General features: G+C 39.6%; 7 protein-coding genes and 2 long non-coding RNA genes across 22 annotated transcripts; 7 read left to right on the top strand and 2 right to left on the bottom strand.

Moving 5' to 3' along the window:
- Nucleotides 1–15,264: 15,264 nt before the first annotated feature.
- Nucleotides 15,265–51,889, bottom strand: LOC138109598 (uncharacterized). Of its 9 annotated transcripts, none has more exons than XR_011150631.1 (7): nt 51,808–51,889; nt 51,095–51,134; nt 28,672–28,754; nt 24,729–24,784; nt 22,407–22,577; nt 20,689–20,722; nt 15,265–17,604 (listed from the first exon to the last, which is right to left on the bottom strand). It is a non-coding gene; the product is annotated as an uncharacterized lncRNA (long non-coding RNA). The 9 variants fall into 9 exon arrangements; XR_011150632.1 differs by lacking the exon at nt 51,808–51,889 and adding an exon at nt 51,638–51,652; XR_011150629.1 differs by lacking the exon at nt 28,672–28,754.
- A 184-nt stretch (nt 51,890–52,073) lies between these two features.
- On the top strand, nt 52,074–59,296 carry LOC138108996 (radial spoke head protein 6 homolog A-like). Its single transcript, XM_069012099.1, has 6 exons — nt 52,074–52,749; nt 53,221–53,452; nt 55,085–55,840; nt 57,025–57,181; nt 57,999–58,116; nt 58,729–59,296. Exons 1-6 carry the CDS (start codon nt 52,532–52,534, stop codon nt 58,949–58,951), a joined length of 1,704 nt encoding a protein of 567 aa, XP_068868200.1. The 5' UTR covers nt 52,074–52,531; the 3' UTR covers nt 58,952–59,296.
- Nucleotides 59,297–60,109: 813 nt separating this feature from the next.
- On the top strand, nt 60,110–99,279 carry CENPE (centromere protein E). Its single transcript, XM_069013269.1, has 45 exons — nt 60,110–60,221; nt 60,394–60,485; nt 61,342–61,431; nt 61,510–61,628; nt 62,691–62,810; nt 63,725–63,806; nt 63,995–64,062; nt 64,144–64,215; nt 65,718–65,769; nt 66,589–66,676; nt 66,860–66,986; nt 67,637–67,756; nt 68,794–68,952; nt 69,279–69,423; nt 71,225–71,319; nt 71,633–71,689; nt 71,771–71,938; nt 73,936–74,010; nt 74,260–74,382; nt 74,740–74,874; nt 75,458–75,635; nt 76,089–76,243; nt 77,264–77,578; nt 78,391–78,702; nt 78,899–79,057; nt 79,883–80,092; nt 80,635–80,925; nt 81,032–81,190; nt 81,970–82,212; nt 82,739–82,948; nt 83,870–84,160; nt 84,267–84,425; nt 85,205–85,447; nt 86,317–86,517; nt 86,600–86,746; nt 88,942–89,154; nt 90,396–90,605; nt 91,140–91,349; nt 92,447–92,668; nt 93,317–93,520; nt 94,119–94,231; nt 94,754–94,851; nt 95,408–95,567; nt 95,972–96,234; nt 97,061–99,279. The coding sequence occupies exons 1-45, from the start codon at nt 60,166–60,168 to the stop codon at nt 97,156–97,158; spliced, it is 7,107 nt and encodes a 2,368-aa protein (XP_068869370.1). The 5' UTR covers nt 60,110–60,165; the 3' UTR covers nt 97,159–99,279.
- A 508-nt stretch (nt 99,280–99,787) lies between these two features.
- On the top strand, nt 99,788–113,781 carry BDH2 (3-hydroxybutyrate dehydrogenase 2). Of its 2 annotated transcripts, none has more exons than XM_069013274.1 (10): nt 99,788–99,925; nt 101,397–101,477; nt 102,994–103,072; nt 105,032–105,128; nt 105,662–105,770; nt 106,931–106,991; nt 107,633–107,746; nt 108,243–108,301; nt 109,524–109,616; nt 113,646–113,781. In XM_069013274.1, exons 2-10 carry the CDS (start codon nt 101,406–101,408, stop codon nt 113,676–113,678), a joined length of 717 nt encoding a protein of 238 aa, XP_068869375.1. In that variant the 5' UTR covers nt 99,788–99,925; nt 101,397–101,405; the 3' UTR covers nt 113,679–113,781. The 2 variants fall into 2 exon arrangements, with proteins under 2 accessions (XP_068869375.1, XP_068869374.1); XM_069013273.1 differs by lacking the exon at nt 113,646–113,781 and adding an exon at nt 110,866–112,973 and having other exon boundaries at nt 99,812–99,925.
- A 203-nt stretch (nt 113,782–113,984) lies between these two features.
- LOC138109592 (sodium/hydrogen exchanger 9B2-like) lies at nt 113,985–132,010 on the top strand. 3 transcript variants are annotated; one of them, XM_069013272.1, is made up of 12 exons: nt 113,985–114,072; nt 116,608–116,707; nt 117,907–118,087; nt 119,363–119,533; nt 122,213–122,355; nt 124,089–124,216; nt 125,119–125,294; nt 125,826–125,932; nt 127,006–127,155; nt 129,757–129,865; nt 130,023–130,159; nt 131,128–132,010. In XM_069013272.1, exons 2-12 carry the CDS (start codon nt 116,618–116,620, stop codon nt 131,365–131,367), a joined length of 1,632 nt encoding a protein of 543 aa, XP_068869373.1. In that variant the 5' UTR covers nt 113,985–114,072; nt 116,608–116,617; the 3' UTR covers nt 131,368–132,010. The 3 variants fall into 3 exon arrangements, with proteins under 3 accessions (XP_068869373.1, XP_068869371.1, XP_068869372.1); XM_069013270.1 differs by having other exon boundaries at nt 117,904–118,087; XM_069013271.1 differs by lacking the exon at nt 113,985–114,072 and adding an exon at nt 114,080–115,111 and having other exon boundaries at nt 117,904–118,087.
- Nucleotides 132,011–132,081: 71 nt separating this feature from the next.
- On the top strand, nt 132,082–135,359 carry LOC138109595 (uncharacterized). Its single transcript, XR_011150627.1, has 2 exons — nt 132,082–132,300; nt 134,657–135,359. It is a non-coding gene; the product is annotated as an uncharacterized lncRNA (long non-coding RNA).
- Nucleotides 135,360–137,626: 2,267 nt separating this feature from the next.
- CISD2 (CDGSH iron sulfur domain 2) lies at nt 137,627–145,180 on the bottom strand. The gene is made up of 3 exons (XM_069013275.1): nt 145,014–145,180; nt 139,016–139,227; nt 137,627–137,982 (listed from the first exon to the last, which is right to left on the bottom strand). The coding sequence occupies exons 1-3, from the start codon at nt 145,114–145,116 to the stop codon at nt 137,893–137,895; spliced, it is 405 nt and encodes a 134-aa protein (XP_068869376.1). The 5' UTR covers nt 145,117–145,180; the 3' UTR covers nt 137,627–137,892.
- A 14,390-nt stretch (nt 145,181–159,570) lies between these two features.
- UBE2D3 (ubiquitin conjugating enzyme E2 D3) lies at nt 159,571–182,604 on the top strand (the record flags this gene model as incomplete). Its single annotated transcript, XM_069014866.1, has 7 exons — nt 159,571–160,326; nt 174,339–174,402; nt 174,488–174,519; nt 177,013–177,090; nt 177,940–178,045; nt 179,396–179,489; nt 181,103–182,604. Coding segments are annotated over 7 exons (1,176 nt in total), but the record flags the coding sequence as incomplete, so codon positions are not given.
- Nucleotides 182,605–186,534: 3,930 nt separating this feature from the next.
- Nucleotides 186,535–248,178, top strand: MANBA (mannosidase beta). Of its 3 annotated transcripts, none has more exons than XM_069013266.1 (17): nt 186,535–186,752; nt 204,885–204,979; nt 205,493–205,598; nt 207,547–207,717; nt 210,337–210,460; nt 212,877–213,052; nt 215,645–215,755; nt 220,862–221,013; nt 222,116–222,233; nt 224,336–224,422; nt 224,920–225,087; nt 227,073–227,291; nt 228,567–228,731; nt 230,493–230,637; nt 241,181–241,323; nt 243,089–243,346; nt 247,751–248,178. In XM_069013266.1, the coding sequence occupies exons 1-17, from the start codon at nt 186,672–186,674 to the stop codon at nt 247,973–247,975; spliced, it is 2,544 nt and encodes an 847-aa protein (XP_068869367.1). In that variant the 5' UTR covers nt 186,535–186,671; the 3' UTR covers nt 247,976–248,178. The 3 variants fall into 3 exon arrangements, with proteins under 3 accessions (XP_068869367.1, XP_068869368.1, XP_068869366.1); XM_069013267.1 differs by lacking the exons at nt 186,535–186,752; nt 247,751–248,178 and adding exons at nt 195,152–195,401; nt 240,706–240,746 and having other exon boundaries at nt 243,089–243,175; XM_069013265.1 differs by lacking the exon at nt 186,535–186,752 and adding an exon at nt 195,155–195,401.
- The last annotated feature ends 6,024 nt before the right edge of the window (nt 248,179–254,202 follow it).

The following is a 254,202-nucleotide window of genomic DNA, read 5'->3' as shown; positions in this document are numbered from 1 at the left end:
AAATCAGACAATATCCACTGTTGCAGAGAAAGCTGAATGTAATAAAAAAGGGACCAGAGAGCAGCTTTTGTTTTAGTTAAATGACTACTTTATTTCTAGTTAAATGATTACTAAATAACTACTTTAGTTAAATGACATGTCAGTTGCATGGATAGACTGGTTACATGAATGTTTGTTGTCAAACAGTTAAAACATAAGCAAAAGAGTGTGAATGTCTTCCTGAGTTAGCTAAACCAGCACACGGCAGTGTTTATCTGGCTGAACCCAACACGGCACCAAAGCTGAGCAATAGATAAAGAGAAGTTTGAAGAAAGGCTTGAGCTGGCTTTAGTCCACATTCCTTCCCAGCAACTGGGGATAATGAGCATTGTGACAGTGAGCATATCATACAAGAACAGTAAAATAAGAAACATGTTTGTATTGTGATTCAAGTATATAGTCAATCGTTATGTTCTGCTAAGTGTAACTTGTATAGTGATTACAGTGCACTGTGGTATCACTTACGAAATCAAAATCCTGCATCAGGTAAAATATCCTCAAATACATAAACCTAGTACATTAAACTCTCTATGTATGGAATAATTAAAGAACCTGCTCATAGAGTATTGTACTCTTATAAAAATGTATCACAATTCCAGACTTACACTTTTCCCATCTATGGCCTGATCTTAAATCCACTGAAGCAAAGAGCTCCGTTCATTAATGGCTTCCCTTCTAAATGTCAGTCCATGCTTTTCAACAGTCTGTTTCTCTAAAGAAAAAACCAGCTATTTTCCATCATGTCATTGTAGTACTCTCACTTGTCCTTGTTTGGGTTTTGTTGGTTTTTTTTTTTGAAGTGTGTAGTAATCCAGCAAATGTCATGCAATGCCTATAAAATACTTTTACATTTTTTTCCCCTGAAATACTGTTTTAAGAACTTTAAAATCTTCACAGGTTTTTAACAACTCTGTTGAGAAGATCCAGGACAGCCAGCCACACGCAAATGAAAAAATGACCCTAAGTATATTAACTTGATGGTGATGTATTACGAACATATGCTGTGAAGTTCTCTGTCTGCTCATGTACAACTTCTGAGAAACATACATAGAGAAAATGTATACTTGTTAAATAAACTGTCTTTTCTAACTATGGCTATTACAAAATCAGTGTTGATAAATTTATTGGTTTTAAATGTAGAGGATAAATTTGAAAAAGCTGTATGTAAAAATACAGCATCATGCATGTATAAAACATCATCTTCATGTAACTTTTATGATTCTTCATTGACAAGTATCAAGAAAGCAATGGTGGCTTCCTCAAACTTGTACCTCTAGTGAAACAATTTCACTTTAAGTGTTTTATGATGCAACCTCCTGGACAACCAGCCCGTTGATAATCTCGCTATATTTTGGTAGGCTAGAGGTATAAAAAACGCCATCACGATTCCTGTAGTTCTCCTCTGAAGTTACAGGATATTCCTGTATAACAAATGAAGAAATCTGTGCGTGTAATCACAGCACTGCTTTAACAAAACATTACAGTGATATATAGTGCAAATCAATCTCTGTGTCTCAGCCCCCAACAATATGCAGGCTTACACAGTTAAACAAGCAGCACAGCAAAAGCTGTGACTGATAGCAGTTTCCATATGAATTACTATTTCTGAACAAGTATTTTCAGCAAGTGGCCTGGTCACTATAAAATTCCTTGTAGGCCTCCTGACACTCCTTACTGAGTGCAGAGGAAAGCAGGTCATCCCCAGTTTCTGTCAATAAGACTGCTCAAAGTAGTAGCCTACATGCAGAGTACATGCTCCTGTGTGATTGCTGGTGCAGCACTGTGGCTGTCTCATGTCTGCAACCTTCAATACACATTCTTCAATTTTGCTACGAGTGAGTTAAGGAAAACAGACACAGAGCTAGCTTCTTACTGAGAAGGGCACAATAATATTCCAAAACAGCTACAATAAACGGCATCTGGAAAGGTCTTCTGATCTTGAAAATCTTCTGAAACATATTAGTCCTTCTCAGTATAAGAGTTTATAGTACTTCAGCCCAAACTCCTACTGGACTCTGCCTCTAAAACATGTATGTGATGAAGAGATTTCATTGCTCCCTGAACAGCCATTTTGCAGGGAGACTCCCTTGGTAGAGGAGAGGTTTACCTTTCACAGAACGTTCAGCATCAGTTTATTCTGTCATTCCCTTGGCATTGGCTAAACTTGAGGAAAAAAAAAAAGAAAACACAACCAAACCAACCACCCAACAAAAGCTAAACATAACTATTTAAACAATAACCCCCACACACTCATTTCTTGTCTCAAGTCTCGATGGTGGAGCATTCTCCTCCCCACAGCTCTTCCTTGGAACCACTCAATGACCTCAGGAAGCCCCACTGGGCCTCAGCCTTTGTGTGACGAGTTGGGTTGTCAAGCTTGCCTGGACCATATAGGAACTCTTGCATGGTTAAGCTGGGAACATCCCTTAGATGAAGGGCAAGAGCACAATCAGTCCCCCACTTACAACCTTGTGATTTTCCCTACCTGAACCATAGCCCATGGGGAATGATACCATTGTGGCTGGAGTTTTGAAAACAATCTGAAATTGTATTTGAAACAATTTATAATGTTTTGGAAACTCCAGTGGTTACTGGTCTGAGGATGGAAATTTTACAGTTTACATCTTGCTACCCTATAAGTAGGGGTCCTAAGTGAGGCCCTTTGAGCTTTCCTGGACTTCAGTGGGATGTGCCAGAATATCCCTTTGAGTGGGATGGCTCTTGGAGCTTGCAAACTCTCATGTTTGTGAGGGCACTGGCTGATAAAGTCTCACTCTTTGAGCATCAAGCCACCTCAGCTGAGAAAAGTCAAGGCACTCAACACAGGTATTTGACTGAAATCAGAGGGAATTTTTCACAGGTACCTTCATACACACTTGTTTGTGTGCATGCATATGTGTGAACGGATTTAAATAACCTATAGCAAGTATAGCATAAATATTGATACCTCAATTATAATTAACTGTTACAATTGTAGCCAATTTTATTGAATTACTTTATAAATGCTGGTTTACTCAATTTAGTAAGTGCTACTTAAAACCTTTAAACATAAAACAATCACATCCAAGGTTAAGTTTGGCGATGGGGTCCACTCTGAACCTTGTGACTCTATGGGAGGGTCTTCCTTACCCTTTACACCCTTATCAGTTGCATCCCTCGTCTCCACACAAATCATTCTAAAGTGATTTTAAGCCAATTTTCCTTTGCATGCTTCATTTACATAGCAAATAATAGAGCGAATGTTGCCATTGAACTTTGCTGCCCTTCCAGAAATTTATATTAAAACTTACTTTCATCAATACCTTTGAGAGTGATTTTTTTAAGCTGCCTAAACCACTCAATTGTGACAAATTGGCATAGTCAGCAGAATACTAAATCAGGATTCACAACAGTCTTCCACATAAAAGCATGATTTTGAGAGGAAAAATGGACTCCAAGCAAGCTCACGGTACTCAGACAAGATGCATTCAGTAGATTGCAGCCTGTATCTCTTTGACAGGAATCCCTTAACAGCCTTCCTTCCAGTTCACTTATGGCACATTGCCAAGGTTGGCAGGCACTGGCAGACCTGTACAGCATGAGCTATTTGCAGCATGTTTGCATCTGGTAACTAAATGCACCACTGAGGAAGGTCACTGACCAATACCAATACATATTTTCAAAAATAACATACAAAAGGAACTAATAATAAAAAAGAGAGCAAAACAGGTTTTAGAAGTTGGTGCTTTTTTATATAAATAAAAACATTCAGGTGTTTTGGATGTGGATGTTTCTACTTTAGTACTGGGGAACAGCTTTCACACCAGTGAAGAACCTATTTCACTGATACAAATTTCACAACCTTTCAGGCTGTGCCCACCAGGAATTTAGAGAAACTCTTGCTCCTGTTGCATTTATTTCAAGGCTTTTGAAGTGCCTATTTCAAGTAGAAATTTACATGTGCCAAACTTCTTCCTCTTATTTAAGATGAGTGTAAATTTATAGTGCCAAATACTATGGGCTGTTTGTTAAGGAATACCTCCACAGATTACTACAAAAAAGGCAGGAGATGCTGCTAGGGATATACCACTGTTTACAAATGTCTTGTGAGTTCCCTGTATATTAAATATTGCATTCCATTCAATCTGTCTTCCTGCTCATGAGCAGATTCAAGTAGTTCTATGTTCATAATTCAAAATGATCTGTCAAAACCAGTCAAAGATAAAGAATTATCAGCCCATGAGCAGTTGCTGTGGGTATTTAAATAAAAATTGTGTTTAGATGGGTTCATATATCACATGGGATATAGTTACTGACTAATTGAATTGCCTCTCTCCCATGTATAAAACTGAAACATGCATATTGTATTACAACTGGAATCAAGTTTCCCAAAGCAAAGGTTAAGCTCACAAACACCAAACTTGCCTGTTACGAGTACTCTGTAACATAGCCTCTGGAATCACCATTCCTAAGTTTCAAAACTATGAGTTTTTCACTGCAATATTTGTGTTGCAAAGAGAAAAAGGGACACTAGGAACAGTCACATGAATAGTGTTTCCCAAGTACACTTACTACGGAAATTCATGCTGCCCAGCTTGCTTGGATTTACATGCTTTAGATTAAAAAAAAAAAAAAAAAAAAAAAAAAAAAAAAAAAAAAAAAAAACCACCAACCAACTAATAATTTAATCAGTAGATATTCACCAATTAAAGCCTATAAATCTGCCAACACTTGAAATATTCAGCAGCACTACAACACTGCCCACAAATTCATATGCAAATGAGAGTAACAATAAATCAAGTCTGTAGATACTATACACACCTAGACTTCAGGCAAGCTCCTTCTTAAATGCAAGGGAAAACTTCCCAGACAGCATCTCCAAATTTGCAGAGATTCCGCCACACGAGGTCTGACCAAGTACAGGGAAATGTTCCAGCATTAAAGGACTTCACAGAGCAGTCCAGCCAGCAGCTCTTTCCTGTTTGCAATACTGAACTCTGTATCCTGTATGAGAACTGAAAAATTTAAGGCAGCCAGCAACACCTCCATGATCAAAGGTACAGCTTTGCCTTGACCTGAAGCTCTATTCAGCAGGACCTTACACTAGACAAAGTAAGCTTTTATTCAGAAGTGTATTCTAATGTATTCACTGCCTTTTTTTGTTTAGTTGAGTTTGGAATCTTAAACACATACAGACAAATGTATCACCAGGAAGGCATGGGCCAGGTGTGGTGGCCCACCTGAAACAGTTCTCCTGAGGACCGGCAACTTCAACAAGGCAGAAAGGAAGCAATAATAGAAGCATTATGATCTTCACTTCTCATCCTGTGTATGCCCTGCACTGCAGCACCCTCATGGCTACTAAGTCATGCCACTGCTGTCACCTAGCCAGGCTAATGTGTATGGGGTAGCAGGACCAGTACTAACAGAGGAGGGAGAAAGCAGCCAAACAAGTTTTTTCTGGGCCCAAAACTACTTTTCATAGCTTGTTAGACATGTAACCACCATAAAACTAATAGGATGTAGAGACACTTCAGAGCTGGCAGCAGATAAGCTTAGGTACAAAAAATAGCACAAGACTTACCGACACAGAGCTCTGTGAGGGCTAAGATTTACCTTGAGTTACCAAACTACCACAGGTAAACTTGCCCATGCTGGCATTTGGCTGGACCATTTCTATTATCCCTAATCACATACATCCCACTCATAATACATGTAGCTACCTCCACATTCCAAAGCAATTATTATCCTAGTGTATACCAACGGAAAAAAAAAAAAGAAAATCAGTCTAACCATCTGCCAAGCTCTCAAAAAAGGAAAGAGTAGAACTCTTCACACACCCTACACACCTCCCACCTTACTGCCATAACAAAACCATTGGCAAGCCCTCCTTGTTTCAACCCAAAAGAAGCCTGACCCTAAGGCCATGAGGGAGCTGTGGGACAGCCTCACAGATTTCCCAGCGTGGCTGCACTGCTGCAAGCTCTGACACTGAGAGTTCCACACCTTGTCTCAACATAGACCTAAATACCGGAAAGAGCCAGGAGTGATAATCTTAACCATTTTCTACCAAACAATTCCATTTGCCTTGCCTGCCACCTTGAAATACCAGTGTGGGTGTTCCACAGAAATTCTTTGAAATAGAACAAATAATACACACATACACAAGTTCCAGGAAAGGAAAAAGATCCTGAATGAAATCCACAAGTTTCATCCACAGAAAAGAACTATGAAACTTCCCAGTGTACCTTGGACGCTTCACAGTGGTTCTGGGGCCCATTCACAGAGCTCAGATCCTTGCAAGAATTTTTAAGTAATATAATAAACACCCAACAGGAATTTAGAAATGAGACATTGGGACAACCCAATAGTTGAAGGCTAATAATCTCCCTACCTTCTTCCACTAGCAGGTGAGTATTTCAATAGAAACCCACATGGATGTGTCAGAGGTTGATATAACTTTGATATACAGCTATGAGGGGATCTGGGTCACCATTTGCCTAATCAATGTAATGTGATCTTCAGCCCAAAATGCATATTCCTGTCTTACTGAAAAAATTTTGCCTGGGAGATAATAACTGCATAAGGGTCTGAATTCTTTTGAGGCCTCTGTGGAGGTGATAAAGGAACTTTGAGTTTGGGTACCAAAATACTCACAAGCCTTTGGATTTAGGGGTAATTGAAAACAGAAAAAAAATTAAATTCCTCTTACACAAGGCGCCATATGTTTCTGAATATATTAGAATAGGTCTTCATGTTTTAATTGACAAAGCCCTGCTAATATTATTCTGTCTTTCCAATCACTGAGAAAGCCCTTAAAAATTAAGGTCAAATACTAAATTAACTTTGCTAAGGAGGTAGAGTACATATCAGAGCTGTTAACTCTGCAAGGCCCTCAGTTCCTGACTAAACCCTAAGGGTAGAGAAAAATTGAACAGAATAGACTAGAATAAGAAGCTATCTTTTGTCTGACAGACGTGAATTTGAAATTCATAAAAGCATTGTCTCTGGAGAGATGTTCACTGGTGTTGGGGAACACCAGAGGCAGCAATTCTAACACATAACTCAGGCCACAGAAGAAGAAGCCTGCACATTGATGTTCAGCAGAGCACTAAATCATGAGGAAAAGAGCCATGAACCTCACCTGGAGCTACTTGTGCCTACCCTGGCACAGACTCAACAAGCACCCTACTCTAGTTGTACTAGTGCTGCTGATTCGCAAACCCTTCTGGTTTGTACAGTGCCTTTTCTCTTTTTTTTTTTTTAATGTGATAAAGTTTTTCCTCAAACTAAGAAGTAACTTCATCTGCTCTCTTTTCATGGGGCATATTTAATCAGACTGAAGAGGAAGGCACAGAATTCTGTTGTCTATGCTGGGATTATACATCAGTCAACCTCCAAAGAAGTGGCATAACTATCCTGAGAGCAGCTGACACTTGTAACAACTGAGCATCAACTGGATGCTTTTAGAAACCCAGGACTGTGAACACAAATTAAATTAGCATATGTAAGTAACTTGTTATCACAAGTTATTGATGCACAGGGTCAGACTTGACTATGATACTATTAATCAAAAGCAGATTTTGCTCTCTTCTTCCACAGCTTGGATGAATGCTGCACAAAATCACACTACTGCAGTGTAAGACACTGATGAAATTCAATCCATTGACAATATTTGGAGTTTCTGTCTTTCTCCAGTAGATTAAGTAGAGTTATCAGTTTCATCATCAGCTTCTGCCCATATTCATAAATTCCACTTCTTTTCTCCTGCTCCTCTAGCTGACTATTATGCATAGCCTGTACTTATAAGGCAGCCTGGAAATAGTCCTATCGAATTATTACAACCTCCACAAGAAAAGCGTGTTAGAGTTAGGCCATTAAAGCTGAGAAACATTAGTCTCCAGATCTTCCTCCTCTTTTAGAAGGCTTGTCCCAAATCCTGTAAATGGAAAGGGGATAACTCAGGTTTGTTCACAGTCTTAAAGATGAGAATTGCAGAAAATTATTTAGTACTCAAGAAAAAAGCATTATTGTTTAACACAGATTCAAAGCATCAAATGTCAGATCATGATTATAGTTATGTACTGTGTCCTTAAATAATCAATAGAAAGGCTTTTAAATAACACTCTTAGAAATAGCTGATTATTCATTTTATTTCAAAGAATTTCAGAGGGGAAAAAAGAGTAAGCGATAAAGGGAAAAGAAAAAAGAATAGGAAAAAAAAAACATATATTAATATGTATATATAAAATATATATTAATCTGAGGGAAAGCAGTCAGTCTCTAAGCTATAGAAATCATTAAATGTGTATTTTTAAAGCTCAGCACTTTCCTCAATGAGCACACCAGAAAAGCTTTTACTGGAAATAGAGGGGGAGGTGGCAGGAAGGCAAAGGTAATTCCTTTCAACTCACTTTCCCACAAATGTTAAGAGAGCTTTTTGAAAACTTTTTTATTTCCCACCACCAGATAATCTATGGCTTTTTACTATCAAAGTACAAATATGTCTGTACCATTCTAATATGAAAAAGCAATAGGTCTTTTTACATATCAAACTGTGTACCCGAGGAGATACTGGGTAAGCATGGCACTGAAAACTGTGACAGGGCATGGATATGTCTCATCTTATAGATATTAGTATGATAAAATAAATTATTATCATTTCATAATCCTAACATATAAGCACTGTACTTATTTCTCTCACATTAGTAATATAATACTGACAAAGTTCTTGCCATGGAGTAAGCCACACTGTGTTGTGTATCTCATGCAACAGAAAACAAAACTGCTGCTTCAATGTGCTTCAAATTAAAATGTAACACAAAGAACTAGCAGATGAAAATAGGTTTGCTAATAATATTAGTCAACTTAATCAGAAAAGGCTCTCAAAACATCTCCCAGTTCTCCCAGCAGAAAAGTACGGTGCCTCTCTTTCCTGGCAAGGTAAACATTGAATTCAACAGATGGCCTGAGAGAGAATATTTGGGACCAAATACTATATTCTTTTCAACTGTATGCAACAAAGTTAATTAAATCACACAGTGTTCACTCTGATACAACTGAGAAAAACTGACCCAGCTATTTTCATTGTAATGTTTTGTTTGTATTCATTCCAATAGAAAGAAGAAATTATTTTTCTTAGCTTTGCACCTCACACATCCATTTACACAGAAATTGAGAACTTGTTAAAATTATAAAGCTATAAATGACAAATTTTGTTGAAATCATAGAATATGATGAGTTGCAAGAGACCCACTGGGTTCATCAAAGTCCAGCTCTTGGTCATGCACAGGACAGCCCCCAGAATCATGCCATGTGCCCAAGAGCATTATCCAAACACTTCTTGAACTCTGTCAGGCTTGGTGCTGTGACCAGTGCCCTGGAGAGCCCAGTGCCCAGCCACTATCTGGTGAAAAACCTTTTACTAATATCTTATCTTTTGGCTTTCTGAGCTGGAAGTGCACATTGCTGGGTCACATCCAGACTCTCATCCACCAGCACCCTCAAGTCCTTCTCGGCAGGGCTGCTCTTGAACTGTCCATTCCCCAGCCCGTGTTGGTACCAGAGCTGTCTGCACACACACACAGCACCTCACACTTGGTCTTGCTAAATTACATGAGATTCCCATTGACCCACTTCTTAAGCTTGTCCAGGTCCCTTTGGATGGCATCCCATCCTTCAGGTGTGGCAACAACACCACTCAGCTTGGTGTCATCTGCAAACTTGCTAAAGCTGCACTCAATCCCTTCATCTATTTCATTAATGAAGATATTTAAATAACACTGGTCCCAATACAGACCTCTGAGGGACACCACTTGTCACTGATGTCCATTTGAACTCTGAGCCATTGGCCACTGTTCTCCGGATGTGACCATCCAACCACTTTTGGATCCACCTAAAAGTCCACTCATAAAATCCACCTCTCTCCAATTTTGAGAGAAGGATGTTGTGGGGAACCATGTCATGTTTATGGAAGTCCAGATAAATGAAATCTGTAGCCTCCCTGTGCCCACTGACATAGACACTCCATCACAGGGGGCCACTGGGTTGGTCAGGCAGGACTTATCCTCAGGGAAGTGAACGAAAAAAGCACTTATAGTATCCAAACATTAAAGAGACCTTGGGTATTTCCACTAAGCTATTCAAATTATTTAATTTACTGAATGTAAGAGGAAAAGCCTTTCCTGCTGTGCAACAGTGGGTGTTTGTAGAGAAATCTTAGAATTATCAGAATTGTAACAGCCAGAGTCTGTTCTCAGAACCCCATGACTTTTGAAAGCAAGATACACCACAATGGTGAAATAAAATCCTTCCCTGTGGACAGGGAGCACATCCAACAGAGGCAGCAAGTTGCACAGCAGTCTTTGGCTTCTACTAAAAGAATTTTGTCTTTCATCTTAAGTCCCTTGGAACTACTAGCTTTTAATGATCTTGTTTACCTTATTGATAAAGAGTTTATGATCTGTCTCAAGTGACTTTTGCTCCACAACTGATATTTATCTTTCATTTCTTAACTAATCAAACATGCATGGAAATCTTGACTGCAAGGCAACAACAGCTACAGTCAATCTTTCAAAAGCACAAATCCTGCTTCCTAACTGCATAAAAGCAAGAACTTGTAATAGTCAAAATCACCTAAAGAGACAAAATAATTTGAAAAGTTGAGAGTATTAAACAGCAAGAGTTGCTTTTCTATATATTCTAAAAGCTATTAATATGGGTTATTCTGCAATTGGTCTACCAAATTCTGAGTTCAGGATGTCACTGATATCATTAAGAAAATACAGACCTTCCCAAAATATCCATGGTACCACACCTGACATGGGAGGGCACTTTAGTGAGTTGAGTGATGTGGACTTACTACATCTGAATTTAAACAGAATTTCCCACTACTACAGTTGGAACTCATTATTCCCTCCTCAATTGAGAAATCAAGGGCTGAAAAAAAGGGTCTAAACCATCACACACTGTTTCTTTTCTGTATTTGAGTCAATTAGTTCACTCCAAGCAAGGTCTTTTCACACTACAGAAGAGCATCTTTCTCTGAAGTCCTGACAAAGTCAAGGGAGATGCTTTTAAAGTATTTCAGCATCTTGCCAAAGGTGCTTGACACTGCACATACTAGATCTCATAATGCTGTAAGTTGTGACACTATGGAGATGAAAGAACATATTTCAGATCAATCTTTTTTGCAAATATGAAGCAAATGCACTGAAAACAAGCTATTACCTCAATGACAGCTATAGACTGGAAAGTCATAACTTAGTTCCTTTAGCCTCTGTGAAACAGGTTTCAGGTACATGTGTCAAAAAATGGAATTCAGGGAACTGGTTGTTCTTTATTCTTATCCACACAATTGCTCCTCTGCAAAAGTATCTAAACAGAAATGGGCCTGACTGAAAGGTTCTTTTTAAATATTAAAGTCTAAGAAGTGGCTTGCCTGAATTACTGTCATAAGTGGAACATTCTGTTCCAGGGGAAGAAAAAACCTCCACAACACATGATAAAACCCCCAGCAATACAGTAAGAAGCAAAGAGAAACAACTAATCTAATGCTACAAATAGATGATATAGATATAGATATATGTGTGTGTGTATTAAATTATGTGGGATGTAAGCATAGTGTAAAGGATATAGAATAAAGGGTGCAGATTGTATTGGGCCTGAATATGAAGGAGTTACTTTTCCCCACAGCTGCCCTCACAGTGCTATGATTTGAAATCATGGCTAGGAAGGTGTTGTTACCAGTGTGTGGGTACAAATTATGGAAACCAGTATATCACATAAGGCAGAAAGCTACCTTAATGTAAATATGAAACTTGTAAGCTGAACAGTGTAATGCACATTCTCTGAGCAACTCAGGTACTGAAAGGGATTAATCACAGGCACAAAGGAAAAAAGCTAACAAAAGTATCACTGAAAATTATTCCTGGGCAGGTATCTTACAAAATGTACACACCCCATCATTACAAGAATGTACAGTAATCGCTCATGTCCCTTGAGTAGCAAGAGCTATTAGTTGACACCTTCATGTCTGGGACATACTTCTCTTTCTAGTAAGCATCACAGAAAGCACATATTTAGCCTCAGCTATTCCCTTGCTATTGCTGGTGTTCACCTTTGAGACCAGGGCATCGTTTCACAACTAAATAAAAGCCAAAGAAGTCAACGTTAGAGAATATTATGTAGCAAAACACCTTAAAACTACAATGCAGCTGAAAGAACATGAAAAAACCACAAGGATCAAATCACAAAACAGCTTAGAGAAGAAAAAAATATCTCCAAGGAATCAGAGACTTAGATTTTGTCATATTTTCAAGAGAGCTTCAACTCAACTACTAGCTTAATGTGTGTGCCTGTGTAGGTATTTGGGCACACAGCTGAGTTCCCTGAGACACAACCAAGTAGCTCAATACCTAACTAGAGTATCATTGTCCTTCTTCCCACTGCAACCAAAAGTTTTTAGTCTTGGTAAATTTGGAACAAAATTTAAGAATAATTTCTAGAAGTCCATCCCTTTCCCCTTAGAAATTAGGGAAACTTACTGAATCTTTAATTAAAATGACCCACCTCAGGCATACGCAAAAGCTGCATAGACCTTCAGCCAGAAACTTCAGTGGCACCCATTAGAAGTTTTGTTTTAGCAAGTAAAGTACTTTCTCATAACATTTGATTAAAGCAGTAGAGGGAACATCAAGCCTCAAAGTTTAAGTGTGCGCTACTTTTATAGACATCTGAAAAGTTTAAGCATGCAAGATGAAAGACCAAAAAAATCTGACACCACAAAGCTTGTAGGTGAGATGAAACGCCATAAACCACTCCTCTCACCAACTTGTTCACTCTCTGCTCTTCATCAATCCCCCCCCTGCAAATTACTCTATGGGAAAAGACTGCATTAGCAGGCTCCATAGGAGCAACAAGTACTGTAGTGTCATCTTCAATGCATTAAAGATGACCACCACTGGTTTTCTACCACAGAAATGTGCCTAAATTTTCCATCTGATAGCTTTCCTAGGGAAAAAAAAAAAAAGTTATTTCTTACAACTTGTGTTACAATATTTTTCCTACCATGCTTTAAAAACTTACAATTAACAGAAAAGAAACAGAAAAGACTGTTATTTGTTCTCTCATATGACACTTCTGAGGAAAGCACAGATCTTCCTTGGCTTTTGCAGTTGGTCTACTTCATTGCACCTCATATTTATATAGATGCTCACAGGGCTTTACAGCAGTAGCCCTTTCTTCAAAAATTGAAATTCAGTTTACAATAAGGTATTATTTTCTCCTTCATTAATGAACAACTTTTTGTTTTCTTGGTTTTTAATTCCACTTTTTTCCTCGCATATTCGTAAAGATTCTTACTCTCTCTAGGTTCTTTGTCTATAGTAATTTACTATGTTTATGTTCACTTGACTGTACCAAGTAAAAGAAAGTAGACAATAATGGAGCAGGAAGTATTCTGTGCACTGATCTTCTGGGGCATGACCTTCTACTAGAGCCCAAGTCATAGCACAGTCTCTAAAACGCACAAGAATGGGTGACAAACACCATTGCAATGACATTGAGCAGTGCTCCTAAGACAGTGAGCCAAACACTGCCCTCATGATGCATTCAGTTTTGCAGTGCTGTCAGTACAAAATCTCATATCCAAGTCTGTTGTTATACAGAGTCTTTTGGGGGAAATGAAGCTAAATGTTAAAGAACTTAGATGTTTAAGAACTTTTGTGGAATATAATGTAAGTTAGAATGTCCTGCAAAGTTATTATACCAATTATTTAATTTTATTTCCAACAAATCTCTAAGTTTAATTTCAATTTCTTCAAAAAATGCACACACATGTAATTGGTTGTTTTCTAAAAGTAAAGAATGATGCTTCTGCAAATTGAGAAATAAACTGTGCCTACAGTGATGAGGGGGTTTTATAATCAAACATGTCACAGATTATTAGATTTGTCATCAAGATGTTCTCATTATTTTGCAACAGGTGAAACAAACAGTAGTTAGATTTGGCAATGGTTTACTCACTGGGATGTCTTTAATTGTTAAAGTGATAGATTTCAAACTCTCATTGATGGCTGCTAAAATATCATTCAGAAATCAGCACTGAACTTGGAAGTGCATTCTGCTGTTCAATTACCACTGCTGGAAAACTTCCCATCTTTAGATACCTACCTTAACATCAGCTCAACACAACTTGCAGCAACAGAAAGCTTTGCTTGAATCCCTAATCTCATTAATTCACAGGTTAAGGCTACAGCAAACACACACTATTGTAAAAAGCAGTAACAAAAATTAGTGTCCAGGACAGTCACTTTATTGTGATAAAGAAACTTAGAATAAACAAACTGTTGGACCACACTGAGCAATGCAGAGGCCCAACTGTATCAAGCAGAGTGTGAAGCAAAAGAGTACTCTATGAGGATTCTAAAAGAAAATGGGAACACCCTTGAGAGTAAGAACTCTAGCTGAACTGTCCTTTTGCCATCAGTATGTATTCCCATTTTTACTAGCAGTATTTCTTTTCACCTAGTCAGTAGAGTGCCTCTCTTCAGAGACTTGACAGATAAAAAGAGACTGAACTTATCTTCACTATAAGCTAGACAGTGAAATAAGACATTTGGTGCCCAAAGGCTTATTCAGAAGATCCCAGAAGGTATCTCATACAGTTCTCATTGATGGTGTGCACTTGCTCACTTCTTTAAAGCACCTTCCATTATCTACATTACTGAAGTCTACCCCATACTCACACCTGAGTGTCATAAAAAGACATTGATGGAAAGTTTACATGGTACTTGAGCTATGTGTAAAGTGGTATCTGTCCAGCAACTTCCATTAAATCCATATAGGAAGAATGCCACTTCTTCCTGCGGGAATTGAAATATTCCAAATGGGGAAAACACAATTAAGGCTTGTTGCCTATTTTTCATACCTAAGTGAGAAAGAGCAGTGTATGCTTTAAGTTTGCTTATCTTCCAGTTTTTCAAGAGGGTTTGTGTGTCACTCATTAAGCCTACCTACACACATGAGAAAAAAATGGTCAGGAAAAGGAAGAATAGTTAAAGATGTTGAAGCTAACAGTCTATGAGAGACAGGAAGGATTAGTGTGTACAGAAGGCAATTGTGTTTCTAAGCCAGATTTCTGAAGGCCATCACTCTGGTGTTTTCCATTAGCACTGTAAGTTGTCCTTATATTAACTTATTTAGGTAATTGCGCTACGATCGTCAAAGAATGAAACTAATACAATGTGAAGGTTCTCTAATGTTTTTGTCATTATCCACTTCTGTTTCATGTGAACCAAAGCATACAAGAAAATTTATTTGAGTACAACAAGAAAATTCTTTCTTTCAAGTGAATTCAAGGTGTGTATATGTGAAGGAGAGCAGGAATTGAGTCCGAGTAGAATGACCAATTAATTACAGACATAACAACATTGTAAAGATTGTAAAGACAGAAGGGCAGGTCCCCGGTAGATACAGGAGCCAATTCTAGCTACTAATTCCACTACTAAGCTGATTCACTGTTGCAAAACAAGTTGCTCACCTCATAGGCAGTAATAAAGATTTCAAGACAGCTTTGGTCAGTTGCGCTATAAAGGGAAAGAAATTGCACAGGTAAGGACTCTTACCCCTACAAGGATCTGTCTGTATTTGCCCCTGTAGTCAAGCTACGAAAACTGTCCTTGTAGAAGCACACAATTCTGCTGAGTCAGGTGTTAAAGCACACTTTAATGTTACTCAATAAGGACATAAAACATAAAGTGTTACGTATCACAGACTGAAACTGTCCTTTATGTCCAGTCTCCAGGCTTTCCCAGGCCAATATTCAGCTTTGTGCTTAGTCATATATGCAACAAATGCACATAGGATCTCTTTCCACATGAAAATCATTGAACAGTTGCATTGGAAAACGGGCAGATATGCATGAACATGAGAAGCACTAGAGAAATCTTAGAAAAATCAGCTACCTGCAGATTCTGAGACTACATTCTAATAACTGAGGAAAGTATCAGAAGCAGTTTTGGAGCAGAAATGAAAGAAGAAAGTCAAAATTTCTGACCTCATGTCAATGTTTTCTATGTATTAACTGGCTGCCTCTCTATAATAGAAATGTAATTCATTTATAAGAAAAAAGAATGCTATTCATGTCTCATAGTTACTGGGGGTCAAAGTGGGGATATAAGTGGTCTTTCCAGCTACTGCAACAAATTCAATGCAGTTTACAGAGGATTTTTAGTATTTTGAAGGTTAATATGAAGATTTTCTGACCTTCTCCTTGCCTGGATGAATACAGAGTCCAGATTGCAAAAGGAGATCAATTTTTTTCCCCAAACAGGTTGTTAACAAGAATCTATTTGCTCTTCCATATGCTTCTATTATCTAGCTTTCAGCTATTAGAACAAATGAAGAATATTTGTCAAATCATTCATTTAAAAACGGCAACATATCATAGTCTCAAAATCATAGAAAAACAAGCATTAGCCAGCCCACAAAAATCTGAACACCAGAAAGTTCTAAACATAGGCAAAACACTAAATTGTTTTGCATTTTTCCTCCCCTGCACTCACTGTTTTTGCTTAAATTTAAAGTGGATCTTGAGCCAGCAAAAATGAAGATGATTCTTTCTTCACTGACTTTCTGTCAAAGCCACTAACCAACTAAAACATATTTTGAAAGTTTAATTTCATAAAGTTTCTTTTGCTATTCCAATCATATCAAGAAGCCCTATATGGCATTACCTGAAAAGTATAAACAGAGCAGCTTAATAGCATAATTTATATGACACATTCAATAGCAACAATAATTCTTTTACAAAACAAATTTATCATATTTCAAGTACTCTCTCTCACACTTTTGGAATTTTACTCTATTTTCCCCCCACATGGCAGAGATTCTATATCACTGCTCTAAAAGATCAAATTTTCTATCAGTTTCAACTTCTTGTTGATCCAAATACATGCCTATTGGCTTCTCTCCTTAGCTCTTTTACAGAGGGCATTGTCTACCTCATTATCAGGAAGTCAGAGTTCATCTCTCCTCGGAAAATGCCTTTCTTTTTTTCCAGTTCAAGAGGGGCCTTATGATTTCTTCCATGTTTCCCTTGTGCATCACAATGCTTTACACACATCTAATGCTCCAAACTGTTCTTAAAATCTTCTTTGAACACCTCCCACTTCTGTTCTGTCACAATGCCTACAAAGGGCAAGCATCTAAATATGTGATTACTTGTTTATACTCAATAATTATATCTGTACTCCTTTCATACCTCACCTGCTCTTCTTTTGTTTTCTTCAAAGTTCTGCAAATTCCTTCAGGTAGAATCTGCAGGGACAAGTGAATGCTCCCAAGCCAGGTTGAATGTACATGGGGTTTTTTTTGCTTAGTTGATATAAGTGCAGAGGGATATTCCACCCTGGCTTTAGGGCAGGACTTTACTAGAAATAGAAAAACACTCAAATTTCATGCAGCCAGGAGTGAGATAACACATTTAGAGCCAAGTCAGCACATCTTCACAAAGCAGTGGGACTGCATTTCGTTGACATATCTTCAGTTGTCTTTTATGCACTTCAGAGAGTGAAGTATTTATCTCTAGAACAAAACAGAGAAATCCATTTTATTATTCTGCAATGCAAGCCTTTCCCAAGGAATCTGGCCTCATTAATCCCCATTCACTACCATCTCATCCCATTTTGTTTACAGACCTTCTCCCGACTATTCTTCATTTATCTTTTCACTTGATTCTGGCTGACTTGCATCAAAAAAGCTTTGCTGGACATTAAGGCAAGTCTGTCATTGCTACCATGTACCACCTTTAAATCTTTCCTATCAACTGTCTTGAATGTGACATCCTGCTACTGGTAAACAGAGTGGTAGAATAATAAGGAATTCAAAGTATCGCTGCGACAGTAGGAAAAGGTGTAAGGCTGATGTGAGAGCAGTACCTTGGCAGTTTTAACTCTGAATGTGGAGCAGATGTATGAAATGGGACCCAGAATAAATAATAACAGCAATCACAACAGAGCAGAAATTCTGTAAAATTGTAACTATGTTGAAGAGGGAGAAAACACCCTGATTTACAAAAAAGGAGGAGCTGAGTCTTACTGAATGCATAGCATCCAAGATAAGAGAGGCTGTGAGGACACAAAGGAATTTCTATTTAATTCCTCAGCAGAGGAGCAATTTCACCATATTTTTGTGGAAAAGTATTTCCCTGTCTCTCCAGAGAATGTGTGTGCGTGTGTCTCATCAAATCTTTACACAGTGGACAGTAATGATTCCCAGTTCCCATTTCCAGACCTGTGATACAGAATACTCTTGTATGCTGATTGAAAATGATCCAAATAAAGAGGATGCAGTGGAATGTATCCTAGAAGATCTAGATAACGTTTTTCAAAGAAATTGAAAGAAAAGTACTGCCACAAAAATACTGCCACAGGAGTCGCAGACAAACCTCTCTAGAAAGTAAATAAAAACACTTGAGAAGAGTTACAAGAAACCTACACAACAGTAGTAGCTACAGGACAGGAAATAAAAATGGTAACTCCCAATCAAGAAATAACTTGTGTCGTTCACACCATATGCTTGGCTTGCATTTAAGCTACCATATTGCCAAAAAAAAGGGGCTTCTGTCTCTAGATACTTTTGTTGCTGGCAGGAAGATTTGTGAAGGTATCTTCCAAAACAGCAGTACTAGAGAACTGATTATAATGGAAAATAACAAAAAAAGTTAAAAAAAAATTAAAAACCCATAATCAATTCAGCAGGATTTATTCTCCAAAGAGAAGATTGAATCATTGTAGAAAGATTAGTTCCATTAATGAGCAGGTGAGGGAATAGAGATAAGAATAAAAGCCATGGAGCAGCAGACACAGGTTTAAGACAGCTTAAGTAGCTCTGCTGTTCAAGGTCAAATTAATAGCTCCCAAGCCACTGTTCTTGTCAACCTGAAATAGCTGCTGTCTGAATCTTCTCATAGTTACGTACTAAGTTCCATTAAATCCCAAGGATTTTCTTTCTCCAGACTTCTCCAAGTAAAAACCACATCTGTCAGATATGAGAGACAGAGAAAGTAACCTTTTATACCTAAACCTGATGTTTGCCATAGTCATTCTATTGAGTACACCTTTCTTTTCTGCTTGGTTATTAAAAAAGTCCCCTCTGTGTATCTCTTGAAGCATCTTTAAACATAGGTTTCTACTTCAGAGGTTACTTTCCTGTTGCTCAGTTTGGCAGGCTTTTATGCACTAACCAGTGAAAAAGACTACAAAGTAGAAAAGAATTCTGATAAGTCATTTAGTTCACTGCATGAGTAGCGACCAGCGCTGTGCCATTCTCGGACTCACTGGCTACATGTTTATTCTTTATAACCTGATTGCTTTTGAAAACCAAAAGCTGGACTATTTTAAAAACCAATTAATGTCTGCTAGAGAACCCTGATGGTGTCAGCCCTGTTCATAACCCTGCATATGCACAGCCCCATCTGCTTTGTTCCTAGATCCCTCAGTTCAGCACGTAGCCTCCATAGGGCTTATACCCCTCAAGAACATAGTATGACAAAAAGATACCAGGTTTAGAGCACAGGCAGAACTACAGCGAGATCATGAACTACCAACCAGGAGCTGGCAGTGCAGAAATGGGTAGAAGAGCTGGGGAAATGGGACTGGAACGGAGATCACTGGTGAATGGTACCACATGAGTGCACAGGCATATCAGAAATAACATCCTGGAAACTGCAGGAGTCAGCAGAGACAGTTGGCAGTAGGTGAGCACTGCCAGGACACACAAGGCAAAAGTTCCTTGAGCTCTTGCTCATCAGTGCAAGATACAATTTGTGTTGCCAAGTACCGAGGCTTTGAAGTGCCTTGAGTTACTGTGGTAATCTGCTTCTGTCACCATGAACCACGCACGGAACACGGGTAGGGTTGCTCCCTTCTGGCATCAAACCAGGCTGGCACTGCAGCCCCCTATCAGCACTGTGCTGATACTGGAGCAGTGGACAAAATGAAAACGGCAACATCACTTTAAAACACACATCCTCACATGCTGCTTGGCTTCACAAATACTGCCCTATTTACATTTCCTTGAAAAACACTTTGTAAGCCGGTGACACTCCTGTCTTCCTTTGAAGAAACCTGTTTTGATACATTTGAGCACTGAACTGGGCCTGTGCCCTTGTCTCAGGGCACTTTTTCTCTACAAAATTCCAGTAACTACTTTACTAGGTCTGTTCCACGTCATAGCACAATCTGCCTACATTTTTCTTGTCTGCTTCAATCTTAGTTTCTGGATTAGACTCCCTAGAGAACTAAACAAAAGTTCTCCTCCCTCCTGTGACCTGATAGAAATATTTACATTGCAGACTTATGTATGCTCAAGGAATCTATATATTATCATTCTGAATGAATACACTTATAGCAGAGACAGATGTTCAGCAACTTGTCCGGAAAAAGATTCTAAGAAAGAAAACCAGTAAAGAAATTACTTTATATATCTTCTGCATAATGCACAGGGAAAAGAATGTTATAAAGCATCTCCATGAAAATAAATAATTTCCATAACTTTTAAGTCACTTTTCAGGAAAAATACATTTTCATTGACAAAAAGAGTATCAAGTTCTGCCTTGCCCTTATTCCAGAAAGCCCCAGCACCAAAAAAATGGAACAAATGCATTACCTTGACAAAAATTACTCCAGGATATGCCATCTTCCTGCAGTAAAAAGGCAGAATTTAGTTGCCATGCTTCTATAATTTAAATGATGAAGAAATCTGAACCTCCACTAGGCTGGTAAAAGAGATAAAGCTTGAAATATTTAGGTCAACATGAAATCAAAAATTAAGCCTGCTTTTAGGCTCATCAGAGCACAAGGGCTGAAGGATTGTCAAAAAATCTGATGAGACACAAACTGCACTAATAAAATTATTTTGTGTTTTCACCAGTTGCAAGTGTTTCAGACAAGGAAGCAGAGGGTAATTGCAAAAGTAAAAATCACAGAAACCTCTTCCTCTCAATGGACTACAGAAAAGATCCTGAATCTGATAAAATTTCACATGGAATAATTGAATATAGGAAAAACAATTTGTTGAAAATAAAGATGCATCTTATGTGAGGTGCCCCATAGTAGTATACTCCAGAGAGTGAGATTAGTTCCTGTCTGCATTCTGCAATATTAAAAAGTCCTTCTGTAAGTGATGCTCATCAGAGTAGAAACCATCTTGAATTAATACAGACTCCTTGTTACTATAAAAATATCATAGCTTCACCCTCAAAAATAACAAAGAAGCAGCTCTGTTTTACAGCTATTTCAGGATTCTGTGACTGTGCAATCTGGCCACAAAGAAAATGCACATGTCTAAAGTTTACAAGATGTTTGGTACAATAACAAACATAGTGCAACTTCTTATTTTTATACTGGATAATAGTGCACTATTCTCCAGCAAATTTCCACTTATAACCAAATCAATACAATGAAAATTCTCTTCTCACACACAGCAATGGATGATCTTAGGGAACTTCATGATCTTAGGGAACTTCTCCAACTTAAATTATTCTACAGTTCTATATCAATTTTTAATCAAAACCTCCTGATATTTCTATTCCATTGATTCTAAAGAGATGAAAAGTGTTCTATTTTACTATTTCCTACAAAATTATGTAATATAGTCTAAAATCAATAGATGCTTTGAAAACAGACATTATCATCTCACTCTGTTATCCCTGGAAGCCAGTTCTGTGTAGACACAGTTTTATGTTAGCATTAAAATGGGCAAGGAAAATTTGACTTAAATATGTCATTGCTAAATAAAGAAGAAAACTACTCTGTCCTCTGGAGTATGAGCTCTTCTCCTTCTCAAGGGAGTTTTTAAGATTCCCACTAAATTAGATCAGTTGCTAACTGAGATACTTGAATTAAGATATTATCATTCTGCCTTCTTCCTGATTAATTCTGGTAAGATTTGAATTACTTTGTTTGAACAGCCATAATTTTCTTTGCACACATTGCCTTTGAAAATCATTCAGTACAGTTACCTATGAACAATTTAATTCTAACCTCCAGTCTACTATTTGAATTTTATGATTTTAAGAAGTCTTACCATTAATCCTTATGATTGATTTACTGTTGAGTTTTATTATTCAAAAATATTTCTAGCTTTGATGAATTAGTGTCTAAAGGCTAAATTGATACATTTATACTCAAAATATAAAAAAGCAGTCCAGAAAAAAACCTTATCCAACAAGAGTAAAACTGTTGCTATTACACTATCCAAAATCTGTAGCCTGTCTCTTAGCTTTATCAAGTTTTTCTCTATTCCCACTTTCTTACTTGCTCAATCTTTCTTAGTTCTTACAGATGCAAATAGAACAAAAAGCTGAAAATAAGAAGTGAACTCACTGCAATTTCTTGTGAAGGACTCCTTGCTGATGTTCATCATAAGGGTCTGCTGAGAAGTTACTGTGTTATCAGTGTACATTTCAACCAGTACACCGTGTTCCCTTGTATGCTGAAGTAACCTGATGACTAAAATTAACAGGGGAGGTGGGGATTAGAGCCAGTACTGCACACCTACAGGGGGAAGAAAAGTCGAAGAAAAGTTTTTTTCTATTAAGCTATTTATTAACAAATAAATATTAATAATTATTAACACACAGTAAAAAAATTCTACTCAATGGATTTGAGATGTGAGCAGGCTCATATTTATTGTAAAAGTCTATAGGCCATGTGCCTTCTGTTAGGACCCACATACAGGCACTAATCCAAACCTCTAGTTATAAAGACAATTTATCTCCTAACCTCTCCTTGTATTTACACTCAGTTAAATGAATTATTTTCACAGATTAAATTTATTGTCAGTGGGAAGCAATGCTGCCTGTCCTACTAACAACTCTCCTGTTGCCCAGTTAGGCAGCAACAATAAATCACATAACATAACCCTATACATAATCACTAAGCTTTACCAGGGAAAGTTCATAGGGTAAAATTTGGTGTTGCTGTTGGTTTCAGCTAAGCCACTGTACTTTCTATCAGTCCAAGATGTGTCCTTACTCAGTGAAAAAACTAGAACAAACAATAGCTCAGGGTGAAATCTGACAAACCAACAAGTAGTCCTTAAGACAAAGCTTTATTTTAAACAGGTATTCATATTTCAGTACTAATGACCAGACTCTTGGCTTCTAAGGATTTGACTAACAGGGATGCAAACAATGGAACAATCATCAGCTTTTGTGTTCCAGCACCTGCTTCTTGTAGACCAGGTAACAAAATAAAAAGGTCTATTCCTTCACAAGTATGTTGGACAAGGGTCAATTAGAAGATGACCCTGGATATCATCACCTGAACTGCCAAACTAAGAATGATTTACAATTGTACATTTGTCTGAACTCAAAAATAGTGGAGTGTTCATAAGTCTCTCATTTAATGACTAACTTGAGCTCTTTTTTCATCATAAAAGGTAGAAATAAGAAATGGGATTCCCCTGGCTTCATCTGGAGTGCTGCAAGAAAGCACTCCTTAGGCATTTTGTATATCTGCAATATGATCAGTCCTGTACTGTCCTATAAGCTAGCAGTAATTAAGCAGTTCTACTGATACTAGAGGCTGACGTGCCACTGAGGCTCTAACTCAGTGCCTGCCATCTTGAAGCTGTTACTTAATAGTTGCAGATTCAGGCAGAGCATCACACCAGTGATTCATATCCTGAAGATTTATGCCTAATCACAAGGATCATACAGTTGTTTAAATAAAGACTACACTCATCACAAAATATCCACTTATGTGCCATAAGATGTAATACTTCATTTAGCAATAATAATTTTGTCCTTTTTCTCCTCTCCCCAGAAAAATTTGCATTCAAGTACTCCATCACATCTTGAGTTGGAATAGACAGTTGTTCCTCATGCACAATAAAACTATGCTATTTTAAATGTATGGCCAACATTTCAGCCCTCTTTCCAGCCTTTATGAAAGAAAAGCACCTCCATAGGCAGGCATGAAATTTTTCCTGAACACTGTCACTCAAACTACCTAAAAGAAAAAAATGTATGCATACAATATCAATAACCATGAGAAGGAAAGAAATTTAACCTTTTTTAAGACAGCAGAAACAAAAAAAAGTTACTTAAGCATCATCCCTCACCCCACTCCCCAAACCCAAGTTCAGGGACTTCTAACCGCAATGACAAAAAAATGCACATTTCCCTTGCTTTCTTCAAAATAGTTCAAGTGCATTCTTTCAAGTTTTAATGCTGGGAGAATATAGTGCCATAGCTTTTTCTTTAGGAGTAAAGACTAAATAATGGACAAAGATTCAGAAAGACAGACCAGCAGAGAACTAGCTGGCTATAATCAATGTCCTTACACATGATGCCATGCTGGGGCATTTAGTTAAGGATTTACATCAAGGCTGTCTTTATGCAGGAACAAAGAAAAAATTCCTACCACAGAATGCTCAGGTGTGAGGAACTGTAGCATTTCTTTCATTTTAATTTTCTATTCTTCTAAATCACCCATTTTTCATAAATGTTCTGCCTTAAACTGTCAGCAGCACATTACAGCAATAATAAAGTGACTTACTGCTGACCTGTTATCTTCGAAGTTCCAGAATGTGAAAAAGGCCTGAAAAATGGATTTTGACATCCATTTCCCTTCTGTGAGAACAGATCAGACTTCTGATTTTTTTTACTCTTTTTCCTACCAACCAATCATCATCTAACTTACCTGTTCATAAATCAGTTCACAGTTGTTTCACATTACTATCCACGCATGAGGAAAGTCTATTAAGAGATAATAAGAAAAATAATTTAAAATGTGTATCACACAAGCCACAAAACTGTTTATCTGAAGTAAAGTAGAAATTGAGTAAGAATAGAATAAATTAAAGAAAAGGAACAAACCAGGACTTAGTTTATATATGCAAAACCCAGAAAAACAGATTTCAACTCCAAATCAAAATGACAAATCTGTGTTATTTCTATGTTGATATAAACTTTAGCTACTGAATCTTAGGTATTTAAGTGGCAGCTCAATACAACATAACTTCAACCATAGCTTGTTGCTGCTGAGATTGAGCAGTTCCCTCTACACAGCAGCATAAGGAACAGCACACAGCTTGAGCTCACAAGGGTTTTTCCAGGTGACTAGTGACAATTTGTTGATCTTTTTGATAAGTAACCCTTTATAGGTTACACGTAGTGCATTTGAGAAGTTAGATTATGTAGGTTCACATAGTTTAAAAACCTAGAGTTATAGAAGCAACAGGTCTAGCCTAAAACAATATTTTTTGTTTCAGTTTTCATATATACATTTATCTGATAAATTTTCCAAATGCTCCTTAAATAGCTCAAAGAAATTCCTCCTGTGCTTACTCTCATAAAGTGCTTCAGGGCTTCAGTTGTGACAACCATTACTTTGCCAGCTTTGCATATAACAGCAAGTTTCCCTGCACGATCATATTTTCCAGGATTTTAGCTGCCTTCTTACCCAGATGGACCTTTTGGATAGTAGAATGTTACAGTTTGCCCAAAGTTTTAATTACTCTGGCACTGTTAATTGAATTATTGAACCCCCAGGCATTCCACAAAGCCAGTCCATTTTCACCACCCTATTCTATCAATCTCTTTAACAATCTCTTCTATCTGGATTACTTTTTCCATTTTGCCATTTCCTCTGTTGTCTTATTTTACCCTCACATTACTGTAATTTTCACCCTATCATCAGTACTGGTAATACTACTGTCATTTATAAACATTATAGGAATAATAACTACTCCTTGGTCTCCCATTGAGGCTGCTGCTTATTTTCCAGGGTTAATCACCTCATGATATTTCAAAAAATCTTATGAAGATGACAGTCCTGATTAGGCCTTACCATATAAACAAGTTGTCTAGAAACTTATCACAACTTAATTTTACACTTTTATAACCCACTGAAATGGATAATTATCTCATCATGCAAGGAAACATGGTCAGCAGTGTTCAAGTGAAGGAAATGCCAAGAAAGCAAACCTCAGCTGTCATCACAAGCCATGAAACCTGACATTACACATTATGCTTTTAACTTTTCCAGTGCAGATTCCTTTTGTATACTGTTGCCCTGTTCCTAAACTAATGAATTTCTGCATTAATTGTCAGATTGCTACATCATGTTTGTATCTGAAAACTAAAGCTCACACAGACACAGGTCTTGAAGGAATGCTAAGTTTGCTGATGACACTAAATTGGGAAGAGCTGTTGACTGCCTTGAGGGAGGAGGGGCCCTACGGAGAGACCCTTGACAAATTAGAGATATGGGCAATCAGCAAGTGTATGAAGTTTAAAATGGGCAAATGCTGCATTCTGCACCTGGAACAGGGCAACCCTGGTGGTGTGTATAGACTGAGGAACGAGGGGCTGGAAAGCAGCACTGTGAAAAGGGACCTGGGAGTCCTGGTCGATGGCAAGGTGAACGTGAGTCAGCAGTGCCCTGGCAGCCAGGAGGGCCGACCATGTCGTGGGGGGCATCAGGCACAGCATTGCCAGCCAGGTAGGGGAGGGGACTGTCCTGCTCTGCTCTGCACTGGGGCAGCCTCATCTCTAGTGCTGGGGGCAGTTTTGAGCTCCAAGATATAATAAAAGATACTAAACTATTAGAGAGCCACCAAGGAAGGGCCACAAAGATGGTGAAGGGTCTGGAGGGGAAGCCTTATGTGGAGCAGCTGAGGTCACTTGGCTCACTCAGCCTGGAGGAGACTGAGGGGAGACGACCTTGTGGTCTTCAGCATCCTCACAAGGGGAAAAACAGAGACAGAAACTGACCTCTTCAGTCTTGTGAGGAGTGACAGGACCTGAGGGAATGGCCTGAAGCTGTGTCAGGGGAGTTTTATCAGGAAAAGGTCCTTCACTTAGAAGGTGGTCGGGAACTGCAATAGGCTCCCCAGGGAAGCAGGCCCAGCACAGCCTGTCCAAGTTTGGATAACACTCTCAGGGTCATGGTATGACTCCTAGGGTGTCCTGTGCAGGACCAGGAGCTGGACTCAATGATCCTCATAGGTCCCTTCCAGTTTTGCATATTCTCTGTTTCTATGGTGATATGCATTGGAGTCATTGTCCACTTTCTTCTCCAGAGCAATGTTCATGCTAATTTTGTATGCAAAAGCTATGTTCTGCCTTTTCTGTTAGAAAAAAAGCAATTGAAGAGAATGGCCTCTCCAGTAAGTAATATGCAATTAGCCCAAACACAGTCAATGTCTCTGCTAAAAGGTTGGAGTAACATATGTCAGATACTGCTTCATTGCATTTCATTAGAACATTGCATTTCATTAAAACATTGCTTCCATCGAGGTATTTACTTATACTCAACATGTAGAAATAAACATAGGCCAAGCTCCTAGAACATATCATTGACAGAATGATTGCTTCAATCATTAGTTTAGTTCACAGACCCCATAGCTTCAGGCTAGAGTTCCTTCTCATTACACCTCTGTATTCATAATAATTCAGAAAACATTAGCTGCTACACTTCCACAGGAAATATTAGTTTACACTGCATAAACAAAATTTGTAGCATGTAAGTTCATTACCATAGACTCCAACTGGAATTAACAAATGGTCTTGCAACATTTCCCACAAAATAATATTCTACAATGCAGAAGAGAAATGCTCTTTGCCTTTAGTTCATGGGATTAAGTTGTTAACTGCTTTTTCTATTGGCCTGTCCATGAAGCATAAACTATACACAGAAAGAATAGACAGAAAAGAAAATATATCTCTTCACTCAAAGTCACACAACATACCTGTCAACATTCACAACACTGCAACACAGTTAGTGTGCAGCAGCAGCCCACCAAGCTTCAGAAGCTTCTCTGGTAACCACTTGAACAATCTTTGAGGTACATAGACATGTTGGCAATCCAGAAATTTATGCATTTGAGCTTTCTCTCTATACACAGCTTTACATGGATTGACATCAATTACCTATTCCAGGAAATGCAGGCTGAGACCACTGCAATGAACCTATCATCTGTCAGGTGTTTTTTCACTCTGGCAAGCAACTGACAATACTTGGTATAAATCCAAGTTTATTATATATAGTGTGTTGGCCATTGAAGAAAAATCTGAACTGTGATTTAAGTTCCTCCTATACTTTCCAGCTGGACTCTTGACTATTCATCTTCAATTGCTGCTTCATATCCTGGCTGGTTTTCAACAGTTTTTCTCCTAGTATTTTTTGAGGCACATCTGGAGAGTTGGCAGCACTAAATGCTGACAAAGCAGCAAACCTACCACTCTAAGGCCAGACTCTGTGCTTTGTCTGTAGGATGATACGTATGATCTTTAGCAAGAGAATTTGAAAAGTGACCATTGGCCTGCTACACAAAGGCAAGGGATAGATAGGGTTTCATTCCAAGAAACAGGGCTTGTGGAAAACAATCTATCCCTTTACCTTTCCAACATATAGCCAAGAAATTAAAGGGAAGTGGCAAAAAAGGATTAATTCTTCTTTTGCTTACTTAATGTCCTTCAGTCTACTGACCAGCCTTTGTATACTGTTCATGAAGAACTTGCATCTACTACAGGTTAAAAGAGACTAAAGACATATGAAGTGAGTACAAATCAGATCATTTCATTCAGAACTAACCAAACCAAGAGAAAAACAAAAAGTTTTAAAAGATTCTGATCATTACCTAAAACACTTGGCTTCAGTTTTCAGTAATTCGGTGGACTCAGTATCAAGGCAGGCTGTGATGTACCCAGAAGCTAATGGGACCTTGAGAAAGAAAAGTGAATCCATTGGCTAGGTGGGACCCAAGTCCAAGCTTTAGACTTCTTCAGACTTCTTTTTTGCCTTTGAGAAAGTCATTTCAGATTTTACCCAGGATTCACTACAATATTTAAAAGCAAAAATTCAAACAGGAACTTGAAATGCTTCAGAGGACTAAAGAAAGCTGAGACTCTTCTCAGCCAGTGTCCAAAATGACAGTGTACTATCTGCCATTTGTGAACAGAGGAGCATTGAATTTGTCTACTGTGCAACTCAAATGTCAACTCAAGGTTTTTCCAGTAGCACACAGGTTGGTGCAATCTGTTTAGAGTACTGTTACTCTTATTTTCTGGTTAGGTATGAGAAATTAATGACTGAGAAGTAAAAGACTCTGAATCTTATTCTGTGTTCCCTAATTGTACAGAAAGAAAGAACCTCATCCATAATTATTATAGGGAATATATATGTCTATATCCCCTGTACATTATTACAAAATAATTTTTTCAAAAAAAAAAGTCCACAAAGTCAGCATTTCAGGGAAAAAGAGAAGTGACAGGTGCTATATAAAAAATCATGACATCCCTTCAAAGGTCTAAAATTCTACATTCATATATATGCAATTTGGGAAATGATAGTATTCAACATAACACATCAATTTAGGAAATGACCTCTTTAAATAAATGTTGCAGAAAAAAGATTGCTGCAGCTATTTGGAGGAATAGCCATCTAAAGACCAAAATGTTCCTTTTGGACTCAGGAGATCTTGTTAGAACTCCCACATAAGTCAGAGACTCTCTGAAAACAGATACATAAAATTATTTAGACAATCAAAATTAATGGAATAAAGATATTTAAAAGAATCTCAGCTTCAGTGTCTCATTTTTTCAGCTCTTTGTCTGTCATCTAAGCATTCTCCTACCTCACCAGTGCTGGGAGGGAATAAATATATCAGGAAGTGAGAAGTATTCCTATCATTGTGAATGCATTATTTTTATATATAATAATAGGCATTACCTATAATTTGGAGTCTTATACATATTCCAATGCAGAGGAAATAGCAATTAGAGCCTTACTAGGAAACACTAAACAGACAAATAACAATACAGCTCTCTATTAAAGAATTCACAGTGCCAGATGCTGATCCTGCTATTATTTATGCACAGCCATAACTCTAAGAACATAAGTAGTCCATTGACTGATTTATAATTCCAAGGAGTGTTTCTGCAATCAAACCCAAACTATTTGATGACAAGCAAAAAGTGCATCACCAGACACAGAAAAATAATTTCTGAATCATTTCTGAGCTGAAGCACATTAATAAAATCCCCTTTAAAACATTTTCATTTTGATTTCCCAAGAGACTACAAAGTATCTATGCACCCAGACTTGGATTTAACAGGTTTCTACTAACTAGCAGTCTCCCAAATGCAATCATGGAATTCTCTAGCATAGAAGCTAATTATCCAAAATACTGCAAATTGTGACTCTTACGCTGTGCTAGTCAAAAAGAGTTCTAATTAATTCGTCTTTCCCTGGAACCTGTCTGCACACAAGCAATGAAGGAAGAAAGATGCCTTATTGCACCAATGAGCATGAAAGGAGAACCACAGCATTCCCAGCTATTCATTCACAGACAAGCTCTACTCTTCAGGACACAATGCCTCATGGAGACTTGTCTGCTAACACTTTGTTGACACCAATATAACCTTTATGCTCCATAACTGATGTTCAGATGTCAAAGCCTATCAAACCTCATAATGAGGAAAGAGGCTAGGAGTTTCATTAATAAGACTCTTTATTGCTCTATTTAGAGTCACCAAAAATTATGCAATCCCTAATTTTCAGATCAAGCTTTTTCAGTAAGACCATTTTAACACTAACATATGTTCACATCATAAAAACTATGGTCAGTCATTTTTCATAACTTCTTAAATGCATAGATGCTTTAGCACTTGTCTCAGGGAGCTGTAGTAGGTATATTGGTTCTGTGTCTGATGATGTTCCAGAGACAAGGCAAGAAATTCTACAACATACAGTTATCCAGCAGCATCCATGTGCAGAGGCTTACTTCAGGTTAGTTTATGTCATCAGGCACAAGGCTTTGAATTTAAGTTAATTCAACTGGTCTCCCCCAGGTTTTCATCATCAACCCCATACTCCTCACTTTCTCTACCTTTTCAAAATGCAGTTTACACAAAGCCCAAACTCAACCTGTCACATTCAAGCATTTCCTTGCTTTCCTTCCTGTCTTTCCAGTCAGCATTTTATCCTAATCCATTCAAAACACAGTCTTTTTTTCTTTTGTTCCAGTGAACACAAAAGAGCTACCCTAAAAATAAGGCTTCCAGACTTCCATCTTCAAGCGTGATACTTTTGAAATACAAGCTCAATCAACTTCTGTTGCAAGATGAAACCAGTTTGTGTATATGATGACCCATTGAAGATTTTTTCGTTTGTATTTTTCATACTGTTGCTGCTTTTCATGTAGACCATTAGGCTGCTGTTTTTATAGAATTTACTTCCCAAATTACCTCTTTTCAATTAAAAAGTTGCTGAAATATATGGAATCAGGGATGGAGAATCATTGTACACCTGAATATACTACTTTAAGAGTGCATTTTTGGAAATAGTAAGAGAATAATTAAATGTAAACAGCTTACTTCAGAGTTGTTAAGTGCCTTGACAACACAAACACACCAGGTCTTCCTTTTCCTATGTTTTCCCTCTCCCTGTTTGGCAATTTTAATCTACAGAACCACATCAGTGTGCAGTGTGGTCACTGCAGTGGCTGCACAGGTCAGTAGAGATGACCCCAGAGCCAGGACTTTAGGACTCTGAGATGATTCAGGGCAAACCTCCCTGACGTTCATTCTCATGGCTTCTGCTGCACCATGATTACAGCTCAGTGAATCCAGTCCATACCTTACTGGGACACAATTCTGTGCTTACACAAACCTTGCTGGGATTGACACGCTTGTTCTCTTGCTCACCTCAGACATAGGGCTGAGATCTTTGAGTGCCTGTGGCTAACAGCCCCCCCAGATTCCTTAGCAGCATGCTTATGTTGAGGAAAACATTGCCATATGCAGAGCACCAAATTTTAGGGCAATCAGCAGAGGACGTCTAGTTAGGAATTGGGTTCTACATCTCTTAAAGAAATTCAGAGTGTGGAAAACTGCAGCTGAGTTAGGATCTGTTGATAAAAGACTAGAAAGTCATGGAGAGACCACTGCTTCTTCAACCTCAAGTTAAAAAAAAAAAAATTCTTTGTGCATTTAAGTAGCAACAACCTATGCTATGTTGCTATGTTTTAATATCTTAAAATAATTACAGCCCAAAGCATCAAAAATATAGTCTCCTGATAAGACAGGAAATTTACCACATCAAAAATATTCACAGTAGTTTTTTTTCCAAAGAATATTCTTGAAAACATTATGAATTAGATGTGTTTACAGATGAAAAGTGTCAGAAAGCAAAACAGAGCAGAAAGGTTATAAAAGACTAGCAAAGTAAAGTTCTACCAAGTACAGCTAATGGAACATCATTATTTATTTCACAATTTTTATCAGATTTTTGAGCTTTCTAGTAGGGAAACAGAAACCACTATCAGATCTGGATGTTTCAGAGAGCTCTTTATTTAGTTCAGAACAGATTTCTACTCCTTGCAATTATTCCATCCAAAAATCTCAGTAACATGTACATTTTCTAGAAATACTAGGTTCTCAATATACCTCCCCCTCTTCCAGGCAGACAGAAAACCATGAGCTGCAGTAATTAGTTATCTGTAATGATCTTGCTGCATTTAAAATTTACTCCTTGCAACTATCCCTACAATACCTTACATTCCAGTAAGATCAAACCATGCTCAGCTCCAGTGTGTTTGCTATCCAACCTCTCCCCTAGTGTGAACATCCAGAAACATTTAAAATTCCATCCTTTCCCACTAACCAAGTGAGAAATAAGTTATACGAGGCCACAAAAACTGTAACTGAAAAGTAATCCGGTACTAACATTGCCAAATAATGACTTACAAAGACCAACACAACTTCCACCTTGGTTTATCCATGGACAAATACAAATAAGCACATCAAATATACAGCATTCTAGCTGCCTGCTGGTACACCACCATCAATAATATACCACTATGCACAACACTCAGTACATACCCTGGAGCAATCAATGCCAAGTTCCACCTGAGTATTTGGCATAATCTGACTGTGTTGATCAAGCTGAATTGAAGCTTAAAAATGTGACAGAAAAGCCTGTTAGTTTTCAAACACTTCACTTTCCTTGCATATTTATTAAAGTCAAGATGTGTTAGGTAGTCACTCAAACGTGGAAATGAAGTATGCAAGAAAACCTGAGCAGCAGAGTAGGTGCACTCTGTTTTGACATGCCAAGAATCAAGCCACTGTCTTAGGAGGCATCTTGCTGAGGAATACAGGTTGCTTTTATTTAGCTCAAAACTTGATAAGTCTGATAAATAGGTGATGCAATTCCCATTTCTCACACAAAGTAAAACTAAACTGGAAAAATCAAAAACCAAATTTGTGTATTAGCTTTATGTTCATGCTTCAAAGCATAAGACAATCTGAAGCTGACAGTGCTTATCTGACATACTTTTAATGTGTCCAGAGGAGCACAGAAAAATACATCATTATATTGATTTTGCAAAATGTGTTCGACACCTGCTCACTCAGAATAACTTGGCTTCATGTGGCATTTTAGCTGCTGGGAAACAGTGTTCTGCTCTCCTCTCCCTTTGTACTGCAGGGAACTTCACAAAGACAACATGAAGGAAAAGGCTACTAACTTTTCATGAGCCTGGATCAAAGTTTATTAAACATTCACAATCTTCTGCTACAAACTCCATAGCAATATCTTTAGTAAGCCAAGAAACAGCAATAAAGCCATTTTCCAAAGTCAGTGTTAGTCAAGTACAACAGCGTTGGAGAAACAAAGAAAACAGTAAATCAGACTCTGTGGCTGAGAAGAAACACCTGAGTTTAACACCACTTTAACACAACTACTGACATCTCTTATTCTTTGCTTTCAGTGGCATGCAACATTTGAAAGAACCAGAACCTGAGCCAGGGATGATGACAAAATGCTGTCATGCCTTGGCAGGAGATTTTCACACCTCTTTTCTTACCAACTTAACCCAAATTCTTGGGACCCTTTCTCACAGGCTCTTTTATATTACACTTTTCAGCTTGCCCACTATTATTATAAGCTATATAATATATAAGCTCCAGTTAAAGGTCTCATTGAGATCTATAGACTTTACACCACCCTTGGACATGAATTAATTAATAGCAGGGATGAGAAAGCAACCAGTATGTAATCACCAGTACTAACTGGTACTCACAATACTTCCCGTGTTCCAAGGCAAGATGACACCACTAATGACTTAGTAACACTTTTACCTTGTGTAGGGTCCAAAACCACACAGCTAGGAGAAAGCAGCAAAGCAATACAACATGTTTTTTTTTCTAAGCTACATGTATAGAGAAGAAAGTACTAACAAATTAAAAAGGCTCTAGTCTACAGACAAAAAAAAAACAAAACCCTGTTGTGTCTGTATGTGTTCTTTTGATAAAAATGCATCTCTAAATTTGAAGATTTGATCAAATATCCTGCCAGCTTTACACAAGATAATTTGGCAAGTACAGAGCTTGAAAGCTGACAGCAGATAAAAACACATCAGCATTATTTCCTATTTTACTGCTCTTCTGAGAAAACTCAGTTTGTATCTTCCTTGCCTGCAAACTACCAAAACCCATGAAATCTCTTCAGGAGACTTTTCCTGGGAAACAAAACATGCTTTTACAGAGTACTAGAGTACTTTGGAGGTGGGGTAGGGAAGAAACTGGGTGGTAGGTGTGTTATTATGAAGTTTTTTTATTCCTACATAAGTTCTAGTCAAAACTAGGTTCCAATTTGCTAGCAATTAGGAAATTGAGGATATCTTTTCATTTCCTTCCTCCTTCCAAGGACACTATGTGGCTAGTTTTCTTCAAGCTTCCAAGTCCCCAGCTAAGTGGCTAGACTATGTCAGGTAAACTGCACACACACATTCTATGCAACTCAAAAGCAGTGAGGTGATTTATCTTCCCTATTCTGTATTAAAAAAATTAAATACAATGTATACTGTATAAAGGATAACAAGTACAATTTCCCCCCCAAGTACAGCCTTTCCATATCAACATGAGAAACAAAAACAATGATCAAGGATTGAGAAAGACTCCTGGTAACATAGGAAATATGGGGCTTTATTTGGATAGGGAGACCAGCAACCAAGTATTGATTACATATTTACCTTCTCTGTCCTTTTGAAGAATAAGCAGTTTCAGCAAAAAGGCTGGATTTTTAAAAAAGGGAAGGAAGGAAGGAGTAAAAGCTACACGAACAAAATGAGGCAGTCACTGAAGAATAACCTTATTGGGTCTAGTGTTCTTTATGACCACACTAGTGAAACCCCCAAACCCAACACTACCTATATTCATGGTGGTGGTACATTATCTGCTCATTGCAGCATACTGCTTCAGTGGAATTATTTTCATGCATAAATTTTAGTGAGGGGATGTCTGACTGATCTCTCACAAGCTGACATCCTACCTGCTCTCTGGACAGTTCTGCTTACATTCAGCCAATTGTGATATGTGCAGCTGTGTGGGTGCAGCTTTCAACCACAGGCTGTGGAAGAGGGTTGTTAGCTCAGGCTCAGAGCCACACTCATTGAAGGATAGTGTTTTGGACAGCTTGAAGAGCACATAGGGTGACATTTTATCTCCAGGCAAATGACACCATGGACAGAGTATTATGTTAGATTAAGACCAGAGATCCAGTAGATCTGAATTCTAGTTTTCATGCGTCTTGGCCCACAGGCAAAACTGTACATACATGTAGAGTTTACAGATGTAAAGCCTTCCTTAAAAGCCTTGGAAAGTTATCTTTCACTCCTAAGACAAAAGTCATGATGGTCTCAACTTTCTTGCTGGAAGTACTAATCATTCATTTGGCTGTAAATTGTGTTTTCTAAATTGCATTATCCATCAATGTTTGTGGATGCTAAAAAGCAGGAGCAGAGGAATTTTCCAGCTGCTGAAGCATTTTGTGAAGTCTTCCTTTCTCATGCTTTAGCTGAGAAACAGTGAAAGATAGTTAATTTACAAAACTATCTTGCACCTGCACAGTCTTGTTTTAGTTTACTGAAGAAAATGTTTTGAAATAGGCGTCGTAGCATTCAGCCAATCACTCTGGGAGGTGTATGGTCAAGCAGCCAATAATGTCATTTCTCTATTGCAAACCAAGTTATATAAATGAGGTGATAATTAAATAATCCCATTTTATCCTGGGCTTGAATTCTGTGTGGTGATTATCGCCATCCCTGGGGACAAGAGCGACAAATGTTCAGTGCTGCCCTGTGCCATCAGAAATTGCTGCCATGCCTATGAGGAGCATTATAACAGAAATAGACAACAGTATGTATCTCATATTCAAGGAGAGCAGCCAGAAGGGTGATAAGCTTATGAGCTGTTTGACTAAACAATCACCATGATCCAACACCACTAAAAAACTGCGTATGTATTTTAGGGCAAATTTGAACTTGGAAGGATCTTTTACATCAATTTCTCTAAATTAAGGAGACAACATAATGCATGCAAGCAAAGATTTGGGCATAAAAAGAAAAAAAAAAACAAAAAACAAAAAGAGGTTTAATTTAGCAAACATTTTGAAATCATACAACAATTCATCTAAATAATTAAGGATCTGAAGGATTGCATTAGTTAAACTTGGGAAAATTTAAGAATTGGTTTCTTTCAGCTGGTATTCTAAGAAATCCAGTGTATTCATAAAGGAAGTCAGGATCCAGAATATCAAAAGAACATATCGAAAAAAAGGGCTCAGAACTAGAACGTGCACAGAAAGAATTTAAACTATAGGTGAAAAAAGTCACAGCAGTCACCTAATGCTGCTAGTGCCATTTCTCAGTGTGATTTTCAGGTTAAGCCCCCATACATGCAGAGAACTGAGCAAAGCAGTTCAAGATGTACCTTATACCAAGCCCAACCAATAACTGTGCTTTTTCTTGCCACTTAAGTCCTCTGTGAGTTCTCATGGGGAAAAGCATGAAAGAAAAAAGAAGATACATTAAATCGGGTTTTTTTAATTATAGGGAGAGGGTGCTTTCTTCTATATTGATCTTCTGCCAGTGTTCTTTTATTCTACACCAATTTAGAATCAGTTCTTAGCCATGCCAGAGCTGACTATAAAGGAGACATATTAAATTCATTGCTGAGATTCATAGGCACAAATGGGGCCTGGCATTTTAAAAGCAAAACAAAAGTCAAGTGCCTTCAAGTGTAAAGGCTTCAGGACAAGCTTAGACTTCAGCCTACATTCCCTCAAACACCCACAAAAGATACAGCAAAACCTCCTCTCCTCCCCGGCAGAGTTAGGGCTCTAAATGATGCTGAGACTATAACCAGCATAGATAAGAACAGAAAATAATCACATCATTCAAACTCAAACCAATTGAAAATGTTAGAAGGCAGATATTACCAAGGACAGCTGTGGACCAAAAAACAGAAGACTAGGATGGAATCATCAAATGAATTTTCACATCATAATGGTACAAATAAATAACGTCTGGCCACCCACATCTCTTAATTTTTGTGGAAGAAAAACATTGAGAAACATTTTCCTTCCCAAGAGACTCCCCAGAAAGAATACTGTTCATATCTCTTTTAATACTTCTTTTATGTTCTGGGACAGTATTCAGTATTTGTACAGACAAACTGAGGATCCTCAATATTGGATTAAGGGATTAAAGGCAGTGGGTTTCACAGCTTTTTTTAATTTTCTTGCTCCTATCATACCAGTATTTACTGAGCTGAAGTGGGCTGGAGGCAAGCTCAACTTCCATCTCTGCTCAGGGGAGTGATTAAATTTAGCTGATGCTGAGAAAGAAATTTTGTGTGATGAACATAGCAAGACTTAATGGTAAGCCTGTGAGACAGGATTAGTACCACAAGCAAAGTAGAGCTACCAAAACACCTGCAGAAAATAGGGGGCCTTACACTTACAAGTAGGGGGGGGAAAGTGGAAGGAAATGAAAATGCCATCTCTCTCTCAAAAAAAAAAAAAAAAAAAAGGCAAAACCTAAAAAATATCAGCCCAGAACTTAAGCACATTAAACTCAATTCTGTATTTCAATACCAAGGAGCATTCTAGTAAAATTTTATTTTCAAGAGAATTCCCCTTAATTTTGAGAGAGTTTGGAACATAGTTTGAGATTTGCATTGTGTGGCTAATATGCATCTTTTAGCAGAACTGAAATGAAAATCTAAGTAAGTTCCACTAGTGTTTGGAGCTGATTCAAATTTTACAGGATTTATTTATTCCTGGCAATAAGACATTAAGTGGCTGCCTCTGTTATGGAGAACTACTCAAACATTTGCTTGGGGAAAACTGGAATAACTTTCCTATAAACTGAAACTTTCCCACCAACTGAAACAGCAGGCATCTCTTCCCTCAAGAAAATTAATCAAAATTAATTATCACACAAAAAGAACAATTTGTACTCATACAGCCAATTGAACACCTTATTTTGGAGTTATGTATTAGTCCAATTCTTTTTTTTGTAATTTAATTAGATTCAACTGAGAGTACCACTTTGTCAAGACTGGCAAAAAAAATGTATTGACCCAGCACAACTGTATTCCAAAATTTTCACTATTTTTACTATTTAGAAAGAGCATGGTGTCACCTCAAGAACATAATGTTATCCCTCTTGTCAGAATGAAGGACTAGAATGTGTTTTCCAAGACTGAATCAAACATATGAAAAGAAGGATTTTTTTTTTTTTACCCTGCTTTTCCTCAAGAAAGAAAACACAAAGGTGTTTTGGGATTCTTTCAGCTTTTTTCTAAGAAAGCAAGCAGATCTTCTAGAATTAAGGCCTGTTAATGAGAGTAAAAGCTAAGGAATAAAACAGGTCCAAAATTATTTAATTCCATTTTCATTAACTGTTGATTTTGAAAGCTTTTCAGTTTTGAATTAGGAAAAAATATAATGACAAAATAATAAATATTATATAATACATAATTATATTTTAATTAAGCTGAACTACTCATAATTATGTCAGATCCAAGCATATCAATATCAACAAAATAACCCTGTTCATCACAAATTGCACAGAACCATTTCTATTTAAAAGCAGCTCAATTTGATAAATTATCATCCACAATACACGTGTGGGTTCATGTGTGCTTTAAAGAATGATCATGTCCACAACTCATTTACCAGTTTCCCAGTTTAAGTAATTTTACCAGTAAAACTATACTATTGCCTGGCCCACCTGCCTAAAGCAGTGTTATGTTCTGTCTTTGCATTTATTCTTTTTTGCAAATTCACTTGGTATGGGAAAAAACAATTAGCAGAGAATAGAGTTCAGTTCAGCTGCCCCTCCCAGATGACTAATGTTAGTATCAGCACATTGATACCATCTCTTCTTCACATAAGACTCAAGAATTAGATTTGAAGATGCTTGAACCATTAAGCATCAACTGATCCTATATAAATTCTTGCTACCATTTTGGGAATCTTCCACTGCCAAGATTAAAGCCATTTCACCTGAAACTAACAGATGAGTGACAGAAATTATGTATATATCATATATAAAGTATCTTCTACAACAGAAGCTCAGTTTATTAGAGTATCAATGAGTCATACTAAAAGTGCTCCTGCCATAATTATACAACCACAATGAAAGAAAATGCCCCTCACTAACACAGATGCCAGTTGCCACAGCAGCTGTTGCAAGAATGAATTCCTACCTTCTACAGGTAAGGTATGGACTGGTGTTCCCATCTATGTGCACATTAGCACCAAAAAATAAAGCAAATACACCTGTAACCGCAAGACAAAACTACTTAATGACAAAAGGATAAGAGCTCCTGGATTTTGCACACAGAGCCATCTGAGAAATAATGTTTGTTCTTGTAGCTCTCCAAAAGCTACAGAGTTTTCCTGACTGCCCTCTACATGAAGTTCAGAAGTACATCTCTAAAGAAATGTTTCTAATTTGTCCAATTCATCTTGTTGGAAAAGAATAAAATATTTAAATAGTGCATTCTTTAATTACAAACAGCACCACCACTCAGATATTTCTCTCCTTATTTTGTTTCCCAGCTGTGTCTCATCAGATGGCATATAGATTATATGCCATAAATACATAAGTCTCAAGTAATACAAGGAAATCTCTTCTACTTTTCCCAGGAGGCTGAGTGAACTGTCCACTGGTGAGGTTTTTATAGCATAAACATTTGTGACATCAAACCAGACAGTGAGTAAATGGTGCCCTGGTGTGCACAAGTTGATGAAGGACAGAAAACATTCATTTAGTTTTAGATTTGCTTTCAAATTACAAAACTCATTCAGTCACAGTAGACTCAGCCCACACTTTTAAATCTAGAACTATAGTTAATCCACTGCGGGGTTCACTCTGTTTAGGGATTCGAATCTCCCATGTAAATAAGGCACAAGATTTGCTAATCCAGCTACTCCTTCACATTAAGCAAATGGGCAATGCCCAATTTTAGAGAAACACAAAACAGTGATTACAATGAAGTCACAAGTGGACTCTAAGGGCAAACATTCTAATTGGCTAAAAATCTAGACTAAATAAAAACAGTATATAAAAACTAAAATAAAGGCTTCACATAAAATCCCTAACCAGTAAACATTCTCACATATAGCTAATCCCTGTTATATTTACTCCTGTGTATATTAAATGAAGATTGAATACTTCCAAGAAGCTGACCTATGGGATTTGAGTTTTGGGAGTCAAATAACTTACTTACTATGCATTTCTTAAAATATTTTCCACTCTTTCCCTAAAAGGTACTAGCAGAAAAGTCTTTCAACATTTTCCTTTCAAGGGCCCTTCTTCATAGATAAGATGTAAAAGCTCCATCAGGACAAGTATTTGATACATAGAAACTAATGAACTATTATTTCACTTCATCCTAAGTGTCAGAAACCTAAAGCAACAATGCTTAATTAAGATGATGTGTGCCTCTAGTCTTCTCCCAGGAAACTGGTGAATCACAGCAGATTCCATTCATTGCCAAAAATATTCACAGAATTATCTGAACACATCTGTTATAAATACACGTAATGGCATGAAGTCTCCTGCTGTTAATTCAGATTGATTACTTGTTAAACACATTTAATTGAGGCAGGAGGGAGCGTAACTGATGTTTACATAAATATTCTTAAAATAATGGAGAAAAAGTAGTTGGGGCATTTAAAGAGATTGAAGGACTGTTTGAACATCAGATCTTGTATGTGTTCAGATGCAACACATAAAATAACCATAAGAAACTAATGTTTCCTTTTTATTTTTTACTCTTGTGTATCTACTGATTTAACATAATTCAAGGTTTGAATAATATAAACCAGAAACAGTAGACTGTTTATTGTTTCTGACAACAAGTAAATTATATTCCTCCTTCATCAAGCAAGCACTGCTTCTAAACCCCATTACTTCACTCTACTGGCTGTTTACAGAAACAAACACATTACTAGACAAAACTCATGCTCCTGAAAGTACATTGCCCCCAACTAGAGAAATGTTTCCTATAAATTTTCATTGTTCATTGTGAACATTGCCCTTCCATTGAATCTCAGAACCAGAAGGGATCTAGCCAGCTGAAACTGAAAGACTGCAAACATTCAGTGAGAGTCAAAGCCAAACCAGGTCTTTTTCAATTTTTGTAAACTCATAAAGATTTTGCCTTGATCTTTCTGGGCTAGATCTTGGGAAACCTACCAGGAAAGTCTCAGCTTCTTCTCTGGTAGTTGTTGGTTATGCAGAAAGCTCTGATTCAAAAATCCATTTTAGGAACACAGCTATTGTCACTGCAACTCCAACCTCTTTCAAAAATGTCACCTCTACAAGTAAAATAACTATTACCCTTATTATCTGTTGAGTTTTAGGCATGGCATTTCAATGTGTTCTGGAATAGTATTAGTCAATTCTGCTTGCCTTTCCTGAGACTTAATCATTAACTTGTTGATAACTAAAAAGGTCCATCAGCTTGACACTTTAATCTTATCCGCTCATCTCAGAACACTCTTGATCCTTCACTATGGAATTAAAACAGATGGAGAAAGTGGGAAGGGAAAAAGATAGCAAGGTACCATTAAGAACACCACAGATACCACAGGAGATTTTCACCTAACAAAGAGATGCAGTTTTATGGATTACAATACAGCTGTTCTGATTCAAACTTGTTTAAAATAGCCTTATAGTTACAATTGTATCCACTTAGAAAGTATTATGACTACTTCTCTTCCTCTCACTATCTTTGTCCAAAATAAAATATAAAAATTAATTTCCATTTCAAATGGGGTTCATTTAATTACAGTATCTTCAAAGAGTGGCACATTTAGTGCTTTTTTGCAAAAAACTGCTCTTCTTTTGTCCCCATAATTCAGGCAGTAACTTCTGTATAATTAAACTAGAATGAAAATGAGTAAGCTCTCAATGATTTCTGTTAACACTGGACCAAAAATCTCAAATCAGGGCAAAAGCTAATTTGTGAACTTACTGCACTTACTGCAAGAGGAGATGAAAGAGAAGAAACTCTGTAACCCAGTAACCGAGTTCTCCCTAGAAGGAAATTAAATAATAAATTTCCATTCCACACCCCAGGTGAATGTGTTAATTCATGCAGAGCTCACAGACCCTAAATTATGAGCTCCCAGAGTCACTCAAGGGCAAGTTCCACAGTCAGGAGGAGGAGATTGAATGGAAAATGGTTGTAGCTAAATGAAATCTGTAGCAGGTGCTTAGAGGAAATGAACAGTGTATCAGCTGCAGATGGAAGATACACCTAGGTCAACAGAGGCAGCTTTCAAAAAAATGCCTAGGACCACAACTGAAAAAGGGAGAAGTAAGGCTTGGCAAAGAAATACAGCTTCTGAAAGAGATCCAGAATTCCACAAATTACACTGTTTCCCAAAAATAAGATACATGGCAAGTTTTGCCATTACTGTGTCTTGATTCTTATATCTGGATTTCTATGTTTCTCAAAATACAGCCAGAAAGCTTGTAAAAATGTTGAGATTTAGAGATGTAGAATTCAAAGTACTAATACTTCTGTTTAGAAGTCTTCCCCCCCCCCCCCTTTTTTTTTGTACTTCAGTGTCAAGCAAATGAAGAGAAAGGCAATATGAAATATATAATTTAAAACTGGACCTGATTTTTTTTTTTGAGAGCACAATGTCAAAATAACCCAGTTTTATTACTGCTTAATTATCAAAGGTTAGCTTTCTGATCACAAAATTATTTAATACAGAGTGAAATGTTGATTAAGAATATGTGGCAAGAATTGCTCGATTAATAATTATACAGAGATCAATACAAAATCTATACCTCATTCAAATAAATTTCAAACTCCAGATTACATACTAAAAGAAGCTTTGAGTCGCTAAGATCTCAGGCTGAAGAAAAGCCTCTTAAAATAGGTAGAGCATTCACAAACCAGGTAACAAAACCAACTTGATGCTATTTTAATCTCCGCAGAAAGAGGAGTATCAATACACTGTGTTTTCGGGTGCTGGGTAAGCAAATTCAGAGTCAAACAGTGCATAATTAAACCTGTTAACTCAGAATTCCCCAGCCATAATATTCTTTTGAATACAAATAACAAACTGTCTCAACCTATTCACAAAGGTTTCGATGCTTGTTTCAAAGCAGCAGGTAAAGCAGTACCTCACACCACTCAGTAGTATTTATTAACAATAATCTCACCCTAAAGCATCAATTATCATGAGTTGTCAAGAAGATGCCTACAACATGCCTACAACACAGGTAGTAGGCATGTTAAGACTACTGAAAGTTTTCCTGTTATGATTTATTCCCATCTGTAAATACATCACCTTGTAAGTAAGAGGCTTGGGTTTTATTCTTTTAAACTCAAACCATTATTCTTATTGCTTGACACTTACTTATATCTCTGCAAAAAGTTGGGGGTTTTTTAATGCATGAGCTTAGTATGTTCTTCTGTGAAGGACCAAAAATGAAAAAAATGTAATGCAGATTCCCTTTCAGATAAGGTTTTGAGACACAACTCACAGTCTCAGTGAGGTAACTAATGAAATCATGGTCACTTCAGGAAGCAAACCACTATAGGACTAAACAGATGGTGCTTGGACCTAAATTCCTTAAAGAGAAGTATCAGCTCTATTGTGAATTAATACCTGGACTTTTTGCTCCCCATATTTTCTCCTTACAAGTATGACTGTATCCTGGAAAACTACTGTCAGCTGTAAAGTATTGGCACTCATTGTTTTCATCTTTTTACTGACTGTACTGCAATCTCCTAAGAAATCACTCACGCCTGTGGTCCAAGGTCATGGTTTTGCTTTATCAAAGATGAAAAGAAAGACTTTGAATATTAAGCTATGAAAAGGATAGCAGAATTTTGTAGTTTACCTAAGTCCCCTCAGACAGATTGTCATGGGGTGACCTTATGATGTGGATCCCATATTGCTGCCCTATGCCCAGAAATTAATTCCTGTGCCTTTCTATGCCTTTAAACTGAGCCTGAGAGGGAGAAGGAAAAATTGAGCAAAACTTTTTCAAAGCAGTTTGCAGCTTGTTCAAGGTCACACAGAGGTAGCGACTTTTTTTCCAGCCAGCTTTTCAGTTTCTTTTTTCCAGAGAGAGACTGAGAGTTGAACTTTTTTTTTCCTTCCCTGGAATTTCAGATTTTTTTCCCTTTTTCTGTGGATTGCTTCAATATCAGAACACATCGGGAGGACTTTCCACCGGGCACAGAGGGCCTGGCCCTGGGGCCAAGCCCCAGCTCCGAGGAGACCAAAGGGAGGACTCTGACACTTTTCCCAGGTTTTTTCTCCACAGTGACAGATTTTATTATTTAGCATTATTTTCCTTTCCCGTGTGTTTGGTAAATAAATAGTTTTATCTCCTTCACTTTCCTTCAAGGAAAATTTATTTTTTCCCGAACCTGGTGGGGGAGGGGTGGTTGTGCCTTCTCTCAGAGGATACATCTCTAAATTTGACCAAACTGGAACACAGATCCAGTTCCCTTATTCAGACAAAAGGAATATAGTTTGAGTCTTAGCCTGAAGGGAGCTAAATTCAGGTCTCTTCCCTAGTAAGATCTACCCAGGCAAGTATAAAGGGTGTGTACTCCAGCAGCTGTTCTTCAGAAAACAAGCCCTACTTATTTCTTTGGACAGCAAAAGGCAGAAAGTTGCCCTCTCCTTCAGTAGAGGCTCAATAAATTTGGAGTCTGAAACAGATAATTGTGACCCCTTTCCATTATAAGAAAGGTGACTAAAGCCTGAAGAGATGCATAATTGTAGCACATGAAGGCAGAATTACCAGATGATTCACTTCAGCAATCCTTGCTCAATGCATGGATTACAATGTCTTTTTAAATTGCAAACATTCTACCCCATGCATATTAACTCTAAGAGTCAGAGTTCTCAATCTCACTCACTTATAGACAGCTATAAGTGAAAAGTTATAGCCCTAAAGTTTTACATACCTAAGGACACCTTTCAAGATGCTCTTACATTTTCTTACATGGAAACAATATTTTTTCACATTTTTACAAAGGAATGTAAAAAATTTACAGTTTAAGATGAATGCTTTGAACACTTATTAACACTGACAGCTAAAGTAGCTATTTTCATCAACAAAGCATAGATGGAAGCAAGTTTCAAATGCAGGTGAGCAAGATACTGTTTAGAATGGTCCTATAAATATTTTTCAAGAAAACCACACAATACTAGAATTTATTGTACTATCTAAATTCATCACGTATTTTCTACAGAAAGCTTATTTATATGTAAAACAGGATGGAAAGTCAAGATATTGCCAAGTTGTTGATATAAAATAAGGAGAAACATATCTCTGAGACACTTCATAGGTACTCCTGTTTACTTCCCCTAAATATAGTATTTTGAACACTGACGCAAATTTTTGCTTTGTTTATCTTGTGCTTTTCATAAAGGAGAAAAAGGACATGACTAAACAACTAACTGAAAATAAAATCTTTAGCCAACATAAAAAGAAGGAAAAGAAAGAAGAAAACAAAATCAGTTTTCAAGTGAGCATGTTTGTTACTAGGGAAAGATTGTTTACAGGAAGTTCTACATGTCTGGAAAAAAGAAAATGGGACAATTGTCTGCAACAACTGGTACTGAACATTGACATCAAATTTACAATGAAAAAGTGTTTGAACTTACAGAAACTATTTCCAGAGAAAATGATTGATCTAATGGCATTTCATGAAATCTCAAGGATAGAGATGGATTTCTCTTTATTGGAAATCAAAGTGAGCTTCATAGGCTTACTTCCCCATTACACTTCGGGTATTATTTCAGATTAAGAACACAGTTCCATTATTAACTCAGTGGATGCAATTTAAACACATTATTTTGAGTAGACTGCTATCCTCAAACATGTCCATTATTACATATTACACAGTCAAAGCACCATAATACAGGACAACTTGATTGGGTATTGTTGAAAAAGAACATGGCCTGAAAAGTTGAATTTTTTTAAAGTCATATTCAGTAGCATGAATTTCCTGACAGGACTGCAATATAAAAAAATAGATTTTTGAGTACAATTTCATATTCATGGTGTCTAACATAGCAGGCTTCTCCTGTACAGAATTAGGTTGAACTTACATGTATGACTAATGCTAGTGAAATACTTAAACCTCTTCTACATATCCTTAAGTTCCAGAAAACCCCCCAGCCAATTCTAGTTTCTAATGGAAACAATTCCATCTACACTTCTGAAGGATTTTGGTTTTAGAATATTTATGATAAATATTTGATAAATAGCAAAGAATATGCTTCTATCCTTCTCCTAGCTACTTAAAAGGGAAAAGTGTAAGAACTGGTTCTCTATTTTCTTATGATTTAGATAGTTTTGGTAAAATACTGCTGAATCATTATACCCTGTTTTTCACCACTGCTGCAGACTAGAGAGCTTACCATAGTAGGGGGAAAATGAAAGAATCCATTCTCTCTACAATGAAAGTGTTAGGACACAGACAGCTAGGGAAAAGCAAAATAAGGACTGAAATTTTTAATCATCTTGCAGTAATTGCACTTGCTCAGCTTTGTGCAAGAATAAAACCTTTTCTAATAAATATAAAAGATCACTCTCAGAAATACAGCAAAAGTTCCAGATCTGCCAAGTAAAAAATGAACCTCTCTGTAATGACAATAAATCATTGCTCCATTTCAACTGTCATTTAATCGACTCTTCACTGAAACAAAATCCCCAAGAACTTCCACAATGAAAAAAACCTCCCCACCCCTCACTCAACCCATCCCCCCTTCCCCACCCCGCCAAAAAAAGAAATTTACATGCACAGCAAGAAGAAAACAAGCCTGGTAAGGTTTCACAGGCCTTCAACCAGCCCAAGCAGAGAAGGGTATTTGAAGCCAATTCCACCACACTGCTGCTGCCTGCTAAAACTGCTGCAGCAAAGATCCTAAACTCCAATAGTCCAGCTTTCCACTGTTGCAACACAACAATCATTGGGATCTATACTGCTCTGAGAAACAAACTGGGTGTCTTCAATGTGAACCACGGGTTCAGCTGACAAAAACAGTACGGAAACACACAACTACACATAGTCAGAACTTTCCGAGAGACGACCCCATCCCACACACCCAGATTTCTCTGCGCTCCAGTCAACAAAAACGCGTAACAGAAGCTGAGCTGGCCCCACGTGGATCCCTACGTGAAAACAGACCCATCTGAACTCTGTATCACATCTGTAATGCGCTAGCAAGAATCACACTGCCTTTCTTCCCACCACACAGCTCCAAAATCTGCAGTTGTGATCTAAGAGATTTGTAGGAAACAGACACTTCCGAGCACCTGCACAAAGTACCTCAGCTGGCACTGGTTAAACCCAGCATCTTTTTAAAAGACGCACCCTCTTTGCCAGAAAATTCAGCTTTCTCCTCATAAGTATCAAAACCTACCACACTCTGATGGTACTGGCAGGTAAGAAATGGTATACCAACATCAGTGAAAATCATTATAAATTAGAGATACAGCACCCGGGAAGCACTAATTGTGCTGTCCAGTGTAATTTTTAGCCAGTGACCAAAGCCAAGGAAATACCATCACCTTCATTAATAGGAATCACGTACACAAAGACATTATATTCCAGAGTCAAAAAAACTATCAGCTTAAGTTTCCTGCACTTCTCCTAAGAAAAATCCTCACCATGTCGCCATAATAACCCAGTTTGAACAAAACCTTAGTTTACAACAAAGCATTAGAACTCAGATTACCAGGTGATAAAAAAAATTTTACCCCCTTGAAACTTTACTGGTCTATGCCAATGCTGCTGCCACTGCACCATTACCTGTAGGTCATGGTGATTTTCTGAACTGAGGGAATGTAAAATACAGAATTCACACATCAGGATGCAAAGTCACACTTGGCCTTAACCACAGAAACTCTCCACCATAAGTCAGAATTCAAATCAGTTTGTCTCCCAGCATATATCCTCGCCTATGTCGAAACATGAAAATGAAATGACAAAGGACCTAATCTCACTTTCACAGAAGTCAGTAGCAAAGCTCCTGCTGACTTCAATATGAGCAAAAGCCAGCACTAGATTTCCAAAAATCATTATTATTTTCTTCAGAGCACCATATGCATTTCCTATCAGCCCCCACAGCAGGATGATGGTCTCTCAGCTTTCCAGTAATATTGCCTCATACAGAAAAGCATCACAGACTACCAATGCTGATCTAATGTCTATGACCATCTGAGGAATACAGCTTGACTTCAGCATATAGCCCAAAGAAGAGGAACGATTCAATCTCCCTATGGGAGAAGAAAGATGCATACCTGCAGTATGACTCAGTAAAAACCTTGGAACCAACAGAAAAACACTGTCATATTTTAAGGAGAACTTGTATGAGTATCTATTTCTCTCTGCACAATAAACAGTTAAAATTCAGGGAATAATATTTACTTTTATACATACAAGAAGTTCCGTAGATATTTAGCAGGAAATAACTATCAAAAGTGACATACAAGGAAGAATTTTGATCAGAAGGAAATCTATATCCTGAAAGTGATACAGAAACACATTTTGATCCTCTTTGGGTTAAAAAAAAAGGAATAAAAGAGGAAACTTTACACAATTAAACACACTTGCTGTACATTTAACCAAGCATAGAAATTGCATGAGGGTTTTTTGGAACTGCAAGAGAAACAAATGTCACTATCTTCTGGACTAAACATATTTATGAAAAAGAGACGGAAAAGTAGTTATGTAGTTAATAGACTTTTAACAAGAATTAACAAAGGTAACAAGATAGAATCTGCACTTTCCAAGTACCTTTCCTCTTGAAGTCATTCAGAAGCAGTCAGGACAAGCATAAATATTTAATCCATAAACATAGTGTAAAGGAAAACCTAAAGATCATCTTCTGACACTCAGGCACTTAAGTCTTGACCACGGCATGCAGTTTGAAACCTATGCCATAGGAAATCCAACAAGAACCTACCAATTATGCCCTCCTCTTAAGTGAGCTGCCAGCACACCTGCAACTACTTGATGGAACGAGCTCCAAGCAGAAAGCAACAGCAGCTGCTTCCTATTGTATAGGCTGGAATTAAGTTGAATTTGCCTTGCCAGCTACACCCAATACACCAGCTTCACCTCAGTAGTTACAGGTGCTACTTATTGGTCCTGAGATTAAGGCTGTCTTCTAGGAAGACACACCTGGGGCCTGAATCTGGGCTTTCCAATTCAATACTTGTTTGCAAAGAAATCAACAGAGCACAAGATTACCAGCTGAAAAGGGAAGCTTTATTCACATTGCCTGTCACTCCCTTCCCAGTGCAAAATTCAAACGTTCAAAATTTACTAATGAAACTCTATAGAAATGCAACGGATGTCCAGTTCTATGTGCAACATTTTGTATCATCTTTGGATCTCCATTTCAAAGTCAATAATAGGCAGGAGTTCAGTTTAAAAAAAAAAGGCTACTGAAAAGCAGAATTGATTCCACAGGACAAGAAACCATGGCTACCTGGGCACAGCAGAGACAATACAAACCATTAACGTACCTCCTTTGGAAGGGGAAAACATTAATACTTAATTTACTGTTCAGCTAATTAACCCATGCTACTGACAATGATCAGAGTATCCGTATGCTGCAATATTGCCCATATCCATTTCCTACTTTTCTGTATCAACAAAAGGCCATCATAGCACCTTGCTGAAACCTCCTCCTGCACTGATGTATTCTTTGTCCTGAGCCCCTGCACATTTTAAGTGTGTCCTAACTTAAACAACTGCAATGTAAGTGCCCTTAGTTTTCTTTCTTTGCTGAATAAAATTGAAAAGATAAAGCACTTGCTCTTTCTTGAGCCGCTGCTTCACTCAACACACAAACAGAAAGATAACTTAGTTCATATAGTTTTAATAGAAGTGAATTACTAAACAAGTTTTCCCTCCAAATATGAGATACGGAAATCAAATAAAAAGGAATCCACACATGATTTGCAAGTACTGTATCGCCCCCTGCAGTCAATGTGTAAGTTCTGCAAAACGAACCTGGGCACGATCCTTGCAAAGATCAATAAAAAACTTCTACAGGTAGACATCCAGCAGAACTAACATTTTTTTATGATAACGTCTTACTTGTTGGAATCATAGGAATACAATGCAGAAACTTTTTTATTCTTTATATAAATGCTCCACCTGTTAAGGATGTGGAAACGTACATTTTGCTGCTCCTTCAGAATGGGTCAGATTCCTCAATAATACTTCTAGGATTAACTCTCTTGGAATTTGACAGAAGTTTGCCATATTTTTTGATAATTTTTTTCTGGCTGCTTCTAATAAATATCCAAAATAAACTTTTTAAAACTTACATTAGCTGATCCATCAATGACAGAGAAGTATGTTTTACAGTTCAGGTATTGCACTATTTTATTTAACAAAGCTTATAACTTTAATAAGGTATTTTGCTGCGATTTATACAGCACTGTACTGGTTTCACCCTGGCTGGATGCCAGGTGCCTCCCAAAGTTATTTTCTATCCCTCCCTCTTTTAAACTGGAGAGGGGAGAAAAAACACAACAGGAAGGTCATTCACCTATTACTGTCACGGGCAAAACAGACTCGACTTGGAGAAATAGAATGAATCCTTTACCAACGGAATCAGGGTAGGATAATGGGAAATAACACCAAATCTTTAAACAATTTAGTGTTTGAGTACTGTTGCAAAGGAAAGTTACTCACATTATGGCCACCTGTCTCCTTAATTCTTCACTTTCTCGACCTGTAGACAGGAATTGAGGAAACAGCATGAAGCTGAGTCAGGGGAGGTTTATGTCAGATATCAAGAAAAGGTTTTTCACCCAGAGGGTGGTCGGGCACTGGAACAGCTCCCCAGGACAGTGGTCACAGCACTGAGCCTGTCTGAGTTCACAAAGCATTTGGACAATGCTCTCAGGCACAGGGTGTGACTCTTGGGGTGCCCTGTGCAGGGCCAGGAGTTGGACTTGATGACCCTCATGGGTCACTTCCAGCTCAGCAGATTCTATAATTCTCTTATAAACACGGACAGCATTGCATGATAAAACTGCTTTCTACTCAAGCACCTTCATTTCAACTTCACTTACATCTGCTTGGGGTTTTTTCCCCTTTCTATTCTGTGAATAGAATATTTTTAAGAAAATTTCATATTGTACCGTATTTTTCTTCTCTTAGAAGAAAAAACTTTGTATTTTATGAACAGCACCACTAAAATCAACATGAAAGCAATGAAGGCAAATTAAAGACCTTATAAAACAAGATTAAACTTTTGAAGACCCACTCTTCTGCTCTCAGAAGATGTCTGAAAGACTCTCACACCACAAACGTTCAAGGCAAAGCATTAACAGCATTTCATGGTTTCACAGAACAGGACTGGTTTGGGTTGAAAGGGACAGTAGACATCATCTACTTCCCACCTGCTGCCATGACCAGGGACGCCCTTCATGGAACCAGGCTGCTCAGGGCGCCGTCCAGTCCGGCCCCAAACACTTTCCTTTCACCGCCACCCCGTGGGTACCGCTGGAAATAGTAAAGAAGGGCTTAAAAGCCCCCCTGGCAAGGGGAGTGGCAGCTGGGGCGGGTCACTGGGGTTGCCGTGCCTCCCTGTCCGCGGCCGCGTTCCCCCGGCGACGCCCCGCCCGCCGCCGCCGTTGCTGCTGAGGGGCCTCGCGCTGTCCCGGGCCGGGCCGCACCCCGGGCACCGAGCGAGCCCCCGCCCCAGGCCGGCCCGCGGGAAGGGCAGGAGCGAGCCCGCCTGTGGGCCGGACACAGGGCCCACGCTCCCCGGCGGGGCCCCGGGCAGCCGCCTTCGGAGACCCTCATCAGCCCCAGCCGTCGGAACCGGGACCGGCTCCCTGGGAATACCAGGAGAGAAGGCGAGGGTCTGAGCACCCACGAGGACTGAGCAAAAGCATCTCTCAGCCTCACCCGGGCCCCCACCAAGCACAGGACCAAAGGGGAAGTGCGGGCCAGACCGACCCGTGCAGCCGGACAAGCACCGTGTCAGGCACAGAGCCAGTTCAACACCGGCCGCCCACGGCGAGCAGCGCAAGCCGCTGACCGGCTGCGGGTGCCGCAACTAAACATCAGCCAGAGACGCGCCGGGACAAGGCTCCCAAAGCACCGGGGCCAAGGCACAGCATGGACCAGTCGCCGGGTTTAGAGCCTTCGCAGGAACCAAAAGATGCCTATGAACATGGGCATGGCCCTTATCAGCCACACGAACCAGGTTATGGTCTTGATCAGCCCGGATACAGCCCATATGAGGATCAGATACCCGATCCCCAAGCCCGGATGCTGGCAATCAAGAATGCAAAAGCCTATTTACTAAAGACCAGCACAAGATCTGGCCTGAACTTGTAAGTCTGAAAAAGGATCACAGTCAAAAAGGGTAGGAAATATGAGTGGAGGGAAAATAAGTTAGTAAAAGGACAAAGGGAAGTATATATAGAATGGGATAATATTATACATGCAATATTTCATCACTAGTGATACTTGCATGTGTCCAACATCTTTCAGAACCAAAATTCCTAATGGAATTTTATAGAGAGTTCCAAAAGAAATTGATTTGATTAAGAGTAAGTTTAAATTCAGTTTCAGCTCATAGATACATGGGGTATATACTACAAATGGAAGATGGGAATGCTCCTAACTATAATCAGACTAGTTTTAGCTCTAATTTCTCTTAACGCTCCATGATCCCCTTTCTTCTAACTATTCCTATGATTTCTCCAAAGATCCAGATGATTAGCCTTTACTTTTGTTACTAAAAGCATAATATTCTAAGACTTTTGTATAGTAAGCCAACAATCTTTACATTTATATGACAGATATGATCATTTTGCTAATGTGCTAACAAAGATCCTGGATGAACAGCCTGCAAATACAGTAGACATAATTGAAGATATCAGCAAGGATGTGAAGTGGGCTCAGTTCCGGAAAAAAATGGACACTCTTCGAGATGAACATCTGATTCTTCCAACATTTGAAGCTGCAGAAAAGTGTAAAGCTTTGTTCGTCAAGGAAGTTGGAGAAGAACATGAAGAACTAGATGAAGAGATAGTGAGTTATTATCGGAGTGAAACAGATACCAGATATACCAGGGAAGGGGTGGACAGATGGTGGGAAGGGAAAGGAGAAAGGGAGGAAGTTGTGGTCTCTTCTGTAGTGCTGCCTCTCTATATTGTTATATAATTATATAAATAATTGCAGTCACAGCACCGTGTACGCTCTTCACAGCTGAGCTGGTCCCATGTCTAGTTCTGAAGAAAAAACCCCATCTGGTTACTTAGTTGAGATTTTTTTCCTGTAGTGAATCTAATATCCTGAGGCTTTATTATCAGGGATGTTCTAGAGATGATGAACAGAAAGTAAGGTTTATAACATCTCCCTTATGACAGTTCAGCACGGAATATTGCATCCAAGTTTCTTTTCTTTATATAAAAGGGACATTTCTTTACCTAAAGTGACCATAGTTCTTGATACCAGTTAGACAATATTGTGCACAGCTGCTACTGTAAAATAGAGAATGCAGAATTGCGTGATTCTTTCTGCTCCAGCTGTGGTTCCAGTCTGTCCTTCTCCAACTGAAACAAAATATGGTTTTAATGAAGAACTAATACAATTGAAAAGCCACTTCTTAAAGAATGGTTTTTCATTATTCAGTTGCTTATATGCAGAAGCATTTGTACCCAAGGAAAAATTAGAATTCTTATAATGAGAATTATAATATAAATGAGAATTATAATAACCAAGGGAAATCAATCAAGATGTTGATTTTCATATGAAGTTACCAGTATATATTCAAATGTTACAATTGCAGACTACAAATACCAACAACAGAAGAGATAATCCTTCATCTTTTCCACAGCCTATTATGCATCTTACAGTAACTGTATAGGATGGTGAAAATGGAAAATAAAGGTAGGGTATTTCAGAAAGGAATTACGAATTTTTCATACTCCTGTCAATCTTGCTTTGATACAAGAAACCTGTCAGATCCAAAGAAATTCCATATTAAACTAGTGCTAATTCTTCCAAATTCCCTACCCTGTCAAGTCCAACTTCTAATAACTCTGTGTTATATGATCACCTACCCCCCATTAAATGAGAGACGGGTGCTAAAACAAAAGGAAATACTTAATTATTGGCCTAGTTCTGCTTCCACTGAAGCCAGATGGGGACTTACAATGGACTTCAGGAAGAGCAGGGGGCAGTATTTTAAAAACTGCAGGGAGCTGTATGCCAAGGTTTTCAAATGAACAGCATCCACCCTAGAGAAATGTTGCTGGTCTGGTGCCTAAGTACATAAAACCTGTATTATCTACAACAAGGCAATACAGTGTCACTGCAGGCATCAAGGCCTCTTAGCTGACATGCTCTAGCACTGAATCCTTTGTAGATCTTGGTAAGAATGCTGACTTTCCTTATTTTGCAATAATTAGGAGTTTGAATTTTGAAATCCTGTGTGCTAAGAGCTGCAGTTCATCTGTGTTCTTTTCTTTACCACTAAAAGACACTTTTAATTTTTCTACACGATAGTAAGAAAACTAGTGAATGAATGTCTGCAAACCACTGAGATAATGAGTGGCACTACAGGAAAGTGAAGTATAATGTTCAGTAGATAACATGTTTAATTTTTAAAATAGATAATTATACTATTCTTTAGCTCTAACTCTGAATCTTCTTTCCTAGGGACAGCCCTCTCTACCAAATGTGATGGAAACAGCCTTTTATTTTGAGCAGGCTGGAATTGGCCTGGACAAAGATGAATCCTATTACATATTCCTTTCCCTTAAAAACCTAATTAATATTCAGCCAATCCAGACCTGTCGCTTCTGGGGCAAAATTTTGGGCCTGGAAATGAACTATATTATAGCTGAAGTACAGTTACATGAAGGGGAAGGGGGAGAAGAGGAGGAAACAGGAGAGGAAGAAGAGGAAACTGTTGCGGAAGAAGAGAAAGAGATGGGTGAGGCTGAAGAAGGAGGTGAGGAGAAAGAAAAGGAAGCTGAACCACCGAAGTCCACCTATAAACCCCCACCTGAGATCCCAAAAGAAGAAAATGGGACTGGGACTAATAAATACATCTACTTTGTCTGTAATGAGCCAGGCAAACCCTGGGTGAAGTTGCCTCCAGTGACACCAGCCCAGATTGTCTGTGCCAGGAAAATCAAGAAGTTCTTCACTGGTCGGCTGGATGCTCCTGTTGTGAGCTTTCCTCCTTTTCCCGGAAATGAGGCCAATTACCTGCGTGCACAGATAGCTCGAATCTCAGCAGGAACCCATGTCTCTCCCACTGGATTTTACCAGTTTGCAAATGAGGATGAAGAAGAAGAAGAAGAAGGAGATGCATATGAAGAAAACCCCGAGTTTGAGCCTCCCCCTGTGATTGAAATGGTGGAGTCCCTCGCCTCGTGGGCACACCATGTAAAGGGCATTCTAAAGCAGGTGTGTGCCAGCATAGCTCACATGGGCCTTGGCCAGCACTCACGCTGCAGTGCTCGTAGGGTTACAGAATGTGAGTGACACTCCTCACCTGCACATGCAAACTGTTCACCAGAAATGGTATTGCATTGGAAGATTTTTATACAGAAAATAAATCATATATAATACCCAAATATCTTACACATAAAACATACATTTTATATGGAATATAATATGTAAATACCTTGCACATATTTACAAATACCATGTATTTTTATGTGTGTGTGTATATATATAAATGTAAGTATATATATGTATGTATGTATTTAGGAACATTCTAGGTTTAGTACTTTTTCCACTGATGTGTTCTTGAGATTGAAACCTATCTTTAAATAACAGTATGGAGTTAGGCCCTGATAGATAACAATCATTTCTTGCAGTCTTCTGTATTAGGTTTTATGCTTTGAGATTCTGACTTGACAAAGGTGTTTATAACTCTCTTTTCGGGTAGGATGCTAAAAAGCAGATAGCTTATGGTTTTATGCTAAATGGATCTTACTTGGTGTTTTCTTCTGGGCAATTCTCTGTTTTACACTTTCTGATATGAAATATGCAAATGAAAAAACTTAAAAACATGTTCTATCAGACTAGTGCTAGAAAGAGGTATTACTAATTTGATTTTCGTTGCTGGATGGTTTGATGGCCAGTCTACCAATTCAAGAATGCTAGTGTAAAATAACAGCAAATGGTAGGAAATTAAACTTACTACCAGCAAAACAATAGTTGTAAAAAATAAAATTTATATGCATTAGAATCTTAAGAACATTCTGTTATGTTCCTCTGACTGGTTAAATAACAAAGCAGATTTTAAAAGGAAGGGGTAAAGTCCATAGTTTGCAGTAACTGGTAATCTAGCAAGGATATAAACCAAACTGGTCAGGAACTGAAGAATACAAAATGACAAAAACTGATGACAGAGGTGTAAGGTTATTCTCAAATAGTAAGCAGGGATGAGGAAGGAATGAGGGGAACGTTCTGCCAAGAGGATACAATATTCTGTTAACAATATACTAGTTATGGAATACGTATTTTTCTTCTCCCCATCCCTTAACTGTGGGTGTGTCTGAGTCAATTGTTTTAACTAGTTTTAAGTTGCATTCTTTCAAGGATTGTTGCATGTATTTATTACTTTTCCACATCAATTATAGGGTCGCTGTGTTTGGATTAATCCTTCTCAAAAATCAGAGGAAAATGAAGAAGAAGAAGAAGAAGAAGTAGAGGAGGAGGAAGAAAAAGAGGAGGAGGGAGAAGAGCAACAGGAAGAAAGAGGACTACCCCTTCTTACTCTAATCTCTGAAGATGAAGGTATTCTTCATGGAATATGAAGTTTTTGATAGAGAGCCACTAGGAATGTTGTCATTTAGCAGTAAATATTTGAAGAACACTTGACACTTCCTGGAGCAATATAGTTGCCTCTGTAGGGTAAACACATTCTTTTACAAAATCATTCAAAAGCAAAATGGTTAACAGTATTGACATTAAAACTGAAATAATCAGGTTTACTAGGTAACCATCTTGTTGACATTAAAAGGAAAAAATAACTTAGACTTCTCAGGTTATTGCAAGTTCAGAACAGCTCACTACATGAAATACATTCAACTATTTTATCTCATCTTTTTAGGAAAAAAGAGAAGTGTGTATGTGTAAATAAATAGAATAATTAATATGTAACACATGCACCGATACACATTGTTTTTATAAGAATTTAGATATTTTAGCATATCACTGCAGAAAATCATGGGAATAAGGGAGCCTAAATATTAGATTACATCAATACTAGATTATTTTCCTGCTCTCCATTCTTTAATCAAGGTGAAATATAGCTATACAATTTATCCATAAATAATAAAAAGTCCTTGAAAAAAGAACCAGGGCTGCTGCTGAATTTTTTCTGTATGTGGGGAGTCTATCAGCATTCCTGTGCTACCTACCCACACATGCAAACCACCTGTTTGAAAACAGTGCCTACACTTACTGTTTCTGACTTCTGGCTCTTCTGTCAAACAACTTAATATAAACCTTGCTTGAATTCTGTGCAACTCTTGTAGCTCAGTCTTAAATATTTTGTAGAGGCTCATTAAATCCATTTATTCATAAATAGTGTGTGTTTGACTATCTCCAGGAATGAAAAACATCCCTGCTTGGACAGCTCAGGCTTCTACAAACCTGATCCCACAATATTCTGTTGCAATCCTGCAGTCTAACCGATGGCCTGGAGCTTATGCTTTTGCATCTGGCAGGTGAGAGTCTACCTGACATGGTTACAACACTGCCTGTATGTGCTACACGCAGGTGCCTCACTAATGCAGGCAGACTTGCTTTATTATTAATTCATTGACTGAATTCTAGCTACTCCAGAGACTGATGGAGAAGGCCACTTGAATGTGCACAGCAACAGTAAATATGTATTTAAGACTGAAAACAAATAATCATTGGAAAGGCTGGCACGAAGTTACTGGGTGTAAACGCCCAGTCAGTGTGTGAGCACGGTCCTTGATTTAAAATACATATTCTCATGTCTGTGGGACTTTTTACAAAACCAGCTACCTTCTGTGGTTCTGATGTTCGGTTTCCATGACACATGGTCATTTCCTCCACATGCTTTTAAAAGGGCACTGGCTGGCACATTGTTACCCTTGTGAAGTTGGAGTTGCATTGCAGTGCAGTGCAGTGCCACTTCATCATTTTAAATAGATGTGTTAATAACCATGAGAGCAGTTAAAAAGCGGTGCTGTCTTTAAAATTCTTCTGCTGTAGGATATCTGCATCACAGTGACTTTTCGTGCAGCAGAGCAAGGATGCCCATATTTTGTCAGGGGATGAATGTGTGATTTTTCACTTCTTGTTCTCAGGAAATTTGACAACATCTACTTTGGCTGGGGTCATAAATACAGTCCAGAAAGCCACACTCCCGCACTGCCCCCGCCAGCGCAAGCAGAGTACCCCAGCGGGCCAGGAATCACTGAGACAGTAGACCCCACTGTGGAAGAGGAAATTGCTTTCAGGGTTGCACAGGAAGAAGCCTTAGCCGGAGAGGAAGAGGAAGAGGAAGAAGAGGAAGTGGAGGATGATTAAAATATGGAAGAAAACAGATTGTTTTAAAAGTTTGAACATGAACGGCATTTTCATAACATAGTCATTTATTTGCTGACCTCAAAAGAAATGCACTTGCAGCATGCCTTTGTTTTTTGATTTCTGAAGCCTTTTCTTTGCAGCTATCTTCGTCTCCTTCCCCACCCCTGAAACCTACCTGCACTGGCATGAAGCCTTTTTCTGTTTGAGTATGCAAACACTGTCTGCTTCCTAAAATGATACTGCTTTGAACTAAGAACTACCAGCCACCAGATGTTCACACTGTTATTCTAGCCCTCACTTCAATACATGCATACATTTTACTTAAATAAATGTTTTTTAAACTCACAGGACAATGTCACTTGTATGTGTGAAAGCGTACTATTCAAATTCAGTCGGCAGCTTATTGAGGTACTGGCTGAGAGCACGGCAGTGATGCTGCCCATCATTGGCACTAGGGGGCTGCACCTCCAATCCTGTGCTGTTTTGGGCCCCTCACTGCAAGAGACATGGAGATGCTGGAGCGCATCCAGGGAAGGACAATGGAGCTGGGGAAGGGTCCGGAGCTCAAGACTTAAGAAGAGCGGCTGAGGGAGCTGGGGGTGTTTAGCCTGGTGAAAAGATGGCTCAGGGGGTCCTTATCGCTGTCTACAACTCCCTGACAGGAGGGTGTAGCCAGGTGGGAATTGGTCTCCCCAGAAGGGGGAACAGCCTCAAGTTGCACCAGGGGAGATTCACATTGGATATTAGGAAAACAAATGTAATGGAAAGGGTTGTCAGCCTTGGAACGGCTGCCCAGGGAAGTGCTGGAGTCACCATCCGAGGGGATGTTTAAAAGACCTGCAGCTGCGGATTTGAGGACATGGTTTAGCGGAGAACAGTGCGATGCCGGGAGAGCGGGCTCAATGCTCCCGGAACTCTCTTCCAGGCGAAGCGGTTCCCTGGCCGGTGCCATCTGGGCGCTGCCGGCAGCCGTGGGGGGGAAAGGTGTCTCAGGAGAGCTCAGGGGCTGCTCAGCCATCCGTTCCTGACCGTGCTTTCCTTGCCCACCTCCCCGCCAGCTCCTGCCGAGTGGTACGCTCCACGCACGGCGTGCGTCCCTCGCGGGCCAATAGGGAGCGGCTCCGCGCGCAGTTTAAACCAGCGGCGGTTGGGGCGAGTGCTCCGCGCTCCCGGCCCCGCTCCCGGTCCCGCTCCCGTTCCTGTCCCAGGGAAGCATGGCGGACGAGGGTGCCGTCACGGTGTGCGTGCGTGTGCGGCCGCTTATCGCCAGGTGAGCCGCCGGGCTGGCGGGAGAGGGAGGCTCCCTCCGCACCCCTGGAGCAGGGAGGCGGACGGAGGGATGCGGAGCGAGTGGCCGGGGAAGAGGGGGTCGCGGTAAGGGGCCCGCGTTTTGGGAGCGGAGTCCTCGCTCAATAAAGGTAACAGAGTGTCTCTTCTTTTAGAGAAAATGCCTCAGGAGATAAAGTCTCCCTGCACTGGAGAAGTGAGAATAATACTGTTTCCGACGTGAATGGTACCAAAATATTTAGTTACGGTAAGAATGTGAAAGCAATTGCTTTATTTTGATACTTATGCGGACCTTCGCTACTGTCCTCTTGAACGTGTCGGCTGTGGTGAATGCCCTGAGCTTCTTGCAATGTCCCCCAACCTTCCCAGTTTCGTAATTCCGAAGGAGTGCCATTGGGGCATACAGGATTTCTGGCTGAGGCAGTGCTGGGATGTGCTTTTGAAGTCAGCTTCCTGATGGACGTTGTTTCTCTGTTCAGATTCATCCTGTAGTGGCTTCGGAATACGTGATCTTTGGAACACATTTTTTTGATATGAAATCCAGTTACAAATGGACTAAACAAGGGCTAGTCCAGAGCATTTAGGGGGAACCCAAACCCCAAAGTGACTAGCATGAATGTTAGATCCTCGTAACTAACTGGCTTCCTTTGAGTCTTTTCCTATTGATCAACTCTACTTGTTAATATGAATGTAGCTACTACAAAGATTTCTCCCAAAATACAGATTCAGTAAAAGCATGCACGAGGCTAGGAGTTTAACAACTAACCTGTCAGACTTACAGTCATTGTAGATAAATTAGCCATAATTTTTTGAGAATAAATGGGATGACTGTTTAACTATGTTCATTATTCTTAGGTTCTTTTTACTTGCTGTCATCACTGTGCATTGTGTCTTTCTTGATTTTGTGTTTAATGCTTATTTTAAAACAAAATTTTAAAGGTTGCATTAGTAGCATTACAATGATATTTATATTTGAACTACCCTACAAACAATGATGCCCATTTATTGGATTTGAAGTCAGCAATACTGAATGACAGCTTGGTTTTGACTTGCAATAGAGTGGATTCACATGCTTTTTTTTTTTTACTTTTTTTTTTTTTAAGATCGTGTTTTTCACTCAAGCGACAACACTCAGCAGTTGTATGATGGTGTAGCTGTTCCAATTATACAGTCAGCAGTGCAAGGCTATAATGGTAAGTTTTAAAACTGTGTTTAAATCCTTTTCAGAATGTATTTCAGAGATAGTTGGTGAAATTTAACCATCTTTCTAGGCACAATTTTTGCTTATGGACAGACTGCTTCAGGGAAGACTTACACAATGATGGGAAATGAAGATTCTGTGGGCATTATCCCTAAGGCAATTCAACATGTGTTCAAAATTATTTGTGAGGTGAGCACTTCTATTAAATTGAAATGACTGAAAGGACTAGTAGTATTTGTGATGGTTACATAAAGGTTAGTTTTAGTATCAAGGGGCTTATGAAGGAAATTCATTTATATTGCACTGTATGTTGCAGCTACTTTGCCAGCCTGGCAAAGATGAGGGTTTAAAATAAAAAGTTAATGGGACTCTATTAGTTGAAATCAAATCAGAACAAAACTGAGGAGGGCTCTTAACCTTCCAAATATGTTAAACATTGATTACAAATATAAATAGGTACTCACTTGTTAGTGTGGTAGATAAGGTAATGTGAAGCTTTGTGTTTATTTTGCTATTTTAAAAGTCTAAAAAATTAACAATTAAAGACTTCTTTTTTAGTGGGAAGAATATGACACTATATTTACTTATTTCAGGCTAACAAAAGAATTGCTAATTGCTCAATATTAATAAAAGTAAGGAGAAAGTGTATGTTAAAGCAGTGATTTCCAAAACATGATTTGCAGAGTGCCTGCTTCTGCCTTGAGGGTTTCGGGTAATTGTTACCAATGAAGTGAAATAATCACTGCTCCTTTAAGGAGGTGCAAAGTACCCATATAGGTTTTATAGCAGTAACTAAAGGCAAGAAAACTTTCCTTGAGTCCATTGTGCAGCCTTTCCTCACCCCAACCTTCTCTACCAAGGAGGCAGGGGAAGAAGCAGCAGCAAAGTAAATCCAAGCAAGCAAAGAGAGAAGACAAGGTATATAAGAGAGGGAAGAACCTAAAGAGGAGGAAATGGGTTATGGAAACAGCATTTAAGTAGGAGAACTATTGTCATGCTTCTGTAGGGCAGTTATCTTAATTTTATAACCTATTAGAAGTGGTATACCATTAATGCAGCTGGAAAGACGTGGGATAGAAGAAAAACCATTCTGTATCGGTAGATGCTAATGTACAGAGAGAGTGAGGGGAAAAAAATCTGTGGAACAGTATCCGAACCTTTATCTCCAGTTTAAGAATACTTGCATTAAAAGATGTCCATGAGTTAGTCTGGTTTTTGTTTGGTTGGTTTTTTTTTTCCTTTCAACACTAGATTCCGGATAGAGAATTCCTGCTAAGGGTTTCTTACATGGAAATCTACAATGAGACAATTACCGATTTGCTTTGCGATAGTAGGAAAAAGAAGCCTCTGGGAATTCGTGAGGATGTTAATGTAAGTGGGTGTTATGTAGTATAAGTATTGTATCAGCTTGGAGTAAAAGAAGTTGAAAAAAAAACCACCTTCAGAAGGATCTAGTGGAAAACTTTTCTGGGACAAACTGTGTAATTGTATCTTCAGCATTAACAGAAGGACACTGGGAGTAGAATAACACTGTGACTTCGGGCTTGCTATTGCTAGTCCATCTTTATAAAAGTAGACTTAATCTTCCAAGTTTTCCAGGATGGTATAGTTTATTTAACTTTGACAGTAAAGACTCAGAGTTGTTTAGCTAATGACACTTGTACAAACATGATGTTAAGCTCCATGTGTTACAAGTTTCTGGTATATACAGTTACTTTAACATCATCTTCGTATCATCTACCAAGTAGATACACTTTTCTTCTACTGTGATTAGAGCATAACCATGAGACTAGAACTATTCAGTAAGATGATCACTATAGAAGAAGAAATCTATATTAACACTATCCTCTGTTTCTCTTTATATTAAGTTTTGTAGCAAATAATAAAAATTGTTGGTTTGGTTTTTGGGATGTTTTTTCCCTTTGGTTGCCTTAAATGATCATGGGTTTGGAACATAGGAGAAAGGGAAATCTACCAGTTGTATAACTATCTCCTTATAAGATTTACTGAGAAATATACTCCTGGATTCCCTTAGAAAATGTCAAGAAGGATATTTCACTCAGCAGTCCTGTTTTTAGGAAACTTTCTAAATCTCTGTTGTTTGATTCTTGTACCCCTAGGCCACAGTTTTGATCAAGCTCTAAACCTTACCCATCCCTTGTGTTTGGAGTAAAAAGACATTCAGCTGTAGAATAAATACCATAATAATTGCCGATAATGTTAACTTTATGTATTGAAGTGGGTTTTGGAGATCAGTAAAATCTATTACTTTGTTCATTCTATAGAGGAATACATATGTAGAAGACCTGATTGAAGAAGTGGTGGTTGCCCCAGAACAAGTTATGGAATGGATCAGGAAAGGAGAAAGTATGTATTTAGACAATATCAGCTGATAGCTTAAAAAAATGTTGGTTAATCAGGTGTATTTAGAATCCTTTTGGGCTTATATTCATAAACCAGAGGTTTTCAGAAGGTTTTAAAATTGTGCTTTTTGTCTGTTTAAGTCCAGTTTATCAGATTATAAGCAGAAGTATTCTAATACTGTTTTTTGACAGGAAATCGCCATTATGGAGAAACAAAAATGAATGAACACAGCAGCCGTTCTCACACCATCTTCAGAATGGTAAAAACTGTTTCACTGCTGGGAGTGGTTTTATTGTTTTCAAAGTGACAAAAACTTTACTGCACTTTTTTGCATTTCTAGATCATTGAAAGTAGAGAACGAAGTGACCCTGCAAATACAAACTGTGATGGAGCAGTCATGGTTTCCCACTTGGTAAATGTCTATTTAATACCTTCTTGGAGTACAGCTTAGGTAGAGAATTTACTGTTACAGCTTGTTTGAGAGAGTAATGGTACTTCATAATGACTTACAAGAACTTTGTTTTTGATTCTGACAGATGTTTCTTAAGTATAGAGGGAGACTCCTGGGGCATTATCTAGAGCAGATCTTCCCACCAAAGGAAATTCTACATGAGAATTATTCATGCTGGGTTGGGGAGTGTTATGCCCTTCCAGGAGCATAAGAAACTATGTCAGAGTGCTCTTGCATTTTGCTAAATATATCTTCCCCTACAAGTGTTTCTGACCACTGACAAGCCCAGTGAAATAACTTGTAAAATGGGTAACCTTAAGACTTTTCTTATCCTCAAATTTAGTTGTTAAAAGAACATATGCAGTGTTCTACATCTGCAATGGCCAAAAGATTCATTTTTTTCAGAAGTAACCCCACTTAGCATCTCTTCAATGGATTACTGGTATATGGAATGCCATAATCTGGGGGGAATACCACTGGACGTCTCTAGGGAAATGTTATGGTTTCAGAAGCCTTCTCTACAGCCTTTTCTTGATTCTTAGAAAATGATCTAAAACAGCTGCAGGAATGGAACCAGTGTGAAACTATTTGAGCCTGCTGAAATCTGATGAGCACTCTTACTCAGAATTGGAAATAGCATCAGGTTAATCACATGCATTGTGGAAAAAGCTTTCTGTTCTGGCTTCATGTGAGAGAGCTCTGGTTCAAAACACTGCTCATGCAGTATCTCAACAAACTAATACCTACTTTTTGTGCTTACCACAGCTTAGGGTCTCCACTCTCCCTACACCACCCCCCTTTGCCCCATCTCAGTTCCAACTGACTTCAGAGTAACCACGAGTAACAGGGATGAGGGGAGAGGGATTTTGGCCCTCTTGGTCTGTTGCTGCTTGGTGGAGTTAGTACAGGATTTTACTCCTCTAAAGCAAAAACTAACTGAAGTGAGGGCTACTTGGTCAGGCAAATCATTATGGGATGCCATAATGTTCTAGCTGTCTTTGAACCAGATTCAGAGTGAGGCTTTTCCTCTGGTAGTTAATTTCTTTTCCTTATCTCCACAATGACAGGCAAGGAGAGACATACAGCCAACTCAGGCCAGGACACTAGATAATCTCACCTAGGCTCTTTCCCATGAAAGATTCCTACAGCTGGAATTAGTAGTTAACACTTCTGTATTGAGAAGCTGTGTTTATGTGACCAAGGGTAGAGGTTGTTGCACTGAGAGTTTGAAACACTATTTGGGGTGGTATAACAGAGTTCCTACAAACTTACTCCGTGTCCTTATGTACCTTGGAAGTACTGGTTGTGTGTAGTAGCTGTGCATTACTTCCAGTAATGACAGACCCTTGCTTTTTTTTTTTTTTAAGTTTAGTTTATGAAATTCTTAGCAGATATTTAGAATTAGGAGGATTTAAAGTAAACTGCCTCAGAACTAATCTGTGAAATATTTAATGAATTTACAGAACCTGGTAGATCTGGCAGGCAGTGAAAGAGCTAGTCAAACAGGATCTGAAGGTGAGTGTTAAATGAGGCTTCTCTGACAACCACTTCTGTTAATTGACCCTTATGAGAAACTATGATAAAAAGGAAATTGTTTGATCTGTGTGCTATTGTGTTATTTATTGTTTATAAATAAGGCCCTTTCTGCTTGGTAGGGCATGATCTACTCAGGAAAATACTGTAAATGCTGTGAAGTGCAAACAATTAAGTAGTAATATGCCTTTTCTAGAATTGCAGGCCCAGCAACAGTCCTGCACTGAGCTAACAGAATGGAGATGACTCAGTGAGCATGTACCTGTAATAGCAAAATCACTGGAAGCTTTTTAGGGGCTTGTGTGTAAAGGTGAAGAGTGGTGAAGAGTGAATAGATGGCTCACTCTTTAGTTAAGAAGAAGCTTGTCTGTTAAGTGACAGCATGAAGCTGCACAAAAGTGTCTTGATCGGACAAAAGTGATCTGAGAAGGACACAAGTAATATTCTCTTACAAAGAATGCCTAACCTGAAACTTGTATCTAAGGCTGGCTTGTTGTATGTGTAAATGTGGGCATTTGCAAAATTTAAACAGGCAGCAAAATTGTAGTTCTTATGGGCCCAGCTGCTTACTATGTAAAGGTTCTAAATGTTTATTTTTGATTACTATTTTATTTTAATGCATTTTGGCTATCATAAAGGCTTGGGTACTGCCTGCTGATGGGTCACAGCGCATTGTGGCACTTGAGATTTAACTCTTGGACAATCCTTTTGAGCATAACATAGCACAAAAGCTTGACAGGTTGAAAATGCATCTAAATATTGTTTCAAATTTAAAATAATAATAGTATGTGTGGTACCTAGGTGTTCGACTGAAAGAAGGATGCAATATAAATCGGAGCTTGTTCATTCTGGGTCAAGTTATCAAAAAGCTTTGTGATGACCCTTCTGGGTAAGCAACTGTTTGTATGCCTGTTATAAGATAAGGCACTGCTAAACTAAGAAATTAAAGTCTCTTATTTATAACCTTATATAGGTACATGTTTCAAATAACCTACTACCTCTAGAAAATATACTTACTGTATTTTTTCTATGCAAAAAATCTGAATTTTTTTTGTTGCCTCTTTTTTATTAGCTTCATAAATTACAGAGACAGCAAGCTGACTCGAATTCTGCAGAACTCCCTTGGAGGAAATGCTAAAACGGTTATTATTTGTACAATTACTCCTGTTTCTTTTGATGAGACACTCAGTACTCTTCAGGTAAAGCTTCTCACCTGTTCTCCAGTAATAATCATTGTAGACAGGTTTGAGGGGTGGAAAATGTAATCTGCTTAATCTTTAATGACTTGGATCTTCTGAAGGGCTTCTGTAAACTCAGACCTTGAAATTTTTTTTTGTACACAGCATCTTTTCCCAGTCATCTTGTGCTAGGTTGTCTACCTAGAGCTTTTTGAAAGCTGGAACAAAGCTCCTTCTCTCATTTTGCAGGCAGGAGATAACTGCTCTTATCTCATTTGCCTTTTCCAAACGTAGTTAGAGAAGTCTTTGCTAGCACAAGATGTCAGGTACTACAGGAATTGAACTGTTAATGAACAGTATATATTCTTTAGGTAGGATTGTCTTCCTTTTTGATGATCTTTCAAGCTTTTTATTAAATAAAAAATAACATGGGATACTCTTACTTAAATGTTATGTTTCATGTTTTAGGTATTAATATCAAGCAAGGAAAACTTACCTTTTCAAAGCTTAGAATACATTAAAAAAAAGCTAATTCAGATATTTGTGTCCTATTATATGCTGCTCTTTATCTAATAAACTCTCCCTTTAATTCTGTTGGGAAATATGGGACAGAGTAAGTCTTTTTATAGATTTGTTCTTGAACTATTGCCCATGAAAGAATGTTCTTCCAGTTTGCCAATACAGCCAAGGGAATGAAGAATACACCAAAAGTCAATGAAGTACTTGATGATGATGCCCTCCTGAAGAGATACCGCAAAGAAATTCTGGATTTGAAAAAGCAGCTGGAGGAAGTATGTAATAAATTAAAATAAATCTATCCTTAGTACTGATAGCTATTTGGAGACCCCACCTGTTTTAAACCAAAAGCAGTTAAATTTGGAGGGGTAGGTGGACTCTTTAAAGCAATATCTGCAATTTTTTTTGAGAGAATAGAAATGGAAAGGGTGATGTGTAGTCTGGAACAACTAATGATAATCAACATCTCTGTGTAAAAGCTAAGACTGAATGATATCAGCTAACAGAATTGTCAGTTGGTTACACCTAATCAGTAGGTTAACATCATTAAGAAACAGAAATTTGTGATGCCTTACAGCACACTTTAACTGATCAAAAGAAACAATTAATATAATTAAATAATGTAAGAAGTGATTGAATGTCTGTTAAAGACCCTAACTTCATATTATCTCCTCCCTTACTGATGTCTAACTTCAGTTTGAGTTGCAGGAAGTTGCAACTGCATGAATATCCCTGGCAAAACTTAGGTCATGTATAGGTGGAAATTGCATTTAGAAAATGAACAATAGCAACTTCTCACCAAACAATGTAGTCTCTCATGTTTTCCTTTCTCTAAAAACCTGTGGGGCTGTGGAACAATCTTGCAAGTCTTGTTACACCACAGATGATAAAACATAAAGCTTAATTAAATAACAATGCTGAACATACTGTTCTAGTGCATTAAATGAAACTATGCACACTTTATTGCAAATTATAAATATCCTTAGAGAACTTTTAGAAAACTAAATTATTTCTTTTTTTTAATGATAATGAATTTCCAGCATTCTGCAGGTAGTGAGTTATATTTGAAAGAATGTTTTTTTTCATACCTAGAAAAATTTGAGGCTGTATTGTTTCTAGGAGTTTAAATACTAAGTCTGCAGTAAAATTGTAGACTAAATCATCAGTTTCATTATTAATGCTTAAAGATTCCTCTTCCAGATTTAAAAGAGTATATGTATAGTTGTTTTTAAATATCAGTAATTGTGTATCTTCTGTAGGAGTCGTTTCTGCTCTTAAAATGTCAATTTGATTAATATTCTCTTTATGGAAGGTGTCTTCAAAAACTCAGATCCATGCAATGGAAAAGGACCAATTGGCCCAACTGTTGGAAGAAAAAAATTCCCTTCAAAAAGTACAGGAAGACAGAATACGAAACTTAACTGAGATGCTGGTGACTTCTGCTTCCTTTGCCTCAAAACAGAATGTTAAAGTAAGCACCTGTTCTAGATTTTACTTGATAACTCTGAAATAATTGTCAAAAAGTAATATTAAATACATACGTTTATATTGATAATGAATCTTTCATATTTTTTAGAGGGCTAACTTTTAAATTAACTTCAGAGTATCAATTCAATGTTGCCTTGTGATGAACAGACTGCAGGGACTTTTTTGCTTTCCAAATAATTTTGGGGAAACTGCAAAATACTGTTCAGTTAACTGCTGATACAGGTGCTGATACAGAACTAGTCTGAGGCAACATTTACTCTTCCTGGTGGTTTGGTTTTATCACTTTTTCTGTAAATATTTTTTTTAAAGGCCAAGAGAAGAAGAAGAGTTACTTGGGCTCCTGGTAAAATAAGCCAGGGAAATGTGAGCTTTATTGAAGACTTTGAAAATACAATGCTGACTGAAACAAAAAAAATGAAGTTGTCTCTGCCAGCAGTACCAGATGCGGAGGATTGTAAGTAACTTCAGGGAAAAAATAAGGAGAGTCTGCAAATCACCTTTGAAATCACAAGTAATCCCTTTTTAATAAATTGAAGTTAAAAAGTAAATTAATTTGCTAACAATACAGAAACTAAATCTAGTTGGCACTATAATCACATGATATTTCATGAACTCAGTTTTAAAAGCTGCCTGTAAGGAAGTCTCATTTGTCTGCCAGCAAAGAATGCTGCCTGGAAGGGAAGTGAGTTTAGCATGGTAATACCAGTAGTTCTTGTGCTGGAAATAAGGTTCACTTTTCAAATAAAGAGGGAGAATAAGTCTTACTCTTCAGGTGACATGTGTAGCATGGCCATCAGGTCAAGGGAGGTTATACTGCCCCTTTCTCTGCTCTGTTCTCCTGAGACCCCAACTGGAGTGCTGTGTCCAGCTCTGGGGTCCCCAGCACAGGAAGGACATGGGCCTGTTGGAGCAAGTCCAGAGGAGGACCACAGAGACATCACTGGGCTGGGACACCTCTCCTATGGAAAAAGCTGAGAAAATGGGGATTGTTCAGCCTGAAGAACAAAAGGTTCTAGGGTGACTTAATTGCAGCCTTCCAGGACCTGAAAGGGGCATACAGGAAAGCTGGAGGGGACATGTAGAGATAGTGGGGGGAATGGTTTTAAACTGAGATAGTAGGTTTAGATTAGATATTGGGAAGAAATTCTTCACTGTGAGGGTGGTGAGGCACAGGTTGCCCAGAGCAGCTGTGGATGCCCCATCCCAGGAAGTGTTCAAGGCCAGGTTGGATGAGGCTTTGATGAACCTGGTCTGGTGAAAGGTGTCCCTGCCCATGGTAGGGGGGCTGGAACTAGATCATCTTTGAGGTCCTTTCCAACCCAGACCATTCCATGATTCTGTGAAATTCCTGATAAATAACTTGCAAGCATTGCATTACATTTCCCAAAGGGAATAAGTTGATTCTTTGATAGCACAAATTAAAAAACAAATTAACAAAACTCCAACTGTTCTTGTACATGTTTCTCAAGGAAATTGCTTCTACCACCCCACCTTCCCTGAATATTGAGCTTTTAATTTCTTAAAACCAAAGGTTAGAGTTGTGAGGTAAATGGCAGGGTCTACACAAACACTTCTGCTGTGCAGCCTACCGCAACCCCCCAGTTTTTGTGGAAAGTGTTCTTTAACTCAGACTATCCATTCAACCCATGTTATCCCCACAAAAAGGAGGAGGAAAAAATGGAGAGGGGTCTGTGTGTAAAATTCCAAAATTCTCAACAAGAAAAGGAAGTCATTACTCAAATATCAGATTAAGACAGAGAAATTCAAGGACTCTTATAAGAGGAGCAAACTGAAAATTGGAAAAAAAATTTCCAAGAAGATTGAACCGAAGACAAGAGGACAATTCAGCAGTATTGCTGCTGAATTACATCTTCTTACATCCTTATTACCTACCCTTCAGTCAAACTTTTTTGCTTGTATGTGAATTGCCTGGGGCTTTTTTTCTTTGTCTTGCAGATTACCATTGAGTGGTTCTTTCCTTGACACTCAAACTTTTCCTGGTCTGTAGTTAAGTATATATTCTAGGTTTGGCTTAGACTTCATTAACTTGTGATAAGATGGTTGGCATTAAGTATAGGGACTGGACTTCAGTGGTGTTCCCTTTCATAACAAAATCATGAGAGTCAGAAGTCCTACTCAGTGTGCTGTGTTTTTGCCACTGAATGATTGTTTCCAATGTGGTAGAACTATTTTATGAGAAAATTGTTGATGCTCAGTTTAAAACCTACTGGTTTTAAATACATCTTTCTTTTCAGCTACCTTAGAGAATTCAGAATATGACAGCCCTTCCCTGATGGTTCCTGATCAAATTTCAGAAGCAGAATGGATTGCTGGTCCTAACATGAATTGGGTAACATCATAATCTGTTTTGACTTTCTAATACTATGCACATGCATAACATGCTTCTCAGTAAGATGAGCCTTACTCTTCTATAGGACACCAGTATTCTGTGTCTGCAGAATTACTGAAACTGGTTAGAAAGTCTCTTGGACATGTCTGTGGAGCTGTGGTACGGTTCTATGCTTCTATGGGTTTGTGGCAAATGATCCAGTAAACTTTGGTCTTTAAACAGGACTAGCTGTGAAAAGACAAGCAACAAGGAATATAATACTCAACTTGCTTGATCTTGTAGATCTGCTAACTGAGAGTGCTTCTTTTTCTAGACTCAGAAAGACTTTGAAGAATCTGTGCAACTCTGTGAAGCATTAGCACTAGAAAAGGTAGGTCTGTTCTGAATTTTCTAGAAATAAGGCTGACATTGCAGCAACAGCTTCTAAAAGTTTCTTGTGCTGCTTCTTCAGGATATTGCTGTAAATGAGGTCAACGTCCTGCAAGCTAACTTCAATAACCTTGTGCTGGAAAATGAGCAGTTGAAATCAGAAATAAATGAAATTAAAGAGAAACTGAAGGAAAAAACAGAAATAGATGAATTCGAAGCACTGGAAAAGCAAACACAAAAAGATCATGAGGTAAGGCATTGAAAGAGAGATATGAACTGTCTATGCTCAAATACTTTCTAGAGTTGATTCAGTTTATTCAACATTCAGCCTTGGATGTTGATTCACAAACAGATGGTGTTAATAAGCTACATTCAGCAACAGAATAAATAAACCCAGGATTTAAACTGGATTTACTTGGAGTGTAGAATTCAGACAAGTTTTTGGAGAGTTCCATACTGAAACCTGGTTGAACATGTATTTGTGTGTATATATGTACCTATATGTTATTTTTATAAATGTGTGATCTGAATTTCAGTCTAGACTTCTGTGAGGCAGTTGTTTTGCTGCTTAAATACATTTTAGAACTGGTCTGAAGTTAAAATATGGTTGCTAAACCATATTTCCTATATTTCTTGTGTGAAATATCTTGTCTTACAACCCAAGATAGTCCATGGATTACCAAAAGTCAGAGCTATGTGAGCATTAACTTTTAACATATTTTTTACCTTAGTCATAAAATTATTTTAAAATAATAGGAAAAACAGTAATGTCTGGAAAATCAAAACATGGTATTTTGTGCCAGGAAGTCACAAAAAAATGTGACGTTATCTACTGGATAACTTAGAATATAGGAAATGTTGACTTCTAGTTCTTTTTACCTCTTTGTGTGGTTACTGGAGATATTCCTTGTTAGTCCAAATGCTTATGCTCCAGTTCTGTAGTCTAAAGTACTTACTACTTGTATTAGGTTCTACCTGCCTAAAGGCTAGACTGTGAAATAAATTATGGTTAAAAAAAAACCCAAAAAAACAAAAGCAGCAACTTGAGGTATTGAAACATGGATGTATTATTCCATTTCTTTCCTGATACCTTTGCTGGACATTACTCGTGCACATTAGTCTGTGTAATATCCTCTGATCATGACACTGATGTTGAAGTTTGTTACATCCTTTTGCATTGTTATTTCAGGTTACAGTTTAACAATATCACTGCTTGCTTGCATTGTGTTCCCTACAATGATTTATGGATCTTAAAGAAAATTGATCCATAAAATATTATCATTTAGCTTGTGTTTAAGATTCTTTTTAGAAGACAATTTGTATGCTAGACCGAATGTGCTAACTTCCATGTTTAACAAATCCTAAGTCACAGTTTTCCCCTGTGAAGTTTTTGGGTATCTAATAACAGATGCAATGTCTGAAGTAGTTTCCATTGCAAGCATTGCTTTTTGAATTATTTGTTTTCAGATATCTGAAGACAGTCCATAAAATGTAAGCATTTATTGATACCCATGTAGCAGATTAATTACAGCAACACTGAAAGGTCACATACTTCACCAAATATATTAGATGAAATATATCAGTTTATACAGGCAAACTACATTGGAATACTCACAGGAGAGTGCTTGTTCTAAAGCCTTTCACTGATCTTAAACTTGCAGATTGGATTTTCTTACCTTTGCTTGTGACTATACATAAGTACTTGTCGATGAGTGCTTATTGTAAAACTTTTCTAACAAAGACCAAAAGAAAGAAATTGAAAAAGCTCCTATCTGGTCTTCTACTTGTGACTTCTTTAAGAGAATGCCACTGAATGTGTTCATGGCTTGTTTTACTTCTCATTCCTGTTAGTGAATAGATTAAATCATAAATATCTGCACTGTCATAAAAAGCTGCTTAACATGACTAGAATTTGAAGTATCTTATCTGTACAATTTCTGCATTAATTGCTTTGATGACATTACTCTTGCTTGTCAAACTATTGCAGATTAAATTGTACTTGAATCCTTTCTAATTACTGGGAAGCTAAAACAGAGCTTTGCATCTCATCTCTCCATTTTGAAAGAATACGTAGCATTGTGCTTTGTAGCTGTTTGAGTACATGTGTGAGTATGTACACAGTTTGCCCACTAATAAAAAAGAAAACAGAAGATAGACCTGGCTTGTTTTTATGGTGTTGGCAACTAAAACTACTGGTGTGGGTGCTTTCTAACATCCTCTGCAATTTTGCTTTAATTTGCTCCACAGATTCAACTAATGCATGAAATTACCAACTTAAAGAATCTTGTTTCAAATGCTGAAGTGTACAATGAGGAACTTAAGGTGAGCCTCTCCATGAATTTGCAGGTAGTAAGACTTGTATGAAATGTGCCTGGTCTGTTTAGCTTGAAATACTGCATCTGCTGAGGACAAGCTGGACATCATTGGGCTCTGGTTAATCTGACCAGCTATAAGGAGGATATCTCTAAAAATCATGAATGCTTTCCATGTAGGTTTTGATAAGTTCTAGCCTGAAAAACCAAACTGAGCACTAGAATCTTCTTTCCCCCTTTTTTTCTCCCCATCTTTTAGGCAGAAATAAATTCTAAACTGGAACAGCTGAAAGAGAAAGAGAACAAAATAAAAATACTACAGAATCGTGTAGAAGAATTACAAAAAGCAAGAGTGGAACAAAAGGAGACATCTTTCTCAGTGGTAAACTTGAGTTTTCTAGTGGATTGAGAGATCACTTTGGTTTTCCTGAGTTGAATTAAGTTTAGGTATAACCTGAGTATGATAAGCATCTGCTTCCCCAGAGATGTTAGGATATTTTGTTTTACAAAGCTTAAAATGCTAATTACTACATATCATACAGCAGTACTGTGGGGAAGTCAAGCTATGGGAAACGCTGCTCTTTATCCCATCTCTCAAACAACCTGCTACTCTTCCTCTTAATGTAAACTTACTGAGTTTTCTAAGCCTGCATTTACATTTTAACCACAGTAAAATGAACATGTTTGCTTTATGATAGCTATATAGGTTTTTTACTTCTTTGAGTATTGTCTTTTTCAGGGAGATTCTGATAAACTAATTGAGGAAATTCAGCAGCTGAACAAATCCCTCTTAGACAGTGAAGCTGTAGCCTTGGATGCCAAAAAGGAATCTGCTTTTCTCAGAAGTGAAAATTTGGAGTTGAAGGAGAAGATGGCAAGTACTTGTTGAACTGCATTTATAGCTGTAGCGAATGCTTCCAAACTAGTAAAGAAGGCCACCAGTGTGGTGGAGCACTAGTTAGTAGCTTTCTCCAAATACTTGAAGTAATAGTTTTATTATGCAATTTGTGGAAAATGGGTCTTCAGGAAAGAGATAAAAAGGAAGTAAAGGCTTTTTCCACAGGAGTGAGTGGTTAGTTTTAGATTTGCCAGGAGAGAGAGAGAGCAAAGAAACAGTCTTTAAGGCATTATTAGGACATAAGACTTCAGACCTAATTTTACCAGAGAACAAAGCAGAGTAAGAGAGGTGAACTCAGAAGTGGTATGGAGCTTACTTTGAGCTTTGAAAGAGTAAAGACAAAATACAGCAACAGTTATGGCCCTGACCTCTAAGGTATGTTCTGTTACAGGATTCTGACAGGAATGCAGTTGTTAAATTCTGCCTTATTCTGCCATATTTATCAAGGTCAAAGCTGGTCAGAGTGACAACAGAAAATGTACCAGATGCATTATTTAAATGTCAAGCACAAAGACTTTTATTTTGTGTGTGACTTGCATGTTGTATTGTTTTCCTGAAGAATGAACTCTTAAATAACTACAACCAAATGCAAAAGGATGTTCAATTATACCAAAGCCAAATAGAAGCAGGAAAAAGCAGTTACAGAAAAATGCAAGCTGACTTGCAGAGAGAGCTGCAGTCTTTATTTCAAGAAAACACAAGACTGACTTCGCTGATGGAGGGTAAAGTTCCAAAAGGTACTGTTCCATGTGGTGCCTTTTCCCTGCTGCCCCTCTCCTCCCTTTTCCCTGTAATGGTGGGAGGATAGGCAAGGCTTTGCCTCTTGTCTTCCTCAATACTTGGAGACTCTGTCAGTATAAATAGGGTATCTGGTATTGTGGGCATGGAGTAACTACTTGAGCACTTCCTTGAACTTTTTGGAAAACTTCAGTTTACTGATGGTTTTGTATTTTGCACAGTCAAGTTAATGAAGGTTGTTGGAGAGAATCTAAAATAAACTGGCTATCAACCAAATAAGTGCTGACAGAATTCAGACCAGGAGCTTAGTCTTTTAATTGTTGGCCACAGTAAAACATACTTTTCTGGAATTATAACGATATGATATCCATATGCATTATACGTCTTCTGCTTAATTTAAAACATGCTTTTTTCTCTTGCATTTGCTTATTAGTTTAAACTTAATTCTCTAGATTTGCTCTCTCATGTGGAGCTGGAAAAAAAGACTGCTGACTTAAAAGGAGAACTAGAAAATGCTTTGAAAGAGAATGCACTCCTACAAAAACAAGTAAATGAGCTATCAGAATTTCAGTCTCTACCGAATACTGTTGAGATGCAGAAGAAAGAGGTAAAACAAAAGCTAAGCTTTTTTTTGGTTTTGTATTGTACTTCACTGGTAATGTACTAATGGAGGCCTATTGGATATGAAGTTTTAAAGCCAAAAGTTGTCATAAGTCAACCTGAGATTTTACAGTTAAGTTTGTTAAATTGTTGCTTCTCAGATATTTCATATTTGTAGCTACGAGTAAGTTTAAGATCATATTTTTAGTCACTGTCTACTATAATTGATCATGATTTTCTAGTCCAACCATTTGCATGTCTATTTGCTATGGTCACCATTGATACCTGAATATATAGTCATAATGGTGTTTCATCCTGGACACTATTCTAAAACTGGGGGGTTTTTTGTCTAATTGGGCAAAGAGAAAATGTCAAGGTCTCTTAGCAAAAATTCTGCTTGAGAAGTGAGAGATTTACCTTGCAAATTCTGGAAAACTTGTTAGGAAACTTTTTTATTTCCTGGCAGGTAAGGGCTTAGTAGACTAAGTATGCTGTAAATGTTTTAAAGGGTTTGTTTGCGAACACTTTCTAACTTTCTTTGTCCTAAGAATCCCTTGCTACTAAGCATGTGCAGGTGAAAATTATTCAGGGGAAGTAATCTACAAACTCATTAATGCTTTGCAAAAAGTTCCAAACCCTCAAGGGGTCTACTTCCACTGATCAGCAAAGCATAATTAGATGTTAACAACTTCATCTCTGTATCATGAAGAAAGTATTGATACATGTAAATATTCTGTTTAGGAGTCCAATTTTAGCTCAAACATAAGAAATAGGAAGTATTGAAGAATATCTAAAGAGTTAGAAGAGACTTTTCAAGACTTGGGAAAGGGCTTGACTGTCTTCCTTCTCTTTCAAAGATCCTTTGCTAGACAGTTCCCTCCCAACAAAGTAAAACCCAATGTATTGTGGTGTATGTTTGCCTGTACTTTATTTCCTATATCTTCACATGTACCTGTTTTTATAAGGTAGGTATGACAAATACTGATTTAGAAAACACTCTATATTAATATTGCTTTTCTGTTGGCAGATTCTTGAAAAATGTGAGGAGTTACACTTATTAAAATTGGAAAATGAAAAGCTGCTTTCTGAAGTAGCTAATAATGAAATGAGACTTAAACACATGACTGAAGAAATTGAAAAATCAAAAGACAATCTAGCAGATGCACAACTGAAATATGTGAAGTCTGATCAGGAATATGTAGCACTTAAGCAGCTCCATGAAGAAATAGAACAAAAATACATAGCTGTATCAGAAACCAATGAACAAATGAAGCTCCAAATAGAATGTCTATTGAAAGAAGCACAAGAGTCTAAAACAACTTTGGATGAAGTGAAATTAGAGGTCAGTGTCAGCTCGCTCGCTCCTTTTTACATATGAGACTTGAGGAATTAATTCATAGTGTTTGAAAAAAAAAAAGAGGTTTTGGAGAAATACTCTTAAAAGGTATAAATGACAATATCATTGACTTCCTCTGGCGTGAGTGGATATTACTTATTCTGTGCCAGGGGTATAATGCTGAAGGATTATGCAGCTCAATGGTCTCTTTTTGTAGGCAAAGAAATATATGTTGCTCCAGGTTCTCATTCTGTATTCAACCTTTTAATTCTTCTTTTCCCGTTCTTAAGTAATATCTTTATTACATTTTTTTTTTCCATCAATGCTGCTCACACCTACTCTATATGAAGTCATACAAAGTTTCCTCATTGGGAACTAGAGACCTTTCAGAACACAAGTTCATTCAAACCAGAGAGTATAGCCACAGAAATTTACCCTTAGAAAGGAAAAATAAATATTAAAATATTTAAGAAGAAAGGAAGTTAAAGATACATATTTTTGACAAAGCTTTGGGCACTGCTATGGTTGCCATATTCCAGCTATGGTTTTGATAATTGCTAATCTATGCTACAGTTTCATGTTAATACTGTGTTTTAGTAAGATTTTTGCTGCTAAGGAGCAATCACAGGATAGTTCCATAAACAAAAGCTTATTTAATGTGGGCAGGAGTATAAGCAGGGACTTAGAGAAATTACAAACTTGCTAGCTAGCATCTCTTATCCTTTCTAAGCTCATAAAATGATCTGTGAGAGCAGATACACATAATGGGGTTCTGCATTACAATGAAAGTGTCTGGTCTTTTCCTTTGCAACCTAAAGCTCTCCAGCAAAATGAAAGAACTGGAAGAAAAAACAGCAGAGCAAAAACAACTTCTTGAGCTAAGAGAAAATCTTATTCAGACTCAGCAGAAGTTAAATGAAATGGAGCAATTAAAAGAGCAAGAAAGGATTGGTGAATTGAGATTGGAGACCAAGGATTCGGAGGTCCAGGCAGTCTTGCAGCAGCTTGCTGAATGTCAGGAAGAAATAAAAACTCTAACCCAGGAAAGAGATGACCTGAAGCAAAAAGGGGAGACTCTCCAAGCTGAGACAGAGCAACTCAGAGAGGATATAAAGGACACTATTTCAATGGTAGGAATTTTGCATTTTTAGCAAGAGATCATACATCTTAAGAAGAAGCTTATTATTTTAATAAGCTGTATTAAAATGTGTAGGAGTGGGAGTTTGTGTGGTTGTTTTTAATGAAGGAATGCTTACTAACACTACAAAATATTTGTTTTTTCTTTGTACATTTTCTTTGTACAATTATCTCTCTTGTATTCTAAAGAACATCTTGGCACAAGAAGATCTGAGAAATACACAAAATTCTCTGAAGGAATCTCAGAATACTGTCAAGAAGTTGGAAAAAAGTATTTCTGAAAAAGAATCTCAGATTCTGAGTGTTGAAGAGGCACGAGGGAAAACCATTAAAGAACTCCAAATACGGGTAAAACTTTATGCAATAATTAAAACAAGCCCAGTTAATCTGCTTGTAGTCTTTTCTGCATGTCTTTCTAGGCTCTTGGTAGCAAGTGGGCAAGAAAATAGTACTGCCTAATCCAAGTCTTTACCAGCTGCTGCTGTTTCTGGAGAGCTTCAAGATGTAATGTGCACTCTAATAAACCTTTGCTTAACTAGTGTGCTCCATGGTTATGGATTTGAGTGGTGGCATTGGATGGGGAAATGGAAGAGGAGATAAGGGTTACTTACGTGTAGAAATGAGGCTGATGATTTGTAACAGTCCCAATGAGAAGTGCAACACGTGATTGTCAATGGCAGCTCACATCCCAACATACAGAAGGCTGCTGCAATGGTTTTTGTGCTTATTTATTCAATAATTGGCAAAGAAGGGTGCTGAGAATATTGTCTGGTGCTCCCCTGGCACCAGTTAATCTGGTGGGAGAATCCACAGTACGTGAGATGGGATTTTTGTTGAAGGGTATTAGCTACCATTAAGTAAATGGTGGTGGATTCAGAATTTGCATGCTTTGGAGCAGATGCATAAAACATAATCCAGTAGGTTTTTTTCTTTGGCTTCTTCCTTTCAGACATTTTCTAGATAAAAATCTGACCAATATTACAGAAGATACTACCAAACAGAATTTAAACAAAACATGTGGCAAAGGTCTAAGACTTAGTTTTGGAGCTCTTCTACTTTGGTTATAGTGGTTTGATGTTAAAAACACTATAGGAGGGTGAATCAGACAAAGCTCTGGCATTTAATTTTGTTTTGAATTGATGGAAATGCTGTCCTTACATATTTTTTAAATAGATCTCAGAAATGACAGAAGAAATGAAAATCATCACATCAGAGAGAGATCGGCTTGCTGAGGAAAAATCGGGAAGTAACAGCTGTAGAGAGAGTGATCAGCTTCAGGTGCAAAAGGAACAAATCATTTGCCTTACCCAAGAGAACCGTTCATTGCAGGAGAAGCTGGAGATCTTACTTTTGAAAAAAGAGGAGCTTGGGGAAGGAACTCTGGTAATGATGCTAAAGCTGTAATGGAAAGCTTGCTCATTTAAACTTTCACTTGAGTGAAATAATTGCAAAAGACACTGCAGAAAAGGGGCATGGTACTTGACTGTATTTCATTAAGTTTATTATGTACCTCCAAGTTTATTATGGTTTACCTGAGATACACCCCAGCCATATTGGTTTATACATATATATATATATCTAGTAGGAGAATGACTGTAAATAGAATATTAACTTGATAGAGGATAGTAATGATCTGTACTGATCTGCACAAGAATGTTCTATAATTAAGTAGCTGAAGGTAAACATTATTCATCGAGAAAGGGTGGTTCTGCTTTTTTAAAGCATAGGAAGAATGAATTTTTTCCTGGCAGTGAAAGGGACATCACAACCAACACTTCCTGTAATTGGATGTGCTGATTACACCACTGTGTGTGGTTATAGCAGTGCCCCTGTTTGTTGTACATAATCAACCTGTCAAAGGTGTCAGATAAGCTTCTCCTAAAGCTACCTCCTCAATGTGTTGACTCGTATCTCTTACAAAATAGATACCACAGATGCAAGGACAATCTATGGAGCAAGAGTTGTCTTGTCTGAGAGAAGAGCTGAGCCAGGCACAAAGGAAATTGCATGAAATGGAGGAAGCAAAGGCCAATGAATATCAAGGAGAATCTGAAAAAATGGAGAGAACAGATGTTATTCCAAAACCATATGACTATGAGGAAGTGAGCACCCAGACAGAAAGAGATGATGTTGATGATGGTTTTAAAAAGCAACTGGAAAATCTCCAGAATGAGAGAGACCAGCTAAGAGAAACTATACAGGAGACAATTAGCAAGGTAATAAAAGCAGTCCTCTTCCTGGAGGAGAACAGCTTTAGTGGATTTCTGCCTTAGATTTTGGAAGTGTTGCTCAGGTGTTAATGTACTTTAATTGTGTCCAAAGAACTCGCAGATGCAGGAGGAGTTGAGATGTACTCGTGAATCTCTTGGACAACACCAGGAGACTATTGTGGAGCTGAAAGGAAGCATTTCAGAGAAAGAAAATCAGCTCTCGAAAGCACAAGAGGCATTGAAGGAAAAAACTGATGAACTGCAGCAGAAGGTCAGAAGCAGTTTTGTCAAGGAAACCAGGAGTTCAGTTGGGTTTGGCAGCCCATGTCTTCTCAAACTTCAGTTTGTAGGGCTCCAGTAAATGTGATAAAGAAACCTATGCTTTATAACTAAGCATGTCTTGCTGCTGAACGACTGAAAGTTGTTTGGGATCAACAATGCACTTTGACCTCTGTGCATTTTCCCAGTCTTGAACTTTTTACCTTCTAATAATGTAACGTAGCTGTGCCATTCTAAAGATCCTTGAGCAACTTTAAGACAGCTTAGCTCATTCTTTAATTTGTTGCACTATTATAAATTTGTTCTCTACTTATTATTTTCATGTCTGAAGCCAGTGTGGATTTTAGGCTTCATTTTAGCAAACAGTAATGTCTCCTGTCTACTGTGGATACAGCAATTGAGGCATTTTTATGGATTTAGAATGCCTTGCATGTTCTTCCACGTTTACTCTGACCTACCACTGAGGCAGAAGCACTGACATTCAATTGCCTTTTAGGCAAAGTTGTTACATCTCTTTTTAATTACTATACCAGGAAACCATTGGGGGGGATGTCCTCCTCAAAACAATCCATTTACAACAACCCATATGTACAGACAGTGCTTCTGAGTGATGATCCAATAACACTCTTCAATCCAAACCTGATTGCTGGGACAAGAAAATTTAGGAATTTAGAATGTTACTGGTTGTTTTTTCTCCAAAGCATCAAATTCTTTTTGCCCATGCAAGAGGTGATTACAAATATCAATACTGGTTTTGATTGTTCTTTCCAGCTCACTGAAGTCACTGAAAACCTGACTCGTGTCTCAGCTGAATATGGCAAGCTACTGGCAGAAAAGGAACAAGCTGAAAGAGCAGTGAATGAGCAAGTGTGTCAGCAGCTGGAGAGAATCGCTTCACTTAACAAGGAGAAAGATGAGCTACAGCAAATGGTAGAGACTTGTAAAGAAAGGGAGGAACATTTGTTAAAGGTTCAGAGGCGGTCACAGATTTTGGAGGACAGCCTAACAAGCAAGGTGAGGGCTTTTGGTGTTTCAGTCACTATTTTTGTATTCTGATGTTTTATTCCCAAAGTGCCAAACTTTTGCTCAACACAAATCCTATTTAATTTTTAACTCTCAGCACATCATTTTTTTATGGTTGGTAAATGAACATATGCAAAGGATTTTGTCTAAGTTTCTTTATGGATGTTTATTAATAACATCCTAAACTTGTCTCAGCTTTGAAACCCATTGGATTGGTTCACCTCTGGGATGAATGTCAATTTATCAAATGAGTGCAGGTTTAATGTAATAGTCAGTAATTGAACATGGATTCCAGCTTTGTAAAAGGCACTCTGTAGACAGCATGAACTTAACTGAGTTTTGAATCCTTGATGCTTTTAACATTTTCTGAATAACAGGCTTGGATTGGAAGCTTTTCTATTTTGGTTAAAGTGGTTTGATGTTAAAAACACTATAGGAGGGTGAATCAGACAAAGCTCTGGCATTTAATTTTGTTTTGAATTGATGGAAATGCTGTCCTTACATATTTTTTAAATAGATCTCAGAAATGACAGAAGAAATGAAAATCATCACATCAGAGAGAGATCGGCTTGCTGAGGAAAAATCGGGAAGTAACAGCTGTAGAGAGAGTGATCAGCTTCAGGTGCAAAAGGAACAAATCATTTGCCTTACCCAAGAGAACCGTTCATTGCAGGAGAAGCTGGAGATCTTACTTTTGAAAAAAGAGGAGCTTGGGGAAGGAACTCTGGTAATGATGCTAAAGCTGTAATGGAAAGCTTGCTCATTTAAACTTTCACTTGAGTGAAATAATTGTAAAAGACACTGCAGAAAAGGGGCATGGTACTTGACTGTCGACCATTAAACAGCAGATTTATTGTTTACTTGAGATATAGGCCACCCATATTGTTACATAAGGATATCTAGTAGCAGGACATGACAAATGTTTTTCTGTAAGGAAAAGATTGATGTGATAGTGGATGGTGATGTTCTGCAGTGATCTGTACCTGAATGTGGTTTTTATAGTAGCTGAAGGTAAAGGTAAGGTAAGCTGAAGGTAAACATTGCTCATCTGGAAAGGGTAATTCTGCTTTTTTAATGTATATGTAGAACTGACTTTTTTCCTGGCAGTGAAAGGGAAATTGCAACCAACACCTTCTGTAAATGCATGTGCTGATTGCACTTCTGTGTGTGTATATATAAAGATATGTATATATCTACTTCAAAAGAAAAGTAAAGCATGTGTATCTATTTTAATATTGAAGGGGCAGTAGAGAAATTTCAAGTAAATAACTGTCTCGGCCTACCTAGCATTATGTACTGCTGATACTAGAAATACAGATAAGGTCTCTAGTTTTGAGATGGGAGGGGTTTGTTGTTGGGCTTTTTTGTTGATCTTGTTCCCTCCATGCTTAAGCTATGGCAGTGAAGTTCCACTTCTGGTAACTTCTAAAAGAAGTTCTTGCTTCAAGTTTTATTTTTACATGTCTTTTATTTCAAGAAACTTGAATTGCATGTGGAATTTGGTCAAATTTTAATGTACTAAAAAATTACAAGTCTCTCTAAAGCAGTGCCCCTGTTTGTTGTACATAATCAACTTGTCAAAGGTGTCAGATAAGCTTCTCCTAAAGCTACCTCCTCAATGTGTTGACTCGTATCTCTTACAAAATAGATACCACAGATGCAAGGACAATCTATGGAGCAAGAGTTGTCTTGTCTGAGAGAAGAGCTGAGCCAGGCACAAAGGAAATTGCATGAAATGGAGGAAGCAAAGGCCAATGAATATCAAGGAGAATCTGAAAAAATGGAGAGAACAGATGTTATTCCAAAACCATATGACTATGAGGAAGTGAGCACCCAGACAGAAAGAGATGATGTTGATGATGGTTTTAAAAAGCAACTGGAAAATCTCCAGAATGAGAGAGACCAGCTAAGAGAAACTATACAGGAGACAATTAGCAAGGTAATAAAAGCAGTCCTCTTCCTGGAGGAGAACAGCTTTAGTGGATTTCTGCCTTAGATTTTGGAAGTGTTGCTCAGGTGTTAATGTACTTTAATTGTGTCCAAAGAACTCGCAGATGCAGGAGGAGTTGAGATGTACTCGTGAATCTCTTGGACAACACCAGGAGACTATTGTGGAGCTGAAAGGAAGCATTTCAGAGAAAGAAAATCAGCTCTCGAAAGCACAAGAGGCATTGAAGGAAAAAACTGATGAACTGCAGCAGAAGGTCAGAAGCAGTTTTGTCAAGGAAACCAGGAGTTCAGTTGGGTTTGGCAGCCCATGTCTTCTCAAACTTCAGTTTGTAGGGCTCCAGTAAATGTGATAAAGAAACCTATGCTTTATAACTAAGCATGTCTTGCTGCTGAACGACTGAAAGTTGTTTGGGATCAACAATGCACTTTGACCTCTGTGCATTTTCCCAGTCTTGAACTTTTTACCTTCTAATAATGTAACGTAGCTGTGCCATTCTAAAGATCCTTGAGCAACTTTAAGACAGCTTAGCTCATTCTTTAATTTGTTGCACTATTATAAATTTGTTCTCTACTTATTATTTTCATGTCTGAAGCCAGTGTGGATTTTAGGCTTCATTTTAGCAAACAGTAATGTCTCCTGTCTACTGTGGATACAGCAATTGAGGCATTTTTATGGATTTAGAATGCCTTGCATGTTCTTCCACGTTTACTCTGACCTACCACTGAGGCAGAAGCACTGACATTCAATTGCCTTTTAGGCAAAGTTGTTACATCTCTTTTTAATTACTATACCAGGAAACCATTGGGGGGGATGTCCTCCTCAAAACAATCCATTTACAACAACCCATATGTACAGACAGTGCTTCTGAGTGATGATCCAATAACACTCTTCAATCCAAACCTGATTGCTGGGACAAGAAAATTTAGGAATTTAGAATGTTACTGGTTGTTTTTTCTCCAAAGCATCAAATTCTTTTTGCCCATGCAAGAGGTGATTACAAATATCAATACTGGTTTTGATTGTTCTTTCCAGCTCACTGAAGTCACTGAAAACCTGACTCGTGTCTCAGCTGAATATGGCAAGCTACTGGCAGAAAAGGAACAAGCTGAAAGAGCAGTGAATGAGCAAGTGTGTCAGCAGCTGGAGAGAATCGCTTCACTTAACAAGGAGAAAGATGAGCTACAGCAAATGGTAGAGACTTGTAAAGAAAGGGAGGAACATTTGTTAAAGGTTCAGAGGCGGTCACAGATTTTGGAGGACAGCCTAACAAGCAAGGTGAGGGCTTTTGGTGTTTCAGTCACTATTTTTGTATTCTGATGTTTTATTCCCAAAGTGCCAAACTTTTGCTCAACACAAATCCTATTTAATTTTTAACTCTCAGCACATCATTTTTATGGTTGGTAAATGTACACGTGCAAAGGATTTTGTCTAAGTTTCTTTATTGATGTTTGTTAATAACATCCTGAACTGCTCTCAGCTTTGTAATGAATGTCTCTTTTTCAGATGTGTGCAGGTTTCATGTAATGTAATAATCAGCAACTGTACCTGTATTCTGACCTTAACTGGCACTGTGTTGACAGTGTGAATTGAAGTGTGTTTTGAATCCTTGGTGCTTTGCACATTCTCTGAATAATAGACATTGTTTGAAAGTCTTGCACTTAGTTCTTGCCAACTCATTCTTTTTGTCATCTTTAGTTTTGAGCTTTTCATCTGCCAAATTCTTGCTTTGTAGATCAAAGTGTATAATTGTGAATTACTTCAGTTTAGCAAGTATTACTCTTCAGTAAAGGAAATATAGAGATACTGTCCATTTTTTATGCTCATCTTCTATTTATTTCAATTTTCTTGTGATATAAATAAAGGTTGATTGCCTTTTCCTTTGATTCCTCTTGCTTTACAGAAGACGAAAGCTGACTGAAGTAGACTTTTTGGGGTGTCATGCTATTCCTCTTCCTAGTAAATTCTTATTCTGAGTTACTAGAACACAAAAATTATTTTTAAACTTTTCTTGCTGGTAGTGTGAATTTTAGTATTAAAAATTATGTTTTTTTGTATTTGACACAACTGATTTGAGTACTTTCAGAGTGTATAAAGATCACAATCACCAAATTGTGATTTGTGTTTTTCTCCACTATTCTCTGTAGATTCAACAGTTAACTGAGACACTAAATAGCGTATCATGTGAGAAGGACCAGTTATTAGCTGAAAGAACTAGTCATTCTTTCCAACTTAAAGAACAAATCTCAACAGTTAATCGAGAAAAAGACGAGCTACAAAAACTTCTTCAGGATGTCAGGTCTGAGCGGGACCAGCTCAAGACAGAATTGCAAAGAAATTCTGAGATGGTGAGTGTTGCAGTTTGCATACCTGAGTTCCTCATAACTTCTTGTCTTGAATGGTACTTACATATGCATGCTTTTATTTTAGTGTGCTGAAACAAAGGCAAAACTGGAATGTGCTTTAGAACAACTGAAGCAGAGAAACCTGAATAATATGTCTGTTCTGGTAAATCCGGTGGATGTTGCAGAGCAGGTGGCTGATGATAGCTTGAAAGAAAAAGCCTTGAAAATTAAGGTAAGCTTATTTTTCTGCTTGTTTTAAGGATCCATACAGGAACATACTGAGACTTGCCATGGAGCGTAAGTCTTTTATGCATTATGTATAAAATGGTTTGCATATCTTGCTAAGATGCTGCATACCCATGGGATCAGTTGATTTGCTGTTGCTGTTCAGTGATTGCACATCTTGTGTCAACTGAGTTCAATTTAATGTTCACAGAACATCTCACTTGCTTTCATTACTGTCCAGCCACCCCAATGAAAATAACTAGTCATGTAGGATCATAGAATCATTTAGGTTGGAAAAGACCTCCTAGGTTATAGATTTCAACCCTTAAACCAGCACTGCCATGATCACTGCTAAACCGTGTCCCTAAGTGCCAGACGTACACATCTTTTAAGTAGCTCCAGGGATGGTGATTCTACCACTTCCCTGGTGGTCTCAGCCTGTTCCAATACTTGACAGCCTTTTCAACTGAGAAATTTTTCCTAATAACCAGTCCAAACCTCCCCCAATGCAGCTTATCACTTGTTACTTGGCAAGAAGAGGCCAACCCCCACCTGGCTACACCCTCCCTTCAGGCAGTTGTAGAGAGCAGTAAAGTCTTCTCGCAGTCTCCCCTTCTCCAGGCTAAACAACCCCAGCTCCCTCAGCCACTCCTCACAGGACCTGTGCTCCAGACCCTTCCCCAGCTCCATTTTCCCTCTCTGGACACTCTCCATCACCTCAATGTCTTGTAGTGAAGGGCCCAAAACTGAACACAGGATTTGAGGTGTGGCCTTGCTAGTGCCAATCCCTTTCCTAGTCCTGCTGGCCACATTATTCCTGATGCAAGCCAGGATGCCATTGCCCTTCTTGGTCACCCAGGCACATGCTGGCTCAGGTTCTGCCAGCTGTTGACCAGCATCCCCAGGTTCTTTCCTGCTGGGAAGCTTTCCAGACACTATTCCCCCAGCCTGTAGCATGCCAGGGGCAGTTGTGACCCAGAAGTTCACCTTGCTGAACCTCAAACAGAAGCACTTTGCCACTCTGGTTTTGTAAAATCCCCCCAAATCCTCCCTTCCATTATTCCCCATTAAATAATAAATTGGTGTCAAATAAATTAATTCCATTAAAGTGCTTCTGCCCTCGAAGTAGGAATTCCTCAGACCTTTTGCTAGCTAACTATCCTGAGTATATTTTCACGGAGATATGAGAAGTGCTAGTAACCTACCGCAAGGCAGAATAAACCAGGATTTATGAATGTGTATGACACGCTTTAAAGCACAGTATCATTGTACTGCAGTCTACAGATGAAATCTGCAGGTGCAGCAGATTTAGATATCACTCTACATGGGGTAAAGAAGCCCAGAGTGCTTCATCAGTTAATACCAAAGTGGTAAAGAACCAAACTGCAAAAATCAGTCACTTGTAGCTTTCTCCATTCTTGTCGTATTTCAATCCTACATCAGCAGCAGGGAGATAATAATGAGGGAAGTTAACATCAGCTGATCCCTTTTAAGAGCACTCTCCCCTTCTGACTTCTGTAATAGGTAGGATCTTGTCTGCCTCTTCCCAATGTTCCAATGTTTTTACTGTGAGGTGAAGAGTTAAGAGAACTGTTGAATCTTGGTTCTTTTAACTAGGAACTAACGATGGAGGGAGTATGCCGGGGGAGTGTTATACTTACGTTAAAATGCGTAACACAGACATGACTAAAGGTGATACTGGAGTTGCAATTTACTGGGTCTTCAAGCCTGTAGCACCACTGAGCCTGCTCACTGCTTGTTCACACCTTCCTTTCCATGGCACAGTGCTAGGACCCACTTCATGAGCCCTTTCCTTCAAGAAAGGAAAAGTAGATAAACTTGGGAGTCCATCCTGAGGGAAGGCTAGCTAGCAAACTTGTGAACAGGCAATAATTTATTTTAATGCCTGATCTACAAGTCTTGATGTGGCCAGGCAATCTCAACCACAAAGACAATTTGAGCTTGTGAAATGTCTTGCTGGAAAACTAAGAAAATACCTGGTTTTGTTCCTAGATTAGTGGTTTTGTCATATCCCTGTGGCAAGTCAAAACTGAAGTCTTAATCCTAATACTTCCTGTTGTAAAACCAATACATACTGTAAGAGTTAGTGCTGGAGTCAGGTCGTTTATTTTACATTTCTATTTATAGCTAATCACACTTTTCCTTATTGTGATCAAATTAATTTGTTTCTCTTGCATTTAGGAGCTTCTTGAGAAATTCCCAAATATGGGGAAGAGATATGAATGTCTCTCTACAATGTCTCTTAAGCTGAAGAGTGAACTGAATAGTCAGAAAGCGCTGATGGCTGTGATGCTGCCTCAGCTTCCATTGGAGCAGAGTAAACAAGTCAAAACACTTCAGACTAGAAATGAGGAAATGAACAGTCGTCTCCAGAAGTTATTGACCAAACTGAAGGTACCAACTTAAAATGCTGGATATGTGGATGCTTCATATCGCTTGGGTTTGGGTTTTGGTTTTGTTTTTTTTTTTTTTAATAAGCTCTCAATGGTAACAGCTAGGATTTTATATATTCAATCTCTGTTTTTTAAGCATCCATACATTGGAGAAAATAAGTTGATAGTAATTGCTTTACAATCTTAGAAAACTGGAACTACTTACTTATGTAAATCAAACTTAGTTTTTAATTGTAGTTCAGCTGCTTTGCACAGTATTATTTCATTGATATTATTCCATTTTAATTGGGAAATGAAGTTTTCTTTCTGTACTCTATAAATCAAATTATAGATGACTAAGTATGTATTTCTTTGTGGGAGAAAGAGACATGCAAGCTTGCTTGGAGATGTATGCTTGCTCTGCCAGACTCCCCAAGTAATTTGATGATTCTACAGCCTTGCAGATCTTCCCCAATTTGGAATCAGTTTCTCCATTGGACTAAAATTATCAGCAAAAAGGTTAAGGGTAGTTGGGAAAGAATTCCTGTTAACACATGCAGAAGTACAGTAAATGATAAAGTTTTTTTCTGTTTCTTTATTTACTATGAGATATTAAGGGATGGGTTGTTGTTTTTTTTCTTTTTTTGGTTGGAGCAGTGGGGGGAAACATGCACAGGCCTGGAGCGAGGGGGGGAGGTTCTTGAGAGTCAGTCAGTCATGTCTATAAATATCCATTAACTTAGACATTGACCTAATATTCCAAAGAGCCTCATTTTATAACTTAACTCAGCCATGTTAGGTTTATTTCTTTCCATAGATGGCTTTTAACTTTCATGGTTAAAGATGTTCAAGATTCAACTAGCAATCTCTGCTAGAATAAAGTTTTAAATCTGCAGAGTGATATTATTCTTGTAGATCATCTCCACCTTTCACAACTCTTAAGAGAAAATAAATATAACAAAGAATACTTTGCTTTTCAAAGTCTAGATTTGTGGAAGGCTGTCTAGAGCCTTTTAGGATTTTTGGCTATTTCTGAAGTTTAAAAAAAATAAGTGTACTGGAATAGTGCTGTCTCAGCTAAAAGGCTTATATGTCATTGCTATAATGTACATGTGAAACTAATTTTCTTAGTCATGTGTTAGTTATCTTGGACATTTACAGGCTCAGAGTAAACAGATGGAATTATAAAATACAGAGTTTTAGCTGTATGCAGGACACCATTTTAAGGCATGCTCACTGATACATCCTGTGCTTCTACAACAGGTTCTGTTCAGTGCTGTTTGCTCAAAGAAAAGAGAATATCATGCTACTGTTCACAAGTATGAAACGGATTTGCTTAAGGAAAAGAGAAAACAAGATCACCTACAATCCCAGATTCAATGTCTCAGGAAGATTTATTTGAAGCAGAATGAAGTATCATCTCAAGAGTTAAACAGCAGTGAAGGGCTGCAGAGTTTCCACTTGGATGCAGAGGTAATATTTGGGGGGGGGGAAATAGACATGAAGACTCATTTCAAGGCATGGGGTCATGTGGTGGTGGGAATCTAATGGCATTTTAACAGATAATGGGTATCTGTTAAAACTTAAGGGGGTGAAGGAATAGAACTATTTTTTTATGCTACTAGCTCTATAATATGCGGATTTTGCTTTGTAAAGGGGCTGAAAGTAAAATTAATAGGTTAGAAAATAGTGGGAATGTTATTTACTTATTTGCCCTATAAAACACATACTACCCAATACCAAGAGGACTTGTTTTAAAACAATGAAATAAATTTTTGCTAAAAATCACTTTTTTTTTTCCCCCTTCCAGCCTGCTCCAGAATGTAGTTTGTCTTCTTGCTTTCCCAACAGGGTGTAATTTTAAGTATAGCAAAACTCCTTTTATATGATAATTAGATGCTAAAACAGACTTCTTGCTATACTGAGAGCTGAGAGGACAGAAAGTATATTTAGACAATGTGATAATCAAACCAGTACTTAAATTTTAATTCTCTTTTTTTTTTTAAGAGCATTCTCAAAGATGTATCAGAAATGGAAGGTGAACTTCTCTGCATAGAAACTGAGTTACAGCAGGAAGAAAGTGCTAGAAAAGAAACAATACAGTTCTGGGAAGCTTGTTCAGGAACTCACTGGGATGCAGAGGAACTGAAAGAAGAACTAGAAAAAGATAATGAAAGGCTTTTGCAAGTCTTTAAATTCTGGAGTCCTAAAGTAAAGGTAAAATTAAATGTTATAGAATCAGATATGTATTTTGTGTAAGCACTCTGCAAATGCCTGTGATTGAAAACAAAACACAAAAAAGGCTCTTAAACAATCATTCATTTATTATCAGCACTTACTCATACTTAACTCTAAGATGCAGGAATACTTAAAAGACTTTTAAAGATTCCTTGAGCATCTGAACTTGGAAACTTGCTTTCTGAAAGACTTTCTAGGTTATAAAGGGATGGGGACGTGGAATTGTTTATTTGGGGTTTTATTAGTCTGAATTCTGGAAAATGTTGCTTTTCTTCCTAAACTTTATCAAAACTACTTTAGCCAGTTTTAAAACCCAGCTGAAATTTATATTCATGCTCCTTTCTTTAATCTGCTTATCTCTTGCCTCTTTTGGAAAGCTGGGCAGCATTTTTCTGGGTTTAGTGAATAATGAACAGGATTTCACAAGATTTCATCTTTCTGACTAAATCTTAAGTTTACCCTATTTTAAAAAGTTTCTTCTATAGAGTCAATAGCCAGTCTTGACTTCTTTGGGATTTTGCAGTGTTGGTAAGGTCTTTGGAAGAACTTCCTGACCCTAATATTATGTGGGTCAAAGCTTTTAACAAACAAACAAAAATCTAGTAAACACGGTCATTTCCTGACGATTGTGAAGTTTTTATTTAACTGACATGTTAAACGTGGGTTTCTAGAATAGCCCAATGTGTAGGTTTAATTCCCTTTAGTCACTGAATACATTCTAGTTAAAAAATCTGTGAATAATTATGGTTTTCTGTTACTGACATTCAAGAAGTCTTTCCAATATACTTCCTTTGTTTCTCTAATATACATGTTTGAGTTAATGCAGAAATACTGGTAAACCTGCAATACACTATCATCTTCTCTTGTGCCCCTTCCTGCCTCCCTGTCTCTTGGAAATGAAACAGTTCTATTGAGTGTTACTGATACCATTTCTGATAGAAGGCATTTTCAAATGGGGCACTGAAACAAGAACGTGAAAATAATACAGAAAATACTTCCTGTTTCTTCACTTGCCTTATTTCTAGCAAATTAAAGAATTATTTTAAATTATTCTGTATGATGCTACTGATTTTCAGATACTCCTTGAACTTGCTTCAGAGCTGGATGCCAGAACTGCAGATTATAGTAAAAATGCTGATGTTGAATTAAAACAAAGAAAAGAGAAAAATGAAGAGTTGCTTCAGGATCTAAACACTCTAAAAGAAAAACTGGCCCCTGGTGGCTCTGCCAGCCTGGCGTTAGAAGAAGAAAATTATAGGCTTCATAATAAATTAAAGGTTGCAGAACAAGATAAAAAGGTACCAATTCTTGTTTCTAAGGAATACTTCTTTGATGCTTGCTTTCTAAGTGAGAGTAGTCCAAACTGAAAATAAGGATTGATGGCAACTGTAAATCTATGCCACCACAATACAAATAGCGTACACTTTATTTTAGTAGCTCTTTTATTTCCAAAGTGGAACTTTGAGCTCTTGCCTGTAATGTGATTATTTTAATTGCCTGATTTCTGCACACAGATAGATAGATGTTCAGTTTAGAAATTCATATGAAATGTTTTCGTTTGCTTTTGCAGTATTGACTTTAATAGGGTGATACTCTTGATGCTTCCTGTAAGTATATGGTATTCACTCTGTCAGACATGAAGCTGGAGAAGAATTCTCTATTTAATCACAGGAATTGAGGACTCATTTTCTCCCTCCTATTTTTTTATGTCACAGTTACCCTTCTCCAAAGCACTTTTTCTTTTCTTAGACTTAAGAGTTCTAGACTATTAAAAGGTGACACAAAACAGTGACCCGGACATGAAGAATTGCCATAGAGCCTGTAGTGTTGGATTTTTTTTGTACGGTTTGGGTTTTTCCTTGTTTTTGCTAAGAATATGACCATGTGCTGTTACTGTTACTATCTGTTGACATAACTGCTCATAACTGATTGATATATCTCAATAGGTTATGGAAGTAAAAATTCAGAAGTTAGAAAACGAAATTAATGACGTAGGAAAGAGCATCAAAGAGAAAGATGACACGATAAACAAGTTACAAGCACAGTTAAAAATAAGAACAGAGACTAGCGAACTCACCCAACTGCAAGCCAAACTGAATGAGATGGATAATTGCCTCAGGACTGCCTTAACAGAGAAGCAGAGTCTTCAGGTATGAGCAAAATACTTCACTCTTCTCTCTCCCCTCTGATGAAAGACACAAAGCATGCTTGACAACAGTTGTAGGTGAAATGTAGCTGTGTATAGTCAATATATTTGTTTTGTATGGCATTTCCAGAGTAAAACACTCTGCCTGGCTGTTAAACATTCCACCTGGCAGTTTCACATTCCACCAGTGCAACCTTCAGTGACAACATTTAGAACCCGTATTACAGTCCTAGAAACTAAATGTCACTTGTATGTGATGCATTTCTGAAACACGTTAAGCATTTTAAAACATGTTAAATGGAAGCATGAACTGTTTATTCCATGTGATATATTTGCACGCTACTTTAAAATTCCCAGATTTTTATCTGCATGGAAGTCAGCTAAACTTGCTAAAATATGACTGCATGTATACACCAGAGTAAGATACCAACTGCTGCTATAGTGGTAGTTGGTAATGTGAGCCACCTTAGTGAAAAATAACTTCCCACTCCTAGTCTTGTCCTGCAAAATCTAGCAATCTAGATCATAGTAAAGATACAAGGTAAACAACCCTTAGTTTCATTGTTAAGTAACAAGCCCTTATTTGTACTAAATATTTTCAGGCAAAATTAGATAAAGGTGCTGAGCTGTACAAAGAAGAAATTGACCATCTCAAAACACAGTTGGTAAAATGTGATCTGGAAAGAATGAAACAATCTAACTCCTTTGAAGTGAAGTAAGTTCAAATTTTATCTTCTTACAATTCTCAACTACTTTATTCTTAGCTTCTACTTCCCTCTTTATTTTTCCCACCTAATAAGAAGTAAACATTCAGCTTGAGGTGCTGTAAGATTTTATTGTCATTAGAGAAAGTAAAATCTATGTGCACCTTGGCTTGCTTCCAAAACTCCTTCCCTATACACCCACCAAAATTTCTCAGCTAACCATGTCCAGCCATAAATGAAATAACTGTTCTGACAAAAGAAGTCAAGGGGAAAGCAATAATTGAAAGCACTCTCTACTTCACTGGAGAGAAGGGATACACCAAAAATAATTAGTCCAACTTTTGGGTGCCCTTTACCTAAAATCTTTGTGCACTTTACGTAAAATATAACTGACAACCAGGTTTATGTAGTTTTTCTTGTATAACTTGGGTGTGTCTTGTATTTGATAGCTCATTGGAATTCAACTAAAACTGTAATAACTATTAAACTAAGGTTTTCTGGATCTTTTTTTCCTCCCTTCCTGCCTCATATAGACTTGCTAATTATAAAGCCCTTGCAGAACACCAAGAACAACAGCTAACAAAGCTAAAAGAAGAACTGAGAAGAGCACTCCAAGAGCAAGATGTTACTGGTAAATTCAGGATAAATATAAAGGACTCTTTCATGTTAAAACTTTGAGGTTAAATGGTTAAAGACCAGATTGAGATGCAGCCTTGTGCCTCAAAGGGTATAAGGAGAATTGGGTGTGTTGGAAGTTGAGATGGAAAGCAGACACATTAGCTGCACATAAACTGCATTAGAATCACAGCAGTTCTTGAGTTTTTCTCCAGCCACGTTTGCCCTTGTGGAGGGATAAGCTTGCAGTGGTGGTAGCTCATGCTGCCACTTTTTTCTTGACATATGAATACCTAGTTCTAATCAAAGCTATGACATACCTGAAACAATAACCATTTCACCTCTAAATGGTCCAGTGAAGAATCTTTTATGTTTCTTAATATCTCCCAGGCAGTGTGAGTATTTGGAGGTGTGTTTTGTGTAGAAAAAAGAGTAACTGTTGTAATGGCACTTGTAATGCAGTGAGGTTTCACATGTAAGACCAAAAGAAGGAATAGGCTAAAAAATGCATTGGCTTAGTTTTAAGCACTCCCCAAATAATGCACACACATATGTATAAATCTGTTTTCTAGTGCTGAAAGAAGCAGATCCTCAGCAATCCCAAATACCCCTTACGTGTGGTGGTGGCAGTGGTATTGTGCAGAGCACACAAATACTTGTTCTAAAATCTGAACAAGCTAAGCTACAGAAAGAGAACTTGCACCTGAAGAAACAAAATGACCTTCTACTAAAGTAAGTGGAAAGTTGACTAGCAACATGTCAAATCATTTGTTGTATTTAACTATGTACATCATTAGTGTTTCTTTCTGGGAGACCTATAGAAGTGAGTAACCATTAATTTTAGATTTCACATCATAAAGTTTTACTCAAAACTAGTGTTTTATGGCTTATAAAGGCCTTTTGAACTTTAAATTGATTGCTTTCCTAAGAATCTGTTAAATGCCGGAAGATACACTTGAACTGTATGTTGGAAGAAATTTTAGCTTAAAAAAAATTCCCCTGAAACCAAGATACACAGCTACTGTATTGCCATGTCTGTGATGTGTCATCTGAAAAGATAGAAACTGTCTGTTCTCCAGGAATTTTTCCTTAAACTAACTTTTTCTTACTTAAATGCTGGCTTTTTTTCTTTGCAGTGGTGAACTTCAACTGAAAGAGGAACTTAAGAAATGGAAAGAGAGAGCAATAAAATGGAGAGAACGATCCTTAAGAGAAACTACTCGAGAGACAACACCAAAGTCTCCTAAGAAGACAGTGTCGTATTTCTTTAAAGAGCAAATGCCTTCACCCTCCAAGGAAACTGTTTCTCAGGAAATAGTGACTCAGGACCTATCAAAGCCTCTGCCTCTGACTTGTCCAACAAATTTCTTCGATAATTCCAACTTGGGTGTGCTAACAGGTAACAGTGTCCTATAAAGTTCTGAAAATGCAAACTGTAGGGGATGGCCTGAGTTGAGAGTAAATGCTGTACTTACATATTCAGACCTGAAATGTGAATGATAAGTTTTCCTGAATGGTTTTTCATCTGACTGTTGAAAAGCTGACCATCTGAGCTGTGAAGCTTCTGTATGCTCTACAGAATCGAAATACCAAAATGAATTCTTCAGCCCCTGAAGAATATGCAGTTTTTTCCTTTTCTGCAGTGGAAGTGTTGACGAGTGACCTTTTAAAGTGAATCAGCAAAATATTGTTATTAGATAGCTGATGGTCTAAAATGTTTTGCTTTTTAACTGTACATTGGTTAAGCACAGACTTCTGGTAAAAGTATATAAAATTAACTGCTGGTTAACTTCTTTCTGAAGTTTTTCAATGGTAGACTTTAGTCTTTGATGTTCCATCTGCTACTCTGCCTGGCTCCAGCTGCCATAATAGCTGTTTTGATGAGAACTCCTGTTCCTCAGCCCCACTTCAAATTTCTTATATCTGGCCTGCTGACTTTTGGTGACCTACTGCCCTCATGCTTCTCACAGTTTTCAGAAGGCTCCAGCAGACAAGTTGAAGAGTTAGCCAGTTTTTGAGGTATTAATAGCAGACTTCCACAAAGAACATGACTCATTACTGGTTTTGTGATGGCCAACTTGGTAAATAGGACAGCTTTCCTCACAACACAAAGCTCCTCAGAGGGAAGCTTTGATAGCTAATATATAAAACACTAGTCAAGATTAAATCGCTGTATTCCTGCTGTTTGTCTGAGAAAGGCTTCAATATTCTTGTCTTCTGTACAGATACACGACCTGCGGGCATGGAGTCCACAGAAGAACATCTTAAGCACTGGTTTGGGACTTCAGACAAAGATACAGCCCCTGATTGTAGCACCCAGTAAAGATGCTCTGTTGTAAGCTGCCCTTGCAGTGGCTACAGCCAGGATCTGCATATATAGAAGAAAACTGCTGCAGGTTAAAAGCCATCAGCCTCTTCCATCTTTGCTGTCTTGGAGTTGCTACTTGCCACAACTGGGAAAGCTTGAATGTGAGGACAAAAATGGAAAACCAGACCTGTTGCCCCACAACCTGTTGATCTGCTGATGTTCTACTTTCATGTTTTGATGTGGATTTTTTTGTTGGCAAAGAGAAGCTAATGTATTGAAGAAAAAAATGGGAAAAGGAATGGATCACAAACTAATCTACTGTGAAACTCCTCAGTCTCACACTTGTCATTCTGTCATTCCTAAAACAGCCATTTTCTGGGGTGTTGCTATTTGTATCTTCAGAGTGCTGTTGCTTGGCAAGAAATATTCTTTTTGTTTCTTAGCATGTGGTTTTTGGCTTAAAAAAAGCATGGCACAACAGAAACTGCATTTTCACCACAATCTTGACCTCTTTGGACACTGCAACCGAAGTTACTGATCTTCTGTTTGTAGAGCAAACAATCAAGGGTTCCTCTTAAACTCCTTTAAAGTTTCTGCAGCTCAGGCAGTTATGGTACCATGAGTAACTTTGAATTTTGCATCATTTTTCAATATACCTGTCGGGAGTTGTGTATTGGAGTTTTTTTTAATTGTAAGTAATGGACTTAACACTCTTCTGCTTCTCTAGTGAATGGAAAACAAACCAGAACATTGGGGCAAGATGGACTCTCTTATTAACCTACTTATCTGTATTCTGAGACCTACATCTTGTATGTTTTATGTAAGAAGTTTTAATTTGACAATAAATTCTTGTGTTAAATGTGTAAAAATGTTTTTGCTGTTCACTTGTGCTATGATCCAAGGATGTTGATTACAACATTGGGTCTAAATGTTACCAAATTACTATCTTTAGTACTGATTTCATCACTTCCATCATTATTATGCTTCTTGTCTCTGTGCTCTATAACCTTCCACAGCAATTACTTGTGCAAAGTTTACTGTTACACAAGTCTGTTGTCAAAATTTTACTTAATTCTTTTGAGTCTGTCAGAAAATGGCTGAAGTGTAAAACATAGATCCTCCTCCCTTTCCTCTCCCCTATGCCCTCCATTGCTAATTTAAGAGGAATTGGGTACTCAGAACCTGAAATCAACTCCATTAAGGATGAAATTGTCATCATGAGATGAGAAAGTCATACCTAAGAAAGTTACCTACATCAAAAGCATCATCCTTATTTTAGAGGAATAAAGCTTTCAGGGATGCTAGGTCCTGTTTGGGTCACCCAAACTGGCAAGCAAATGGCTACACTGACGTATTCTGAGCATTCAGCAGTTACTGGAACTGGGAGAGTCACCATGAGGATTATTTACCTGATGGAGGTACTTCTTTAGTAAAAAAACAACCTTCTATATACCATGAATAGCTGCAAACTGCCAACTACTGTACCTACTAAGAAGTTGCAAGCATTTATCTCAATCTCTGACCTGGAATGTGTTTTGGGAAGCTTTTAAAGACATGATGAGCCAAGAGCCAGAAATATAAAGGTTTTAAGTACTGTTACAGAGTTGAGCACAGTCTTCTTTCTGATCAGAGCCATAGGTATTTATTTTCTGACAGGGATAAATGCAAAGTGCTGGTGTATTTGTGGTGGCTTCTTTTTTTTGAGATTGGTTGGAAGATTTGTGGGTTTGTTTTGGGTTGGTTTTCGTTTGGTTTGGTTTGTTACTTTTTTAATTTCCCACTATCATGAAAGGGATTTCCTTTGGCTACCAGCATTTTGGTGTTCTAATAAATCAATTAGACTGACTTTTCTTTCAGAAGGGGGGGGAGGGGGTGTATATACAGATCTACCTCTTTCATATACAATTTCCAGTGGTTTTTTTGTTAATTATTGCTGGCTTGGAACATTTCTAGATTTGGTGATTTTTCTGGTGATTGAACTAAAAAAGAAAAAACTTATTGCAACAGGTCTGTGTCTGAATTTCAGTGGCAAAAGCTTAGGGTCAGAAGGATAAATGCTTTTAGCAAATTAAGTCATTAAAGACTTTGTTAACTGGGGAGCTGATGTAGAAAGCCTTAAAGGCTATCACAGTTTAGCAGAATGACAGGATAAACTGAACTTTTGTGTATGTGTGTCCCAGTTTATCCACAGAAGTTTTTTTCTGAGGACAAACTAACTGAAGTTTAGGACACCAAATTCTTTAATAATACTATCAGGTAGCTTTAAGTGTGGTTTGAGCTTATAGCTAAATTCGTTTGTCCTAGAATTTTTCAGTCTAATGATATTAATTCTGCTTTAAGATATGCAAGTTAAACCACTAGAAACAAAAGATATATTGGTAAATCACCAGTTTAACAACAACAAAAAATAATCCTGTAAGTATTGTCCTGGTTTAGAATTCGATAGTTTATATTGCAAAAAGACATTGCTTGGAAAAGATGTTTGTGGCCTTTTTTTGGTGGGAATCCTACTGATGTCTTGAATTCCCATGGTAAGAGGGTCAGCTAATGCTAGTGATCCTTTTGTGTCCTTGCCTGTGCAGGAGAAAAGTAACACTTTTTTAAAATCCCGAGTTTCACTAGATGGCAGCATCTCAGTGTTTCAACAGGAAATTACGTTCCTATAGAGAAACTCAGCATTTGGACTACAACTCCCAAAAAGCACAGTAAAAAAACCACAAACCTCTAGCACTTCCTTTGTCCAAGGGTCAGTAAATATAACAAAGCTGTTTGAGATCTCTTGGTGAGTGACTATATTAATAATTCTTTGTAAATGCTTCACAGAATCGGTATGGCAAATGTTTATAAAACCTGATGGTTAGATTGAAAAATGTATTTATAATGCATTTTGCTTCCCACACGTTAAGGTGATTTGGGGAAGTGCTTGAACTGATCCAGATGGCTTTTGGAAAGGAAAAGAATTTTTCCATTAAGTGCTTCAGAAGTCTGATTTGTTGAATCTGTAACCTTCAGGAAAACAGTTTCGCTGCAATTTTTGTCAGGAAAAACATCTAACAAAACAGAATTTCTGATCAAAATAAGAGAAATTAATAATTTATTCAAAATGTAGGGCACTAAATTCGATTTACTAATCTGAGTCACAGCATGGATTTGAGCATCTCTAGAGGACAGCATTGGCTGCTAACATAGGGAAGATTATGGCACCTTTATCTTTATTTCCCAGTGAAGTACTTGGTGTGTTGGACTTATGTGTATATTTAAAGTCTTTGTCTTCTTATGACACCTTTCCACATCTGTATCTACACAGACGAAGTTGCTCAGAGGATTATGTAAATGAAGGAGTTCTGCTTATGGGGAACTTGGTTAACAAACTCCAGATACTGCACTGTGACTGGAACACAGCGACCTCACTTTTTAGGAAGCTCTTTGGAGCATCCTATTAAGTAACTTTCTCCTTAAATAACCAAAAATCTACAGGAGTGAGAGGATGGTGTTTGTTTTTACTTGTTTGTCTGTGTTTCTGTATGCTGTACTTGATTAAACCTAATATAGCACTTAAACTTGTGTGCTGGGGCTGAACAGGGCTGTATTTTGCCTTTTGGCTGCTCCATACAGCCTAAGGTAGCAGCTCCTAGAGGTTCCCAACTGTCCCAAGCATGCTCAGTGTACCCTGACAACAAGGAACAAGAGGCAAGATGGGCACCTTCACCCCCCCACACTCTCTTGCTTCATTAGGGCTGGGAATCCACTGTGCTGGAAGATTCCTAAGACAACTGAGAGCAGATACCAAAGCCCAGGGTATTGTGTGGAATTTATTGCAGTCCAGGAAGTTGAAGAGTTTGGAGTTTGAGAGAAACAGAAAACAGACCTGCTTCCTAAGAACACCATGGAAACATCTACTGGAAACAGTAGAGCACGAATTATTGCTGTTTCATCCTGGCTTTTTCTTTTGCCTGTTTAAAAAAATATAAAATCCAATTTCTGTTATAACGAAGCTTAACTTCTGAGCTCAAATGCCTTTAGATTTCTTGAGGTCCTTACATATAACAAAAACCAGAAGGTTGGGGCAGCCCTGCCCCTCAGAACCCTGGATAACTAAGGGTCACACTGCAGCTTAACAGGACAGTTGTGATGGCAGAGGTACACCCTGGATTGATGATGTCTAGTTTTGGGAATGTGTTTGCATCTGCTTCCTGGGGCTGGTGTTGGCTTATGTTTTTGTTAAATTTCTGTGCCATCCCCTGCCTGCACAGGTGAGCACCATGGGGCGGCTGGATGGGAAGATCATCGTGTTGTCTGCAGCAGCACAGGGCATTGGCCGAGCAGCTGCTATTGTAAGTTGGAAAATGCTTGTTCTGCTGTGCCTTTGCAAGGTCTCTCATTCTAGCTTGTCCAATGTCACCTGCACCAAACCAATTCTTGAATGAATAAACCATAGATGAAGCCAGAACTACACAGTGAAAAAATCAGGGAATAATGTAGCCACTCTGCTGTAGCATGCAGGCTTCGTGCTGTTTGAATTTATGAAGATCTTCAACTCTGAGTGGAGATGTTAGATAATGATAAGAACAAGATTTGAAGACAGCTGCAACTGCTTTTCTAACAATATATGGTTAGTACTGTCTGTACCTTTTATCCAATATCTCTTGCTTTGTTCTGGGAGGAAATAGAGATGACAGAGGGAGTATTTCCTGTTCTAAGGCTGGATACTGTGAGGACCCCCTATAGTAAAGCCAAGATATTTTACCTATATTCATGACTGACGTAACCAAGTCTACAAGATACTAACAACACAGCTACAGCATTGTTCACAATGAGCAGCTGTAAGAAACCCTTTACAAAGTTTGTTTGATTACTGTTAAACAAAATTCAAGGTATGTATTAACTTTCCAGTTAGTCTGTAACTCCTTTTGACCAGTTCTTCTCCTGCTACTTCTCTTTTCCATGGCAAATAAAAAACCCAGTAGAGTTACCTCGTTATCTCTATAATGTAATCAACAACTCAGGAAAAGCTCCTGTAGGATTTTTGCCAGACTCGTTGGTTTCTCACACATGTGGTTAAAAACAGAGAAGACTGGTGATCTTTATGTAAGAGAAGACTCTTACATAAATCACTCAGTCCAAGGAGCAGGTAATCTTCCTGATGGTTTCACTTTGTAAATACCCAGCAAGCCATGGAAGGCTGGTACATTTAATGTCACTATCCTCTTAAGTTGCACTTGAGACACTTATGCTGAAGATGAGGGGCTACAGTCCAAGATGCCAGAATACTTTTGACAGAGTTCACTTTCTTAGCTGTTGATTTATCAGTAATTGCTATACAAAGAAAAAGGCTTTTGAGGAGAGCATCAAAAATGAACCAATGTCTCTGGTTAAATATCAGAAGTCATGCTGCTTTTAATGTTCTATGCCAATGATTTGGATACAAAGGATTTTGTTAAAAATAAAAAATTCCTGGTTTATGACTTCTGCCTTTGCCTGTCAGATATCCTAACTTCATTTAAATCTAACAATGCAGACAATTCTAGCCCTATATTTATAATGTGCTTACTAGTGCAGCTAATAAGGACAATAATAATATCCATTATCTTAGTCTAGTTACTGTTCTTTATTTATGGATTTTACTTTAGGAAAAACACCTTAAATCTGTCTTATCATGCAAAGTTACATAGTTATAACTATATCACAGGATGTGTGCAACTCCCTGATATGCCCAGAATGAAAACAAGAGATCAGCTGCCTTCAGCCACCTTCTATTTCAAGCCAAAAAGGACCTGAAAAGAAAACAGATTTTATTTCTGGTACGGTCTGGAATATCTAAATATAAACTGCTTCTCTTGTATTGTCCAGGCTTTTGCTAAAGAAGGAGCCAAAGTCATTGCTACAGACATCAACGAGTCTAAACTGCAGGAACTGGGAAAATATCCAGGTAAACAGCCCTACAGCAGGCATTGGTTCAGCTCTTACAAGTTTTGTGTAGGCTGTCTGAGATACATATTGAGGATAGGAAACTTCAAAAAGCCAGAAAAAAGGAAAATATCCAGACTAATTCTTTAGATGTTGGCATGGCTTTATTCTGTGGTGTGAAGTAGCAGAGATTTAGCATGTAAAATATTGCAACATCAGCGTATCAGACAGACCACTATTCCAAGCATGTGGAATAACTGATTTTCTTGTGCCACAGAAGAAGCTGGTATTTGTTTGCCAGAACAGCACCCATTTCAGTTACCTTTTGGCACCACTAGGCTAATTGTCAAGTGCATCACTCTGGAAGGCATGGAATGCTTTTCTCTGATCAGGAGAACACCCCACATACAGGGTATCTTGCATTTCTATGGTCCATACATAACTATCCTTCTAATGCATTCCATACTGACTTGTAGGATCCATATATCTTCAGAAATTTAATTCTAGCAACACTGGATACACCTGTTCTGTTTGTACAAATGTTCAGACATGAAAGGTGCTTTTCTACTGGCACCACAGGAACATGATTCAAGGAGCAGGTTTTGCATAGATGTGTTTCTAATTTTAAGTGTCACAAGTGGGGCATTACATTAAAAAGTATTTTTTTCAATATTGAAATAAAAAATAAGACTTGGATATATTTTACAGCTGAAAATGCTTCTAACTTGATTTGAGAGAAGAAAGTGGATTTAATGAATTCCTACTACAGGGTGACAGTAAAATACAGAAAAACACAGCTGGCACAGCTTTTAGCCTGACTATCAGTCTTTGCCAACTGGAGTTCACCACAAGAAATCCCTTTGTAATTCTCTGGGAACTTCAGGGCTTTTCAGGTTCCTTCTGAGGGTGTTTAGGAAAGTGTTACATTTTTTCCCTCTGCTAGTATGATCACAAGGAAAGAAATAATTTTCCATATACTCAGCGCCATTTCCATCCTTTAGACATTAGTCAACCTATAGTTCATCAAGAATTGACACATTGTGGTCTTTGAATTTTATCCAGAAGAGGTAATTTCAATGTGCTATTAATCACTAGTCTGCAGTCTGATTGAATACACAAATCTCTTCAAAAGTGTCTGTATCATTTAACTAAGGCATAGAAAGCCTATTCATGGACTTGTCACTTTGGCTTCAAAAAAACCAGGGTTTTATCCATTTCAAATCAAATTCTCCTTTAATTTAGACAACACTCACATGCTTTACAGACAGCTTTACAGTACTTCATAGAATCATATCTTCTGGGTGAGACTTCTGGAGGCTATGTAGTCCCATCTACTGCTCAAAGTGGCACAGGTTAGAGCAGGTTGCTCAGGGCTGTGTTTAATCAAGTTCTGAACATCTCTAAGGATGGAATTTCCTCAATAACCTCTGCAGGATCCTGTTCCAGTGTGCCTGCCCTCATGATTTTAATAATTTATGCAAAATAATTTTTCCTCATGAATTAAGTTAGATAAAACTCATTGATGATATCATCAACCACACATGAGAATGTGGCGTGTCATGTCACTGTAAGACATGTGCAACTAGTGTCTTACAGTAATTCCAAGTAATTGTTATTCTATGATAATGAGCATGAAAGTTTATCATGATTATATAGGTTCTGTAATTCTTTCGTGTGAGAGTACAGTGGAATTCCAATTTATTGGAATGTTTTTATGGTAAATTATGCTAGCTCATCTGCTTGTATCACTCTGTATAACAATTAAAAACAGTTGATCATTTTAATTCTCTCCTGAAATTTTAAATAGCATGACATGCTGTCCCAGTTTAACCATTGCACTAACTTCATCATTAAGTGTAGCTCTCACTGAATTGAATCCTCACTGAATAGCTCTCACTGAAGTGCAATCCTCAGCACATCAGAAAAATAATCAGCTTATCCTTAGTCAAATACATTGAAACAAATACCATGTGTTTCCCAGGCATTCAAATACGGGTTCTGGATGTCACCAAAAAGGAGCAGATAGAAAATCTGGCCAAGGAGATTGAAAAGATTGACGTCCTCTGTAACATTGCAGGGTAACCAGACTCTCTTTGCTACTACTATTTTTCTGTTTTTCCCTGTCCTCCAGAGCTACTTTCTATTACTTCAATGCATTTTATTTCTTATGTTTTAATGGATTTTATACCCTTAATACAAAATTTCATGTGTTTTCATCAAAACTGACCTTTTGTGCACAGCCACATAACCCAGGCCAAGATAGAACAGCTCTGGAATTTATGTTTTCCCTATTCTATGGGTACCCTGTACTGATGCTTTGGCCCTCCTTAGCACAACAGTGAACAAAGATGACAGTCTGCTAGTGCTCCAGTTTGGTTTTTTTAAATTCTTCTATTCCCAATCATTTTGTTGCACATATTGAGTCTGCATTGTGTTCTTGATACTTATCAGAAGAAACACACTGCTACTTGCATTCTTCAAAAGAGCTCTTATCCCTCCTTTTCAAGGTTGGAAAAGTTAACCTCTACAAAATAGTAGTGGGAAAAGGGCCATAAAAAGCCATAGAAATGTAAATGACAGGCTGTAATCCACTTCATGCATTTATTTCGAGGTTTGTTCATCATGGAACCATTCTGGAGTGTGAGGAGCAAGACTGGGACTTCACAATGAACCTCAATGTTCGCAGCATGTATCTAATGATCAAGACGTTCCTTCCAAAGGCAAGGCTTGGCTGCCCATGACTTTTAGTCTCTGCTGCATTGTTTAAAGTGTGAGAAATCAGAGTTGTTGCCCCTGTGACAATATACAAAATACAAGTGTGCAGCTTTGGATAGGGGAGCCCTTAGATTACAGTGATCCCACCGTAAAACATTCTCTGCATTGCATAATATTTCAAGTAGAAATATTTATCTAAAGGATATGGCAGAGAATATTTATCTGGGGAGTTGACCTATGTAAACTAGCTAAAATACTTCAGACTTTATGCAGAGCAGTGAGGGAGCCATTGCAATATAGTGCTAATGTATTATACTACAGCACACATCTGCACAATACTACTGCTACAAAATATTTAAAAATAATGTATATTAACATGAATTTTATACAGCTCTGGAGACTGTCATGTGGAGAAATTCAGGGACGCTGATGCTAACAGGCTGATTAGAGCAGAACAATTCAATGACTGTAGCACCTCGAGGATCCTTCTTTGGTTTTACATAATCACTAGGTTTGGGTCTGCAAGAACTGGTGGACTGAATAAGGTGTTTGCATTCCTGTAAATGCAAAGGCCAGGTTTGAAAGCTGTGACCATGGCTGGATGACAACTACTCTATTCAGTATTGTTCCAGATCTTTTTGCTTGGTTGATTTGGTTTTTCATTTGTTTGGGGGTAGGTTTTTTCTTAGATGAACTTAATTTTCAAAGTTTGGGGTTTTTTAACAACTTTGGGCATATCAGGTTTTAGGATGCCTAAAAAGGTCATAACTTAAAGAAAATTAGCTGCAATTCACAGATGCTAGAGTGTTGTGCTTTAGTCTTCTCCAAAACAAGAAGAGTTTGAGTGGGATCAGTGAGTTGCTGCATTAGTAGATGGTATGAGCAGATGTCTGTGTAGGGTAACTTACTGTGGTGACAAGAGAGCAATGATGTAGAGGTGGTGACCTAAGAAAAAATCCTTTCCTGGCATAGTTTTCAATCCTGACATGGCTCAGGGGAACTGAGTGAGAATTTCAGACTTTGCACCTACCCATGCCAATTAAGCTTTGTTACCCTGAGTATCAGGTGCATGTAGGGCTGCTCTGTGAGTTGCTGTGGGCTATTTTGCTGAACCTGCAGATGACAAAATAGTTTGCATTCAAGTGATGTAAGTACTCTTTTGCAGATGCTTAAACAGAAATCTGGAAATATTATAAATATGTCTTCTGTGGCATCCAGCATCAAAGGTCAGTAGCTTGCTAGAGGTCCTTATATAAATCTTTAAGATGATGGATACGCAAAATAAATATTGCACAACGATATTTCTAAATCCTGTGGAGGGATGCAGTAAGAAAAAAAAGTGAACACATTCAACTCAAACATAAATTCAAGGACACAGATGGAAAATTGCAGAAACTCCAAGATCCTTACCTCCAAGCTTTCTCAATGTTTTGTTGCATCCTTTTTACCAGTTTTTATTAACTAAAAAGGAATTCCTTCCAGTGGTATCTTGCTACATATGTTCTTCAGAGATAAAATGAAGAAATGACAATTAGATAAGTGCTGTGACTATGCTTTCAAAGGAAGCCTGATCATGACTAACAGATGGGTTTCTGCTGTTCTTCAATCTTTGCTGCTTCCTACATTTTCTAGACTACTCCCCAGACTTACACTATTGAAAGATTGTGTGCTTTCCTCTGGTGTATACCTGAGTAGAATTCTAGCAGTTGGCATTCTAGCTAGCCTGCCTTTATAGAGAGGCTACAGTTGCTACAGGAAATGCTGGAGTCCAGAAGCAGGTGCATATTGAACAAAGTTGGCTCTTCCTTTTTTCTTTTTTTCTTTCTAACTATGTTCCTGTGCTGCCTTAACATGGACCTTCTGTTAGGGGTTGTGAGCAGGTGTGTCTATAGTACTTCAAAGGCAGCAGTTATTGGGCTCACAAAGGCTGTGGCTGCTGATTTCATTGAACAAGGCATCAGATGCAACTGCATATGTCCTGGTAAGTGTTCCGACATTATTCTGTAAACTAGGAGCAGATGCTAGAGGGCCAGGTTTAGTTTGGCTTTTTTAAACAAAGAATAGACTTGCAAGTGGCAACTAAAGTTACCAGCAGTCTAAAAGAGCATGCTTGAAAGGCTTAATATAGAAAAGTTGTTATTCTGTATGTTTAGTCTGATTAACCTATTATTTGCATTTTATATATACATTACACAGTATTTGAATGGTTGTTTTCAAAGATCCAGCCTAGGAAGTTAGAAGCAGGCAAGAGCTTGCTAACAATGTGACCATTGTTGAACCATCCAAAAAGTATTGAATCTAATTCTCCAAACTCTTGCCTTCTACTGCAATTTAAAATTCTGTACTGTATTAGTAGCTTTGCAGTCTTTCTCCTGAATTATATTATGAAGTTACACCTAGAAATAGAACAAATAGAACAAATAAACTTTTGTCATGATTGCTGTTGCAGTTAACACTGAACTTAAAATTTTGCTTAGGAACTGTTGACACACCGTCTTTACAGGAAAGAATCCAAGCCCGGCCTGACCCAGAACAGGTGAGAAAGCAATTTATTAGCTTGGTCACGTGTGTATATATGTTTAACGCTCTTTTAAAAAAAAAAAATTTAGGTGCACTTCTGTCCATATTCTGATGTTCTCAATTTCAGAGTACTGTGGGTAACTTAACATTACTGTCTCCTTTGAAAGTGTGGTCAGCTTTTACTTGCAACAGAAGCCTTAAGGCCAGACCAGAACTGAAGCCTCAGAAGGATAATACTGCTTAGTGAATGCAGAGGGTCTCTCATCCATGAAAGCAACTCCAAGTGTAGGTTACAGTATCCAGTGCAAAACCAGAGGACATTTTCTATTGTGGCATGTGTCAGCCACAAGGTAGTGCAAAAACATGACAGACAGAGCATTCTGGCTTATGCATTTCAACATTATTTGGGATGCTTATTAGGTAGCTGCAAGTTCTCATTTGAAGGACATGTATGGAAGAGGGCTTCGGTGGATCGGTGCCGCGTTTGTCCCAACTGGGTCCCTCGTGGAGACGCTCAGGCGGCGCTCTGCCAGCACCCACACGTGCACACGATCTCACCTTCACAAGTAGTCACGAGCAGCCACTCACACCCACAGCTGATGTGTGAACCAGAGATGAAGAGGCGAGAGGGGCTCTCTCCATGCAATTCCGAGGCGTTTAATCACAACACACCCGAAGGGGACACAGGCAAGAAGAACCCAGAACTGAAAGCCCGTGCGGGTTTTATCCCGAGATAAAACTGCTCCCAAAGGTGGGCAGAGCATCCAAAACCAATAGTCTGAGGGCTAGGGGACAGAGGCAAGGTTGAGTGACATAACAGGGGCCAATGGGAAAAGGGATGGGAGGGGGGAGAGGGCCAGTGACCAGCAGAATCTAGACAAAGAACTTTCTAGCACAGTGTTGTAGGGAGAGATCACTTTTAGGGTAACTTGGGGGTGTAAAGTGGACTTAGCCACCGCAACAGACATGGGAATATCTACCACCAAAGGAAGAAGGATTTTTTGTTGGCTTTATTCTGGAACTAGAGATTTAGGTGCTGTCTAAAAGCCTCCTACTTTTTTTCAGCCTGAAATTAACACTGCTGTTGATTTTATATTTTTTCTAGCATTAAATCCCTACTTGGTGCACTAAAGAAAGTTATGATTAGAGGCCTGTTTCCAATATTGCTTTGTACATGTCAATAGATTAAAATAACTGCTTTTTTATTTTTGATATACCAAATGCTTTTGTACATCCAGGCACTGAAAGACTTTCTGGCTAGACAAAAGACTGGCAGGATGGCAACTGCTGAAGAAGTGGCCCATCTCTTTGTCTACCTGGCCTCTGATGAAGTAAGTATAGACAATAAAATGTCCTGTCACAGAATCCCATGCTACTTTGCTGCCTCACAGTAGGGAGGGTATTTGTTTCAGGATGATTTGTATTGTCTTTGAGCTGGATTTTTACAAAAATAAAAAATTATGTTCTACCGAGTTCAACCTGCAATACAAAAAGTACTCTGAATGTTGATGTTGATTGCAAGGCATTGGGTGTTCGGTGTGGTAGCCTGGTGGTTTCATGTCACCTGAGGAAACTGACTGACCCCAGATCATCCTGAATGGTAAAGAGAAATGAGCTTGTCAGCTTTACTAAGCTTGCACCATGGCTAGATCATGTTTTAAGGAGGTAGAATTAGAAGTCATCCCCTACCTTTACTCCAGTTGTGTAGAGCTGCTGCTGGAGATTTTAGCTAATGCTCAGGGTGAATCTGCCATTCCAGCATAAGGAAAACAACAGACCCACCGTGGTTGTCACACACCAGACTCTTGATGACCGCTGCAAACAGCACCAACACTAATGAGCACACACCAACGTTATTTCAGCTGCTATAAATTTACTGAGACTCAGAAACTGGACTGGATTTGTCTGGATGTGTCCAGCAGTCCTAATGTCCATTGTCAAAATACTTCAATTGATTTAGTTCAGTATTGATGTTGCTATCTATCAGTAATCTGTTTCTCAACTTCATCTTGGTTTTAGTATTTCCATAACACTAATAATTTTTTCCAGTCTGCTGCTTCCTGTCTGCTCACAGAGTTTTCAACCATGTGTAAACAGAATTCCATTCTTTCAGTATATTCAGCGTGTTTCAGCACTAACATAGGGAAGAATCTCAACAGCTCAGTTGCTTACCCCACTATCTGTATAGTCCAAGTTTTCAATTAGGTCCCATTATAATTATTGGCTGACCTGGTCAGACTCTGCTCAGCAGGACGGAGCTTATAACATCATAGTGTATTTTTTCCTGCAGGTAAGATACCTGAAGTCTAGCTTTTGTAAATTTCTATTCTCAGGATGTATTCTCATCCTAATGCCTCTAATAATATTTTTTCCACACTTCCTTGAATTAAGTAAAAGGCTTCAATTTCTATGTTTGTTTCTATTTAGATCTTATATTACTTATTCAGGTATTTCTGTAAAACAAAATATAAGGTGCGTAAAAAGAAAGCAGATTTTTTAATTTAAAGAAAAAGTGTTTCCCTATAATTAATAGCCATGAAAAAATTACTTCAAATCATTGTTTATTTTATGTAATTTCAGTCTGCCTATGTGACTGGTAATGAACTAATCATCGATGGAGGATGGAGCTTGTGATTGACTCTACCTACAAATGGAAATTCATACTATGATGGGCAAAAAATGAGGACGGTGTTTCTTGCAAAGACTGAGATCATGCATGTGATGTCTTTCCAAACAAATTTGCTGCAAGCTCTCTCTAGATTGATCTTACTCATTAACTTTTCCTTAAATAGAGAAACATTGGAGTAAAATACACTTCATGTGGCTTCAATTTATGGCAACTCCAAAAACATGAAAGAACAGCAGTTTAATGTTTAAGAGTTCAGGGGGCTAAAAATATTATTCAAGGTACAAAATCTGAGTTGTGTTTTAAGCAAATCTGAGTGAAAGGAATTAAGTATTATCTTTATTCTCATCTTACAAGGTCTTTGGAAATTCTCATCTTACAAGGTAGATTTTCATGTACAGGAACCACTATGCAAGGCCATTATTCCAGCAGGCATGGAATGGGGGGTATATGTGAGAGAAGTATTCTTAAATACATAGTTGGATCTTCATGAATATGCTTGACTTGCAGCACAAAAGCAAAAGGAATGGATTTTACCACTCTAGAGAGTTAATATATTCTTCTCCAAAATGATGTACTGATATTGGACAAATTCAGTAAAATCTCTTGCTAGGTGCTACACTTTGGTGCTCTATGCCTTATTCTCAAGTACCAATACAGCTCACTCTAAAGCACAAGGCAAAATTTCTCTGAAAAGGGCTGTTTGTACAAGAGTATGTGTTGATGTTTTTATTGTGATAGCACATGGTAGCTTTGATTCATGAAATAGAAACCTATTCTTGTCAAGTTTCACACTCCGGGGAAAAACACAGGTCCTGACCCAGAGATCTAAGACAATGAATACCCTGAATTCATAAAGCATTTGTTCTGCTAACATACTGCTTAAAACCAACATGAATGAGATGGTCTGACTGCCTGTAAATATGGTTACCTTTAACAATTGCACATAGCTCTATTTATCTACTTCATAAATGAAACTCTGTGTAATTTCAGACATATATTCATATAGATTATATATATGTGAGGGAGGAATTACAGAAGAAATGCTACTGAGTATGATTCATCAGTAATCAAAGCGCAGGAAAAATGTACAATATTGTGTGTGTGTGTGTTTCTGTAACAACAGCTGCCATGTTTATAAAATTATTATTAAGCTTTTCAATATCAGCTGAAGCATTAATATAAATTATTTGATTTCGAAGATAATGAAACACATCTAGTTAAAATCTGGCCTCTTATTCTAAAATAACTATATGTAAATGTAAATTTTTCAAATGAGACAAGTATTGTGAATGTTGACTTCCTTGGGCTTATTATGGGTTTAACGTTTACCTTTAATCATGGCTGGAGCATTCTGACCTTGTGTGGTTTGTTTATGGGGTTTTAGAGAATTTAGTATTTCAATCAAGTGACCCTGGCAGCCAGGCAGGATCAAGTTGGGGCACAAATCCAAAGTTATCCGAAATGGTTTCATAAATGTTCACTAACATAAATTCAAACATTGAAAGTTAAGGCTGGCAGGACACAGTTTCAATGGTTTCAGAGTTTAATACGAAGGCTAAAGTCCTTCTTTTGCAGCAGGTGCAGAAGGCTTACCTTGAGAAGGGAAAACTTCCCCACTGCAGTAACACAGGGAGCTTGTACTGTGTATTCTGAAAATATAATTAAGAATCTGAGACAAAATTCATTATATTTACTGCATACTGGACATCATTACTTAACATTTCTAAGCTCACTTAGATGTGATTGTAGGTGATTGTAGTATACAGAGGCTGCTCCAAAATGGCTGCTGCTGTTGTTGTCAAAGCACTTGTGCAAGAGAGTAAGTACCACCTGCCTTTAAATTGCACTAAAGGCACAAAGGGCTTTTTTAGTGGTAGGCCAAGAATCTGGTGCACCAGAAAAATAAAAATCAGCAGAGCTTGCTGCCTCTGGCCTTATTAGCAGTGTTTTTCATAGAGGTGTTAACAGTTGCAAGTCTAAAATGTGTTCTAATGTCATGAGGTTTTTCAGCAGACTTGCTGGCATTATTAAAGGAAAATGCTTCTTAATGCTCTCATGACCTCTTAATTCCCTGGCCTGTTTTTAATGGAACTGGGTAATTCTCTTTGTTTTCCTTCCACCTCAGTGATAATATAAAGAGGCTTTTTGACGTTTCAGATTCTAGGTCAAAATTTTCTCTTGTGGCGGGGGAGGAATAGACTTCCCAGATTGAGAGTCCTTCTGGAAAATTTAATTTGATCAAAAAACGCTTTTGGATTTGTAGTCAGCTTAGTTCTGTGTGATGATACGATACCAGGAGCAAAGTAGCAACATGAAGCACTTGGCTCTGCTTTCAGATGCACTCAGTGCAGCTTGCATATTTAGGGTTGAGAAAAAGAGAGGGTGTGTCTCATTCCCTCATGTGCACTTACACATGAGGTAGATGAATTTGCTTTATCTTTAAGAAGTCGAAATGCCGTGATGGTAACAATATATATTTGGAAGCTGGTTTTGTTTGGGGTGGTTTTGGGGGTTGGTTTGTTGTTTGTTTTTTTTAATTCTCTTGCCTGCCCCTGAATTTCTTCTGCGTGCACACAGAGCAGAATCAGCAAGAGTTCCTTACCCTTTTCTTGCACCAAGCCTCCAACTCCTCCAGTGCTGTAGTCTGGGTTAAAGGATCGCGTGTAGCTTCCCCATGCATCTTCCACTGCCATGGGAAAGGCAGCACAGAAAGCCTTTTTCATGTGTACAGGATGCAATGAATGTCATGGAGGACTGGCTATGAAGGACACAAAAATCTTCCTCCTGGGCGCCCTGATACGTGTCCAAAGCCTTGGACGGGCTCAGCTCTGGCCCATCGCTCACACCGACCTGACAGCTCGGATCATGGCCGGTCTCCTGCCGCCTTTCCCGCGGTGCCCCATTCAACAAGGCATCCGAGAAGCCCTTTGGGGCATCCCCAGCTCCAGCTGCTGGCCTGGGGAAGCTGTGGCTGTGGAGGAGGGCCTGTTGCGCCAGCAGCAGCAGCGGCGGCGGCGGGAGGAGCCGGAGCCGTGGCAGCGGAGCCGCTGCTGCGCGCCGGGAGGGCGTTGTCCCCTGGCGGTCCCCGCGCTCGGCGTCGCGCCGGGAGAGGCCGCGCAGGGAGCGGCTCCCCCGCTCTGATTCCCGCCGTGCCTCAGGTGAGTTTTCTGCCCCTCTGTCTCATTACATCCTCATCCCCTGCAGCAGGAGGGGTGACGGGGGGGAACTGATAGCAGGCTTGGCAGGCAGGAGGCTGCACTCGGGTTTACTTAGCGCCTTTTTGTGGATAATGATGGTTTGGGTTTGGGTGTTTAATCATTATTTATTCTGAGTGCCAGTTGCTCTGATGGTGTTTATGGTATTTCATTTGCATTCCTTTCTGTACATCTCTGTGCAAAGCAGAATGCTGGGAGTCTCTGAGGCGGCAGAGCTCATGCCATAGGCACGCACGTGCTGTCCCTGTCAGTCAGCTCTCCTTCACTACCCATTAGAAATAACTAAAATGAGAGGATCTAATAAAACCCTTTCTGCTTTCAAAACAAGGAAAGTGTATGTTACAGGGATGTGCTAAAATAGGTCTGTTATTGGCTGGTTTCCATGGGACAGGCCTTAACCCTGAGGTATAAATTCCGCTCAGTGATTTCTCAGTCACTGATTTTGTTTGCATGGAAGGTGAAATATAAAACCAAAACAAGCCCCCCTCCCAAAAAAAACCCCAAAACCTGTGAACTTCCAGAAGACCCGCACTGACTTAAGTACGCTAACTACTCACTTTGGTCCCATTGATCCAAAAGGATGGTTCTTGAAAGTAGATTCTCAATCCTGCTAACATGGTGAAGACCTGCCACAAAACAGATAAGGACAGCACTATTAGACTCCTCATTTACTCCTTGAAACCGTTCCTGTTAAACAGAACATTCAATATCCCTGCTTAGTCAATCTTTCCTGTCCCACACACTGCCATGAACAGCGTTTTCAGGAGCTGAAACTGTGGCAAGGTGGACTTGCCTTTGTCAGAAGTCTTAATGTATTTTGTGTCAACAGCTACATGACTCCAAGATCTGGGATGTTGCCCATGCAAAGCTGGATGGAGAACAATATCCTTTTGTCCTTTACTCACACACAAGCCAAGTGCAAAATTAAGTACATAAATCCACCCTGGGAAAGTGATCAGTGAAGGGAAGGAGGGAGGCACTGGTAGGTTGCTGATAATTTCTATTCCAGTTGGGAGGACTGGTATTTGTGGATTCCCAGCCCCAGTGAAAGGATGAAAAAAACCTAACCAAAAGTATCACTGATGTCATTAAAAAAAAACCCTAAGAACACAACTATTTGGTTCCACAAGTACTAATTAAAAATACAGAAAAATACTGGAATTTGAATAAATAAACACTTTACCTTTAAAAAGGAAAACTATTAACTATTAACTTAGAACACACTAAAAGTGTTTGCCTATGGCTCTGTATTCTTCTATGCCTTGGCCATGCCTCAGGCCAGTTTCGTATCAGAACAGCTCAAACATAACCTCATAGGTGTTAGAGCAGCCCTTGGCTTTGTTTATGGCACCAGTCATTCCCAAGTATCAAATATTTCATTTTAAACTTGAGGCTTGATAATTGTGAGAATCAGCTCTGACTTACTTCCAACAATCTAGCAGGGAAGGAATTTCTTGGCTCAAAAGTTCTGGCTTAACTTCACTGGTGTTTTATATGGCCAGAGCAATGTAAAAGCAATGAAGAAACTGAGCTGATGGAGAATATGTGCCATCCTCTGCTGTAACAGAGAACACTATCAAGCCTTGTCTCCAGCTCTCACACTTGTGAAACTACAGTAAATATGTGCACCAAGAAAATATCTGACAGTGCACTGCCATATCTTGTGTTAGAATCTACAGGACAAGAAGTGGACTAGTTAAGAGTGAGCAAAAACAGTGATAATTACCCACAAATGACTTGGATCTTATTTCCCACCCTGAGAAGTATCTCCATGGGATATAATCAGTAAAAAAGAGCCATATTTAATCAGACTGCAAGCTGTGAAAAGTCTTAATCTTTATTCAAACAGACATTTTCATTTCCTTAGATACTTGGTCAATGTGTTTGTAGCTAGTGGCATCTAACAGAAACAAGTTCTTAAAATTCCTCTGCAAATCAACCTGGATCAGTCAGGCTTAAGTTAGGAGAAAAGTGTCCCCTCCTGAAGCTTTAGAAACCTAAAAATTAGAATTTTAGAAACTATAATTGTACTAACTTTATTAAATGGTTGCTTGCACTGCCGTGTACACAGGGCCTGTGAGACTTTCAGAACTAATGGTCCTGCTAAGTGGTGCTGACAGCAAATAACCTTTATTATGTGCTAAAAGGAGGCACAAATAGATAAACATGTATTACAGCCATACTTTAAAGAAGGAATGAAGAGGTTAGCACAGATAGTTGTGATTCTAAAACTCAGATTTTTTAAAAAATTATTTTAGTGCTTGAATTTGTAAGCTTAATACTCTTCTTCTGTTAGTTTCTGTCTCTTGTTCTTATGTACAGCATAGGCACACAAAACCCATTAAATTTGTAATTGGGCTGTGAGGATATTTTCACCTGATCAGTGGGGAAAAGACAACGTTATTGAGAAGTCATCCATTTGGAAAACTGTGATTATTTGCTCCTCTTTAACTTTTCCACCTTTATTTCTTTCTTTAGGTTTGCAGCAATGATAAAGGAAGATGTAAATGACCGTGAAGATTCTGAACCATCAGTATGTGAGAGAAATGGCATGATTCCCATGCATGAGCAAAGTGAGGTAATTAACTAGGATCTCAAAGAATTGTTCTAGTCAGAGAGAACCCTCCTTTTCCTTTCCTTTTTCATTTGTTAAGAATAAACTTCTTAATGTAAAAGGCACTTAAAAGTAAGCATATAGTATTGAGTGTCTCTATGGCACATCTTGATGCACATGGTGATCACAGAATCATGGGGTGAACAAGTAACTCTATGCTGAAAGCTCACGAGATTTGTGTTCCAATCATGACTCTTCAGTAAGGAATATATATAGAGAGAGAGAGGGAAGAGAGAAAAATAATCAGAAATGTGGAACTATTACTGGAGAAGGGCCAAACCACATTATTGGCAGAATTCCATGTCTACAGTATGACAATATGCTGACATGATTAATCATATGGGAAGGTAGATGATTAACTTGTCAAAAATAATGCTAAAATGAAGCGAGACACATGTCCAAAAATGGTCAAAAAGTGCTTTGGCTATGAATATGGATAAGTAGGTGTACCACTATAAGAGAATAGCTTCAAGGAACTTCAAGGGAATAACTCCCAGGGTAGCATTTCTCCATCTCTACTTTGACTTACCAACTTGAGCCTTCCACAATGGATCGTGTGAGTAAAGCTTGTACTGGCCAGCTGTGTTGTTTCTCTCATCTTTGTTTTGTTATTTTGGTTCAAGGCTTTACAACAGAAGTTATTTAGTTATTAGTTTAATGTAAGTATCTGTTATTTAATATAACAGATAGTTATATTAAAATCGCTATCTCACTGGAATGATGCTAATCATTAACTGTATTGTGAAATCCAGTCTGGTAGCAGAACCTTATCAAATTGTAGAAAATATTAATAAATGCTTAGTTTTGTACACAAGACAAGCTGAGCCTGGCCTGCTATTATTGTTCCTTCATCAAATATGCAAATATTGTTACTGCACAGGTGCTATATCTCTTGGGACAGGAGCCTTGTCAGTTGCAGATATAAAGGCAAATGTCATGCAGTTTCTCACATGCAGTTCTTTGTGCCATGCAAAAAACAAACACAGAGCCAAAAATGCCAAAAATACGTCAAAGCTGGACATTCCTAGAGTGGTTGTTTAGTTAACACAGTCATCTGTAGCCTGTGGGAATGCAGTGCATCTCAGCTGACTTCAGGTCTTGCACGCTACTTCAGATACATACCGTGCCACTTCTGAGGGAGTCTCCATGTTTTCATTCAGCAGGGACCAACAGCAGATGCCAAAGGTACTGATGGGAATATACAAACAGAAGAAACTGCTCTGTTGAACCACTGCATTCAGCAACCTCCAGAACCAACAGCAGGGTCTTCAATACCTGCAAGAACATGGAGGCAAGTATTTGCTTGTCCTCCTCAGGGTTTACTGGCCCAAACAGTGACAAATGGTAGGTAAAGGACACAGCTGATTAAAATGAGAAATGGCAAATGAAGTACTTGTTTCTCAAAATGGGATGATATCTGTCCATTGTCCTTGAAAATAATGAATGGAAACAGCTGTGTTTTAGTTATCCATTGTTTGAAAGTTTTAACCAGAGGATAAAAAAAAATGAAACAAAGATTTGAATGTACAGTTTTTGTTTCTCCAGTCTCTCTTATGTGTTTACTATGGTGGGTATGTTTTTGCACTGCACACTGTTTTCATCAGAAGAAAGACCTCCTAATTTTTGCCTTGAAAGTTTACCTTAATACCCCAGGCTTGCAAAGCCAAGAGTCCTCCCTACAAGGCAAACTGACCCATTCTGTTTAGAATTGGTCCTAAACTGAAAGCTCACAAAAGAGATGCCTGGCTAACTAGTTATTTAAGATTTTTCCTAACAAAAGACACTTCACATGTCTTTGACTGCTTCCACAGCTACTTGGAATTCTTAGGCTTTTATGTTTGGAAATCTACTGGTCTTCCCTTTGCCATCTGTCACCCTCAAGTAAGATTAATAAAAACCCAATCTGACAATGCAATACATTTCCTCCCCTTTAGTGTTCTGCTTTTATATGTAAGCATGCCTGTTCTCGTTGGACAACTGTAGGAACAGATTTGTGAACCCTGAAAGAGCATAATGTTTTTACATATTTTATAATGTTTTCACACACTGTTCTCATGATATTTTTCAGGATGTTTTCCCCCTCTGTATTATCCTGCTTTGATTCCTGTATCAAGGGAAGTATCTGTACTCCAAATGTCTAGAGACATGACCATCTTCAGAATTTTTTCCCCAGGGATAACAATGTATTGCACAAACACATTCAGCCAAAAAATTACACTTCAATTATTTTAAAAATTAGACTGGAGCTGCAGTCATCAGCTTGAAGATATGCCAGACTGTTCAGCAGCAGGTTTTACTGGGGTTCTGAAGTAGCTGAAGGAAGATAATCAAATGCAAGATAAGTTAGTGAAAGTCTTTGCTTTAAGTTTGAAACCTGTGAAGTGTTTTTCACAGCAGACCAAGGCTCACTAAATTCATTTTGATATTTAAAGTATTTTAGCATCAGTTTAGGGATCATCAAAGATTAATTGCATTATTATGATTAAACTGATTTTTAAGGTAAGTAATTTTATTTCTAAAAGTAATGGTTAACTGCTTAATAGAAAAACAAATGTGATCTAACAGCAGAGTTGTTTCTGAGAGATGATTAAATACTATTTATTTTTTGTTTTGTTCCAGTTGCATTCGTGGTCCTGGTTTGGGCTGTGGTTTGGTCCATAACTGGGGCTGAGTGTCTCCCAGGTGGAAATCTGTTTGGAATTCTGTTTCTTTATTTCTTTGCTGTCATTGGAGGTAAAATTTTTGGATTCATTAAAATAGGAACACTGCCCCCTCTCCCTAATCTTCTGGGTAAGATATCCTTCCTTCTTTTCTTCCTGCATATTTTGTGTTGTTTAAACCGTCCAGTAGGACCTGTATGGTAGACACGTTTGGATTGGGAACAAATAAACTGTGTCACATTCAAAATCTGTAGCTTTTCCAAGTGACTTTTTCTGGTCCTCTCTGAAAAGGTGCAAAACTCCCCAGACTGGCTCGGTGAAATTGTAACTAAGGCTCTCTTCTTAATTCTTCATGAGTCAGAGACCTGTATGATTACAGACTCAAAGTTTATTGTCCTTCAGACCCTTCTGTCACAGTTACTTAAAATTTGGGTTTAATAACACCAAACAGGAATCCTAATCCAGACGTCATTTTACAGTAGAATAGTAATCTCTTTGCAAAATTATTGCTGAGCTGTTTCTTTGGTATCTCACACAATGAAGATGTTTTCCACACAAAACATTACAGGAATTCCCTACTGCTGGTAGTCCAAAGGATTTCTTTCTTCTCGTTCCTTTTTCTCAAGATAATTGAAACCTGAGAAAGTAAATTCACAACAAGGAATAATTCTTCTGCAGAGTTGTTCTGATTCAGTCATAACATTTTTTTTTCACATCAACATGCTATTTTATTTTACATAGAAATGGGAGATTAAAATATGTTAATTCTGACATCTTCAGAATCTTTTCAGGTTTCTTTCCTAGAGGAGGTTTTATATTTGCTTAGATCAGTACAATATTGTGATGTGCTGTGATGTCAGTGAAGTTGGAAATGAAGCTCCAGGTTCTTCTCACCAGCTGTATCCTGTCCCCTTGCTATGTTCACTGCATAAATGAGTAAAGCTGTTGACAGGCAGTGAAACTCCATGGCAGAGTGGGCCTGCAGTGCCCAGGTGTGATGCTGTAGCCTGCATAGCTGGTGTTGTGCCTCACACAGGAGCTCCACACACGGCTCTGTCCAGGCAGCGTGTGCGTTCTTGCACTGCTCAGTTTCACCAGAGAGAAAAAATTCAAATGAGAGGGAGGGAGGTTTTGCATATGGCATGCATGCCTGCAACAGTATGAACACAGAATGTCACATGCAGGGAGTCTGCCCTTTCTAGGTAAACACCCCTTTTAAACAAATAAAAGTATTTCTGACCATTCGGATTCTGTTTGTTTGGGAGATTTTAATTACGTCTGTATCTAAAAGGTATGAGTTGAGCTTGAAACTGCTTGTCAGACAGGTAATACTGGACAACAGAAACTCCAGCATGACAGCACATGTCTGTTGAGTTGTTTAGGACAGAGTTCATTGTTCTGATCCCCAGTCTTTGAGGAAAATTGGAGAAATATATGACTCAGAAGACAAGATAGATAATCTCTATGAATATTCTCTTTTTACATTAAAAATACAAACCTTGTGCTCTTACATTTTTGCTAGGTCCAGTAGAGTGTAAGGTGGCTGGCTGAACACTTAGGCACCTTATTGTGAGCCTCTGTCTCAAGAAAAAATGAGTGAAACAACCACCTAATATATTTTAGGTGCACATTGCAGTGAGGTTTCTGCAGCAGGAAGCATGGAGCAGATCAGTGAAGATATCCTTTGAGCTGGACATTTTTGCTTTGTTAAGCAGATTCCTGGATCAGGGTAGCTCCAGTGACTTGGACCTCATGCAAACGTTGCAAAGAGCATGTGGTCACATTGCCAGCCTGCTATAATTGTCATGAAGTACCACAGATTAATTATGACACTGTTTTTCTCTGAGAGGTGGTGGAAAGAACAATGTCTGAAAGTTTAGAGTGTCCCAGGACAAATCAAGTTCACAGTCAAGGCTCACACTGAGCTGGGACCAACCTGGAGCACAGTGATTTGTTTACTTTTTGTCTTTTTTTTTTGTTTCCTGTTTCTAAACATGACTAATATAAAATTAATGCCACAAAAATGTATCTTTGAATCATCAGGACTCACAATGGAAAGTTTAAAGTCAACTTTTCCTGTACTTTTCCATATCCTTCCAGAGCTATGGCTTCAATAGCTTTGCAGGAAGTCTCTGATTTGACAGTTTTACTAATATTTGCAAAAGGTTGTGTCATGCAAGTAGCTCAAATAGAGGATAAGACAGAGTTTCTGATTTCCCGTCCCTTTTTTGTGCCCTCTTTGTGTAAGAGTCTCATTGCCAGGGCACTTCAAAATGTCTAAGTTAGTCCATGATGAGCTGGTTTAGATTATACTTCCCAAATGAAAGCAGCATTCTGGTTCATGCGATACCTGCATTTCTTACACCTAAGAGGATTTTTAACAATTCCGAGCTTCTGAGATAAACACACAATATTAGATGATCTTCCTATTTTTGTGTTAAAACAAGCTAACAAGAAAAAAATCTTTAAGAATGCAGAGATGTCTTTGCTTATGGTAAGTATGACCTGCACCTGGTGAACAAAGCCAAATTCTTTTGACTCAGACTAAAGCTGTGTATCAGCATCCTGCTGATTTATTCACTGGTGACCTGCTGTGTTTTTAGGCCACTTTTACTGTTTTAAATGTGTTTATCTCTTTTCATGCCTCAGTCCCATTGTTAAAACATGGCTAATAATTCAGAATACAAATTGTTTCCTTTTTTCTCATAAAAACGTGGTATGATGTCTGTTTTTAAGAGTGCTATGCAAGCTTTTCTTGTGCAATAAAAAAAAAATTCATTTGACAGGAGCATATTTGTTTTGACTTAAGGGATGCTGCTTGCTGGTTTCCTAATCCAAAATACTCCATTCATCAGTGACTTTGTCCAGATAAACCTACGCTGGTCTGCAGCACTGAGGAATATTGCTCTTTCCATTATCTTGACCCGAGCAGGACTTGGCCTGGATCCAAAGGTATGACACCAGCTGTTTGTGTGAGGCAGAGTATACAACAGCTATCAAAAAAATTTGAATAATTGGTTACATTAAAAATACTGAACTGCTCAGTCTTGGAGCATCTGCAAATTCGATCATTACAGAAAGCATAATTTTTGTTGTATAATTATGTGTATGTTAATACTGGCAGTTGGATTTGTACAGTAGGTAAGCAATCCAAAAAATACCTGACAAAAACTGATTTTACAATTATTTTCAATTCCTCAATTTTGTGAGCAGAACAAATTGAGCATCATGGTCTGTCAGGAAGAGTTTATACTCCCTGACAAACTCCCTGTTAGTTTATGCTGAAAAACTAAAGTAATGGAAGGGATCCCCAGTCCTTGAAAGAGAATGTTTTTGTGTGGACAGAAATCCAAAAAACCCAATCAACCACAAAAGTGTAAACCCTGTGTGACTTTTTTTACTGTTTTTTTTTAATCATTGCCATTTTATTGCAAATATGTTAATTGCAAAGATGAATCCTGCTGCACTACTGAAACAATGATTCACATCACAATGAAGTCCATAACAGTCCTGTGAACACAAAAGAGTTTCTGCACCCTAAGAAACATGATATTTCATAAATTGATGAAGGCAAGGTTTTGCTTATTCAAAACAAGCTGGCTGATGTAAAGCTGTACCGTATTGGCCCCTACCCTTTTAAGCAATCACTTAGAGTTTATAAAACTTAGGTAAAGTATGGGTAGTTTAGAACATCTAAATTGATTTTTCTTTAACAAGAAAAACTAGAGTTGCCAATGGTCTGTTATTTAGGAAAGTAAGGTGTTGTCAATACTGAAAAATGTCTGTTTTCCTAAATTATCATCATCTTATTTTCCAAGATATACTGAAGCTTGTATGAGGATAAACTGTGTGTTGTTAGACACAGCTTGGATGCCCAGTTTTGTGAGATTGTATTTCTTTCTATTTCATGACAACTTTTTTTGCTGAGGGAACTCATTTATGGCTCATTTTAATTCCATGTGGTAATGAAAGTGTCATTTGGACTCTGTGTGTGGCAAATGCTTTGATGCGGTTAAAATTGTTCCTCATGTAATTGAAACTGTAAACACAAAAAAGTCAGTTTCTCTGCTCAGCCCTGATTATGCTGGGATAAACTGGACTGGTAAAAAGTGGAACTCACTGTTTGGGTTTTTTTATTCCATGTCAAAATTAGGGACCTTTACTAGCAGACTCATGTTTATGACTAACTATTAAAGACAGCTGTTATAAGCAAATTTGCCAGTTTAGAAAAAAAATTTTTAAGTTGCTGAGCCAAAAGGAGCTTAAGCTGTGAATGTCAAGTGAGAGACAGCTGAAAGATGCTTGGCTCCTTGTGCCAAATTTATGTAGTTCTACAACTTTTCATGATTTGTTCATAGATTTTGGGATAATTTCTGGGGGTGCTCATGCAACTTCTGGGATTATAGCAAAATCTTTTTGTGGATGTAGCAAATGACAAGAAGCCAAACAGAATTTTCTGTCGCTCTTTCCGGTGACATTCAGGAACCTTGTCAAGCCTGGATTCGCTGCCACACTTGAAATTTTATATCCAAACCATTTGGGCTTGGGCCTATCTCTAGTTTAGGCCATGTCATGTCCTATAGGGCAGCTCAGACACGATTCTTTAATAAGCCATATCAGACTGTGATGTTTTTCCTCTCTGTAAAGCCAAGGGTACTGACACTGTTGTGCCTGTATGGTTGCAGGCTCTTCAGAAGCTCAAAGCCGTCTGTTTACGGCTTGCTTTCGGACCATGCCTCTCAGAAACATGCACAGCTGCTGTCCTTGCCTACTTGTTCCTGCATTTGCCATGGCAGTGGGGATTTATATTAGGGTAACGTACTGCCTTTTCTCCTGTATGACAAAAGTGCCTGTTTTCGGCCTGCAGCTAAATGATGCAAGTGTGGTTAATTGTCTGTGCCAAGCAGAGACCTCAGTTCAGTTCAGTTGGGAAGCTGTGCTTAGCCCCTGTGGTCTTTAGCTTCCCATTTATGTCTGGCTCTGTGGCTAATTCAAAGGTCATATTTTCAGGCTGTGGAGGAGTACTTGCATCATTACTCTTCTGTGTTTGTGACCTGAGCACTTGAAGAAGGAAGAAGGATGGTGCAATCCCTGAGTTTTGAACCACAATACAGGGGGCTTTTAGGGACAGAAAATTATACAATTTGGAGAATTTTCATACTGGAATTCAGAACTTCCACACAGAGAGATGCACATAGGACAGCCTTCCTGTCACAACTCAAGGATAAGGATAAGGCATGATATATTCTAGAGTAACATCCTTGAAGAGAAGACTTTATCCATCTAGTTCTATCTAAATTGGTGGACTTGGTCCAGACCCATACACTAGAACAAGATGGGTGAACTCGTTCTCTGACACATGCTGAATTTTATGAGAAGGAACTGGGCTACTGAGTCATAAGCATGTCTAGACCAGGTTTCTAAATGGGACAATCAAGGTGTCTGTCAGGGAGCATAACTGGCCTGCAGTGGATACTCCAGTTTTAGTCTATGGAGCCCTTTACTTTTAATGTTACTGAGTTGGGCAGAAAGTAAGAGCTGATTGCAGATCTGTGTAGAAATATCCCTGCTTGTAATTAGAAGGGAAAGGTTAGGAAAATACCTTACATAAAGGTCTGCTTATTTATACTTCAAAAGAATTAAAGTCAGAACATTCTGAAGTTTTTATTAGTTCAGTGCTTTCTTTTTGTTATGCTGAACCTTGTGTGTTTTCAGTTTTGTTCTAGGTGCAGTCTCCCCTGCTGTGGTGGTTCCCTCCATGCTGATTTTACAAGCTGGGGGATATGGGGTGGAGAAAGGTGTCCCAACTTTGCTAATGGCAGCTGGCAGCATTGATGACATTCTGGCTATCACAGGCTTCAACACTTGCCTTGGGATGGCTTTCTCCTCTGGTATGCTGGTTAATCTGTACATGAGGAAATGCAGAATGCTGATATTTTGAAGAATGTGTCCTCTGTTATGGCTGACTGGTTTGTAGTTTAATGGCACCTCCTTATAAAATTCATGTATAGCCTTAAATACAGAGATCGAAATTGCCCATGGTCAAAAGTTAGTGTAACACTGTCAGCTCTGAGTTGTGGGTCACAGCAACTTTCAGAGAACATTTTTCCCTGACTGCTTCCTTAGCTGCCAAGTCTGGTCCCTGCATGCCCAACATAATGCTTTGAAATTTCACTGGGTTTGGCAATGTTCATACAGTGGCTCTTTCTCTGACTTCTCTCGCACACTTTCGTGGCATGAGCTTTCAGAGAAAGAAAGTTGCACCATCCAGTTCCTTCAGGCTCATAGGTTCCCTCCTGAACTCCTTTGCCCCAAGTAATTTAGAGCAGACACTGTCCTGGAATCACCCTCACAGGTCTAGAGCGTGGTTTGACTGAAGGGTCTGTATGGCTTACTGAACACGTTTTTCTTTTGCTAAATAGGTTCTACTCTGTACAATGTGCTCCGTGGAGTGCTGGAGGTTGCTGTTGGCATAGCAGCTGGGGGAATTCTGGGAATGTTTATTCGGTATTTCCCAAGCCATGATCAGGTGAAAACCCAGTAAAAAAAAAAAAATTATAATAAAGAGATTCTTTGCTAAGGGATTATTTTATTTACTTATTAATTTCCAAGCCTCCTGTGAAGCTGGTTTGGGGGAAGGCTTTTTACAGTGCTAGCAGCTTCCAGATTGCAAAACCTATCAAGTGAGGATGCGTTTTAAAGGTGATTATTTATTTACTGCACCAATATGTAAAGGGGGAAGGGTCTGATGGCAGACAGTAAAATAATAATTTATTAGATAGATGCAGGACACATTTACTTCTTTAAGCAGTATCCAGTAGGCCTAAGATTAAAAATTAATAAAGCAGATGTATTGGAGGTTTTAAGTGATTTGATCATATCATTAGTATTAATTAGAATGTGTTCCTTTCTATAAAAATTACATGTACAGAAAGTGGTAGATGAATTTTCTATCGAGGGGTAATTAAACGTACAGAAAATTGTGGAAGAATGTAGATATGCTCTGGACTACCAAAGTCAGTATTCAGAGCATCTATTGCCCTCAGTGGCACCAAATTTTCTTATTAAATAATGTAAGAAGTGTGATACCAGAGCTAAACAGTTAGATAGAAATGAGGAACAATGGTAGATAACTGTCTGCTGTGAGACTGAATGAAATAAAACTAGATTGTTCCTGGCAAATGTTTGACTTGCCCTTAAAAACATCTGGTGGCCACCAGATTTCACCTTTCCTTGGATAAACTGTTGTAGTACTTGACTGCACAGGTAGAAAATCCTGCTATCGCAGAGTTGAGGCAGAGCTGCTGGAAGAGAGCATCATGTTCCTTGTGATAAAAATAGCTTATTGGCAGTAAGATTTTGGATGGGCAGAGATAAAAAATACTACCTTTTCAAAATTTGTATTCTTAGGAATTAATGTCCAAAAAAAATCCTTAATCCAACTGAGCAGTTCAAGTCTCACTTGAAAGTTTTGATTCCTTCAAAATTATTAATTTGTATTTTTCTTTTCCAGTTCTTATTTTCAAAATTAACAGGAGTAACTTTTTTCCTCCATTTCTGAAAGGAATTTACTTTTTTGTTTCTCTCTTTCCTTGGCTGCAGGCATCTTTGGCATGGAAGAGATCATATTTTGTACTTGGACTGTCCATGTTTGCTGTTTTTGGCAGCATCTACTTTGGCTTCCCTGGATCAGGAGGGCTCTGCACATTAGTCTTGGCTTTTGTCGCAGGTGTGGGATGGTCTGATGAAAAGGTGAATGTTTACATAAGAAGGATACCATATCCAAAGCCTGGTGAATGTACAGCCTGACGGGAGCTTGAATTTCTGTCAGGAGTGGTAATGCTGTATTTGTGAAGTGTTAGGGGGTGTACAGATTTAAAAAACAAACAAACAAGCAAAAAAACCCACCAAACCAAGCAGAACATTCTACACTTATTTTGGAAGTCTTTAGCATTTCCCTTGCCAGAAAGTTACCATGTATGTCAGTAGAGCAATATGTATGCCAATATGGAGCCTGGCATACTGACTGAGAAATGCTCAGCTTTCCTTAGACATCTTAAGCTGTATGAAGGAGACTTAGTTGTGAAGACACTTGACAGTAGCAATCCAAACTTTTAATTCCCAGCTCTATGAGTGTATGTACACAGTCACTTTATGGTAAAATTTACAAATGGGTGTCCAAGATACAGCTGTGGACATGGCCTGAATACCCTGAGGGTACATTCCCCGTGATTTGGAGGGGGTGAAATGAAAAGCAGTGATTAACTGTCCTCCCTCATCTTTCCCAAATCCCAGCCACTGTAATTTGGATAACTTAGAGAGCAGGGTGCACACAATAAATGGTGACATAAGGCCATACAAAAACCATAAAAAGACTGCTTTTTAGTCACTTTCTCTTAGGTACTAAGCATACTTCCTCTTACTGCAGCTGTCCCACTGCATTTCTGTACCTTGCTATGTCTTACTGCCTCTTTTTCTTGATACCATCTACATTTAATGTTTTGAGGGGATCTTTCTCTCCACAGCTGTAGGAAAAGGGGAAGGATCAGATATAGCAGAGTCCATGTTACTATCCCCGTCTGTTGGGGTCCCTCCCCCGCCATGTAGCCCCGGGAGCCCTGAGGGAGGCACGGGGTTTCCCTGCCCCTGCTCAGCCTCGTTCCCCATGGGTTGGTTTGTGTTCCCCTGCGTGGGCAAAGCAGCTCGGGTGCTGACTGCAGCAGTTCCTCGGCAGAGCCCGGCCATGCGGCTGGGGAAATAAACATCTCTGAAACATCTAGCAAGAATCCGTCCGTATATATTTGTTTCTTTTCCACGGGACTCCTGGTTTGATATAGGCGTGTTGCAGTATCCCCACTGTAACACCCGTCTAGACCCTGACTTCAGTAAGATCTCAAGGTTTGTTGTAACAGTGAAAAGAAACTATGATTGCCCAACTTTAAATGATGAAAAACTCTTCTTGAGACTTAACTAGTTAAAGACATTACAACTGATCAAGCTCTCTAATGAAAAGCTTTAAACCATTTCAGGAGGAAGGGCCTTAAAAGAGTATATGTAGTCTATGAAGGCTTAGTTTAAATTCTTTTGATCTGTGCATTCAGCTGTTTGGCCTTAAATATATTGATGTCAAATGGCTTAGCTCGTTTTTCTCAGATGGAGCCAGAGATATCTGCGTACTGTGTACTCAGTACGTTACCAAGGTTTTCCTGCTGAGCATCTCAAAGGCCACTGCCTCCCACTGTCTGTGGTGGAAGGCACTTGACCAACGCTGTCTACAGAAAACAATGAATGTTGAACCTATTCCTGGAACAGTTAAATGGGCAGTAAACAGACTGAAATCTGCAGAGAGGGGATTTATGGGGGCTTGTTTTGATTTGTTTTTGTTTTTGTTTTATTTTGCCAGAACTGAAAAGGGTGAAATAACAAGGAGAAATGAGGCAAAAAATGTTTATTTATATATTTCCACCTCATTCTCTTTAACATTACAGAAGTTTTTGTATTACTGTAACCTACCATTCCATTGACTGAAGAGCAAGAGGTGTGGCAGGATCAGTCCTAAAGAGAATACCAAGGACGGAACATGTCTAGGCCCTGGATTGATTATTAAGTGACAGAGCACTGCACTTATATTTTCTACACACTCCAGCCTGAAGGTTCATTTGCTATTGTAGAACCCACTTAATTAAAAGACAAGTGCTATTTCATATGCTGTCTGTACCTTTTCATATAAGTGGAAGATTCTTGTTTATCCTGGCCACAGTCGATTTAGGAAAATTGTGTAAAGTTCAAACATGAGGAGAAGAGATGGTTTTGCCTTTATACACTATAGCTCAGTGGAAGGTTCAGCACTTGTTCCTGGTATGTGATTTCAGACTTGCTCAGACTAACTTTGCTCCTGCTGACATGGAGAGAGGCCTCTGACTGAGTGCAGCATGAGCAGAGTCTGACTCTGCTCAGCTACAAATGGAAGAACATGTTGAAGCATGCCGTTCCCAAAGGCTCAGAAACTTCATGGCAAAGCTGTCGAAATTACATCTTTCTAAATACTGAAAATCAACAATGCTTTATTTTCCTCCTCTTGTCTGCAAACTGCTCTGTTACTGTTCAAACACGAGTGCTTTTTATTTCTCCTCTCAAGACATCAAACATTTCTTTACTAGGAGAGCTAGACACAGTCTGACCTTTAAAAGGTGTGTAACTGATTTTGAATCTTTTAGTATTAGCTCAAAGAAGGAGGAGCAATTCTGGACAATCTTTATGAAACATTGTCATTTTGTCCTATGATTGCTTAACTGTTGTGTCTACTTGGCCATCTTTTTGTGAACTTACAGATTATTTTTGTTCTCGTTGCAGAGGGAAATAGAAAAAATTGTGGCAGTTGCATGGAATATCTTTCAACCTTTTCTTTTTGGTTTAATTGGAGCAGAAGTATCTGTTACATCTCTTAGGCCTGAAACCGTTGGTAAGATCATTCACAAATTACCCAGCTTGCATTACTGGATTTGAAAGAATCTCTGTAAAGAAATCTAAAACAAAGCAAACTATGGCTGACCCCAAAAAACTCAAAAAACCAGAAGCACCTATGCCCAAAAGTACTGAGGAGTGTTTGTCTGTTGCAGGGCTCTGTGTTGCTATATTAGGCATTGCCCTAGTTGTGCGAATCACAGCAACGTTCCTGATGGTGTCTTTCGCTGGGTTTAATTTCAAGGAGAAGGTATTTGTCTCACTGGCATGGATTCCCAAAGCCACTGTCCAGGTAAACAGTCCAACATCACTTTCATTCCAGGCTAAATCTGTTTTCCTTAGTAAAGCTCCCTCTAACTAGCACAGCAGTAAGCAGGGAAAGGTTCAGGCTCAATGACAGCAGAGTGACAGTTCATATTCTAAAACACTCTAAGTCTGCTTGAAAAATGTGTGGAGAACCTTTTATGTGCAGGTGTTTTGCTTGCATCCTGGATTTGCTCTTGGTAATGACAGTGAATTTTACATATACCACAGGAAGTTTAACAGTTTCTCAGCCATTGCTGATTATTGTGCCTTCACATACAGATTCTGAGAACTCTCAAAACAAAGGTAAAAGCATTTCCCTCTTACACATGAAGTGTCTGCAAGGACAGTCACATCAGACTCAGAATGGGTTTCAGTTTGTGATTATTTTGGTAAGGAGTAGTCTGAGAGCCATATTAATAGAGATGCCTCAGGCTGGCTACATTCCTGCTCCTTTATTTCAGTGATTGTCAAGTCATTTAGACATTGCCTCAATAGCATGATTACTTGCAAACAAAAGTTAATAATCAAAACAGGCAAGGCTTCTTACATTAATGAATTAAATTTTCAGAAGCTGCTACTAGTTGACTATTGTCAGGATACATTCTCAAAGTGTGGTATTTTAACAGCTGCAATACACAATATACTGGCCCATTTCATTAATCACACATTCTCCAGAAATGTGGATAAAATGGCAGCTAAGCAATGTTCTTCACAGGAGGAAACCACCCAGATAAAGTCATTATCTTCGGAAATTCCAAGCGTAGCCAAGTGAAAATGGTTCTCATAGGTGTAATACAATGCTTACTTTGCTATGTGCGGCCTAGAAACAAATGGGTTGAATGTACTAAAAATGTCAAATTTATGTGAACTGTTGACTGATGATAGGTCCCTTTTTCCTCTCATTCAGTGCTAAAGATTACTTGCTCCATCTCAGCAATGTTTTCTTCCCTGCAGGCTGCAATAGGTTCTCTTGCCCTGGATACAGCAAGACGACATCAAGATGAGCAACTGGAAAAGTATGGAATGGATGTACTGACAGTAGCTTTCTTGGCTATCTTGATCACTGCTCCAATTGGAGCCCTGGTTATTGGCTTGGCAGGGCCCAGACTTTTGCAGAAGGCTCAGACAAATAGCAAGGAGGATGAGGAAGGTACTGAGGTTGGAGAAGAGGCAGAGGCCTGTGAACCTTCCTAAGACAGACAACTACAGTCTGGTCCTTCAGCCCTGACACTTTTGTTGAGTAAAGATGGCGTGTCTCTAATCTTGCTGGAGGAAACTAAAACTATCAGTCACCCTTGCTATTTTTAAATAAGCCCTGGTGGAGTTCTATAAAATATTTTTATGTGCTGATGGTGCCTTGAGACGAAATAGCTGAACATACAGTGAATAAGATGACTGGGCAGTGAGTCACTGAGAAGTTAGAAGTCAACAGTTACTTGAAATGTGTGGGTGGTGAGGCCAGGGAGAGGGTCAGAATTTTTCAGGCATGGAGTGGAGTCATGAGGTGGAATATAAACAGAAGAAAATGGAGACTAATGTGAATAACTTCTTGATGGTTGAAACTGGGCTGTGAGATGACAAGTTCTACAACTCAAAGAAAGCAACTTCCAAGTAAGAGACTGCTGACACATAGTGAACAAGTCCTGCTGTGGGTTGGTGATTCCCTCTCCTTCATCATTTGTGTTCCACAACTTGCTTTTCCCTATTGCTGTTCTTCCTCACAGCTGATGCACTCCTTTGTGCCTTCAAGGGACTGTCAGCTCTGGTCATAACAAGGAACAGCAAGTGGTACTTACATGCTCAAAGGGACAGTTGGGGGCCATCATGGACTGTGGTAATACAGATGTTGGTGCTGGCAGAAAAAAGGACAGAGCTTGAAAATGGGATGATGGTTCTGGGATGCCTGTAAGGACTGGGAGAGGGTTGCATGGATTGTATATGCTGCTGCTTCACCTGTGTACCTCAGCCTTTACACAACATGATGTCAAGGGAGAGATGCTGTCCTACAGCCAGGAGTAACCTCTGTTGATCAAAACCCTGATCTTGCCTTTTAGGTTTGGTACCACTTGACAAATACCAGCAAATCTGTCTTCTTCTGCTTCGTTTTGTACAAGTAACTAGCTCCAAGTAAGTTGTTAGTAACTCCATTCTGAGGCATGGGATTTGTACAGCATCCCTCAGAAACTGGAAGTTACTTTGTTAGTTATTTTAAGGCTGTTAGATTGTGCCTGTAACTGAGGTGGACAACACCCTCCTGGCAGATTTCTACACTACAGTTCACTGAACTCGTTTTACAGGACACTGTGTAGAATACATTTTATGTGTCTAGATTTTGGCATTAGTAAGAACCAATCATTCCTGTTTTAGCTTCTAAACTTTTAATATGCAAAACAAAAAACCTACAAAAATACTTTTAACTACTTAAATACTTCTAGTGTTGACACTGTACTATTTGCAGAGTGTCGTATGCCTCTGTATACAGATGAGCTGTACACAGCTCAATATGCATGCCTTTGTATAAGCCCTCCTCTCCATGCAAAAAGCAAGCTTCCTGAGAAGTACTTAAATTTCATAGCCTGCAGTTCCAGCACAATGATAAAAATACCAGGAAATTCTGTGGTAAGTTTTCCCCTAACAGTTGTCAAGTACATTTTATTTTTCTAACTGTGCACACTGCTGTTCTCTCTGCTTCTTTGGGAATGTACCATCTTCAGTTCAATCCCTCTTTAGTTTCAGTCTCCTGACCTGGAAGGAAGATGCTTTCAAACTGCACCCGATGGGTTTGAAGCTGGAGCAATGGTTAAGGGTGCTGTGCTTGGTCATTATTGTGTCATCCCTGGACTTCTGTGCCTGTGCTGTCTACTTCACATGCACTCCTGGTGTCCTCCAGGCCCAGTCCTGTTCAGTATCTTTACTGATGATCTGGATGAGGGGATTGAGTGCACCCACAGTAAATCCATGGACAACACCAAGTTGGGTGGCACTGGTGATGTGCTGGAGGATAGGAAGGCTCTGCAGGGGATCTGGACAGGCTGGATCAATGGGCTGAGACCAACGGAATAAGGTTCAACAAGGCTGAGGGCCAAGTCCTGTCCTTGGGTCACAACAACCCCAGGCAGTGCCACAGGCTGGGGACAGGGTGGCTGGGAAGCTGCCCAGTGGAAAAGGACCTGAGGTGCTGGTCAGCAGTGGCTGAACATGAGCCAGTGTGTGCCCAGGTGGCCAAGAAGGCCAATGGCTTCCCAGCCTGGATCAGCAGTAGTGTGGCCAGCAGGACCAGGGCAGTGATTGTCCCCCTGTACTCAGCACTGATGAGGCCACACCTCAAGAGCTCTGTCCAGTTCTGGGCCACTCACTACAGGAAGGACATGGAGGTGCTGGAGAGTGTCCAGAGAAGGACAGCGCAGCCCGGGAAGGGTCTGGAGCACAAATCCTATGAGGAGCGGCTGAGGGAGCTGGGGGTGTTCAGCCTGGAGAAGAGGAGGCTCAGGGGGGACCTTACCTCTACAACTCCCTGATAGGAGGGTGTAACCAGGTGGGGGTCGGCCTCTTCTCCCAGACAACCAGTGACAGGATGAGAGGACAGAGTCTTAAGCTTTACCAGGGGAGGTTTAAGTTGGACATTACCAGGAATTTATTCATAGAAAGCGTTGCTAAACAGTGGCATGGACTGCCCAGGAAGGTGGTGGAATCATCTTCCCTGAGGGTGTTTAAGGAAAGACTGGACATGGCACTTAGAGCCATGGTCTAGTTGACATGGTGGTCATAGGTTGGACTCGATGATCTCAGAGGTCTTTTCCAACCTCATTGATTCTACAATTCTGTGAAATAGGTGTAGTTTTAACAGGAGATTAAGTATTTGGAAATTGTAATGTTGGTAAACCTAACTGACAAGATGAGGGAATACAGTGTTCAGTTCATCGGTGACTGTCTATAAAATAGTTCTACTTATGTAAAAGGAGTTCACTTTTCTGTAAAGTTTTATAAAAAGTAGAATCCTCCCACAGGGATCACTATGCCAAATTTGGAATGTGTTCAATAACAGAAGTGTGATGTTGTAAGAATTACAGCCCTTTAAATTTGGACACAAACTTAAGTATGAAAGCAAACCTCTGATAAAGAGCTCTTGTTCGTGATAGTCTCTTTAATACTTCCTCATAACAGCATAACAGCATCTCATAAATGGGATTTACCATGTTCCCTTAACCTCAGTGCACTCTCAGTTATACATTAGATCACTTCCACCATTCTCAGTGCCTGAATAAGCTATACCAATGAAACCTGTCATCTTTTTTGCTTATCTAAATAAGATTGAATCAATTTTTCTTTCCCTGCCATTTTATGCGGGTATTTCTCACGAGACCCCTTTCCCCCAGTTTTTATTAAATCTCCAAAAAGAATCAGGTTGAACCTACTACATAGACCTGCAGATCTAAAATTAAAAGCTTTAATGCTTTATAACGTTCCTCTCCTTGTCTTCCAGAAAGGAAGAAAACACTTCCATCTTTTCATTAAAGGATATATTCTATCCAGACTAGGAACCTAAGGACTGGGGTTTTTAGTAAGTATCATGACAATTCCAGCTCCTTTTAAATAGCAGCTAACTTTGAAAGGTTTGATTTCACTTTTTATCACAGCTAGTGCAGATGAATCATGACACTGAAGACCACCTCCCTTTCAACAAAATGCCATGGAAATCATTACTGAATAAGGCATAAATTCAGGCCAATAAAATCATTACAGCATGGTAGTCTCTTATTTGCAGAAAATAAAATTAGAGCACAATGTGTTGTAACTGATAACCAGAGAGTCCCGCTGTCAAGCAGGCATAATCACAGGCATAGTGTGGGGGAACTCCGAGCATGCTGTTCCAGAAGGTTCACAAGAACCTCTGCAGCAGAAAGATCTGACAGCAGAAAGTGTTCCCAGCATCCAGCAGTTACAGCAGGCAGCATATGGGAAAAGACAGAAATTGGCCATCTGGAAGCAGGGAGTCGCACAGGCCAGGGGATGTGATGATAATGTGATTATAATCACTGCTTACTCTCCCTTTTTCAGCCAAATGGAGCTTTTTATGGAATTTAAACTGAAGTCTAAAATTAACTGTGAAAGTCATGGTGTAATACAGCCACGAAATGGATAGTTTCTGCATCTTGCTTTTTAAATAAAGAGTGTAAGAGATCAAATTTTTGGTCAATTGCACTTCAATTACATTTACTTTGTCTAGTAGTTGCCCCAAGCCAGACACCTTTCTCTAAACGTGTTTTACAAGTTTATTTGTAGTTCATTATAACTCTGTTCAAATAAATAATGAAAAGACAGGTAAAACATTGCTGTTCTTGTAAATAGGTATCACAACATGCTGATTTCAGTTTCCCCAGATTTTGCATCAAGACTGAAGACCTGGTCCTACTACCTCAGTTCTGGTCTTTATTAGTATTTAGGGCAAATTTATTCCTTTGTGTGGAACTTCCCAATTAGATTAGAAAAGTCAGGTAATTGGTTCAGCTTGCTCAGTTGCTGGTGAGATACAGAGCTGTACAGGCACTTCCAGTTTTAGTTATCTCTGTAGACTTTAGATAGAACGGATTAGTAAATTCTTTGAGATTTTCTTTCTATAGAAAGTTCCGTGGACATGAGACAGTACTACCTTGACAGATTTTGAAATGTAAGGAAATAATTATTTATCTTGCTTGTGGTTCTCATTATATTATTATCTTGTGGAACAAGATAATAATGTAGTGAACAAGGGAACTGTGACTTGCTCTTGCAACACTACAAATTTGTTCCATTCCCTTACAGACCTAAGCACAAACAAAAAAACTGTCCCTGTTTATCCTATAGCCATGTTTGTAGATTGCTGTTGAACTATCTCATCTAATAGCAAGTAGGAAGAAAAAAAATAATTACATTATCAAGCTGTGTTAAAGATGGAGTCAAGAGGTTAAACCTTACACTGTCCTTCTCTTCAAAGAGCTTTCTGGGAGAAACAAAACCATGTTGCTGTACTACTCACTTTAACAAGGATTGTCTTAATTTAACAGGTTTGGTTTTGATTTCAGAGGAAACTAAACTATTTGAATACAAAAGTATCCTGATAAAAGCTGGAAGCACATACAGGCCTGTGTCTACTAAGTCTGCTACAGTAGACTGTGGATTTTAAAGCCTGAAAATAATGTCAAAGACAGGGCTTTACATGTCATGGTAATTTCTTCACCAAACCCAAGAACTGGGCCTTGGTATTCTATATATATCTGTAAGTGAACACTGAGTATGAGACACTCACCTTTCTATTTTTTCTCTATTATAAATGTTATATCCTAATTCTTAGGTTAAGAATAATCCTATTCTTATGATTTGCTCATCCATTAAGGTAAGACCACCATGAAGCATTTAAACAATAAACATTATACCATGGTTCTATTACACACTTTGTAAAAGCAGGTATTTAACACACAGTCACATCCTAACCTGCCATCTTTTGCTGCAAGGCAAGAGGTTTTGGTACCTAGAACTACAACTGTCACAAATGGTGGAGGAATGATCTACCTTAATTCTGCTGCTGCTTAGGTGAGAACAGCTTTCTGACTTGCTTTCTGTTTCAGCACTGTGGTGATCAGCTTTGGCAATGGCTCTAGGGCTTCCCACCTAACAATGGGTCAAATGAAATGCTGTTAAAGAATGGGTGCAATCTGTCTTCATACCATTGTCTTAAAACTGTAGCATGGATCAAATTTTTATTTTTAAACTGATGGATACAGTATTTCATGGGAGAATTAAGCACTTTAATTAATTAGGAATCTAGCAGTTAGGTAAGCAGTAATTATCTGCATCTGAAATTAAGCCTCACCACAGTAATGTTCTGACTTGCCTAAATAATAATTCTGAATGGGTAACAAGCCAAGAGAACAGCTCAGCTCTGCATCCTCTGGTGTCGTTTAACCCATTCATCCCTTGAAAATTCCTGTTACAAAAAGTAGTGGCTGTAGTGCAAGTGACCTTCCAGGAGGCAAAATTTTGTTTCCTTACCATCAACAGAGGGCCCAAAATAAAGGGCTAACATTGATGGCTGAGTAGCTCAATAATTTAGTTTACATATGGCCTGGAACTGCCAGCACTCCACCTGGGATGCTCTATGAAACTTTCCAGCAGTGTGGGTTTCGTCTGAGCTGGGCTGCTTTGTGTAAGACCAACAAACTGCCCACTTGGGCACCAGGCAGGCCACACCTTCAGCTTGCATGACTTAATACTGATCTGCTGCCTGCCTGAATATATATTCACAAAGGAGGAATTTGGTATCTTTTTCTCCTCCACTTAAGTACAGTTAAATTTGTTCCTGAAAAACAAAATAAAACATGATTTCTCAGCAGAACGAAATCGACAGAAAAGTGCACTTACATCACTTGAAATAGTGACAGTTTTATAATTGTATGTTCATACAAAAAAGGCTTAGTTGTAGAAAGTCAATTTATTCTTGAAATAAACGACTTATTTACAGAGATAGGTACTTTACAGTTTTCCAAAGCAGGCAAAATTCTTCTCAGAATAAGGTACCAAAACAGTGACAAATTCATCACTGTCTAAATGCAGTTTATTCCAAAAAGAAATCTACAGCAATCATGAAACTAAATCATACTAATCACATAATAAAACGCTGTCCCTTGCAACTACAACGGTATAAAAGACTTTTTATCAGTAATGATCTAGATTAAACATCTGCTATACTTCTTTCTTCTTGAGTATTAGTGGACCTACATTATCTCCTGTTAATTCATTGTGCTTGTTGTGGGAGCCGTCACAGACAGGGAACTGAAAGAAAACATACACAGGGAATTAGCATAACTCTGTACAGTAACTGCATGGTGATTTCTGTATTTCCTCCTATGCCCTGAGCACTTTGATAATGTTGCTAGTTCCTCCTGTGATGTCCTGCTTCAACGTCAAACTCCTTGCCTCCTATCAGACACAGGACACATGACACTAATAAGGAAAACAAACACTGTTAATGGGTAACTAAGTTTGTGAGATCCTAAAATAGCTGTTCTTAGACACAAAGTTAGGGACAAAGCCTTTTCCATGAAAGAACAGCAAACAAAGCAGCCATCACAGCTACAAATGCATTAAGATTTATTGTGGAACTAATAAGAGTGCTCTTAAAAGATTTAGTCATTTGCAACCAGAAAGTACTTTTTTAAGAAAAGCTGAAAGACTTGGCTGAAGTGATTAGTCCAAAGTGAGAATAGTTGAGTGAACTTCTTCAGTTCAGGGCAGACTTTATTTTAAATTAAAAAATGAAAGCATTCAGTCCAGAGAGAACAAAACCAGAGTGTGGTTAGGACATTCAAAATTGAATCAGGAAATTAAAATTGAGGCTAGATGAAATATATTCATTTACATCTAGTTGATTTGGGGGATATGGACTATCCAAACCAGTCATCTCACTGCTCTGGACAAGATGGGAATCTCCCTCATCAACAGAGGCCCAGCTTTATTTTCATTCTAATATGAACAACTTTCTAAGCATTGTCTTTTTGCGAAATTAGAGGTAGTTATCTTTTATTTAGTTGCAATGTATTTCCAAATAGTAAAACAAGTTTGCTTGGTTTTATTCTACTCATATGTGGTCACACTCTAAACATTTCTAGAAAAACCCTACTCTGTCTCTTTGGAGTTCCTGCAGTTGCTTTCTGCATGTAGAGAGGTCTGTGCCATTCTACAAAATTCAGGAACATGTTCCACCTTCAGACAAAAGCAACAGCTCAGCACAGAGCAATCCACACCAAAGCACTGATAAAAACAGGCAAGTTTCAATCTCTAATCCTACAGCAGCACAATGTCTTACCGTCTTTGAACGCCAACACCTGCAGTAAGCTTTAGTGAGGCAGAGATCTTCAATGTTTATCTCGTTCACTACTTTTGGATTTTCCTTCTGGATCTTGAGGTTAATCAAGCTATCCTTCTGCTGTTTCTTCTTGGGGAGGAAGGGACGAACAGCAAGGTAACCGAGCAAGGCCAGCACACCCAGGAAAGGCAGTAACCGCAGCCATTCTGAAACTAAAGATAAGGTGAGGTTTAGGGTGGCTTTGACACCACTCCAGGATGGTGCAGCATCAGCTACTTTCAAATGGCTTAGGCTGAGGGTATGGAATGGGGCTGCTCAGTCAGCAGGGCCCTCAGGGCAAACAAGATTCCACTGGTAAATCTCAAGGGGAAAAAAAAAAAGACACAGATTAAGTTTTGGGATTTACTGTATCCAAAGTAAAGTTCTGACTCCTAGAATTTTTTCTGAAATTGAATTTTATCACTCTGCAAGATGATTCAATAGAAGATAATAAATACAAAACAAATAAAAGATTTTTAAATGGGGCAACCCTAAAGCACTGCCAAAACCTTCACCAATCTTTTTCGTTTTATTTTTCAGACCTGTGTTTGCTCAGGGATCTGCAACGAGTTTTTGCAATATAGAGAAAGAAAGAACCTAAGATCAGTAGGTCAAGTGACAGAAAATTGCTCTTTACCAAGGTAAGGAACTTCTTTCAAGTACAGGTAAAAGGTAGAAGTATCCACTGCAGATCTGGCTGCCCTGCTACATCATTATAAATCTTCTAGGCATACTGGTGAGAGAAGACTTACTGGACTTTTCAAGAAATCCATCAATAATTGGCATTTATACATATATATATATAAAAATATAGATAGAAGATTTATATATATATAAGGTGAATCCACTTTTCCAGCAAAACATGCTGTGACAATACTCCACTGCAATTTGAATACCATGGTGCACTAAAGGTTGAGAACATTTTTCTAAATTTCTGGAGAATATATTAAATCTAAATACTCACATAGACGGGAGTTTAAAAATACTTTAGAAGAGAAAGAAAAAAGTTGAAAGAAAAATAATGAGCTGGAGCACAAATAGCTGCACAAGCACTTTTTAAGACAAGTCACTGTAATCAAGTTACTCTTCTAAATTATTTAGGATAAGAACATAGAAAAATTTTGTTCTACAATTTGTTTTTTGAAATGAAGATGTACAAGAAAGAAAACACAACAGAGCAGGTGGGTTGTAGCTCTCAGAAAATACATTATTCTGTATAGCTTGATTTTATTTGTACTAGTAAAACACACGTTTCTGCTAATACTTTTCCAGTTAGTATCCAGTGGATTTTTCTTAAGAATTTGAGTTTTCTGGAACCAGACCATGGAATGAAAATAATTTGTGGGACTAATTTTTTGTTCTTTGTTGCCTTTCATGTGACAGCCACATTTAGTGCCTTTATCTGGAAACACATCACAACTGCATAAATGCTAAAGGCACCGCAAGAAGCCTCAGTATTCATTTCCCAACTGCACTTGCAGCAGTCCCTACACACCACAATTCACAACATTCACTAAGTCACTGCAATACATTAATCTCTGGTGCTCTTTTCTCAGTTCCTCCAACAAGCTGCAAGCCCTAAATATTAATTAACACTGAGATACTTAAATGTTTTCAGCTACAGAATCCTGAGCTTCCTGGACAGCATTGCCCGTTTGCCTTTTCTATCATTACTTTTCCAGAACACTCTATCAATTCCATCAGGAATCCAAATGCACTTTCTGACCTTACCTGAAGGACTGACTTGGAATGTATTCCAAAAGAGAGGAAAAATATTTGGTCACTGAAAAAAAATTCCAAATTTGTACTTAACCTGACTGTTGGCAAAAATGTGGATCTCTACAAAGCTACTCCTCTGAACTCCAAGACAGAACAGACATTCCAGGAGGCACACCAGGACCAGGGCATCTATCAAGTGTGTGATGAATATAACTGGGCTAAGATTGACACACAAAAAGAACATGTCTCACACTCTGATACAGCATCAAGATCAGAACAGTAGTCATGTCTATGGATGACTCACAGCCAGCTGGGTTCATTCAAGTGAAAGAGGAACATGATAGCTGTAACCTCTGAGAAAGGAAATTAGAAATAAACATGAATAGGATGCACAAGGCTATTATTTAGGATGGTTATTATTTAATATTTGTATCAAGCTAACTGCTGATAAGTAGTTTTATCCTCACTAGCCAGTACATTCTGTACTTACTTCTGATCTGGGAGTCTCTAGAAAGCCCCCAATTACATTGATGTGTACACTAATCATAAACTGCCTTGTCTTTGCCAAAAGACTGCCTGAAGCTCCTATGTTTAAACTGAAAAATCAACGTGATCATGTTCTAAGGCAAGAGATACAAGGCACTGTCAGAGTTCTTTAGGCAAGGTGAGCAGGGATGGGAAAAACCCTTCACCCAAACTAATGCAATGATGTCTTCCCACAAGTGTAGACTGCTCTGGTTTTGAAGCCATTCATACCTTTCTGAAGCAGATGTAGGGCAATTCACAAGACTGTTTATTTTCACAGCTGACAACTCAGAATTCAGCCATTACATTGATTCTGGAGATTCCTTATCAGTTCTGCTGCATGGGGAGAGGCAGACTTTGGAGCCAGAAATGAAGAGTAGTGTATCAAACAGGCTAGTCTTCAGAGTTGTGTTAGATAGAGACCAATCCCAAAGATAAATCCTGGAAAGTATCAGAAACCAGAGAATTCCAAGAAGCTGAGGCCATGGATATTTTCAAGGAGAGGCTGCCTTAATTTTTAGTCCAACAGTAACACATCCAAAAACAAAAGAAACACATACACTGTGAACAAAGGTACAGACCAGCCACTGAGAGTAAAATCAAAGCAGGTGTTCCCTGCTTGTCTTCCATTAGCTACTCCTTTGTCATCTTTGACTTATGCTTCAGCTAGTTTTTGTGGAAATAACCCTATGCAGACCCAAAAGCAGCTTTTTACAGTAACAGCTCAATTGCAAACCAAAATTTTAGCAAGTATTAACTACGAGTAAAAAGGAATATTTGAACTGTGCTTGTATATTCTCTGAACTGATGACGTTCTTCATGCAAATTGAAAGTACTTACTAATTACATTCTTTTCAGAACTAATAAGCAGATCTATCCTGACTGGTTTTGGTTGTTTGTTATGTGAATGTCTATGGCCATTTTAGTGACATCTTCCAGGACAAAAAGCAATGCTGGCATGAGACAACACTGTCCATTTCACTGAACTTGAGACGTGAAGGCTAAAGCAGCTATGACAAGACACTGAAAGAGGCTTCTGAGCAGCACAGCATGATAATTTAGATATCCACTTTCAAACCTAAGGTCAAACATTCTTTCCTTTCTCCCTCACTGCTTTTACCCTCAGGACTGCTTTTACCTGCACTGGATGATAACAGTCTTTCTCTTCAAACAAACAGTTTTTCATTCTGGTTTGGTAAGGTCACAACAAACAACACATGGCCAGATCTTTAACCAGCACGCTATATAACATCCTATAAAAAAACCAAGGTGCTCCATATACTTTTGGTCTGTTGTTTCTACAACTGATGCACTACAGGAACTGAAGTTGCATCTGCCTGCAAGCTAATGAGAGTTTACAGAAGCAATGAAAGAGTTAAGATAAGACTGCACTGTTCCAAATCTGGATTCTGGCCTGCATTTGCAAACAAGGTCTATGCTAGCGAGTGTTTCATAGTGCTGGTCCTTGAAAAAGTTCAATAGATGCCACCAAAGAGCAAATATTAATGCACTTTAAATGTTTTTAGATCAATTCTCACTTTCCAAAAAGAAGCAAAGTATGCCATTTTCCAAAGAATAGACTCTGTAATTTGTAACAGTAGCAAACACAAAATGGAACATTAATCTAATTTTCTCTATTGTCTAATAGTCTTTCCCTAATGATAATTCACTGCAAAATAACCCCAGGATTGGGAATCCCCTGCTCCTAGAGGATTGTAACTTTAGGACAGGACGAAGACCACAACACAGAAGATGCAGCACTTGCTCAAGCAATCATTTTCGCAGATGAAACTTAAGACTGACAGCAGCTCTGCATGCAAGTAAGCACACGACTCTTCAATGGGCAATGACGTTTCAATGACTTTCAATAACCTTTAAGCACTAAGAGATGATAATGTTTTAATTTAGGTGCCTAGGATGCAGTGTCCTACAATATCTTTCTCAAAAGTCTCACTGTATTGCATTTACCCTATGCCATAACTTGAAGCACCCTGTACCGTTTTGCTTTTGTCCCCTCCATTTTCCTTCCTATTCACCCTGAGAAGACATATAAGCATGGCAGCAGATACTAGTCTAGCTTACTGTTGAAAAAAAAAAGTTTTAAACTGTAAAAGTGTTCTCTCTGTAGCCATGTATTTTTAAATATACCTTTGTTTCCCATTTTTAGAGTCCAATCAAAAAAAAATCACTAAGAACTAGAGGCAGTGGATTTTTCAGGTATGCTCATTAAGTACTACCAGTTCTCAAAGCAGTTTCTGACTCAGCTCCTTTTACTTTTGTTTAATATTTTGGGACTGACATTTCACATGTTTGGTCTACACTTAATCAGTTGTTTGCTTCTTGCCCTCCCTCCAAATTCAAGAAGTACCTGAAAGTCAATGAGGTAAACAATGTGACAACAAAATAATTCTCCCTCACTCATCACACTATGTAAAAACCCCAAAGTCCTGATTCTGGTCTACAGACCAAACCTTTCAGAGGTTTTCAGAATAAATTGTATTACTACTTGTGGTGGTTTTTACACATTGTGAATACAGAGACTGCACAAATAATCCTGTTACAGAAAGACATGGTTAGACAGCAATAAGTCACTAAAATGCTTAGAAGCATTAAGTGACTAAAATATTACTAAGCTTAACAAATTTTAAGTCAACTTGTCAACAAGGGCAATGACTTCATTAGGAAACTGCCAAATACTACAAGCAGAAGCTGCATTGTTCTATAGCTTGTTTTATATATACCTAACTCACAACTTTATGGCAGCTGAATTTCTACATTTGCTAAATGTAATTAACAGCTTTTTCATATAGGAGAGTAGTTGTGGAGGAACAACCGTTAATTTAAAAGAGGTTTGATAATGGGACTTGCAGTTCACAAGCAGCATAAACATGCTGGAAAGAAAGAAGTACTCAAACCCCGCTTTAAATAAACTGGGCCTGTTCTAAATGTAACGATTTCCCAACACTATTACAGTCACAGTGTTAGTGCTGCAAGATATAAGGTTGATTCTACACTTGGAGGATTTTTTTCTAGTTCTGCTTTCTGTGGAGCGTATTCCTTCTTTCTTATCACCGAACTAATCCTGTCACTTGACACTGCTTGAGGGCCTGCCTGTGTTACCACAGCCGAGCCTGGGCACCCCGAGCCTCAGTGTGCAAAGCACTGAGCACCCACAGAATTCGCCACTACTCGCTTTTCTTTCTCGTTCACTCTGTGACAGGGCTACAATCAACGAACTGGCATTTTTACTCCCTCACCCAGAAAATACTTACAAAAATTACGAAATTAAATCAATACCCTAACATTATGTATCTGACAGGTTCCCAGAAAGAGATTTATTTTGTTTTAACTCGGTAGAGATGCTGTCTTTGACCTGTGAGGAAGAAGAAGAGGCCGTGCTTTATGCCTCTGGGTAAATCCCAATCCATCTCCGCGCACGGCCTCTGGCTCGCCGGCGTTGGTTCCCAGAGGAATTTCAGACGCGAATGTTTTACTGTCCCTGCACTTCATCCTGACAGCTCCCCCTGCCCCACAGGGCACCTACACCTCCCGTAGGATCACCGTCCTGCTGCAACCGTTTAAGGTCTGGGGTTCCCCGTTATGTGACGCGGCCGGGAGACAGCGAGCGATGCCTGGAGCGAAGGCTGGGAGCCGGATCCCAAGCAGGACCGACGGCGCCGCCGGGCGAGAAGGGGGTCCCGCTCCCCCCGCCTACCTGTGAGGCGGATGAAGCCGCCGACGCTCTCGGGCAGGGGCAGGCGCTTGAGGTACGCGGGCAGCTGGACCTTGACGATGCGGGCCAGAGTCTCCAGCACCATTGCCACACTGTCCCGCCGTCCCCCCGCGCGCCGACCCGGGATGCTCCCGCCGCGCACGCGCTGCGGGGCGGGGCCGCGCACGCGCCCCGGCAGCCGGGCCCGTCCCCCGCTCGGACCGCGCTTCCCATCGGCGCCGCCAGGGGGCGCTGCCGTCGGCGCGGGGGGTCGGGAGTGCTCCCGCCGCCAGGGGGCGCGCGGGCGGGGAAGGGAAGGGAAGAGGAAGGGAGGGACTGGGGACTGGGGACTGGGGACTGGGAGCTGGGAAGGTGAGGGAGCGTGGTTTTAGTAATGTGTGGCTTATGCTTTACAGGTTGTATATGATTACCTGTCATCACCCTGCTGCATTCAAGTTGTATTCTATGCTGATGGTCTTATAAATATGAAGTAAAAAGATGGGAAGTTTTTCTTCCTGCGAATGAGGTAGGGTAACATGGGTGCTGAGAGGTTTAATGTTACAGGGAGAGGCCCATCCACCTCATGTTTGGCAATAATTTGCACAGAACCAGACCTATCACGTGTCTTTATTTTTTTTTTTTTCAATTTCATTTTATTTTATTTTATGTCTAGGAGACTGGTCATTTTTTGGCATAGAAAATCCTCCCTGTATAGGCAGATGAAAAAGTGGGAAGCATGCAGCCATTCTGGGTCAGTTTAGACAATCCATCCAGACCTGGAGACTCTAACATTAATCCCTTGGTCATGACAACACCTTTTGGTTCAAGGTGCTTTGCTACCGTGCGAGAATCTATCAAGTGCTAGTAGCATATAGCACAGAGCATGAGCAAGAAAGCTGAAGCAGCACAATCCTACAAGACCTATCTCCTTCCTTACATGATCCTGACTGAAGCACAGTTCTCTCTCCTCCCTCAGCGTACTGAAATCCCACCGTATGTGCCCAAATCAACTGTGCACTTTTTCTGCTGGAAAATACCGGAAGCTAAGTTTAAGATAAATCCAACTTATTTGTGCTTCTGGCCTATTACTTTTCTACCTGTGACCCTACATTAACATTTCCTGATGAATCATCACCTTTACCTAGTGGGAATATTCCTGTGATCTCAGAGTGCCTAAGTTCCTTACCTCACCTAAATTTATCCATGTAATGACTGTGTAGGATGTCCTAAGATGATTCCTTGTCTAGGCAGATGCCGTCTCTTAGACGAGATAATGAAAGAAAAAATTTGGTTATTCCTGTAAAGACTATACATCAGATGTTGTGATGTAACCTCCTTTGTGAGACTTTCTGAGGCAAGAATACACAACGTAAATCCTCCAGTCCTCAATCAAACAACTCCACACTGAAGTTGAGACCCTCTGTCTTACCCTCCTCCTCCCCACATTCTTCTGCTCTTCCAGCCTTCTCTGGATGCTGGCTGTGTGTCATAGGTTAGCAAGCACAGTCCCGGAAGGGATGTCCTTGCTAAGGGGTGCTTACAGCTTCCTCTGGGACCTGATAGAACCTATCAGCTGGCCAGTTTGAATATGGACAATTCTTTAAGCCACTTAAAGCTGTGACTGCCTCTGTGATACACACTTAAGAACAGACAAACTCCCCCCCAAGCTCTCTCTGGTTTCCGGCGCTGGCACAGGTGGCTGCAGGCCCCGTGTGGGGGCCAGCGGGCCCGGCCAGGCCCTGCTTGGGCCAGGCTGGGCCGGGACACGGCCATCCTGGAGCCGATGGACCTGTTCCAGTCGTGGAACTCCCCCCCACCCCGCCTTGCAGTGGGCAGCCGGAGTGGCCTGGGTCTCCCCCCTCTCCACTTCGATAAGCAACATTCCAGCTGCAAGGCCGAGGTGAGATTAACCCTTTTACTGCTGTGAAGAGCTGAAAACCTGAGGGAAGAGAGAGAGGAGATGCTTAAAGCTGAAATTCTGTTGTGAAGCTATGATATATCAGAGTATCCTGTTGTAATTTCATGAAGATATGGGGGGTGGAGTGTTCAGCTCGTAAGCAAAAGCACCTGCGCTGAGATAGGCAGATGCTGATGCAGCTATAATTTCATGAGAAGTTTGGACAGGGAGAGATGGACCAGATGAACCAGATGAGGACTTTTGCTCCAAATGGGAAAGGAGAAAACCTCAGTTCCTAGAGATGCTCCCAGAGATAGTCCTAACAATGAAGATGAGGAAGACCCTTTGCTCCCAGGGAAGGAGAAGGGCCTCTGGTTTTTGTTTCTGAACAGCTCAACCTTAAAATTGTACCCCGAAAAACTTCAAGAGTGGACCCTCGAAAGCAGTTGCGGGAAAAGCTGCAAGTCGGGGGAAGGGACTCACATCGTAAGCAGAGAGACTCCTCTTCCTAAATGGACTGAACAATATTTGGAAATGGGTGGCTGTCTCGTTGTGATACTGTTTTCATAGCACGAGCAAAAGGAGACTTCTCTTTCTAAATGGACTGAACAAGGTTATTATGGAAGTGGTAAACAGACTGAACATCTTAAGGGTTGTCTTTTTACATTGTCAGTGGGAGAAGGAAGGAAGGTGGGGGGAGGAGGAGAGTTCTGAAGGTGGTATAATTTTTTTTTCCTTCTTTTAGGTCTGTTAATAAACTTCTTTATATTCTTTCAAGTTGGTGCCTGCTTTGCATTTCTCCTAATTCTTATCTCACAGAAGATAAACAGTAATGAGTATTTTAGACCAAACCACTACACTGTGGTACTGGGAGCACAGCTGACATTTCAGGGAAGTTCCCCAGCCCCACCATGCTGCCTTTGATCAGTGCTGCACTCAGCACACTGCCGAGTCCATCTGCATACGTTGCAGAGAGGAATTGCTCTCCCTGTGCCCTGCCTGTTGCGTAGGGATCAGCTGACATGAGTCATGGATGGGTTTGGGATATCAAAGTCTGAAAGTCATAGATTACGGCAAACCTATAAAGAAAATGAAACCTGAATGAGATTCTTAACTGAAGTGGAAGTGAAAAGTGGTCTTTAGAAATCCAGTTTGAACCAGAGCCCAGGAGATGCATGTTCACCCTGCAATTTGGCTGCAGACTTCTTGTTTACTTTAAGGTGGAAAATGTAAGCTTCAGGCTTGCTCAGTCCTGCAGGAAAGAACAGTGTTTTACACAGTAATCCATCTTCAGGGACCACATTATGGGGTGAGAACTTAAGATTAGTCAACATCAGGAGGTTTAGCAGGCAGGTGTGACATCTTCCTTCTCTTACACATGTTTAACACCCTATGCAGACATTCTTATTCCAGAGGCAGATTGCTTCTTCAGGATTTTATCAGCATATTTTTCAACTCAAGTATCAATATTGTTTGGTAGGAAAATTTTCTCGCTTTTTTGTGGGGAGAGTAGCATGCAACAATGTATTCTTGTATATTTAGTTTCCGTTTGTGAACTGTTAAAAAGTAGAGATTGCCTCTGCTTGTGTGTTTCATGCTAAATTTGGCCACAGAAACTCTGGTGTTGGGAGGATATATAGAAGTTGCTGTAGTAAAAGAGCAGCACAAAAAGCCCAAACCTAGATACTTGAACAGAACCTAGGTCACCTGTATGGAAAGATGATTATTGGTTTCAGCACTAGGTATCCTCTATCACTGGGATTTTTCATCTAGCAAGAACTTTACAGATAAAATGGAGCATGGAACCCACAGGAAGAGATCTCCATCGTTACAGCTAGCTCAGGTCTTTGACATGGGACTCCCCAGACATCGCCCAAATGAGAGCCAGCCCATGCTTTGATAAGAATGGTAGAAAAGTTAGAGGTGCAGATGATGTTTGGCAGAATTTGTTCTTGTTAGTACAACATAGCTTCATTGGTCCATCTCACAGCAGAAATAAGAGGTGCCTTCAGCATCCACAGGCTGGTTAGTCCTGGTCCAGCATACTGAGGATAGATTAAAATAATCTGTTTGTGTTCCTCCTTATGTTACCCTTTGAAAATTGCTCCATTTCCCTCTGCCCTTAATTCAGCTGTAAAATGAGATAATATTTGCTGGTCTGTCTAGAACACCTGAGATTTGCAAAGGAGAAGAACATTAATAAATTACATAGATTTATTTTTTTTACCAAGGACACAACAGTAAGGATAAAAACCAAAAGGTTCTGAGGCAGCAGGCATACAGTTCTTACATCTGTAAAACAAGCCTAAGTAGCACAGTAATTTGCTCAGTACTCTTTCATGGTAATGAGCTTTTCTATCAAGAGGATGTCTGGTGTTGTTTCAACCATTTTCTTGGAATTGGTATTGCCATTTTCCAAGCTGACCACCTGGAATAATCTCTGCAGCAGGCTAAAGTACTACTGCCAACTAAAAACTACACTGCCACTGAAGGACTGGCTTCTGAGATCAGCAAACACAAGTCTCCAGTCCAGGAGGAAGCTAGATCTTTCCCAATGGGGTGTGATTAGCTGCTGTTCCTGCTGTATGCAAAGATCTCTCTCTCTTCCACTTCCCCAAAAGCAAGCAAAATCATGACACCCCAGAAAAGCTGTAGGAACTGTGATTCATTTCATGCAATGTCTCCATCAGCTAGTTATGCAGCACTGTCAACATCCAACTATTAAATAATCAAATCTCGAAAACTAAGCAGACTGGCAGCTTCAAATTGGATATAGGACCACGTATATACAGTTACTTTACTGTATTTTATGCTTAAGAACATTGCAAGCAAGTTGCAATTGCACTGCATGCAGGTTAGGTTTTTATTTCATATTTTTACATCCAGAGGTTGAGTTGCCCAGAGAAGAAAGCTGAGAGTCTTGTGTTTTCTCACTTGACTCTCAGACCTGGCACCTTAAGTGGCTTCTGCTGGTGTTTATTGAAAATAGCTACCTGTCCGGTGGGCAAAATGTTCAAGAGAAAAAGAAGTTAAGGAAACAAATCACATTTATAACAAAATCAGTGAGGTAATCTTGTGATAGCATAATGTTCATATTACAAAATTACTACTAAATGAGCATAGTATTACTTTCTAATCTAGCTAATGTCCAAGAATTTTACAATGTAACCATTATGTTTTGAAAGCAGGTGCAATCGTAATTGCCTAAGTAACTGAAGTGTCCTACTAACAGCGTGTATTATTGTTGAATTTTAAAATTCCCTGCAGCTTAGAATGGCACTTATTGTTGGAGATTGTAGGGAATTAATTTTGAAAAGAATGAAAACAAGAATGTAAAGAAAAATGGCAAGATTTCTAAGAATTGCAGCAGGTTCCAACATGGCAACTTTGTGCATGAGAGAACAGAACAGTAGACACTTTTTATTTATTCAAGAAAAATGCCATGCTTTGATCTCTCAGCCATGGGTTTAACACTTTAATTCCTTTCTCTGATTGCTACTGCTGGGGAGTGGGAAATGTTACCCATGAGTTGTGCATAAACAAAGTTGAATAAATCCCCAGTTCAAGAAAAAATAAGTGTATTCAGTGCTAACTTCCCAGATATCCCCAGCCAAAGTTCAGGTTCTTTCTACTTACATTGTATGGGTTTTTCCAAGCTGGAGCTGTCTTTTTATGAAGTAGTTATTATTGGCAGTGGTTTCTACAGCTACTCTAGCAGCTGCAGAAATAGCATAAGATGAAACTATGAATATCCACTCAGTTACCTTAAGTTGAAACTGCATTTATTTAAAGCAGAGAAAGCAATGAGTTGTATGACATGAAACTATTGTAAGAAACATCAGTAAAGTGACACTAACAATGCACAAGAAAGTACATAATAAATTTAATATTGCAATGAGTTTTAAATTTTGACCCGTTACATGAATCACCCAGTTTTTCCATCCACACTAGGTAGCTGATCCAGTATGTACTGCTCCTGAGGATCCAGAATGATCTGATTGCTGGTCATATACAGACTTGCATAGATTTGGAACTTCACTGTCTTCCAGGGAGCTGCTATTTCTCAAGTTTTACTCAAATCAGAACCAGTATCCTTAGGATTCACTAATATGTTCATAAGAGACCAGATATGTTATTGATTTGTGGCAGGTTCTGCCTGGTTTGTTGCAATACACCAGACTGCAAAATCCCCAGGTTGTCCCCTGGGAGGAAGCTGCAGTGATGGAAAACAGATACATCCTCCCCTTCACTAAAGGACCTACAGAGGACAAAGCTGACAATCTGGGAAGTACACACTGTTAAATGAACAGATGTGAAGTAAAGCCACTACCAAAACACTGCCGGCTGTGCTCAAGATGGGAATTCTGGGGACAAGAAGCTATATATATGTCAATATATTCTCAGCAGCAGACCACTCACCTTTCCTTTTTAAACTGCATTATCAGTGGACTGTATATTCTTGACCAGATATCTGAGGGTGTATTTTTTCCCTTAGTACTTTACTCCCTTGGCATAAGAGCTGTCACTGAAAGATATTTCCTTCATTTTGGAAGGCAAAGGTGAGAATGCCACAAGACTAATTCCTGTGACGCAATGTGCATTCATTGGCAGTGGCTAATTATAGCACAGAAAAATTACCAGCTTCCCCTGCTGAGGACAGAGTAGATGATCTCTGCTGTAGGACTGCACTCTGCTCTTAAGTTTTTCCTGTGTCACCATGCCCACTGACACTGCAGTGAAACAGCAGTTTGTCATTCCTTCTCAGGCTGCTGTGCAACAACAGCACTGAGATTTCTGAGCCTGGCTCCCGTTTTCAAGGTTAGCCAGGTCTGGTACTGACAGTAACCCATACTCATTCTCTGTCACCTCACAAGAATAAAGAGGAGCTAAAGAAAAACCCCAACCCCAAAACACCATGGCTCTTCAATTTAGACAAGTGTATGTCCAACAGATGGAGATGAAAGCAAGAAAAAAGTGGCTATCTTGATTCCAAGGCAATGACATGGAATAGTATTACAGCTGGTAAATAAGATTAATACAGCCTCACTTATGCCTATCTTACTAATGCTTTTTCTTTTCTATTTTTTCCAGACATTCCCCATCCTCTGGACCTTAACTCAGTTATAGCACAGTGCACTTCTAGATCTACATAGCTGGCCATTCCCTAGATTTGTGAGTTACTTCCTCACTTACTTTTCAAGATATTGCCAGAAATTGATATAAATTCTGTACCCCACCCCAGCGCACAGAGATGTAAGGTCTGTAAATATTTTTTTAATAAGTTTCTTTCTCTGCTGATTCAAAGGGGAAAAAAGTAACACAAAATGTAGGATATAAACGTATCACCCCAAAATTTACAAAACTTAACTTTACAGGAAATGTAATCCTAATGGCTGTGAAAGATATATGATAATTAAGAGACATTCACGTTGAACAACATGTTAGGACAGTGCTTTTGGAAACTAGGAAAAAATCCCAGTGCCCCTTTTTAGTAGAACAGAAAGTCTTTTATTGAAAGTTAATTTTGTGATAGTGTCTATAGTTAATTTATTAAAACAGTTGAGAATGTTTTAAACTGCTTTCCCAAGAGGAATTAAATTATTTTTGTTTAGTTTTTTTTTTTTACTTTTGTGTGAGTTATTTTGACAGTTTCAGGGACAGAAGTGTTTTGATTATTCCAACGATGCACATAGTCCCTCAAATTGCCTGTCTAACATGATTTGATACTGTCAACCATCCTGAATGATGTATGGGTAAGGGTATCATTTAGTCTCCAGGTACCTGAGTCCTCCATTTCTGTTGTAGCAGTGCTTTTCTAATATGGGAGCTAAATGGAGATCATAAAATCATTTAAGATAAGCTACCAAGTAGTCAGGAAAGAAATTATCTTTCTTGCTGTTATATTGAATTTAAATCGCTATGACTGAGAAAATTAGTATCTTGGATTCCACTACCAACTCCTTAAGTGAGTATTTTTCAGGGGATTTTTTTTTAACAAGATGATGTCCCATTTTCCAAAGCAAAGCAAAATAAACCAAAAAATTTTCAGTCCTCATTGTCTTTATAAAAGCAAATTCACATCTATTTCTTGGAAAAGTAACAAATCTATGTAAAATTTCTTGAAAAACTGAAAGCATGCTTGACCTTGAAGAATAAAAATCGCCAGGAAAACAGAAGTCAGGTTGCCTTTGCTTTATGATTTGCAAAATTTTCAGCAACTTGCCAACACGTGGCCGTATTTCATTACTACTGTGTGTGTCACAACCCATCTTCTCAGAAATACTGCCCTGGTCCATCCCCCTAAACTTAATGATGAAATAACTGGCTAATTTTAGTATTGGAGACTTAGAGTCATCAACAATATTTACCAAATTACAATAAGACAGCAAACAAGAATAACATGCCATCCTTCTAAGAGATATATATGGCTGTAATTACCTGGATATTTGAGCTGTAAGTAAGCTCTTGGATACCTTGTGGTTAACTGGAACATACCAAAGAAAAGATCAGGCAAATCTTTAAAGAACAGATTGCTCAAAAGGACAGAAAGAAAAGTAAAATGACTCCTAGTTCCAATGATAGTTGGCTAGTTAAATCCCTTGTCTAAATAAACAGCATAGTTTAAAGACAGTTCAAAGACAAACCAACCAACCAACCTAAAAACCCTGAAGTATTTCTGTGGACTTTCTTGTTTTCTTAAATCATTAAATTAAGTCAATACACCGTCAAACAATTAAAACACAGCACTCTACAAGACTCTGTAGTAATTTCCCCAGAGAAACACAGCATTATTCTGTATAAAACACGAGAGAAAAGAAAAAAGAGAGAAAGAATGTTCAAGAAAGAAAAAACCCTCTAAATGACAGAAAGTCAACCTGCTGCCTCTGCTGAAGTGTAATGTTCATTTAAATATAAATATATGCGAACAATTCACCAGCAGGATTGCCTCAGAAGGAGGAAGGCCAGGAGAAGTAGTTTGCTGCGGGCCATTTGTGACATCAATGGTACCAGGGCTCCTTGCTCAGTGAGGGTCTCTGCCCCAGGTCTTCTGGAAACACTGGCTGATCTCTGCAGGGAAAACTACTGAGATAAAAGGCAATTTATACTTCAGTGTATGAAGTACACCATCAGTGTCCTGATTAGCTCAGGCTAACTAATTCCCCGTACCTCTAATCCAAGAGTGAAAACTGTACTTTGCATGTAGCTTGGCAGGTGAATGAAGGCCTGCACTTCAATCAGCACAGTATGTTGTGACCCCTGAACAGCCGTGCCCATACTGGGGAGCCTGTGAAACACCTTAACTGGCCTGTTTGAGTAATTACCTTTAGGCATTAACATTTTATCTGAACTAGCAACTTTCAAAGCCTATTAGGCCCACTGGTCAGATCCTTTGTTAAACCCAAACACTTCTCAAAGGTTGTGGTTTGCTTAGTACATTGACATCCTGGAACAAGCACTGGAGTAGCAACTGAATTAGGATGGTCCAAATCTGACTAGTAATCAATTACATCAAAGTGATAAAAATAGACATATCTTGAAAGCGCTCCAGAGACTCCTTTGATGTCTCCTTTAGGAAACACAATAGGTCAAATTACATACTGCTGAAAACTGGTGTTAAGAGCTTGGTCATTTTCGGTAACAGTGAACCCATACAGACTTAGCTTGCAGTCTGAAGGCAGCCTGAGGGGACAAAAAACAGATGTAACAAGGAAAAGCAACCACCTCCAAAGGGATAGGGTAAAGTAGGTCACCATTAAACACCTTTTTGACAAGGTCTCCAACTGATGTAGCCTTGAAACTGATAAAACTCCTGAGTTGCTCCAGAGAGGAGTTTTGCCCACAGAATTCAGCCTGTGTTACCTTAGTTTAGCAACAGTGGCAAATTGCTTAGCCCTTCATACCCCTATTTTAAGCTGTTATTTTGCTATGTATGTTTATATTATGTGTGTTTATTCAGGCATGTAAAGAATTCATACAAAAGAAGGAAACAGAGGTAGTTAGTAACTGCCCAACAACAAAAAATTTCAGTTTTCAAATTTGGCATCATAATTACACCATGCACATGCTCATCTGACTTTCATGCTTCAATATCCACAGAGCTGAATCAGCACAGAAAATGAACATTCTTGTTGACAAAAACTGCTGGTGACTTGACAGGGATATATTTTTCCTCTAGATCAAATGGTAGTTTTGCGGGGGGAAAAAAAGCAACACTCTGTATGCATACTAATAAATTACCTGTAGTGATTTTCAGAGATCCTGTTGCTTAGGTCTGTGAAAACAGCATAAAGAATTTTATGTTGTCATACGTTTATTGTAAAATAGCTCTTATTTTCTGGAAGGATTTCAAGAGAAGAGAAAAATCTTCTTTAACTGAAAGGAAATTATGTTGTCACTATGAAGCTAAAAAAGTGCAAAATAATGAAGTGCTGAAGAAAATCCTGATGACCAGAAGGTTTTGTGGGGGACTTCAGTCTGTTTATCTTGGTGTAAATTACTGAAGTGCTCTATACTCTTGTGTATCTCACATGACTGTGCAAGCCACATAACCTTAGAATATCATTATTCAACACAGCACTCCAGGTTTTCACTGGGAGTCATATGTAGACTTAAACACTGGGTTTCCAACTCCCTACCCAGAGCAGCAACAACTTAAAATGCACTGATTTAGGGACTCAGCGTTTTGCTCCATGACATAGAAGTGAGACAAAAAGCACTTGTAATACAAAGGAAATGTGGATTAGCTTGGGAATCATTTCAGTGAGAATGTCAGAAAAGCTGTTGAAGAAACAATGGGAGATGAAGAATTGCCAACTTGGAATATCAAGAAAGTTACCTTTTATCTAGTATTTCTTAAAAAGCTAACTGCTGCCTAACACACTGACCTTGCACTTCACTCCAGATGTGAAAGGGGGTTGCTACCTCTTCTTTCTAACAGAAAGAGACATGGTCCCAGATGCAACAGCCAGGGAACTGAGCATGCACTACAGTCTTTAACTGTGACCTGGTCATCCTTGTTGAAGGGGAGAAGCCCCCAGCTACACAGAAAGGCCTGCTGGTCTTTGGAATTTGAAACAGATCAAGTAGAAACTCAATGGTATCCCCAAACCTGTTTTTTTCCACTGTCTTGTAATGGTGCTTGGAAAATTCAGCCTTTTTTTTGTTGTCGTGTTAGAAAAAAAAAGGCCAATGGAATGATCTTATTTTATTGGCTTTCTCCTGTCATCTCATTCTTTGTGGTATCCACTGAATCAAAAGGGTCCTCAATGAGGTGAGTTTTGCTCAAACTGAAGAAGGATTTGGCTGCAAGCTTGATTTACAATAATTAAAGGAAAAACAAGTTGGACAGGATGCTGAAGAGAAAATTGACACCTGGTAACACATGCAAACAGGGAGAAGCTGTTGTTGTTGTTGTTGATCTTAGTGCTTTATTTTCCAGCAGCAGAAGCTGTTGTGTTCCAAACAGGAACTAATTCGATGGACTAGATGGATATCTTGCTTTTGTTGAAGTAATTTTTTACTCTCCTAAAACGGAAAATCTTTTTGGAAAACATTTGCATCTTGTTTCCCCCTTTCCTCTCAGACATATGAAGCATCCTGTATAGAACGCTGCTTGGTGCCCAGGATGCTTGGCTGCTCTGCCTGTTTTGAAGGCAAGTAGAATAGCATGCTCCAAATATAAAACTGGCTGGTCTTGGGCAAGAAGTGGAAAACCAGCACTGATGTACAAGTGACCCACGTTAAAACCTTTACACTAAGAGGCTGAGCTGCTTCTCCCTCAAGTCCCTGAGGGGCAGTGCTATGACAGTGTAACAAGGCAACCTCCATCCATGGTCAGCCCATCCCTTCCTCTGTTGGACCATCACAAAGCAGCTGAAATGGACTGGTGAATCCAGCCTTCGGAGGCTGTTGATCGCTTGGCCACACAGGGCTCTGGAACACCATTCTTGAAGGAATGCAATTCAAAGACGGGGTTGAAGAGAGCTGGTCTGCTCTCAGTATTTTTGTGCAAACTGGCCCACACCTACTGAGCTATTTTGCATAATAAACCTCTAAAAATCTAACCCAACTCCACTACAGTAGGAGGATTAGATGTGGTAATGTCTAAAGTGTCTCTATAGCCACTTCTGAGAATTAGCTTCAAAAATCAAATTAAAATGAAGCAAACACAAATAGTTCCACAATAAGTTGCAACACCCTTATTCAGTAACCATCATCTGTGCCTCTTGCATTTTATATTACCATATGAGGAAGCTATGCAAAAGAATATACCTGCTACATGTGGTAAAGCTGAGAAACTCTCCATGTGAGCACATCAATGTATTCAGGTTTTGAGCCCTCACTTGCCCAAGTATTCCTAGTGATGTAAAAAAATCTATTTGGTTTTATTTATTTCCAAATACTGAGGAGAAAATACATGATTTTTACCTCACAGTTTGAGGAAAAGGAGATGAGAGTGAAAGGTATAATGTTCTCCAAGCAGGACTGTGCGCTGTGACTTGCAGAACTGGCCACAGAACTGTGACTGTATGTCTTGTTTTTCCTACACAAGCCATAATTTTTTGTTCTATTTCTCAAGTGTATTTGAAGGTCAGTATTTAAATTAGCAGATTTGTTTTTTAATAATGACCAGCAAGTGCAATACAGTGTTTGCCTAAACAACTATACTAAATGAAAACTTGCAAGCCTGTTTCTGAGCAATGGCTATAAACAAGAGCTATCCAATAAATTTTAAATTCTCTTTGGGGTCAAATGCTAATAGAGATACTGAATTTAACATGTAACAAAACTTGATTTACCAGATTAACAATTCCTGTTCTCTTAAATTAGCAGAGAAAATGACACACTGTCAACAGTATGTTTGTGCTGTTCTTAATTTCTTTTATTATACAGAAAATGTGAATCACAAGTCTGATCAAAAATGTTAATATAAAGTCATATTAGAGGTCATTAATCTCAAATAATAATTACAAAATGTAGAACTTGAATACTGCCAAGTATCTAAATCTCCTGAGATGACAAACAATAATGAAGCTCAGAAAGTTTGTGAGAAATTTACAAGGCAGAGGAAGATGTCTGTGATAGAAAGATAGACACGCTGGTGATTTGGAGCAGTTTAATAGCATCTGTAATCCAAAGCAGGAACAGCAAGGTGTTTTTCAGCAATATTCTTGACTAAGATGATAAGAATTAAAATCAAATAGTTTGGAATTACACTTCCTGAACATGCTGTTCCGTACAATTAAAAGAATAAGCAGTAAATGAAGACTACATAAGGAAGTTGCTAGGTTTGGTTTAGGCGATCATAGCAAGATAACTGGACTTTACAAGTACAAGGCATTGTATTCTCTCTAGCCCGTAAATATCAGTGTTAAAAAAATATGGCAGTCCTACTACAGTGCTATTTTAAAAAGCAATAAAAAACCCCATTGCTCTCCTAATTCACTGCTGCCTATTGTCAAGCTTCATACTGAAAATCTTGTTACACAGTAAGCTTTTCTGAATATTCTGCCTTCTCCAGACCAAAAATAATTACTATCCTAGACAGGAAGACAACTAACACTATGGCACTATAACAAACACAAACTGAGTCCAGTGCAATGAATTTGGATAATTATGTGGACATCCCCCCTGGACACAAAATGCCATGTTTGTCACGTTAATATATCCCATCATTACAGCAGAAGGGCAGTCAGGCAATCTTTCTCTTCTTCTTGGTTCACAGAAATGGAGTAGGAGTCTTTCCCCATGTAGAGAACTATGCATAGACCTACACAATTTATTACTGTAAGAAAAAAAGCACCTGGCCGAGAATGATCTGTTGGCCCATGCTGCACAAAATAAAAAGCCTCCAAGGAGCTGGAAGCGTCACAGATGGTATCACTGTAAATTAAATAATTATTCTTCACCTCTCTCTACAACTACCTAAAAGGAGGTTGTAGTGAGGTGGGGGTCAGTCTCATCTAGACTGCCTGCTGGGAGCAGACTAGAGGAAATGGCATTAAGGGGAGACAAGGTAGCTTCAAATTAGATATTAGAATAATTGTTTTCACTGTTCAGGTGGTCAGGCATTGGAATAGTATGCCCAGTAAGGTAGTAGAGTCACCATTCCTGGAGACGCTTAAGAGGTGTCTGGGACTGGCACTGGGTGATACTGTTTAGTAGTAACAGTGGCAATGCCACGTGATGGCTGGACTTGATGATTTTAAAGGTCTCTTCCAACCTTGATGATTATAGGATTCTCTTTGATGCATCAAGCCCTTGTACTGACAGTCCACGTCACCATATCTTCCCTTTGGTGATGTTTTTCCCCTATACTGAGACACTTGGTTTGGTATCCTCGTGTGTGCTCATATGCTACTAAAAGGAAGTGTCCAGGCCCAGTACTCTCACACCAGGCCTGCGCTCTTCCTGGGCAAGAGCAAAGCTTTAGCTTCGTCACTCGCACGGCGGCGAACGGTGCAAACCCCATCGCTTTGGGGCTCCCGCCCTCCTCCGTGCCCAGGCGCTCGCTCCCGCGACGGCCGTGGGAGCGCTGCTTCTTCCCAGACACCAGGACGCCCGAGCCGCGCTCCTGCCACTCGGGTGCCCGAGCGGGCGGGGTGCCCACGGCCGATGGAGGGCGGTGACCCCTCCGCGGCGCTGACAGACAGCTGAGCGCGGAGGAACACCGCGCCGCCGCGTCAGCGGGCAGGCCTAGATCCGGCCGCTGCCGCCATTTCGCGGGGAGGCAGGCGGGGCGGGACCCGCTGTCAGCGGTGCGCGCCCGCCGCCGAGTCCCGGAGGCCGCCGAGCTCCGGAGCCTGCCGCGACCCTCAGCAGCCACCAGCAGGAAGAGCCGCACAGCAGCCCCGAAGCGGCGGCGCCCCCGGACAGCCCCAGAACCTTCCTTCCCCTGCCCCGCCCGTTCCCCTTGTCCCCGCCCCTCGGCTCCGCCCCCGGGAGCCGTTGGCGGCGGCGTGCCGGGCCCAGCCCCGCCTCCCACCCTCCCGCGGCGTCCGGGCCTGGCCAGCGGCGGCGGCAGCGCGGGGCTCTCTCGCCCTTCCTCTCTCGCTCTCCCCCGGGCGGGCGGCGCCTCTCGGCTCTCCCCGCACCTCGCACCTTCTCCCGGCCGTGACGGGCGGCGGCGGGCAGAGCGCTCCCCCGGCAGCCTCACGGCCCCGCTGCCCGCAGGCAGGCAGGACTCCGGGCGGCCGGCCGGTCGGGCGCCCCCCCGGCTGTTTCCGGAGGAAGAAGAGCGGCTGCCCCCTCCCCCCTCTCCGCCTTCCTCCCCGTTCTTCTCCTCCTCCTCCTCCTCCTCCTCCTTCTCCTCCTCCTCCTCCTCCCTCCCGGCCCCCCGAGCGGAGCGCGGAGTCACCGCGGCGCGTAGACGGGCCCGGCACTCGCACACACACAATGGCGCTGAAACGCATCAACAAGGTGAGTGAGCGCTGCAGCTCCTCCTCCTCCGCCTCTCCCCCCCTCCCCCTTCATTGCTTCGCCCTTCTTTTTATTGTTATTTTTTGGGTGTTTTTTCTTCCCCTTCTCCCATCGCCCTCCCCCCCGCCCCTGGAGGAGACGGGCGCGGGGGGAGAGGCGGAGGCTGGAGAGGCTGGGAAGCGGAGGCTCCTTCCGGCGGGGCCGCGGCCCGGCTGGGGTGGCGAGGCCGCTCTCTCCGGGCCTGAGCTCGGAGCTCGGCCCTGGCCCCTTTCTGAGGGCGGGGGCCTGGGGGGGGGGTTGGGGAGAGGCAGGTCCCGGGGCCGCTCGGATGTCAGCGCAGCCTGGTGTCGCTGCCGCTGCCCTTCCGCCGAAGCCGGCCCGAATGGCCCCGGCCCGTGTGTGCCGGAGGGTTTCGGCGCGATGGCGGCGCTCCCCGGGGCAGCAGCTGGGCCCCTCGGCCGGGTTCTCCCCTCTGCTGTGCAACTTCTCTCCCGCATTGTAAGATGGCGGCGGGTCCGCCTGGCCCGGGCCCTTTCCGGGATCCTTCGCGTTCCGCAATAAGGAGGCACGGCCACACGGAGCAGCCGCCGCGGTGCCGCCGTCGCCCCGCGGTCGCCTCTCTCCGCCGCCCCGGGGCCCTCTGGACCCCCGGGGATCCATCGCCCCTCTGGGAATCGCTTCCCCTCGCGCCCGACGGGAGCGCGCTGCGCGCCGCCGCCTCCCCCCCGTTGCACAATCGGAGCCGGGTGGAGCAACTTCGCGGCGGCTAACTCGGAAAAAATGCCGAGGTGATGAAAGTTTGTTGGTTTGGTTTTGGTAGTTCTTTTTTTTTTTTTGGCTGGTTTGTTTGTTTGTTTGTTTTGTGGTGTTGGTTGTTTTTTATTAAAGCTCTTCCAGGGTAAGAAGGCTCCCGGCGTGAGGTTGCGCCTGGGTAGGTTTAGTTTTTCTCGGCAGGTTTGAGAATTGCTAGGATGTAATGGCAAAACGCGATGGGAGCGCAGCGGCGTTACCGGGAAGTCGCTGTTGGTCTGTGCTCCTTCCTACGCGAGCTACGTGGAGCATTTACGTGTTTCAAGAGCTCAGAGGAGTTTCTTGGTCATCTCATAGCCTGCCAAGATGGCAGAACGTCAGCGTGTCCTGAAACCGGTGAATTTCGGTGCACAAAACACCTTTTGTAGACAGTGTGTAAACTTCATGCTGCCTGTTAGTCTCGCTTTAATTTCACGCAGTGCTTGTCATATTTTATACAAAAGGACCGTTTTTTATAATGTTTTTTGTGAATGGATAGTACTATTAGCCTCGAAAATTTTCAATCCGTTCTGGATAGCTAGCTGGATGGATTGTCTTTGAATTATGGCTATGCTCTGGCAAGAATTTCAAAACAATTCCTTTTGAATCTGCCATCAGAACTTGTTCCCTGTATAAGTGGATGATATCACTTGAGTTGAAACACAACTAGGATACTCCCTGGTATGCTTTGTCATCAACTCATGCTTATGAAACACGTTCAGGGGCTGCAGGTAAGAATTTATTGTCAAACGTAAACTAAGACAAACCCCCACTTAGGTAGTAATCTGGTGGTCAGAACCTGAAAACTATTCAGCGTGACTCTGGAACCAGTAAGTCATCTCTCTGACTTCAAGGTTTTGGCCTGTTGTGTACAGTCTCTTTTCCTATATTGGTCCTTACACTATTGCACTGTGTAGTAGCAAGGTCCTTCCTTTACCCAGTGCAAGAGTTCAGGATTGGGAAGATAGTTGAGTTAGCGTTTTTTCTTTTTGCCTTTTTTTTCTTTTGTGTGTGTGTGTTTGTTTGGGTTTTTCTAATCAATTTAATCACACCACACTACAAGATACACTCCCAAATTCACACAGAGTTTGCAGTTTTTATTTTTGTATTTGCAAGTTTGGAAGGTGAACTTTATTTTTAGACTGAAACCATTTTTTGCAGATTGCTTTCTTTCCAGTACTGGTTTCCAGTATGAATGTGTACTGGGGTTGATGCTGACATAAAAAAATAGCAGGGCCAGTTCTGTAACAAAATGGTTGTGAATGTAGTTTTAATCCTGTCAACCAGTAAAGCCCAGAAAGAATGGCATTGTCACTCGTAAGCTGGGATTCCCTGTCTTCCAGTTGTAAGATCACAGATCAGACCTTGGAACTCTCTGCTTCCTTGCAGTATGTTGTTGGCAGTAGATGAGAACAGGTTAAAGAGAAACCAGGACCTCAGAACACTCTGATGACACGTAGCTGATTTAGTTTGTTATTACTTGTCAGGACTAGAATTGATTGTCTTCTGCAGCAGATGACAACCTGAATATACCAGTGAAGGTGTTTTCAGTCTGTTTGGCTGACTCCCTCTTTGTGGACTTGATGTATCAAGCAAAATAACATTCTTTGTTATACTGGGTAAACTAGCCTTTGAGACTCTGTTAGTGTGCCTACCTTTAATCTGAAGTCTGTTACACACTCAGAATACAACCACTCTTAAGACATAACTGGCAAATTCTACTTCTGATTTGAAAGTGAAAGTAAAGGAGTATTTATGTGTTGGTTTGTCAGCTTCTAGAGCACCCTGTATAAAGTGCTCCCCAAACTGAAGTAGTTGTCAGGTACACAGCCAATTCCAGAAAGATTCTTGTTATGCTGGAGCTTGTCATGGCATCGGTGCCATCTGCTCTGAGTGCAGCTTGCATTCGGTTGGCAAAACTCTTTGATATGGCTCGCTTTGCAGTTGTTTTATTAAAACAAGCAATTTCTTTTACCATGGAATAATGTGAACCTGCATCTTAAAATTGTTTTCTTTCCTGAGGATGAAATTTTTCCCTGTTTTTTTTTTTTTCCTCAGAATTGTCAAGACATTCATGGTGATTTATGAGCTTGTATCTAAATGCTTGCTACATGCTGTGGCACATTGTCTTGGTCTGAAGTGTCAATGGTGCCTGCTAAAAACACATCCTGTAATTGCTGCAGCATGCTGGAGCTTCCGATTCAAATGATGATGATCCGGTAGCAGGGAAGCATTTATGTAGGAGCAGGGAATCAGGAGTGCATAAAATTTGGAAAACTTGGAAATGTGACATCATTGATACGCATCCATTTTATCACTGCTATGTGCATCCATTAAAGTGAGGTCATATAAGTGGCCTAAGTGATCTTGATAGGCTAAAAATAGAATTAATACAGGAGATGTATGCATGAAATGTCTCATCTGTGTAATCCTTAAGAAAGCTTGTGCCTGCTGTGTTTTATGGCCGTTTGATTAAGCATAGCACAAGCCAGCATCATTAATTTGGAATAGTTTATTAGAAAATCTTAAGTGGAGTTGGCATCCTGCAAGCTAAAGGCTGAAGGTGGCAAAACCATTTATTGCTACTTAGGTACAGATAGAAGGCTTCCATTGACAGTGGTGGAGTGGAGACTGAATAACTATTTCCCTCAGGCTATAGCCTCCAGCACTGCTCCTAGATGTATAATTAATTGCAGCTTTAACCCCCCCTTCTCCAGATGCTTGTAGTAAGAAATGCTGCTAACCCTGGAAATTAGTATTTTTCAGAGATTGGGTGTAATGTGCATCAGTGAGGACTGCATGGAAATCTGCATTAGTTAACTGAAGTTGAAGAGTTACAAAGCCTGCTTATTACTTTATTTTTAAACTGTTGCTTTTTTCTTTTGAACTTGGTTTGAATTTTTTTTTTTAAATCTATGTAAAGCTGGTTGGAATTATGTTTTCTTCTCTGAATGAAACCCACAACACTTTTGGGGGCAGTCTTGGATTTTGTTTGCTGGGCTTTTTCAAAATAGTTGAATAACTTGAAGTTACGTGATTGAACTCATGCTTTGAATGAATGTCTAGAAATAAGTGTGATTTTGTGTGTTTAGGGGCTCGGAAAGTCAGGACGAGCTAGCTAATGAAATTCAGTTGATGTAAACTTAGTTGTTTTAAACCTTTAATGCTTTAAACCCTATGTATCAAATTACCTTTTTTTGCTGTAATTTCACCTTAACTATTGTGAATATCCTGGGCTAGACTAAGCCCTGTCTTAAGTAGGTAATTCAGCGCAACTATCACACTCAGTGGTTAGAAGGGGTCACATTGAACCAGAAGGTAGTGCTTGGTTTTTAAATCATGATATTGCAGCAATAGAGTTTGGGAAGCCCTAGTGTTCAAGAACTTAAATGTTGTTTAAAAGTCAGAATAAAATATTTAGCATTAGATGAAAGTTGTCATCACATAAATTCTGTTCAAGGTTTAGCTTATCCGAATAGAAGTGACATTTCTACTATGAAATTGATATCGTTAAAATGAAAATAATGTTTCTTAATTGGGTATGTTTGGTACTCTGTTTTGAAGACCAGCATTTATTAATAAAGTATTGGATGTGGTTTAAGAACCACATGGTTATTTTTATGGGAGAGGAAAACTGATGTTTCCTTAGCTGGAAAGTTTGGACTGCAGTAACTTAAAGATTTCTCTTGTTAATTGAACACGGTCCTTGTGAAACAAGTTCCCAGTCAGCACAGAACTTTAAATGTGTGCATTGGAGTGGGAAGAGAATGGGGATTGTTATCTCACTTAAGTGATTCACAGAACTTCAGAGATCAATATTCCATTAGATGTGTACTTCTTGCATACTTTAAAAAGAGTCCTCCAGTATATCAAGGATTTAGGTGGGATAATCTATACAGAATAAAAAGGTTGGCCAGCTCTTATGATGTTTATGATCATTCCAGCTTTTAGAGATCTGGTTTTGAAAACAAATCCATGCTTTTGCTGTTATTCCTAGTGTGAGTTTCTTCTACAGAAGGCCTGGTGTGGAACTCCACAGAGCGAGCTCCCTTCAACTTCCTGCCCAGTCTGTAACCAGTTCTGAGGCTTTTCTCTGAGCTCATGGGGAGTGGAGAAGGATGTAAACAGCTGTAAGCGGCAGCTGTTGGATACTGAGCAGTGAACTGCTTCTTGCTAAAGGCATCTTCCTGTGGAGGCCAGTTCCAGCCTGGTGTTGTCCCCTACCCGTGGATGTGTTCTTTGCGTCCACTGGGTTGAACTGTTGGAGGACAGAGAGGATGGAGCTTCTTGCCGTTCTCTGAGATGTCAAGTGACAGCTGGTAAGGAGAAATGGGAAAGAGTTGAGCTTTTGTGTCATTCAGATTAGGGCATTGATACATTATCCCTGATAAATTTTTCTGTTCTAAATAGGAAGGTTTTGCCACTTTAACTCTCTGCCCTGTGTTCTTGTGTAGGTCCCTCCCCTGGGCATCAGAGCTGGCAGATGGGAACTTGAAGTCTGCACTTCAGCATTAGGTCTGATCTCTCAGAATAAGCTGACTTTTGTCGATGCTAAAGCTTACATTGGAAAGGCTGAGTTACAGACATTCTTTCCTGTGATTGATTTGATGTAGTAACCTGACAGTAGAACATGCAGAAAAAAATTAAGAAAGGAAAGCAGCAGTGTGAATGTGTGTGTATATATATATATATATATATATATATATATATAACTGCAGTCAGTAGTGCATTTTTATATGTGGTTGCTTTTTGTCAAGTTGGTTTTATCAGAAGAGAGTCTTAAATTCTGTTGAGTTGCATGTGCTTGACAGTTTTGTAAACTTTGGAATATACATTTAATGCCTCAAACTCCAAATGGAAAATGCAGGAGATTTAAAAAAAAAAAAACTGACTAAACCAGTTTCTCTTCACTGGTCTTCTACAGGGCACTGATCTGATTAAATTTGTAGTTTTGTTGGGGAAGCTTTGCAAAAAAAAATAGTTAAAATTATATTCACAAGTTTAAATTGTTGTTTATGCCTTTGGCAACTCTTTGTAAAACACTTGGATGTAGACATGGTTTAATACTGGAAGACAGAACATTGCAGGATTGAGGACTGAAAGCTAAATAGGTAGGGGGATTTTTACCAACAGTAAACTTCTGTATTAAATTTTTGTGTAAAGGAAGCATTTGTTCTGAACCTCTTCCCTTTGAGACGTATGATACACTAGACATCTTCAAGATCTCTTGCAGTTTTTTCCAGTGAAATTGTGATGGGTTTTTATTCTGGTCTTGAGACAGCAAGATTGGGAGGATTGTGAACTGCTTTGCAAATGTTATGACCCAGTAGAAAAAGAAGGTGACCAACATTTAAACCTTTCCACAAGCATCTGGACACCAGGAGATGCTGAAGTGCAAGCTGAACTGAGTGCAGATGCTGAAGTGCTTTAGGTCTTTCTGATGGGAAGGCATGAAGATTGTGTTAAATGCTCAGTTCTCTGTAAGATAGAGTTAGGTTGGCCAGGTGCTCATCACCTCCGTGAGCTCTTCTAAGTTTCTAATAAATACAAATAAGTGCACTGCAGTACTTCTCAACCTTTGTTGGCCTATTTGAGTATTAATGCCAGAAAATTCTCTTAAATCAAATAAATGCAAAGTTTGTTTTTTCCTTTTAGCCTTAGTTTTAATGAGTTTTTGCCTTGAATAATATAGGAGGATCTCCTGAATTACAATTTGCCACATGAGCAAAGACCCCCTTCCACTCCCCAACTTCAGGATGCAGTCTGTTCATAAGGATGCTTTTAAACTTTTTTTTTAAAAAAACTTTTCCCTCATTTATTTTTTAAGATCCTTCTGTACGTCACTATTCTCTAGACAGCTGAGGTGGAATTCAGCTGTAAGAGCAGTTGTACTCCAGATAGTTTTGTTTTGACGATGGGGTAATTGTACGCCGTTGCTAAGGCAGTGTAGTCAATCCCACATAGGATCCCACAATCTATGGACATAGTTGTGTCCATAGAATATAGCCCTGTGGTATATTGTAATAACTTTCACATACATCTTTGTATTCATACAAAATACAGATTGGTGAAAGTCAAATCAGTTTTTTAAAAGGAGACCTGATTTTCAGAGTTTGTTAGGTTACTTAATAAATTTCAGAATAATATAGGAGGCTACCTCTAAACAGTGAATTCACCATGATTACAGACACGGTGTTACTTGTTAGAATATTGATTCGATAACTTTCTGTTACACTGCCCTTGCTTTTTTGAGAACATGGAGAATTCTTGTAGCTTTTCAGAAAGTGCAGACTGACTGATGTTGTGCCCCATTGAGGCCACTCTTCATTTCTACAAACACTTGTCCTGTACACTGCCAGTCTCCAAAGTTGTTGTTTGTGTAGTCTTGGCAAACTCCTGAGAGTCTTCTGTCATATGGAGCGCAGGGTGTACAGATGCTGCTTCTGGTTATGTGTCAAATGCTGGTGGCTGAGGTTCTGCTCTAAGTTACTGTGCCCTCGAAAAGCTGAAGGGCAGCATGTTGGGAAGCTCTTGCATAATGCTGCCAAACTGCAGCATCTAAGGAATATTAAGCCAGCATTTGTGTGAAAATGTGTCTCAGAAATGCCCAAATTGCATTTCTGAGAGGTAGCCGTCAGATCAGAGCACCTTACTTTGAGTATAAACTTCTTTCCAACTGCATCAGTTTACATTTGTCTGTACTGAATTTCATCTGTCCCTTTGTTTCCTAGTCATTCTGTTTCATTTAGCAAGGTGCATCTTGGTGTTTCTCGTGTGGCCTGTTTATACTAGTTACCCTCTTCTCAGAGGGCTGCATTGTAGTCCTGGGCTACAGAACCGAAGATCACTGTGGTTCTTGCAGGAAAAAACTCCCAAGGGAACAGCATGCTAAGTTTCAGTGTCCAATATTCAAAAGCTTGGAAATGGCAGAATTAAAATACCCAACTATCACTGAATGGCTCAGTAGTTAACCAGTGCTTTGTTTCACACTTTCCCCTCCAATGTACTTTAGTCAGTGTACACAGTCCTCATTCTGCACTGAGCATAGGTGTGTTTTAATAAGCTCTGCTGTTTTCAGGGTATGGTAATTGTTATGATACCTCAGAATTTATGTGTGTAAAGCAGTCAGATTTTCTTCATCTTGAGTAAGACAGCTTCTGTGGTTTTGGTTACTTTAGGCGAAACAAACCATACTTTGGAATTCAAAGCACAGCTCTACAGGTATGTAGTTGCCACCTCTTTTTAAAGTTTGTTCTGAAAGCCTTTAGGGAGTGACCATGAAAGCAAAGTCTGTAACTGTATTCCTTTTCCAGTTGGATCTGTCCAACTGCTCTGCAAAACACTGGAATAAATAGAGAGCCATTTTAGTTTCAGTGACTCTGAAATTTCCCAAAAACCATTACCTGCATTGTACACCTTCCAGATTTCAGAACAGATGAGAACAGCTCTAGACAATACTCTCATTCACAAATGGCTTGTGTACTGAAAAGTAGGTTCTTTGAAGAGATAGTAGGTAGTCACCTGAGTAGTTTGTGTCACAGTCCAAGTACACCGAGTGACTTAATTACAATGGCACAGCAGTCTGGCATTTCCTTCCTTGAGTGCAAGGCTTAAAACATGAATATTTCTATGTTTGTCTTTAATTATACCACGAAGGTAGCATGGTTAGACATTGTACAAACAGTATGTGGGGTGTAGGCTGAAAAATCCAGTACTAAGGACTGAAGGGAGAACCATGAAAAATAGAAGCAGAATAGTCAAAATAGGGAGAATCACAACTGTTAGATTCCTAGTTATGTTTTGGATTTCTTAAAAACCGTTCTGTGCTCTTTGTCTTTGCTGTTTTCTCAGACTGCTTTTCATGTGTTTCCTCTGCAGAGTTGCTCTAATGTCCTTTTTTAATCAAAAGGAACCTACATCTTTCTGTATCTTGCACTGCCATTTCACATTGCTTTTATCTATTTATTGTTAGCCAAAAGGCCAGCTTGTTTGAAACTGATAGTTTTCTGCTGGTTACATTTGTTTTGTGTCTGTTATACCATTGGTTTCTTACTCAGTTTAGAAATCCGCATTCAGTGTCCTTTCAAACTTACTTTCTGCTTCCAGGTGTAATTAATTTCTGTGCTGAAACGAATGTTTCAAATGCAGGTGTGTGGGATGAGGCAGTAGTTCTTTGCTGCTTGACACTTCTTAATCTTCAAACAGGCTTAAGTGTTCTTCCCCTCCCTTTATAGCTGCTTCCAATCCTTCCTTCTTTTTTAAAGCTGTTTTCAGCTGTGGGCTAATGAGTAAGACTAATGCAGTGCTGAATTTTTGGTTGCCTAGAGTTTGAAATATCCTGTTTGACACATCATTAGACAAGCAGTCAAGTTAATAAATGTTGATTTTTTGATTGGCCCAAGTGTTCTTTTTTCTCTTTGTCCTTTTTTGGTTGGACTGGTTTTGGGGGGAGGGGGTTGTGTTTGTGGGTTGTTGATTTGTTTGTTTTTTTTTTAACTTCTGATTTAACTGCGTATCACCTTTCATGCCCTCCAAGTTACTTTCTGGAAATGTAAAGCATATTAATCCGTCAGTGCTTTCTTGACTACAAGTCAGAAAGCTTCAGTATGTGATTTTAACAAAAACGTGTGTTACAAATCAGTATTAAATGTAACGGTGAGTTAAGGCCTGTGGAAGACAATCCTCAGTCATTGTGGCGGGAGTGATCTTCTGTCACTCTGTGTTCAAGTCAGCTGTTACTATCATTAAAAGTAAGGCCTGGCTATTTCCAGCGTTAACTAAAAAAGTGTAGTAGTGCCACAGGGAGTATGGAATCTGACAAATGGGAAGAAAAGAAGCTGGTGCAGATGCTGCATTATTTGGTACCTTGCAAGAAGGCAGCTTGGTAGGCACCAAGCTGTCATTTCTTACAGAATTTTCTGGGACCTGAAAACTTCTGGGTTTTGGCTCATGCATATTTGGATGAGATATCCTTTGTCATTCTTTAAAGTTTCTTCATTCTTTAAATGGCTTCTGTAATCTTTTAAATAGCTGGTGGAGGGGAGTTGTTTGAGGGATTTTTTTTAGCAGCTTTTCTGTCAAGAAAAGAAAAGATACTTCTGGTTTTATTATAGGATCATAGTCCTGCATTTGCACTCACATGTCAAAGTTTTGAATCCTCCCTTGAAGCTCAAGCCATATTTTCTTTGTTAGTTATGATTATATTGCTGCAAAACAAGCAGTTAGTTAGTTAGCTTTTCTATAAGCTTTTTTTTTCTTGAAAGTACTGGTTTGGGTTTTTTTGTTAGCTTTCTGATAAACATTTAGTGAAAGAGATGTGAGGAGATAAAAAATGGGGCTGTTTCACCATTGAAACTGAATCTTGCTAGAAACTTAATGTGAAACTGGCAGAAGACAATGGTGCTGAATTTGTATTAGAGCAGATCTGTTTGTTGCAGTGATGGGTTCTGCTGCTCTATTTCTCTCTGTTCTCCAAAACTCTGTTGCAGCATTGTGCATGTATTGCTCCTTGTCTGTGTTACATTCCTGTTGTCCTCTTAACAGCAGCATTGGTGCTTACTCTTTTAACAGTGCTCTGATCTGTAAAATGCTCAGTGACTAATCATCCTTGTGGAGAGGTAGGAACTATCACAACTTTATATTTGGAAACTGGGACACAGAAATGGTGACATGCTGGAGCTGCACCGGAAACCTCTGGCAGTGACAGAGACTGCTGGTCATGGTTGTAACTCAAGACTAATCCTTTCCGATAGGTGCATAGCATGTCACTCCTCACCAAATTTGGTTTATTGTTTCTTTGTAAAGTCTTTCATATTTGCTGCTTGGGAGTTTTGTTTTGGTTTTTCTTTTAAGCCACCTCTAAAGTGAAAAACTGTAACAACCGATTCCAGGAAAATGTGGATTCTACTTTGGGGATTTTAAAGAAAATTTGGGATATAGCTTAATACCCCTTAAGAAAGGGAAAGCACTATTGAAACCATGTTAACAAAAAGAAGCAAAGTTGGAGAAGTAGGTATGGCAGTAGGAGGAGTATGAGAAGCAGGAAGCCCTTATATGTAGAAATATTACATATTAAATATTTATTTGTTATGGAATCGTTATTCCTGATTGCTAAGCTGAGAAGGTAAGTAGGTTTGTATTTATATTGCTCAGTGGGAAGATTTACAAAAGCTCCTTCCTTTCCTTGAACAAAATGCTTTAGCTGCACTCCAGACCTCACAGCCCACGTGCCTCTGCTTGTTCAGTTTCCAGTTATTCCAGTTTGCCTGTTGGATTCAGTAGAGTTGTAGCTTTCAGAAGGAGGTGCTTTTTAAAGTTACTGAGAACTTTCCACTCCCTTGTTGCAAAAAGCCACCCCTCCTTGTGTAGATGTGAAGTATCACTCACTTAACAGGGAGATGAAGTAAGTCTGGTGTTACTGTGAACCAGGGTTTGCTTCATTTTTGCCCAAGTTTGTCCACAGCCCTTCACACACTCTGCTGAAGCAAATCACTTTACTACAAGCTTTTGTGACCATAGTACCCCAGGGAAGCAAATACAAGAGCATGTGCCACCTCAGCTTTTTTACCCCCAAATTTAGTGGGTGAATTACTTCCTCTGTGGATGAAATGCCAACTGGTGTATCATTAGTTCCCAAAATTATCTGTATATTGAACTGCTTTGATTAGCACAATTAGGGTTTTTTTTTTTTTCTGAAGTGGTTTAGACCAGATGAAACTTTAGTCCTTTCGTTAATGAAGGTCACTGCTACTTTGTTGTCTCAAACAGTTCAAGCAGTTAAAAGGAGTAACTCTGTGTAGACATAAATTTTGAAATTACTGGAGTCTGGAATATTGAATCTCATTTGTTTCAGCTTTTAAATTATTTTTAGTATTACCAAAGGGGTTTTTGCACAAACGTTTCACTGGAACTTACTAAATTTAATGTGTGTCTTACATCTACAGTTTTCCTGGTTGAATTACTAATTTTCCTGCTGTGGTAGAATACCTATTTTTATCTTGAGTACTGAATACTTGTTTCTCTGAAGATACTAGTACCTTTTGAAGAGCTCTTTAGTCTAATGCATATATCTATGACAGTCCACTTTATGCTGATCTTTTCTCATCTTTGTCTTAGTGCTACGCAATTTTATAATTTCATAAATAGTATGAAGAGCCTTTTCATAGTTCTTAGTCCCTGTGATAGTTTAAAAAAAACCTCAAGGACCTAAATGTCCTTCCACTATCAATCATATAACAGCTTTACAACTGCATTAAAATAATAACGTTTGTGTCTTTCTGCTTATTCTGTTGCTACAGCTTACTTCAACGGACATGATATCTTTCTTCCTCTCAGATTTTGGAAATGATTGATCATTCTTAGAACTGGAAAATACATTTTGATGAGAAATAAGCCTGATTAATAAAACGTGATGTATTTGTTAAATAGAAAAAAAATGCCCTGAAAATTTAAAAAACCTTTCTTTCAGAAGTTTTGTCTACATTTATTGTTTGCCTTTACATGGATAACATAAATCTAGCAAATTTTTCTGGAGGGTAATGAACAACATATGGACCTAATAAGTGATACTAAATGGCAGAAATCAGTCTATCACAAGGCCCCCCCCAGTGATATCTGGAGAATGTAGCAAAAAGCATTCTAAATGCATTTACTGTGACGATCTGGAAAGAGCTGTTGCCCACACTTCTACAAACAGCAACAATGAAATGGACTGTACTACTAACTTCATTGTGCTGTTGCTTATCAAAACTGATGTGGTTTCATTTTGTGAAACAGTCTGATGCCAGTGAAAAATGGAAATTTTATTAATTGGAATATTCATCAGAATTAACACATGTAGGGAGGGGAGATCCGGTACTAAATGCTTGTGGTGTTTCGAGGGAAGGGGATTGGTGTGGGCTTTGGGTGGTGTGGTTTTGTTGTTTGGTGGGGGGTGTTGTTTGTTTGTGATTGGGGTTTTTTTTAGCGTATGGACTTGCACATGTTGAAGTGGTGTTGTTATTTCTGTGTTTGCAGGAGCTATCATCTTACCAAAGAACAAGGTGTTTATGTTACAAGAAACATAAGTTGGGTTTGTGTTGGCTTATACTTAGTAAATTTTTATGAAGTGCAGAATTTGTGAAACTTAAAGGATATACATCAGGGTCTTCCCAGGCAAGAGTTAGCTGTCTGGTCCAAATATGCGTAAGTTTCCAGCATAATAGGTATGCCTGGCTTTCTTAAGTGTCTTACAAAGTTCTTGGTTTAATGGCTTGTATAGACTTGCAGGGAAAAAAAAACTTGTGTGAAACTGTTAATGTATGAAAGAGGGGCTGAATATTTTGCTTTTTCTCAAGACTTCTAGATACCTTGACAAGTGCAGATTTATTTATAGAAGTTCTTGATGCTCTTTTTTGAGTCAAGGGAGAGCAGGGGAGAAAGGAGGTGGTTACTACATGCTTTAACTGAAAGTGTAAATTTAATTTTAAGACGCTGTCCAAACAAATGACTTGTGGAGCATTAAAACAATTTAATGCAGAGCTTCTTTGTTTCATCACAGCAGTATTGTTACTGCACAAGGAATCCTCCATCTAAAGTTTCTGTTTCCTCTGTAATGGGGGAGGGAGAGAACTGTTTCTGCAGCTCAGTAATTTTTAATTTTAAAGGTGTAATTGTCTTAATTGTAAAGATTAAAACAAAAAACACAGATACTTTTGCTGATTACAGCACTTGTCAGCCTCTTGAATTTTCCTGTCTGTTTTGATATTTGGAAGGTACATCTCTGCTGCAGGTGGTGGGTAAAGTGAAACCAAGTTTCTGTGGGTTTTTTTTCTTGCTGTTCTTAGTTCTAATGTCAGATGTTACATACAGAATGCTTCCTGTTTCATGAAGACTCATCAACAATTTTCTCTCCTTCCGCTTCAGGCTTTTCTAGCTAAGACTGAGTCCTTGTAAATCTCGATCAAGAAGTGGTTAGACTTTGCCAGCTTAAGGCTTTGTGTGCTGCTTCGTTCTTCAGCAGGAGTGTTTTCACAGTAGTGACGTGCATGTATTTGGAAAAGCAGAGTCATTGTAGCTGTTCACTTTCATAGCTGGTTTTGGTGCTCCTTTGTCTATTATAGACATTTTTGCAACTGATCTAGTGGTTCTTAGAGTTGTTAATTGCACATTGTACACGAAAAAACTGTTAAAGGTTTTTGCTAGACATGAAGTGAAAATTACTATGTTTGTTTGTTTTCTTAAAGGAACTTAGTGACTTAGCCCGTGATCCTCCAGCACAGTGTTCAGCAGGTCCCGTTGGAGATGACAGTAAGTAACTTCAAGTTTTATGTTTTGCTTTGCTGACTCAAAGCATATCATGCCTAGATAATAATGTGGAGTTTTTCTTTTGTAGTGTTTCATTGGCAAGCCACAATTATGGGACCTGTAAGTATCCTAATTCTTGTGATGTAATGTTAAATGAGTAGTTCTTACTGAGGAGAAAACTGGGGGGTTTTTGGTTTACTTTTGTTAATTCCCCTTAACCAACTTAAGTTCTAGAGGTGCTCATTACAGTAAAGGAAAATGAGGGAGGGGAAAAAACGCACCGGTTACTTTGTTGTTGCAATGTTTTTATGAGGACATGTATTTCAGCTGAAATAATCTCTAGAGCAATGTTAGGTATTATCACTTAATATCTAGAAACTTTGTTTGCATTTAACTTTTTCTGAAGTTTCATCTAGCATGAACTTTGTACTAGGAGCTGGTACTAATGTCAGGAATTAGTTGGGGTGTTTTTTGTGTGGGTCTTAAAAAGGAATCCTCATTTGGTATGGTGTTGTAATGCTTGAAGGAATAGAAGGCGGAAGAAAACACTGAAATGTGAGGTTTCAGTTATGACTGGAGGAAAAAAGTCAGTGTTAAATGTTCAGTAAGCATCTGAAACCTGAATGTGACTTTCTCTTCATTAAGGAAACCAAATGTTTGCTTTTGTTGAAAACAAGCTGGAAGTATTTCACATCTGGAGTTTTCAGGCTGGTTATCTGTATGTAAAAGACAAAACCTTCTGTAACTTGTGAAGACAAGCCTTTGGTAAGGCTACAAAGTAGGAATTAAATATCAGTGATGCTGAATGACCCTGGCTTTACATACAGCTACAAGTGTGTTATTAGGAGATGGCTATTAGAGAGGTTTGCTGGACTGGAAAAATGTCTCTTCATCCCAAAGTACTTGGTCCATATTGATTGTAACTAGGTACCTCAAAAAGATAGAATTGTTCAATAGTTGTATTCATGCTTAAGTGGCAAGGAGTTTTGTGCACTACAACTGGGTATGATGATTCTATGTGGCTGCATGGTCATGCGGTATTAAGCATTGGTTGAACTTAAATTGGGATTATTATTTTTAGTTTTCCCTTCTGATTTAATAATATACAGCTCCTTTTTTCCCCTTGTGGTTTTTGTGGTGTCAGAAGGTCTGCATTCCTGTTTCCAGATTGGGCAGTATCCTGACAGAAGTGTGTCAGGAGTGTGGTGTTTGTAGTTCCAGTGCTGCTCTGGTGCTGCCTTTAATAACAGATGGGGATTTTAGAACCAATCATCTGGTGTTTCACCTCTGCAATAGGATATTGTGATTTTCCTGGATAGGTGTATGAGAGCTTACATTGGTTTAACACATTCTAAGGAGGAATTTCTGTAATTGATAAAATGTATCCCCAGAATATGTCCAGTAAAAGAGTTGGTATTTTTTGGCTTCTGAAGGCCTCATATGTTACCTGTTGACCAAATACAAGAGGTTGTGTCTTGATCACTAGGTTTCATCAGTGACAGGATAGAGTATAACCTATATGTTGAGGGTTTGAGTCCCCTATCTTGTGTCACAGATTTTCATTTTCTGGTATTTAACTACTAAGTAATATGTAGTTATTTCCTTACACTGGTGAAATGTTTTTGCAATTAATGTGAGAATTCAGTTTACAAATAATGCAGATGTGTACTGTGTATGCCTCAAATTAATTTTACCTAGCCCTGAGTCCAGAAGTAAAAGCAAAATATTCTTCAGGTTAAACAATGAAATTGTTAGCTCTATTTCAGAAATTTAGTTTTAAAAGAGTAAAACTTTTTGCGTCTTTCTTCTTGTAACTACTAACTTATACAATCCCTATTTAGTCACTTCAGTTTTTTCTTCTGCTTACTATAATTTTTTTTTATTTCCATGTGTTACTTTACTGCTTGTAGTTGACCTGAATGAATTATCCCAGTAATTCTTTCCTTGGATCAGGGAAATGTAAAATACTCTCTCATACTAGATTACAGTGAATTTCTAATACAGAAAGAGTAGAAAAATTCACTTGAATTATGATTCAAGAATTATTATTCTGTGTCTGTTTAGTGGTGCTGGTAGGATGGGTGGTTGGGTTTTTTTGTTGAGATCTTTTTGGTTTGTTTTTTTTTCAAGGAACAAAGATTTAGCTGTGCATTCGTAGGTTTTCTGCAGGGCTGAAGCTAAGGACAGAATTTAGGAGGGAATGGGAGTCCATGGCCACTCTAAACTTGGGTGGTCCCAACAAATAAGCTCCAAACACAGAACTGGAGGTTTTTGAATCTGATGGGACCCCCACTGTTAACATTACTCCTTGAAGCTATCTCAGAAATATTTGAATGCTTTTGCCAAGTAGTCTTGAGTGGATTGTCAGAGCAGCTGGGTTTTATGATGCATTAGCTTGAAGAGGTCCACATGGAAAGTGAGGTGTATGTGTTCTGTATTACTTACCTTAGGAAGCAAGAATGGAATTTTAATTGTGTCTCACTTGTATTGGTGGATTAAACATTTTGGTTGTTTAAACAAATTTCCTCTGCTTTTATTTATATAAAAACAAGATCTTCAGTGGTATTTAGTCCTAAAGATGATAATAGGAGAATTATTTGTTTGCTTTGACAGAACGACAGTCCATATCAGGGTGGTGTATTCTTCTTGACAATTCACTTTCCCACAGACTACCCATTCAAACCACCTAAGGTAAGTATTGCTGTCTCGTTTGTGAAATCAGTGCTTTTTAAAGAACTGAGTACAGGACAGAAATTGGAGGCTCTGTATTGTAGTATTGTCAAGTTCTCACTTCTTTCAGACATTCTTATGATATATTAGATGTCTGGGTCCTGTTCTGACTACTACAGGAATGGGTGTGTTAACATATTCTTCATGAGCAAATCCATGTGTGTGAATTCTGAATGTCTTGAAATATTTGGGTTCATTTCTGGTTTTCTCAATCGATAGGAAAACTTTTCATTAGCTTTGTGTTAGTATAATAGAATTCTTCCTGAGAGGACTGTCGAGTATTAGTGTAGCTGTTTGGATTGGTCTGTAGGAATGTGACACTATGGGTAGGGATTAGCTTGCTGAGTGCCTAAAATCAACTGAGAGTGTTATTTGTCAAGAGTTTGGCAGTAATTGCAAAATATGCTCTTTTTTGGTAGCTTCATCAGCCACTAGCTTTGTCTTCCAATTATCAGTCAATACGAAGGTGTACCCTTGGAGTGACTGCAATGTTCAAAGTTCCTTAGCTCTGTGACTTAGCAGTGTTACTGTGGTTTAGGCACTCCTGTTGAGTGTCTTCATCAAAGGCAGCTGGGATTAAAACATTCATACTTGCCCTCTCTCTGTTTGATATAGTGCCTGGCAGTGGGAGACTCAGAGCTTGTGGCTTGAGTGCCTTTTCCTGAATTTGATGCAGTTTAACTGCTTAATCTGCTTAATACTGCTTTTAGAGTAAATTGAATTGACTAATAGCTTGACTGAGAAGAATGGGTGCAGTCATTGTCATAGACCATTGAAATGCACTCTTTGTTTCTTTGTTTTTTGTTGCAGGTTGCATTTACAACAAGAATCTATCATCCAAATATTAACAGTAATGGCAGCATTTGTCTTGATATTCTAAGATCACAGTGGTCTCCTGCTTTAACTATTTCTAAAGGTAACTTTAGTGAGGGAGAAATGTTTCCATCTTGTGTTGAATACTGTGCTTTTAGCTTTGATTGTGTTAAGTTCTTGCCCATCTCTTTGATTTCCCTTAACTTTCCTTCCATTCGTCATTCAAGCCTATGTTTTGCCAGTTTGATGATACTGCATTTTTAATGGATATTGGTTTTTGTCCTAACACTTTCTCCTGTGTGGCTGTTTAAGGCCTTGTCTGGCCACTTACTTGCTTCAGTATTCTTAGCAGAGTTTGCCAGCTTGGGCCCAGAGGAATATGCCAGTATTTGGATTGGAATAAGTCTGTGGTGGGGTGTTCGAGCTAAGGCTGAGAAACTGCTTGTTTGGAGCTGCCCATGTAGATACACATGTGCATATTAAATGAAAGATTAATTTAAAGTCAGTTTTTAATAATGAGATTTGAATATTTTTTTCATTCTGTCGGGAATTACATGCATAGTTTTATTGGCATATCTGTGGTAGATGAATAAATCTGTTATTGATACTTACTGCTTTCTGCCATGGTACACTGGCATTGCATTACATTACTTCATGAAGTTTGCTGATCCTACTTCATGATAAATTGATGTTGTGTTGCAAGAGAAGATTTGTGGCTTTCCTCATTTTACTACAGTAAATAACAGATAATTCTCAAGTATTTTCATGATGATCAAACTGTTTTGCCTCAAAGCCACTGGTCACTGTGGCTTCAAAAGATCCATCAAAGTGTCCTTTTGTCTATAAAACCTGTAATTTTCCTGTCTGTCCAAACAGTCAGTTTGTGATTTGAATGTGGATTCCCTACATTTTAATGCTTCGCTATTTTCTTCTAAAGCTTCTGTGAGAGTGGAGGATGAAGTCCTCATAGCTGCCTACAGCAGTCTTACCCTGAGTTTACAACATATGTGTAGTTTTTTCAGTGCAGACCAGGATATTCTTACCTTATGTACAACAAATAAAGAATACAATCTGATTAAAAAACTTAAATTTGAAGATTTTCTAGTTGTAGTGTTAAGAACCATGGGTATGTTGTTCATCAGAGTACATAATGTGCTTTTGTTGGCTGCTATGTTACATCATAGTGCAGGGCACAACAGCACTGTTCTCGTGTACATACTGCCAACTGTAAGTATTGGGAAATAGGAAGCAAATAGTTCTTAAAAACCTTTAAGTTAGTCTGGGCTTTTTTTACTTAAGAGTGAGTTATGAATTTATTTTGGCTGTTTATCAGGAAAATAGTTTTTAGGTTCTCTCCTGTGATGTCATTTTGCTCATGTAAAGATCTGTGCTCCATTGTTTCTTGAGTCTGTCATTCCTTTTTCCCTATTGAGAATGCTTTTTTTTTTTACAGTTCTCTTATCCATTTGTTCACTGTTATGTGATCCAAATCCAGATGACCCACTAGTGCCAGAGATTGCACGTATCTATAAAACAGACAGAGACAAGTAAGTACAGAATTGCACAAGACTAGTATTTTAGCAGACTTTGTAGGAGTGCATTGTCAGACAGCAGTTGTGTTCAGTGAGCCTTTTGTGAAGATCTGAGATGGAGAAAACTTTTGTGTCAAAGAAGTGAGTAGTGCATAATTTAAAAACAAAGGAGCTGAGCATCTTTGAAGTTGTGGGTGAAGGAGACATCTTTTTCTCACATGCGTGGAAGTATTTTACAGTATATATATTGCCTATCTTTTTCATTACCATGCATAAATCTAGTTAGATCTTAATAATGAAGAAAAGAGAGCTTTTTGTTGTTTTGATGCCTTCATTCAGCAGCAGCTTGGCCTTTAATTTTGGTTCGTCCCTTGAAAATGGGCAGCAGAACTTTTTCCCCATCTCTGTTTCAATGGCTTTATTTTCCTTAGGTATCTTTAACATTTTGCACAGATAGAATTATATGAAGCAGATTTGGGGAGGTTTATATATATTAATGCTAAATATATTTGTCCAATTAGGTACAATAGGTTAGCAAGAGAGTGGACAGAGAAATACGCTATGCTGTAGGGTAAGAATATTTGCAAATTACAGTGCATTTAACAAAATGGAAATTTGTCAGCACTTGGGTGCTGCATGCTCTGAGGCACTGGATTAACTAACAGATAATGGATGCACCAGTTACTGAACCTGGAAATTTAACAGCTTGATCTGTGGTTAGTGTGTAATGTATTGGCTAGTCACTATTTCTCACAGATACTACTCTTGCATGGCCAAAAAAAAAAAAGTTAGTATGAAGTAATTACTGAGTTCTGAGCCAGGTTGTCAACTTGTTCTGGTAAGTATTTACCCAGATTTTGTCAGAATTTGGTTCAAAGTGATGCCCTGTAGCAAGACCTCATATATAGACAGGAGTGAATTCTGACAATCCAAATTTCAATTATTTTTAATCAGCAGTCTGTCTTTCACATATAAACTAGGAAATGTATGGGGATTGTGTTCTGCTTGTATAGTTAATTATTAACTTCTTACTGACAAGCATGGAGTTAAGTGTTAACTAATTGTTAGCTCAGTTCCTGTGGAAGTAGTGTACTTCAAATAGTCTTTTAATGTCCTTTTAAAATTTTGAGCATATATTGAGTATGAATATTGAGTATATTCATGTGGAAAGAGTATTCAGTGCAATGAAATGTTTAGTGTTGTTTTTCTTTAAAATGGGAAATTTGACATTTTGTACCCAGTGATGATATTAACCAAATAATCTTTACTTATGGCATGTGATATACTGTAATCTTAACCTAAGAAAAATATTCAAATAAAATACTCACCTTGTTTCTTCTATCCCAGGTAGTCTCTGTTCCTTTTCTTTCAGTCATTTTTTAATAACAGACTTCTAGCAAATTTGCTTGTCTTGAATTTAAAGTTCCTAAAAACCAGAGAATATCCTAAGTGGTCTAGGGAGGGAATTGTTCACATTTTTGAGTTCAAGTATGTCTTGGTACAGAAAGAGACTTCTCGCAGTGTAAAGACAGTAGGGAGATGGGAATAAAATCATACTTAATCATAAACTGTTAAGGATATTGTCATTTTCATGCTGATGTTAATTCAGTTCCTGGTTTTGTTTGCAGGTACAACAGAATATCTCGGGAATGGACTCAGAAGTATGCCATGTGATGCTACCTTAAAGTCAGAATAACCTGCATTATAGCTGGAATAAACTTTAAATTACTGTTCCTTTTTTGATTTTCTTATCCGGCTGCTCCCCTATCAGACCTCATCTTTTTTATTTTTTTGTTTACCTCCTTCCATTCATGCACATGCTCATCTGAGAAGACTTTAGTTCTTCCAGCTTTGGACAATAACTGCTTTTAGAATCTGTAAAGTAGTTACACAAGAACAATTGCCCAAGATTCAGATTTTTTTTTTTAATGGAGCATGTGTATTATGTGGCCAATGTCTTCATTCTAACTTGGTTATGAGATTAAAAACAAACAAACATTCCTCACTGCTCTAACAGATACTGAAGATACCACCTGAAGGGGGGAGGGGAGATGGGTGTTCAGTTTTCTCCCATCTAAGAAGTAACATTGCTGTAGCAACATCCATTGTGTTCCAAACCTTCCAGTGTTAGGGAACTGAGGTTTTATTATATACTTTTGCTCATAACTGATGTGTCTGGAGAATTGGTACTGAATCTATAGCATCAGCAGAACAGAAAATGTGATGTATCTTATGCATGTCAATAAAGGAATGACCAGTTCTTGTTTTACAGAGAATGGAAATTGGAAGTCAAACATCCCTTGTATTCCAAAATAGGGTTTAAGAACATTTTTGTAATTCATTTAAATTTTGTTAGGAGGCTTGGAGCTATTAGTTAATCTGTCTTCCAAAACACTGTTTAATATAGCACTGAATAAATGATGCAAGTTGTCAATGGATGAGTGATCAACTAATAGCTCTACTAGTAATTGATTTATTTTCTTCAATAAAGTTGCATAAACCAATGAGCTAGCTGCCTGGATTAATCAATATGGGAAACAAAATCTTTTGTAAAAGCAAAGCTGGTTTTTGTATATACTGTTGGCATTTGCCTCATTGTTTAACATCAAATAATGATGTAAAGTTCAATAGAGTGACTTTTCTGCCATTTTCAGTTCTAATGCTCAGTCTGTTGCAGGTTGGCACATTGCTCGGCCTGGTGGATGCAGAATTAATAAGCTAACATAGTTGTGTAGCCGTAGTAGGGGGCTGCACTTGGTGCTGGGAGCCCAGTGTTCAAGGATGGACTTGGGACCCAGCAGATCTGAAGTGGTGTATTGTGGAGATAATTCCTGATGCACCTGTGTTTGCTGACTGAGAACCTTTTTCTTCACCTTGTACACTTGACAACTGAAAGATCTTAATGTGGGGGTAATGATGAGGCAAAAAAAAATTATAAAATAAAGTACTGTTTTGATGTGGGAATTGTCATGAGGCTGTGTTGAAGTGACTTTACTATGTGGGATGTTCGTTACCATTGAAAAGGACTTGTTCAGCCATGCTGCCATTTACATTGATGACTATTTTAATGCAACAGACACTTTCTTCATGTCAGGTGACTAAACGTGAATAAAGACTCATTGCTATTGGATTTTTGTTCTACAAGAAACATTGTCTTGTGCCATTAGTTTATCTTTCAGCAACAAGGGCATTATTAAACATCTGACTTTCCTCCCCTCTTCCTTCATATTTTTCCTTGTTTAATCTTTTTGGTCTCCATTCTTAACATCCATAGCTTCATTTTCTCTAGTCTTGTACTATCACTTTATTGTGCATCTGTGACTTCTCACTGGCACCACTTTTGCACTGCTTATAGTTATGTACATTCTGATTCCTTGTCCCCACATGGATGTGGAAAGCTAGATGTAAAATAAATGTTAAACCTTAATTTTTATAAAAATTTGAACATGTGGTTCGGACATGGTTTGTTCTGCTTCTAAACTATGAGAGTGAACTTGAAATTTTCAAGTTAAGTTGGCTTGGAATTTAGAAACCTGGGCTCTCTTTAGCAGTACATGCTTCAGTGACAATTTATCAATTTATTGATAAAGTTGCAGTTCATTTCTGCTTTGCTAACCAGCTTCGACCATTTTGCTGGAAAATTGGAATGCAGCTGCCAGTAGTATTACAATTGAGGTAAACGTTTATATTTTTAAACTTACAAATGTGCTGCGCTCAATTGTTTTTTGTACTTGTGTTAATTTGATGATTATTACTTTGTTCTGGGAGTCACAGCCACTGAAATCACATGATCAACTAGAAGGATGTTTTGTGAGGTATAAGGCAACAGGTGTTAGAGAACACAAGGAGCTGTGGATTATGAAGCATCAGGGAAGAAGAATATAGTAAAATATCACATGGAAAATGGAAATCCTGTTTGGACCAGTACATGTTTCTTTTTTGCATTTGTTATTTTCCCACGGTAATAATTGTTTGTAGTTAGCAAGCATGTATTTTGATAAAAGAATGGGGATGGATTGTGGATGTTCTAGATGGATGCTGAAGGTCTGAAGTGGGAAATGGCAGCAGGTGTTTTGTCCTTGAAGCAGACTCTGTAATGTCTGGTGCAGGCCTCCGGTACAAGTTATATTTAGGCTTCCTGTTCAGGCAGGGGGGCAACGGGAGGAGCTGGTAGACAGGAGCTATTAAGGAGATGGTGAAAAATTCTAAGACTTGTCAAAACCAAAAGCTTAACTGCTGTTTACCTCAACGAGTAATCTACATACCAAAGCCACAGGTAGTCTAAGAACTACATAGTGGATCCTGGTTACTTTGGAACATAGGGAGGGTGGAAAACTTTCCATTTGAACTTAATGTAAAAAGTGCAAGTTTTGGAAATGTGAGTTTTCCTGTCCTGTTTTGGTAAAAGATTTTTTTTGCCACGATAAATGCTGTAATAGCTTCAGCGGAGTCAGCTCCATCCTACAAAACTTGGATTGAACAATATCTCTTTTAATGACTTTCATTTCAAAGTGAGTATAGAGAACAAAATGTGAAGCCAAGAAACTTAGATTTAGTAGACACATAACGGGGAAAGAAAACAACAGTGTTGTTTCTGCAATAGTTTTTTTAAGACTGCTTGCTGTGATTAATTGGGGTTTGAATTTAACATTATGGCAGTCAGTTTGTTCAAGTTTCACTTTAAAATCCTTGAGTGGTTTTCAGCACAAAAAAGTTTCCAGGATGCAGGAAAAAGTTATCTCTAGTATTGGCTAGGGATTTTTTTTTTATTTTTCTGTCTTCTGATGCATACAACATCTGTATTTGTTATAAAATGAGTATGCACACATTTTTGCATGCCTGAGTAAAAACATTCTACTTGGTTGCCCTGTGCCATAGTTTTTATATTGACATTACAGATGCTAACCTTTTCTGAAAAATCTGGCTTTAAGCAGACCACAACAGCAAGCTTTGGTTGCTGTGGAGGCATGGAACTACAGGCTGGCAAATGATTAAAAGACAACGAGTTCGTAGATGGGAGTGCAGATGTACAATACCGGTCCTGTTAGATGCTTATGCAGAAAGGAGTTTGCATTAATTAGCAGAGAACGTGAGGGTTTAAACACTTGCAGCCAGAAATGTTCTAAATAAGTCTATTGTATTATTTTTTGCAGCCTCCCCTCAGTTTTTCTCTCCAGCCATTTTATTTCAAACCCTTCATTGTTATAAAAAATAGTGTTTTAACACTGAATTCTCATCTGAGTGTTTTTCATCTGAAGCAGATACCTTAGGTCCATCAAATGTGGCTGGTGATTCAGAAGTTTTCAGTCTGCATGTCCGTAGTAGAACTTAAAGCATAGTTGGAATTCAGCTGAGGATTTCTTGCTGTGTTTATAGCTGTTCAAAAAAAATAATTTAAATGAGTTGGTTTTCCCCAATTCATTTGTAGCTTCATACATGAAAATGAGGCTAAGACAAACCCCTCTTCAGTTAAACAAATTAGCACTAGAACAATGGAATGAGATAATCCATGATCAATAAAGGATCTTAAGGTATAAAAGTTATTTTTCTAGAACACAACTGTACTCATTCCTTCAAATGTGAAAACAAAAAAATTGTACTCATTGGATTCACCGGCCTTCTGGTCTTTGGTACTTGGTGTTATTGAATGGATGGTATTTTACCCCAGTGTCTTCAATATAAATATAAAAATAGGTGTAAATTGAAGAAGTGTTGGATTCAGATCCTGATAGGCAATTATTGCATGTTTTAAAAGGTAGATGGAGTTATGGCTAAAATACTTCCAGTATCAGGCCAAGGGCTTGTATTTTGGCAGCAGTGCAGGACCAGTGAGAAAGCATGGGAACACAGGAAACAAAACTCGGTAAATAAATGATGCAAAGGGAAGGTACAGAAGGTAAAGATAAGCTGCCTGTATTACTGTGAAGTGAAAATGGGCTGCCATCAATTCAGGCAGTCTAGTATAGAAGCCGCTGGTTTCAAAATGATCTGGAATAAGACAGTTGATAAATTAAAATTTTAAGTGTCTATCTTAGCCTGTCAGGGAATAGCAGTTCAGAACAACTCTTATCTAAACCAGAGCGCAGACACACAAGCTCTTGCAGGTGTGTGTAGTGCAGAACCGTTCCTGAACTGGTGTTTGTAATGGTTTAGCTGATGCCCATAAACTGACTTAGCATTCTTGGTAAAGGCAGCAGTAAATTCTGCAGTAACTTTGGTCTCCAGTGCATTTAGAAGCAAGCACTCCGTCTTCTGCAGGGACAATCCAAAGCTGTCAGTGTTTTTTTCTGTGCTGCAGCGGTTGGTTTAATGTCAGTTAAGGGGGAAAGAGTTCAGTAGCTTCCGGATAAGCAGGAGTAAGGGCTGTAACTATTCCTAGAGCAGCTGTCTGCCTTGGGTAGGTTAGAAGAGGTGACAAGCATAATCTTTACAGTGATAGGTGCCAGAAGTGAAACTGAATTTGATAGGACAGCTCTGTGTAAAGTAACACTTGAAAATTTCTCTGGTAATAGCTTTTGTTTGTTTGGGGTTTTTTTGCCTATGCATTAGAAGTATTGGTGAGACTTCAGTATTTTCTTCAAACAGTGAAGGATTTTGATTTGTGATGGGAGAAAACTTTATCAGGAGACACAGCTGATCAGAATATTTTGGTTTTCAACAACTTTTAATACTGATCTTTGATCTCTGGGGTTTTTCCTGTACTCTGGAAGAGAAGGCTCCTCTCTTTAAATGGCTGCTGTTGAGATTGGTTCTCTTTCTGCAGCTTCAAGCAGAAATACTTAAGCTCTGTACTTAGGAGTCCTAGGTTTGGCAGATAAGGTAATCCTGGCTTTTGCCTTAACTTCATTAATCTTCGTATTAACTGTGCATTGTCCCATCACAGATTTAACATGTGCAGAGTATGAGCGGTTGCTTAGAAGATGGTGGTGATACAACGTTATCCTCATGGGAAGAATGCCAGCTGTAGAGCTGGGCAGCTGGCTTTGCTCCAGCTGCTTTGGCAGATGAGGGGTGTGGAGACAGAATTTCGAAATGCCTTTACCTTTATCTGGGATGGGAATTTTGACTCAAGTTTAGTCTCAGATGTGATCTCATGTTTCATCAGAGGGAATATAAAAATTAAGCTGTTACCTGTGTTTTGAAGAGCTGCCTAACAGGTGATGTTCTTGTCTTAGAAAGCATTTTTAGACACTGAGCATGGTAGTTTCATCTATGTTGAGAAGAAGCCTGTGCTTGTTTATAAGTCAAGCCTGTTTTGTTTTTTTCCCCTCTGGCCAGGTAAGCCTCAGCTTTTCTTATCTTACAGTCTTTGATGCAAGTCAAAAACGAAACTGTTCAGTCATAAGTCCTGGGGGTTTTTGTTTGGTTCCATTTGTTTTGGTTTTGTTTTATGGGGTATTGGGGTTTTCTAGAGAATGTTCTGGAACACAACTTTCTACTGAATGTGCAACTGTAATCCTTTTGAGATTAAAGGAGGAACTGCAATTTGCAACCTTGCCTACAGAATTTAATGTGAGTCTATAATCCCTTCTGGCAAATTTATGAAGGTAAATGGTAGAGATCTGTCATAGCTCTGGCAAAGATCACTGGTCAGTGTGAAGCTGTTAATTCTTTGGGGAAGGATACTCTTGCTAAAACAAGGTTTGCAGATTACTTGCCATGCTGTTAATCCTGCTCTGACAGTGAATGCTGAAAGTTAATTCAGAGATACCTCAGTAATTGAAGGATCTATTCAATATAACCATTATTTTTTTCTTTTTCCTACCGAAAGGTTAAGAATGCTCCTGTTGGAGTAAGAGGTCCAGATGTCTTCATAAGGTATTAGATTTTGTGTCTGTACTCAGAAGAACATTGAGGACTACTGTTAGTGATTATAGGAGTTCTCAGGTAACAAACTTAGTGGAACATGGCAGTGATATTTTTATAGAATGGATTAGTGCTGGCTGAAGAATTTAATTTAGTATTTGGGACTAGGTGGTGTTCAATCTCTGTGTCTGTGAAGAGGTACACTACTGCACCTCTCAAGCATACCTGTTTGGTCTAAGCTCAGTAACAAGCTGCCAGAGCACAAGTGCAGATGATGAGTCTAACCAGCATAAGAAGTAGAACTTTCTTGTGCAAATGAATTGTGATCCCCTGGTTTTATTGGTTGGCTGTACTTACTACTCTGTTTTTACAGTTTGAGTTGTATTTCACAAAGATATCTCTTAAGTTCTTGTTTACAGCCTGACTTATGTTTCCTGAGAATCCATTCCAAATTCATTAAAAGCAGCATTTTCACACAATCAGAGGCAATTCAATTAGAGAGGAGGTAGGTAGATGGCTGCTACTTAACTCTCTTTGTCCTCTCCTACTTCCTATGTGCTGCACTTCACACTCAGAACTACTGTTTTGGTGCAAAGGATGTGACTTTTCAAAGCCTTAACTATTTATTTATAAACTGAGAAGTAGAAAAGCATTCTTTATGGATTAGCTATAAATGATACAAGAAAACTCAAGCTTTGAGAAAATGCAGGTAACCCTGAGTCATATTTTTTGCACATAATATTCTTTCCAATATTGATAAGACTGGTGTAGAAGAATGTTCCAAATTTTCAGAATGGTAACATGAAAAGACAGGTTTGTGAAAAAACATTGAGCAGTTACCTTGTAATTTTCAGATTTAAAATTTAACTTGAAACAGCCTTTTTTTTTTTTTTTTTTTTTTACACATGACTGCTGCGACATCTTAATGTCTTACGTGTGCATTATGCTCTGCTTTACGAGGGGTGGGATGGGAGAAAAAAAGGAAGATGAAAAGCAAAGTTGCCCTTTGCTATTTAACTGAAGCTACATCTCTGGTTCCCAGGGCAGGAGACCAGATACAGAAATAGGTTATAGTTGACTAATCAGCCCTCCTAACCTTGTTACCCTTCCCACAGCCACCCTGCCATGTTTGTCTTCACTCTTTAGAGACCTGAACTCCTTTTTTCCACATACATTTGCCCTGCTAGATAGGGCTTCTTTTTGCTGCCTTCCCTGATCTGATGGGGAATGTCTTTCATGTAACTTAGCTAGGCAGTGCCTGGAGACTCTAGTGCTTCCAATTTATGAGCCAGTATTTTATACAATTGCTAGGGTAAGTAATGCCTCTTGAGGTACAAAGCATGAAGAAAAGGGAAAGGGGTAGCAAAACTTTTTATTTTATCAATGCAGTAGCTCTAATTGGGAGTTGAGCTTGTAAAAATACTGAAAAAATAGATTAAGAAACTTCCTTAGGTTTTTAGGTTATGTGAGTACAGGTAAAACAAAGGTCATGTATTAGGCTTAGAAATCTAGAGTGCAGATAATGCAGAGACAGAGTGACGGGGAAAGCTCAATGTTGTAAGCCTCAGTGAGGTTTTAAAAAGAAGTTCCCATGAAACATATGCTGACACATACATCATGAATAATTTAGGGTGTGGACAGAGGAGAGGGCAGCCAGCTGTACTTTCTGAGCCAGCTGCAGCAAGCTGATAAGCTCTTCTTGAAGAGTTCTGCTAGGAGGAAGTAGCAGTAATCATAGTTGGTGGTTACAGGATTATGGGTCATTGCCGGGAAGCTGGAAGGATAAACAGTGGATCAGCATCCTTGGTAATGAGAGAACACAACAAAAGAGGTCTTGAAAAGATTCCAAGTTCAAGCTACCACCAAGATGTTCACTAAACAAGTGACTTTCTAGACATGCAGTGGCTTTCTTATGTCAGCAATTAAGCTGTCCATTGCTAACTGTGAAAGCAGGAGGTGGCAGGAGAAGCTTAGTTGTACCCTTCTGTCCTCCAAGTATACCTTCATGTCTCTGACCATGTATGGAGGACTCCAACGTGATTATTGTGGAAAAATCGTTACTTGTCAACTTGCTAGGCATATTGAAGTACTTAATTAGACAGAATTGCCTAAAACATCTTTTTTTAATGGATTTAAGTATCTTTTTGGTGTGATTGAAATTCCTCAGGGCAGTTCCAAGCTTTTAAAAGTATTTGTCAATACGATCACTGTTGATAAACTGTATTGAAAATATGCTGAGAGAATCAATAGAACCTTTACTGACAGATAAGTACTCAAGATGATTTTGCATCTTGAACCTGCTAACTGCTTAATAACATTCTGGAGTCATGACGGCTTCCTTCGATGACGAAACCCTTTCATCAGAAAGCCATACCTTTGGAAATGATTGTTTGCTGAATGCTGTTTATTTTGCTAGTATGTAAAAAGTGCCAAAGGCTTAGGTGGCTGTTCACTCTTCAACACACTAATTAGAACTTTAAGTACCTTCAGAATATTGTGGTACTTCTGTGAAATGTTCTGTAGACATCAAAATGTATGCTGAGTATTTTATACAATATTTAATTGAAGTTATAGTGCATCTTTTGTCCTTTGATTAGATCTGTATTATCTTAGACTAGCTGAAGATCTTTGCTCTTGCTGAAACAATCTGGAGGAGATTGATTCCAAGCAGTGATCTCTTATGGTTTTAAGAACCCCTCTACAGGCTTCTGTTGCATTTGTGCTTATCCATAGTCCTACTGGTGAGAAAAAGGAGCTCTTCCATGGAACAGTGACCCCTGCAGCAGCAATCAAAGGCATAGGGACTAATTAGGGCACCAGATTATTTGGATCCACTGGGCTGAGAATCTTGCTGTAAACAAATGTGTGTGAGTAGTATTTTAGCATGGCCACTCCCAAGAGTCCCAAGGACTGAGCTGAAGAGACAAGGTTCTTTTCAAATCCCTAAGGCTCTTTTTTTTTAAATGTTTCTAGCCATAAAACTACTGCCTGCCTTCCCTTCTTCCAGTGTAAATATCAGAATATTAAAATTCTGACTAGTACCAAAACAAGAGATCTAGTCAGACAGTATGAGAGGACACAAGGAAATGGAATTAAGGTGTGTCAAGGAAGTTCAGGTTGGACATTAGGAAAAAGTTCGTCACGGAACAGGCTCCCCAGGGAAATGGTCACAGCATCAAACCTGACAGAGTTCAAAAAACATTTGGATGTTACTCTTAGCCACATGGTTTAGTTTTATTTAGTCCTGCAAGGAGAAGAGAGTTGGACTTTTGATGATCCTTGGGAGTCCTTTCCAGTTTGAGATACTCTTTGATCCTTCCAGTACTCTTTGTATACTGCAATAGTTTTTTCCTTTTTGTTTCCATGAGAATCGAGCACATAATGGTTTTTTATACAGGTGGGTGTATGTATAAAGTAGTACTTTAAGTGCTGTTTGTGTATGAAGTAATTTGGAAAAAAAAAATATATAGCCCATATTAAAGCATGCCTGTTTCATGAATGTGCATGAATCAATTTCTGTAACTCTTACTCCTGAGACATTTGTACCAGTGCAGCAAATGATACGGCATGTAGCTTTCTGGACTGCATGATGATGTAGCTCTGTTATGTAAAAGGGTTTTCACTGGACTCATTCAGGGAAGTGAATATTTTTTCCTGTGTAGCCACGCTCTTGGCTTATGCTGTTGCCTAAGTGGAGCTTGAGTTGATTCAGTGAGGACTTAATTGATTAAGAATTCTGGAAATTCTTATAGGTGATGAAATAATCATTAATCTTTCAAGAGGAAAAAAAGTGTCTCTTGAGTATCCACAGTTTTCAGTAAAGTTATTTTGAATATTCCCTGGTGCTTGCATTAGAGTCATTTTGGTAGAAATGGAGGAACAGAGTTTGTCCTAGTGCTGAAGCTAGGTGCATTAGCCACACTGAAGGTCTGAGAAACAGAGGTCTTGATCTGTCCCAGTGGTTTGTTTGGAGTCACTTGAGTTAGAAAAAGAAATGCAGCTCCCAGCTGTTTCAGCAACTCCAAATCCATTTACATTTACTCATCCAATTTATCAGCTACAAACCTTTGTTGACATTCTCTTAATACTCACCTCCACAGAAAACATTCATTAAAACAGTAGGCTGGATGTGTGCTTCATATTTAGTGTGATCTATCTGGTATGTCCTGCCCTCAGTTGGTAAAGTGCCAAGCACATGGGCTCAGTGAAGCCTCTCAAACTGTCATCACGGGGGAAAGAGTTTGCTACCTACGATACCCACATTTTGAGGGATTTCATTTTACATGTCCAGAGATGAGTCGTACATTGTACTGTGGTCACAGATGGCTGTCTAGTTTTAGACCTCTAAGAAAGGCTAAGCAACATTTTCATAATGTCTCCATTTGTACTACTTATTTCCTGTAAGTGCCAGGGAATCAGAATGTTTTAAGTTTTAATGAGAGTTAAAGGGGAGCTTGGACAGCACCATACAAGACTTTGCTGTTTATGAAACAAAAGGTAAATAGCAATGATCAGTGTTACATAATTTTATAAATAGAAAAGGATTGTTTCAAAATTGTTTATAAAATGAAGAGAATAAAAGTTGTGGGAATTCCATCTTCTAAATAACCTGACCTTAGAAATCTGGCCATGATGGCTTTAGAGATCCCTAGGCTTTTTTCTGTCTGTGCTATGGAAGGTGGTAACCTGACATCTAAATCCTTTGGTGTAAGTGCATCTCAAAGCAAGATGTTATGTAGAGATACAAATACAGGCTTTTACCCCAGCATAACTGATGAAGGTTATACTCAAGACATCACCTGTTTTTCTGCTTATGAAATTTTAAAATTAGGTATTTTTTGCTTTTCCCCTTCCATTACAGCATTTGCCTGCAGCAGCAGCTTCCCTTCTATGCACTTATTTTTAATTACTCATGATTGTTAGTGTTGGGTAATTTTGTTTGCTAAGGAAATCCCCTTGCAATGGCCTACAGACTTTGCCATAATTATGAAAGAAACTTCAGGCCTGCCATTTAGATTGTCATTTTGTATTTTGCTCGTGATAACCTAATACAACATTCTCTTCTAGTAATGTATTAATAGTATCCTCATCTAAAAGCAATCTTAATTTATTTCCCCATTTTATTTTTAACATCCTTTTGGATGGAGTTCAAGATAAGTACAGAATAATGTCCTTTAGAAATCCATAGCTGGAGAGCTCCCTGCATCATATTGTCTTTTCTCCAGGGCAGAGAGTAACTGTTTAGCACAGTGGTTCTGTTCTGCAGATGCAGTTAGAAAACAGAGGTCTGGTGTTATGTTGAGGAGCTGTGGGGCTTTCAAATGGATATTCTGTGCTGCCTGCAGGTATTTACACTCATACAAACATATATACATTGATATTGCTGCATCTCTAGAAAATTCCCCAAGGTCGATGATCCTTTAGTTGCTTTGCATCTTTGACAAATAGTCTGTGGTGCTGGTATCCGCAACAGCACACAATTACCAAAAGAGAGAGCATGCCCTGATACGAACTGCTGTGAACACAAGTCCTGTTTGACTTCAGAGGTGTTTACCTTCAGCAGAAGAATGGTACAGGGTGGACAGGTGGGGGCAGTAATATCTTGAAGTACTGCATCCAAATCTGTGAGAACCTCTTAGTTTACAACCTTTACATGAACTCGTTGAACACGAATTTGAGAGAGAAAACAGCAGCAGCCTGTTGTGCTGATAGAGACTGCACAGCATTTGGAAACAAAGCACTTCTGGATTAACATGGCAGAATTTGGGCAGCTTCAGTGGAACTACTCTGAATTTATTCTAATAGAGCTAAAGGCATGGTTTTGTCTTCAGCTTTTTGTTTTAGTTGATAAAGAATATCTGCTTGTAGTATCATAAAGTAAGAATTGTAATAACCTCCTAAATTCGTGGTATTTCAGAAAGAGAGTTAATATGGTACACAGTGAAAGAAAGTACACACTTTATCTTGCTTTGTGTCTTAAGATTTGAAAAGATTAAACCACAGCCTTTAAAACGCTCATATCTTGAAACAGCAAAAATGTCATTTGTTTAAAAATACCCTCAAACAAACAAAAACCCTAAAACTGGGACATGAAAATGAGACATGATTTAACTTAATTATAAGCCTTGAACAAGGAAACAGCATGTTCTCAGAATACTTAATTACAGCATTGTTTTTAGGTTGAGGTTTTTTGGTGTGTGTTGCTTCAGTCAGTCTTATGCAGAAAGAATAAAAGGCAAAGAAAACAGAAGTACAGTAAACATCTTGAAATACAGTTTCCTTCTTACTGGGAACCTATCACATGACTTGCTGGAAAATATTTATTAAAAAAAAAATTGCAGTTGTTCTTTGACAGCTGTAAATCTGCTTCTTGAGAAATAATATCCTATAAGATCTCTCAGGCAGCACTACAATGTTTAAATGGTTTTAGTGTTATATCACTGAATTTAAGGGAAGAACACTGAAATGTTTGATTGGCCTGAAAACATTACTCATTGACAGATGAGGACAGAAACAGAGCAAGGCTTTCTACTATAAATGAGTAATCATTTTATAGTCTGCACTATTAAAGGTGAGAAGATAATAATTTTGACTGAATTCTACAGCATGCAAAGCCAGTTGGGGTAACTCAATCTAAGATGATAGCTTTTTAACAGCTACGTTTTGCACGGCCTTCTGCTGCCCAACAGTGTGAGTCCCAGCTATCCCTTTTTGAAGTTGGCAGCAGAAATTTTTTAAGAGAAAAAAAGATCACCTACTGTCTTTCTCTTTGAACCAGTGTTTCTCAGAACTGCATCCTGCCTTGTGCTCTCACAGGTGAAAAAATCATCTGTGATTGGATTGTGTATTTTTTCTTTATATGGTAGGTGAATGGAAGGACTGGTATTTTTATATTGTATTGAAACGAAGGGTTGTCAGCTCAAAAGGATTGGTATCAAAAATACATAGGCATGTTGACCATGTTCAGTCATGCCTTAAAGACAAATTTAGGGTGGATTCTTATGGTATGCTGAAATAGGTGTGTGAAAGGCAGGAGCTTAAACAAAACTCTGATGTCCCTGTTCTTGTTTTGCCCAGCTTTAGCTGCTGGGGCTGGTGTGAAACATTCTCAGTTCATGGAGGTGAGCTAGAACCCTCTGCACCCCCTGGTGCAGTGGGAACAGAGCATGAAGTAGGGTGGGATGTTACACCTGGAGACCCACGGAGCTATTTAAAAACTTGTTGCTTTAATTTCTGCTTTTTGGGCTGTGAATGAAGGGATTAACCTAGCGAGGGCACACAGGAAAGCTACAGTGTGACTTGAAAACCGTACTTTGAGTCCTTTCTTGGGAGCTGATGCTTCCATCCCTTTGCAGATGAATGTTCTGAATTTTTAGAAACAAAATCCACAGCCCTCCTTTATGAGGAAACCACAGTACTTTGAGATGTTCATGACGTTTGTTACGGTTTTATATGCCTCTGTAATTTTATGGAAAAAAGGAGGTGGAAGTCTGAGGCCGTATAAAAGCCTCACGAGTCGAGGGAGCCAAAATTGAAAACCCACTGCGATGTTGCCACAGCTCTTCCTCATCCCGCCTCCCTGCCGTTTTCTAGAGCTCCGAGTGCAATTGCTGCATCTGAGAGGTCCGTAACCGTATTACAGCTCCTCTTATCATTGTTCCGCCGTGCCTCTTGGAGGAAAAAAATAAAACCAACCCGCCGCTTCGCCGACTTGCTCGGGCAGGGTTGTGCGCTGGCAGCGGCCACTGCAGCCGGCGGCCGCTCGCGTTCCGCGCGCCGCGCTCGGCCGGGCCAGAGGCGCCCCCGGCCGCCCGCACGCCCCGCGCGCAGCCGCGCTGCATCGCCCTCAGCAGCGCCGGCCTCCTCCCTTCCTTCCTCCCTCCTCTCCTCCTTCCTTCGAAGCACTGCTCCAGCGCGCTGCTGCCGGCGGCCGTCGCCATGGGCCCCGCGGCGCTGCTGTTGCCCGTGCTGCTGTTGCCGCTGGCGGTGGCCGCGGGCGGCCCGGAGGTGCGCAGCCTGAGCGGGAGCTGGCGGCTCCGCAGCGGGAACGGCTCGGTGTCGCTCCGAGCGGAGGTGCCGGGCTGCGTTCACACCGCGCTGCTCCGCAGGGGCCTCATCCAGGTACGGTACTCCGAGAGCCGGGCCGAGGAGCAGCCCCACCCGCCGTGGGCAGCCCGCCTCGGAGGGGAGAACCAGCCCCCCAAAACTCAGCTCCGTCCCCGGAGCTGCCCGGCCACTGCAGGGTTGGTTGGCGTCGCCGGTGCAGCAGCCAGGCTTCGTTTGGTGGCTGAAGTGTCCTCAGTCGCACATAAGGCCGAGGATACAAATGGAAGCTTTGCAGTATGTGAGATTGTGGTTTTAACACGCAGCCAAGGTGCTGACACCAGATAACCTGCAATACCCTCACAGCATGTAAGTCATGCTTACCTACAGTGATACCTCAGAAGAATGACAAGTTAAACCCACCCTCCTAAAGTTTGACTTGTTGATGCAATAAGTTTAGGGATTTCAGGCCATTAAAAAGCCCTCTTAAAACTTGCCGAGAATATCAGAACAGTGGAGAACATATACACCCATTCTGCCTAAATATATTCTCGTATATTCTGAAACACAAGAACAGATGTTAAATTTAAAGGACAAGCTCCTGTCGTAACACTTTGAAGAAGCTTTTCTGCTTCTGTTTATGCTTGTTTCTATTACGTTTTTAAGTTTATAAAAAGGCAGCAACCACTTTCTTGTACAAATTTTCAAAACTGCAGTTGCAGATTGATAGCAAAGTATTCTGATACTATCATAAGGTGCTTGTGACTGAGACCTGACAAGAAACGTGGCATTAACTGCGTCATTGTTGAAATAAGATGCCTTTTAAAAAGGAAACGAGGAAAATGAAGCATGTACCTGGAACAAGGAAAAGAAACAAAACACAGTGAAGTTAACAAAGTCATCTATAAAGGTGATAAATACAGTTCTGTGCTGGAAAACGTACTTTTGTATGCCGTATATCATCCCTCCTTTATTGTGGGCCCAATGGTGTGGTTTTTGTGCATAATTTATTTTAAAAACACATTCTGGATGCATGCATTTTGTATTTTCTATTTCTCAGTTTTTATCCTTCAGCTTATTATACTCTGATTTAAGTTAGAGAGGTAAAAGCAGAAAGTGACACCCTTTGGTCAGGATAATTTTAGCATTTTCTGTGTTGGCACAGGTTGGGAATCCCAGCACTAATAATAGATTCCAGAGGGTGTCATTGCCAGTTACAAAGCATCAACATTGGAAAAAGAAATGTTACGAAGGGGTAGGCAGAGCTATGATGATCTCTTGTTTTAACGTCTGTGTGCTAAGTGATGTGACATCTTGGACATAGAGAATTAAGGTTTCGGAAGGGCTTTTCTATAGTTTTCAAATGCGCAGGGGCCAGGGAGACTTTATGTGGAGGATCGGTTAAGGGAACTGTGCCGGTTTCTCTGATGCAAAAGTGCACAAGGTAAACTGAACGTCTGGGATGTTTGGCTGTGCTGGGAGGTGCTGTGCAAGAAGTGTGAATAATCATCCAGGAGAAACTGTGACCAATGCACTGACTCAGGCATGCAAGACAATGATGTAATGAAAGACTCACATTTAACTACTCACACTAAGTACACTTAGGAAGTGAGACGGTGTGATTGCTAATTTAGCTGCGTGGCTGCACACTGACTTGCAGTTTAGCAGTATATTTGGAAATGAGGATGATGAACTCTCACGTGCCTGGGCAGAATCCCAAGTCTGCACAGAGGCATGAGAGGTTAGTCAGCCGGCTGGGCAGCAGTGGGTGCTTGGCTAATTAAATAGATGATGGTTGGTTGTGGTCACTTACATGTTTACTTGAATACAAGTAAGAACTTGCTCCAGACACGTGCTGGTACCTGGTATGAACCTCCTGTGGACTGGAAGCTGTTGCTAAATTGGTGGTGTTGCTGTCGAGGTGCTGAGTTAACCAAAATGATTCACTAGTCTGGTTGCTTGACCTCCGGACTGGACCCAGCTGGTGGCTGGCTAGTTCCAAGCTCAGAATGAGATAACCTGTTTCTATGTATAGATGTGTACAGGTAACTCAAGGCCAGCTTAAACCCGTTCTTACTCAGTTTAGCAAAGATCAGTTTACAGAAAGAAGCATTCACATAAATTTGCACCAGGATAACTAAATTATTTTAAAATCACATTTTTATTTAAAAGATAGAATGGAGGCCATACAAAAACAGGGGAGCAACCTTAGCAGATTTGAAACCTATTCCAGATGGTGTTAGATGTATTCAATCCTTGTCACCAAAGTTGTTGCGTTCTGCAAAGCAGCAAGCCTGAGTTGTTTGGAGGGAGTCAGTGACATCATTCATTATTGCAGTGCGAGGCTTCGTGCTCCAGAGGAGGGCTCAGCTGTTTGTCCTGAGGGTTATTCACTGCGGTGAATGTGACCAAAGGTTTTCAAGTGCAGCTGCCTAAAATCATATTCCTATTTTTACAAAAGCATGCACACTGCTGTAATTGTAGAGGCATGGAGGACTGGTTGCTCCATTTTTTCAGAGTTCATTATCTCTGGAAATCAGCCCTTTTTGGTGTTGTGTCAAGTATAGAAGTAGGAGATTTATTATAGATGCCTAAATACAAGTTTTGATCTTAGGTGTTTTTTTTCATTTGCTCCTTTTGCTCTTTGCAATGGAATATAGGATCTTTATTCATCTTACAGAAGATGTCACTAGATCAGTAATGCAACTTGTAATCAAAAGTGGAGATTGGTGTGAAAAGCTGTACCAGGAAATAGGAGAACAAAGCTAGTGGGAACAAAATCATTCTGGATAGCAGGACCCCTGTGTTCACCTGGTGGCATGCTGTTTTCCTGTGTGATTTTAAATGGCAAATAGCACTGCATCCTTTGCTTCTGTATCTGTGAGATTTTCAATGGATTAGCACCCAAAAGGGAAATTTCAAGCAAAATTTGGAAGGCCCTACTCCTGCAGTGTAGCTTAGTGGGCATCTCACAAATGAGGGGAAGGAGGGCAGCAGGGGTAAGCTGATGAATATTAAGCCTTCAGAATGTGGCTTAGATTGCAAGAGTAGGCTGCAAGCAATTTATCACTGTGTGGTTCATTTCAAATTTAGGTCGACACACAAACTGGTTTTGCACAGGGATGCTGTAGCTGATTGCGTGTCTGTAGCCTTACTTTAATCTGCTGTGCAGGCCATACACTTGAAAAACATCTCTCTGACGCTGAGGGTTCATTACTCATCTCTCTGGATCCTCTTAGCATTTGTTCTAGAGATATCTTTACTCTGGCTCATAAAATATACATTGGAGAAACACATCTTCCTGAATGCACCAAATGCATGTGTCTCAAAAAATGCTCTTGGGGAAGACCCTTGAGTTTCCTACCAAAGTATTATTTTCTTTCATATTCAATCAACATGGTTCAAATGCTGGATTATCTATGATAAAAGCTCTAGGGCCAGGAGATTGCATCAGAATATGTGTTTGACTTGATTGTTTTAATAGCATTTCATTAAGACACTGTAGCTCGTACTACTATTTAAATGTAAAATTAAGAAAACACATGACAAATACACATAAAGAAGGGTAATAGTCACTTGAATAAAGTTAGTGCAAAGCTTCATTTTGAATGCAGACATTTTACAAACTTGCAGTGAATCTGTTCCTAACCCTGCAGCTCTGGAAAAAGATTTGCCAAAACCATTTTGTCTGAAGATTTTGCTTTTGACCACTGTTCTGATAAGCCATATGTACCCACAGGTAGCTTGTATATTAAGTCTGTGTGCTGGAAATAGGCATCCTCTACCATTTACTGTCCAAGTTCTGTACTGTGCCACTTCTTGTTGGCAGGTGACTCCTGTAAATTTTCAGTTCTGATGAATATGGCTGTTGTAGCTGGATTTTCTCATATGCCAGCCATTTGCATTCATATGTAAGGCTATTTTGTCTTATTAGCTGTCACTTAGATTTGTATAGACCATTATGAGAGGTCTGCAAGTGTGATGCTGATATAGGGGCTGGGTAACACTGCATTTTCTGGCCTGTTAGACAAGGGCATGCACTTGACAGAGAAGCTCACAGTGATCTTGGTCATACTTGGATATTAAAATTTATTAGAAGTTTATGTACCCCAACTGATAGTTCTGTGTTTCTGGAAAGTAGTGTGCTTTTCTGTAGCTTGTTCTGCATTTGTATAAAATACTCTGTTGTTTATTTTCTGACACTTCATCACAACTTAGATTTTTTGGAGCAAGCCAGGTAACAATTCCATTTGGTATCATATGGTTCTATTCAGGTTAGATGGCATTCATTGATGATGGAATAGTTGATTATTATATTATTTTCCACTGACATATAGGTGCTCTGCTGAACTGTGAGAACATATGTGGAAACGTTCAAAAGCCTTAGTAAAACTTTGCATAAATATTAAAAGGCACTTAAGTTTTTATTTCAAAAGCTTGTGATATTAAAAGAGAGAAAAGTTACAGTGGTCTGTTAAATACATCACAGTATTCAAATAATACTATGCAGTGGGTATTAGTATCTTAACTCTTTAGTCATATTTGACCTAGTGTTCAGTTGTGACATGTCTTGAACATTGACAGTGACATTCAGTTTACTGCTTTCTGAGAGCAGCTACTGACAATTAGTTACTTCAGGAGGAACTTCCAAAACTCACGTTCTGAGAATACAATTCATTTGTCACTACTGTTAGTTCAGCCTGACTTCAGGCTGTGAAAATTGTGTAAGTGTCCTGACTGCTATCACTTGTGATGTCAAAGAGCACATGGGTATAGATAAGTATATATTAACTATTTCGCTTCCAGTCTGAAGTTGGGCACAGCAGAATCATTAAACCGTAAATTGTGAAACATCACTTGCAAATTTTATTTTGGTAATCTGTTACACCATCAGAATTTTCTTACAGTGTACATGATAAAATACCAGCAGAGTTAATTTATGAGAGAAGAGCATGCAAGGTGACTTCAAATTAGACCATAACAAAAGCAGGGTAAGGCAAAGGAATTGGTTTTTTTCTCTTTATTACATTTCATTTCATTACATGCAGATCTTTCCCCCATGTACAGCTGACTCCATCTGGTGTCATTCAGGTGTTTGTGCCATGCCCCTCAGAACTCCTGGAGTGTGGGGGCCTGGAGGTGTCCTTTCATTGGGCCAGGGTGTGCCTGGCACCACTCGCTCACTTGGGCTTGGAGCCTCACGTCTCATGTGTTCATGTCTCATCCATTTCCTCCTTAACAGGAGAAGCTCTTATCAGCGTAGCTTTTCAATATCCCCTTAAAATCATTGCAAGAAGCTTCCATCTGGGCGCTGGCAGTGCCTTCATTGTAGTGCTGCCAGTGCTTTTGAAGTCCCGCTGATGTCCTGTTACCCGACCTGGAAACTGCTTCCTTTTGATGATCTGTAGCAGGGCTTTTTACCTAATCTCAGCAGGTGGTTTGCTGCTTGCTTACAGCGTTGAGGTTGGGACCAGGGAACAAACAGGCAGGCAGCTTGAGTGCTTCAGATTTTTCCCCGAATTGCAGGGAGCAGGAAAATGCAAGGCTGTTATGTTTGGTGGGATCTAAAAATAGCCGTAGTTGACTCCACCCCTCTATGAATTGCTTCCAGGAACACATTGAGCTGCTGAGCTATTGAATGTGAAGTGTATTTAATAGATGTGCAGCCTATTTCCTACCATCTTTCAGTTTCTCCTTGTGCCGTTAAGAGTTTTAAATTTGTGGGGTTCTGCATGCACTTTTTGAACTAAGCCTTTAATTTTGATGTGAAATGATTTCACGTGGGATGAAATTCTGTTTCAGAGAAATCCAAACAATTTGACTTACAGGGGTACATCTTCCGGCACTCAGAACAGTTGTATTTAATAATGAAAAAGTCAATAACCTCAGAAGTGTATTGGAGAAGTAATTCTGCTTTCTTAGAGGACTTTGCTGTGGTCATGCGTTTCTCCTGAATCTTGAGAATTGTCTTAAAAGCATTGCTTGAACGTTGCCACGACTGATTGTATAACAATCAACATTTGTCATGGTTAATATGACTGACCAGTTATTAGCACTTAACAGCTTTTCTGTGTGATATATGAGCTGTCTTACTGGTTATGTAGCAATGATACCAGTAAGCTGTTAAGTTTTACATGAAGGTACACGGAACTGTGAGCTTTCCATCTGAAAGGGTGGATGCCTGTGAGTCAGAAGGGCTAATTAGCACCTTCTGTGACACCTATTTTAGCAGTCAGTGCATTTCTTGAAGTTTGAAGGCTTTAGACTAGAAAAGGAAGCTCCTTCAGGAAGAAGGATCTTCAGTACATTCTGAGATTTAAACATGCCACTCTATAAACGCCTGTAAGAGCCCGTTTGGCAATGATTTCTGCCTCTGGTAAAATATTCCTACATTTCGGCTCCTAGACAACCGGTTTTGTGTTTTCCAGAAGTCAGGACCTTGTTCATTGACATCTCTGTATCTGTGCTGTTGTGGGAGAAATGGTGAAGGTTTCTTTGTGCATCTTTGCCGAGACACTGATGTCGATTTTTGACCGTTAACCAAATGGCTTTACAGTCTGCTGTTGATAGTGCATTTGCAACTTTCATCTCACGCCTTTTGTTAAATATTTCACACATACAAATGGCAATTACTGAAATTTAACTTGCCCATTTTTCAAAGCATAATGTGAAATAAAACAGTATGTGATGTTTAATACGAATATGTATGTATATGTAAATATATATAAGATGGTGTATAATGTTAAAGCAAGACCGTTCTTAAAAATGTGCTTTGTAAAGTACATATTGGGGGGGTTTCACAGTCGCTGATATTCAATGCTTGCCTTTCATTATCTCAGTACAATGATCACAGTGGAGTTTCTTTCATGAGCCTAAATTTTGCATATTCATATGCTTTTCTTAGCCTTAAATTTTGCATCTTAATAAATGTCTGAGATATATTCCCTAAAAGTAATGGTATGAATGTCTTAAAATTCAGTAATAGTTCTGGTAAGCTCATGATGACTTAACTTTTAGAGTATACACTGTATTATCATTACAGAGGTCACAGTTTCACTAAGGTGACAAGACTTTTCCTTTTTGACTCTTCCCTTGTAGTAAGAAATTTGATTGATAGAGCATAGCATGTAGAGGCAAGGTGACACCTTGTCCTCTGTATGAGCCCAAGGAATGATGTTTGTATTACTGTAGGACTCCAGAAGGGACTGCGCTGCTGAGGAGAGTCACTTAGATGTTACGATTTTGCTCTGCTATGTGAATAGGTTTATGTGTATATTACAAAGCCTGACCCTGTTAGGTGCAAAATAAATATGAGGTATGAGACAATTTTTTTTTTTTAGAAGATTTCAAATCCAGAATGTATTTACTATCTCTACTGACTCTTGAAATGGGGAGAAAAATTACGTTCCAGCAAGTAAGAAAAAAAAAAAAGCTGGGCAGATTTTCTTCAGTGTGAATTTGGATATTCAGGGCGGGTAGTTCAGTGTGTTGGTACTGTTGGAACACTGCTATCAAAGCAAACCTTAAAGCAGCTCCCCTCCCTCTGAACCGGGGTTGCGTCATGCAGGCCAGAAGAGACTGGCCTTTGTTTCGGGGCAGCAGCTCAGCCGGGCAGCGGCTGCAGAGGCTGGAACGGGGCTGCCAGGCCGCGGGTACCTGCACTGACACGGGATGGGCACTGTGCCTTCCTGCACTGACACGGGATGGGCACTGTGCCTTCCTCACGGGATGGGACACTGTGCCTTCCTGCCCTCTGACACGGGATGGGGCACTGTGCCTTCCTGCACTGACACGGGATGGGCACTGTGCCTTCCTGCACTGACACGGGATGGGCACTGTGCCTTCCTGCCCTCTGACACGGGATGGGCACTGTGCCTTCCTGCCCTCTGACATGGGATGGGCACTGTGCCTTCCTGCCCCCTGACACGGGATGGGCACTGTGCCTTCCTGCCCTCTGACACGGGATGGGCACTGTGCCTTCCTGCACTGACACGGGATGGGCACTGTGCCTTCCTGCCCTCTGACACGGGATGGGCACTGTGCCTTCCTGCCCTCTGACATGGGATGGGCACTGTGCCTTCCTGCCCCCTGACACGGGATGGGCACTGTGCCTTCCTGCCCTCTGACACGGGATGGGGCACTGTGCCTTCCTGCACTGACACGGGATGGGCACTGTGCCTTCCTGCACTGACACGGGATGGGCACTGTGCCTTCCTGCCCTCTGACACGGGATGGGCACTGTGCCTTCCTGCCCTCTGACACGGGATGGGACACTGTGCCTTCCTGCCCTCTGACACGGGATGGGGCACTGTGCCTTCCTGCACTGACACGGGATGGGCACTGTGCCTTCCTGCACTGACACGGGATGGGCACTGTGCCTTCCTGCCCTCTGACATGGGATGGGCACTGTGCCTTCCTGCACTGACACGGGATGGGCACTGTGCCTTCCTGCACTGACACGGGATGGGCACTGTGCCTTCCTGCCCTCTGACATGGGATGGGCACTGTGCCTTCCTGCCCCCTGACACGGGATGGGCACTGTGCCTTCCTGCCCTCTGACACGGGATGGGCACTGTGCCTTCCTGCACTGACACGGGATGGGCACTGTGCCTTCCTGCCCTCTGACACGGGATGGGCACTGTGCCTTCCTGCCCTCTGACACGGGACGGGCACTGTGCCTTCCTGCACTGACACGGGATGGGCACTGTGCCTTCCTGCCCTCTGACACGGGATGGGCACTGTGCCTTCCTGCACTGACACGGGATGGGCACTGTGCTCTTCTGCTGCCTCTGTGTGAGGTGCAGGGCCATGGCTGTCAGGTTTTTAACCTGGGTGAGGGGCATTGCTACCTGCCATAAGGTAACAAATACAGCATGAAGCCAGAAAGGCTGAGGACATAGCTTAGACCAACTGTGCCTTCTGTTCTTCCTAGATAGTGTGGTTAAAGGGAGAATGGCACATTTGGTGTAAATGCAGTACTATTCTCAAAAGTGGTTATTTAGTTTTATACCAGAACCAAAATCATGTTGCTTCTCATTCTTCTCTTTTTCCATCTCTCCACATACAACAATTTTGTTTATCCTTGCTGCAGCAAGACTAGCTGACAAGAAACAAGTGGAGTATTGCAAGAACTTTAAACTAGAGATTTGTTCACTGCTGTCCCTAGAGGCCTAAAATGCTGGGTTTTTGCCTCTTAAAATCCTATTAGTCTTACTTTCTCCACAATTATGAGGGTGATCATGTTTCTGTTCCTCTCATTAAGTCAGAAGCTCTCTTGATTTATTAGTTAATTTCCAGACTGTAAAAACAAATCCTGCTACTTCTAGTTTGAGTGATTATAGCAGAAAGGGGTTTGAGCTATATAAATAAAGCCAAATATTACTAAAACTTTGCTTTCACGTGAAATTTCAAAGGTGACAAGGAGTATCAGGACTAAGACGGATTTTGCATTTGCAGGCTGACTGAAATAAGAAGTGTTCATCTAATGGACATTGTGATTCTTTTTATGTAGTAACATTATTAATAAATCTTGTAATTTTCTTTTTGTTGGTCTGTTACTAGGATCCATACTACAGATTTAATGATGTGATGTACAGATGGATCTCACTAGATAACTGGACTTACAGCAGGACGTTCAAAACTCCTTTTGACGTCAGGTAGGCAGTAAAGATATGTCTAAAATAGTTCTGTGCCATCTTTCATGGAGAATTGCAAGTTAATCCATCAGCTCAAAATCTGCTTAATACTTTTGTATCTGATAAAACAAATGATGCAATCATGTGCAGCTGCAAATCTGTTGCTACAGTACACTTCAATTGTTGCTTTTTCCTTTTTTTTAAAATGGATTGTTAAAATTTACTTATGAATGTCAACTGAGAAAAGATAATTCTTAGGGTAACTGAAAGCTATCCCATCTAATATCTGGTATGTATGTGAACATGTTATATATATGGTGTGGTGTTCTTGAACATGCTGACTTGAGCTACTTCAGCTGTCATCTTAATTTGAGCATTTAAAGATACAATGTAGCTACACTGAGTCAAATGTTTTTGCAGGCAGCTGAGGCAACTGCTGGTATAATAGCGATACGCATTTTTATATTGTCTGTTTCCTGTGTGTCCTTAACTGTAGGTATTCTGATCGTTTTCCACACATGCTTTCTTCCGTAGAAAGTGGCAGAAAGTGAATTTGGTTTTCGAGGGAGTAGATACAGTAGCACAGATCCTGCTCAACAATGTCACACTCGGGAGAACAGACAACATGTTCAACAGATATGTAAGTAACGTGTTTATTTCTGAAGGTGCTTCTGTTTTTTCTTCAAAGCTCTGTTCTGAGCATTTTCAGTGCATTCAAGTACCCATAAAAGTAGGTGGTTGGATGCAGAAAGTGTTGACCTGAGGACTGCATGTGTAATCAGGTAAATGTTAGAAAGAGAAGTGTACTTCCATTTTCACTAGCTATGGTGTCATATCTAGAAGTGAATGTGCCTTGTCCTAAATGAGAGGACCAATGCAAGAGGATCAGTTCAGCTAATAATACGTCTTGCTTCTTGGGATGTGTCCCAGCTCCAAGAAAACGTAAGCTTAAATCTGTTTTATTAGCTGTAAACCTGCTTACTAATTGGTATTAGAATGGTTTACATGTGAATACTGCAATGAAAGTGCACATATTGTAAAGCCTTTGCGTTTTCATGCTTTTGGTTTTTAAAGAGGGTGGTTTATTTTTAATATTTGCACTCTGGATAACATTGTCTTGCATTTTTGAGCTTCGCTTGTGTCAGCATGAGAGTACTCATTATGGAATGATCCTGAGAGTGGCAAAAACATTCCAACTAATTTTATAGCTTTAAAATACAAAATTATTCTGGTATTAACATAAGGAGCAATGCTTGCTTTTATCTGAAAAGAATAAAAAACCTGAAGAGTTAAAGGAAGAATAATAGTGGAATAACTAAATTACAAATGAAATCTGGTGTCTCCACATCACAGCATTTACCATTCCAGCAGGTTTTATTGCAGAGGCTCTGGACTAAGAGCTAGATTCTGCCACCTGGGTCTGTGTGACCTAGGACAAGCCACTTAGTTTCTCTTTGACTTAGTTTTACCGTCAGTGAAATCAAACATTTCATGGAGGTTTTATGAAATTGTCATTATTTACTATTTGGAGAGTACCTAAAGGCTTGTCAGTAGCAGGCTCTGTAAATTTAGGAAGTGGTATTATTTTGTCCATATTTCTGCAACTTCATTTTGTGTCAGATTGTAACAGTTCATGAAATGGCCTTCACTGTAAAACCAGAGTGTACTGCATTAAATTGAGTCCACAGTCACTGTGACCCAGACTTCTGCCTTGTTCACCTGTTCCACATGGCAACAGCATCTGCAGAAAGGACTCTCCGAAGGCTCTGGATTGGGGAACGCTTTTGCTTTATAATTTCCTGCAGTATGCTACAGAAATAAGTGATGCTAGCTGGGCTGCTTCCAAACTAGAAAAAATTGCTTTTCTCCTTGGCTTTTCACAAATGAGCACTCTGAGGAATAAATGGGTATTAGCCATTGGAACCATATTGTCTTGATAGCACAGGATAGTTCTGAAATGGAACATTTCTCCTTTTATCCAGCCACGTTGAAGGTGATTTTGTGACCTGGTGAGGAAGCCCCCAAATGCTTCATTTGGTGCTGGCATAGAATGTGTGTCTGTACATTTGGGAGACGAGAATGCAGCTCATTTCATTTTGGGGAATGAAATATAGCTTTGCAGCGTTCATGGACAAGGCAGCTCAGTGCCTTGTGGTAGATGAGCTGGCAGCACAGTGTGAGCTGGAAACACTCCTGTATGGGGCAGCTTTCTGAGTTGGAATAAGGTGTCTTCCCAAAGATGCAGATGAGTTCTGGATGGGGAAGGAGGGTAAAGATTCTCTTGCTGTCCTTGTCTTTCAAGCACTTCTGTGTCCAAGCAGAGCACTGCAGCCTGCAGTGAGGGCTCGGTGTGAGGAAAGTGGTTTGCCTAGAAACATCTCCTTGTATCTAGAACATTCCTGTGTATTTTCTTTTTTTCACTTTATGAGGTAGCTTTTCTCTTCCTTCAAAACCGGAGCACGCTGAGACAGTATTTCAAAAGCCTTTGAATAATATATGTATGGTATTAAAATCCCAATGTAATAAAGATTATAAATCTCATATATAAATGTCAACATGTAATGGTTTTGTTCTGTGTTTTGTCCTAGAGCTTTGATATTACCAGTGTGATCCAGGAGGTCAATTTTGTTGAAGTCCGTTTCTTGTCAGCCGTTTCATATGCAGCAGAGCAGAGCAGATGTCACAAAGCACACAGCATTCCCCCGGCGTGCCCTCCACCTGTGCAGAAAGGAGAGTGCCATGTTAATTTCATCAGAAAGGTGGGGGCAGAATTGTTTGTCTCTGGCTTCAGGCTGGGAAAGAGGAATGCTTCACAAGCTGTCCTTATGGTTGTATTCTGAAATCTGCAATGTAGTTTTATAAGTAGGGCATATTTTTCATTGCAGCTTCCTTCTTCCGTCCCCCTTAGAAACCTGTAATCTTGTATGTTGACAATACAAGAGGCATAAGAAGGCCAGGCTTCATATCTAAGTGATAAGAATGTTTAAAAGGCTATTTTCATCAAAGGGTCAGCAAGGAGACTTTCAGCTAAGAGGGCAGGATAGCAGTGGGAAATGTGTAATCATTACATTTTGATCCACTGGGTGGGTTTAGCAATGTCTGCTGACAATAGAGTTCACTGTTGCAAATACCAGTGTCTATTGCCAAGGCTGTAAAAATCTCATCCAAGCAGCTTTGTGAGTGTTTGCTGTTGCTCATGTGCTGTGCTATTTATACTGGGCAGCTCTGGCATGTCCCAAGAAGTGTTACGTAACAGGGGACCCGTTCTCATCTTAGTAATGTTAAGTACTTGTAAGTACATATTCAGTGAAAACAACAATGTAATATAAATGAATGAAGCTCAGGAATTTTAAGATGTGGCTTCTTTGCTGTTAAAACTTAACTAAAGGCAAACTATCATTTGAGTAGCATCTCATGTATTTCTGATAGCTTTGCAGCAGATAGAGGCAATGTCCAGATGATCTTGTCTTCTGATTTCTGGTTTTGGGTGATTTTGCACGTTTGTCTCCACTTAAATGCCTTTCTTGTTAATTATTTTCAAACTTTCTAATAAAATCTTTCTGGAGTCTCCTCAAAAAATTACTAGGATCCTGTTAATTTAAACCTGGATATAATTTTCTTTAAAATTTGTTAATGTAAACATGGACTCCATGTTGTCCTGGAAAGATCCTTTAGGGTTAAGATGCTGTCTTTATTTCTAGTTGCTGCTGTTTTATTTTCTGTACATTTTAGAAAGTTTATTAATTCTTCTGAGTCTAATGTGCTTCTTAGAAATCAGTGCGAGGAGAGGCTTGCAAGTAATAATGCACTTACACAGCTGTAGTCTTATTTATAGAGCAAAAGTGGCCTGCAATGATTTTATGCTTCAATGCACTATACCTTTAAATTTGTAAGAAAATACCCTAATGTTTTTTCCTCAAATGAGTTGTTTGAGTGTACTTGGAAGCTGCTCCAGAAATTTCCAGAAACATTCTGAGTTCGAAGTATATGGCAACAACAGCAGCTATCACATTTAAAAGTAAACAAACTAGGACATTGCTATAAGCTGGCTGCTTTCCATCTGAAAGTAATGGAGAGCTGTTTACACAGTTCAGGTGCAGTATTAAGTGCAGTAAACTTAACTAAATCTGAGTAGGAGTTTGTGGCAGAACAGAAACCTGTCACTGCTGATGTACTCCAGTGATCCAGGCATGTTGTTCTTATGAGATACTGTTTCTGATAGCAGTCTCCGTAGTATTTGTAGTGAAACCTGCCAATCTGTCAGTGATTCATTTGTTTATTTTTTATAAAGGGAAAATGACTTTCAATCAGACATGTTTTCTAAGAACATGTTATTCCTGGTTTTCCCTTTGAAATAGGTGCAGTGTTTGCTTCCTGGAAGGCTCTTTTGCAATTTGATAGACAGGGAGGCTGACTGGCAACACAAGGGATAGGCCAGGCTTGTGCAATGTGGTTTGCCCAAATTAGTATGCCTTGGCTGTAAGTTATTAGTCTCTAAATTTAGAACTGTGTGTCACTGTACACTGTACATTGTGTTTGCTTTGGGGGCTGGAGCTGTGTGAAACTTGGAGGGCAGATGAATAGATGTTGTCAAGGGATTTGTTAAGTAGAGGTCTGACCAGGTTTGAAAACAGCTAAATGGAAATTAGTGTATGCACTTCTCTGCCTGACCAGCATTTTATAATTCTGACAGTTATTCTGATGTTAGTACCAGAACTAAGCTGCTTCTCAACCATGTTTTTGTTCCCTTTGTTTTTGTATAAGAGAACCATAAAAAGGGAAGAAACAGTGAACATGACTGAACTACACAAATGCACCAGACATACCCATTTCTTTCCTTGTATTAATCTGTGGTGTTTAAACCAAAAATAGGAGATAAACTATTTCATATATGATTTTTAATTTTATACTTTTCTTCTAAAATACTGTAACATTTCTAACTCGGTTTTCTGCTCAGTTTGTCTTTTAGGTGTACAATTAAATACTGACATTACAAACTAAGATAATTCATAGCTGAATTGAGAATATTCTCCTGGATTATTTTTTTGATCTTTACTGTTTGGGGTTTTGTTGGCATTTTTTTAAAGTGGTATGCTAAGTGTTGTTTTGCTCTTTCAGTAGTACAAAATTTCTCTGTATCTTTGATGTTTAATACAAAATTTTTTTTTTTTACTATAATACAGGTAGTACCAGCAGAGTTCTGGTTGAGAAATAAGAAGAAAATACTGTAAACTCTTCTGGGTTCATGAAAACTGGAAAAATTCTTTCAGTGCACATCAATATTTTATTCCAAGATAGCAAATGTCTTTTATTTCTGGTACAGCATCAATGTCTGTGTGAAAAACAGGCAATTGTAACATAATAATTTTGTTTTCCAGGAGCAGTGTTCATTTAGTTGGGATTGGGGCCCTTCTTTTCCCACTCAAGGAATCTGGAAAGATGTTAGGATTGAGGCCTATAACCATTATCACCTGATTTACTTTTCTTTAACTCCTTTCTTTGGTAAGTCTCTTTCACTTCTTCTTTTTATTGTTGTTTCACCTTTGGAATACAAACCATTTTGTTGTTAAGCCAATTAACTGTCAGTTTAGGAAATGTTCTATGGAGTTTTTTATGACTTTGTATGTAGTTCTTTCCACAGCACACCTTTTTTAGCATTGAAACAGTACTTCAGTACAAGCAATAGCTATTAAAAGTGTTAGAATTCAGAATCTTTTTTTGCTTAAAGTACCCGAATAACTGCAGAAATAAATGTAGTATAATTGAGATTAGCACCTGTTCTCCAGTTTTGAAAAATTTTGTTTATATTGGCATGTGTTTTGACCAAGACTCCCTGTAAATACGTCTCACTTTCATTTTAAACAAAGGCAAAGCTGCTATGGGAATTTGGTTTTGTGTTGGAAAGACAAATGCACAGTGAGTAGAGTTTGAAGAGTGCTGAGTTTTCAGGACACAACATGAAGTCTGAGAGAGAAAAGCAGTTGGGCTATGCAAGGATAATTGTTAAAGCTGCAACTGGAGAGGATAACCTCCTGCATTCCTGCTACCTAACTTACCAAACCAGTTTCCTCACTTGCAGTGGTCTCTGATTTTCCTCTCCTTTGTCCTGAAGATCATTGCAGCTCAGCAAAAGTAGTTAATTTTCCTTTGAAACTTTTTGCAAGCGGTGATATGCCCCATTGTGGACCACCCATGTGGTTATTTCACTGCCTCTTGAGCCCAGTCTTCAGTGGAGTAAAGGCTCGCACGTGGGTCCTCTGCACTGGGGTGGATTTCGCCCCTTGGGAATAGATTTGTTGTGTATGAATAAAAGAGGAAGACATCACTCCATGGCTGCTTCTAAAGCGTCCTGAAATAGCTGCAGGTCTTAGCTAGAATTAACGTGACTGGAATTTCCATGGAAAGCCCCAGCACAGACTGTGTGCGTTCTAAAATTTAGTTACAGTAAAAACCTTTTCTGGTCCCTCCCACATTCCCACAACTCCACCTTCTGGTAGGTAAAGTCTTGCTCTCTGGATAAGTGGAGAGAGTAAACCTCTTTCATTCAGCAGAGAGTGGCTTGGAACCAGAGCAAGAGCTTATTAGTATTCAAACATAGTAACGTTTGAAGAAGAAAGAGTAAATGAACAACCTGAATTTAAGCTGCCTACATACTTTTATTGTTCATCAGTGTCATAGCCTTTTGACCACTGAGTCTGTGAAAGATTCATTGTTCTGGGTTTCTGTGCCTAGACCCCACAGATCATTCAGTTAAGAATGGACTGGAATTTCTATATGTCTTTGTAGGGAAGGAAAAATGCACTGTAATATCTGACCCTTGTACAGTGGGTATTTTTTTAACTTTTTCCACATTTCAGAAAATTGGTCTTCACTGGGTAATGCTGGGTGTAATATAAACTCAGGAACTCAATCATTGCTCTTCATTCTATGAAAGACAGTGAAAATCACACCAGGGCTGAATGCAATTCTTTGTTTTTTGGAGTGAGCTCTCTTGTGGAGGAAGGAAGAGGTGGAGGAAGGAGGAGGGAGGAAGAGCTTGAGTATAAAAATGAAAAGAGAAAGTAAATTATTTGTAGTTTGGGTATACAAAATGTGTCTTAGTTCTAGTTTTCCTTGTTTTCTGTTTTATTTGCTTTTGCTTGTATTTTAATCTGTAACATTTGAAATATAGGATTAGCCAGGCTATGTTAGTGACTAGGCAATTCAATTGCCGTAGTAGGAAATTTACACATAGATCTTGAGTACCCTTGACCCTGGCTCTCCTTATTCAGTAAGTTCTGTAAAAGAGAGGACGCTCTGTGGTAGCTTCAGAGAGATCTCAGGGAAGTCATTAACTTGTTTCCTCCACAATGCATTGGTGGGAGACATAAAGATATAGCCTGTCAAGTCTAGACACAGTGGGCCCAATTCATCCCCAGTGTAGTTCCATTCATTTTGCCCAGTGAGTCTGGGATGAATTCAGATCATTTTCTGTTAATACTGTTTTTGTTTCATTGACAAAAGTGATTGTACTGGCTTGTGATTACAATCTTTCCCAAAGAGGACCATGTTCATATGAGTGCTGACTAAAAGCAAATACAATGTCTGTGGGAGTTGGTGGGAAAAAATTCCTTCCTAATGAAGTGACTGGTGTCAAGGTCTCTGACTTTTGTACAGAGCTCTGAAAAAAAATGCTGGATGGCTTTTGAATGAAAAAAAGAGTTAAGAAACATAAATCATATTGCATTGTTCTCTTCTCTTTGGCACAGATGAGCTAAGTAAGAAGATTAACTGTGTAGGTCTGGTTCAAACACAGCCTGAAAATTGTTAAATTTACTCTTAGGTGTTTGAATTTTTTCTTTAATGAGAGGTGGTGTTAACTAATAGGTATATAAACATAATTCTTAAATTCCCATTTTTTTTCTCCCCCTTCACTTAGTAAAGAGTGCTCAGCAGTGGTGTCTTGAAGTCGAGTCTATTTTTGATGTAGTCAGCTCCAAGCCAGTTGCAGGTCTTGTGACTGTCAACATTCCCAAATTACAAACGCAGCAAACGTTCAGTGTGAAGCTTCAACCTGGAGAAGGCAGCATTGTGCTGCATGTAAACATCAACAAGGTAAGGAGGTGTGTGTGGAAAGCTAGTCAGCTGCAAAATGTTTCCCCTGGTTTCCAATGTGACTTTTTGCCTTCATGCCAGTTTTAGGCCTCCCTCCCATTCCTTACTGTGTTCCTGACTTTTAACAAGAGTCTTGTACCCCTTACAGGGTAGGAGAAGAGTTCTTTTGCTTTCTAAAATCTGATGTTTGTGGAGTTACGTAGCTCAGAGCAAAAAGATGATGAAGCCTTAGAAAAAAGATCCCATAACACTGGCCACTGTTAAATGACCTATTTTGAGTTATTTGGGTAAATAACCGTTGGATACCCTGTGTCGCTTCACTTCACTGGCAGCAGATATCTCACATGCTACTGTTCACTGGACTGATGGGGATCAGAATATACTACAATACGCATTGATTCTCCCAGGACAGAGAGGAAACATTTCTCAAACCTCTCAGTAGATAATCTTCCAGGTAAAGAAAAGCAAAAGAAAATTTTGTGGAGTACTACTCCTTACATTGTCTTGTCCTTTGGATCAGCAAATCTCAGGAGGAATTTTTGACTGGTAAAAGGTACTCTAGTGAGGAGCAAACTCAATTGAAAAATCAGGCTCAGGCCAGTGGGCAGAGTGGGAGCCCAGGCAGGTGGAGCAGGAGCCACACCTGATGGAGTTCTCCATGGGACCTTCACTGCCACAGGACACACATTTGTGGGTGGGGTTGTGCTGTGAGCAGGAATTTGGGGCTTCTGACAATACTGGCAGTTAATAGCATTTGAGGGTCTGCCTTCAAGCTTTTCTATATTTTACTGGCTCTGCTGATTTTCTGCATTGCTGTGTAAATCTGCATCTGTTTTCCCAGTTTGACTGCATTGTGTGTGTGTTCTTGAGTTCACTTGTCAGTTGTTTGAGTGGAGAGAAAGCAAGCAGGGTGTTTACGTTCTAGTATGTACATTTTGTGACTTGTGCACTTATATGCTTTGTTTTATTTTGACACAGAAGCCTAGAAACATACAGTTTTTGTTAGTGTTGTCTTCTGACATGCAAGCTACATGAGCAATCACCAATACCCAGTTTCATTTAAAACAACCATTAGTCTCTGCTTAGCTTTTTAATGGATTATATTAAGCAGGCGCTGAAAAGTGAAACTTCAGAAATTATTTTTGCTTATTTAGTTGTCCCACCCCCAGCCCCAGAAGAGATCTGTTAGTATAGTGCAACTGCAAGTCTGGGAGGAAGCACTTCCTTCAGAGCAGAAGCAGCAGTGTTTCATTATTCTTTGTGCACAAAAGGCTTTGCTGCACGAATTCACATCAGTTGATTTTACGAGAAGCCCCAAAATGTGTTCTCATGTACTGATGAGGCTAACGGAGCCCTTACTCTGTACACAGACTTGCGTGGTGCATGTTAAATACTGAGCATTTAACAGCAGAAATTTTCTCCTAGTTAAGAGTTTATTGCAGATTATATTGTGGAGTCAGTAGGTGTTCGAGTGGTGCATATCGCCGAGATGTTTATCAGCTTTCCTGCAGTTGCCACGCGAAGTGCTGTGTTGCCAACATGAGAGCATTTTGCTTATCAGCTAGTGGTGAGCACAGGGGTGACATCATTAGTGGCCAATGAGACACTCCAGTCGTTCCAGGCAGCTGCGAACACTCCCTTGTTGTCGAGGCACACGCTGAGCCTGTGCTTCCATGCAGCACAGAGATCAGTGCTTCCTCACAAGCGGTTATGATAATTCTGTATTGGAGAAGCTGGAAGATATATTCATTATATAGTCGTGGTTGTGTCCAAGTACAGCTACAGCCAAACATATTGTTGGGCTGCTTTCTGGCCTCAGTTTGTTTGAAAAGATTGAGGCACTCCTTGCATGACTGTATTCAGTGCTGATCCCTCCATTGTTTGGTTGCATGCATTATTGCTTTCTTTCCACAATTTTTGTGTTGTGCACTCAACTGGCAAATGCTGGCAACAGGATTGAGCAGCAGAAGTAGGCTGCTAGAGTGAAGATAAATATTCTGTCAGAGATTGTATTTCATGTTTGTAAAAATTGCAGTGTACTAATGAGTTGATTAGGAAGCACAGAGAGACAAAGGAAAAACCACTGAAAGAATGAAAGAATTTGATTTAAAAGTTTGACATATGTGAAGCAGTCAGTATGGTCATATTACCAAAGTCACAGTTGAAAAGTGTCACTGCTGTATGTTGAATGTAGCATGGGGTAGATAAAGGGATCAATGAGAGGAGGTGTATGACACAGAGCTCAGTGAACAGTGGCTGCTCCTGACACAGATATTTGGGGTTTGGAAGAGTAACATGTCAGTGTACCTCAGCTGAGGAGTAGCAGCCAGATGTGTGCATCCATGTCTGGGTGTGCTCATGGCCTGTTGTGGACACGAAGTGATAGCCTGGACTTCAGCAGAGGAAATCATAGTTCTCTCTGTAAATGATTTACACCTCAGAGCTGCAGCTGGAGACAGCATTAGCATATCTCACCTGAAGCACAAAACCTTGTTAAATTTGCGGTAATTCACCCAAAGGTATCTGAGCCCAGGTGCGTTTGTTACCTCTTTTTATATATGTTGCTCTGACTTTATCCTTTGTATGTTCAAGAGTTCTGCAGTGGAGGCTTGGTGGCCAAATGGACATGGAAAGCAAACTGGATACAGCATGACAACAACTTTTATGATGGAGGCAGGATGCCAGATTGAGAAGTTTTCAAAGGTGAGCCCTTCAGCTTAATTGCATCTGGCATTGCACTGGTACTGTTAGGACATCTGCTCTGCGTAGCAGGTGTCTAGAGCTCTTAAATATCTTGATGGATTGTAATATGCATGTGAAAATGCTAATGAGAAATGAGTTTTTTTAATATCACAATGTATGGCTACCTGTTTTCCATTAGTCTTAGCTTGTATGGATGTCTTTACTTATATTCAGGCTGCAAGATGGCTTAAAGTTAGCTGGAAACCTCAGAAGAGAAAAGATGTTTACTTCTTAAGTTTTCTAGCTTATGAAAAGAAAACAGCACTTCTAAACTTGATATACCATGCTGTTGGTTTTGTATCATGCACTGAAAACTCCTTTTAGATTTCTTTAAGATTATGCAAAGCTTTATTACTGAGATTTTTCTTGATAATTCAGTTTGTAAAAATTTATGGGATAGACACATTCCTAAAACCTAACATACATTTACTTGTTCGAATGTGGTAGATATGCTTCAGGCTCAAGAAGAGGTAAGATCTTAAATATGACCATAAAAGTAATATTCAGGGATTTTTTGCGTAAGGGTTCCTCTAACACCTTGGCTGTTTAATTATCTGTTTGGTTTTACTAAGAAGCCTAGAAGAGGTGATTTCCAATTGTCCATTAAAAAGAAAAATCATAGAGATTAGACTGGGCTCCTTATGCCATGAACATGTGGAAACAACCACGTAAATGTATGCATTTGTTAGATGTTTCTGGTGTGTATTGCTTCACTAAAAACTAACCTGGTCACCAAACATCTAAACTGCTATTTGCTGTAACATTTGTTCATGTGAAAAAACCCTATGAAAAACTAGTAGCTTCTGGTGTTGTAGTCTTTATAGGACTAGCCCTTAATCTGATGATGAAGTCATAATAATAATTCTTTGCTGTTATTAGTGTTCTAATTTTGAAACAATTAAAAACCCCACACCAAGTAAACACAGCATATTATGCTTGGCAAAACTGGTTGTAGGAAATATGGCTATAAAGCCTGTAAAAAGGAAAATTCTATTACTACTGTGTGAAAACTGCACAATGATAGAAAGCTAAGCAGTTCCATTTGGGTGCTTGTGTCAGAATATTTCATAGAGCTCTCTGGCATATGATCATAAGGACTTCATGGTCTACAACAGAAGCCTCTTATTTTTTTCTTCTTAAGGGGAAAGAGGGGAAAAAAAAGAGGCATTGCACCACATAGTGGGCATTGTAAATTAACCAGCATATGAAGCCTTTACAGCTTACAGTGTGAAGTCGGGTCATCCGTCCTGTGTTTTGTGAATCTCTGTCTTGGATTCTGACAGACACACGTGCACACACACAGCATCACCCACCACCCAGAGCTGTGTGAGTGGAAAAAGGCTCTGCATGCAGTTTTTTCATGTTGTGGCATAATTTTCTCTCATGTCAGCAGGACTGAATAGCAACATTCATATAGCTTAATAAGATCCTTGATTAGTTCAGGAGATATAATCAGGGATTAATATTCCTGACAGTTGTTTTGTTGTCAGTTCTCTTGTCCGTGTTGTAGTGATTGTATTCAAGAGGAATAACTCTTGCTTCCACCCTTTCTTTCTTCCACCCTTTCTCTTCTTTTTCCCCAGAAAAAAAACATTAGTGGTGAGGCATTTCACAAGTGGTTTGTGTGTGTCCATATGAGTATCTACTTAACTTCGGACAGGAGAAAACTGACGCATGAGAACTGTACATGTGAGAAAACACAGCTTGATTTTATGTCAGATTTGGCTACACCTAGTTTGAACTACTTTCTGGATTCTGACATGTTAGAATAGTCCTCAGAACATTAACTAATCCTTTGGGAATATTTCTGGGTGGCCTTCCAGTATGTACTTGCAGGAGCTCTATAGAGCTCTAGCCAGCAGTGCTGGGAATCAATTTGGCTGAGAGAAATAATTATTCATTCCTGTTCAGAATAGCAGAAAACCAAAGTAGAATAAAACCCAGCATCCAGGATGGGATGTGGTTTGGTTTTGGTTTGGTTTTCCATTTGAGTATTTTGGTTTAGAGTTTGTTTCTTAGGATAAACAAAGTCATATCTCAGAGTGAAATTAGTTTTCTTGATGGAGGGTCCTGTTTGGTATTGGTAAGTTGCTTTTCTTCTTGCCATCCCTACATCAAGGAATTGCCCCATGAGGCATTTGTTTGCTTTTCAGTTCTGTTTCCTCATCTTTCTGCATTCCTGTTTCTCCAGCACTGTACTCAGAGTTTTTTGTTTTGTAAGGCTGTTTCTATACTTTCAAGATCTTGGCCTCTAGCTTCTTTCCCTCCATCCCTTTACACCCTCTTTTCCCCCTAGGCATTTTAGCATGACTTTCAGAAGTCTTTCCTTCTGGCTTTGTAGTTTTCACACCACTTTCATGCTGCTTGCTAATTTGTTAGTCACTGGGTTGTTCTGTGATCTTATTTCAGCTCTAGGCATCTTTATCCTTACTACTTTTCATACTGCTAAATACGAGAATGCCAAACGTGATCCACAGGTCACTTAACTGTGTACAAAGCCTTTGTATGTGCCTTAAAAAACCAGGTATCTGTTTCATAGTTATGCCCAGAACCAGCTGATTGGTCTGTGGTAGCTAGAGAGTCTCTTGTGTGTGCTCCAAGACTGGGAGAAATGTTCAGCCCTCAGGCAGCAAGCTCTGCCAGACAGATTTCAAGGTGGCCAAGGTTTTGGTAGCCAGAAAGGCATGTAGCCAGGCATGTCAGATTCTGGTTATCTCCCGTTGCCCTTCTTTTACCCCACAAGGCAGAAGGAAGCTGTAGTAGGAACAGGAAGATGTGCTGTTACCAGATCGCCTCCGGGGGAACAATGGAGTTGCACCGAAACTTGAAGGCCTGGGAATGTGAGCTGAGGCTAAGGAGCTTTTCCTCTTGCTGCTGCTGTCTGGGTGGTCCTGGCTGAGTGTTTCAGCCTCTCAGATTGCCTTGGGTTTGGCCAATTGCATGAGTTCCACTTGGGCATGAATAAAGCAATATCATATAACTTCTGTTAGTAATATATATACTCCATTACGAATGCACTCTGAGACAGTCCCAACCTGCCTGATGACATCCATTAAGATGACATCCCAAATACTTTGGCAACTCCAACTGCAGATCCCATTCCACTTTGTGCCATAAAAAAAGAGCCACAATGGAGACTGAGGAGTTTTTATCCAAGTAATTGAATTCACTGTAGGAAGGTCAGAACTTTTTCACCAGTGCAGTACTCATACTGTAGTTTTTCTTTTGTAGCCTTCAGGAGTTAGGGTAGCTGTGAAAGTTGTATGAAACATTGATTTTTTTTTAATTCAACTTCTCATGTTAAACTAAGTCTGCAAAATTATAGGAATGGTCACTGCCATGATGCAGAGAGGTTTAGGTTGAGCTCAGTGATCTGTGACCTCCGCTAATGCATCTGGTTTGTCACATGCATTGTCTCTATCCATGTATTTGGTTAATAATTGTCCAGTTAACTTCGAAGCACCGAAGGGGAAGCAAAAAGCGGTGATTTTCTTTTTCTTCCCTACCACTAGAAATAGTTCTCTGTCTAGATGTGTAATTTTTGATAAGTTGGAAGTTTAGAAAATGCAGTCCCATAGTGGAATTAGTAATTTCCCTTTTGAACTCCAGCCATGTCTGGTGTGTGAAGTAAAGAATTGCATTTTGTCTTAAAGACAGGTGTATCATTTGCAGTTAACTAGGTTAATTTTAGCCTGATTTACTGACAGACACTTGCCTCAACTGAAGCGTGTGGCAGAGAGAGAACAGGCTGTACTCCCCAAGCTGACCTTTTGAAAAGGTAAAGCAAACAGTCATCTGAGGGAGGAGTGGTTGCTATCTTCGGAGTAGTCTAGAAAAAATTAGTTTCCTGACCTCCTGACCCAAACCTGTTTTGGCTAAAATTTACTATTAGCTTTCTTTCACTTTATTTAATTTTCCAGTTATCTCCCTATGATAATGAGCAACAGGTACAAGAAAGAAAAGTGTTTTCTTTCTGACTTAGACAAGCTGAACTGGAACAAGGATGCAGGAGAAAAAGTTTAAAGGCTCCCTGAAAGAGCTGTTTTCTGTAGGAGTTTGGAGGTGGGTGGGAGCTGACATGGCAGGTGGGGAAGGCACCTGTACAAATAAAGGGTCAGTGCTGTTGCAGTGCACTAACTGCTCTCTCATGGCTGTTTATGTCAGTGCAATCAGGATACCCCTCAGAGCAGCATCACTGCTTGTAGTAAAGTCCCAGAAAACGTCTGGAATGATTTCCTGAGAACTTTAATTCTACCTCCAACCGGAAGAAGGAATGTTTTCTTGTTTCAGCATCGCAATGCCATATATTAGGCTAAAAGAGCAGCTGTAATAGTTTGGCTTCTGCTTTTTCTTGAGATGTGCTTTTATCTGGAATGATCTTTAATACTTTACACAGAGTTAGTGTTTATTTAGCTGAACTGGTCTCTCTGAAACATTATTGCTAATCATGCTGTTCCAACACAGCTGTGATGGCCAGAGGCCACTTGCAAACTGGCATTTGTGTTTGCATGCGTATTTTTTCTCTTTAAGTGCTCCAGCTATTAAAAAGGTACCATTTCAGAGCAGCGAAAGGGGAAGATTTTGCTTGTACTACATGAATCTGATGCTAGGCATTCAGGGACAAGACTTAAAACGGAGCTGCCACAGTCTCCTGAGAGGAGAAAATTGCAGATTAACTGGTGTCTCTGATCTGGTGCAACCAGTGTATTCCTCTTACTGGTCTGCAGCTGGACTTTCGACTGAATTCTGCAACAACCGAACTGTATCTGCGTCTTCCTTACATACTTGTGTGCATATGTCAATTGTTTGCTCATGCTTTCTCTTGCTCTCTCTTAATACGATAGCAACTTCAAAAAGTGAACAGGTTTATTGAAAGAATTCTTTCTAGTCCTGTTACAGTGTCTTTTAAGCAAGCAGGAATTTAGAGATGAGACCATGTCTTTTGACTCCTTGACAAATTCTAAGCTGTTATTGTTCAGTTCAATCCCTTTTGTAATGCTTTTCTTTATTTATTTCGTTTTAATTCATATTTTGTCAGCTTTAAATCTAAGTTTCATATCTTCACAGGTTTATTTTCGAACAGTGGAACTTGTTCAGGAGCCTATTCCTGGCTCACCAGGTCTGAGTTTCTACTTCAGAATCAATGGCCGACCCATTTTTATTAAGGGCTCAAACTGGATTCCAGCAGATTCTTTCCAGGACAGAGTGACCTCTGACACGTAAGCCACATTTGATGTTCTCTAAGGATAAAGGATCATGTTTTCCTCCTCCTGATTCTCTCTACGCCCTTTATCAAAGGTTGGCTTTAGTGAGTAAAACTTTCAAGGCAGCACAGTAATTGTCCTGGGGTGAAGGCTTCAGAATTAGGGCTTAATTAACATGAACAGATTTGAACGATGTTCAAGGCATGTAGGTGCAGGTACTGGTGGGAAGGTGATTGTTTGCAGTTCATAGGTTACTGGCCTTTTGGGTATTTTTAGGGACAGTGCTCAGGCTGTTTGACCTTATTGCCTGGACACATCCATTGGTATTTGGAGGACATGCACTTCATCCATGTCCTAGCCCATGTCATGCAGGGTTACATAAGTGCATAGCAGCTTCTTTCCCCTTTTCCTCATCTCATCTAGGCTGCTTGCCTGTCAATGCACAGCACCCCAGAGATGCAGGTGGGGTGGCTATCCTGTACTTGGACTAAGCTTTGCTCTGGGTGTTTGGGGAACCAGGACAACAGGGTGCTACAGTGTGCATTCACATGCAATTTAGAGGCTGCCAGTATGATGCAAGGAAAAATGACTGGAGCTTGAAACCCTTAAAATGAGATTCCGAGACTCAGTCTTTCTCCTCACCTTCTCATTCCCCCATTCTCGCTATTGCATTATGGAACTCAGGAAGAGAATATACATTTCTGATTGTGGTTAAAGAGAATTTGAGTCCAAGTAATTGATATACAAAGCAAGTAATATCAGAGGAGAAAAGAACAACATGAGTAATAAAACATAGTATTTTTAAATCTGGGCCTGCCAATACTTCTGTAAAAGCACGTACACGTGTCACTCCATCTATTTTGTACGTGTTAACAGGACCAAGCAACTGTTCTGCACGAAAAATTGCTTTTTGAGAGCTCTGTCCAGACATGCAGGTTTAGAAACTAGAGTATTTTGATACTTTCTGAGTTCTAAGTATTAGATTGCCTGCTAATGACTTAGATTTGGGTTTTTTTTTCAGTAGGGGAATTGGTTTCTTCATTTTTTGTATAACCTTAGAAAGTCTTAAGTAATACAACTTCACAGAACTTTTATATCTCCTTTTTGTATTTGACAGACTGAGGCTACTCTTGAAGTCTGCAGCAGATGCTAACATGAATGCCCTTCGTGTTTGGGGAGGAGGAGTATATGAACAAGATGAATTCTACGATATTTGTGATGAAATAGGAATAATGGTAAAAACAATAAACACAGAATACTTATTTAAAAACTGACAAGAACTTGTAAATGAAAATCCACTTTAAATGAAAAAAAATAAGAGGATTAATGCATAAGTTCTAACCATCTTTCCAAAGGACATTGTGGAGTATCAACACAAGAGGTCAGATCAACTTGATTTTTTGGTTGGCTGGGATGTTTTAGTTTCTTTTTAATTTGAATGGTTTCTGATTACAAAGGCTGGGATGTCTGTTGAATCTGGAAATGATATTTTGGAGACTTTGTAGTAGAAGATAGCCATTAGGTAGAAGGTAGCCGTGCTTTTCTCAGTTGTGGAAATGGATTTTATTTCTTTTAAAAGTATTTTCTTCTTTTTAGCAATAGCTGAGAAGGTTTAGGTGGTTTTGGTTCAGACTTTCCATTTGGCCCATAGTCAAACATGGAAGGCATTATCCAAAGGGCCATTTTGAATAAATTATAATTGAATATAAATGTAGCTGTAAGGTGAACACCTGCTTCAATCACTAATCCTACATGAGTACCTTTGATTATATGAGCTTGGAGGCACATATTAATAAGTTTTGATGAAGTAGTGACTAGATGAATGAAAGCCAAGTTGCATCTGGTATTAAAAATCCCAAGAAGTGTGTTTGGTCTTAGTCTACACCATGAAAAACAGGGAAACAGAATTCATACCTTGCTGCTTTCAGATGTGTGTGCTTGCAAAAAAAAAAAAAAAAAGTTACATCTATTTTAGTCATCTGAATGAGTGTCCTGATTTTTGAGGCTTCTGAGCACTTAGAGTTCTTTAATTTTTGACACCAGCCACCTTAAGTAGGCCACTTAGATCTGTGCCTGTACAGTGCTCAGTGCAGGATTTAGATCCTATTTAACAGCCAAAATAGCAAGTAAATGCAGAAAATCAGACCCTTATTCTGGAGGGGGCAGTGGTGGAGGTTTTTGGTTTTGTTTCTTCTGATGGTCTTGCAAAGGCTTAAAAGTGCATTGGAGTCAAACTGTGCTTAAGGAAAACCAGTCATAGCTCACTGAGGGAAATAGTGGGAAAAAGTTTCTTTCAATAGAGAGTTTTGACACCAACAGTCACTAAAGGATTATGAGTGATTCTGCAGCAATAGCTTTGCTTTTTTTGTACAGTGTTAGGATTGTAACAATTATTAATGGCTCCATTATCCCCCACTGTCCTATTCTCTATCTTCAGTTTCCTTAGGGAATGTGTGCTGAAAAGAGCCACGTAAAAGCATATTCTCACTGCAGTGAAAATGCAATTGTATGTGGAGCTGGTCTGTCTCTCTCCCTATGTAGCATGGTGTTCAAAAAGTGGAGTCTCCTACAGACTCCTTTGGGTAATCATGCTCCTTCTGGAGGACTTTTCATTAACATTTGGGATAGACTAGAAGGAATCTCAAGGTTACAACAATTTAAAAAACAAAATGGGTAAACAAGAAATCTTATCCCTCTCATTGGGCTTCCCTTCTCCTTTTTGTAATTCTCCTTCAAAGTACAAATGGAGTTTATTGTTGTTGAATTGAAAGGCTTGCTGTTCTCTAGTATCTACTTGATCTTTCTTTAAAGAGAAAGATCACTGTGTTTTTAGAGGATCTAATTTGTTTCTGCCTCTCTTACTGGGTAAGATTTGCTGGTTTTAAGATCATTTTATATGGAGGTGTTTTCTTAACAAGTACACTTTAACATCTGTTAAGTGTGCTCAGGACCACGTCAGAAGAGTTATCATCTCTTCTCATTAAGTAATGGGGATTTGGTGTCACACCTGCAAAATAGTAAATAAATATGAAATTGTTCTGTTCAGCGGCAAATTGCTAGATGTTCATGTTTCTGATTATTCTGTTGAAACTCACAGAACTTCATCTACTGAGCAGTATTCCACTCCTCAGTGTAGACTGTCAGGATCTCATTCCTCAGGAGATCCTCAATGCTGATGTTGAGGATAACTGCAGTGGAGTAGGCACATACTTGAATGTGATTTATTTTCTATCTGAAGAAAGGATTGTGCATCCCAGTAGCCATATACTTTTTAAGTTTGTAAAATAATTAAAATAATTTGCTGACAGTGTTTTCTTATTTTTCCTTTTCCTTGTAGATTTGGCAGGATTTTATGTTTGCATGTGCGCTGTATCCAACTGACCAGAAATATTTAGAATCCGTAAGAGCAGAAGTTTCTCATCAGGTATTTTATCCTTGTATCAAAGCTGTATTTCACAATATCTGGTTTTGATTGACTGACTGTATAAGTTAGCTTTCCAAAAATGGTTGTTTGGAAGTGTTTGTTAGGGTACCTTTATGTAGCAGACACAAAAGGTACCCTTGCTAAATCTTCTTTAACTCCTCTGACTACTTGCTGTAGTAGTCAGTCAAGCAGATTGCACAGAATTTATCCTTCACACATGGCTGAGTAGATGTGGATGGTACACACATGCATGAGGCAGATACATGTCAGCATATTAGAAGTTTGCCCTTCTGAAAGTGTATGTTACAAAACTTTGAGCCTGGTGACAAGTTGAGGGAATAGTGTTGTGTGGCAGAAGATGGGAATTGTGGGCTCAGCATATATAATATACGTGTGGACTTGTAATTCAAGTAGTAATAAACTGATTTTTAAAAAAAAAATTCATTTTCAAGATAAGTACTTTTGTTTGACTTCTGAAACTGTAAGTTGTATTTCAGGTACGACGTTTGAAATCTCATCCATCAATTATTCTGTGGAGTGGTAACAATGAAAATGAAGCAGCACTTGCAAGCAACTGGTTCTCTATACCTTCTGCTGACAAAGGAGTCTATATCAAAGACTACGTGACACTTTATGTGAAGAACATACGAGAAATAGTTCTTACTGTAAGTGGTCTCAAGAAACTGTAGGGGGATATGGCTTGGCAAAAAGTTTTTATGTTGGAGTAAGTTGGGATTTCCTTTTCTTCTTTTAATCCTTTTGAGACATGAAAAAGAGCATGTTGAGAAATTGCCCTTTCTAAGCTCTTCTAAACAACTCTTTAAACTCAAGAGTTATTCTCAAAGTAAAAAAATAGAAAAAATTACTTGTCTTTAACATTTCATTATGTGTAAAGTAAAACCTGAAAGTGTAGTGGATATTGCTTCTTTTTTCCTTCCTGTTTTTCGCACATCCACAAGTGCTTTCACTTCCAGTGGACAAAAATCAACTTGCCCATTAATTAATCTAGATGATCAGGTTTCCTTTATCCTGATTTTGTTGGAGAATACTGTGAAAGGTATTTAACAACCCTCAAGTCTTTTAATATCAGTTGAACAAATCTATAAAGACATTACTTTTTCAGTATGTGACTGAATATTTTTTGTTATAAGCAGGTAAAGCCAAAGTATGCTAAACATTAAATTCATGCTGTGTAGTCATTGTATTGATTGTTTTTGAAAAAATAAAATACTGGTATTCTGTAGTATATGAAGGCAAAATAAAGTATTTTGATATAAAATTTAAACTGTGAGTATGCAGTCCACAAGCACCTGGAATCCTTGATGAAGTCTACTGTGATTTGGCACTACCCGTTTCGCACAGTTTTGTAGGTTTATTTCTCCTCTTAGAAGAGCAGACTCTAGAATTCTCTACTGAGCTGTGTGTAAAGGTATGCTGTGGTGTTTCTGTGATGAGCTACGTGAGTTGGGTGGCCAGTGTGTGTGCAGCAAAGTGAGGTGTTCTGGCTTGATACTGTGTTTTAGTTGCAGTTCACTCCTGCAGCACTGCCATCCAAGACGGACCCATTTTTATTTTAAAGCCACAGAATAATCCACTATTTTCTGTGCAAAAAGGAACCATAGAGGGAAATAACTTCAGGTGCTGTGTAATACAAGCCAGCTGAGGAAACCTGTAGCTACTAGTAGTACTGGACTAAGTAACTTGAAAAGACTTCTAACTTTGAGCTAAAACTTCAGGGAATCCAGGATATCCTGTAGTAAATTGTTTCAGTTAATTATTAATTACTCACATCAAGAAAAAAAGAAAGAAGAAGACAGGGAAACAGGACAGTTTCTCAAAATGAAGCACATGTCTTGAGTGCATTGCAGTGTTGGAGCCAGTTGCTGTAACTTGTGACTGGAAACTAACTTAGGCCTTTATCTTACTACAAGTAGGGTGTTAAATGAATTTTACCTGCAAAAGGATTCCTTCAGTACTTTGTAGGCTACTGTTAAAAGATTTAGTATGCTAAGTCTACTGAGGCTATAAATAAAGGCAGCTCTGAACAATTTGAAATGTAACCCCTCTTGTAGTCTCATCTATCTTAGCATGCAGAGCCAGCTAAAATGACAATAACCTGTAATGATACCATGCAAGCATTAAAAGCCGAACACCTTGGATTTGTTAGGACTAAATTTAGGTGACTGTTTAATAAGAAAGGAGAAAATCACGGCCTTGTTCCTGCAAAAACACTGCAACAGTAATAATTTTTCTATAAAGAAGTCACAGTATTCAAATATTAATGTTCCTTGAGTATATATTTCACAAGGCACACTTTAAATAGCCTTCATTAAGAATTTAGAGGCGTATAAAGATAGAAAATCTCTTGATGAGAGGAGAGAATCCCTCAGAACAGCAGAGCAAGCAGAATCATGCCCAGCTGTCCTCCAAGAACATAAGTAAGAAGCTAATTAAGCAAGTAAAGATGATGAATGTTAGGATATAAAGGGGAATGTTTCCTAGGTGGTGACTCAGACATTTGGAAATGGCATGTTCTCCCTGCCCCCCACCCCACCTTTTCAAAAAATGGTCTATGAATTCAGATGATAAAAGCCAATCACTTGGTAAGGGGGTTGTATTTTAGTTTTGCTTTGTTTTCTTTAAATCCCAGGAAGATAAGAGCCGTCCTTTTGTTGCTTCCAGTCCCACCAATGGCTTGCAGTCAGTTAAAGAGGGTTGGCTCTCCCGGAATCCTTATGACACCCATTATGGTGACACACACTTTTATGACTACAACAGTGACTGCTGGAACTGGACAGTGTATCCTAAAACTCGTTTTGCTTCGGAATATGGGTTTCAGTCCTGGCCTTCCTTCAGTACAATTGACAAGGTAAGGCTGGGCTTCCACACCTTACTGTCTCCTTCGCTCTCATTTAGTGAGGGCAGTGAGTTTCTTCCCAACAAAGTTCCACATCCAAACTGTAGTAATGTGTTGTTAGGTGTGGTATGGCACAAGTGGGATAGAAGTGTGTGCTGGTGGGGAGAGAGGGGATGAAACAGTACTGTTTCCCTCCTTAGTGTTCAATATACTTACCTTGAGGTTGCAAGAGGTGATTTGAATGAGAGACTATTATAAAACTGTTATTTCTAATAGTAATTCTATTTAAAGTATAGCTCAGTAATGAGTGACTAACATCTGTTTGCTTTTGTGGTGTCTAGGGACATGTATTTGAGAAAGAGAAGAAACCTGACAAAAGCTGAATTGTACCAAATTTTAAAATGTTTTGATTTTTATATATTTACCAATTTCTTTGATTTAAATCATTTGTTCCTTAATGTATTGCATATAAGAGGATTTGGTTTTGTCTCCTTTTACATTTAGATATTATATATTCTATCTTATTTATCAGATTGGAGCAGAGACATATCATGCTGTTTGTCCATTTGTCCAGGGAGAGATGTTGATGTTCATGCATGCAACCAAAAGGAGTTCAGAATATTCCTTTCAATTTGCTGGGCAAAGCATTTTATCTGAAGCATAATAAGAACATTCATCCATATTAATAACATGCTAATAAAAATTATTCAATCCAAAGGTTGTTTAGAGAGTATAATTACAATGAAAGCTTGGCAATAATAACTTAATGAGTTATGCTGCGTTATTGTCTTTAGTTGAAAAAAGCTGTTTTATGATCGTTTGTTATCAGAGGCAGGTTTTGAAAAGATATATACATATTATTAGAATTTATAGCCCTACTGACTTATGTAACCCTTATACCTAAATGTGTTTGACTAGGGTACATTTTTCCATATTAATCTATGGTGTTTCTGCTTTACTATGAATGCCAGCAAAGCTCTGAAGTCCCTTGGCCAACCCAAACCGTAGGACAAATAAGTTAAATGTCACTGAGCCAGAAGTTGCTCTTCTGGATTCAACAACAGTGTGTGTTTTCATTTATTCATACAAGGAGTGTTAGCAAAGAGTGTTAGTGATTCAAAATCCTTGCGTGACTGCATGAGGCACTATAGAAATGCACTCCCAATTTTAAGGTTTTGGATTATGTCAGTAAGCTGTTATGGATATCCTTTCCTCAGTATCCTGACAGTCATTAAATGTACATTCTACCTTTTCCTTCGAATACCTTACTTTTGTGGTTTTTAAAAGGTTTCCTCCCCTGAGGACTGGTCCTACACAAGCAATTTTTCTCTCCATCGGCAACACCATGAAGGTGGCAATATTCAGATGCTTCAAGAGATTGGGCGTCATTTCAAGCTTCCCCAGAGCCCAGATCCTGTGAAGCAGTTCAAAGATATGATTTACCTCACTCAGGTAACAGTGATGTCTTCCATAGAAGTAGCTGTCAGTACTTGTTCCATTAGATTCTGTCAGCTGTTAGAACTGGACCTGGTCCCTTAGGGAATGTTCCATCATAAAGAAAGTTTCCATACTGAAGCATTGGAGAGTCCAGTTTAATTTGGAACTAGCTTGTCTCTCTTTTACTGTAGAGAGACTCCAATTTTCATCATAGAAGGGTTGGAATACTCAAGGAATTACCCAGAAACTGTCTCAGCTGGGAGAAAGTCTGTCAGTATGTGCTACCTTGGTCCTTCTCTCCAACTGGGCTCATGTAGCTGGTGGAGGATGCAGAGATGTGCTGGGCTTCCATGGTAGAAGATTATTCCCAGTGCTGCATGTTACTCCGTGTTCCAGGGTGGGGATGTTTTGCTCTTCATGTGGCTCCTGTAGGCTCACTGCTTTGATTTTTGCCACATGGAACACACGAGCTTTGGAAGCAAGATTTTTTCCAAAAATGTGGTTCTCTATTAATTAGATTAATAGTAGCTTTTATTTTGTTATGGACTCAAATATTGATATTTTAGAGAATATATGTTGGTTTTTTTTTCAGATCAGAAGGATATATTTTGCCCGTCATCCATAGTATTTTGGGTTTTTTTTCAGATCAGAAGGATATATTTTGCCTGTCATGCATAGTAGTTCTACCTCATGCTTGTTTCTTTATTTGTGATTTCTGTGCAACTTTTAAAAGATGCTAAGTAACTTTTTAATGCTATTAGGCAAATTGAAAGTGCTGTTAATTTTTGTTGTGTTTCAAGAATTTCAGAAACACTCTTGATGGAAATAACTGCACACTCACTGAGTTTTTAATGTTTGAGAGCTGCTGTCAGCAAGTTTTATATAAAAGCAAAATAGCTTGAGAATTTTTGGCACTCTTGACAAGAGAACAAGGATAGATGATGCTGTGAAATTGAAAACAGGGGTAAAACTTGCACAGTGAGGTCCTGACTCCAGAAGCTGTGAGGGTTTCTGTAAGGCTAGGTCTATCAAGGCCTTATTAACAGGTTAAACAATTTAATACCAAAATAAGGTTAGCAAAAAGGATAAAGAAATCAAACTTGCTTTAATGGTTAACTAGAAGTAATATCTTTACCTTCTAAGCTGTCCTAAAGGCCTTTATTTTAAGAACTTCTTCATATTTTCCCCAGCCTAATAATAAACTGTGTGAAGAACGTAGCAATCTGTTTAGTGTCCATTGAGAACTTGGCCAATGAAAAATTCTGAAAAGTGTTTTTTAGATAAGGTAGAGAATGAGAAAAGGAGTGGGAGTGCAGCTGAAAAAAGGTTGCTTTTCTGATGCACAGTTTTGACTGTATAGTGAGAATGTGTGTTTTAAGTTCAGAGTGTCAGGCTTTAGACACCACGGTAATGCAGCTTAACGTCATTTTGCAACTCTGGAGGGGGTTATTTAAATTAATGTAAAAAAAATTATTTTAAATTTCATTTTATTTTCCTTGTCTTCCATTTGCCTTTCAAAGACCATCTTCACTATATGGAAGTAGCCCTGTATGAGATTCTTGAAGGGTACTGCTTGCAAGGCTGTTGGGAGCTGCTAGGAATAGATTCCTTCCAGCAGAGACCCACTGCACTGCAGGTAGATATTCCTGAAGGGCTCAAGTTTAAAATTATGTTGCTGTGAAATCTGTGTTGTGTATCAATATATTCACACATGTTTTGCAAAGAAGTAAAATCCAATATACCAAAAATTTTTTTTTATCTCTTTGTTGAACCAAGGTGATGCAGGCTCAGTGTATAAAGACAGAAACTGAATTCTATCGTTTTAGTCAAAGTGAAATAATCAATGGAGAAGGACACACAATGGGAGCTCTGTACTGGCAACTCAATGACATTTGGCAGGCTCCTTCATGGGCTTCCTTGGGTAAGTTTTGTGACAGTCTGGTAAAAAGCACCAAACACCAACTGTATTTTACTCATCTGGAACTATCAGAATAAGAAATAAAGCTCTGCTCTGTCTCTTGGGCAACTTTACAAACTTTGAACATATTTCTGTCCATCCTTTAGAAATGCTTTCCAGGATGGGATTTACAATGTAAAGGCTGAGCATCTAGATTTCTTCTGTAGTCAGTTGGGGGAGAGATGGTTATGTCCAAATGTGATTCACTGCGTCCTTAGCTGTCTCAGAACTGGGATGAATTATCGTCTCCATGATGAATTTGATTTTCATAGAACTTCATAAGATGTCTCTCACCCAGTGTAGCTTCTGAGAAGCTCTTCATAGGAGATGAGTGGTTGAGATTTGATGTCTAACTTGGTGTCAGATGAGGTGAATCACTCTTTATGACTAAATTATTCTGTTAATATGCTCTCTACACACTTGGTATCTCGTATTTTTTTTCTCTTAGAACACAAAAATAATCAGACAATATAAAAAGATAAGTCACTTAGGCAGTAAGAAGTAGGAGAGGAATGAGGAATGTGTGGCATGAGGGAAGTGGCTGTTTCATGTTCCAAACATTTTGTCTAGAAGTCATTTTGAAATTAAGAAGCTGTCCTATGGCAGCTGTATAGGACTTGGGTAAATACTCTTTCAATTTTAGTTATTTCTCACATATTCTGGTTTTGAAAATCTTTATTTAGGCAATTCATATGTGAAAAAACATGAGCAAACTAGAAAAAGCTAAGAGAAAAGTGTCTCGGTTTGAAAGACAGGTGTCTGCTAAGGAAGCCTCCCTTGGAGTGGCAGATGTAACCCCTTTCCCTCTGAGTTATTATAATTTTGAAATCAAGGGTCTTTAGGCAGAGATGTGGGAAAATAGGAATAACAGTTCTTTACTATATATATATATATATATATATATATATAACTAGTCAAACAAAACAACAACAACTATGACAGTAACAGCAAACACAAACCCAGTCCCGGCCTTCTCGGCTGTCAGGCTATTTCCCCTCGGGTGCAGTTCCGCTCGCAGCCGACAGGGATCGCTGGTGGCTCCCGGTGAGCAGGGCAGGTGCGATGGTTCCCCCGCGGCTGCAGGGGGCGCTCCGGAGCGAGCTCGGGGAGCACGCGGCTGCTCTGATGCCCTGGGATCCCGGGGAAGGATGGAACAAAGGAGCTTCAGAAACCGGTGGGCAGCTGGTCCCGGGTTCTCGGAAACAGCAGGCTGGACTGGTAGGCTGGAGCGGCAGGTACAAACACAAATCCCGGGTGGCAGACGAGATGTATCCAAAAGGGGAACCCCCCGGGGCTCCAGGCAGGCAGGGTGAGCACGGCTACAGCGTAGCGAAGGCTCGAAGCAGCAGCGGGGCGGGCGGCCACAGCCCAGCCTCCAGCAGGGCAGGGAAAAGCAGCTTTGGGATCCCCGGTGTTGTTCCCAGCAGAAAGGAAAGACGCCGAAAACGGGAACCAGCAGCTCTTCTCTCCGCGGCTTCTCTCTCCAGACGCTGAGAGCGAACTGAACTGCCCGCCAGGTGAGAACAAAAGCCTGGCCGGGCCCTTTTGTCTTTCTTAAGTATGGCTATCTCCTCTCAAGTATGGCCATTTATCTCCTAGCAACATGCTATGGGAAAAAATTCCTTTAACAGAAAAAAACTAGGACTAAACTGAAACCCCAACATTATCCACCCCGAATTTTTTTCCATACTAACATGTTACATGAAACTTAACTTTTTAACCATATAAATACAAGCATCACCTAAATTATATACATATGTACATGCTGATACTGATACAAGTACAGAGCCATGGGTAGTTCACCCTAAAACAAGGTCCCCTTGAGGTATGCATCGGGTCTCTCCATCCCTTTGCATCACCCACCAGGTACAACCTGGTCCCTGAGCAAAAACAACCCCACGGATGGGTTTGTCTTTGCTCAAGGCAGACTTCACCCAAACAGTTTTTCCAAGCATACCTCTCATGTGCACCACTGGAACCTTATCCCCATCTGTTGTTTGTAGGGGTTCGGATTGGGCAGGGCCGGCTCGGCTGGTGGAGCCTCGGGTGTTAACTAACCAGGTGGCTTTTGCTAAATGCACCTCCCAGTTTTTGAAACTCCCCCCACCCAGTGCCTTCAAGGTGGTTTTAAGCAGTCCATTACACCGCTCAACCTTCCCAGCTGCTGGTGCATGGTAAGGGATGTGGTACACCCACTCAATGCCATGTTCTCTAGCCCAGGTGTTTATAAGGCTGTTCTTGAAGTGAGTCCCATTGTCAGATTCAATCCTCTCAGGGGTACCATGCCTCCAAAGGACTTGCTTTTCAAGGCCCAGGATGGTGTTCCGGGCAGTAGCGTGAGGCACAGGGTAGGTCTCCAGCCATCCTGTGGTGGCTTCTACCATTGTGAGCACATGGCGCTTGCCTTGGCGGGTTTGAGGCAGTGTGATGTAATCAACCTGCCAGGCCTCCCCATACTTGTATTTGGACCACCGCCCACCATACCACAGGGGCTTCACCCGCTTGGCCTGCTTGATCGCAGCGCATGTCTCACAGTCATGGATGACCTGGGAGATACTGTCCATGGTCAGATCCACCCCTCGGTCTCGTGCCCACTTATAGGTGGCATCTCTGCCCTGATGGCCTGAGGCATCATGGGCCCATCGAGCTAGGAACAACTCTCCTTTATGTTGCCAATCCAGGTCTATCTGGGACACCTCTATTTTCGCAGCCTGATCTACCTGCTTGTTATTACGATGTTCTTCATTAGCCCGGCTCTTGGGAATGTGAGCATCTACATGACGGGCCTTCACAGATAGCTTCTCTACTCGAGCGGCAATGTCTTTCCACTCCTCAGCAGCCCAGATTGGTTTTCCTCTGCGCTGCCATTTTGCCTTATTCCACCTTTCCAGCCAACCCCACAGAGCATTGGCTACCATCCATGAATCAGTGTAAAGGTAGAGCTTTGGCCACTTCTCTCTTTCAGCAATGTCCAGAGCTAATTGAACGGCTTTGAGTTCAGCAAATTGGCTCGATCCACCTTCTCCTTCCGTAGCCTGTGCAACTTGTCGTGTGGGGCTCCATACAGCGGCTTTCCATTTCCGGCTAGCGCCTACAATTCGGCAGGAACCATCAGTGAAGAGGGCATATTGTCTTTCACTCTCTGGTAGCTCGTTGTATGGTGGGGCTTCTTCGGCACGCGTCACCTGCTCCTCTTCTTCTTCAGAAGATAACCCAAAAGTCTCACCTTCTGGCCAGTTCGTAATTATTTCCAAGATCCCAGGGCGACTTGGGTTTCCAATTCGGGCGCGCTGCGTGATGAGGGCGATCCATTTGCTCCAAGTAGCATCAGTGGCGTGATGCGTGGAGGGAACCTTTCCTTTGAACATCCACCCCAGCACCGGTAGTCGGGGTGCCAGGAGGAGTTGTGCCTCAGTTCCAATTACCTCTGAGGCAGCTTGGACTCCTTCATAGGCTGCCAAGATTTCTTTCTCTGTGGGAGTGTAGTTGGCTTCGGACCCTCTGTAGCTTCGGCTCCAGAATCCCAGCGGTCGGCCACGAGTCTCACCAGGCACCTTCTGCCAGAGGCTCCAGGACAGACCATTGTTAACATAACCCCAAAAACATGAGCTCAGTGTGTGATAGCCGTTTATCCACGTGCCCACATTCCGGAGGAAGTTAAAAACCCATGAATTCCTCACCTTCTCGACCCATAGCACAAGCTGGATAACAGCAATGGTAGCCTTAGTGAGAGGACCCATATTCAAGTAGGGAGCTGCAAAGGGGAAGAATATAGCCACGGCCACATGCCACCCGAACCAGGGCAAAGTAGACCACATAGTGCTGCCTACCAAGGTTCCTATATCCAACACACAAACTTAAGTTATTCAGGAACTGTTATTCCTTTTTCACCTCTCTCTCTTAATGCCCTCAGGCCCCACGTTGGGCGCCAAGATCTGTCTCGGTTTGAAAGACAGGTGTCTGCTAAGGAAGGCAGAAGCCTCCCTTGGAGTGGCAGATGTAACCCCTTTCCCTCTGAGTTATTATAATTTTGAAATCAAGGGTCTTTAGGCAGAGATGTGGGAAAATAGGAATAACAGTTCTTTACTATATATATATATATATATATATATATATAACTAGTCAAACAAAACAACAACAACTATGACAGTAACAGCAAACACAAACCCAGTCCCGGCCTTCTCGGCTGTCAGGCTATTTCCCCTCGGGTGCAGTTCCGCTCGCAGCCGACAGGGATCGCTGGTGGCTCCCGGTGAGCAGGGCAGGTGCGATGGTTCCCCCGCGGCTGCAGGGGGCGCTCCGGAGCGAGCTCGGGGAGCACGCGGCTGCTCTGATGCCCTGGGATCCCGGGGAAGGATGGAACAAAGGAGCTTCAGAAACCGGTGGGCAGCTGGTCCCGGGTTCTCGGAAACAGCAGGCTGGACTGGTAGGCTGGAGCGGCAGGTACAAACACAAATCCCGGGTGGCAGACGAGATGTATCCAAAAGGGGAACCCCCCGGGGCTCCAGGCAGGCAGGGTGAGCACGGCTACAGCGTAGCGAAGGCTCGAAGCAGCAGCGGGGCGGGCGGCCACAGCCCAGCCTCCAGCAGGGCAGGGAAAAGCAGCTTTGGGATCCCCGGTGTTGTTCCCAGCAGAAAGGAAAGACGCCGAAAACGGGAACCAGCAGCTCTTCTCTCCGCGGCTTCTCTCTCCAGACGCTGAGAGCGAACTGAACTGCCCGCCAGGTGAGAACAAAAGCCTGGCCGGGCCCTTTTGTCTTTCTTAAGTATGGCTATCTCCTCTCAAGTATGGCCATTTATCTCCTAGCAACATGCTATGGGAAAAAATTCCTTTAACAGAAAAAAACTAGGACTAAACTGAAACCTCAACAAAAAGTAAGACTGTCTAAGGACAGTCTCGATCTGTCCTTAGAACAAAAGGCCATTTGGCCTGGTTTTGAGAAAATATTAGCCCACACCATCCTCCCGTTCCTCCCCCTCTTTTCTCTAGGAGATGTTTGTCCCTCTCCCTTTTTGTTCTTTTTTTTTTTTTTTTTTAATTAATCCAAGCAAAATAACTGCAACAACAAAGGAAAAACCATTAGACGAAAGAGGCTAATTTATTTAAATGTTAAGGCAGTGGTCCAACTATGATGCTCATCTTTCTGGACTTTCTAGATTTGTATTAGGAAATGGAATATCACTGTGTTCATTTTTATGATTCTAGCAATGAGTGATGCTCTTAGGCTTTAAGTGCCTTAAGAGAAAAAGATGCTTGGAAAAGTGTCCCTTTGTAAAGACAGGTGTATTGATAGATGTAATGGTTCTGGAGACCATAAATGCCTTTTTGAGTACAGAGCTGACATCACTGTAGAATATTTATCAAATACTTGAATTATTCATATGTTGTTGAAGTTGCTTTAGAAGAGAGAAGCTCAGCAGAGATACAGCTGTCCCTTTGTTTTGTTGTATTCCCTCAGTGAGATGAGGAAAGGTTTAATATTCATTTAATTAGGCAGTGTGGTAGAGGGATTTTGAAATGCTAATGGCTGAAATTATGCAAGACTTCGGAGAAATTAGTTTTATTTGCACTTCAAAAACACGTTTCTGCATCTTGTTAGATGGCACAGTAGTATCACCACTGAGTGCTTTTATTTGAATCTGTTACTTTGCAGATAGTCATGGAGGGGTTTGCATAATTTCCGGTACAAAGCAGAAATGTTTCCACATGGTGGGGAAGGAAGAAGGTAGCAAATATTTCTCCTTTTAACTTTTACCTTTAAGATGTTTGCTTGGGGTTGAATGAAAACAGAGCACAGCACTTGTGACATAGTACTTCTGCCTTCAGCTCAGAAGTAAACAGCTTTTATCACATCAGGGTTCTGACTGTTAGCACCTAGCTGTGGAGCCTGTTGTGCCATGTTGGATGCTTCAGCATCTCTGCAGTATATTTTGGTGGAGTGCTGTGACACTCACAGACAAGTATCACCTTGAGGTACCCAGTTCGGTTGTCATGAGATTCCCTTGAACAGATAACTGGCTTTTATTGCTGGTTCAATATTTAGAGCCCCTTGTGAGCCCTGGTATGGGCTGTTATGGAGAATAATTGATCTGAATTCATGAGACTGAGGTTAGGAAAGAACTAGCAGCATGTTGCATTTAATGGTGTGAAGTGATTAATTTAAAATCGTTTCAGGAAGATCAGTTTATTTGCACTCCCGCCATCAGTGTAGAAGGCTTCAGGGAAGAGTCAGAAAAAAGGGTGCTGGGGTCTCATTACAAACCTAATTTTAGTTTCCTGTTCTGAAGTTTAATACCACAGAGAGTGCAAACCCCTTATTATTGTCAGGAAAATATTGAGGAACTTGGATTTCTGTAAGGATTCTTTTAAATGTGGTGGGAGGAGAAGAAAACCACCCCAGGGCTATTCTAAATAACTTTTGACTGTTGCCTTTGGGCATGCATGTCTGTAACAGGGAAGTTTAAACCCAGAGGTTTCTCATGATATCTTCCTGATCTCCAGATTTTTTACATCTATGTTTGGGGGGGGGGGGGGGGGTGGTGGTGTGTGTGTGGTGTATTTGATATACAACTTGCCTGTCTTTAAATAAAGGAATGTAGCTCTGGTCTTACGGAAATCAAGACAACAGAAGAACTGAAGAATATGGGATTTTTAATTAGTCAGCTTCAGTTTTCCTTGCTGTCTGAAGTTACTTCGACAATTGTATTATCAAGATCCTGTTGCCGAAAAAGTTGTCTTTGGAGGACACTTCCTGTGTGAAACTGCTACAGCAGTTCAGTTTTGGTTCTTTAAAATGGCTCTAGATTTTTTGGGGAAGGGAAATACCATCTTAAAAGCTGATCTGAGGTAAGCAGACTAATAGTGTTTCAAACATTCCAAAACAATGAGTGTTGTAGTAGTAGAATGGGTTTTGAAATGGTGCAAACTTTTAAGTGTGTGGTTTGATTTTTTTTTGTTGGTTGAGATTTTTGTTTGTTTGTGTTTCCCTGTGAAATTTTAATGCCACGTTAACTCTGACTTATCTCCACTGTACAAGTTTTTTGAGGATCTCTGCTGCCCAGGTAGCAAACCTCCTCTCTTTCCCTCTGCAGTGGGAACCACTACAGTGTGGCTTTGTAATCCAGTTGGAAATCAAGGCACAGCAGAGATTGAGAAAAGGACCCATTCAAAAAGAAACAGGATTTTATATTAAACTAAGTAACAGAACCTGCTCTTCATCAGTTGCATTATCCATTTCCATATATGACAGTTGAAGCCTAGATTTTCATCATGTGAATTAAGCCCAAGAAAAAAATTCAAGTCAACAGGCACTGAAACCTCAGACCATGCTGGGTCTGAGCTTGTGGTGGGCTCTGTCTGGATTCTGCAGTGAGCAACATATATTGCATTGGCAATTTAATTAATTGACAGTTGAAATTCCAGGAAGTCCTGTAGCAGTCTTGAAGGCTTTAGAGATTGCAGCTCTAGATGCCCAGACTCTCCCTGCCCATTTCTCATACAAGGCCCATAGCTTTTGTTTGTTAGATACTGCCCCACAGTTGACTCTGTTTCAGATAATCCATCCCTGGTCCAAATTGCCCATCTTCTCAAGTTTAATGACTGAAGAGTAATTTGTAGCACTTCCAGGTTTTGGTAGATTTGTTCTCTAAACCACCGATGTGTTCTGTCAGGAAGTGTCCTTGGAATGCCAGAACATGCCTTTGTTCATATCATCAGAGGATCAGACCCAGCCAGCACAGGTTTATGAAAGGCAGGTCCTGCTTGACCAACCTGATCTCCTTCTATGACAAGGTGACCCAGGAACGGATGAAGGAAAGGCTGTGGATGTTGTTTGCCTAGACTTTAGCAAAGCCTTAGCACAATTTCCCACAACATTCTCCTGGAGAAACTGGCTGCTTATGGTGTGGATGGGTGCACTGTTCCCCATGAAAGCAAACTGTCTGGATGGCCAGGCCCAGAGTGTGGTGGTGAATGGATTCAAACCAGCTGGCAGCGGGTCACTGCAGGGATTTCCCAGGGCTCAGTATTGAGGCCAGCCCTGTTTAATACCTTTATCAAGGATCTGAACAAGGGATTCAAGTGCATGCTCATCCAGTTTGCAAACAACACCAAGTTGGGTGGGAGTGGCAGTAAGGCTCTGCAGAAAGATCTGGACAGGCTGGATCGATGGGCTGAGGCCAGTTTTATGAGGTTCAGCAAGGTCAAGTGCCGAGTCCTGCACTTTGGCCACAGCAACCCCAGACAGCACTACAGGCTGGGGCAGAGTGTCTGGAAAGCTGCCCAGTGGAAAAGGACCTGGGATCCTTTTTTTGTTGACTCCTGGTCAACAGTGGCTGAACATGAGCCAGTGTGTGCCCAGGTGGCCAAGAAGGCCAATGGCTTCCTGGCTTGTGTCAGGAATAGTGTGGCCAGCAGGACCAGGGAGGGGGTTGTTCCTCTGTACTCAGCACTGCTGAGGCTGTACCTCAAGTGCTGTGTTCAGTTCTGAGCCCCTCACTACAAGAAGGACATTGGGGGGCTGGAGCATGTCCAGAGAAGGACACTGGAGCTGGGGAAGGGTCTGGAGCACAACTCTGGTGAGGAGCAGCTGAGGGAGCTGGGTGGGGGTGCTTAGCCTGGAGGAAAGGAGGCTGGGACACACACACCCTATCCCCCACCTTTATCACTCTCAAAAACTACCTGAATGGAGGCCATAGCGAGGTGTGGGTCAGCCCCTTTTCTCCATTAGCAAGTGACAGGACAAAAGGAAATGGCATCAAGTTGTGCCAATGGAGGTTTAAATTGGATCTTAGGAAAAAATTCTTCACTGAAGGTGTTATGAAGTATTGGAGCAGGCTGCCCAGGGAAGTGGTGGAATCACCATCCCTAGAGGTATTTACAGGATGTACAGGTGTGTGGCATGGGAACTTAGGGACATGGTTTGGTGGTGCACTTGGCAGGTGTACAGCTGAACTCGATCTTAGAGGTCTTTTCCAACATAAGTGGTTCTACAGTTCTATACTGAGAAGCACCAGTATACTGAGAATGTTCATCAGTTTATCGACTGTCTGTTTTGAAGAAACACAGCTGCCTCTCCTGAAGTTTTCCTTCAGCCTTCTCTTTGGTTTGCTTCAGTGCAGTTAACTTGAATGCCAGTGGTGTTTTTACTGGCAACAGACTTATCTCATAGCACAGTTCAATCTTGTGTGGGTTTTCCAGGCAGATATGAGTTGTTGTTCTCCAAGCTAGCTGGTTGTGAACTTGCTGAGAAAAAGGTGATGTGGAAGGTGCTAAGCTGGAGCTAATGCACTTATTCTTCACAAAGTTCATTCATGTCTATGTGGAGTGCAGACAAAGCATGTTCAAGTCCCCCTGGGAAAGCCACAACAACCCTTGAAAGACATTACTCTGGATAAGTCTTTAATTATGAGATGTTTGAAAGTGCTAAGAGCTTTGTACAAGAACCGAAACTGAGAGTAATTACTAGGAGAGTTACAACAAAAATATATCACTGAAAATATTTTTCAGCATACGTCAGCTTTAAACTTGTATAAAACAAAGAGCCAGAAACAAGAATGAAGCCAGTATCTAACTTTTCTTTCCTTGTGAGATGGTGCAGCTGACTTGCTACTTCTTTTTAGTGCCATTTCAATGACTGGATAATGGTTGAGCAAAGACAAACTTAAAATGCAGACAGTGGGTGCTAGATGGAATGTTAATAGAGAAAGAAATGGATGCAGCTTCTCTTTCAAAATGATTATGTGGCAGTGTTGCATAGCAAAAAAGCAAAATTGCTTTTTTTGGAGAGGATGCAGAGTTTGATGGCTTTTCCAGTTTAATGGCAGACTTTCAAAGTATTAAAAGTAATGAGGTGCAGCTTTCCATTAAAGAGGCAATGTGAACTGTTTGTCATGTGTCTGTCATGGATCCTAACTCCCATGGAGGAGGTGTTGTCTCTAGATCTTGGCAAATGTGTTTTGCCAAGCTCAGAGCTGTCTTTGGTTTGAGAACTTATTTTTATCGTTATTGCTGTTGGTGTTTGTCTAAGGAAGAACTGAAAGGAGGACTGAAGAAAGGGAAGAGAGCATTTTGTGTAAGTACCTTGTCTCTTTTTATAGTAGTGGTAGTTCGTGGCAATGCCAGCTTGTTTGTCTGGATTCTCAACAGCACAGATGCTCCAGCTGCTTGGTTTATGTGTGGTATGCTGTGTCACTCTTGTCACTTGTGTTTAAGGCTTCTGTTAACTGAATGGCAGTGTAGCAATGATAGAACAAAGACATAGAAAACTGTAAACTTCTGGTGAAGCTCTAAGTAAAGCTTGAAAGAGCATCAGATCTTTTCCAGAGCAGAGCCTTGCCTGGAAGGAGGCAAGAGTACCTTCAGTCATTCTTTGCACTTGTTAGAGGTGAAAAAGGGTGGAGAAGGATGTTGCATTGCCATAGCAGGACCAAAAAGCACATACAGCGATTGTGTGACAAGGCACTCTTGGATTCTGTTTCAATCTTTCTTCTTTTTAATCATTTTTAGAGTATGGTGGTAAGTGGAAACTGCTCCATTATTTTGCCCAGAACTTCTTTGCACCACTGCTGCCTGTGGCCTTTGAGGACAAAGGGGTGTTGCACATTTACGGTGTCTCAGATCTTCATGTGGACCACAAGCTGACTTTGAGGGTAAGTGACACCTCCCTCACCACTCTTGTGTGCCTCCTGCAAAAATGAGAGATGCTGAAAGGAGCAGGTCTTTGTACAGACAAGCTTCGGTAGTGCCATGCTGAAACACCATGAGGTGCAACTCTAGTCTTTTATCTTCTTATGCTATCCTTTATTATAGTAGTGTGTAGTGCTTCACAGAAGAAGAAATTGCTTTGCTTGTAGCCTGTAGGTATAAGGCTGAAATTGACCATTCTGTAGAAATCTTAAAGAGACGATGGTTAAATAGAACAAAGTGTGAAAAATGGTACCTCACTACTTAACAAAACTGTTCCCTGGGTGTTAGAACTAGATTAACTGACTAAGTGAGGGGGGGGGGATTGTACCATTGCTTACCTGTACTCAAACTATACGGCTTTGGGAAAAAGGACTGGATTATTTTCTGAAATATTAACAGCACATCTGTAATTGGAAGGTCATCTATGCATGTCACCATTTTGTAATTGATGCCTTAGCTGTTTTTTGATAATACTGTAGAAACTGATAGGATTTTTAAGGCAGCATTTGGGCTGCTGACTTTTCTTGTAGACAACGGTCTTCTTTTTCAGCTTGCTACATTTTGTTGGTGTTAATCATATGGCAACCAGATCCCAGATGAATTTAGGGACCATTTTTCACTATGAGATACGGCTCCTGACAGAAAGTGTGTCCCATGTGGGAACACTGTGAAGGATGGAAAAATAGACCTCGAGACCTGGAATGACTCACTAGTCACTCCTAGTTCCAAAATAGTAATTTTGGAACTAGTAGTACGAGTATGTCAGCTCCTAGATCACTGCTCTGTCTGGTGGGCTTCCATGAATTTACAGATTCATAAGGTTGCTTATATGAAGTAATATATGGTACAGAAAATGGTTGCAATTTCTGGATAGTCAGTTCTTGGAGTAGAACTGCACTTAATGAAATTGTTCCTTTCTGGTCTGAGTTATTCTAACAAACATAAATTCAGATTTTCTGATAGCATCAGAGAAGTGTTGGCAGTAGAATAGTTCTCATGAATACTGTGTATTGCACTTAAAGAAAATTTAGAACTTAACTCTTGAAAGCAGTTAAGATTTATTCCTGACTGTACACTCCTGTTAAGGCAAAAAATAACTGAAAATTCATGAAATAGAATGTTGTAATTCTCATTAAGTGCTCAATTTCCAAATTATGCCTTTTTAAAATGGTATATTCATAATGCATGGATGATGTCTGGGAATGTATTTTGCTGTATTAATATAACCTTCATAATACCTTTCAAGATGACGGAGCTTGCTTCTGTTTAAGGGTGATTATGCAGAAGCTCTAGCATACCCAGTTGGGTTACATCAGATAACACTGAGCAGTGTCAAGAAAATCCTTTGTTTGACTTTTTTTTATCAAGCAAGGGAGGAAAAAGAGTCAACAAATTAGTCACTCAATGATTCCATTTCCCAGCATCCCCTTGGCAGGAATTGGCAATCCCTTCTTATCAAGGAGCTTGGAGAAAACAAAAAGTCTTGCAGATCAGGAGCAGCTCCAGACTGTTTGAAATGGACTTGTTGTTAGGGTTTTAGAACGATCTCATTTTTATGCCATCTCTCTATTGTTTAAATCTTTGTGTAGTTTTTTGCTAGGTGGAAATCAGCTGGTGCTGTCAGGAGAACATCTGTTGTAACGAGCAGTCTGAAATCTAGGATGCTGCACTGTTTTCACAGATGTAGCCTTTCTTCTAAGCTTTGTGTTCTCTCGATGTGCTTGATAGGTCGTTGTGCACACCTGGAGCTCTTTGGAGCCAGTATGCACCCTTGCCACAGAAGGTGTGACTGTTAAAGCCCAGAGTGCTGTCCCCATCTACAAGGAGTCCATAAGAGACCTTCTGGAAAGATGCAGAAATTGTACCAGGAAAAGCTGTGTTATTACTTTCTGTCTCGTGGGAGAAGATGGGCTCCAGAGTCCTACGAACCATTACTTCCTTTCATCACTAAAGGATGCTGTGGGATTAGAAAAGACCCAGCTTAGTGTAAGCATCAATCATGCTAGATTACTGTATTTGGTTTTGCTAATCTTACTGTTTTGAGTTATTGCCAGCTATGCAGTGTCTGATTCCACTGAATGCTCTAGTATAGTTGTTGCTATTCTGGCTTCCATGTTGAGTTCAAAATGAGATTTTTTTTCCTCTGTCCCTATAATGTATCTAAATAAGGCTGGTGGGATTGGTTCATTTGTTTGTTTGTGTATGTTTTTTGTCTGGGATTTGTTTTATTTTAAATAATGAACTCTTCCTTTCATTTGTTTAGACTTTCACCTTGCAGCATTGCTCCTTTCTTTCTTTTTGCCCCTAGATAGCAAATAGCATCATGACAAGTGTTCTGGCTTGCAGACAGCGCTGTATGTCAGTATAAGGTGATCCTAGTTCAGCTGAGTGTGGAGTGCACTACTGTCAGCAGTATTTCCTCTGGAAGTGCTCACGCTCTCAGATCAGTGTAACATTGCTAACAGGCAGCATTGCATGCTCCTTTCCTCCTGCTTGAAATCCCTGCCCTCCAGTAAGGGTTCTGATTTGCATAATAGTGATTATCTCTTAATAGCTGGCAACTGTGTCAGTCTCCTGAACAGGCACAGAAGGCATCAGTGTTGTATAACACTATCATTTGGTCAATTTGCTGCTTTTTCCTAAATTCCTTCTGCTCCTAGCAAGCTTGCTGTATGTAGAGAGCATGCATGCCCTGTGTGTGCATACACACACATTTTGTTAAGCCTCACTTCTTAGCATGTACATCTTATTGCAAAATTCTTAATCATCAGATGGGCAGGATGGGGACCTTTGTGTTCTCACATTGCCTTTCAAACTGCAGCTTTGCTCTTTAGTGCTAAGCTAAACAAGGGGGGAATAGAGGTCTAATCTCTTTGAATCTGGACCAGCATAATTGCTTTACAAAAAGAAAATGGGCCAGATTTTCCCTTCTTATCTCTTTCATGGCAGCACAGCCTGCCTCCTGAGTATACAAAGGAAAGAAATAAGCCTGTTTTTGTTGCAGCGGGGATACTGCAACACGCATATATCAAACCAGGAGTCCCGTGAAAAAGAAACAAATATATACGGACGGATTCTTGCTAGATGTTTAAGAGATGTTTATTTCCCCAGCCGCATGGCCGGGCTCTGCTGAGGGACTCTTACAGTCGGGGCCCGAGCTGCTTTGCCCGCGCAGGGGAACACAAACCAACCCATGGGGAACGAGGCTGAGCAGGGGCAGGGAAACCCCGTGCCTCCCTCAGGGCTACATGGCGCGGGGGAGGGACCCCAACATCTCACCCGTTTTATTTTAATAAAAGGAGAATGAAGACAATTGGATAAACATAACAAGAACAGTTTCAAAACAAAACAAGCCACCCTCCTGAGTCTTTAAATGTCCAAACAAATTCTGTGGAACATCTCAGGGCTGACAGAAGGGAGACAGAACTCTCTGGACATGCCTGTGGGGAAACTGAGGCAGGAGAGGGTTTAATTTCTTTCCTCCCCCTTTTCATCCCCCCATCGGCATCGGAAAGGGATTTTTGGGGAAACAATTGGCAAAGGCAGGGGTTTGTGAGGGAAACCATGGATGAAAAAACGGATTGGGAATAAACTGGGGATAGGGTAAACTTAGGAAAGGGTTCATATTGGGTATAGGGTAAAAGGGGAAATTAGGCTGTGGGTAGGGAGATTGCTGCGATGGATGTTGTTTATAATTTTGTGCATAACGGCTGCCTTTGACGGGAATACCTCCAGGCCCAGTAACATTCGCTGCTTGTAAACCCTTCTTTCCTTGCACTATATCAAATTGAACAACTTCCCCATCTCCTACACTTTGCAGGTAATTTTTAGGGTTATTCCTTTTAATGGCAGTTCTATGGATGAATAAATCTTCCCCTGTATCATCTCGTGTTATAAATCCATAGTTGTTTTTCACATTGTACCATTTCACAGTTCCTGTGACTTTCGTTGCTAGAACGTCTCCTATCACGTGCTTGCGTGTCTGTCGTGGCTGCTGGTCCCGCGTGGCCGCCGCCTCGCCGACTCCGACGTCTCGGTCAGGCCCCCGCGCCGCGGCCGCTCTGCGCTCTCTGCACGGCCCCGCTCCAGCGCCTGTCTGGGCTCTGCACGGCTCCGCTCCGCAAACTCCACGCTGCTTCGAGAGCGGCCCCGTTTCGGCTCGGCGCTGCACTGCACAGCTTCTCGTGTCGCTGTGGAAACCGCCGCTTCTCCCTGCATAGGGCTCTCTGAGCCGTATGCACAGAGCGGGCTTCCACGCTGACCTCCGCTTCCTGGCTGCTCGTGGCCCACGGCACCCATGGCGCCTGCGGCATCGCTCCCTCACTCGCGGCCGCGTAGCCGGGGACCCCGAGACAGGGATGGGGTCCGCAGTAAGGCGCGCGCTCCCGAGGGGGCCGGGCGCATCCAGCGCAGGCACCTCCGCTGGCACAGCTGCAGTCATACACTCCTGGGGTGGCCGCCACGCGGTCTCGGCCACGGGAGAAGTATGATCTTCTGCTTTAGGGGTAATGGGATCATACAGATGCTCCTGAAGAGCGTCACTGATTATAAAGGATCCACGGAGAGCTTCTATCGCTAGTCCATCCCTTAGCTTATCACAGATCTCGTTCCAGAAACACTCCTGAGAATATCCAGGAGGTTTGATATCAAAAAGTAAGTCTCGAGAAATATAGGGGAACTCTTTGAAAAGCCAGATAAAAAAGTGTTCAAGATCTCCCGGTTCCAATACTTTTTTGTTTTGTTGTTCAAGGATCCCTTTTACTTCTAGATACATTTTTTTCTGTGGCTCAGAGAGCCCCATTTCCCACGATTCTTCCATAGTCCAGATATGCAATAGCAAAACAAAACCAAGAAGAGGAATCCAAAGTTTCCAGGGTTTACTCACACAAATCAGTCACGGGGATCGTTCTGCTCGCAATCTTCCACCATATGTTGCAGCGGGGATACTGCAACACGCATATATCAAACCAGGAGTCCCGTGAAAAAGAAACAAATATATACGGACGGATTCTTGCTAGATGTTTAAGAGATGTTTATTTCCCCAGCCGCATGGCCGGGCTCTGCTGAGGGACTCTTACAGTCGGGGCCCGAGCTGCTTTGCCCGCGCAGGGGAACACAAACCAACCCATGGGGAACGAGGCTGAGCAGGGGCAGGGAAACCCCGTGCCTCCCTCAGGGCTACATGGCGCGGGGGAGGGACCCCAACATGTTTTAATTTTTTTTTTCATCTGGTGGTACAGTCTGGGGTCTGAGTCATGCTGTGGGGCTTTTTTTTTGTTTGTTTTGGTTTGGTTTTTTTGTTTGTGGATGATATCACCAATAATAAAAGCTCTGCAACTGGAGCATTGTTGGAAAATTTCATTCCTTTATCTTGTAACTGCATTGTCTTTGGAATACTAACTAATAAGGATAGCTAACAAGGATAAATGCAAAGTGATCATTTTAAGAAATGCAGGTATGATTAAAAAATGACTCTGTTTTGCAAGAGGCTGGTACTTCTATATTTAGTTACCGATAAACTAACTAGACTTCCAAATACATTGCTAATCCACGAGCTACTTCCATAGCATTGCTTTTAAAAAACATCAAGGCATTAGTATTTCTTCAGGAAACAAAATGCAGAGGATGTGTGCTTTTTCTCAAAAATGAGTAGCGTTGCTTTTCTTGTAACCGGAACATGATGTCTGCACTGACTGTAATTTGTCCTCTTTTTATAGATGGTGAATTGGTATTTGAAAGTTATGTAGCATAATCTTTCATTATGGTGAATGGGGAGTACTGCATGAAAATGCATCCTGGATGGGATTTTAAGTTTCTCTGAGATTAACTACTGATAGAGCTTAATATAAAAATTTATACCTTGACCTGGTACTTTACAACTATTCTTTGTATATTTTCTAAATGAAGTATAAGGGCTTCACTGCCATGATGCATTAAAATGAGATGACTTTCTGTCTTACTGGGATTTTTACCATCTTTTGCTTCTGTGTATTTCTATTATGTATGTAATTGAAAGGCAAGCTCTTTTAGTTGATGTGAATTGATAAGTTGAGTGAAATGTTGATGAAAGGACAAATCTCTTTCACTGCAGTAAGTATGGGATACCAGTACTATGTAGAAGTCAGATTCAGTTATTTCCGTAAGAAGATGGCAAAGTGGTGATACTTGTTGGCATTTTTCCACAATCTGTAGTATTCTATAGGAAGGCTCTAGTATTGTTTGCAGGTTTTGCATGATTCTTACATATGAAGAATATTAATTTAGATCAAATGTGTTTGTTCAGCCTGTTTCACTGACATGTAGGTTTTTCCCAGTTTGGGTGTAACTGGGATCTTCTTTAATACGTTTGGGTTTTTTTTTAAAAATACTTTTTTTTTATTTCTCTTTCAGGCCTCTGTATCCCAACAAGATGACATTTATATATTTGTTCTTCAGACCACTGCAATTGCTCCTTTTGTTTCGCTGGATGTAGGGAGTATAAAAGGCAGATTTAGTGATAATGGTTTCCTTATGACTGAAAAGAAGAAAATGGTTGTGTTTTATCCTTGGGAACCCACCAGTGTTGAAGAACTAGAAAGTTCACTAATCTTGACCTCTCTGCTGGACGTTGTCTGAGAATACTTCATTTCCTTCTAGATAAGGAGTGGAACAGGAGGAGGAAAAAAATTGGAGAATTTGACTGAAGTTGAAGCGACATACACTTTGAGCTGGCTGAAGAACATACTGTCCATTCCTGTCATGTGAATTTTAACTGCTGGTTCAATGTAAAAATACCAACAGCAAAGCTTACATATAATATATGTGGTTTATTGAAAGCACATCCATATTTTTTTCTAGTTTCACTGTGCTGTAATTTGAAATTCATTTTAAGATAACAGCAAGGTATGCTGGGGGCAAGGGAGAAAGACAGGGAGTGAAGCTGGGACTGCTGCCAGTAGGCCACTGAGCCCCTCCATGGGCATGTTGCTAAACACTGGGCTTGTCTGTCGCACGTGGTTTGAAATGCAGCTGGGATCTTGCTGGGGTTCCACAAGGATCCTCTCTCTATCCAAGCAAATATTCATTTTCTTGAAAAGCAGAATCAGCCTACAGTAGGTGGAGTTTGAATGAGCTCTACCACTGATGTCCACTGGTGTTGTAAAAGCACCACATGGGTGTTACTTGCTGGTGGTGTGGGGGGTCTGGAGCACATGTGGGGGGAGCAACTGTGTGTTCCATTGGAAAACTCAGTCTGGGGGTTGATTTCTTGCAGTGATCACAGTTTTAATGGGCAGAGAGATGAGCATATTGACTGGTAATTTGGTGTTAACCAAAACTGACATACTCCTGAACAAGAGGAAGAACTTAAAGATGAAAGGGAAATGATAAATGAAAGTTTCTTACAAATGCTTTATTGGGTCACCAAAACAACTAACTGTAGTTGCATCTGATTCAAAACTAGTCCTAGTTAAAAGAAGACATGAAAACAATCAAAATACGGATGTGTATGTACCAATGTTTATAGATTTTGTAAAATAAATAGGGAAAATGACAGTCATGAGTAAAACTTAACAAATGCAGGCATTGACAAAGGCAATTAGAAGTTATTCTGTGAGGCATCATGGGCCAACAGTACCAGAACAATTCTTCAGTTTTTTTTGTGTCCTGGAATCAAAGTGGAATCAAAGCAGCAATAGAGTCAATATAAGGTAAGAATGAAAAAATGGGGAGAAGATACGATGTGTACTGCTGCAGTATGTTAGGAAAAGGGCAAGTTTGTTGATGTCTTTCTCTTACATTGATGGAGAAATGTCTCTTCCAGCCACATCTAGATAGAATTTCAAAATGGCACTTAATAGCGTTAAATAAATAAAACTTCAAAGGAATCACTTGTTTAAAGACAATCAAGAGGCTTATCTAGAGGTCAGTGGTATTTGTTCAGCTTATGAGTGAAGTTTGAGATACTTAGAAAAGAGCTTTCGGATTGCTAGAAGCAAAACCCGTGAATTTGGATAACTGTGACCTTGTCTAGCCTGTCACAATTTTTAGGCAAAATCATGGAAGAAATTATGTGGTACATGATTAATAAGTGACGAAGTAGCTATGCAACTAAAGTCTACCAGCACAGTTCTATAGAACAGCATTCTATTATTTTTTTTCCCCTGTTCCTTTCTGCAATTACCAGATTGACATAGCAAGGTTTGGGCAGTTTTTTTGATTATTGCTGGTTTTGAAGGTCAGAAGCTCCCTAAGGAGTTGGTCCGTTCTTTCTCACTGGAAAGCTTTAATTCAGCACTGTGTGCCATTATGAAAGATTAGCAATTGCTTAAGCCAAATGCTTGAACTCAAAACAGAATTTAAAGGGCAAGGTTGACTTCCATTATTGTCTTAATATCCTTAATACGTTCTTTTGGTTTCCTGGTGTTCTGTAGGTGTGTATTTATAGAAGCTGCTCTCTCACCATGCAGCAGTGGCTGTAACGTGTGCCTTGGTTAACCATTTCCCCTTGGTACTTTCGCAGTGGCGTCCTGTGCTGTACTTGGTTACATTGTTCTGCCTTTGTCTCAGATCAGGGCGGAGATAGGAAGGCAGCACTCCTACCCAGCACTCCTGCCTCACATCCATCTTCCCAGCTGAGTGTTGTTGCAGCTATGGCAGTACCTGTATTCCCAGTTCTATCTAATGGGGGTTTGGTAGCAGGAGTGTTAGGAGGAGCGTTTGGTAAGTGTTGTGGTGCTTGTCCTCAGTGTCATTACATTATTGGTGGCAGCAGTAGAGGGGACTGGACTCGTCAGTGTTCTTTCAGCGTGCTGCCTTGAAATGTCTTGTTCAAGAACCAGTGAGTTTGCTTGTGCCAATGGCCTTTGTTTGCTCCTGGGCCCCCTCTGGGCTGTTCTCCACTGATGACAAAAGCAGCAGCCAGAGTGTCCCACAGCCATGACAAATGCCCTTCCAGACCAGAACCTGAGAGAGGTTTGGGAAGAGCACTGTATGGTGTTGGCTAATCTGTTGTCGTAAAATTGTTCTGACTGAGATTTGGTTCTGATCCATTCTGGGCATGCAGAGGCCATCCTGAGCTTTAGAGGGCACCTGTTTGTTCGTACTTTCTGCCACACAAGGAGGATGTATTTTGCTCCAGTTTACTGGAGCATGTCCTTGGAAGCTTTTTCAAGTTCTGCATCTTCTCCAGGAAAGAAGCATGCAAATGTAGCTAAAAGTTCCTCTCTAAGTAAGTGTTCATAGTTCTCTGTCAATCTTTCTTGTTACCTGCTGTTGGCATACCTTGCGGCCTGGACAAATTTTCTGTCTTAGAGGCACATCTTTCTTCAGTACTTCTGTTAGTTGCCTTTGGTTTTGGAGCTGTGTAGCAGAGACCATTTCAGTGACTTGTAGCAGTGTCAGGAGCAGAGAAATGGGCCAATGAGTTTCTTCTTTTCAGTACAGGAGAGCTGGGTTTGAAACTTACAAGCCAGCCTTTATATTTTCAGAATCACTGTTCGCTTTCTTACCCACTTAGGGAACCAGGAACTCATGGTTTGAAATTTTCAGGACAGGTTTCAGTCCAAGAGTTGTGTTTACATGTCCTTTCCGGTCAGGTGTTACAAGGTAGCGAAATGAAAGCACCAATTTATCTTAATTAGTGTGGAAAACCAAAACTTAAATGAAAAAAGGCCATTTCTGTAAGAAGTAGAGTCAGTCAGTAGAAACGTGTAAGCACCTGATTTAATCATTAGTGTGATGCTGCTCTGTGCATGTGTGTGCTGACTCCACTGGAATGCTGGCAGGTGCACAGGTTAACAGGTGTGAAGCCTGTCCCAAGTGTGTTCCCTTGCAGTATGTAATGGAGGCCACTGCTCTGCTAGTGCTCTGCATTGTGCACATGGCAAGGGTGGCTGGATGGCTGAGAAATCCTACAGCAGTTGGGTTTAAATGAGGCCATGGGAAACCTCTGCAGGCTTGGAATAAGAGACATACTCCAGCCTGGCTCTAAGTGGGACATCAGGCTGCTTCATAATGCTGAATGGAGAAAATCAACTACTTGGTAACTAACCTGTGTTATCTTTGCTGTAGCTGTAGGAATCTTTTGAAGACAGCAAAAGTTTGGACTGCACTGTTGGCCATTACTTTAGAACTCCTCTATTTCAAGACGTGATCATCCAGAAACACCAGAAGCTGTGGATGGTGGGTGAGTACTGACCACTGCACCCTGAGCTAACAAATGGGCACCACCATTCCTGTCACTTTGCTTGGGGGAGGCAAGGAGAGTGGCTCTTTTTTCTTAAATGCATGGAAAAAGCATTTTACTTTCCACGACAGTTTCCAATTTTACTTTTCCAAAGGAGAAAAGACAGTTCATACACCACTGCATGTAGGTAAGATTCTGTCTCAGTTTGAGACAAGTTTAGGAGGAAAACACTCTGAAATGAATGTCTCCTCTAAAGAAGACAGGTTTTGGCACTCCCTCCCCCACTGATAAAAAAGGAATTTCTTGGATGAAAGTGAAAAAAAATATTTATTTAACAAACAAAGTGCCCACAGGGCATGGGGAAAAAATGAGTAATTGCTGAAATATTAAACCTCCCCGGTGTGGAGAAAGCTGGTGGATTCAGAGTTCCCTCTGTAGCTGGCTCGGCCCCTGCTGAGGTCCGAGGCTGGGATGCGGCATCCCCACAGCCTCCCTGCTGGTCCACGGCGTCCGATGATCCGGTTCTCGGATCACAGCTAGGCCGAACAGTTCCAGGAGAATTGCTCTTACAGGACTGGGAAAACTTCTTGCCTCAGCTAACAAAAAAGAAGGTAGCTAAAAGCAGGAATGTACTCTCTGCTGCTGCAAGCAGAGCAGAGCAACGTGGGGGAGCGTGTGGGAGCTTGAACACAAGCTGTGCTGAGGAATTCCCTGCCCCTTCCCTCGGACCCAGCTTAAAGCTGCAGCACCCATTTCTGGGCATAAAGCAGATGATAGGGGAATACAGTATTGTCCTAAAATCTCCCCAAGACAGACTCTTATCCTTCCTGCAGTCCACAGAATCTCAGAATGCCGCCCAGAACTTCCTACTACCAGTGATTTCCCAGTTTGTAAATACATCCCAAGATGATGCCAAGAAACTTAGAGCTGTGGCAGCCAATCTAAAATCAAGGGCAGTCTAACTTCCTGTATAATTCATTTTACATCAAATGTAGAGAAGATCTCTAGTGATCTTTGTCACAACTTTTGCTGCATTCCACAATTTCTGATGTTTATTACTGCAGTATAGTAGCAAAATAATGGAGCGAGCTCTATTCCACGGCAAGTGCAGGTTAAGGTTAGAGATTTCTCTCTATGTCAGGTGTAGACAGAAGCTCTCAGGCTGATTCAGCTGATTCCTGGATTCTTTCTTTATTCCATCACACTTGCAAAATGGGAATGGCACTTCCTATCTTGGCAAGGAGGTGTAAGGATAAATTTGTGTGTGAGGTGAGCAGATCTCATGGTGAGGTCCATGAACATATCTTGATAGCTACATGACATGAACACATTTGCTTTAAGTGTTTAAGACTTGGCATTGCTTACACTTTCTCTTGCTAAGCCTCCTTCCTCTGTCTGCTTCCTTCATCCTCACATCTGCAGGGAGCCTGACCTTCTCCCATCAGTGCGAGAATCAGTGTACAGGATGACCAGTACTACTATGAAAAAAGGTCAAGCAAAAAGAGTAAAGCTGTGTTTTAGCATTTTCTTCTAACTGAGCTGCTTGCAGTAAACAGGTTTGCTCTGCCATACACAAATGTCTCTTAGTGTCTTGCCACTTTCTGTAGTGTGTCCTACACTTGTTGGTATGTTCTAACTCCTACTCTTGCCTAGTTCTAACACACTGTGTGGCTTGCCTGCAACACATACTTAAGATGCAGAAGGTTAATGCAGGTAGGAAAAGTTGTCCTGTTACGTGACTCAACTGTAAAAATTAAGTGTTCCATTTTGAATTACTGAGAATACTTTTAAAATTAGTATTTTTCTGTCTCTAAACAAAGGGAAAAAAACCTAAAAGGACTAAAGCCTTTTTTATTAAATACACTGAAACTGAGAAGCTGCCAGACTGCCATTTAAAGCCCTTCAATACACAGGACCTAGGGGACCTGCTGTGTATGATCACTAACCTGATAAACAGCTATTATGCAACATCTGGTCATGAAATGCTTTAAGGAAATACAGATCCAGGTGTTTTCTGGTGGTTTAAAAGCAGAGCTGGTCAGAACTAAAGCTAAAAGGTGTGAATAAACAGCCAGGGTGCCCTGGTGTCCTGCAGGATTGTAGAAACCCCAGTTAAAATCTCTGCCAGCCTGCTGAGCTGTGCTGGAAATTCTGTGGAAGCAGGTGTGTTTTACTTGGACAGCAGCTCTCCTAGGGCTCAAAAAGCCCCTCTACCCCTGGAATATGAGAACCTTTGCCTGTTTCTATTACTGCTGGAATACAAAGAGAACACCGGAGAAGTACATTAATTGAACAAAAATCTGTATGTGTTAGACACTGCTTATATGTGGGTTATACATACAAGAACTGAAAGAAAGAATGGCATTTTTACTGTAATTCGTCTTCTCTGGAAGTAATTAACATTCTCAGTAATTCAGCTGGATAGAACATTAGTTCACAAGTTCATTACTCATTGTTTAATTCATTACAGTAACTACTGCTCTAAACATTAAGCATTCTCAAGGTTTATCTTGATTCATTTTCTCAGGAGTGACACCCAGGTTAGTGAAGACTGAGCTGAGCCAAGAACCACCCTGTCAATGCTCCATCTTTGTGCCACAAAAACTAACTATGAGTGCCAATGCTGCTGCTCTTTGCTTTTTCATCATGAACTCTGGTGCCTGTTCTGTTTAGTTGG

The sequence above is a fragment of the Aphelocoma coerulescens genome, chromosome 4 (assembly GCF_041296385.1).
Source record: "Aphelocoma coerulescens isolate FSJ_1873_10779 chromosome 4, UR_Acoe_1.0, whole genome shotgun sequence".
Taxonomy (NCBI): Eukaryota; Metazoa; Chordata; class Aves; order Passeriformes; family Corvidae; genus Aphelocoma; species Aphelocoma coerulescens.
This window is presented reverse-complemented; position numbering and strand designations above follow the sequence as displayed.

What these genes read in the sequence shown, in the direction of transcription:
- LOC138108996 (XM_069012099.1), top strand. Translation starts at nt 52,532, where the DNA reads ATGGACCAGTCGCCGGGTTTAGAGCCTTCGCAGGAACCAAAAGATGCC. An exon ending in TAAAGGGCATTCTAAAGCAG is followed by an intron (nt 55,841 to 57,024) that starts GTGTGTGCCAGC and finishes CATCAATTATAG; the next exon opens with GGTCGCTGTGTTTGGATTAA. An exon ending in TCTAATCTCTGAAGATGAAG is followed by an intron (nt 57,182 to 57,998) that starts GTATTCTTCATG and finishes GACTATCTCCAG; the next exon opens with GAATGAAAAACATCCCTGCT.
- CENPE (XM_069013269.1), top strand. Translation starts at nt 60,166, where the DNA reads ATGGCGGACGAGGGTGCCGTCACGGTGTGCGTGCGTGTGCGGCCGCTT. An exon ending in TGAAAAAGCAGCTGGAGGAA is followed by an intron (nt 67,757 to 68,793) that starts GTATGTAATAAA and finishes TCTTTATGGAAG; the next exon opens with GTGTCTTCAAAAACTCAGAT. An exon ending in CTGGTCCTAACATGAATTGG is followed by an intron (nt 71,320 to 71,632) that starts GTAACATCATAA and finishes TTCTTTTTCTAG; the next exon opens with ACTCAGAAAGACTTTGAAGA.
- BDH2 (XM_069013273.1), top strand. Translation starts at nt 101,406, where the DNA reads ATGGGGCGGCTGGATGGGAAGATCATCGTGTTGTCTGCAGCAGCACAG. An exon ending in TTGGCCGAGCAGCTGCTATT is followed by an intron (nt 101,478 to 102,993) that starts GTAAGTTGGAAA and finishes TGTATTGTCCAG; the next exon opens with GCTTTTGCTAAAGAAGGAGC. An exon ending in TCAAGACGTTCCTTCCAAAG is followed by an intron (nt 105,771 to 106,930) that starts GCAAGGCTTGGC and finishes ACTCTTTTGCAG; the next exon opens with ATGCTTAAACAGAAATCTGG.
- LOC138109592 (XM_069013270.1), top strand. Translation starts at nt 116,618, where the DNA reads ATGATAAAGGAAGATGTAAATGACCGTGAAGATTCTGAACCATCAGTA. An exon ending in CCCTCTCCCTAATCTTCTGG is followed by an intron (nt 119,534 to 122,212) that starts GTAAGATATCCT and finishes TTTTGACTTAAG; the next exon opens with GGATGCTGCTTGCTGGTTTC. An exon ending in TGGGATGGTCTGATGAAAAG is followed by an intron (nt 127,156 to 129,756) that starts GTGAATGTTTAC and finishes TTCTCGTTGCAG; the next exon opens with AGGGAAATAGAAAAAATTGT.
- CISD2 (XM_069013275.1), bottom strand. Translation starts at nt 145,116, where the DNA reads ATGGTGCTGGAGACTCTGGCCCGCATCGTCAAGGTCCAGCTGCCCGCG. An exon ending in CGGCTTCATCCGCCTCACAG is followed by an intron (nt 139,228 to 145,013) that starts GTAGGCGGGGGG and finishes CCTTATCTTTAG; the next exon opens with TTTCAGAATGGCTGCGGTTA. An exon ending in GGTGTTGGCGTTCAAAGACG is followed by an intron (nt 137,983 to 139,015) that starts GTAAGACATTGT and finishes GTTTTCTTTCAG; the next exon opens with TTCCCTGTCTGTGACGGCTC.
- MANBA (XM_069013265.1), top strand. Translation starts at nt 195,219, where the DNA reads ATGGGCCCCGCGGCGCTGCTGTTGCCCGTGCTGCTGTTGCCGCTGGCG. An exon ending in GTGATGAAATAGGAATAATG is followed by an intron (nt 222,234 to 224,335) that starts GTAAAAACAATA and finishes TTTTCCTTGTAG; the next exon opens with ATTTGGCAGGATTTTATGTT. An exon ending in CCTTCAGTACAATTGACAAG is followed by an intron (nt 227,292 to 228,566) that starts GTAAGGCTGGGC and finishes GGTTTTTAAAAG; the next exon opens with GTTTCCTCCCCTGAGGACTG.